Source organism: Gymnogyps californianus, chromosome 1 (genome assembly GCF_018139145.2).
Source record: "Gymnogyps californianus isolate 813 chromosome 1, ASM1813914v2, whole genome shotgun sequence".
Lineage (NCBI taxonomy): Eukaryota > Metazoa > Chordata > Aves > Accipitriformes > Cathartidae > Gymnogyps > Gymnogyps californianus.
In genome coordinates, this window is record NC_059471.1 from 148,212,546 (window position 1) to 148,420,017 (window position 207,472).

The 207,472-nt window shown below is 40.6% G+C and overlaps 1 protein-coding gene and 1 pseudogene across 1 annotated transcript; both read right to left on the minus strand.

Annotated features, from left to right (window-relative positions):
- Positions 1-5,545: 5,545 nt before the first annotated feature.
- On the minus strand, positions 5,546-163,817 carry PTPRO (protein tyrosine phosphatase receptor type O). The gene is made up of 27 exons (XM_050905772.1): positions 163,602-163,817; positions 73,278-73,551; positions 64,463-64,621; positions 62,314-62,466; positions 60,221-60,667; positions 59,062-59,223; positions 56,106-56,305; positions 53,540-53,660; positions 50,882-51,075; positions 48,318-48,429; positions 42,061-42,212; positions 39,272-39,392; positions 34,411-34,550; positions 31,566-31,698; positions 30,060-30,180; positions 28,010-28,078; positions 24,415-24,498; positions 20,970-21,005; positions 19,374-19,455; positions 18,238-18,328; positions 17,653-17,729; positions 15,147-15,281; positions 14,021-14,143; positions 12,313-12,467; positions 9,689-9,824; positions 7,212-7,332; positions 5,546-6,068 (listed from the first exon to the last, which is right to left on the minus strand). Exons 1-26 carry the CDS (start codon positions 163,815-163,817, stop codon positions 7,228-7,230), a joined length of 3,798 nt encoding a protein of 1,265 aa, XP_050761729.1. The 3' UTR covers positions 5,546-6,068; positions 7,212-7,227.
- A 33,981-nt stretch (positions 163,818-197,798) lies between these two features.
- Positions 197,799-197,898, minus strand: LOC127029798 (uncharacterized; annotated as a pseudogene).
- Positions 197,899-207,472: the final 9,574 nt, after the last annotated feature.

Sequence of the window (207,472 nt, forward strand, 5' to 3'; positions counted from 1 at the left end):
TCCCCTACACTGGGTGGTGAATGACTAAGAAAATAAAGGAAGATCTGAAGCTACTCTTACATAGATGCTTTGTTACTTGTAAGTACCAGGAGTAGGAAGCTTTTACAAAGGTCTTTGAAACTCCTATTTAAAAATTAGAGTCACTGTCTTTTCTCATGGAAAGTATGTCTGATTCCATAAAAGGCATTGTGGTGGTTACCTGCACCTCTATTCCCCTGTTAATTACCAAAATATGAAGCCAATATTCATATTCTCTGCAAGCTTATTCTAGCATTCAGCATAGGGTTTGCTTTTGCCCAGAAGGAGGCATCAGCTCTGAGACTCTTCAGACTTTGTGGAGTTTAGCCTGTGGAGGTCTCGGAGGAAGCACCCATGTTTCATCTGTAGAGAAAAAAGGTGACTTCACAACTGGTTTTTTTGAAGCGGGGTTTCTGTGTAGCTGTTAAGTTGTATAGAAAGAGCCAGACAAGTTAGAATGTGGTCAGTGTGCTCAGAGGCATCTTTGGAGATACTTGGAAGGAAAACAGGAAACCCATTCCATATACTTAAGTGATAAGCAGAATAATCTGGGGTTTTGGGGGTTGGTTGGTTTGTTTCTGTGTTTTTGCATAGTTTTTAAATTAACTGCTAATGACTTAACAACCCAGTACAACTCAAGTTGTATTTTACCCTTGAACTTTGCTGAACTAGACTTTATGATTTCAGTCTGTGAAATCTGAATGGCATTAAGGCAGATATTTCCCTTTTTCCTGGAATTTCCTTGACGGTTTAAAGCACTACAGGGAGCTTCACCCCTCTGCTGCGCAGTTTTTGAATTTTCAGCTTGTTGGCAGTTATGAGAGATCAAAAGGAGATCTCATTTGGGGTTCCTCAAATGAAAATAAAATGTTTTCTTCAAAATTTTCAGTGTCTTAAATGAAAACAGTGGTAAAATGCAGTGTTTCATTCAAAATGTTTTCTTTAGGATTTGAGCAGTGAGGATTTTTTTTTTTTTTAACACTAATATTTTAGCAAGATGTGATATGTGAAAAGTGTCTTTGAAAAGGAAACAAAGCAGTTTTTAAAATGTCAAAAAAGTGCCTTAATAGATATGGAAAAAGGAGTCGTGTTTGGTAACATAGGAACTACTTTACTATTTTGCTGCCATCGAGTCTGCCTTTTTAACTGGGTGGAGGGAGAGAGGTTTAGCAGCGTATGTTCACTCAGCAGTTTTATGCTTTCTAAGCACATACCTTTTAACATCAGCAAGGCACTTCTTCCCACTCTTTTAGTGTGCTTGTTCCCATGGGGAGAGAGAACCACTGTGAAACCTCACATTTAATTCATAAAGAACACTTCTAACCAATATTGATGCATGGAACAGTTTACTTACCGTCTAGCAGTTCAAATGTTAAACAGTGCTGAGACAAATTGTGATATATAAGTGAGATTTTTATATGTACTTTTATTGCTCCAAAGCATTGTGCCATATAAAAGTTGGTGGTTTTGGGGGGCTAGGAAGTAAGTGCAGACTTCCACATTATTGATGTGTGCAGATATCAATGGTTTATGGAGAAGTAGATACCCAAAATGATATGATATTCTGGAATGTGCAGAGCTCCCAGTGACTTTGAGTGTATTCGTCAGTGTTTGTGAAACTCTGAAAGTGTCCCTGGAAGTGCTTTGCTGGACAGTAAGATCAGTACTTTGCTAATTTAACTAAAGGAACAAACAGAAACCCATGAATAACTATATGATGTGGATTAAGTCTTTCTAATTAGGAAACCTGTAAGTAGCAGAATTTTTATTTTATTTTATTTTTATTGTGGGAAGTGAAGGTGTTTTCAGGTTTTTAGGACATATGCAGAAGCAAGCTATAACTTGAATACCAGACCCTTGTTCAAGCAGGTATCTCCACTCATTTTCCTGGGCTGCATCTCATGCAGAAGGGAAACATGATTATGAATGGGAACCCATGTTTCTGGCCAAACTACCATTTTATAGGAGCCCAGTTTTTCTATGATGTTTTTCCTCAACTGTGGAGTCTGTGTAGTGTCTAAAACACAAAACAAACAGCCCTGGCTAAGGATTGAGTCTGATCTATCAAGAGTATTTGAGGGAATATTTCTGTGCTCAGCCTCTCACCTTCACATATAATAAGCAACAGCGTTATGTATGGGAAGTACAAACATGAGGGAATTTTTAAGCATGCATTGGGTTCTGTGTTTAGATATTTCACAAACATGTTGAATTTTTACTGTGGCTGTGTTAAATTTTTGCTAATAAGTGCCTATTTAACTGCCTTTGGCTCTCCAGTATCTTTTTTCAGTTTCTCTGTAGTTACATGCTTAGGTTGCAACTGTGGCCTTTTACTACTTCCTCAGCATCCAGACCAAATCCAGTATCAGGATATTAGTCTGTGCTTCTACTTCTTGATAATATTTGTAGATTAAAAGAGGAGACGAAAGAAAATAGGGAGATTTCCTAGATGCTTCCTAGCCGCCACTGCTGCCTGTCACAGCAGCAGCAAAGTTCAAAACCCCCCCCCACTCCGCTCCCATCTGTCTCAACAGCACTAACAACGTTATCCTCTCACAAGAAATGGCTGAAAGCAACAGCTTTTGCCTGCCTGAATGAAACTACTGTTTTCACACAAGCCCTTTAAAAATTTAGAAGGGGGAGGGAGGTGGAGTGACTGTGTGGTTAATGAACTGAGGGAGGGAAGGGCCATTTTGGTGCTTAAGATTATGATGTTGAATATTTGACAAGGGGCGACTTTGTCTTCCTTAGGTGCAGGAAAAAACCCTGTAAAATGAAGCAAAGCACAAGTAAGGCTTCTCAACCTGTTCTTGATCCTTGTGTGAGGATGGAAGGAAAGGGCTCTGAAGACCCAAGTATGTCAGGGCTCACTGCACGGGGCACGCTAGGAGAGACAATGCTTTCACACATGGCTCTAAAAACTTCTTAGCTCTTCTAAAACACGTCCTTAGGTTTACTTTTTTGTTCCTTCCATAGCAGCGTGCACAGCATGAGGCAACAAGGAGAAAACCTGCCCTAGTTTCAATTAATGGTCACTCACTGTGCAGAGCTGCTTTTACATACATCTGGGGCAGTAGCTGCTATAAGAGCAGCAGATCAATGTAGAGCATCTGTGGTGTGAGCAGAGCTATAGGCATGAAACCCATAATTCAAAAAACCTATTACAAAACCTGAAGCTTCAGACAGCTTTACAGCTGCGATGACTTGAGAGTTTTATTTTGACAGATGCTGGAAACCGTATCAACACGCAGCATGAGTCCAAAACATTGTTCTTTTGGACTTGCTTTCAAGGAGCGTGACAAGGTAAAACCAAAAGTATGACATGTCGATTCAGGCTAAAAGGCTCTGTATGAGTCTTCCGAACCACAGTGTCTCCCAGACTCTTTCATTGCTTTACTTACTTATGTCTTGAACTCTGGGAGAGGTGGTTTCCACTGCCATCCCAACACACCCAGTTATGCCGTTTTTGCGTACTATATGGGGTAGGAAAAGGTATTCTTCTGAAGAAGTTTTCATTGTAATTGATTTTGTGATTAAGTAGCTATTAAAGGAAAAATACACACCTGTTACTATGCAAATGAAATAATTTTTTGACATGCATTCAAAAACTGTCTAGTAAATTCAGGCAATATCTTTTGCAACAATGCGATTTTGGCATCGTTGTAGCAATCTTGTACCCTGTCATGTTCAGCCAAGCTTCTGTTACAGTCAGCTCACACTGTGCTATTTTGCATGCACATGAATGTTTTTAAAGTAACCTGCTTACTCTGGTCTATGATAAGGAATAAATGTAGACTCGATGGGCAATGGCCAGCAGGAGGGAGGAGGCAGATGAGAAAGCAAGAGCATTTGTGGGTTGTTTTCCCCCCCCCCCCCGCTAGTTCTCTAGAGGGATGTGAACATATTTTCTGAGTAAACATATAATGAAACTCTAAAATATATTTTTAAAAAAGCGTGAAGGCAAGGTCTGAATGGTCAAGTGCTCATTTATAATTCTGTCTTCTGTTCAAATTAGGCCAGACAAATCTTTGCTGCTCCTACTGAAATGGCAAGCCCTCCAGTTGAGGCACACTGGTGAAATAAGAGAGAAACGTGTACCATTGAAGCCTTTCTTGTTAGCAGTCTGCTCCCTGAAGACAAGGCTCTCTGCCCTTTTGCATCCATCTCTATGCATCCTAAGAGAAACAGCATCTCTGCTTTAGGGCTGGGCTTAGTGGAAACTGTGGAAATAGTATTAGATGCATGGAAAGAGAAGGGGAGGGGCAATTTGTATCATATCCATTTAATAATCAGAGGTAGAGTCCTGTTTCTTCAGCACCCTTCACAAGGACCTGTTTTATTTGGGGGATTATGTTAAGTCTATGCAGTTTTGCATAATATAGATGGGATAGTTTGAAGGAAGTTTTCCATTATAACCAATACGATGACAAAGTAGGTATTAAAGGAATATACACCTATTTACCTGCTAGTGGAATAACTCTTTGGAAGAAAAAATTCAAATATCATCTGAAGGAGGTTATCAGGCTCCTGGAAGTAGCTGAGCTACCACACTACACCCTGGTACCCTGACAGGCGATAGCAGGCCCCGGGGCGAATAAAAAGCATATGCAGGTGCGTTTGCTGTTTCGCTGATAGTGACTTCTTCACAGGTAAGCAATCCAGTGTGTTTACTTTCAGTTCAAGTTTGTTTTGTTTACATTGAGTACCATTGCTGCTAACTTCCAATGAGGTGACACAAAGCAACAGGTTACAAAAATGCTATCAACATCCATTCTGACAGCATCCATGTCACAATACACAATGATGTACCGGAATTATACAAAGACAAAAAAAAAATATATATAGCTAATTGTTCTGACTAGAACTGAAACTGACAGCGAAAAAGAAAAGAGCCCCCCCCGCCCTGACCCCAAAGCCCCTGCAGGAATCCATACCAATGCTTTGGCACCCTCATAGCAATAAAGTGATAACCAGCCCTTCACATGCCAAAACCTTGTTTTTGTAACATCGTGAATTCCTGGCTCGGAGAAATAGTTACATCCATTAAAGCACTTTTTTTTTTTTTCCTTTCCACCCCTGCCAACCTGAATCAGCTTCACGTTTTTACACAGGGTTAATACTTACTAAAAATAATAAACAAATGAGGGGTATAGGCACCGTAGACTGCTCGGACAGTTAAATGCTATAGTAATGGAGTCTAAGATATCCCAGCTTGAAACTCAGCTGCCTTTCAATTAGATTCATCTAAAACAAGAGCCTGATCAGTGGTGTTACTGAAAAGGTTGGCGAAAAGAGCAATCCCTCTGCTTAATTAGTAGTAGCACAGTCAAGAAATGAAACCACCCCATCGCTCAGTGTCGGCTGCCTGCTTCAGCTTCAGGCTTCATGGTTTGGATTTCTGCTTGTCAGTCCGTTCCTCGGGTCTTGTGCTCCCCCCAGACCCAAAGTACATCAGTGCTGTAGGAAACAGTCAAATCCATGTACCCAGCAAACCCCCCCCCCCGCACTCCCACCCCCTTTTCTCTTCACAATCTCCAGATTTCTTCATGTATGTTCATGCCTCGCTATTCACTAATGAGGTATTATTAGATACTAACAATGCCTGCTCTCCTATGGACGTTAGCACAGACCAGTGACACATGAAGAAAGCTCTTCAGTCAACCATTAAAAAAATATTGCACTTACTTTAACCTTAAGCCCAACCTGCACAGAAAAAAAAATAATTAAAAAAATTAACCAAAAGTCCCAAACAAAAACCCAACACTCTGGAGCAATCTATTTTATGCACATATAGTGTCTTTGCCTTCACGTTGTTAGTTGAATTTGGTCCAGTATTTTAAAAAAATGTCCAGAAATCAAACAGTTCAAAAGACACCGCAGGCTTCTTAAGGCTTTGTCTCCCCAGTGCTTCAGAAAGTTAAAAGTTTCTTTCTTTCATTGTCCACGTACTGCAAAGCAGTGGTCTCTCGTGGCAGAACAACTGGCCATTCAAACCATCAAAAGAAAAAAAGTCAGAAGCAAGGGAAGATGGGTGTGCTTCATGGTCTCACCTGAAACCGAACAACACAGAACGATTTAGAAATAAAAAAGGAAATAAATACAGTTCTTGGCATTTATTTTTGCCAGCCATCAATACAGGCTGGGACTGCAGCTCACCAGTACAAGCAGCTGGGCTCTGGGACTCAGATTAGACAGTAAACTATCTGAACATTAGGAAGAGTGAGGCAAATGGGGGTTCATTTTACAGGCAGGGGAATGACATACACAGAGGCTAATAAAGGCATGTGTGCAACGCCACAGACACACAGCGGAGACAGCTGGTGTTGGTGCCCACAGCCCAGCTCTCCACCCGCTATTTGAGAAGCCAGTTTGTGTTGAAACTCTGTAGCTTCCTGCTTCACCCAAAAGCAAATATTAAGGTTATGGCTGGGTTATTACTGCCACCTAATGAACTAAAGCTCATTAGCTTAAACAGCAGTGACGTACATTCTCACAGCTTGTCCCCCCCAGCAAACCTCTTGGTAGGTCAGAGCCATGTGTTTTCCTCTGCAGCTGGGGACTGGGCTGGGCTGGTTGCATGCAACAGGTCAGGCACTGGGGCTCAGCAGAAAGGCAAGATGGTTGCTTCGCTTATGCTAATGGTGGTACCAGTTTGAGATCCCTCCTGTTCCCTGGTTCTAGATTTATGAAAAAAATTCCTGTGTTTCACGGCAGAGCTTTTTGGTTACCATCTTGCCCTCCAGCAGGCTCTGTTGCCACAACAGCACGGCTGGCAGAGCATCCCCAAAACTCTGCTGGCCTTGGTAACCTGGCAGTTGATAAGTGACTTGAGAATGACTGAAGATATTAAAGTCCTCCCCTCCTTTAAGCTTTGTAAGGAGTGTTAGGACAAGTGACAGGGAATGGTCAGATGGCTCACTCAGGATTTCTGCATTCTCTTTTTCCTCGAACGATGAGTGAGCCAATATACTCTTACAGTGCCGTGCAAAGTATAGTGGATTATTTACTGCGAGAGGCTAGAGGGATTTTCCTCGCACCCTCCATGTGAACATCAGCTCAGAAGGGGATGAGGCCCGGAAAGCTCCAAACCATCAGCAAAGCTCCTAGAGCAAACACCCGTGACGCTGGTTGCTGCCAAGCAGCTGGGACGCAAGGCTGTGGGCTTGGTGCAGGGCTGGGCTTGCCTGACTTACCACCTGTGACTCTGAACTAGGACTTGCTGACGTTCTCATATATGACATCGCTGATGCAGAACTGCTGCTTCTTCTTTTGCCACATCAGTTGCACACACTGGTGAATAAAAATGTATTGTTCCTGGAAGAAAAGACCAAATGAGTGGGCATTTTTGCACCGTGGAAAGCATGACAAAAACCCAAACAGTGCAACAGTTTGATAGTTCACAGTAACAGCCTGCACAGCTTCTCCGTCTCTCCCTCCTTAGCCCCTCGCAATGTACAGTGAGTTGTCAGCTCCCAAAATAATAGCTGACAATTGTTACAGGTAGCAGCTGAGGAAGCACAAAATCCGCTTGAGCTGCCCTGGCATCATAATCACTTATTAACAACCTGAATGATGATGGGAGATGAGAATAGAATAGAATAGAATACAACACAACACAACACAATACAATAGTTCAGTTGGATCTAAGCTAAAGTGGGTCTACTATTGCCTAAAAATGAATTAATTCCCAGAAAGGTACCTGGATGCTTTATGTGCAACAAATTGCATCCATGACACATATGCACCTGACATATTTTAATGAACTTCCTGTTCCTTAGTGCTTGACTTCTTCACCAATAAAAAGCTGAAACTTGATTTTGTTCACAGAGCAGTTAATCATTTGGGGAGTTATCAACCTCTGTGCAAATGACCCTGTAAGTAAGTCGGGTCAATCACATGCACCGTTATATTTGTGGACAGGTTTTTGTGCAGCAAGACTGTGGTTATTTTTGGTTTTGGTTATGGACTGGCTTTTCTAAGCATTATCATCATACAGATTAAACACTGTAATTCAATTTGGAATAACCTTAATTGATGACTTTTAGATTTCAAAGAGAGAGAAGGCAAACCCTGATGAATCCTTACACTAAGCTTTATGTGCACTAGGCACAGGGAGTATGTGGATCTCAAGCAAAAACAGCTGTCCCTAAACCCGAGTCTGGATTTCAGCCTCTGTCCCCAGCGGTCTGCTGATGCCAGCAGATATCAATATGAGTTTGAAGCATGTTTCAGACCACAGAAATGCCTGGATTTCCTCACACCCACTAATTCGGAGTGACTGGTTTCCATTCAGGGTATTCTCCAATCTAACCCCCTTTCTGGGCCTGTGCCATTTGGTTTTTTTTTAAACTGCTCAGCGAGACACTGCCAAGTTCCCAGTGTGCGAGGCAGCGTGAACCCAGGTGAGCCGTGTGTGGTTTCAGGTTTTGTAAGGCAAGCCTTTTCGGTGGCCTCTGCGCCTGAGTGCCAGTGCCACCTAGTGACCTCTGCGGCCGGGCTTGGCCACTGCCTGGAGCAGCAGGAGCTCAGTGACCGCCAAAGCCCAGCCCTTGACATCAGCCCCAGGCAGGCAATGAGTTTGTATGTCAAAGGAAAAAAAAAATAATCAAATAAAAATCACATCACCTTTGAGGGGTAACATAGTTGCAGCTGAAATAAACCATTAGGATTTGTTTCTCTGGTTACATAAGGATCTGCCTTTGGATTAATATAGTGAATTGTGAGGAAAAGTGGTAGTTTGATAGGAATGATCTAGAATGATCTGAGAATAATGACCTTTTTTCATTTCTAGATGCTATTTGTTGTCCCTGCAGGTTTTCCTCCTCCTCTCCTCTCCCTGCTAAGTCTTCTTTGCTTTGCTCTGGGTTACACAATCCCTGGCGACAAATTATCTGCCAGACCTAGCCTGCAAACGGTGATGGTGGCACTTCCAACTGTATGGAGGTTGCCAGCTTATGCTGTGTCTCACCAGTGAAAAGTACAACAGGCATGAAGCCTTTCCTTCACTAGTAGAGGACCTTGGAAGGTTTCAGATGCATAAAAGCTTCTGCTTTGGAAAAAGAGTTTGTGAATTTTTTTTTCCATTGTATATTCTGACAACATGACTATTCTCCTGACATTTGCCTTAAAAACAGAAAAAGAAGTATCCAGTAGGTATCTGGGCAGGGAGAGGGGCAAGGAGGGTGTCTGGCAGACTCACAATCCTTTTGTCTGTTTTCCTTGTTATTTGTATTACCATTGTGTAACTGAGTTCCTACGCTTAGCCAGATGATACCCTCTTGAACAAGCATGACTGGCTGTCCGATAGTGATATCATTTCATGAGCCATTAATCCCCTCAGCAAGCCCAATTCTTTTCAAAATGGTTTGAAAAATTTCATATGTTAATCTCTTCTAATGCATTTTTTGCATATTAATTTCACAGAAGGTGAGAATAACTCATCCCCTCTGGAAGATATCAGTGAGATTGTAGATATATTATCAGACCCACCTATGCAGCAGATTGATAACGTGACAATATTACAATGAAGATGAAAACTTAATTGTATCTATTCATAGCTATTTTGTCAAGTGTTCAGGGGGAACAACAGATGTTGGATAAGAACGTGCTACAGAGAGGTATGAAATAGATCCGACGATACATTCACAATGTTGAAGTGAACTGATCTTACCTCTGTCTGCACCATGGACATTCTGTAGGACCGCATGTCAGACACTAGGCCCAATATATCTACGAACTCGTGATCACGGATATGCTGTAAGAGCCGATCCAGGGCTATGAAGGTTCCTGTTCGTCCCACTCCAGCACTGCAACACACACAGACATGCATCTCATGTCAGGCTTTTCTGATGGGGACACAGGAAAATCAGTGGCACTGCAAAAAGCAGGTGTCATGCAGCTGCGATAATCAGATGTAGCTAATCTGAGGTCAGACAGGCTGGTTAATCTGTAGGATTTAAAGCCGTGCAACCCTTCATCCATTGTTTAGGCAGAATGTATGGAGTGAATGGCTCTGCAATTCTTTCACCTTCCTCTTCATGCACTCCCATGCAAAATGTGTATGCACACCCTCATCCGCCCTGAGCCGTCTGCTCTTCCTACTTTCACTGCGCCCCTCAAAGATTTCATGAGACATCTCTAACTACAGGGGCTGTTGCCATAACTGCAGAGACCCGCTCGGCAATGATTGCTGCACAGAGACAGCTGGGGTTGAACCAGCACTATTCAGTTCCACAGCTCTCCACACTGCAAAGCTCTCAGCTTTGCAAAGGCACTGCACTACTGCAGTTCATCCTCAAAGGACAAGCCACCCAAAAGAGTCTACGCTCCAGGACTTCTGCCTTGGGAGCATGAGACAGAAATAGTCAGCAACCACTCGCCTGACAAATCTTCATCCCCCCCAAAGGGAAGCTTAGTGACCAGAAAAAAGATATGCTGTTTTAGAGATTCTTACGTGCATATGATTCTTTGCATTGTGATTTCACATGTAACGTTTAAGTCTGATTTCATTATGAGTGTGGCTTTAGAGGTTTAATAAAGTTGCACATAGCACCCCAACACCATGCCTACTACTAAGGATAGAAGTGTGTGTCTTAGCAAAAGTTCTTTCTGCTGTCTTGTCATATTTTTCAGAAAAGCCTTGAAAATATTTGCAATAAAGTTTAACAGTTTATCTCAACACAGTTCAACATAACTGTCACGAAACAGGTTGGGGTTTTTTTGCTTGTGTTTAACAAAAGTGTCAATATCTCAAATGAGATGAATACAATGAAATTTCTGATCTATTTATTTGACAGATTCATTAATGATAAATTCATTCTGTGCCTTCTTTAACGTTTGAGAACAATTGCTGTAGGAGTTGATCAATACATTCTTTCTCCCCCCCTTCCACTAATTTCATAGCATTGCTACTTTTAATCTATGTGGTCTAAGACATACAATGTGCTCTAAAAATGCTATCATCTGAAAATATCTCTCTCTGCTGCTAGAAGCATCCTAATTAAAAAGAAAATACTACCATTGTTACCCAGCGCTCTGATACTTGCTTCTATTCCTTCCCAGAACAATTAAGTAGTATATAAGGGGTTTGATTTCACAACACTACATATAAATCTCTTCCCTGGCTTACTAGCACCTTTCTTAATATTAGGACTCCCAGAACAATATCCTCTATGAATTTCTCCATTAAATTACAGGGGAGGGCTGCATGATTTGCTGCATTTACAAATGCTGTTGTTGTTTGGTATTCCAGTAGAACATTAAGTGCTATATCTGGAAACTAGAAATGATAATGCTCTAAAAGACTGTTTTCTGGGAAGGAGCTCTCGAAAGCGTGCAAAGTGGTGGCAAGAGACAGTCAGTGCTGACTATCACATCAGCACCAGGAAAGACAGCGCTGGAGGGTGCTGAGACATTGTGCAGCAATGTAACTGCTGCCTCTGGGGTGGGTGATGTAGGGTTGGCCGAGATTAATTTCATCAAGCCTTGACTTCCATTAGGAGTAAGTCACCGTAACATACATGTATTCATCCATTGCAAACCATCTATTTACATATTTCTGAGAAATCTGTTGTGAGTAGCTCTCGCACGAGGAGCCACAAAGAGGTTTGAAGTCAATTGGGAGAATTGCATCAGGAACCAGCCTGGTATGATATCATCACTAACGTGGCAGCTGCCCCCAGAGAAGCCAAGTAAATGAGCATCTTCATAAAAGGCCAGATGATGCACAAGAGAGAAATCTGACAGTATATAAAACAACCTTCCTCCCAAAAAAAAAAAAGAAAAAAAACCATATAACTGTTAGCATGGGATACTGGTATTACTGCTAGCACAGGATAGCGCTCTTCATGTCACCTCCTGAATGTACCGAAAGCTGAATGACCAACGGAGGAGGATCTGTATAGAGACACACATCTGCAGGGGAGCAGCACGCTGCGGCAGGCTGCTGGCTGGACCTCACCATCCACATCAGAAAGATGTGGAAATGAGAGGGCAGGGGCAAGCTCTGAGCTGGTGTAAATCAGGATCGCCTGCAGCACCTCCTGAAGCCATTTGTTGATAACATCCAAAGAGATGACTCTCCTCTAGAAAGAAATGCCTTGGTGTCTATGGCTCCAGGCTGCAATCCCAGCCCCACTGTAGTCAAAGCAGGGGACTAATCCTTTACCCTTAACACCAGAGAGAACCATGTCCAGCTAACAGGTGAGCAGAACTCCAAAATCTCTCCTTCCAACTGTTTCCCAAGCTCTTTAATAAGTTACATCCTTTAGTTCTCCATTTCCTTGAAGCATTTACCTGCAGTGTATGATCATGGGGCCTTTACTCTTTGCTGATTTCTGCCTGACCATCTGTACAAACTGGAGGATGCTTTCGGCAGCGTTGGTCGTGGGGACACCATGATCTGGCCAGGCAGTGTAGTTAAAATGCATCACGTCTTGCACCTCATCAGCCTAATGGGAGAAGCAGAACAGCAGCAAGTTCACAGGAGTTTTAACAGTGCAGTCATGCTTAGTCAGACTGAGGGTTTTTTGTCATTTTGTGGTGGTCTTTTTTTCCCAAATACAGCCTAAGAAAGTAAAGTCAGCCAAAAAAATGGCAAAGAATTTACATGCTATTTGATTAAAAAGAGGAGCGGGTATCAGGCCATCATTATCAGAAGGGCATGAACCCTTGTTTCTGGGTTTGGGATTTGTTTTTTGCTTTTTTTTCGTTGTGGTCGTTTGATTTGATTTTGCTTTTAAATCAAGAATTGCTGCATTTTTCAAGTTTAGGCTTTCTTCCTCTTTCAATTCCATTCCCTCTCCTTTTCTCATTTTGCCACAGATAAAGAACAATGCTGTTGGCAAACAATCAAGACTGGACTCTTGAGAGTTTTTCATTTCAAGTTTCAAAGAAAAAAAAATACCAAAAGGGAAGGAAAAAATCATTACAGGGGCAAAGAAAATATTTAGAAAAATGCCCATTACTATAAAAAAGGTTTATAATGCAAAAAACTCTGGTGGCTTTAGGTGAAATAAGATCCTCAATTCATTTTCTCTTTGACACTTAAAGGAACCCGAAACATGGGGAGGGGTGGGGGGTGTCATCACCAAAACCCATGGCAAGCAATGCCTTTAGTTTTGCCATTCTGGGTCAGGCTAAATAACCCTACTGCATTAACCTCTCTCCAGTCACAGGCGACAGCAGATCCATAGGCAGAGGATATTAAAAAATGAGATCAGTACACGAGACTCTGAAGTAGCTGCCCTGGGTTTGGTAAAGGACAGTTTACCTGAACTGCAAACTGCAGTCTCATCATTATTTTCAAAGGATGCCAACAGCCCAACACATCGTGTTTTACGCATTTGCGCTACTAGCCTGCACCCTGTGCGCACTTTGTAACGCAGTGAGGCATGGCTGAGCAGGACTAAGGTCCTGGGCCAATGTCGACATGCCAGCGCATAGCTTTTTTCATGTCCCCTCCATATCTCTAACCTTTCCTTCACGAGCTGGTGCTGGCAATGAGCTGGTGCAGGAAACAAAGCTGGAAAGAAATGCTTGAAAATCTGAACAGCTTTAATTTGGAAACCACATGCTCTCACGTGTGTTCTAATACTTTATAGGAATATATGAATATTGCAGAATTGCCCTTTTGAAAAATTTATTCAATTTCTACATTGGTATTTTCAAGTTTTGAATAGCTTATAGCAAGAAGATATGCCTGAGATAAGGAAAAGAAGTTTACACATTTTTTGTCACTAATTATCGACACCACAGAAACATCCAGAACTCTGGTACTGCTTTTGTTTCAGTCTTACGCTTTGCCTAGAAATTCACAGAGACAACAATTTTAGGGGAAAGTTTTGCAAGTTAGCCATTTGCCTGTGTGGAGTGAAGGTAAGGCCATCAATCTTTCTCTTAGGTGTTTTCCACTGAATGCCAGAAATGGACAGAAGTTTAAGAAAAGGCTGGACCGAAATTATTCCCACTCTTTTAGTAGGGCCATGCAAAATGTTTCACTTACATAGCTAATTCGGAAATTCCTATAAACCCAGTCTGTGTGCTCCTCCTCAGACAGCATTTCCACTGTGATGTCCCCATATGCAACAGGATCTTCCGTAAAAGGCCAGTAATGATCACATTTCACCTGGAAGGGAGATAAATACATACATATTTGTATTTATATAAATATATGTATGCATATATAAGAAGCACAATCGAAAGTATACTGAACCTCAGTTTTAGAAATGTCTACAGCACTATTTACTTGATGTTGCAATAAGAGGTAATATATCCTGCAATGACTTTCAACCTGATCATTCCTATTTGTGTAACTGTGGACATAAGCTATACATTGGTTTTCTGAAGGGTAGCATTAGTACAGTGAAGAATGGAAATACATGGTGTCTTTGTAGATTGTTACTTTTCCTAATAGAATAGGTCTAAAAGGCACAAAACATGGGGAACAAGAATATACATATTAAAAAAATAAATTATATGCCAAATTTTTCTATTATAATGTCAAGGAAAATGTAAAGCATAATACTAGTATTTTATTATTATTTAAACTTAAAATTGCAGAATCACAGAATGGTTGACGTTGGAAAGGACCTCTGGAGGTCATTTTGTCCAACTACCCCTGCTCAAGCAGGGCCATCTAGAGCAGCCTGCTCAGGACCATGTCCAGTCAGCTTTTGAATATCTCCAACAAGGGACACTCCACAACCTCTGGGCAACCTGTGCCAGTGCTCAGTCACCCTCATGGTAAAAAAGTGTTTCCTGATTTCAGATGGAATTTAATGTGTTTTAATTTGTGCCCATTGCCTCTTGTCCTGTCACTGGGCACCACTGAGGGGTCCCTTGTCTCCATTCCCTCCCATCAGGTATTTATACACAGTGACAAGATCCCCTGAGCCTTCTCTTTTCCACGCTGAAGAGTCCCAGTTCTCTCAGCCTCTCCTCATGTGAAAGATGCTCCAGTCCCTTAATCATCCTGAAATGCCTGCCATAAGTGAATGAAGTGCCATTCCAGGTCTGGTTATGATGCTGCCTCACGATCAGAAAACAATGCAAAGAAATTCACTCACCAGAAAATAAATATGTTTTCAGTGTAGTTTCTTTTATACTATGTGCAGGATTTTGTTACATACCCTTCTTTTCTCATTACACTGAGTAAGCATAACAATAATTTGAGACTTTTGCTGGAGAACCATCTTCCAAAAATCATTCCTAGTTTCTGGCAGTGGTCCTTGGGTTGCAATGTATTCCTGGGGTGAATTATAGCCCTAAGAAACAAAGAGACAGGTGCTGTTTACCAACTTGATTGCTGCTTCAGAACACATATTTTTCTCTGGCATACGTATTTTTTAGCTTGCTCGGGTTCAATTTCTACTTTTAAAAGTGATTTTTAATATAAAGAAACTACTTCATGATTTTTTTAATTTATTTTGAGATTACAACTTTTGCCAGTTTTTGATGCTCCCAAAATGTAAGCAATCTAGAATGAAGGACAGAAGATGAAGCTGTTACTATACAAATCCTTTGCCCAGCCAGCAGGAAAAGCAACATTAAAAAAACAAGTAATGAGAATCCTAAATCAAAGTTCCAGCTTCTTCCAGATTTCAAAATTTATGGGTTTGTTTAGTTACAGACATTAAACCAATTGCAGACGCTTAGCCTGCTTATCCCAAGCAGTGCCTGTGGTGATTTTCAGTCACTGATATAAATGGAAGGTAGCAATGAACAAGATTATATGTATGTGTTTATGTCATAAGGACTTAAATTAGTAAAATATTAATTACAATTCTGCTTAAAATAATAGAGAACATGCTGAGTCAACACCCTTAACAGATTATCATTGCTATGTTTCATTGAAGTTCAGATGCTTTATATCTATGTATTCCTTCTCCTATCCCTATCAACATGCTTTTAGTTGGAAAGACTCCTTCCCCTCTCCAAACCAAAAGACCGTTATAAAGACGATAATAAAAGATCCACAGAATGGCCATTTTGGCATCTGCTGTAACCATATTTGCTGAGATTGTAGCATCAAAACCGCATTTGGAAAGTTATTTGATGTTCCTAATAAGAGCAAAAGATACATCCAACACACAGCATGATCCCATGTAAATTGGGCAATTTCTGTGCCACCACAGCACACAGATTGTAAAAATATTCATGATTTGGGAGCACTTTCCATAAATGGCTTCCTCCAGATATCTCTAGAAGTCAGCTCAATCTGAGTTTTTGCACTACACAGAATTTGCTGTTTGTTTGTCTTCATGGGCTATGTCTGACCAAAGTGTCAAATCTCTATTACCACAGAGACACAGATCACCACGAGTATCTGTGTTTGGAGGCAGCTACTCAGTGGAGAACCAATCATCAGGAAAAGCCAAGCATTAAGATGACATGTCTGTCCCAGTTTCTCTGGTCAGCGTTATGCTACAAGTAGAACTAAAGAGATGTAAACTATAAAAAGCAGAACTGAGCAATCCGAAAAGGACCGCTACATAAAATCCTATTATCCATAATCCCATGTCATAGAAGTTTCCTCATTTGTGAATGATGCTTTTGAACGCTGGAACATTTTTCTTTCTTGATTCAGTGCGAGCTCAGGCACTTGCAGCTTGAGTGTTTAGGTTCATGCTCTTGACACATAGAAACTAAGCGCAGGCAACATGCTCAGCAGTACATGTATAGGCGATGCCACAGTGACAAAGAAGTGGTTTCACCGACTCATCTGAGGGCTCCTCCCTTTTCCATAATGCTGACTCAGCTCTCTCCAGCACAGCCAGGGCCAGCTCTGTCTTCTGTTCATGGCAAGGGTGCAGAAATGCTCATCTGCCTATGGTCTCCAAGTGCAAGGTCTTTTTCTAAATGGATGCTGTAGTGTCCTACCTCCTCTCCATGCAGAGCGACCCAGTAAACATTGCTCTCCCTGAACATGGCTTACACTGAGCCACAGCAAGGGCGGATAACAGAGGGGAAAACCCTTGCGGCAGTGGCAGAAAAAAGCCTGAGGGGCTACACAAGCTCAGGCGAGAGTGGAAAGAGGTGATGAGGTTTTAGCCCACCCTCAGTGTCAAACTGTTTGACTACAGCTCTGCGTATACTTTAATTATCCTAAAACCCTGGGTGCTGCTCCCTGCTAAATGGCTGCTCTGTGCCAGGCAGAGGGAGGCACACCGGGAGCACCAGAGACGAGGCAGAAAGCGGAAGCTCCTTCCACGCACCATCTGGGCTGTGTGCATTTTGTCAGTTGTGGAGTGTCTGGCTTAATCCTTTCTCCATGTGCTGTAGAAACCTGGAAAAGTTTCTCATTTAAAAATTTATGCTTTTCCTAGCTGTCTTAAAAAGCCACTGAATCACTTCACATTTCCTCCCCATTTCCTTACCAGTCCCGTCTAGGTTTCACAAAGATTGACAGCTCATCCAGTGCTACCGCAGCAGAATTTGCCAAAAATCTTGCCCTCCCCCCCCCTTTTTTTTAGTGGCTGGTGAAAAGCACAGTTCCCTGTAGGCACAATATTGGAAGCTGAAGAGATGCTGAGAACATGACTGAGGCTCCAGGAGATATTGTGCTATTTGCAGGTGACACGGTCTAACTGCTCTGCAGGACACAGTTCTTTACACTGACCAAGTCTCTGTACTCACAGGAATGTAGTTGGCGTTAATGTAGTCAGATCCCTCTTCTTCATTCATTGAAACTAACCGAACACGACTAAAATCATCTGCAAAAGGAAAAAGAAATAATCTGTCTCTCAAACACGGCACTCATCTCCAACTAGGCAAAATTAAAATTAATCCTATAAAAACTGAAAGAAGTCTATTAAAAAATAGAAAATGCTCATATTTACCAACAGAGAGCAATGTTTGCTTCAGTAAACACTACACGGATGCACCATCATTACTGTTCTGCAAAATACAGCCTCCAACTGCCATCCCTTTGGGCTCTCTTAGGTTTCATTAAAATCGTAAGAGAAGTAAAGTAACACTACTCAGTAGTAGAAATGACCTTGTGTTTCTCACCTCCAAACTCCTGCCTTGATAAACATCCCCAGAAAGCTATGTCTCTTCAAAGCTAACGAAAAACATCTATTGCCTGGTTCTCTCTAAGGGCAGGTTTTAGAACAGGCTTTTATCAGTCAGAAAATCTGTCCTGATTCTCCAATTCTCTTATTAAAACTATTCTTTCCCTCTCAAGGGACTTTCACAGGAGCATGTATGTATTGTACTTACATGGCAGGATATTTGTGTAGCGATTTTTACAGCGATTCATGGGCAGATCAGCAGCAAAGTGGGGTATGTCAAGCCCAATCAGTTTTAGCTCCTGAGGTAACAGAAAGAAAAACGCCAAGGTCAAACTCACAAACACTCAAAAATAAGTCTTTGTGAAGTGATTACTTGTGGCAGGTACCAGACTGAAAACGTTCATAAATCACTTTATAAACTGACAGCAGGATTACACTGACTTTCCTTATCTGATGCCTCTGAGTTCCGCTCCGAACAGCTAGAGAGCAATGATGTGGTCTCTCCTGCTGATGCTGCTAACGTGCTGCTGCCATCCAAGGCTGTGACTGTGGACTGCTCCTCTCTACCCACACTTAATTAGCCAAAATAGTGTTAAACCAGGGGGTTGATAAGTTATTTCTGTGGTGGTCATCCACCCCACTTAAAGGGTTTTCTTCAAGTCCTCAAGTGGCTTTTGATCTTGATACTGGGGAATGCTTGGAAGATCTTTCTAGTCATTACCTTCAGTAGCTACATCTAATATATGATGCATCAGAGGACTTTTCACTGGCAGGAAGGGAACATGTCAGCCACCCAGAATGGTGGTAACACCCTGACAGTCCTCCCCACTCCCTTTCCATGTTTGAATATCTGGGAGCTAACCCTAGGATAGGAGCTTTTTCGTTTTCTATTACTAAACTGACTTTAAATTCTGGGTAACTAAGAGAATGTACCTGAACTGGTCTTAGAGAGACCTCCTTGCTCTTAAAGACATTTTTGATGTTACCCTCTCATTCCAATGCTTCCCCTCAAATTAAGTGCATTAAATAAATAAAACAAAGACTTTAAAATCTTGAATTCAATTCAGGCTGCCAGCACATCCTAAACTTAAAGGAAGTGTGTCGGTCTGACAATTATCTGGAATCGAATGCGATGAGCCACTCAAATCAGCTTACTAAATGCAGTCTTTAACAACACCAAGGTCCACTTTTAAATTCTGCAGAACTGGAAGTGAAGCTGGCCCACCTAGCAACAGCGCACATTAAACAACACAGAGGACAGGAACACACCCCGCAAACCTAACATCTGGAAAAAGCTGATCTAGGCATGGCAGCTAGGAGAGGACAGAGTCCTCACAGATTTACCTCAAATTGCAGAGAAAATTTATAATCTGAATCTTTGGCCATATCCTTGATGTATCCATCAAAATCATCCAACTGGACAGGGCTTTAAAAGAGAAACACACAGAAATTAAGAAAAAAACCCAAACTTTTTTAGTACATTTTTTTCCATTTTCCCCCAGAATACCATCAAGTCATGAATATGTATTTGCAACTGTTAGTGCTAGAAAGCAACAATAAAGAGGAAAAAAAAAAAATCTGTGGTTCAGTGCGACCAAACGGTGGGCATATTGCTCATTACCTGCATCATACCACAACGGCACCAGAAAGAGAGGCTGAGAGAGGGGTGCTGATCCTTCCGGGTGAGCTCAATGCTGCAGCTGCTGGTGCTGCTGATAGTAAGCACCCTGGTTTGGGGGGGTTGTCCTACCTGAGGGAAACCACTGGTCTGAGGCGAGGGAAATGGCCCATGCACCCTTCCTACGATTCCCTGACCCCTGAACTGCTTTTGCAGGTGGGTATGTCCTCAAGGCACAGGTGGCACCACAATAAGCAGTGATCCAGCACCCCTTCACAGACTGACTCTCAGTACCATCCCACCAGCGTGCTTCTGGCACCAGAGCAGCTGCTGCTTCATTTAAGTTGCCTTTTGTGCCATGTAAAATGTTGCTTTCAGATATTTTCGCGTCTGGCAGAGAAACTTTTAAAACTCATCTGAGCTTTGCTCATGCAGAAAAACGGATTTCATATTTAGGTTTTGGTTTTTTTAGGAGGTCCACCAAAAAAAAAATCCCCTAAAACAGCATTTTGGATGCCATTGCTGTGACTGCTTTCTCTGCTGGTTTTGAGAACTATACACATTTTTCATTAGAGGTCAAATTCTCCTCCCAGAGAGAGGGTGGCTAAAAAAAGTGGCATATAACTATACAAAACCATGCAGAGCTTCAGCAGGTATAAATTAGCCTTAATTTAGTGACTCCCATCATTCTACACTTTCACCAGGTGAGGGTCTATCTGTTAGTACAGGCACAGCCTCTGAACATAATGGAGAAATAATTAGGCTAACACTCTGAATAACGAAACACAAGTCAACAGCTTCCCTCACCTAATTATCATGCTCTAATTTACAAGCTACTGAAGCACGTACACAGTAATCTTTTCATTTACTTTGAGGCAATATGCCCAAAGGAACCTGTCTTATCACCACTTAATTACTCCTGTTTACCATTTAGCATTAATGATCTAATGTTCTAGCAACAACTGTAATGAGAGCCTCATGTCAAGAGGGAAATATCACTAGAAACAAATGCATCCCAGTTTTTCACCATTTGTCATTTTTAACTAAGGATAAGCTCTGTTGGAATCACTAAGTTGGGTAATTGATCTTTTCCCTGATGACTGATTTTCTATCAGTAAGGAGCTGTTTAACCACAACCTATCTGTTGCTTTTGTCCAATTGTTGTTTGTTTTCTGCCTTCAGATATCTCTCTCAGGATGTGTTTATCAGGAAGTTTTCTGTATCTGTAACTGCAATATCACTATACCATGTACTCCACAATGCATGTTTTGTCTAAGGTGATATATTTTTTTATTTCTTTAAATATCAGAGAAGTTACATACTTGGTCAGCTTTCTCTTCTTTAATCCATTTTTACTCCTGTAAAAAAAAAAGTGTTTGTCATTCATTAAACCATTGTATAGTCTTTATTGAAAGTTAGTACTGATTTAAAAACGTACGTTTTCTCATTACGATCATACTCAGGATGAGATTAGTGATAATATCTTGGACATTTTTAAGCTGATGATAGAAAAAATTCCATTGACACCAATGGGATGCATTTTCCATTCTGTGGCTCTGAGAATGACCTGCTTGTGAAAGGGAAAACCTGTGCCCAACGCAAGCAACGAGCTCTCTACAAATCCTGACCCAACAGCACCGTTGGCTTCAGGTGGGCTGGGGCCAAGTCCCTGGGGCCCGAGCCCAGCAGAGCCTTGCAGGCAGCTGTGCTGTTGCAGGGGATGGGGCACCACGGTGCACGCCGGGCTGCTCCGCTCCGGCTCTAGCAGGCTGGGAAACTGGTTGCCAACACTAGAGAGCAACTGGGAATGAGAAGCATCTGTTGGGTAAAGGGAGAAGACCACCATCTGCAAACTCAAGGAAGGGCGAAGGAAAAAGGAAAGGGCCTGAACACTATTTCTCACCCATTTCATAACCTGCTTATGATGATCAATGAAGACAATGGCAAATACCCTACTGACTTCAGTGGGACTCAAGCTTAAACCTTGGATAATTTTAATTGACTTTTAACAGCTAGAGATAATTATGCCAGTCATGTAATACACTGTCTTCACATGATTTATAAGTGATATAATTCACTAGCGACAATTGCAAGCAAGCTTATGAGAGTGTTAAGCAATATAACCCATAAGGTATGGACTTAAGAATTGCACTACACTAACTAGCAGCATGTGGTTTTTTGGAGGGGGATATGTGTGTTCATTTTGTTGTTGCCACAAAAAAGTTAAGCAATCAATAAGATTAAATGCACAAAGTGAGCACCCTGGAATAATTTGGCTAGAGGTCTGAGAACACTGATCCCCTCTGTTAAACCAGCCACAGAGCACAAATAGATTCTTGCTGACTCAGAAGGGATTTTAAGTAGTGTCATTTTTTTTTTCCTGGGCATTAAACAATATCTGTTCATTCATCACTTTATAATAATGCTATTTTTAATTTCATTATGATATTAAAATGGTTTCTAGATAACTTGGGTCACAGCTTCAGTTAGCAAATTAAAGGTGAAGACTTTTAATTTCAAAACAATGAAAATATATAGAAAGAAATATTAAAAAGTGGAGTATTTTTATTTTTCTACCCCGCTAAGTTTAGAAGTGAAATTAAACAAAAAAAATTATTCATTTCCAAAATTAAGTTTTACAAAATGTTCAGGTTTTGGAGCAGCCACAATGTGTAGTAATTTTGTTATCTTGTCAAGGTACATTTCCATTTAGATATGGAGGTTTGCCTGCAATTAACAAGAGCCATAGCAATAACAGCTTTACACAAATGTGGAGATTTACTTTGCAAAGCTTTACTTTGCAAATAGTATAAACCTCTTCAGCCTACCATGTTATCTATACAGATACTAGCTGTATAGTATCTGTACATTCATGTGTACTATACACATAGCCTAGTAGTATTTATTCTACATCTTCAAAGATTTTTTCCAAAGAAATCTTAAAATTAATTTCTCTAAATTATTCAACACATTTCTATCCCCTGTGACTGTGGTAAGCCTTTTAATGTCAGGCACGTTGGAATTCATTTCAAAAGGAAAAAATAACTAAATGCCGTTTATGATGGGAATGCTTCTAAGAATGCTTCTCCAAGGAACACTTCAAGAGGCAATAAAACAAATGATTGACATCCATTTCTCAGCAACAATTTCTTGTGCTTTGATAGTCTCAAGAGGCCTTTGTTTCTTAGCATTTCAATTGTTTCCTGAATGTTCATAAATGTTTTAAACCAACTTGTGTACAAAACAAAGACATTTGAAACATTAGCTGGTGTTTCATCTGTTTTTCCGTTTACCCTACAGATTAAAATACAAAGAGAGGGATTAACCTCATCTCATTCAACTTCAGCTCCTTTAAACTTGGTCATCTAGACTAAACGAGGCAGCTTGATTGAAGAAGAAACCTCTGAAAAAAGATATACATCTGGAAAGGTGAGTTAATGTGTATTAATGCATATTAAACAAAAAGAAGCAAAAGGGCAAAAGAAGATGATGACTCTTTTCCAGCAGTGCCATTGACAGTGGCCACCTTGGGCTTCTTGACCAGTAGAGAGTTAAGAGAGATCAGTGTGACCTCCACAATAATAAACTGCTTGTCTGATCCTCCATCACTGTGCAGCTCTGATCGATAGTTAGTTGAGTTGACATCAGACAAGTTACAAGTCAATATAATATTAGCCTTGGAGAGATGTGGAAGACTTCCATCTGCTCTTCCGCTGGGCGTGTGGGGAGAACATGCTTTCATTTTCATGGGAGAAGAAACGGACCTTTCTTTAGTTACATAAACCCACTCATTTCTGGGGCCACTGAAAATTTAGATGGGTTTTTCTACAGACTGAATGTGACCCAAGGAAAACCAGTCTCAGAAATCCCTATGCTGAAGATGTCGATGATTGCCTGCCAGGGCTTTGGTGCCATACGGTAACATCAGGGAAAACGTTCAGTCAAAAGTAAATCTTAACTTTGGTACCGCATTTTTGCAAATCACTATACCTTGGACTCAAAACCATCAGGAACTTAAGTTTCTTTTATATAAATTAAGCATTTTTAGATCATAGTCAATTACAATTATTTGTTAAATGGTTTGTAAAACAGTTTTGATTCTAAATAGACCCTGTGGCTTTGTTGGTTAGGTATTTTCAAAAAAACCAATCGGTTGTTTACTAAGTCTTTATAAATTATTTACAGACTAAACTATTAAATATACACACATATACACAGACACGCACACAGTGACCCAACTTTTATACTTTGGGACTGCTAGTTTGTATCGATTCTCAGTGAACTGTTGTTTCCAAAAGCAAAACTTTTACTGATGTTAGGAGAGCATAACCGCACCTTTAAAAACTAAGGTATTTGACATCACACACCAAACAGGTGGGGCATGATCAAGCAATTTTAGTAATAGAAAAGCAGCAGCAGCAGAAGGCAATGCCAGGCAATGAACAGATGAATAACTGGGACAGAAGAAGCCAGGACTTATAACGAAGTGGCAAAAATTGCAAAGAGAGCAATGAGATGAATATGATGACCACCGTAAGATTAGCTTTTTAATACCAAAATGGGTTGGAGCATAAACAGACAAACTAGATGAAGCAGGGTAGCAAATACTTTGATACCCACATCCTCTCCAATCTATGTTCTAGTACAAGAAAATTATATCTTCAAAAGCTTTGACCCATTTGAAAGCAAAGGTATCACACATTTTTCATGTAATAGAAATTAACATTGTTTACACATTGCATATGGAAAAACAAGTAAATCACTTACCAAGGATTAATATAAAATGCCAAAAGATAATCAGTCCAAAGGCATGAGGGTAGCAGAGTTAGGAAAGCAAATACACTTCTACGCCTGTGAGCATTAATAAATAACATACATAAAGATGAAAAAGTGAGGAGAGTTAGTAAGACAAACAGAAATCAGGAGATCAGCAAATTCTACTTTAAAAATCAGCTAAACCCATAAAGGCTTCCTCTTACGTACTTCATAAGACTATTATTAGCATCCATAGAATTTTTACTCCTCAACCTGACACCCTATGCAGGATTTTCAGCTATCTAACATAAAATTCTATAAGACCAAAATAAATGTGTTTTATGGTATTGATTCAGGCCTGTTATTCTAAATCAATGTTAATTGATAAACTGGCAGATTTTCAGGGAGTAAAATGTGTTTGAAAATTTCATCCACAGGTTTATGGCCATTACATAGGTGGTGCTAAGTCTGTTTTCTGATGTTTTGAGATATTTCAGGACAGGCATAGTTTGTTTTTACCATGTACAACTATGATAATCTCCCACGTTTGCTCCTGCAAGTGATCCTGTGGATATCAGAACATCTGTATAAGAGATAAATTCATATCATTCCAATATCTCTTAATACCCTCTACTGAGTCAGATTTCTGAAAACATCCATATAACATTTTGCAGAGTCCCATTTTTAAGTGCTTTAAATTCTCTCCTAGGTTTTCAGCAAAACATTATTTGAACTTCTTCTAACTGTAGTTTCTATGAATCACTATTCACAGCAGGTTTCATTGTGGCTAAAGGAAATTTGAGTACAAAATCATTCTAAACTTCTGTATTTGCAACCTGTTTACCAGATTCTTCTATGCATTAATCCAGGAAACCCACTCAGGCCTGTTCTACCTACTGGTGGAGTGGGCTACAGGTACTCTGCAAACATGAAAAACTCATGAAACTTAAACAAAAATTGCCCCAGTAACAGGATTTTTTGCCAAATACACCCCCAGCGTGTTTTTTCCCCATCAGAAAATCTGCTGTCCTAAAAGCAATACCATCCTTCTACAACTGTTCTAAAGAGGAATCACAAAGTGAAATTTCCTTTTTCAGTACCCTTGGCTCTTATGAAGTCAGTAGATACTGTGTTTTCCCTGATAAGCAAGTCACGTCAAATGTAATCATCTCTAATCTTAATCTTCCAACCATTGGTGGAAAACTTCTGCCCACGCAGTGAAAACTCCAAGTTATGCTTTAATGAGTTTTGCTGCTGAAGAGAAAATGGGCAGCGCAGTTTCTGCAGGGCACCTTCCCCAGGCGTTGGTATGGATTGTGTGGGTCAGCCAGAAGCAAGAGCCCTTTCTAGTTAATCACACGCCATAGTGGTTGCAGCATCAGGGCCTTAGGGCTTATCTGTTGTTAGGGTTTCTATGGGACTGGACTGAGGACAAAGTTGGTTTTCCATAAGCACATCTCTGGTGCCACAGAGTGGTTTTCATTAGACTTAGAAGCGAGAAGTGATGATGTTGCTGGAATACTCCTCCTTCCTTTGGGAAACTCCAAGTGAGGTTTTTACTTCCTCTTGCCTACAGAGGCAGAAAGAATTATTCAAGCCTGGGTCTTCTTTCATCGTCAAATCATCATGAGAAATTTCCTCACTTTATGAAATCACAGGCTAACGTGCTTGCAGATCTACTTATATTGTTCACAGATTAGGAACTCCAACATCGAAAACAATTGATTTCATCCAACATTTGAAAAATATGTAATTGCCCAATAAATACAATATTGTTTTCCTGGAATTATATAGTCTTTCACCTACTGCTCGGGTGTACTGAACAATTTTATTTAATTAAAAGAAAGAGATGCAGAAATTGCTCAAATCCTGAAAACTCTGCTGAGCTGAGCTTTCCTTAGTGGGTATGTCCATAGCTCCCTTACTAGACCCCTGGAATGACCCTAAGCAAAACGGGTTTCTTAATCCTTCTACCTGTCTTTAGGGCCATATTTTCCATTTGGCTGCCTGGATGGACAGTGAATCTGGTCTTGACATTAGACAACAGAGGCACACAAAACAAGATATCTTCACTAACTCTCAGAGAAGTCAGGACCATAAGATTAAGGCACACTGCCTTCAGTTACCAAAAAATTTGTGGAGATATTAAGAAGGAATATTTTCCCCAGTTTATATTTTTATAACATAATTTATGTATGTATACATAGATGCATATATACACATATATATACACACACATACATACACATATACTAAATCAAGCAACAAGCACCTTCACTTCCACATCCAAACCTATTAATTAATTCCCCTTCCTATAAAAAAGCCTTTTATTGTTTTAATCACATCTGTTGCTAGTTCAATCATTTGATTCAAGCTTGGATATTTAATTAACATGAGTGTTTGATCTTCTGCCTTCTTCGCCATTAATACAGTCCAAGCAAGAGAAGCTGAAAGAGAGATTAGTTTGTACTGCATACAGCTGGCTGCTATTAAAGCTAAACCAAGCAAGTGAAGCTTGTTTAATAACCAGTTAATTAGCAGCACAGTGAGGTATTGACAAGATTTGCTGGGCTTGTCAGTTCAGTTTTCACGCTTATTAGCAAAAGGCTTGTTGTGGTGCAGTGTCAATCCATTTAATCCCATCCTTGCTGGCAGGCTGTGTCCCATGAGATCATGGAAGCAGTTCCCTGCACACCAGCTCCTCTTTCCAACTTCTTGGCTGACCATGGGTGTAAAACTAAGGCGCATATTTTCTTCTTCCTACATACTGGGATGGGGCTGACAGTATGCTTTTAAATATCTGTGTTTGGACTTGCCTGGAAAGACAAGAGGTTTTTGCAGAGATTGCTAATAACAAAACAGTAAACCTTGGGTCAGTCATTGGCACCCATTTGATTATCAAAATAGGAATGGAAATGACCACACTGGTGCCAGTCAGGTAGCTCTCAGAGCCCTTTTGCTTCTATAAAAGCTAATCCTACAGACTTTCTTTGTTCAAATACTTCTCTTCGGCTGATGGTGTCAGTGATGGTTTGGAGTCCATAGTCGGCGCCTGCAACTCTTGTAGGTGGTTTTCTAGACTAGCAAGAATATGGGGGTTTTTTCAAGTCTTTTCAACAGCACTGAACATTAAGTTACAGTAAATATTTGAGTTGGCTTGTCCTTGTCTTGCAATGCAAGGAAAAATTAATTAATGGCACTGCATGAAGACAGTTCCTAGTTGGTCATCTACAGGCAATCTTACTCCTGGATGTAAATATATCTCTATTGAAGTGCTAATGGATTTATAGATCAAGTTTCTACATTTGTGTTATTTTAGGAAATATGTCTGTAAGAGAAAGGAAAAAAAAATATCCTCCCAAAACACATCTATGCAACTTGGTTGACATGTATATACATCATTCCCTACCAAAAATAGCAGGTAACAGAATACATAGTCTTCAGTCATCGTTCAAGAAATAAAATACTAAAACAAAAGGTATAATAGTTTGATCTTAAACTGGGACAGTGATGACATAAAAAATAAGCACTTAAGATTAAAGATCATATTTGCCAAAAAGCAGAGATGGGGGAAAACATAATTAAAAGCTTTCCTTCAAACACTCACCAATTATAGGGCAGCTTTCCATCTCTCTCTAAAGATGCAAAATTGACAAAGGTTCCAGCCCCGCACTCCCTGTTTCAGGAAGACCATTGGGTACAAAGTTACTATTTTTGGATTCACAACGCTTGCAATGACATTGATTTAACAGAGAACTCAGAGTTGCAGAGAAGTGCTGAACACTCACATCTGTGATTAGGTCTGAGATAATGTGTGATAAACATAACTGAAATCCCTTAACATAGTCGTCCAAAACTAATAAATGTTCAACACCACCTGAGATCAGATTTCCTAATAATGTTTAAAAAGAGTGAAACAAGGCAGAAGTTTCTAATCGAGATCTCAAATACACCTCATCTTCTGTCCAGATTTGAGCTTTCTATAGTCTGGCCCTAGCATTAGCTGCTGGCCTCAGTACACATGCTAAATACTTACCTTTCTATACTAAATATTCACTGTCCCAACTCTAAGTAGAAAATGTATAATTGCATCCATTTGACAGGATCATGGTAATTTTGAGTTCACAAAATAATTGTGGAAAAAACCTGAATTTCCTGAATAACGTTCCAATGAATTTATCACAAGTCCATTATTTTCAGCTACAAGTGATAAAGTGACTTGACTATTTTTGATTCCTTAATTTAAGCAAACAATTGCTTGCAGCTTCTTACTGGATTTACTTTTTAAATTTCCTTCTGGGGTTTTTATCTTCTGTGGCTAGAAGCAGGGATGAAGAGAAAAAGAAAAAGCTTTGGGCTGCCTGCACAGTAATTAAATAGGAAAGAGAATTAATTTAGTTGGGATTTTCACAGAGCCAGTTACATGTAAAAGGAACAAACCACATAATGTTCGCTGAAAGAGATAGCCTGCAAAATATGTGTGATGTGGTCGTCTGTTGCATGGAATACATAGCCAAGACACGACACATAAAATGCAGTGTCTGCTAGGCAGCCAAGTGCAAGATTCTTCACATAAGTTTTTTTACATGAAATCATTTCCTTTCTTGACACAGAACAATAAATGAATATAAAATATATTACACAGATTATAAAAGGATGAAGACTCCATGACGCTTCCAAAACCAGGAGGTGAACTACATACCGAGGGTTTGAAGAAACTTCCACAGTTCACTCAGGCCATAACATAACCCACATTAAAGTGAACAGTTACAGGTAAGACCACCAGGAAAAGGACACTGAATTTCAATGTTCAGGTACAAATGATTGGTGCAGATAGCTGAAGGAACTGTAGGTTCTGTAAAAAAACGTTTACCCCTACAAGATAATTTTTCCCTTCATCTGTATGACACAACAAATTGGGATCATTAATGTTATAGGTGAACAGCAGGCCCTGAGATCCCTTCTAGATTTGTGGGTCTCTGTAAATTTAGCTGCATCCTGACTGCATAGAAAGACAAGATCTAGGTGAGCCCATATGCTCTTTCCCATGCTGCAGTTCCCATAGGAAGGAAGCCCATGTGAATGCAGAATTTGGACAACTGGAAGACCAGGATTTGGGGGCAGACTGGCAAATGCTCTGGAGAGAGACTCTTAGGGCCCTGGGCACATCCTCCCTCGTCCTAGGGGTTTGGCTGCCAGGGCTCAGGCCTTACATGGCCTCTGAGATGCAGCATCCTGGACCTGATGAACAAACCATCTTATCTGTTGATATGGAAACTCTCCTGTTCCAAACCATATGAAAGATTTGCAAAGCATATTGATGTCCTGCTCATGCCCAGTTGCCTCAGATCCTAATTATCCTTTAGGTTCCTGACACAACCCGTTTGTAATAAGTGATTGCACTTCTTATAGACCCAATCTTGCAAAGCTCAAAATGAGACAAAAGTAGAGACTTGTAACTCAGGTCAAGAATGAAAGTAGAGAGAGGGAGAAGAAGTGCTACTCCTAAACAACAGCAAGACAACTATTTTGAAGGTATCCTGTTCACAAGCATCTCGAGCAGCACCCATGCACACAAGCATCCTCAATTGCAACTACTGTCACGATGTGTTTGTTGTTGTCTGAAATTTTTGGAATTAGCATAAATCTGGACTTACCTGGCCATTTGTAGATGTTTTCTCCTGAGTACAACAAGAGTCACCAGCAGCAGTCCAATCAGAAGGATACTTAGGATGGCTAACACGGAGATTACCACTACGTTGGGATTCATCTCGGTGACTGTACATACAAACAAGGGCTCTTGGTTATTCAATTCAGAAGCGCTGACAGTTTTGGGGTTTTTTTTCCCCTGAATGTGATAGTGTTATTTTTCTGAACTGATCTCGTTCAGCCTGGAGTGTCAGACAGAGAAAAATCTACCACTAGAGATAAAGGGAGGTTTCAACTAGTTATTGCTCTTACAAAATTTCTGTGGGGAAATGACTTCACTCTGGCATTTTCTTAAACTTTGGCATGTCCTGATTTTTTTTTTCCCCCCTTTTTATCTGACATTCATAACACAAGAGAGAAGGGTGAAGGAAATATAAAACACAGATATTCATCATCATCTATGTCTCCAAAGCACATTTCAACTCTGAAGTTGTTCTTCAACAATAATCAATACCTTTTCTGACCCCAAAGCAAAATAATAGGCTGAGGCTCTGTAAGATACTGGGTTGAAATTGATTGAATTACTTTGGCAAATAAATTGTAACAAAATATTCTGTTTTAAATAATAGCTGGAATCAACTCTCAATAACAAAACCTTGATTTATTTTTGTTCCATATTACATGCTTATTGACAGTACTATGAGACGAGATACCCTGTCCTGCTCACTATATAAGAAACTCTCCCTGCTTTACTTGCTCAGAATAACTTTACATCCACAGATGTCTAGAGAAGCATTTTTTAGATTAGAAATCATGGAGATTTTTAAGCTAAGTGTCAGACACTGAACTCCAGCATGGAGTGGTGTATGATGTACAGGACCAGTGACTAAAGCTACACAACTCCCTAACTAAGCAGAGATGACACTTCATTCTGAAGGGGAGATTTTAAAGAAAAGTCCAGTGCTCTGGGCAGTTCAACATCGATATTCTTTCTTCAGAGTCAGTATAGAGCCATGTTTCACGACATGCCCAGGGAGCTGTCATCAGGAGCCATCTCTTCAGGGTGTGACTGCTCAAGATCCTGTGGTGGCCCCTCTCCTTCTCTCTCACCCTACATCCACCTCTTCACTGAAAGCAGAAAGGGATTTTTCACCTTAGCAACTTATAAATGTGATTTTCCTCTTGTCTGGGCTTGGCTGAGAAGGCATTTTTCTCCATAAATGTCATCAAGCAGTACCTTGATATTCAGCCTTGACACCATAAACTAGGTCCCTGATTTCTAAAACTCAGTAGAGAATTGAGCCTCTAGTTTGAATTTCTGCAAGTCAACCCCCCCAGTGGGGATTTTTCTAAGGACTTTTTAAAGCTGCTTCCCCATCCCATCTGCATCTGGCAGCCTTGCCATGATACAAAAAATCCCTGGGGCCAGCATTACCGAGAGCAGCTTTAGAAAGGAAGGAGAAACAGATGTTGTAGCTGGAGAAGGAAGAAGAAAGCAGGGAAGTGCTGCTTACCCATGGTGGAAACCGCAATGAAAGTGGGGATGCTGGGGCTATTGTGGCTGAAGGTGGTCACACTGCAGTTGTAGGAAGTGGCAGGGGTTAGGCTGGAAATGGTCACTACGTGTGAAGAGACAGTGACTGGTTCCTGCAGACATGGGGAAAAACACACAGAAGTTTGTCTCTCCTGTAAAAGCAAGAGCACAAATCAGTGCTCCCCTCTCCACCCATGTATTTGACCAGGTAAAGTCAGATCTGGTGAAAGAAACCGACACTTCGAAACCCAAGGGCCTGCCCTTGAAAACAGGCAGGTTAGCCCGGCAGTCTGGCAGAAGAGGGGAGAGGAACAGGGGTGAAAACAGCAGGAGGAACAGCCCAGAGCACCCCAGGGAGCCCCAGAGCCCCTTGGGGAGGGCAGGAGGGTGCCTCACAGGGGGTTGGTCAGTCACACGCTTGGTGGGGGAAAATGCTGCGACCTCCAGGACATCCCCAGAGGTGGGCAGAGCTCATGAGCTCTGGTTACTAAGCCATACAGGTAGGAGGAAAACAAAGTTATTTTTATTCAAAGCGCAGCCACGGCAGTCACAATCTCTGCACTCTCATATGAATACGTGTCATCTCTGCCTCTGGGGTGGTTCCTCTGGATGTGAAGAGCTGTGAGCCTTTTGAGCGGCCAAGGTGAAAAACAAAGCTAGAGCAAAGCCTTTGGGTAATTACTATGATCAGACATCCCACACCTCAGTTTTTCTGGCTAGTAGAAACTCTTTACATAACATATTTATACAATGTTTTAATTACTGTATCCCTGGTAAACGCTTTTGTGTTTTTTAAATGCTGATACAGCAAAAGAAAACAAATACAACACATGCATTGACTTAAAGATACAGCTCCTTAAGGTCCTCAGAGGCTTTTCTGTACTCTCCAGCAGAACCAAGGGTGGGTTGCAGATGCGAAAACAGGAACACGGAGCCAGTGGTTTAGAAAGAGAACAAGGAGAGGTTTTATGAATGAACTCACTCCAGATGGGGAGTGCCAGATGCTGGAACAAGTCCCAAGCACTGGATTTTTGCAGTGGTCTGTTGTCAGTCATGGGCTCCGTCTAGGCTAGCAAGGGTTCCTGTTGCAGTGCAACTCTGAGGTACCTTACGCAGATGAAATCACATGTACATGAATGTAAGGGAGGAGACTTTTATTCCTTGAGCTGAAAGGAGGGGCCACAGTTTGGCAATTGGACTTGGTTGGATGTTTTCCATTTTCCCCTCTGGGAAATTTAAATTAGTCACCCAAAACCCAAGATGTTCAAACCTGGAAAGCTGTTGCTTTTCATTTTGCTGATTTAAAAATGGAGGAAAGAGACAAAAATGTTCATGTAATTAGCATGGAAAATCACAAACAAAGAATTTTCACCAGTCTAATGGGAAAGCATCCCTTTTTACAGTTCAAAAAGGAGCCCTTCCCCTTTTTTCATAGAGACAGAAAAGAGAGTGACTAATCTAATGAGAAGTGAGCTGACAATCTCTGTGCATTTCCCAGTGCCAGATGTTCGTGTCAACAAATGAGACACCCACTGAAGCTCCTGCCAAATGGAGCAGTCTTCTCCTGATGTTCTTAAACCAGATCTGCTCTGCACTAAAGCTGTGAAACCTGTGGTACCTTCCTTACCTGATCACATCATTATTTTGAATCTCTGCTAAATGATTAATGACTTCACGATCTTTAGCTATTCATTGTGATGATCTTTAGCTATTCATTGTGAAAAAGTAGGAATCTAGATGTGGAATCCAAATTATCCAAAAGATTAAAGTGCATTTAAACACTTTTTTTTCCCTTTAGTCAGCGCCTTTCTCGATTTAAAAAGAACATTAAATAATTCAGGCTGGTCTTCCATAGGATTAAAGAGTGCGTACATCTCTTTTGAGATAATCAGTGGTCTGAGTGGGTTATTTTTTACTTTTTTCTGATGATTCCTCATTATGTGTGACAGTCCACATGAGAGAATGATGTGTCATGGCATGTAATCACAGTGATTCACTATACCATCAGCTAAACCACAAAGTAAGGCTCATAAGTTGCACAAGATTGAATATCAAGGAATTAAAACTACTACTGCTCTGTTCTTCACTGAACAACGTTACCATTCTAAACACTCAGATATTCAGGTGGCCTCTGAGTACAGGTACCTAACTGGACAGACAGAATAGGAGGTTCATTTGTGAGACTGAGAAGGTGGGTCTCGAAGGAAATACCCTACGAGACAAAATGCATGAGAAGCAGCCGCATTTGCGGCATTAAAGGTACTCTTTGAATAGCAGTGAAAGTCCTACTGAACTTCAGTTAACAGTTCTCAAAACTAGGAATAAAGTAAGCCAGAAATAATTAAATGCTGCATAAAAGATCTCATGGTATCTAAATATGTCTATTTTTCCCATTCCTTATCAAGCTACCTGACCATTTTTCCCTTCCTGCCCATTGACATTCCCTTAGTTTTGTGGCCTTTTAGGTTTTGCACGGTATATTAGAGCCATTTTCATGAGTAGCCAAAGACTGACACTCTGTTGGATGCATATAGCTTCCATCCGACTAGTTATAATCTCATCAATAAGACAGAAGCCAATTTTAATATTGCAAAATAACAAAATATTTTAGTATTTGAAATGCTTTAGTAGTTTAGCTTTTAAAGGTTTAATTCTGAACCACCTTACCACATTTGGTTTAATGATCTAAGCTGTGTACTGAACATAAAATGTCATTGGGCTTCACACACAAATGCTAAGCAGCAGACACCAAACCAGAAGGATGCAAGGCCCAGTCCCAGTTTCAGAGATGAAGAGCAGAAACCAAAGAAGAGATGCTTACATACCTGGACTTTTGTTTCCTGACCAGATCCAGCCTGCTGGCAGTAGACTTCAAAGAAATCAGCCACTCCTTCTTCCACCCATAGCAGAGTCACAGAGGTCTGAGTCTTGTTGACAGCAAACAGTGATTTTGGAGGGGCTGGTTCTGGTTAAGAGAAGATCTCCTTTTATTAAGCTTATCTTTAAGTTTCCAGACAACTGAGAAGAAGAAGCCTTGAACAAAAATGAAAGCAATGCCTGATGCCCTTCTATCTTTCATTTCCTTCAGATAAAGCCTGCCAATGTAAAGCCCTGCCTCTCATGATGGTAAACTACCACTGTAAAATGGGAAGATGACGAAGTGTCTTGGTTTTTCTTCTCTATTTAAACTGTTCTCTGTTTGGGCAGTTGGATAATTACTCACTTCCCTTTTCAGCAGAGCCCTTGTCTGAGGATGATCAGCGTATTCTATTAATAGAATGAAGTTAGCAGAAACTGTTTTGGGAGAAGATGGCTGTCCACCTGTTAGCAACACATCTGGCCTGAGAAAGCTTTTCTTCACAAGGCCTGCCCCAGGAGATGATAAAGAAGCAGCTTTCCACAAGTGAGGGCCGTCTAGGTTCATTTAATTGTAGTAGAGGAAATATTTAGTCAATTAGCAGTTTAAAAAATACCTTGTCGTCTTTTTTTTTTCCCCAGGCTAACATTTAAGGGCCATGGGATCTGCACTCATTTCAGTTAGCAGCAGGAATTTTCTCTCCTCACTGAATGCAGAGGTCCGGATCTCAGGGGTCTTCAATTTATTGCTTTGATTTTTGTTGCTGTTGTGCTGGATGAACTGACAATGGGCAAACATATACAAGGGCCTGGCGAGGAGGAGACAACCCTGTGATAGGAGGGGTATGGAGGGTCTCCTGGGAGTAATGCCATCAGAGATACTGTGAAACACAGACAGGGGTCTGCACCCAGCACCCCCAGCCCCACGTGGGGTGGCCTCAGCTGCCGCCTCCAGGGCCACCTCCCCACCCGCGGACACCTGTGGCTGGGGGGGCAGCAGCCCACTGGAGGCCACGCTGACCTCCAGTGGAGGCCACCTCCGCCTGAACCAAACTGGAGTATGGAAAGCTGTATTGGGTTTGCGTGGCAAGGTTTTGGTGGCGGGGGGGGCTACAGGGGTGGCTTCTGTGAGAAGCTGCTAGAAGCTTCCCCTATGTCCGATAAAGTTAACGCCAGCAGGTTCCAAGACGGACCCGCCGCTAGCCAAGGCCGAGCCCATCAGCAACAGTGGTAGCACCTCTGGGATAACATATTAAGAAAGGCAAAAGAAGCTACAGGGGAGTTGCAGTTGTAGCCAGAGAGAGGAGTGAGAAGATGTGAGAGGAACAACTCCGCAGACACCAAGGTCAGTGAAGAAGGAGGGGGAGGAGGTGCTCCAGGCGCCGGAGCAGAGATTCCCCTGCAGCCCGTGGTGAAGACCATGGTGAGGCAGGCTGTCCCCCTGCAGCCCATGGAGGTCCACAGTGGAGCAGATATCCACCTGCAGCCCGTGGAGGACCCCACGCTGGAGCAGGCGGATGCCCGAAGGATGCTGTGACCCCGTGGGAAGCCCGCACTGGAGCAGGCTCCTGGCAGGACCTGCGGCCCCGTGGCCCCGTGGAGAGAGGAGCCCACGCTGGAGCAGTTTTGCTGGCAGGACTTGTGACCCTGTGGGGGACCCACGCTGGAGCAGTCTGTTCCTGAAGGACTGCACCCTGTGGATGGGACCCATGTTGGAGCAGTTCGTGAAGAACTGTAGCCCGTGGGAAGGACTCACACTGGAGAAGTTTGTGAAGGACTGTCTCCCGTGGGAGGGACCCCACACTGGAGCAGGGGAAGAGTGTGAGGAGTCCTCCCCCTGAGGAGGAAGGAGCGGCAGAAACAACGTGTGATGAACTGACCCAAACCCCCATTCCCCATCCCCCTGCGCCCCTCAGGGGGGGAGGAGGTAGAGAAAATAAGGAGTAAAGTTAAGCCTGGGAAGAAGGGAGGGCTGGGGGGAAGGTGTTTTAAGATTTGGTTTTATTTCTCATTATCCTGCTCTGGTTTTGACTAGTAATAAATTAAACTAGTTTTTCCCCAAGTCGAGTCTGTTTTGCCCGTGACGGTAATTGGTGAAGTGATCTCCCTGTCCTTATCTCGACCCATGAGCCTTTTGTTTTATTTTTTCTCCCCTGTCCAGCTGAGGAGGGGGAGTGATAGAGCGGCTTTGGTGGGCACCTGGCATCCAGCCAGGGTCAACCCACTACAAAAGCACAAGAGAACAGGAGAGAAAACCTTGAGGAGGAGGAGGAGCAAACAGCCTAGGCACAGTGTTAAGATGAGATATACTTTTTTCCCCAAGATTATTTAAAGACCAAGGCTTGATCCCTATTTTCATCCTGACGACTTCACACGATGGGTACTGGCAATCCCTAGCTTTCAATGCCTCAGGCATCCTGGGCTGCTTTGGTTTGCCTTCAGAGAGTGCAAGGTTTGGGCTGCACATTTCTGAGCTGTTCTCCAGAGTTTTCAGATTTCCTAATCTATGGATGTTTAATGAAAGTTGTCATTCTCAAACAATGACCTGATTCCAGGATCCTGACACACTACATACAATGTGCTATGTACAACAACATTTTGCTCTTATTTTTTCCCTTCACAAATGATTTGTTATTCTGTGAGATGCTGTCACAGGAGCCTGGACATGATGTGTAAGATCCGCCACAAAAAACTTGGCACAGAGGACTTGCTCAAGTGGTTATAGACATTTTGGAGACATATCTAATCCTCAGACAATCAGATCAGTGTTCTAGGTTTGAAGGCTGCCAAGATTATATTGGCATTAGGGAGAGAATTGGGTAGGGACTGAGGCACATTCATGTGACTTCTTCTGTGTCACAGGGATTGCAGTGTACATGTTGTCCCAGAACTACATAGGAAAGCGTCCCTCTCCCTTAATTACACCCATATATCTGCTCTTGGATTCAGAAACACATTCCATCCCTCACTCCAGGTAAAAAATGGCCTCAATTAAAATATGAGTTTTGCATTTGGGCATTGTCCCAAGCAAATCCTCCTTTTGCCTCCAGCAAATGGCTTGATTTTTCTGCAAGTGGAAAGTTGCCAGGATGAAGCAAACATCATGGAGGGAAGAACATTTGGCAGGAGTGCTTAAGTGACTGCCAAGTGCTGAGTCGTCTATCACTTAGAGTCAGTTCCCACTACTGCTAATTACAACTCCCATTGCTCCCTCAGAAACAAAGAGAAGGAAAGCCTCTGGTAAAATATCCTTACTATTGTCTATTCAAAGTGCAAACAGCATAAAGAAAAAAAAAACAGCAAAAAACCAGACCAACAAAAAACCCTCACCCAGAATTCTAGAAGTGATTTATCGAAACGGAATTCATTCCACCTTCTCTTTGTTGTCAATGAAAGAGCAAGAGCAAAATAACTCTACCAGTTCAATAAGAGCCTGCCTGTCCATAAGCAAAGAACAGGAAGATACAACTAGGCTGCAGGGTGTACAACATAAATAATATATGGCACTTGTGGACCTGTCTGAAAGATAAAACTAGCTGATACTTTGAAATACTCCCCTAAAATATTTGGACAATAGTAGTAGGGGGATATACTCACCCTCACACATCCACCCACTCAGCCCTGGGAACGAAGAGTTACATGCATGTAACTCTGTGCACAGACGCAAGGCACAGGGAAAACAGTGGACAGGACTTGCACAGGGAAGAGGAAAATCCATGGAATTTGTCTACATCTTTCAAATATTCCCTTTGGTGAAAAGACCTGGAAGAACTTCAGATTCTTATGGCTGTACTGCTTGCCCCAGCACTGTTTAAGAGATTTGAGTAAGAGCTATTGAGAAAGATGAATAGACAATGATTGCTTCAAGACCTCTAATTTGATGAGAAGTTATGGAGCCCTTTAAATTCACTTCTTTCACTGTCACTCAGGAAAGGTTTATTATGCATGTAGAGAAGATAATCCAGTTTGCAATTACTAATTCTTCTCTACCCACCTTCACAGTGGAGTTAATGCCTGTAAAAGCAGTTAGGCACACTTCAAAATTTCAGTTTTGGGCACCTAGGGCTCAACAATTCTACGTGCATGCAAAAGAGAAGTAAAATCTCTTAAGGTATAATGGTGTAGTGTCCAGTCTTCCTCACAGGTAAAGGAAGATGTTAGGCAAAAAGTTATATTCTAAAGTCCTACCTAAAGGATGAAGTTCTTAAGTCTTTTTTTGTTTCTTTGACTAGATTACACATATTTCTCCTAGAATGATGCTGGGTTCCACAGCCATGAATCTGATTGTTTTTGTAAAGAGTGCTGTCATTGATTTGTATTTAAGGGTACATTTTTGGTGTTGGAAGACTATGGAGATGTCCAGGGAGAGAGGAGGGGAGACAGGAAATCAGACCAGGTGGCAGAGTGCAGACCCAGAAATAGGCTTGTCAGAAACAAGGAAGATTCTGCTTTGTTTTGAAAAGTTCATCTGTGAAGCCTGAGTCGCCATTCCCAAAACCTGCCTGTGTTCAAGACCTTAGGGAAGCAACTATGAAGCAGAGTTGTTCTCCCAGTGAGGCATTAAGCAATTTCCACTCTCCTACTGCCACTTACAGTCAAATTCTGCCACTCTTGCTCCTGTTGAGTAATACTATTTTAGAAGAGTAGCTTCACATACACGAATGAGGCAATCTTCACAGAAAGGTGAGGTGAAAATTACAGCTTTGCAAAAGAAATGCAGTCACAGGTACATGACTGAAATAAGGAAGATGCTGAATCTGCTGACAGAGTTACTTTTACAGTCAAATGAGAGAAGGAGTGAGTTTATATTTACAAACAAGCATTTCTTACCCAATTTCACAAGCTGGGGCAGGGAAGTATTGCTGCCTCTTTCAGTACAAGCAGTCACTGAAAGGTTGTAAATGTCCCCTGGAGGCAAGCTCAACACTGCAGTCATCACATTGCGTGTTACCTACAATAATTATAGACACCAACTGTTAAATATGACACAAACCATACATCCTTCTTGTAAAATTAATCTGGTCACTTAATACACTACAAAGAAAGTTCTGTGCATCACAGCAGATGCCTTTTGCATACTCTAGACTTGTTACATGAACCAGTTCCCACTGACACTAACTGTGGAAAGCCATAACGCTCGGCAGAATATCACAATGCAAAAAGAAGACAATCTTAGGCTGTATTTTCTATATGACCAGCGAAAATGTAAGGAACAAAGAAAACCTCCCTCACACCAATGAGAGCACTCTTGCATCTAGATTTTCCAAGTTGTGCAAAATGCTAAACAAGCCACGGATTTGAGTCCATTGCAATTTTAGAGGAATTTAAATCAGGTCAGATATCTCTAAGAAGAGTATGCAAGACACATACAGGCAAGCCTTTATATATCCTAAGAACCTACAAATTAAATCTGGCTGGGCAAGTCTAACACCTACCTGGAGACCTGTTGACTTGACAATAGATCTCAGGGCCTGATTTCAGTCATCTGCAAGCTTGAAACCAGATACGATCCAAAACTGAGCTGAGCTTCAAATGATTGTGAATAACTTCTTCCTGCTATTTTTGGGGTGAGTAAGCTCCCCATTTCTCCATGGTCATGGAGAAAGACGCAGAACTCAGATACTGCAACTTTTTTCAGAGCACTTGTAGACTGTCTGCAAAGGGCACATTCAGGAATCTCATGCTGATTTTCACAGTCACTTAATTTTCAGGTTGAAACTTTCAGTTCCATGAGAAACAGACAGTTCTGAATAAAGACTAACAGGACTATGCACATTATTTTCATCACTTCGCTAAAAACTAACCAACTTCTACAGAGTCTTGGGAAGTACACAAATAGCAGGAAGAAAAAGTCATCATTGCCTGATAGTGTTATCTATTTATTTTAATAATCCCACAAGAAAAAACAACCATAATAACAATCTTAACAAATCAGATAAAGAGGTTACAACATAGTATGATTTTTAAAGGAAACCATTTCTGAAAGTGACTAATAGAGCTTAGGAGAACAGGTACACCCTGATGCCTGCAAGAGTGTACCCATATTTACAAATAAGAGCAGGACCATAAAAGTTAGCTAGAAATAGGTTGTTGCAGGAATTTCCTAAAGAATACTTTCTGCGTTCTGTTGTCCTGAAAATAATATAAAGACAAACATTTCTAAAGACATTCCTAAAACTTTGAAGTTTTATTTGCAGCTACACTCTATTGTAGATACCCTCTATTTTTAATCTGTTGTTTAATCTAAAATTACATATTCAATATTATTTTTAATTTAATTTCATATTCCATGTTTATTTTATATTTATTTAATCTAAGATTTTAATATTCACTGAAGTTGAGTGGCACAGAAAATAGATTTTTCCTGGAATAATAATAACCTTACAGAGAACATGACTTTTGGAAGGAAGAGAAGAGAGGGATATCACAGCACAATTTTTTTAGAATTCAATTGTTAGAATATTTTATTTGTAGGAAAAAAAATTAAAATGTGGAGTTTTCTTCCTCATTTGAAACAAAGATCCAAATATTGCAAGTTCCTGCTGTTCAGAAATGTCATGTTTTTGAACAGTTCTACTAATCATGTAATTAGATTCATGCTGCAACAAGCTCCAGATGGGTGCACTCTTGCAGCCGCTAGGAATCCAATGAAAGCCAGGGTGCTCCATATAAATCCAAATGAAAATTGCCGATGAATTTGCGCTTATGCTGAAAATCCACTTCCAATTCAGCATCTGCTGAGTCTCCAGTTGTAGAAAGGAAACCTTTCCCTTGAAAAAGACCAGATGATACTTTCTCCCTGTCAACAGTTAAAAGTTCAATAGTGGTGTAGAAGACAGTCACAGGCCACAGGCTGTATGAAGCTAGACTGCTGGCCGTATACGTTCCTGTGCTGCAGTGCTCCACTGTTATTTCAAACACTTCTCACTGTATGTTCAGGGGCTGCTCTTTTGCTTCAGGTTAAACGTGCATCTCAGTACCCTGTAGCAGCATGACTTTAATCCATAATTGGAAACCCCAGATTTCTTTTTCTAAGTGATTTTTAAATATGCTCAAAGAGTTCAAGAGAATGTGCCAAGAACACATCTGAACATCTGGCAAGTTTTCTAAGAAGTGCACACATTCTGGTTGAAATCTTCATCCCATCAGTTAGTGGAACTTGTATTCTAACAGAAAATGAAAACCACATAATTTATAAGGATTTCTGTTTGATAAAGTCAGAAAATGGGAAGTGATAGTACCTGGCCTGAATGAACTAAAAAACTCAGCCAGTAGCGTAGTCTGGTTATTAATAAATAGAAACTGAAAAGACCATATCTATTCACTAAAAAATATTCTTTGTGTTTTACTATCTGCAGCTCAGAAAGTTACAAGCTATTTTAAAATTCTTACCTAAATTATCAACACTTGCACTGGATCACCATAGAACCTTTTTGTCCGCTGGCTGTTTTGAGAGCTTGAGTCTTTGGAAGTGCATGCTAACACTGTGAAATAACTTCAACTGATCAGGTTTCTACCGATCTTAATCAACTTGCCTAAACTTTGTAATACAATGTTATTAACTCAGCAAAAAAAACCCCAACAGATAAATGAGCGACACCTTCCCCATTCATACTTACACTCTTCTTGATTTTTTTCTTTCCTTCTGCAATGACCATCCAATGCAGCATCCTGGAATGAGAAAGATCAGTACCATCTCCTCCGTAGGTCCAGGTGATGTACAAAAGGTGGTTGTAATATTCTATGGAGGTAATCTCGGGTGCCACTGGTGCTGAAGGAAGAAGGCAAGTGTATTACAGACAGGGTCTAATACAGTTGATTACCAAATCCAGTCATAAACTTCTGCCAAAGGATACCATTGGGAAGAGAGTATCACAAAATTAGCAGAAAAATATTAGTAAAAGCATCTGCACCTGAGCACTAGCTGAAACAAATGAAAACCAGCATTTAACCTGGGAGATATTCAGAACAAAAATACATTTGTTTGCAATCTTTCAGTTTAAAAAAAAAAAATCATGAAGCTACTGACTGATACAAACCATTTTTGGAGTCAACATTTATAAATGGAATTCAAAGTCAAGTTAAAAGCCTCAGATATTGCTTCACTGTGTTATAGCACTGAAAAGAAATGACAATCAGTGAGAAATAAAGAAGAATTGTCACACTGAATAATTTTTCCACAGGAAAAAGTATCTTCTTTTCACTGAGCTTGCTTCTTCCTAGGAGGAAAAGCCCCAAACCTGCAGTTTTCCAAAACACATCTTTTTGCATGAAAAGTTATGGCCATCTTTGTTCCCAAGGTGAAAGTCCCACCATCACAGAAGGAAGCTGTCAGCCTGACAGCCATCTAAGCACCAAGTATCTAGTCTACAGGCATATGGTAGTGTCCTGGTTTCGGCTGGGACAGAGTTAACTCTCTTCTTAGTAGCTGGTACAGTGCTGGGTTTTGCATTCAGTGTGAGAATAATGTTGATAACACACTGATGTTTTAGTTGTTGCTAAGTAGTGCTTATCTTAAGCCAAGGACTTTTCAGTTTCCCATGCTCTGCCAGCAAGCAGGTGTGCAAGAAGCTGGGAGGGAGCACAGCCAGGACAGCTGACCCAAACTAGCCAAAGGGATATTCCATACCCTAGAATGTCATGGTCAGTATATAAACTGGGGGGAGTTGGCCGGGAAGGGCGGATTGCTGCTGGGGCACCGGTCAGCAGGTGGTGAGCAATTGCATTGTGCATCACTTGTCTTTTCTTATTTCTTTTTTTTTTTTATTCTTTTTCATTACAATTATTATTATTCTTAGTTAGTAGTGTATTTTTATTTTTAATTTAGTTATTAAACTATTCTTATCTCAATCCACGAGTTTTAGTTTTTTCCTTTCCTCCTCCTCCCTACCCCACTGGGAGGGGGGAGAGGGAAGCGGCTGCATGGTGCTTAGTTGCTGGCTGGTGTTAAACCATGACAGGTAGCTACATTATTAGATATTAAGTAAAGCAGCTGTTGTCCCTCTTCTTCCACACACCCAGCTCCTGTCCAGTGCTGTCCCCTGTGCTGCAGAGCTCAGACTGCCCCACCACAGTCCTATCAGCCTGTTTGATGGATTGTCTTACACTGGAGATGCCAGCCAAGTCCTTGACTCCCTGTGCAGCCCAAGAAGAAAGATAGCAGCCTCCAAAGCAACTCATCTCCTCCTAAAATAGGTATTTAAGATGAGAATTACCTCCTGGAGGTGCCTGTCTATTAACTGCAGAAGGGGTATAGCTGGTCAGCTCACCCTGATTGCCTAATTTGGAGGTGCAGGTCCCCAGTTAGGATTTAAGTTAAAACTGGGTGGAGACCCAAAAGTGAAAGTCAGTGATCGGTAAAGATCACAACCCTCTCTCAAAGCGATATCAATGGGATAACCTGGATAAAACGGGGAAGTGTATGAATCTATGTGCTTGGCAGCTTCTTCGGGAGCACGGTAGGGAAAATGATACGGACTGACTGATCTTCCTCTGCACAAGCCCCGTTGAGTCCAGTGCGTTTGTGCAAAGGCAGCTCAGATGCGGCTGCCCGGCGAGAGCACCCTTCCCACCACGTTCCCTCGCAGAGCCCTGGATGCCAGCAGGGCTGCGGGTGGCAGCAGCCGAGATGAAACGCAGGGCGGACTCGGAGCTTGGGTCTGTTTGAAGGGGCCACAAGATGTCACTGCTGCTTTCACGAAGGCTTCTGTGACTTTTGCATCGAGACATTCGTTAGAGAACAGATTTACTGGAGTAATCGCTGAGGAAGGCAGCAAATACAATGTACGGACAATTTAGAACCATTTAGAAACGTTTAGTGAGACTATTCTCTCAAATTAATCTTGAAAACGTCCTTTTATGCTGTTGAGAGGAAGCAACCTTATTTAGTATAAAATCTTTAAAGTAATGCTTCTTTTGGTTTCTAGAGTTCTCAGTCCATCCCTACACAAGGATTGTGTATTCCTTACAATTTAAGGTCACAACTGGCATGCATCTTATACACTAATAATAATATCCTCCTATACCTAAATATTGATGACATGCTTTCCCTCTTAATGTTCACACAGCTGTTTGCTTTAGGTTATCTGGCAACGAATGTCCAGGATATGTGAAATAAGACTAAGGGCCAGGGCTTGCATGACTGACTCCCCTAGCACCACGTTCCACTGGGAGCTGAGTGGCACAGAGAGGCTGTAGGAAGTTACACCCTGTTGCTGACCTGGCCCGAAGTGAGAGCTGAAAGCACCCACGGGACCAACAGACAGCAGACATGGTGGTACTCACCAACACCAAGAGTCTGTCTTTCTTACTCTTTTTGCTTCTCCAAAGCTAAAAGCTTTCTCACTGTATAAGAAAATGTTGGTTATCTAAAGTGCCCTTGCTTATGATTGCTTTAAATCCAGCTGTTTACAGCAGGTGGCATTAAAAACTCATTAGTCACCACAGCAACACTGGCAGCAGCACAATCTCTATCCCTGTGTTAAAACAACAGCACGCAACAGTTGCTGCAGGAGCCTGAGAGAACAAATGCTGTTTCTGATAAGTCTCTGGGATCCCGCAGATCTCGCCCATTCTCCTGGAGACATCTGACCAGCTGTTGTGGGAGAGCACTATATATCATCTGGTCTCTTGTAACACCCTTTTCATTCCAGGTACTGCAGTTCAGTAAAGCCCCAGCCTCCCTATAGACTCCACACGAGCAGTGGGACCCTGCCTCAGGAAAATGGTTTGTCTGCTCTGAGCTTTCTGCAAGGTGTGGTCCCAAACTCCCAGGTGATCCTTCTGCTTTGTTTTAAAAAATCAAGCTTATGTTCCAGGTGCAGAAGTTAGCTTTCCAATTCTACACAGAAGAACTGACAGCTGGTGTACTGTCGAGAAGACTACAAAACCTTCATTCCAGTATTTTAAAATGTAGGGCTTTTTGGTGGAGTTTTTTTGTTTATTTTAATTCCTGGCAACCTGTCCAGGGGATGTAGCGTTGTTCAGAATGATGCAGAAAGGGATCAAGTGCTCCATAAAACCATCTGTTCCCTCTCTGGAAAGAAAGAGGCTGAGGGTGATAAAGAACTCTGCAATCCCCTGGTAACTTGAAAGAGTGAAAAGGCAGCAGCTACTGGGGACAAACATTTCAAACCTGCAGACATGAAAAATTGGCATGCCACTTTCTTGCAAGTTAGCCTGACAGCAGTCCCTGGACAAAGCTGAAGAGATTGAAAGTAATAAGACAATCGGAGGACAGGAGTGTATTTAATGCTCACATTCAATAGTGACCATCTATTGATAAGCGCTTGTAATTTGATCAAACCAGATTTCTTTGTTAGGACTCTTCCCTTAAAACGCTGTGATCTGGCTCACTGCTATTCAACATTTTCATCAATACTCTGAAAGTAAAAGCACCACTGATGAACCATGCAAGCAACATGGCAACTGGCAGAGGAGTGGAGGCTTTGGACAGGGCTGTGATTTGAATTATTGGCCCCTACGCTGGGCCTGTTCAAACAAAATATATTTCAAAGTGCCAGGTGCAAAGTTGAGTCTTTAGGAAAAAGACATGCAGGCAACACTTCCCAAATGACAAATTCTGGAAAGCAGCTACCGTAGGAAGGAGTCAGAAGCCACAGAACAGAAGCAAATCAACACAGACCTCCAGTGTGATGCCATAGCAAATGCAATCATCTAGATGCACAAACAGGAGAGCACTGAATAGGGAGCTGATTTTGCCTCTGTAGGAGTATGCAGCAGGCTGGTATTACACTTTCAGTTTTCGCATACTTTGGTAAAGACAGTAAAAATTAGAGAGGCAGAGTGGGGGGAAAAAAGTAAAGTAACATGAGAAATTGCCTTGCTGTGAGAGCACCTGAAGAGTTCAATGGAAGCAATTTATCAACAGGAAAGAGTGAAACTAAATTCTGTATACGGAGGGGAAAAAAGCTCTGTGTCTCTTCAGTCAATAAGAGAAAAGTGTAACAAGAATTATGGACTGGATATTAAAACTAGACAAATTTAGATCAGAAGCAAAGGATAAACCTTTGATAATAAGAGGAATTAAACATTGGTGCAACTCTGCAGTTGGATATTTTCTGGATATTTTCACTTAAGACCAGATGACCTTTTTGAAGAGAGGTTTTGCCAACCGCAAGTGGCAAGATTCATCCATTTCTGATTTTGTCTGCATCTGCTAGTTAAGGAGTTCATCCATTTTTCATCTAATAGCAGTAACAGTCTTTACTTTCCCCATACATAGATCCAGACTGATGCTGACAATGGCTTACATTTTGGAATAACCTTAATCTCCCTAATTCCTGCTGCAGGTTTCTGGAGACTTAATATTGAAGTGTGAGGGCCCCACAGGAACATTTCCACTCTAAAATGCTGAACCTGGTACCCAAATCAGTTGGAAAAGACATTTCTCTCCTCATACAGCAACCAATCAGCTGGAAAATTGCTTCCCCATAGTGCTACAGAAAACTTGATTGATGCCAAAGGACAATGAATATCCCTGGAGGCCCTTCACGGGGCCCCGGTGGGTGCTATGAGTTTCTGACACACTGGAGAAGTGCCAGAATTTGTCAGCAGTGTAGCTTGGGATCAGATATCTCAGGATGGGAGGGTTTCTGATGACTTCAGTGGAGCTAGGACTTAACCCACTAATAATTTTTCTGTCGTGGCTCTGTTGAGCACAGGCACTATATTAATCATCATTGCAAATGGGTCTTATTCAGTTCCTTCCTCAGTTACATCCTCTTAGCCTCTCACAAAATAGAAAATCTGGGACTAGGCTAGTATCTGTTTTGGAAGGAGTGGCTGGGACCTTGTAGGCTGATTTTCCTCGTAATTTGATTTCTGCAGCTAGAAAAGAAGAACGAGTCGTACTTTATTTCCTTTCATGGTGCATCTGAATTATTTACTGCTTTCAATCACCTTCTGCAAGGTGAACTAAACAGCAGGACATAAAAGCAAAGTGATTCAATAGGGAACTTTGACTTAACCAGTCTGGATGCTAGGAACATGTGGCAAGGTGCTAACAGGAGCTCTTGTATGCTCTTCTCTCTCCGGCTAATCTGTTTGACATGTTGAAGATTTGAACCCAAAGTATCTGACAAGAAACAATGGAGTGTGTTAAATGCAAGGCCGGTCCCAACTGGAAGAGGGCAATCCATGTGGTTGTATCAATTTACTGCAGCTGAGAATTCAGATGACGAATGACTTGCCAGCACTGCACAGTTTCCCAAGGCCAATTTAGCCAGCATGGGTGCAATGCCTTGATCACAGGAACACCCTTCTCTCCTTACTGTGAGCAAGCAAAAAACACCCAGCAGAAAAGGCAAAGCTGGAGGACAAGAATAACGTGCCACCAAACATACTACCTGCCTCGGTCTGCCTAAAAGTGCATAACTCCACTCCATGTTAGCTAAGGTGTCTGATCTGTGGATTACTAGAAGGGGAAAGAGCAGGAAAAAGCAGATGGAAACATTGCAAATATACAGAAAAATGTTTCATAATATTAGCAAGCCTAAGAATTCAGATTACTTATTTATCTGTTAACTTCTCAATGTGTAAAACATACGGTGTCATAAAAGATGAGCGGGATCACTGGCCCTCACTGGAGCCATGCATTCAGCTGATGGAGGACTGGAACAGATTAATCTAGCACTGTGCTTTACATAGGAAAATTATATATATTCATTTAAAGCAGTCCTCAGAGCTGTCCTTAAAAGAAATTAAAAAATAAAAAAAAAAATCCAAAAAACCCCACTTAGCTATTAAATATCCTAACTTGCAAGTATCTGCAGGTGAAACACAACACCCAAGTTGGACTTTCTCAGCACTTCTGCTCCCGGGAGTATTTCCACAGTCTTTTCAGATGGCTGCTTACCTGTTATGAAGCTGATGGTGGAGCTGTCACAGCAGCTCAGCTCTGGGTCCCCCCAGGTCACCATGGTGACCCGGAAATTGTAATACCAAGCAGGCAGCAAGTTAGCTATTTTCTGTAAAGTGACAAAAGACAAACAGCAGCTCAGGAGAAAATTCACCATCATGAGGCGTGACTTATAAAATACAACAATATTTATAAATCTAGTGCCCACGCTCATTTTACTGAGCTCCTATTCCTTACTCCAGTGGAAATCTCTGTAATTTGGCGTTTGAATTCATTCAAAAATCTGTGCAGTGGGAGCAAACACGGTTATGACGGCTCTGCAGCTTATCCACACGCACGTGGTCCCAGGTCCTACCCGCCAGGGGAACCTCTCATTGATTTCCAGGGTGGCGAGAACAATTCTGCAGAGTGATCTTCCATCACAATATTCTGATTTGATGAAGGCAGAACATTTAACTGGAAAATGCAGGATTTTCTATTTTGATTAAATAGGGTTTGAGGATAAACTAGAAACAATGTTTTTGACTCAGATATTGTCACTTCAACAGACTTATTTTTTCCAATTTTCAAAATGTATTTCATTTTGTATTATCATTTATTATGAATGAACTATGAATGAAACATAAATTACTTATGAGACATAAATTATATATAAATACAAATGAGATATAGATGAAGTATAAAATGCAATATATTTTATATTATAATATCGTATGTAATATTTAAGTTAAAATTCAAATACTTCCATTGACAGCACAAAACACTTCAAATATTTAATCTGATGTTTAAATGAAAAGCCTCATGACATTTTTAAAATTAAAAATAAAAGCAAATTGGAAATAATGAAAATTTTCAACAAATCAGAAATTGCTATTTTTACAGATCTCTGCTCTTTGCAGTGGCCTTTTTTCCCCAGATACCACAAGGCAATCCAAATACAGGGTTTGTGGACTATTCTTTTTATGCTTTTTAGAAAAAGTTGTATCAAATTAACACCAAAACCTTGAAGATGCTTGGACTTCTTCTGACATGCCCCTGGTGTAATGAAAATACCAACATTGTTTTGACCATTTTAAAATAGGCTGCAGAGCACAAAATGAACGAAGCAACTAAACAGAGTGAAAGGGTGAATTCAGTTCCAAAAGTTCTCACCAAGTGATAATGTGTCAGGAAAATAATTTTTGATCTAAGCTGTCAGATAGCTTGATTTTTGATTCCCCTGCCTTCTCACTGGGCTTGACACTGTTGCTCCAGAATACACCACTCGGAGATGTCAGTAGATCATAAGGAAATTTGCGGGACATGGTGGGACTTTGGCGTACCACTAGACAACCCCCCAAAAAGTTCACCAATACCTACCTGTGTGTTAAATGCCATAACAGAAGAACAGGGAGACACTCTTTTTCTAATTCAGGCTTACTCTTTAAAACTACTTTTTAAGAAATGCTCGCTTTGGCTGCGATACAGCACTGTCACATTTCAGACTGAAATTCACACAAAGGAATTCCAACCAGGCTTCCTTGAACAGGATTTGCAACAGTAAGGCACAATATAATCTCATTTTCTAATGAACCACATTAACTCTGGAAGATGGCATTACTTCTAAGATGACTCGGATCACTCAGGTATTAATCTAATCGTGCTGAGTCATGATTACAAGATATTAATTACTCATTTGGTAAGTTATTTTTGTTTTTAATTTCCCTGGAGATTTATGTGCTAGATTTACAGTCACGTACCCAATTACAGTTAAGCCGCTGTAGCCAAAACGACTCCACAAATGGTATTATGCAAATCAATTACCGTAAATCACTGTGGCTCTCACAAGCAGCAAAAGTTATTGCTATCCTTTTTGCATACTCATAACTTTCTGAACTACTAATTTCAGCTAAAATTGCTTGCTGTCTTGTGCTACAGTGAAGTCTGAATAAGATCTGTTCACCTTCTCTAGGAAATAATGGAAAAGAAGAGGAAAATTTCACTTTATTTCTGCAAAGATGCGCGTGCATATATGTGTATGTGTGTTCTTCTAGAAACCAGTCTCCACCTAGTTGAAATCCTGGCATAGGTCTTTGTAACTTCAGAAACACGAAGGCTGTTTTCACAAGAGCATCTCTGCAGCTAAGCCTTCCAGATGCCACACTGCAAGACTAGCCCGCAAGCCCCAAATCCATATTATCAATATTAATCATGTAGATAAGGCTTTGGACTACTCCCCCATGAGGAGATGATGGAATTTTTAAAGCGTTGACTGACAAACTCACCCACAAACTGCAGCTGCCTCTGAACTTGCTGAACATGCCCATTTGTCAACAAAAAAGAGGCTCATCTCCTATCTCATCGCTCTGCTTAAAATTTAGTATGGTTCAGCTGGCATTCCCTTGCTTTAGAACAGAAAATACCTCTAGCATCCTGGCCATTTTCTCTGCTTTGCCTGGAGAAATGTTCCAGGCTTAAAGGCATATATATGTATTCATGGGGGAAAGGCTGGGCAAAGAAATGTCACAAGGTGCCAGGGCCACACAGGCATGGGAAAGCATAGTCAGTAATGGTCACTTTACCACAGAGGCAGTTAAAGAGACGGTTGCTGCTATTTCATAGTAGGTTGTCCACTCCGAGGTCATCGTTGATGGGTTGAAGTAAAACATTTCTACAACATATTTCCTGAACACCCCAAGGAAAGGTCTGTTCCAGCTCAAAACCACAGCAGTAGGTCCCAAAGGGTAAAGAGTCAGATCCTTTATTCCAGTGGGCACTATAAACCAGAAATTGTGGTTAGTAATGTGTGTGTTATCAGTTACACTTTATTTTAAAACAATACCTTTCCTTAACCAAGTTCTACCTATTTCTGGTTTGTTCCTGACTTTAATTCCCAAGAGCTTCCTTGTCACAAGCAGTCAAATACCATTTTTTCAGCATTTATTCTCCAGATTGTTATGTCTACTTTTTCAGAAATGACTACAGGCTACTTGGTGTTGGCTGCTTAGCTTGAGCTAAAGTACAAGGCTTGCTTTTTGACAAATGGAGGGTTCCATTCTACTTTGAAAATCAGGATGTTCAGGAGGAATTTCAAGTTGCTCAAAAACAAAGGCATCAAAAGCCATAACACTTTGGAAGATGAAGACTACGAGAAAGAACAGTTTTTATGTCTAGCCCTCCTTCCCTGGGGAACCTAAAGGTGCTGTCATGTATTGCTATTCTTGCCTCACAGATGATGACACTGAGAAAGAGCAGTCAAGTGATTTGAAAAATGTCACATAAGGGTCAACTTCTGCAACCCTTACTTGTCTGGAAAGCAATCATTCTTCATGACTTAACCGAGGCTACTTAAATAAGTACTTCGCTAACATTTGCAAGGGTTGCAGAGCCCCAGCTATTGCACGCCAGGTCAGAGCCAAGACCAGCACCCAGATTACTTCAGCCCATGTTAGCACATGATTGCCTTTCCCTTCATAAATCATTTACCACATCTTTTCTTTGCTTCCTCTAAAGTGTTAATACTCACCCAGCGAAAGTGGGGCTTAGGATAAACAAGGGTAGAACTGAATACTTTTTAAAGTGTATTTTATCTTATTTCAGTTTCATTCATCATTAACCACCACTGATAATTTCATTGAACAGTTCGTTTCGCAGTTCTACTATTTTAATATCAAATTCAATATCCTGTTATGAAACGAAAACTCCTACAACTGTTGTTTTACTGCATGAAAACATCCATTTTATAATACGAAACCTATGAGATGTTTTGTTTAGAAACTGATTGCCATTTTGAGTTTAGTAAGAACTTTTTATGGTTGTGAGACCACACAAAAGTGGAGAAAATGAAGGAACTTATTTACTTTGGGAATATATGATTTTACTTTCTCAAGTGAAAATAGAATTTTGCAGATTTCTGAAGTAACTACAGTGAGAAAGAAAATCAAAAGCATTTGTAAAAATTGTCCAATGATAGACATTTTAATAATAAAGTATATATATATTACTTACTATTTTTCCTTTACTGTAATATACCATACTCTCTTTTCAAATTTATATTCAGACCCAATTATAAAAATATATAAGGAGATTGCCTAGAATGAAAAGGCTTTCACCATATTCAATTAAGGATTCAATTCTTAACAGATTAACTTTGGTTTTTTCTGTTTCATTTTCTTCCCTACATCACAGAGAGGAAGCAGAATGAAAAGTACTGAAGATCTCTACCTTTCAGACACCTGCTCTCCCACAAGGCAGATTACTTGTCAAAAGGAGAAGCTGGGTGACTCAGGTTGAATGTTTCTCTGCAAATGTAACTCTATACACTGAATCTCTTTCTCTTTGCCCTTTCTCTTCTTCATACATTTTGTTAAAGTGGTAACCTTAACAAAATAAATTATACTGAAACGAAAAGATGCTGAATTCTATCCTAAGTGACTCTTTACTTAGGAGCCTGGTGGAATCCTGAATTACAGGCATGGGGGCAGCAGCTCTGCCTGTTGGCCATAAAATCACATTCTTGAAAATGTTACTCAGTCTCAGAGGGTTCTTCTTATCTTTAAATCTCAAAGCAGAGAACATCAAGATCAACCATTAAACTGAAGAAAGTCAAGGCATACACAACTGAAGATGGGGATGGTCATGTAGTATCGTAGGAGATAAGCCAGCTGTCCTGACTCTTAGCACTGTGGCCTGCAGACTGGGCCGCATTACATCCTTCATAAAGCACATTTGCAACAAATGTCTTAACAGCAGTCCCACACAATTCATGAGACAGTGGGAATGAATCACTTCTAGGAAATGCCCACATCTCTCCATGCACCACAGAGCACCTGCAGCTCAGGCTGGCTACACCTAAGTGAGGTGACTCCCACTCTAAATGACATAGACCATGAGCACTGCTAGAGACAAGCATATATTCAGGTGTCCAAGGGTGAAGACGGTTCTTTCCACAGGGCACTCTGTGTGTGAATTCTGGCCATAACTGCTCTCTAGTTAGGTTTGGTAATAACTAAACATTTAAATGTGAAATATCTATCTTCCACTGAAGGAGTATTTTCCCCACCTCAGTAGTGGGCTAGGCAATACAAGAAAAATATTCTCAATAGGTGTTCATTACATTTGAAATAACCAACATGACAATTTTGTACTCCTTCATGGGCTCTAGGACTTAATGAATATACTACACATGTTTAAAAATAAAACAAAACAAACACATTTCAAACAGTAGATGCAGGGGTTACCAATGGAAAATGTAACAGGATCAGAAGGCGGTCCAACCAATGGTCCCTTCCGTAAGTAAACCACAACTTGGTACTGGGCACCAGGAACAAGATTTTCAATGAGGCTGCTGCTTGAATTCACCTAATATGAGGGGAACACATCAGATATGAAGTATTTACTTGGTTAATTAAAAGAATATTGAGACTGTAATTGAACTACTCCAGTTACAAAAGGCATAATTCTGAACATACTGGCATCAGCGGCTAAAACTCCATTCATTAAGCCCAAAATGGCAAAACTGTGAAAGTGGTCAGGACTGACTTGGCAAATGATCTGACTCAGAGAATCACACTTGCCTTGCTGTGTCAGGTCAGCTGTCACACTGCAGACCCACTCTCTCCTACTGTCAAGGTTTATTGAAATATTCAGGCTACATTATTCATATTCAGGTGATATTATTCAGGCTGGAGTATTTAGACCGTGTGTTTTCAATAAAAGCCAGAGGCTTTTCATCGGCCATCTGATTCATCTGCAGCTATGTGAGCTGAAGGCAGCGTTATGGGAAAGCTGTCTTCTGAATGCATGTGTTAAGTGACTGCATGGTGAAATCAGAGAGGAATTACTCTCTTTCACCTCCCCTACACAGCACTACAAAACCTGACTAAGGGAAATGGTGATTTTTCTTTTCAGTTTGAAACATCACTTTTAAAAAATTTCTGCTGTGCCACACCAGGTTTCAGTCAAAGCTGGAGGCAGAATGCCTGACCAAGTGAGTCCTGGTCTGATACAACATAGAAAGTCTTATCTGCTGAAGAGCCAACTAACAGTAAATGCACGGAGTAGCTTTGAGGAAAGGACTTCATGCACCCCTTCTAGAACTGCAGGCTGGTATTTCCTACTAATATTTTCTTCGCAACCTTTCCGAAGTCTGTATCACAGCCACCTTTGCACTAGTGGTTTTCTGCAATGCACATGAATACGTTAATGCCAGCACAGATTTAGTGAGGAACAGAACTTGTCTTTAACAGCTGCTTTGGAAAGCTAAATCACTTTTAAATCATGCATAATGTTAGAAATGGATAGAACTCTGCACTGAATTTTGCCCTTTTCAGCTTGTCAAGGAGAATTCAAACCAACAGTTGTTAATAATTCCAGGTATAATAAGCTGATAAAATTTGATTAGAGGTGGTACGAATATTTGTAATGACAGAAAGAAACAAATAACTGTATTTACACCTTTCTACCTACTTGCAATAAACACACATTTACTTTTACAGATATCTTATTCATTCATGGATTAACTTTAGGTACTGGTTTTTCAGTTTGTAGATGAATCCTGTAGTATTTACTTTAATCATATAAGTATATACTTGTAATCTGTGGTTTATAATCACCTACTGTATTGTTTTGCTTCCTGATTAAATGACTGCACTTTTAATAAATGGAAGGAAAATAGCTCAATGAGATTACAAGCTGATTCTGAAAAACAATTCTCAAATTGTCATGAAAAGACACTTCCAAATGTTTAAGTTCACAGCCATTCTTGGAATAAAACTCAAAACATTTTGACAAAGATTCATTTTAAAAGATATTTTTAAAGGATGCAGACTCTCTGCATTAATTAACTTGCAGGGTTAATCACAAAGTTGAAGGAGATGAAGATTTACTGGGAGCGTTAACAGTCTCCTTCCATTCCCATGGGCGAGCTGAGGGTGCAGCAGGGCAGCACTGCAGTCCTTTGCAGACTCCTCCATCACACATATTTAGGGAGCCAGACAGAAGTTGTGGCACTGCTCAGAGAATGGCCTTATCAGCACCTTGGTAAGGTAACTGACATGTGGGCTAAAACCTCTTTCTAATTGAAGCCACATGCCACTGATCCATCATAGCCACAGGATCTGACCTGGAGTTGCACTAACTAAGGGTTTCAAATAACAGAAAACTGCCATATTTTGGGGTTCAGGATTCTTGATCATTATAAACACATCCCATACAGCAGCTCTAAAGAATTGTTGTCCATCCAAATCACAGGTGGTCTGAATTACTATTTACTTCCCAGTGTTGACATCAGTTTTTATGGATGAAAAGAAAAGAAGTTGACTTCTAATCACCTCTAAACTTCCAGAAAGTTTAGAGTCAGGTTCTGTATTCATATGTAGGATATCTAAGAAAAAATTTATGCTAGTTTGATGATAATCATGCATGTGAGCTCTTTGTTTAATACAAATGGATTACAGCATATGCCTAAGTGTTATTATGATATGGCACCATTTTGCCTACTGCCACAAAAATGTCTCAAAGGGTACAACATAACTCACAAGCCTGAACAAAGCATTGGCCACAGTCAGTCCAACAGAAATACAATTTTAACACTACTATGGTTTACCGCACACTTTCATTCCTGAATGCTGTGCTCTCCCCTCCACTCTGCATCAGCCGTGCCCCTTTAGATTGCAGAAAGGAGCACCTACCACTGTGCTCTGCAGCCCTGAGCCTGATATGGCCCTTGGACACGACAATCCCAAACAGCAGGATGATAAGCAATTTTTTCCTGTATTTGAAAAGGCTCCAGCTTTTGCCCCTTACCTCAGTGCAGTAGTGTTTTTCAAGCCTTTGACTTTCCTTTTGCTTCTGACAGGTCAGGGAGACCACAGACACAATGGTGCTGTTGCCGCCACTCTCTTGTGAAGCTGTCCATGATGTCAGGGCAGTAGTGGAGCTTAGCACCGTCACGGTCACATGCTGGGGCTTTTCAGTGAGCTCTTCTATCCATTCACCTGTGGGGCCTGGGACATGTCCCAAAAGCACATGTGAGCAAGCCACTCTATGCATTTGAGGCACTTATGTTAAAACATGCTTCTTTCACGGGATTATTTACTACTAGTGAAAGAAGCTGGACTGACAGTTGTCCATCTCCACAGCCCTCAGGCAGCAAAGATGGCAGCCCCTGGGAAACAGCCTGTGGCTGGTGCTGTTTCACCTGTAGCAGAGCAGATGAAGAGAGAAACGTCACTGTTTGAAAATTCAAATTGCAGTATTCTCTATTGCTTACCAGAAACGACCCAGCAATATCAGATTTGCTCCAAGGGAATGTTTAAAAGTGGTGATATTCAATAATGTACAGATCATTGACAAATATTAAAGGATAAGCACACAAAATTTTTTGCCTCTCCACATACTAACATAACCTCCAAGTGTACTACAGCCTTGAAGCATGAAAATCTACTTCACAGAGGTTACCACAGTGAAGAATCTCATTCTCCATCAGACTTTTTGAAGCACTTGGTAGAGAACACAGGTTTAAATGTAGATAAAATGACAATTTGGAAAATAACTTCAGCTAGATTTAGTCAAAATTTCGGATTTCATGAAAATTGTCAGCTTTTCTTGTCACTTCTAAGTGACGCTTGTGACAGCTCTCTCCTTGACATTCCTTCCTCCATGCAATTCTAATGGTACTTTATGTTTATTGAGAAAATAAAACAAATGCCAGAGCAAGAATTTGGTGTAAGATCAGCCTATAAGATTTGACAATCCATACTGCTATCTGGGTGCAACAAAAATGTTATGTAATACAAGCCAGCAATTTGACAGCATGATTCACTGACTGAGTGCTACAGGGATAAGATAAGGCTGAAGCTATGAGCAAAATTTATTCACGATAGCAGACACACACCTACTCAGGTAAAAAGAGGAATTTGATCATTAGATTAGTCTCTGGAGCCAGTGGATGTATGCGTAGCTCTTACTATTCAGAAATTGTTTCAGCATCGGCATTAAGGCAACTGAGCTGCCTCATGTCACGGCCTGAAGTTGTAGTCCCCACACAAAAAGCCTATTTGATCAGACTCATAAAGAGGAATGGAAAAGCAATTTCACCTTAAGAGTACTTGTGCACATCTCAGATTTGGCATACTACCAGAAATACATATAAAATCTATCTAAAATACTAAGGATCTTGCGTTTGACAGAATAAATAAGACAACTGCCAAGAATCCTCATCTAGTTCTAAAAGCCTGCAAAACTAACAGACAAAACCCCAAAACCCAAATGTTCTCATGTGTTACATGTAAAATGAAAATATTCGTTACATTCCTGTAACATCTTAATACTTTATATCCAATGAGATTCAAGTTCATCCTTAATCTAGCAATCCATACACCTATACTTTGGATTAACATTTTCTCATTTCTCTCAGGTCTCTGTCACCAGTTAGTAGACTTCATGGAGGACACTGTATTGCACAGTGCTTAATAGAAATAAGTCACACCTTGTAAAATGGAACAACACTTGGTACTAATAGCAATGTTACATAATTTATTTAACATACTTGTATACCTATATATACTTTAATGCTTTCCCTATAATGAAGCTGTCTAATAACTATTCCTAAAGAAAACCAGAAGACAGTGAAATTACAACAGCAGAGACCCTTTCTCTCATGTGCTCTTTCCTCTTTTCTCTTTGTTTTCCAAGTACCGTTTCTTTCAACTGTAAAAGTTGTTAAAAACATAGGAGTGATAGTGGAATTCAGTTACATGCAGTCAAGCATTATGATGAATTTAAGCCTAAATAGTTAGTATTTGTAAATGTTATGAGCTACTAAAGACACAACTTTTATTAGTAATGTACTGAAGTACTTGAGTACATTTCCTTTTAATATGAATATTTCTGCCAGCCTTAGCTACTGTGTCTTGTTGCAGCATTCATGATTCGGGGGAGACACTATCCTCCCACATGTAAAATTGTGTAGTGCTGCAAGTATTTCCCTGTTCACATTGTATGAGCATTTTGTAGGCTATATCTATTTCCTTTTGTAGAAAAAGCTACAAAGGTGACCACAGCCATCAGAAGGACAATAATCTGAATTCACCAACACCTGTCTTGCTTGCAGATCTAATTGTCAGTCATGATATTAGTTTACACAGTAGTGTATTATTACTTTGTCTTTTACTAAATCTTCAGTTAAGAAATCCTGGGATTCTACAGGGAAATAAATTACTTTTTGTCCTCTGAATTTAGCAGGTTGAACTATTTCATCTACTGTAATTTACCCCGTGTTGTCTCAGAGACCATGTAATTTCAGAGTTCAGTGTTTAATTGCACAATTCCCACACTCTCAGTCTGAGATGCCCTTCATCCCTAACCTGGTACATACAGCCTCCAGGGATAAGGAAGTTAAGTATTTTCAAGAATCTATATAACCACCGATTTAATTCTCAGAATTAAATCCTCTCTTTGAAAGATGCAAGAGGGGAACTTGTTTCAGTGAGCCACTTCCGAACACTGGGCAATGACTCTATCAAATACGTTACCTGCTTTCAGTTCTTAGCTCTCCCAAGATGGCACGATGAAGGCCCATCCAGGCAGGATATAATATATAACATATTTGCACTATATTTCCTTCTCTGGCACAGGGAATTCCAGAAGACCAGACTCTTCTGATCCTGCAGCAGATCCCATAGCTGCCACAGTGGTCAAACTCTGTACATTAAAGTTATATAGGTTTGGGAGAAAAAGACAGATTTGTTGAGATACTTACTGATGTAAAAGCTAAGTGTTTTTGCTGATTGACTTCCCCGAACTTCACAAGAGCCAGAGGAGCTAAATGTTGTTACAGACAACTTATATTTTCCTGGTTCTTTCAGTTCAGCAACAAATTTCTGAGTGTCCTCACTTACTGTCAAAAATTCCGTGGAGTTCTCTAAATCAGGGGGAAAAAAAAGTGTGGATTAATTGAAATTTGAAAGGCTCCAGCCACTGAGAAAATGATTTATATCAGAAATGCTAGTACTGTTTTCTGCTGTGGGATTAAAAGGTATCCAAAAGGACTGGATTTATGTGGGTAGTTTTATTTCTTGCCATCAGCACAAGAGTAATTAATGACCAAGGTTGTAGTATAGGTGTAGAGGAACAATAAACCCAGGCCAAATTTTCATTCTGTAGAAGGGATGATAAAATAGCGTTGCCATGACTGTGCAAGTGAAAAACAGCACGGCATGGAAGAAAAGGAGCTTCCAATTTTCTATCTATTGCATTCTTATTCTGTGAAAATAGTATTTGCCCTCAGTGTGGGAAGGCTTATGAAAACTGCTGGTCAGGAAACAAAATTCATTTGGATAAAATGGATTTTAAACAGAAAATCTTTAAGCAACATGGCGATTTTCTTGTAGCTCCATCACTTGAGAAGTCTCCCCGTTCTCCACTACAGCCTCCTTGTGGCCTAAGGTATATGTTTGGTAGCTGTCCTCTGAGACAACTGTTAATCTGAATCTAGACTATCTTTTCTGTATGCCCCTTCCAGTCGAGGTCGCCCTGAGAACCTTTCTCAGTTGCAGACAAAACTACATGGTATAATGTACCTTCTTTGTCTCAGATTTCTATCAGCTCGTTTCTGCTTTCTCTGTACCAGAATGGATTTACGATAACTGCAGTGTAAACAGTGCGGAAATATGTACAACAGTATAAATCTTGTTTAACAAAAGAGAATTGCAAACTGCAATTTACCCCTCCTCCCTTACTTTCATGATGCCCAGCCAGAACTGGATGCTATTCAATGCAAGAAACTTCTCAAGAAATAGAGGAGATCTAACAAAGCCCTCTGAAGCACAGTACTAGGTAATCAATAATTTGTAGAGGAGACAACCCACCAATGGAATTACAGAAAAGAGGTATGAAAAGGGTATAAGGCTCTGGTTTACCTTCCCTTTCAATATTGATATGGAAACCGTCAAACGCAGTAGGTGGCTTTGGTGGTAACCAGGTCAGCACCATTTGTACAGGGAGGAAGGAAGGGGGTGCTGGCGTGAGTTTTCCAGATATGTTGACGTCATTGGCCTCATAATCACTGGAAACTGCATTGACAAACTCCTCTTCACCCTCTGATGACTCAGCTTCGTTAGACCACCAGTACGGCTGCGATGTGGTTTCGTACTCAGTGCCGTTATAGCGGTAGTCTGGCCAGGCTGCAGATGTGTTCGCTGCTGGAATTTCGGGTGGGTTGTCAGAAAAATGGCTAAGTTTTTCTTTCCTTATGATTTCTTGTGGTCCCATGAATGATTCTTCTGCAAAATTCCCACTGTGCTCTTCCCAATTGTTTCTGTTGATTGGTACAATCTGAACAGAAATGTTTCGAGGTGGGTAGGGAACTAAAAGAGAAGCAAGGGTTAGTCTTTTAATAGGTATGTTCTGTGCACCTTTATGATGTGTTAATTCCCCAGAGAAATATTGTTTGCAGAAAAACAATGCATCTAGGGATATTTTGAAATAACTTGTTCTTATTAAGATTCTCCCTTCTCTTACATATACTTATAGCAGAAGTGATTCTAGTGGGATCAAGATGAGCGTAAATTCACAGAAGAATCACGATTCAAGAATATCAGGAAGAAAAGTAGATGTGAAGTCACAGTAAATCAGACTTCAGTGCTATTACAGCAGCAAGGCTACTCAAGTGTGAATTTGTAAGAGTGGATCTTCATTGATTTTATTGTGTCTTCCAGAACGATCTTGATCATGGAAAAAAATACTTCTGTAGAAATGAATTGAAAAACATATGCAAAACTAACATATGGCATAGCTCACATTTAAAAAGTATGACCTTCACATTGCTGTAGGGCTTTTCATATGCTTTTAGAAGCCACCTTTTCACAAACATTAAACATCAGTTTAAATTTTGATATTTGTGAAAGCTTGATCTTAAGATTTGGGTCTCCAGAAGACAAGATTCTGTCACGCGAAGAAGTTACTTCAACTTATGCCAGGAGATGAACACACAGCATTTTGTCTGCCTCACTGTAATTGCTTGTCTGTCTGCCCTTACACATGATAAGTGCAAGTAGCCTCTGCAAACAATTTTGACTGGTACCTTTTAACTTGGCATCTTATAACACACTAATTTGTTCACCTCCCCTGTCCCAGTCACGGCCACTAATACAAAACCAGACACTACAATCTCATTGCAGTTCATGCAAAGAATGAGGGATGGGAGGGCAGCAGGAAAGAAAAATGCAATCCTCTTGGTTGCGTTCTTATGGTTCAATATCTCGATAACTATATTTAGGATGGTCAGGAGAGAACTCAGCTGGCATCAGTTGGCTTTTCTCTGTCCAAGGCAATGGACCAACATCAGCTTATTCATCTGAAGATCTGGCCTTTTGATTTTACCACTGGTTCATTTCACTTTGGACCCTGGAAAATGTCTGTGGTCCAACAGATTAACAGAAAAGTTTTGGGCACCATCCCAGGACCAAATTACATTAGTTCTGGACCCTGAACAAATGCAATTTTCAGCCTTTGCAACATTGCTGTCTTGGAAATTAAAAGTTCATGCTTCAGGGCATAAACTGGCTGCCAAGTGGGGCGACTATGACATTCTTCTCTGTGATAGAAGACTGCACAATGAGGAAGGCCTTCTCCAACAGTTTAGCTATGATTCACTGCGCAAGGAGACAGACCAATATAGATAGATCAATAGTATGCTCAGTGTGGCTATTCCTGGGGCTTAAAAATTAATTCCTAGCACAAGGCCTAGGATATCTCATGTGAAGCAGAATATATTTTCTAAGAAGCAAGCTTTACAACAGAAACACTCATGCAAATTTCCCTTTGCACTGCATCGTACACATAACCCTACGTACTAGCCGCAGCACCCTCCTCCCGTGCTCCTGGCCAGGAGCAGCTCCGAGAACTGCTCCCACACAGACCCTCCTCTCTGTGGCATCAATACCCTCCCCACGGCAGAAAGGAAAGCAGCCATACAGACTTGGAGCAAATAGCACACAGTAATTTTCTTCACCTGTTCTGTGCTGTTTGGGCTCATGCTGGACCCCGCTGTATTCCACTAGTGTGCTTTTGTTGAAGGTTGCTTCTGATACCAACTGAAATGTGATGTTACTGTAGCATATACCTGGTAGCCAGTGATTGAAAACTGTTTTACCTTTAAAGAAATCTGCAGAAGGTTTAAAAGGAAAAGAAGAAAGGAAAAAAAGAGGAAAATTCATCAAATGTTCGCTTTCTGATAATGCAACTGCACATGCTGAACTGGCAGTGTTTCAGATGTTTAAACATTGCTCAGCCTGGTCTGAGACATGAAATTCTAATAATTCAGTTTGCCAACATTTTTCCTGGCTGTCAAAGCCACTTTGCTACAAAAAAAAAAAAAAAAAAAAAAGCCCAGCACAGGAAACATGAACTACTTTTCACAGGAAAGGGAACTGAATCTGGCAACCTGTTCCACGTGACACTGCATATCTCAAAGAGCATCTGACAGTTTCTGCAGACCTTTCACTGCTGCACGCAAAAGCCTCCTTGGTCTTTTGCTGACTGAGGCTTAATGTTCGGGTTAGATGCTCAAAGGGCCATCCACCATGCAACTGAGTGCAAACTGCGGTACTGAGAGCTGAGCTCACGTCCACCATCAGTACACGTGCAGGCCGAAGAGAAGTTGCTTAGGGCTATTTGGCTATGGGAAGGAGTGTGCAAGTTGATTAGTGAATCTCTTAATTCAGGTTGACTTTTTTATTTATCAGCAGCTGCAGCTGCAGCATTACAGCCCCTGGAACCATGTATTAGCTGTAGAAGACAAAAATTACTGCTGGTATCCCTTTTGTTCTCTGGGAAAAGGTCACCTATATTTTGTGCTATGATCCAGAATCACCCTTACTAACTTCTGGCACTTCACAGCATTGAAAATGTGATTTCTAGCCCCACTCTGTATTGAAGCAAAGAGACTCCAAAATTTTCTGGCCTCCTCCTGGAGGCGCGTATCTCCCTCTGCTGACTTTAGAGAGAGCTTACAGTGACTACACTTCTACTTTGGGAGCCTTAGTTCAGTGCCTAAAATTCAATCTAGCACCTATTGGATTTCTCAAAGGCATTTTACTGCCACTACGCAATGTTAAACCATTGGGGTTTCAGGGCCCGCAGAGTATGCAGGTGCCTTTCTCACCTCTTAAGATGCTTTCCATAGGACAGTCCCATTTACATCTCTGAGATAGATGCTATGCTTAAGCTACACTGCAGGGCAAAAGGGAGTTCAGTTATAAACAAATAAAAAAGAAAGCAGAATTTGCTCGTTACATTGTGTAGATGGTTAGATTGGTTGTTTAAATTGTTTAGACTGACTGTCTAGATTGTTAGATTGATTGCCCTTGATTAGATTATTTTAAGAAAATTGAAGTTTATAATATGCAGCAGAGTTTATTAGCTCAGGGACAATACTGAATGCTACAGTAATATACAGTACTATACAGCATAGCACTATTAGCACTGTGTCACTGTATGGTGATATAGAACTGCCAGGTTTAAATCCTTTGCCAGGAAGCAGGTATATTAAATGGGTTTCCCAGCTCTGGGACACACCAGAGCTCTCACCAAAGAGGAAACCTTGGCCAGAGGGAAGAGACTGGGAACTTTTTTAATGCTTTCAGCTGACACAGAATGTCATCCAGGGATTTCAACAAGCATATCTAGAAAGCAAAAAAGTATCTCTGTTCTTCTTATTGAGTTTTGGGTTTCTTTCCTTTTTCCTTGTCTTTTGTTTTGGATTGTACAGCAGCAGGGAAGACAAAAAAATTGGTGGAAAGTTTTTTGGATTTTAGTGCACATGCTTATTTGGAAGCACCAGAAATTGGGGACCCCTTCCCAGGCTGATTCCAGAGCTGATTAAAAAAAATCCAGGCCACCCAGTCTTCCTCTAAAATCCAAAAGAAAAGAAGCATCACTAGAACTAGGATGGGAAGCAGGTTTAAATCCAAAGCGAACCACCAGCTCAATTTGAGGACCCATCCCTTACTTCATGATATAAAAGTTATTATATAAACAGACATATTACCAGAAATGTGAATCATTATAACCAATACATGTCAAAACCACACCTAAGACCACTGTTTAAAGTGTTTCCAGCAGAGTTAGCATTTAGTTTTAGTGGAATAGTTTCCTCCTACCTTTGTACAGCATTGTTCGGTAGTCTTTTCCTTCCCAATAGCTTATATTTACCCTGGTAAAAACATTGTACTTCTCTGGGTACTGAATTTCAAACAACACTCCTGTTTCTGGTGATGGTTTGTAATCATAGATAGAAACACTGCTCACAGGAAGGGGTTCTAAAGGATATACAGATAAAAGGAAAAAAGGAAGAAAGGAGCAGATTAATAGGCAAACTGAGTTCTTCACACATATACAACACCAATGAAACAAATGGTTTTGCTAGGTATGGCACAGGCACTCTTAAATCTACCAGGTGATATTGGGGCCTTCACAGAGGTCTGGGGCAAAGTTACTTGGGACACTGTCAAAGGCAATATTTGTGTGTTCCCCCACAAAACAATTTATGTTCTTGACACTTGCACTTTAACAGAAAAACTTCCTTATTTGCCATAAAAAATAAGGTTGAAATAGCAGTTATTATTTTAGCACTCACAGTCATTATCCCAGAAAGATTTTCGCCTTTAATGCTTGCCAATCATGTAAAAGTGCCCAGACAAGAACAACAAAACACTTGAAATTGCTCATAAGTTTGGCATAAATGTGAACTTTTCAGATTAGTAGAGAAGCTTATCAGTGTGATGGCCAAAGGAAGCTACCTGAATGAAGATTTTCTATTTTGATACATATTCATTTCTTTATTTCATGGGTCCCCATTCCTACCATATCTGAGAGGGCCACTGTCTTCAACGTATTTATCCACACCAAACTTCTATAAAATATAGCAGTACCATTACCATTATTTTACAGATGAAGAACTGAGGTACAGAGAAGTAAAGTGGTTTACTGGAGGACACAAGGGAAGCCTGCGCACAGAAAGGAGGTAAGTGAGGAACTGCCGATCTAGTGCTCTGAACTCTGAGCCAGGTGGGCTACAAAAAGTAAGAAAAATACCCTGTGTCCTGTGATGTGGCATCTAGACCAGCTTTCCTCCATCAACTAAGGAAAGCTGTGTCAATTCACTGCAGCTGGGAGTCTGGATTGTTGCTAACAATAAGAGAGTCATAGTTTTATTCAGCCCCCTCTATCCACAAAAAAAAAAAAAAAAAAAATTAAATATTACCCTTTTGCTCGATGCTCCCCTCAGCAAGAAAAAAATGATAGCAACCCAACTATATATCGGTTAAGAGGGCCAAGCAGATATTCAAAACAAGGTTATAGTGTTAGTTGAAATTTGTCATCCTAACATATTTTAATAGAGGTAGTTAATGCACAACACCCTCAGTTATTATGCCTACATCCTTATAAGTATTATCAAGTTGATTTAGTTCCTGCACACTGTAGAGAGCAGACTGAAAAATTCAGGCTGTTGATTAGCATGGCCTTAGAGGACACATCTGAGTTCAAAGTTCTGCTGCAGTAGGCCCTGGAGAAAAACTAATAAAATATTTTTCCCCAAAGAGTATACAGTCACAATGGGTAAGAGAAAGAGTAGATGAAAGGGAAGACCAGTATCAGTTTTAAAAGTGGAATTATCCCACAGAAGGTGGAATAGGTTAATCAAAGATGGAAAAGCAGGACTGTAGTGGAAACGAAAATTAAATTCCATTTACTAGCACAGTATTTTCACCACAGTACTAAGTTTCCAGATGTGATGAGAAGTGGAGATGAAAAAACAACTAAGAACAAAAGCCACAGAAGCAAACAGAATCTTTCCACAAGTCTTAAGAAGAAGTCGTGTTGTCATTTTTAACTTTGTCACAGCACGGGAATGCAATGGTGTGGGATTATTAAACTATTTCCCATGGCAAAGACGCTTCATTAGCTTCAGGTAAATATCAGTATATTTGTAGGTTAACCACTTACAAATAGAAACTCCCACTCTCACAGATGCCAACAGGCACTTCAGTGATGGCATCTGTGAAAATTTTGGTGACAATTCCTGATAGCCTAGAAATAAATAGGAGTAAAGCAGATCACGGGAAACAAAGCCTACCCTCTTCTCTCTGCTGAGGCTTTTCCCATTGCTTATTCTGAAATAAATAGTTGATCTGACTATCCACATGACCAGAGGGTTCATATCACAGCTCACATAGCACACGATAGTAGTTTAAATGTCAATAACAGTCTCTAAATAGCACAACGCTTACATGCAGTCATCTTTCATGTTAGCTGGTGTGCCCTGGGCTTTCTTCTGCTATCTCATTCACATCTGAGGTCTCCTTATTTCTGAAAGAATTACTGAAACTTTCTTATGTCAGTGATTAAATTACCCCATTTATTCCTTCCTACAACAAATCAAATAAAGGATGGACATTATATTCATTTTTAATCCAAATGATTTTTCCTCCTGATGCTTTGATTTAATTAACCAATAATTGAATTAAGCAGTAATCACCACAGACTCTCTTTCTTGTTGTTATCTTCCGCTTACTATCCTCTCCTTGCTCATGGCTGATGTTAGCAGAGTAGCATGAGTGATATAATGCAATTTAAAGATTCTTCCATTATCTTACTTCCTTTGGCACCAAATCTTCACATCAAAAGCTATTTGCACACTGTGAAATTAAAAGGACACTCAGCAGATAAAAATCACGTTCTGTTTTTCACTTACTAACTGCTCCTAGAGTTATTAAAGTTAAAGAATATGTAAAATGTCACTCTTCACTATCTATATTTATAATTCAGAGCATAAAGAGTTTGGGTTTTTTAATTTTACAATTTTCAGTATTTAGGATCCAGCTTTTCACAGATTTCAGTGGTTCTCAAGAAATAGCCTAAATAAAGTGTAATATAATACTTCAGAAAACTTAGAGCTTTATAAATGCTCTGCACTACATTGATGTCTGAAGTCATATTACAGAAGGCACTTCGAGGATTTCAGTGTCCCTCTAATAGCATGTTTAAGGCACTTCTTCATGTATAATCTCTTTATTTTTAGACTTGCAGATTGTATTAAATGCACATAGACAAGCTTGCAGGATCAAGACCTAAATTTGCCTTTTTTCTTAGTGTCTCAGAATCTGCTGCTCCTATAGCAACTGCTTTCCCATTATATCTGTTTATGGGAAACTTAACTTCTGTGTTTCTCCTGGACTCTCCAGCATTTTGCATTTAGCACATAGCTTGTATTGTACAAATATCAAGATAGCATAATAAATGTAGCTAACCTCTTCCTCAAATGCCCTGGAAAATTCTGGATGCTAAATCCTCCATTAATGCATTCAATTTGTGCCAGACACATTAACATTTGCAATTCGGGGGGCGGGGGGAAGTACATTGAAAATAAGTACCATATTCCAGTCCAAATCAATTTGGTTTTAATATTTGTAGATGGAGTCACTCTACAGATTGAATTAATGATTGATTACTGTGGTAGGTTTGATGTAGTATTACATGTGGGTGGTTGAAATGGGACTGAGATCAACTCGCTTGCTTCTCACACTCAAACCCAAATTAATCACGATTTACCTTCATATTGTGACTTTTATAAAAAAGAAGCCCCATTAATGGAGTGACCTAACTCCCATGGGTAATTCCCTTTATTCACATGAGGAAGTTGTGAATTATGTCATTTTCTCCCTAGGATGACACTATTTACGTATCTATGTAGTTACTGGGAGTAAGTCGTAGCCAGGGTAAAGCTTCCATTATGCTATAAACTTTAGGGATCGTTTTATCTCTTGCTAAAAAGCAACCATTTTTGAGATTAAAAAGGTGCTGTTTAATAATTTAGGAACATGATGTTCAAATTTATGGTAGATAATAGAGATACCATATGCTATTGCTTATGAAAGGGGAATGGAATGTAAGTGAAAGTAGTATCTGAGCAATGATGGTATATACTGCAATTTCTAGATGCCCACATAAGATGACAAATAAAAAGACGATACAAACTAAAAAATAATGTCACAAGAACAAAGGTGTATTTGTTGTTCTTTAACAGATTTAGACCAATACTTTAGATGAGCCTTTCAATGGAAATCATGGCAGGAAATCATATGGTTGCAGTTCCTCTTGTTTCTTTGATTCTGATGGAGGGTTTTTTTCACCTTAAAAAGGGGATAACATGATTTGTTTGTTGGGGAAAGCTGAGCACTAATAGGCCTAGATGTTCTTCTGAGTTACGTTTCAAAATCAGGGCTGCCACGGATAACCAGCCTTTTTAAAGATGTGCCATGTCATGCTTTAAGAAAGAAGAACATGAAGGGCTTAAGTTTTACATTTCATTGGAAAAAAACCTCTGAAGCTCCTACTTCAACAGCTCTGATCCATTAATGAGCCAGAGGAAAGGATTCGACCTGCTGAATCACTTCCTGCAGCATCTGGCACAATGACAACTGAGCGTTAACTAGGTCTAATGCCAATTACGTTCTGAGAGCTGAAGAGATCAGAGGCCCAGGCAGCAAGCCCGTTGGTCTCTTGAGGAGAATATTTTTTGTAGAAGACACAGAGGCAGAACTCTCCCTAAAGGGAATATATTGTACAGTGATTTATGTAAGGAATCATCAGCTTTCTAAACAATGAGACATTTACCACTCAAAACTCCTAATCATAAGCTACAATAAAAATCAAGCAGAGCTGCTCTTAATTACCCTCAGAGATCCTGAGATCCTGATTTCTCCAATTCCCAGCAGAGATATATTTTTCCTACAGCACACAATAACTTTGCAATATACTGCTTTCCCCATTCCTTCAAATGTACAAACATTCTTTCCTTCATAACAAAAATTGACTGTGAATTTGAAAAAAAAAAGCTATATGGGTATGAGTCACCCTGGGAAGAATAAAACAAGGCTTCAAGCTGGGAAAATGGAGGATGAGTGAGAATTTCAGTCACTGATTTTACATCCGTGCTCTTTATTCTCTCATAAACTACTTTAAAACTAATTAGTAATAAGGTGGAACTTTCTTTCAAATATTGCAAAACACTAAATTAATTATATAAATTCTGGAGTTACTGCACTCGCATTGAAAAGCCAAAACTCCAAGAGCAGAAGAAAGCAGGCTTGAAATAATTGTGTTAGATACCAGAACTACTTCTAACCTTGTTCAGACTGAAAACAGGAAGGAAGGTCATTTTGATAGGCAGAACACAACTTCACTCACAGGAATCTGGCCAGGATGGCAAGATTCACATATCTATTCCTGTGAAAACCATCACAGGGATCTTTAATAATAAGTGATCAGGGTTTCAGTTTTTCTCCTTCAGTGAAGTACTGAGCCCAATTTGCTGAACACAGCTTTGCTACAGAATCAGAAGTGCTATTTTGTGCTCAAATTCTATTTTACAGGTTTCCTATCTAAGAGTTGAAAGCACCCTGTTCATCTCGTCCTTCTAATGTCCCAGCTCAGGAAGCAATGCAAGGATGTGGGCTGTGCTCAAGCTGACAAAATCCTTGGGCTCTGAGAAGAAATGTTGCAACAAACAGCTCATACTTTGCCTTACAACAATCTGGACTACAGAACCTAAACAAGGAAACTCTATAGTTTGTGGTGTTTCAATTAACATGAGAAAGCCCTGAAATGATTCCAGTCAGAGACAAGCAGAAAATAAACTGTTCAATCTTGTAGAGAAGGCCCAAATTAACAATAGAAGCTCCAAATGCTAGCATGCATGCATACATACTTGCATATATGTATATTTATATAATGTTAAGATATTTTATATTTTTATATGTACATATTTATGCACACATATATTTATATGTATTTATATTTACATATATATAATTACATATGCATATATATAATGTATAAAATCTATATTTTGTTAGCTTTTAAATCTTTTTTTTTTGAGGAATCTGTTTTTTCTGGACAGAAACTTTTAAGGGGTAAAATAAAAGTCTTCTCTGACTTAAATGGGATGAAGTTTCAACCTGTGAAGAGACATACCTTTTCCTTGCCAACATGCTGAGAAGCAGCACATCACTGAGGGATGTGAATAGGAGAAAGGAAATGTCATCAAGATATACCATTGGAAAGCAGAGGCCTTTCATGACTCTCACTGAATTTCTAAGTAGGCAATCTCTCTGAAGGACCTTGCTCTTGTTTTGACATACGCAATATGGATACACACTGCTCTGTGTGAAACTCAGATCTCCAGCTTATGGCCAAGCTGAAAGACTGCACTTCCCTGTACAGACTCCTTTGCAGACATCAGGAGATCCCAGAAAACTATTGTGAAATATCAAAGTACAGCCTTGGGAATAACCACATTGGCATCACTGGCTATCCTGCTTGATTTATCTTGTGGCAGCCTAACGAATGGGGCCAATCTGCCACTGGTAAAGCTCTCTTGATACCAATGAAATTAGAACAGGAATTAATTTGGTCCTGGAAGCTAGTTGCAATGTGCCATTTTTTCATGTGTAAGATATAGATGGAATAAATCAGATAGTTACATGTCTTTGCATGGTTAAAATAAACTAAGAATGTTAAACAGGCAGAGAGAGCATATAGCATAAAGAAAAATATGAATCTATCCTAATTATTGTCTGCCAAAAAAATCAAGTTAATTAGTAGTCAGAAAATGATGTAAAACAGGCAGTGGACAATACCAATAAAAGGAAAAATTAAAAAAGAAAAGGAAAACCAACTATCACCTCATGCAGTTTTGTAGAAGCCAGTGGTCACTACATGAGTTTTAAGATCTCTTCTCAAAAGCACTGTACTGAAATATACCTTAAAAAGCCCAGCCTGCCGCACTGTCTTTTCATACCACACTTACTTTCATTCCTGTAGCCTCGTGGTCCAAAAGATGAGCTATCTTAGTAGCTGAGACTGCTACATGAAAGCTAGCACTCATCAGTCTGCCTGACAGAAAATACTGGGAAGGAGACTGGGCCCTCTCCCTTGTGAAGCTCACAATTTACAGCATACTTTTAGTGCTCAGTACAGCATCCTTCAATGCTGCCCGCAGCAATGCCGTTACTTTTCCATGAACCTGGTTGTCTTTCTGTTGAGACAAAACCAGTGAAACTCGCTGTTCCCTTTTCGTTACGTGAGCTCCCCAAGCAGCACTGGCCGACTGCCAAAATCACTGGTCCTGCCAAGGTCTGGGTGAGCAGTAGAGGCCACAGCAGGAAATCCTGAGATGCTGCCAGCGCACCCGCATAAGACAGGTGGTGAAAAGGGGTGGGATCCTTTCCATTGGAAAGGACACTGTCAAGCCTTGGAGGAAGGAAAGTGATGTGGGATATGCCCCTTGGAGCTGTCAGCCTCCCACTCTTTCGGGAACATCTTGTGGAAATCCCCCGAGCCAGAAATGGGAAGTCTGGGGCTGGCTTTGATGGACTAAGCGACACTGGCTCCCTTCTTCCTTCAGAGATCCCCTGCACAGGAGTGTGTGCGCCATCTGCCATCCTGGATCACACCTTCTCCTGCTACCAGTGACCCTCATGGGCTCCGGAAATCAAACAGCAATGAGCCCTGCTGCACAACTGCAAGTGCAGCCTTCAAAACCCACTCGAAATGCATAGAGAGGCATTTTTTTCAGTTGTATATGACACCTGATGCTTCCATTATTTTCTTTTAAGAGAACAAACAAACCATAAAATAGAAAATTGGATTAGAATTACTACTTTGTCTGCAAGGTTAAAGCAGCCAAAGAAAAGGAAATTCAGGCTGCCTCTGAACCCTTAAATTGTTCACTACACATGGATGTTCTTGCACATGTGCCTTATGAAAGACTTGCATTACCCAACGACATGTTACTTTTCCCACAGGACCCTTCATTGTTGTCCTCATCAGGGCACAACTTGAGCACACAAGGAAAGGCTGAAGAATGTATAGATGACGTAAAATCTGGTTACTCCTAAGTTTCAAGCACCTCACTCAGTAATATATGAAGCTACTGTAATATGCTTTGAATGTTATTACAGTGGATGGCATTTTCTCATTGACAGAATAATGTAAGTACACAAAATCATAACCATTCCTCATCTGCAAGCCAACTAAAACTGTCCATAGATTCCAAGGTGCCATTTAGAAAAAAAAAAAAAAAAAAAAATCTGGGAATTGGTTTTGCTCCATCCAAATAATTTTTTTGTCTGTCTTTTCTTGAATCTGTCTTCCAGATGAAGAAATCATTTTATATTCTACAAATTGTTTTCAGGCTGGCACATGGAAACAGTTCTGGAGCAACAGCAGAGCCAGAAATATGGCAGGAATCACACAGAAATCTGTGGTGCTTCGCATGATGACAGAGCAAACAAAATCACACCTCTCCCCCAGGATCAATGCACCTGGAGATAGTAAGAGACAGACTACTACAAATATGGTCTCCATCACAAAAACCTTCAGCTGTACTGGCAGAAACACATGGTTTTGGTGACTACTATCTGCTTTCCAAGTTTAGTACTGCTTCAATATATTAGCAATCAAAGAACATCGTTATAATATTTAAAACAGAATATACCTCACCATGTAATAGGAGTGCTTACACTGAAATGTCAGTCAACACTTTTTATGCCTTTTACTAGATTTTTTGAACTCCTGGTTCAAAGGGTTTAGGAAGAATATTTGGAAAGGAGGTTCATCCATCACACTTATTTTAGTATGTTAAACCTCTCCAGTCAGTGTTCAAGTAGGGTCAGCCAGGGGAAACCCACAGCTGTCCCTTTCTTCTTGCCCAGAACTTATGAATTTTCACTCACAAGCCTTTTCAACACATCTTCCCTACTGTTCTCACACAGGGATTCATCTACACACAGGGAGGACCTATTGAAAACAAAAAAAACCCCACCCAACCTTCTCCACAAGAAGAACTTCTGGGGAAAAAAAACACACACAAAGAGAAGAAACAGAAGAAAAAAAGAATAAGGTGTTACTTACTGGTTAACACAGTGATTGATCTTGCTGACTTGGAAACCATATTTGAGTTCACTACCAACAGAGTTACTATGTAATATAGGCCATGGTATTTGGCATTAAAAACCACAGGGGCAGGTAAAGTGCTATTGAATTCTTCGAACTGGAAAAAGTAGTTCTTGGATTCTCCAGCTATCTTCACAACATATACAGAGGATGAGCTCACCACATCAGATGCTTCCAGGGAGACAATGATACAATTGTCTTCTCGGACAGTAACTTGGAAAGGTTCTGCATTCTACAAGACAAGAATAAAGACTTTGCTGAAGTAAAATCTATTATTTCACTTTTATCTATCTCCCTTGGTATTCATAGGATAGTCATGTTATATTTGCGATAAAGTTACGTTTCATATTCTGCAAGAGAGTTAACATCAAACTGTAGCAATTATATCAGAATACAATTCACAGTCAGCCAAAGTCCACAGGCATCTGATTATCAGGCCAGTCTCTCTGCAGCAGAGGCTGGTTCCTGCTGTGTGCTTTCTGATGCTCTGGCTACTCCATCCCTTACATCCCGAGGAACAAAGCCTCCGCCATTCTTTCCTGATGGAAGGTGGAGTAGAGCAGAGGAAGGTTGATATTAAAAAGGGTATCAGGGGCAAGAGGATTTCCAGTAAAGCCACAAAGTGTAAGTCATTTAAATCCCTAAAAAGAGATAACTAAATCAAGACTCCTTTATCTTGAAGAAACAGGATCATATATTCTTCAATGCAACATATTCTGAAAGCTTGCAACTGAAGAATAATCTTTGGCACTGACTAAGCTTTTCCAAACATGCCCGTTCCAGCAAGTACCAGGTGATAAGCAGCTCTCAGAACTATGTCCATGGCTTTGGTTGGTACTTTTCATTTCCTAAACTACACCATTTAATTTTCAATATTTCTTTTATTAGTAGTAGAGAGAAAGGAGCAATTTAACCTTGTTTTCATATATCATGAGCATGTTAAGTCATTGCCAGCTGAAAACACTTTCCTTTTTATTAATTGCAAACCAGCTGTCAGCAAGAAGCACTTGTTCTCTACAGGAATTTCAAAACAGATTCATGGTAATTAATGAGAAGGAAAAGTTCAAGCTTACATTAAGAGTTGCCTTTTTGTTTATTAGGCTACACTGCTGCTTAGAATTTTTTTACCGGCAGTGAAAACTAATATCTGATCTTTTCAATTCCCAACTCCATGGTATCTTTTTCTCCTTCATATTTCACAGGCTGAGAGCTCTATTTGGAAGGCAGAGTAGGTAACCATGGCTAGTTTGCAACTTACTCATTCAGTCAAGTTGTTCCTGTACCAAAGAGCTAGACACCTCCTTCAGAGATTAATTCTAGCTTGGCTACCTCCTGTCTTCTTGTAGTTTTGTTTAGTGGGGATTCTTCCATGAGAATAATCTTTTTTGGATTTATGCTGCAGGAGCCAGGCTCCCTATTTGGAATTCACACATATGGTGTTGCCAACTCCTGGCATTCAAAAAACCAAAAAAACCCCCCAAGAACAAAGAATTGGTTCTAGGACTGTAAGATTTTAAATAACAGTAGTTTATCAATGGGCTTTGAAATTTCAACAGTGCACCTAAGGTCATATCACCCTATAGGCAAAACTATAGGCTTGAGAAGAAAGGACCTAAGAACACCCACTCATCTGACCCAACATGAGAACAAGGTAACAAGTGTACAATAAGTCCAGCCCAAATAGGATAACCAGTCTAGACAGCTTCAAGCCTGAGATTAAAAATAGAAGCAATGCAACTTCAGCTGCTTTGAGGTTTGCTTTGATTAGTCTTTTTAAAAATGACGTTTAAGTTGCTAAAATGATACAAGCCAATGTTATCAACGGGTGAATACTTTGGTGTGGAAGTCTGGGTAATTTTTCACAGATGGCAGAGTGATTGCTCCAAAAAGTTTACAATGTAAGACTACAATTATGCAAAAGCTTCCATGTGTTTTCCTTAGCCTCAGCTGAATTCAACAGGCTTACTCTTGAGCAGATCAAAATACCACATTTCAAGTGTTTGTATTTTGCCTTAAATCCTGATCCAGCATTTGGATCCACACAGATTCAAACCTTTAACTGGGGATTATGTTTAGATCTGGTCAAAAACAAGGAGAGGTTCTCTTGTCCTTCTTCCTCCCCATTCTCCTCGCACTAAGAAAATGTGGAATGATTCCTACTTCAGCTCTCCCGACGTGCGAAGACAGGAGAAGGAAGGCACCCCCGGAATGACTTTCCAGAAGCATGTGTGCTATTCTATCACAGAAAGCATGGTTGTCTTCCAAGACCAAGCAAGGAAAGACACACCTGATTCAGCAAGGTTATTTCTACATATTAAGCTTGAAGTGCATGTATAATCCCATAGAAGTCAGTGGGTTTTGACCTTCCACAGACTTGCATTTGAATGCTTCACCAGAGGAAAGGGAACAGTGTTATCTCTAAAACTACTGTAGTCTTCCCTCGGCTTTGCCACTGAATTGCACGGTAGTAACTCAACGTGCCTACCTTGCTATGAAGAGACAGACAAAAGAGCCCAACCAATTTATACGTGCCAACAAACAGTTCAAAGCAAGTTCCTTCTGTTTGGTGGTATTATAAATCATTTGTGATGTTAATCAAGTACAGCTGGAAATTAAGCATATAATTGCAGAGTTATAGACATTCCTAGAATATAATTAGATGCTTTCAGAGACTGCTCATATAGGGTGTGATTTTATTCTTTGATTCTTCCATGGGTATTGTATTAACCATGTTGAAGACCATACTTTCATTTTTCCCCTCACAATGTTTTCTTGAATTCACAGCAAGTACCATTCAGCAAATGATCCACTAACCTTCTTCAATAGTTCTCACACAATTAACATAACATGCCTCTGCTAGCTAAATACATAGAAACCTCTCAGACATATGCTATTGTTACCTATGACAACACCTAACTGGGGAAAATAACTTTTTCTGAGTCCTTTATCTCCTAAGCATGTGGGGATTGTGAAATGATAGCCTCCCTCCTTTGTGGGCCTCCAGATGCTTTTGAACCACTGCTGCCATGATGCACAGGCATTTTTTGAGTGACATCTCTTTAGTAGCTGTGTGGCTCATCCATCCCATGCCTGTGCCCACCTGCATAATGCATCCATCTCTTGAGTGGTACCTATTCTTTTCAGTGATTATGTGACCCTCTGCCACACACCTGTACGTGCCCAGGCTTTTAAACTGCTGCATGCACAGGACACATGGTTTGTGGGAGGCATCTGTTGTTTATTATCCATCAGCTCCTGAAATAACTTTTATCCTTTCATTTCAGCTCTAAGGTTTGGTTTATAGAATGAAGTGGCAGCTAAAGGATGAATAAAAAGGCTTGGCAATTAACATGTCATAAGATGAGATCACTTATCTCCTTTGGGATATGGATTTTGCTTTGACAGTATTTTAAAGGAACAGACCATTCCGGGCATCCTGTTCTTCATGTTGTATGAGGTGAGGGTTACCAGCCAGCACTGGGCTTGTGATTTTGAGAAGGCAGCTAGGGAAAAACCTGAGTATTTTTTCTAAGCACCACTGGAAGTGACAAACATGCCCCACTTAACCAGATTGTAAAGCCAGTGTGTCTTAGGACTGACAGCATCAGAATGGTAAATACACATTTCATTACTTCTGGTCAGCTACCTCCAGGATTTAATTTGCTGGTGTCACAGCTTGAGCGGCTGTTTCATGCCTGTGGGGAAATTTGGCAGGGCTTGTGCATTCAGAACCAAATGATTAGCTCCAACTTCCTTCCTAGTTTATTATTACAAGCTCGTGCCACGATAAAGCACTTACTTAGAAAAAAAAAGGGGGGGAGGAGGGAACTAAATCCCACAATGTGATGCCTGTTGACAGTCATTTCCAGTGCAGGGATGAGTCATGCTAGTGGAATTTCCAGCCAATAACCAGGTCCCAATTAAAATAAAAAGGAGGGGGAGGCAAGGAGGTACACAACATGTCAAATAAACAACATCCAAAGAGTAATAGGAAAACAAATGGTGTGCAGCAGAGCTCAGAGTTCTCTTTTCAGAAGTCTGTATCCTCAGTTTATTTCCTTATAACAGTATGAGTTTTACACATGAGGAAGAGATCAAAGTTGCAAAACAGCTACTAATTTTATGTACTTTAACTTTTGAATGTCTCATTCTGAAACACATTGGGCCAGAACCCAATTATCAGAAGCGTAAGTAGTTACATGTTCTGCTGACTTTAAGAGGAGCTGTGGATGCTCATCAGCTCTGTAAAATTAAAGTACTGGTAACTGCATCGTGTTATCTAATGCTAGGCAAGTGGAACAAAGACCCTGAACAAATCTGACTCCTGTCAGCTCTTATAGAGTAAATCCTGAAGTATCATAGAGTTTTCAAAGTAGGCATCTGAAATCCCAAAGCAGAAATAAATTTTAAAGCTATGAGGATCTACTACTTAGGGCAAAAGTACCGTTATGATCACCTACTGTATAATGGTGGTCAAAAATAACATCAATGCAAATATTACAAGACAGTATTGAACAGTATACCCAGACCTCTTGGATAAAATATTGGCTATTTTTGTGAGTGATTCTACTATATATTCAGATATATTTTGTTCCAGTGGCCAATAACGTTAATTTCATTCTAAATCACGATGACTCGTTCTCCCCACCATTCATCTTACTTAATCTTAGGTACTTCAATGGAATGACTGAGAGCCAGGATGACCTTTTCAGACAAAGTACCTGTGGATTCATCTGAGATCTGAATTACTTTTGAAAGTGCACTGGACAGCCAAATGGTCCGTACTGCCAGCTTGGTAAAATTCCTTCCGTCCTCTGTCACTGGGTGCAGTAAGTCCAAGCCTTATAACAAAGATAGGACTGGGATCCAGATTTCAGGATCTTGGCCTCTGCTATAGTATTGCAGTGGTATCTCCACAGACAGCACATAAGAAATTTCATAAAATAAATAAGTATTGCAAAACATGCATAAAAGTCACATCACAGTAGTTTTGCACCAGCTTCCTAGCATGTTTTTCCTCTGATGATGACAAATGATACCGAAGAACAATTACAATAAAAATGGTAAACATTCATTTTATTCAGAAATTGGAATCTTGTCTCCAATAAATCTACTACACACTTGTTGGAAATTTATTGTTTCATGTGAGTCACTGTGCAGGGAACAGAGTCAAATTCTGGCCTGTTTAAACTGTTTTAGTAATTTATTTTAAACAATTCTCTCTCTCTCTCTCTCTCTCTCTGTGCAGGCTAAAGACGTCACAGTTTTGGGATGTGTCGTGGTTTAACCCCAGTCAGCAGCCAAGCACCACGCAGCCGCTCCCTCACTCCCCGCCCCACCCCGTTCCCAGTGGGGTGGGGAGGAGAATCAGGAAAGAAGATAGAACTCATGGGTTGAGATAAGAACAGTTTAATAACTAAAGTAAAATATAATACTAACAATAGTAATAATGAAATATTATAATAATAATAATAGTAATGAAAAGGAATATAACAAAAAAAGAAGAGGGGAAAAAAAAAGAAAAAAACCCAGTGATGCCCAATGCAATTGCTCACCACCCGCTGACCGATGCCTGAGCTGCAATCTGCCCCTCCCGGCCAACTCCCCCCTGTTTATATACTGGGCATGACGTTCCATGGTATGGAATACCACTTTGGTTAGTTCAGGTCAGCTGCCCCGGCTATGCTTCCTCCCAGCTTCTTGCACACCTGCTTGCTGGCAGAGCATGGGAAACTGAAAAGTCCTTGGCTTAAGATAAGCGCTACTTAGCAACAACTAAAACATCAGCATGTTATCAACATTATTCTCACACTAAATCCAAAACACAGCACTGTACCAGCTACTAAGAAGAGAGTTAACTCTGTCCCAGCTGAAACCAGGACAGGATGATCCCAGCCAACTTCCAATCCTTTATAGCTAGAAAAAAGAGGGGTCCATGAAACTCCCTTCTGTTGCAATGTGAAGTCAGCATCCAGAGCAGGCAACAGACTCTGGTTTCACACAATTTAGCTGCATTTTGAAGTATGAATCAATACTTATATCTTTACTTTAGATGACCTTTCAGGTTCCCACCTTGCTTCCATCATTACTGCATTATCTGGCTCAGCCCAATACTGTATCTTTCTTAGTTTCACAGCTTTCTGCTCATACTCTTCACAGAGTATTTTCTGCTAAATTTTGCAACATCAAACCTTACACTGTTTATGTTCCACATCCAGTCTCTTTACTCTTGTTTCAAAGGCTCTCAATAAAAAAAACATTTCATATGACTGAAACTGATATGGTTTCACAAAAAGATACAAGCAGTCTCAGAAAAAGCAGTTCTCATAGCCATGACCTGAGAAAGATCCTCTCTGAACATAGATAAGGACTGGGTGGAAATTGTCCCACACCAGGGCTTGTTTGGAATTGCTGGCTATCATTATTATATCCTATAGTTTTAACAAAAAAAGCAAAGTCATCCTTACAGAATTTAGGGAAGAAAGTACATCCACATGTTCCAGTGAATTCTGGAGCAAGCACAGACTCGAGTGTTGACTGCAAGAGGAAAGGATTGTTTGAAATGGTCTTCAAGAGTGTGAACAAAAATGTTACAGACTTGTTACAAAAATGTAAAGACTTCTTGAAAATAAGGATATTTATTCCTGGGGCTTTTGTTTTTATCTACACTTCTCCACAGGTTGTACAGAAAACTTCCCTTAATAAATACTCTTTGGAAGAAATACTCCATGGGAGAAATGGAACCCTTACCTTCAAGATTTTCCATGCAAAAAGGAATATTTTAAGAAGTGAAAAGATAACAAAAGCAGCAGTTCTCAATAATTTATGATGTTTGATTCAGATTAACACACCATTTCTGGCATTCTGCTCTATGAAAGTGTCCTCAGCACTGTTGCTATTCTCAATCTCAAAAAGCCAGTAATAACAGTCTGCTGGTCATATTTTATAAATGAGCCTCAACATTTCTTTGCTCTGGGAGACAGTTTTAAAGGGACAGGTATTTTTGCCCCTCTCTGCACATGAATGCAGAATATGAGGGTGTTTTTTTAAGCAGACGCCAATATGGTATGTACAGTCCGCCACGTTTTGCTGCCATTCTGAAGTTAATAATCTAGAAGGAAATCTTTCTTGACACTATCAACTGCTATTATGACAGCATTAAGTAAATGCCAGAATGCTAAATACGTGAAAAAGAAATGTTTGCATTCAGTACGGCTAATATCTTTTATGTATCACCTTGTTAGCATACCCAATATTTAATAAACTATTGCTAAATATATACTTCTATCCCATCTTTCTAGTGCAAACTGGAGAGGGCAAAACCCAAGCACAGTGATCCAGAGGCCTTGATGTTGACAAAGTTTAAAACTAGGTTAGAACTTCATGGATGGCATTTCTCCCTATTATTGATCCTGACTGCATGTATATACCCCAAATACGACAGGAATTCACACTCAGGCAGATATAGTTTGGTTTCTCTCCACTCTAGATTTTTAGCTTCTCTTTAGTACTAAAATTATGTCAAAAAGGATAATTCTTCTGAAGGAAAATATGAATTTGGTCCCCTTCCCCAACTGAGACCTTTATGGAGCCTCTGCAATTAAAGTTTAGCCATCCCTTGTGGATATATCCAAACACATACACATGCCAGATGAACCATGTACTTTAATTAAAACGCATCTTCCTTCTTGAGCCTGTATGTGAATAACAGAAAACAAAAAAGGGCACAGGAAACATATTACTTTGCCTGATCAATTCCCTTAGTGCTACCAAACTGGCCCTTGTAGTGATCTTCTCCAGTCAATACTTGTTCTCTGTCTTTAGGAGAACAGTGAAAGCTAATTTCTACCTGAACAAATGTAAAATGATCAGAGTTGTACATAGGCCAGGTGGGAAGACAAGGTCATGTGAGGTGGTTCCTCTGTTAAATTCCAAAAAGGAGAAGTTAGGGGGAAAGGGAAAGAAAGATTACTTTCTAGGAACAGGAGTTAATTGAACAGTATGCTCCACATATATATTATCCTAAGAATGTACATATTCTCCATCTATTGAGAGTAAGTGCTTTCACAGCACAGTGTCTCCAGGTCAAAACACATCCAACTATACTTCATTTCCCTCTCCATCATAGAGGAAAGGAGGAACAGATCATCCCAGGAAACTGCTGAAGGAGAAGGCAGAGTAAGAAATGAATGTGGATTTTGAAGAACTTGGATTATTAGAAAGAAATCTCTCTTTCCATGGTGTTAAACAATCTTTGAGGTGTCTTACATTTCAAAGTGCCCTATGGGAGATGAGAAGGAATACTGGAGGAGATGTGTTTTCTGGATGATGAAGACAAATTCATTCATGCTGTTCAGTACTTCAGCTCCAAAATTGTGGATTCACCTGTGCAAATGACAGAAGTCTGTAATATAAGCTTCTGATGCTGAAACAGCTTCTGAGAAGCTACTGATGCTGAAAGGTGACATTAGAAAGTCACACAGAAAATTCCTGATGCTTAACAGAACTTGAAGACTGATGTTGCACCATGAGAAAACTGTGATCATGACATGCTCCACCACTGCTGTGCAGCTGAGAGGAACTGGACTGGACTGGTGTCAGCTGAACTTCGTCTTACATGCTCTGGCAGAGAGTATGATGGAGCAGTAGAGACTGAGCCTTACGGGTACTACAAAAGTGAAAATGCCTCCCTTTTGAATTGATAGGGTGTATATATGCCCTTCGTGTGTGCACAAGTGATCTAGTTCTTAAAGACAGAACGCAATGCTTTGCTATTTGCATTATCTACAAAGAGCACAGCTGGGAGGAAGTTAGAGTTTTCGTTTATCTGAGAAATCCAAGACCAAGGTGGTTATCCAATTCATTTGAAATCACAAAGCAACTTAGTGGGAAATGGTGGAAGAGAACAAGACTTTCTGTTCCCCTTTGTGTTAATCTATAATAAGAGAACAGACTAGATGCAATGAATAAACTTATAGGTAGGGGCTATTCCAGGAGTCTAAGTCCTTTTTCCATAACTCCAAGTGATTTTAAAGGGAATTAGGCACCAAAGTGCTCTTAAATATTTTTAAAACTTCTGTTCTTTTCAAATATGTTCCGAGACTACTAGAGAGGTTTGGAAATTTGAAATAAGGAGCCATTAATAGAAAAAAAAAAAATTCTGTTTCAAATCACTTTTCCTGACATGAAGAATTCAGAAGCAGTGGGGTAAGTTTTGTTCCCATCTAAGCTGCTGGCTTCAGTTTGGTCCGGAGTTCACCTTAAACAAGTGGTCTGCCTTATTTGTGCTCATTTTTCTATCACGCCCCCAGAAAAAAATCCCCAAACACCCACCACTCTTTCTTCAAAGGTCACAGGAGCCATAGCATAGTCAGGAAAAAAAAAGTCTAAATCCAGATCACCAATCTTCCTATTCGGTACTCTAAAATGCTTACTACCTTTCTGCCCCAAGCCATTACCATAATGTGGCTATGGCTATCCTCTGAAAGATTGCTTACTCAGGTTCAAGTGCAGGCTTATTTTGTTTTCAGATCCAAGTGGAACCTAATATTTTGCCGTTTGATTACCCTGTTGTGTTCATGTGTTCTCTAAATCGGCAAGAGCTGACCAGATAACCTGCTGAGATTTTCTCATGTTATTTACACATAGTTCCTGTGGCTGAATGTTTTTTTTTCTTGCTAAAGTATTTGCTATGCAGGTTTTGGGGGGGTTGGTTGTTTTGCTTTGTGGGTTTTTTTTGCTTTTTCCTCAACCTATGCTCAAAGAGAGGCAAGCAGCCAGTGCCATTTCCCTGATTACTAGCAAGACACGAGCTCTGTAATTCTCTGTACAGCACAGGGTCAATTGCAAATCCACACAGAACATTTCAGTTGTTGCTACAGCCTGATTTTCAATTAATTTCTAGTGTGGCTTTAGGCTCAGCTCAGCCATTTGTACCGATTTGATAAATTCCTACCCACAGAAGAGTTCTCCATCACACTACTGCTGGCAATGTGCTGCTCGGTAGTCATGAGTGCTACCAAACTCTCTAATGCTGCAAAAACTCATAGCTTGTCACTGCCACCTTCCCCTGCAGCGATAACTCCAGCAAGATTTATTTGGTCATAGCGTATCAAGCATTTAGTTTTTAGTACAGCTGCCACAGGTTGACTTGAAGGAAGTGAATGAGAGGAGTGAATACAAAGAGCTTAGGAAATGGAGTCAGGATCCTCAGCTGTGGGGTGAAGTCCTTTCAGATGTAACACATGCCACCCCACCTGCCCAGAGGAAGACACTGGCCAGGGGAGAAAGACTGCTGTTGCCTATCAGAGGGATGACAGTCCAGGTTACTGAGTGTTATATGGCTTTCATGAAAGATACAATGCTGGTACAATGTCCTCTCCTAGCAGCTTAATGGCTTTAACTGGCAAAGCAGAATCTTCTGCAACTGTGTTTACCAGATCAGGAAAATAATAATTCCTTCTACTTCTGCTCTAATACACAGCCACCACATTTATCCTTCATTGGGATCCACTTGTGTGCTATCACAAGAATTTGCTTAAATGTTCTGCACACTTCTGTGTGTGTAACTAAAATACTGAATATCTTGTTACCTTCAAAGTGAGGAGACCTTAATGACATGTTGGTCAGAACTTTTATGCTGAGACTTCTGTACTTGGTGTGGGATTCATCTGGCTTCATTTTATCAAACTAAAAATTGGGCATATGGTCAAATCTCATCATCTAGGCTCCCTCTGTACTCTGTAGGGAGAGACGGATCTGAAGAATTTGATTTATCCACTTAAGATTAAACAAACTGCCTTCTGCAGATGCTTTTCTCTCTCTGTGCACCTTCCTTTTAAACATCAAGAGTCAGATGAGACCAGAAACATCAGCTGTGTATGGTATGATGGCAGCTGCAACTCAGATTTGTATTGCCATTTTTATGTATTATGGCTCCTAATCTTTTTTGTCTAAATTGATACTATAAGGTTTAAATTTTGTTTAGCTATTCTCTTTTTCAGCAGTATAAAAGTACACGATGGCCATGACTGAGCAAGGCATATAACTTTAAGCATACAAAAGGTCCTACTCAGCAAAAGATGTAAGCACGTTCATAAATCCTTTGCCTATGTGACAAAGGCTGGCCCTGCGTGCAAGAATCAATCAGGAGATCAAGGTCTCTCTTCCTGAGTTGCCAAAGAGTAATAAACCCCTGCAACTTCCTTCTAATTTGTTTTGTGTCTTTTATGAAGTGAGGTTGCTAAAAAGTCATTCAAAGGATAATAAAAGTCTTGGTTCATTAAGTGATGCTGAGAACCCTGTTCTGCAGGTTTGGTGTTCTCTTCATAGAAATTATTATTCCAACAGGGATGAAGAAAAACCTTTACAAATACATTCATCAGTCAAGTATCTTAGGCTGAGGTAGCTCAGCAGTAATAGTACAGAGAGCACACAGATTAAATTTCTAGCTGGTTTGGCAGTTACAAACCCCTTGAATGCAGAATTTTTAGAATTAAACTTTAGCCATTAGCTTTCTTTTATGTATTTCTCTTTTAATACCTGAAAGAGCTTTTCCCCAGGCATGACAATGGCTAGCCAGGCAAGAGAAGGCTTAATACACTGAGAGATGAAAATAAGCTGAGAAAAGGGTGTGTGGAAATTATCGATGGGAAGTCTGTTCACTAAAGTAGAATTCACTGTAAAACAAAAATATATATAATTTTAGAACACTGTTTCCTCATTTTAACTCAGGATGCTAATCCTTTATTGTCTCTTCTGAAAAGGATGATTTTATAAACAGCATGACCTTAAATGAGTCAACATGACCTTTCCCAGACATACCCCACAGTAAATATTTACTGAGCTTTATTTCATAAGCATTAACTCATTGGCAATATAAAAAGCTTTCAGGGCACTAGACAATGCAATATATAATATTATCATTGTGACATATAAAAAGATGCATAGTTTAAAAGTGACAATGATTTTCTTTTCTAGTTAACTTCTAGATATGAGTTCACCATGTATTGGTTTATGTTGCTGTTTTCTTCTTCCATTTTATGAAGTATTTGTGTCGCCAGTGAAAGGGAAGGATGGAGATGATGACATGGACTTTTTGCCTTTTCTTTAATTCACAGCAAGTGGTGCTTCCATACATAAGCGCTGGTCATTTTGCATTACATTAATCTAGGCAAAAAATATATTAGTCTAGTTGGCTGGCTGCCATTTGCCAGTCTCAGTATGGTCATTTCTCAATAATTGCAATGCAAATATACAAATCTCTCTTATCTCATCAATTCCTGCACTCAAAATTCAAGCAATAAATATATTGTGTAAACTCTTGCCCAGCTCTTTGACTGAACCAAAACATTTTTCATGATCCTCCTGCGAGCACACTTGCCTGTACTTCAGAATATGAAAATTCAGGTGGTCCTTTCTGCATATATGTGACCATGAAAAGTCACTAAGATCAGTTTTGTAAATTTATGTAGGTGTCTTACAATGCAGATAGATAAGTATCTACAAGATCTTTAAAAAAATCAGAGCTGGGCACCAAGATATATTTTTTTTAAAACTCAAATGTGCACCTTTAAATCTCTCCAGTTGCAGAGCATGGTCCTTTATGCACGTGTACATACACGACCTACCCAGCAGTAAGATGCAAGAACATGCACACTGGCAGCGCTGAGCTCCCATGGCAATAGGAGCTGTTTGGTAACCAAGCCAAATGAGTGGTTTCTGTTAGTTATTTATAGCTTTTTAAAATTTTATATACATTCTTGACTTATTCTCCACCAGGTCCTTACTGACATCATTCAGTTTTTCCTCCACTTCCACTCCAGTGTGCCCATACAGCAATGAAACCCCTTTACTATCAACATCAGACTACAATGTTGTTTCTCAGTCCAGGTTTATTCCTGATGTAATTTTTGCCACCTAACTTAGGTGCCAGGAGACTTAATGGACAGAAGTATGCTCCTGACCAAGCTGTTTCCCATCAGCCTTTAGAAATTTAAAGCAGCGGCGAAGGGAGAAAGTTTGGTGTTTGATTGGGGGTTTTTTTGTGGCTAACTGACAACAGGTTATATTAAGTATTGCAACTCCAGGCATGTTCTTGTGATGATTTCTCAAGTCTACCAAGAGCACTGAGAGCACACAGAAGAAAGTTATGGCTCAGTGTTGTCATTGTGTTTTCTGTCCACCCCACAGACTTCAGAGGAGAAACTCATCACCCAACAGCACTGTGAACTCCCTAGATCTCACAGCACCAAAAGTCATTTGCAAGCAACCGCTTCTCCACAGCTTAATGAAACACCAGCAGTAACAGACTGGGTGCGTACTCTGAGTTCGCTTCAAGCACCAGGTAAAAATGATTGGCTTAAATTACCCCAAAGATTTGGATCATAAACATAATCACTTACCACAGGTTAGCCTATAAGCAAAAATGTATTTATCTATGGTAACAAAATTAGCCATGGTCTGCTTATCTCTGCTGTTGCAAATACTTCTCCTGGTATGTGTGTGAAAGCAAACATTCATACTTGCATTAAGTATTTGCATGTTTATGAATAAACTGTAATCCATTTGACAGTATTCTTCTTTCTCATTATTAGCCCTGTAAGCTCTTCATTCAGTTCTCACACTTTGCATAGCAAAAAAAACAGGAAGAGAAAAACATCAATGTCCTTATAAAGTTGCACACAAGTGCAGAAAGTCTGCATAAATAAGACAGACTAGACCCAAACACTAGAGACCGTGCTCCAAAGAGCAGGAGTGTCTTAGTATCGGCCACAGTAAAAATGGAAGCTGGAGAAATCTTGGATTTTTTTCCCCTGTTTGTCTCTACTTGAAAGGGGAAAAAAAAGACGTGCATGAGTGATGGTAATGGAAGATCTATTTGTGTCCAATTCACCGTAGAAAAAGTACAAGGACATATCATCCTTGTGAAATAATTTGTCCTGTATTCCTTGGGCCAGATGAAAGTCCCATTATGTACAAAGTAACATGTGCAGGTGAATACAGATTTGGGAGATCTATTATTCTCTCAATACACTGCCTCGGTGTAACTCGTCTTCACCTCTGTCATAAAAACAGGCTTCTTTCTGAGTGCTTCATACTGTCATAACGTGTGACTTTTTCGCCTAACCTAGAATAGATTTGAAAGTGCACAGCAGCGACGAGGAGTCATTCATGATTAGGGCTCTTGCTGTGAAACAAAACTGACATGTGCACCTGAAACATATAGCAATTAGCAAGTGTGAAATCAAAAAATCACACCACACCAATTGTTAGCAAGGCAAGCAGAAGCAAAAATAAAATGAAAGAGCTACATCTTTATAGTCCTGGACAGTTTTGCAATTCAGAGAGATCTTTATGAGCACGTAACAATTTCCTTCCTTAAGATAAGGCTCTGTGTCTCATACTTACACATTTGAGCTCCTCAAAATTTTCCTCTTCACACCGCTACGAGATACAAGATGCTATTATCCCAGACTCTCTCCCCATTGCTAGTTCCCTAACCTGACAAGAAGTTTGTGGAAGAACAGAAGATTTTGAGATCTAAAGAAAGATTCCAGATCATACCTGTTTCACTTAATAATCAAAGTTTTCTCCTTTTGCAGCTCTAAGAAAAAAAAAAAAAAACTAACTCCAGTATTGCACCTGGTGCAGCACAGCGCTTTGGAGCCTGTTCAGCCCATAAGCTGTTGTGTTACCTGTAAGTTTCAAGGGCTAACAGAGCAACTCCTTCTTCCGTATCAAATTAAACAATAACAAAAGAAAAAATTGTACTTCCTACAACGAGCCCCATTGTTGGTTGAAATCTCCTGCTACAATCACATTACAAATAATTCCAAACAACACAAAAACACGTCTCTGCCAGCAATAAGCAGTCTGCATCTACACATGGTAAGACAGAAGTTGGAAAGTAAAGACCATGCTGTTTTATTAAGCTGTCCTAGAAAAGCCAGTAGCTATCATTCAGATGCAGGTCAGAAAAAAACAGTTGTCCAATCTGGCAAGAATGTAGCTTGAAATCAAATGCCTACAATTCTCATTGTCACCTGCTACAGCACAGTTTGTTAACTGTAGATGTGAGGATGGAAACAAAGCCACCTTTTCCATTCAAATGTGAATCCAGTCTGTTCCCCTTGGGTCCCAGTCTGCCAGGTTAATGGCAAGATCATCCTTTCTTATTTCACCCCAGGGAAGTTGTGATCTCAACACATGGTCTCAGAAGTGTGCCATCCCTCGCTGTGGCTAACTCCAACATTACTCTGACTTGGCCTCATGGCTAGGCAAAGTACTGGCAGAGGTTTTTGCAGCAGGTGAAAAGCACTCTGAGATTTTTGAAAGTTTTTACAGATCCAGTATATAAATATTTGCTTTTGAAAATCCCACCGGCACTAATTTGTACTTTCACAGACCTAAAAATCTGGCCTTTATGACTTCCATACCATGGGCCAAAGCATGATTCCGTACTAGGCTAACTCACTGATGTTAGCATTGATTTATATTTGTTAATAGAACTCAAGTATTTTACCTGAAGCTGAAAAACTTGCACGTTATTTTATTCAAACTTCTGTTTTGAAAACATTTTTAAGAACATATTTGATATCCACATCTTATGTGGTGGGTTTTATTTTGTTTCATTTTAAGTATTTCATGTTATTTATTCCAAGAAATTCCAGCATGCTTTTGCAAAAGCAGCTCAGAATGAGGATCTAGGGAGAAAGACCAAGAGCACAGATAGAATAATGATTATAATTCAAACAAAACTCCTCAAAGGGCAGAATAAGTTACAACTGTGATAACTAATTGATTCTACATACACAAAAAAATGATAAGAAGGATTTTGCCCTGGTAAGACAGATTTTTTTTAAGAGGGATTTAATTAAATACCTCTCAGATCTTTCTTTTTTTTTTCTTTTTTTTTTCTTTGCGGTTTTAACTGTCAGGCAGCATATCCAAAAGAAAAACGATACCATCCAGGAAGTAATTATCTGCATTAAGCGTGCTGTTTGACTTCTTTCCTGCTACAGTGATCTCTGGCAGAAGGAGGAAGCAAGGAAGTTGGGGGAGGAGGAAAAAAAAATTGATTCAGTAATTTGAGAAGTTAAAGACGTTTCTCTGTGTCTCAATTAACAGAAGGAGGGCTTGTTCTGCTGTGGGAGCAGCACAAGGTTCATAAAAGAAGCAAGGACTATTTTAGTGACTGTGTGTCATGTTAGAAACTGGAGAAACATAAGGGGCTTGACACAGCATTATTTGCTCTGAATAATAACCCCCTAGAGCCACTGCTAGTCAGAACTGTTATTACACGTTGGGTGATCAAATTCGGGGGCTCAGTCCACACAGTGCAGTCAGCTCTGGGTATGGGCAGACGTTGAAGCTCTTGTTATCTCAGCTTTGCTTTTCCCTGGTTCGGCTGGCTGCCCTGGGCTGCCACACAAGGACAGATGCACAGCACAAGCCATTCAGGCTCTTCCCTTCTCTGCTGGCTCTGGTTCAGGACTACATCTATTCACTATAGAAATTTGGTTTTAAGTTTTCAAGGTGGATGTATTGCTCATATTCTTAGAGCCCTGTTTATAAATGTTTTATTACCCCTGACTTTGGTTTATCCCAGCTGCTGTTATCCTAGATAATTGAGAGTTGAATTGAACACTTAATATTTAAAATATGTTTCCTGTGTGTTTTGATGATGTCAGCTTACTTATTGAATCCCTTCACTGGTTATCCCACACAGACTAGTCTTTTGTCCTTTTCCCCACAGACTTTTGCAACCATTATTTGATGCTAGTCTTTCCATATTGTTACCTGCCTTCTGTTCTGCCAGTAACAGGAGACACAAGTACCTATTTCTGCTTCTTTCCTTACTGCTCCCTGTACATGACAGTCTTGCCATAAATAAGCAAGAATGCCTCCTTTTTATAGAGGTTTGTAATAAATCTCAACAGCTTCTGTTGATTTGCTTCATGTATATATTTAGAAAATATATAAATAGGAAACTAATTTCATATAAAACTTGCATGTGGTTTGCTCCCACATTCCTCACCTTTAAAATAAATTTTAAACACCAGTAGATTAGAAACATAAGTGTTTTGTATCTCTGATTTATCTGTGTGTTGCATTCTGCAGTCTCTCTCTCTTTATTCTGTATCCTTTTTTTTCTTGCTCCTGACTGATATGGATTGATGCTGCTCTTTTGGAAACCAAGCTGATTACCTCATCCAGTGGTGACAGCAACCAGCCCAATAGGTTTCCAATCCTACCAGGAGCTCTCACTGATCCTTCAGTCTGCATTGCAGCCATTGAGCACAGCTATGGGATAAGGAATCTATGTTATTTTTCATTTCTTTGCTCCCCAAGAGGATAAGGGTTTTGTGTCTCCTCTGTTCTGTGCAGAAGGACATCATCCTTAATGCACAAGACCCTGACCTGAAATAACACAACCCCACAAATAATTTTGTTTGAAAAGCTTTCAGTTGTGAACTCTTTTCTTATATGTCAGCCATAACAGCCCAGAAAATCCCTCTGCTAAGTCTCCACTTACTCTGTGCAGAGAAACTGTGCTTTTTGACAAGAGACCAAGAAAAGTCAGCCTGAAATAATCATATATTCCTCTATGCATGATCGCTGCAGTGACTAATCCCAATTTGCTCCCTTAACTCCCTGCTTCTGTCTCCCTCCCTTTCAGAAGGCAGCAAGCCCGCCCAGTACTGAAAACAAATGAGAGTGGAGGAGAAAAGGCAATTTGTACTCATGTTCTCTCCCCCACCATGCTTCCTCCCACTCCAAATTCAGTAGCAAAGAGTATGTTTTGGTTGACTATCTGAGCCTAAATTCTCAGCTATTATCTTAACGAATAGTAATGAAAGAATATTTTTGGTTAATTATGTGGCTCTACTGTTGATATTGCAGCTGAGTGGGGAAGACTAGAGAAAATCTGCATGGTTTATGGTGCAAATGTAATGTGGGAAGTGCCCAAGACACAGACTTCCTGGGTCACCACTCAGTTTTCCAAGAAGTCTGGGAGCGCTTCAGTCTTGTAACCTTCTTGCCACCCTGAGGGAGAAGATCCCAAACTGAAGTTCAGATCTAGACAATTTAAATTGAAGAGCTGATTAAAGCTGATGTCAAGATTGGAAAATGCTCTGTATTTCTGTGATATGATATCTTTCACTGGAGAATTTCAAAGCACTTTTCTAATACATGTTAATGAGACCTCACAAGAATGCTATAAATACAATATCATGTGTATATGACTCATGCGGCTTATTAATTTTACATTACCTACAGCACTGTTTGAACAAGAGTGACAGAGCAGCATTCAGGCAAATTACTCTGTGAGAACTTAGCCAAAATAGCAATACCTGCGTCTTCAGGGGTCAATCTGCCTCAAGGCTGACTCTAGTTAGAGAGATTCAGGCTGAGGGATATGTTCCCTGCTGACCACAACCCTCCCATTGCATGATTGCCTTGCAAATCAACAGCGGTACAGTTCTCTTGTCAAAAACGTATAGCATTCTTCTAACGAGAAAACAAACTCTAAAGCAATGTATAGCAGCTCCTATGCTAAACGTAGCATATTATGCCAATGGTCTATAGTAGGGTGTAAGGAAGAGAATGAACTTTGCCGGGGGATAGATATGGATCCAAAAGGTATAGATCCTCTGTGGGACTTGATTTTAATTATAAAGCAGAAGAAAAAGCAATATATAATCTCTTAAACTTACCTATGCCCTTAACTAAAAGACATTTTCACTTAGCTTAATTAACTATTAATACTGAGTTCCCGAAAAGCCCTTAGTAATTTCAAAGTGTTCGCTCTACTCCTGTGGCAATTACCCGTTTAAGAGGTTCTACAGACAGAGTAATAATGAAGACACCCGAAGGATTTGTTTGCATGGTACTTTACAGGAACTGTGAGCCAGACAGACGCTATTTAATTGAGATAAATAAGATGCTACGGTCATACACGTTGATGAGAGGTCAAGTATATTAGCATGGGGTTAGCACTGGCTAGTGTAGCTTCCTGCTAGCTTAGAGGATGGGTAGGTGAGCTAATGCCTGTCTATAAACTATCATAAACTAAATGAATGGTTAAAGGCCCCACAGAGGGTAAATAATAGAGCTGAAACCACAGTAACTAGATTTCTTTAGCCCTGTCTCAGTGGAATCAAGAAAGTTGGATCAAGCCACCTATTTCATAGCGATTTCTTTCTTTCCTGCATACCAGATGATTGATGTGGTGGAATTCAGCCAAAACAAGGAAGGCAAATTTTGCTGCAACATTCACAGAGGTGAGAGCACTGAGACAGGGAGGAAGGAAAGGAGAAATCCCAGTAACTGCATTGCTCTCCCAAAGCAAAGAAAGGAGGAGGAGGAGGGGAAGATGCTTCTTATTCTCCAAATGGGAGCAAGGACAGAGAGAGCAGCTTTCTAAGCTTCAGTTGAACCCCAGGAGTTTCAGCTCCTAACTGGATATCAGCAACATAAGAATATAAAATTGTAAATAAATTGCTCACCTTTTATGTTTTGGTGGCTCGATGTTGTTAATACTAATTAAAGCTTTCTAATCTATGAAATTGGTGGATAATAAAGATCAGTGAGAATGCCAGTCTTCCCACACTGAAACCCATACTTGTCTCTTGTCTTTGTGAATGGCTCCTCTCTAAACCTGAATCTAAACAACTCCAAATTTCTCAATATTCAAATCCAAGGCAGATTCTGTAGCTAGAATGTACCTCTGAACTCTAAGCCATCCATAATCACTACAAGTTTCATTCTATAAGTTGCTATGATTGCTAAGAATTCAAGTCTGCGATTTTTGATTTAAATGGAAAAATGTCTGTTCTCTGCCTTTGACAATTCAAAAAACACACTGAAGCTTAAATCAAGTTGTGATGCATTTAAGCCTTTCCTGTAGTAATTAAAGACTGAACTAAGAACTTTTTGCAATTTAAAATGTTTCTATATTAGTCTGGTCTGCTGTACTGTAAATGCTCTACATGGATGCATTCTGTTTCTTTGTCAGTACAAAAATATTCTGGCATCCCCAAAAATTTCAGCTGAAACAGTGGGGGAAACATCAGAAAATTCAAGTGCATCTGTTTGCATGTTGCAGCAACACAGCACAGCTCTTGCCCTATTAGCCATTGACTTGCTAAGGACGATTAATTCATGAAAAGCCAAGTAAAAAATTGATGACAAAGCATGTGCAATCACCAAAAGACAACCTGAGAGTAACCACTGTGCACTGGGACTGGTCAATCACGGACTGTCTGAGAGATGGCTGCTTCTCCAGGCTGAAAGGGTTCCTGAAAGGATTTTGCTTTACAAATAGCAAATATCACTATTTGTGGTAGGGTAGAATTTGGAAAAAGCAGTGTTCTTGTGAAACACCTGATGGAGTTAAAGTTGAAATGGCCCCTATTCTCAAGAGTTAATAACTTTCAGGGGGAAAGAAATTACCTTAGGACCCTACTGTATTTCAGAGGAGGAAAGAAAAAGACAGTTTTGGGTTAAGGAGATGGGAAAAGGAGGCGGAAAATCTCATGTGGTGGGAACAGTAACTTATTCCTTTGACCTGCAGAAGGTTGGGTGAAGCTGTGCAGTGGTTTGCCAAATGAGTCTAGCAGTTTCTGAACTTAAGGCTCCCATTTTCAAGACCAGAGGCTCCAAATTTTGTACTTTCCACTAATGATATCTGCAAGGGAGTTGTATTATTTATAAGTATTTTAAATTAGCTGGTGACCTGAGCTATATCTACTACCGTCCAAATGCAGTTTGCATATCATTCATTATATAAATGAGGTTTGAAATGAACATAACTGTTTACTCAGAAGACATCCATTTAGTGAGTGGGCATTTCTTCACGACCCAAAATATATGATAATTGTCCATGTAATTCCTTCAGCAAGTTAATTGCACACAGTCCTGCTACTTGATGGAAATTATCTGTCAACCTCACATAATTATTATGCATCAGTTTCAGTTAATATTCGTTCATTCATGCTATTGCATACACAGGAGTGTATTGAAACTGGGCTCAATTCATAGTAAGGTGAGCACCTTTTTAAAAAAACTACAACAGTGAGGTTTTTACAACAAAACTAAAAGCATGACTCCTGACTCAATGAATGACATGCTACCACGGCATGTGATGGGGTGCTCAGTACACAAGAGGGAGGAAAACCCTTGGAGTGAGGAGCCCTGAGACCGCAGCTCCCTACGAAGAGGCACACACCCTTCTCCAGGTGCTGGGCACCACCAAGCCTTGTCCCCCACCTCTGGACCCCTCAAAGTCGAAATAGTCCCTTTCTGTGCTGGGAGCGAGGGTTGCTGCAGGGTGCGGTACCAGCCATGGGCAAGCTGGGAGCAGATGGCAGACTGGGGGGCCCCATGGTGCCTGGGCAATGCCTGCTGCAATGCTCTCCACCTTAGTCTGCTCTCCTCTCTCTGCATGGGCAGGCTCACCCCAACTGGCTTTCAAGTGCCTGTCTTAGGACACCACTAACTCCCACAGTGTCTCCACAGCTTCCCAGAGGGTTTTAGCATGCTCGAGGCTGCTAGCAGCACCTGAGCCAGTTGCTTATATGTGACTGCAGTGTAGAGTAGTCTAATATTTCAGAAAGCCTGAGAATCTTACCTGCCTGTAGGGGAGTTCACAGCGATGTATTTCACCTATATTTATTTCACCGTGAATGGTGCTCTGAAACATCATGGTAATAAAAATATGATATTTGAGCCCTGTGGTTCCCTAATGTCCTGCACGTTAAAGATGCAATGGTCCCCCTATAGTTCTGCAATGACCCACAGTCCATCAGTAATTCTTAAGACATATCATGAGGCCTCATAAGATCATAAAAAGTCTGATTCTTTTGCTCTTCCTTGTACCTATTTCTTCATTTTCCATCTCATTCAGGCACTTGTACCACCCAAAGAGAGTGAGAAAAAGGTGTATGCTGATACATCAGGATAGATACAACTACATCCCTTTTGCACACACGTGATAATTACAGGGTGAAAGGCAATGGTAAATCAGGGTAGTAACATTCACTCCTGCAAGGAGAGATTCCCTTTGCAGGAGGGATGGGAGGATGCATTTCTGCAACTGGAAGTGTATTTTGCATTTTGCACTAAGCTGATCAAATTTATTCTACTTTCACTGGAAACAGACTTTCATTTCTAACGGAGTTTGCTGCAAGTGTATCCATAGAGTTTTATTGTCCAAAGGGATTCAGTTCTGACAGGAAGCATTGTCTACCCCTGCCACATCTGAGGCTGAGGTACAGATCTTGAGGGAAATCCTTGAAGGGTGGAATCTACGTTGCCCTCAGATCACATACAAGATACTACGTCAGGCACGTTGTTTACTGTCATCTCCAATTTATCCTATGTGACACAGTGTAAAACAACACATACCATGAAAGAAAAAGAAAAGCATGAAACAGAGTACGTGATATAACCTAGCAAATCTGTCAAGAACATCATATATATGTATGTGTGTGTGCACATCCCAAAAAAAACCACAAAGAGCATTCAGATGACTAGTTCAAAATAAATGCAAATCCCCAAGCCCCAAAAAATGTGACAGAAGAAGGTCTTACCAGCTGAAAATGTAAGTTCTGTGACTAAAAAGGGTAAACTGACAATCTAGGTCAGGTTTTGCCACCCATTGGTGACAGCTCTCAGCCTTTCTGAACCTTTTTTTTCCTGATCCTTACACATCCTCATGTTACAACTTTAAAAAAAAATGCAGTGTGACTCTAGATCCCATACCTTTTGGTTAACTAAATAAGGGGCTTTGTCAGCCAAGGCTTTATAATACTATGTTTTTTATTAGACATTTATAGAGGAAAATACTCTACAGTGGAATCTGTATTCAGAAGGGAACATAAATCCCCAGAATACAGACCCAACCCAGTCAAACCCTTTATGATCATGAGGGCTTCCAAAAAAGATAAAGAATATGAAGTAACTTGAACAAGAGTGTATTATACAGACTAAAGGCACTAACTGCAATGCACCCGATTGCATAGCCTATAGCATTTTATAGTCTGTTGCAGGGAGTAAATAGGAAGATCTAAATGAAGTGACTGTATTGAGGTTAGAATAAATCACTGCTTCTAGGGACTGCTGCGTTCTTCATGCTCCTCAGAGGATTAAAAGGAGCACCTCCCTACCAATTTCACCTCCTCTTGCAGACACCATATTTCTGTAACTGTCATGGAGAACAGATACCATCAGGTTGCAGCAAATGTAGTCCAGTATTTCTCTTTTTACTGGATAAGAAAAGGAGGCAATCAAAATTTGTTTGATAAGAAAGCTCAGCACTCAGCACCAAAGTGAATCAGTCAAAGGTCAGTAGTGCCCCCACGGGTCAGTTAGAGACCAGCATTAACTGAGACCTCAAAACCCAGCTCCTTTCTCACAGGGAGTCAATAAGTTACAAAAGAAGGTTTCAAAGATGAAAAGTTAATACAGAGAAACTGTTACATCTCCAAAAATTGAACAACAGACTGCCTGTCCCCTCAATACCTTACCAGCCTTCCAGCAGGAGGAAGGAAGAATGTAGGTTTCCATTTTACATGCTTTACATTTCATATAGATGGGGAACATATCTTCCCATCCATTACACCTCCCTGTCAAGATGCAGAATCAACAGACAGCAAAAGGCATTTTGTAGCATCAGTGCAGTCTTAAAGTGTTTTATGCCCTAAAAGAAGGAAACTTTAGAATAAACTTTCTCTAGATGATCATAAAACTCTCTACTTCAAACCCAGGTCCCTGTGTCAGCCTTATATACAGAGCCTCAATACATTAAGTTTATTTTGGTGGGAATGTCTGACCACGTACAAAAATCAGACAGAATTTTCTATTGAGTAGCTATTTCTATTGAGTACACGTAGCTCTGTGTGTCTCAGAGCGGACCTCAATGCACCTGTAAGGGTCAAGGGTGATACTTAAAGTTGTCAGAAATATGCTAGTAGCTCTCCTGCTGTTTTCCTACTACACATACTAAAGGCAGGACTTCAGTGTTTAAGCTGACTTCAGAAGGGTTTATGTTCCTTAGACTCTGGTGAGGGGAAAAACTATGTGAATCTGTTAACATTGTTAATATCCATTAAACAGGGTCTTCTTAGATGCACAGCTCAAGATGAGTCAGGAATGCAGATTTTAATATTAAATAAATCTGATTTTTTTATGTCAAGATCACAAAAAAAACCTAGAGCCAATCTCACTCCCAGTTCAGGAAAGGAAATGCATCTGTCTTATTTAAATGTGCCATATATATGCATGACAATCACTTAAAGATTCTGTCTATTCAAACACACTTCTGCACATCTAAGTAGGCTGAGGATCAAAAGCCAGGTTCAAATTTATGCCATTTTGAACTTAAGGTGGTGAATAATGAATCTTCAGCTGGTGCTCTGAGATACTTTTTCTGCTATTATAGATCTTCATCCAAATTTCCTGTTGCATTTCTGGTACTTCCCCTTCCTGTCCTGAATGGATATCAGGCATGGAAAACAATATATCAAAAAAATTCAGTGACTGGAAAAAGTTCAGGTTTAATATGGAGCCAAGGTTTATTTGCAGGACTAAAGAGGAAATTTTTAATTTTTTGAAACTGCTTAGCTCAGCCCTAGTTACGGGACCTCAGAAAGAAGATAACAGCAGGACAGCACTATAATATCAGCTGCCACAAAGTAATAATTCTTTATGCTCTCTAAGCCAGTTCAAGGAAACACCTAATGTGTTTTTGTACGCTAACTCAGCTTCCTATTTCATTATGGAATTTCTTTAAAGTGGTCTAATTATGCTTTACAGGAAATACATCATTTTCAATTTTTTCTTCATGGCCCAGGAGATGGTTCCCTGAAGAGAAAGATCTGAAATCTGCAGCTTTTTATATCATCTCTAATTATATGAAATAGAGATCTGTCACCTGAGTAGGAGATGTGCATGGAAAAATTGTGGTATTTTTGCAGTTTGAATTAAAGAAATAAAATATCTGGAAGGAAATTAGTTAGATGAGGTGTTAGATTAGATTGATGAAGTGTCTGTTTAATGCCCACTGAAAAGGGAACATCACTTTCTTGTCAGCGATATCTTACACATTTCAGCCAATATAACCAAACAATAATTAGCTTTCCTTGGTCACTCAACAAAAATAGAAAACACAGCTTCAGAGATAGTTGCTGAATACTGTCATTCAACATTTTCTGTCTTTTAACACAAACGAAAACCAGTTTTTCACACCCTGAGGGAAAAAAGTTTTGCTTTAAAAGGTAAACCGTCTTTAAAAATACAAAAGTTGTAGGTTTCTAAGGCTATTTAACTAAAGGTGATTGATGAAAACTGAAAAGCTATTGATTGTTGAACTTACTTTCTCATAAAAATATTTGTAGTAAATGTAAAAATAAACACAAAAATAGTTTGAAAATTTCAGTGAAAAATAGGTGGTACATCTCAACTCCAAGAGACACCAAGAATGCAAAAACCTTGTCTCTTCAATATTTTGTTTTTGCAACTATGTGCATATTATTCCTTTAAAAAGCTATCTATAGCAAGTGCCAAACCACAGATTTTATGCAAAAGCTCTACAGCGGAATGAATAATGAAAATAACATTGGCCAAATTATTTAATGCCATCTGCTCTTTTTGCATCGCTCCAACTGGGCAAAGAGCAAGGCAAATTGCAGGATTCTCCTAGCTAGGGCAGAGCCAACACAGGCAGCTTCCTCTGCCTTTCCTGCAGCTGCCAGCATGCCCCAATGGAGCTGGGGCAAGGGGCATGGCAACGCGGTACCCCGGGGTGGTTGTCTTTGAACGCTATGGGTGGAAAACATAGGTTGGAGCTATCCTAACCCGCCAGTTAAGGACAGCAGTGCTGCACAGATGCAGGGAACTAATTTTAGTGCACTTTGTCACACACTGTCTTCCCATTAACCAGTACCTGAAATGCTTGCTTGCAAATTTGGCCCTGTAGTTTTGGCAAACCATAAGAGGCCCAAGACGACAGGTATTGGGCAGGGTCTGGAGTGAGTGCTCCATGGAGAACAGATGGACTAACTCATTCCTTGCTTTCCTGACCAAGCTCCTTTTCCTATGTTAGAAGGCAAAGAGCCTTTCCATAATTCCTTATCTTTCCTATTATCTCATCCTGCTGCTGAGCCCACAATAGCAGGTGACAGATTGTGGAGAGGGCTTTTAGAGATATTGTAGATGCTTATCTGCTGTAAATCACAGCTTCATTACCTGCAGTGGAATATGCTGAGCTATATCAACCAAGGGTCTGACTCTGCATGCTGCACTTTAGAGCTGCTGTGTTGTCACCGTCTCCGCAGAGAAGCTACTGATTTTCGATTTGTAATTTAAATTAATGAAGAATGAATGTTATTATTTCTGCCACAGAAAAGGAGCTCCCCATACAGCAAGAAAAAATGATACCGAGCTTCCTTTTCAGCTGTAACTCTTCAATGGTTTTACAAAGGAAGAAAGTAGCATTATCCTGTTCCACAAATTAAGGCACAAAAAAGGGACATGTAACCAGCAGAGCTAGTGGCAGATCCAGGGACAGGTTCTCATAAAAGGGAGAAAAAAAATATATATATCCACAAGGATTTAGCACAGATTAGAAACCTACAGAAAAACAATTCAGAAAATTCAAGAACTGGTGGCCTTATATCCAAATAAAGCAAAGTGATCAGAATGATCTGATGGCAAAAAGAGGAAAGAGTTTACACATTTCTAAACATTTTCCAGTGGAGCAGGGGTGTCTTTTACTGTGAGCTAACATCTTCCCTGTGTTTGTCAATCTGGATTCAACTGAAACTGAATAAACTAGCCTTGCTTTTGACAAGGCAGCTCAGGACAAAAAAAAAAACCACATATGAAATTAGCTCTATTACCCTATTTCAGAAAACGAGTAAAGCATAGCAGTCAAGAGCCAGCAGCACAGTGACAGCACACGCATTTGTTCCAAGGCTGGATAAAGACCCATAAAAAGACCCCTGAAGTAATTGCTGCAAAGAGTTACAACAGGTGGGGCCACTTCCAGCTTGGCACAACTTCAGGGGGGACTCACCTCAGCTCTGAACCTGACCCACCTTTTCAATTCTGACGTGCATCGCCAAACTCTCTATTCTGGTCCACGGGGCGAGACGCGGAATGCCAGCAAGGCCCCTGGCTGCGGAGGTCCCGCGCGGCTGCACCTTTCCTGGGTCTGCGGTGCTGAGGCCCTTAGCTCCTCTCAACATCCCATCCTGAGACAAGTCACGGCCCATTCAGAATTTCCCAACTATCTCCAAAAAAGCCCTCAGTAATCTCTTATTTAATGGTCACGTGAGGTCTCAGCATACTATGTAGAGATAAAAGTTAGGTTTTTGAATTTTAGAATTATAGAATTATGTATACTTTTTTCTAACCTGAAAGGAAGCCATCTAGATTAAAATCTTTTGGCTGTAGCTGCCAATGAAATGTAATTAGCATTATTACAGTGTGACAGGTAGTCCCTGCAGATTTAGCCCTTTCCAGTGATGAATGACAACGTGTGTATTTATGGCTGCAAGAGAATTCTGGATAAAACTTCCATCATTTAACTGTCCAGTTATTAAGACAATCTATATGACCAAGACGAGGAAGTTTATCCCACTTAAAAAAAAACCAAAACCAAACTCAATCAAAAAGTATGTTGGTATAATATAATGCTTAAAATGGCAATACGAGAGTCTATATTTGGGTTGTTAATAAAGATTTTTGTGGCACTGCTTATCAGTTTGTCTCATAATCACTAGAGTGCAATCATTTACTAAAGCCTTTAAAATAATATCATAATGTTTATTTTGGGGGCTACATTACTGCACAAGTTCATACAGGGAGTTCATTTAGGAAGTTCCTAGCAGAGTCAGGAAGAAACTCTAGATATCCTAATTTCTTATCTTATGCTTAAACCTAGCAGCTTGTCTAAACTTTTATAAACAAACCCTAGTCCAATCAATTCTCCAGCTCAATCTTCTAAAAGCTTAAATAGTCTTTCTGTTAAATGCATCCAGAAATCAAGTGTTTTCAAACAGCTATCCTCATATATTCACAGTAATGAGGTTGGTGCCAAAACACCCAAAAGCATACCAACCATCGCTGGCCGGATTACAGCTTCACCACGTGTCTGCTGGAAGCTGGCCCTTTGCACTTCACCTGACACAGTTTCGAGTAAAACATCGTTTCTCTCCTCCTCCTCAGTTTCAGTTTGTTATTTCTGTTTTATGTTTTAGCCAAGCCTCCAAAATACAACACTGAAGACATCCACGTCCCCGTTACCTGACTATATACCCATCAGTGCATTTGAACTGGGAATCCGAGCATTGCTTTGGCCCAACAAAACACGCATCTATTGAAGTCTCAAACAGGAATTGTTTTTAAAAACGTGAGGACTCCAAACGCCAGCGTATTTATCCATCTCTAATTGTAGCTCACCCTCCAGCGTGCTGCACAAACAGAGATTTGCTAATTATCTTTTGGAGGTGAGCTTGGCTACTCCAGCTTTGATGCTTAGCTTTGCAATTAAATGTATTCCAGCAGCCGCATGGGGGAGAAGGAAAAAATACAGCTTCCAGTTCTGCAATGACCTACTTACGGCATTAAAGCACTGAGGGGGAGGGAGAGGGCTGGGGGGGAGAGGAGAGGTCTAACTACAGCTTAATGCAAGCTGACACTTATCTGTGCTTTCAGACGACACAGCAATCAATATCAGATATGACTTCACATCCTACAGAAAATATTGGTAAGACAAGGAAAGTTAATGACAGGAAGAAATTAATACAAGAACTTGGTTCTCAAAACCTGCAGTAGTTTTAATATCTCAATTCTTTTCTGCCTAGTTTGCCATGCCCCATACCACAGTACTCCTAAAGTTTGTGTTAAATTCATTATATTATTCAAGCTATGGGAACCATTGTACTGAGCACTGTACAGTCACAGGCTCCCTGTCTCAGACAGCATGCCTTCTAACTAGACAAATACAGAGATTCTCATTCCTCCCTCTCAATGAATAAAGCAAGGCAAAGGAAGAGAATCTGATTTATTCAGCATCACTAAGCTAAGTCAATGCCTGAGCCACAGATTGACTCTAGATCTTCTTGCTCATTTTTTAAGCCTCCCCCCCAATTTTTTTTTTTTTTTCTATCTCAGATTGTCTTTAAGGTTTAAGGCAATCAACCAGAATCATTTGGGAAAGGTGTTGATCATGGGAACATTTTTTCATTCTGTCAGGGATCCCAGAATGCACTGGATTTTTAAGCACGGGGTGTATTTTGGGGTATGGTTTGTGTTGTCAATATTTTACTATCCTGGTTTACAGCACAGACAGTTTAATTCCTGGACTTCACAGTAACCATAGTGCTTATTGGTGATACAGTCAAATGGAAGCCACACATAATAGGGCTATAGGTGGACTCTTCCAAAATTCCATATACTTGCAGCATGTGAAATACCTATCATTTAAATATCACAGCAAATGTTTTGAAAGCTTAATTGCAAGAGTTGAGCCAAACACATCAGTAAGCACTTAAAAATCTGTTTATTCATTTGTATCTTTTTGTATAATATAATATGAAACAAAGGAAACCCCTTTAACTTATGCTGGAGTAAATTCAGAATAACAGTTTGAGGACAATCGACTGTAATTTTTTTGTTTTTTTTGTTTTTTCAGAGTTTTTTTGCTGGTGTCAGATGAAATATTAACCTTCATTCCTGTTTCCAAAACTTTACAAATATATTGGAAATATCAAATGTAAGTGTACAATTACTACCCTGAACTACAACAGCTAAGGATCAAGAAAGAAAGAAAGAAAGAGGAGAAAAGCGAAGGAGAATATGGTTTTTCATCCTTTCAGCCCCCACTCAGATGACGAGCAGCATCCAGCAGCACCGTTTGCCCCAGCCAGAGGAGTTTTGGCCTGAATTATTAGCTTCCTTCAGTATTCTCTAGCTCAGTAGCCACATTGCTTGAAGGAATCATTCACATCTGTGGAATTTACTAATCCTCTTCTACAGCCATCACAGAAATTGGCTGTTCTCCCTTTCCTCAACTATTTTTGAATCACACCACCTAAGGCTGTGAGCTTGTCATATCTGATAACAGAGGCAGGGTCAGACACGGTCAGTACTTTAACAAGAGACAGCCAGAAAGAGGTGAGATGCTATGGAGACAATGCCAGTTAATCAATGGACATCAAATTACACTTCACATAATTCTGCACAGAGCATCATTCCTTCAGTACAGTCAGTTGTGATATAATTACCATGAAGCTGGAAATGAAGAGAAATACTGTTTCTACTTGAAATGACAGTCAGAATATAATAATTTAATGAACAGCTCTAAGTTAGTCAAAATCCCTATGATCTATTGCAATGGATAAATTCCTGAATTAATGTCTTGCAAGACAGTTGGCAAAAAAAATCTCCATTCAAATCACTGCTAAAATCCCATTGCTCAGTTAGAGGTTTCATTTAGTATCGTGTCCACGCACCACTGCATTGTCATGGAGATGGAGGAGTTCTAATCTCAAATTTACTCAGCCTGCAGCATGGCATTGTATAAACAGGGAGTTGCTAGAGTCAGCCAATTGCACCTATGTGTAAATCTTTGTGCCACCAAAACCCAGGCATTAAAATGAGAAAGCAATTGAGAACATGGGGCAAAAGATGCTGGTTTGCTGGTTTCCTGAAGTGTCTCTCCCTTCTAGTAGCCCTCTGTAAGTGTTAATACCACTGTTTTTCTATAGTTAGAGTTTGGAAAGGAAGAAGTATGCCCTGCAGAGGAGGAATAGAATTTCCTTGTCTCCTTGCTGTGCACCCATGATCCTGTCACTGGCTGTCTTATAACACATCAGTGTCTCACTTTATCCATCAGTACTGTAAATTATGTACTTTGCCTTGCAGTGACATTAAGCCTCAACAGTTGTAAAAACTTTGCAACACTTGGATGAGAAACATCATCTAACGTACACTGTATAATTAATGTGACTGCAGACTTTTCCTTCTTTTTAAGCAGCTTCTTCAAAAGCATTCTGAGCATCTAAATCCTTTTCTCTTTTCATAACAAGATGATTGATTGCATATTTAGAAGTATTAATTGGTTCTATGATAAGGTTTTTTAAAAACCCTTAAAGCTTCAAGATATCAGGAAGAAACATTGTAATTGCTCAAATAACTTAAAATGCTTATACATTTTCACCGGTCCTTAATATGTTCACACAATAAAGAGACCGTTATAGGCGAGCCATATGGTATTTATTTAGAAAAGGCTGCTTGTAAGTAATGGACTAATAAAAAATAACTTGTAGAACAGTGTGCATGAACTATAAAGAGCATTCAGAACAACTGATCTCATTCCTTGGTTTAATTATTCAGTTCTTTTTAGGCTGGAGCTACGTGTCTGGTATATTTGCTTCAGATCTCGAGAGGGTATTGACCAGGTTTTCTGAAGTCTTCTGCATTATTTATCTCTTCCTACCATAAGGGGTCTGATAGGCATACTGTTTCAATAATTAAATGTCAACAATTCATGCTGTTGGCCAAAACCCAGAGGACCTTCATAAATAAATAATAACATCTTGCATTTTTATAGCTTCTTTCATTCAAGGGTCTCAAAGTGCTCTGCGAATATTCATTAAAACCCCCCAATAGCCTTGTAAGGTAATTCAGAATTATTCTGCTCTCGGTTTTTCACAACCGGGAAAACCGGCACAGGGAGACGGATCAGCTAGTCCAAGGTCACGGCTCAAGTCAGCGGCCGAGGCGGGGGTAGAGCCCGTCCCGACATCCCCTTCTGCCAGCTCCCCTCGCCAGGCTCTGCGCTGGCGGCAGCGGGAAGCAGATGTGACTCCGGGGACCTCACTGAAGTCATAGCCATACAAAAGCAATGAAAACGGAGCAGGGCAAGGGGAAATCAGCATCTGTCCTACCCTTGATTTTTGTTTTAAATATGTTTTATTAACACATTGCCAAACAAGATGAGGGAAAACAGTGCTGCATGGTCCACCTGTCTGACCCAGTGCTGCCATTTCTCTGTTACTAATTGTGGCGCTGCAGCCAGCAGTGATTTCAGTCAGAGCAAGGAAATATTTGATATCTTGTTTCCAATCTAATCCATCAACATGTTCATTAGAAGTCATATATCTATGCTTTATTCACCTTTCTCCAGTCATTTTTGTTAGCATCATTCTCCATGACCCCTTTTTCACTCCATACTGAGGAAAACAAGAATGATAATAATGATGTTACATTTCTATAGAGGCTTTCATCCCGCTGACATGTTGAGAGCAATGATGAGCACAGAAATAACATAAGAAGCTTTTCAGGCTTCCTTTTCTGGAATTAGAACTGAGTTTCTGAGGAGAGAAAGGCTGAGTCTGAAAGCTGAGTGCACACCACTCGCTCTGCTCGCTCAGGTAGTTTTCAGCCATTAATTCTACTCCCAGTCCTCCAAAGAGATGAGGAAATCCACACAGAGATGATCTTAACAACCAAAACAAACCTCCCATTAAGATTCTTGCAACAAATACCAAGTTCAAAAAACCTCCATTTCTGTGCTCCATTGCAGTTCATTTCGGGTTTGAAGGCAATGCCTAGATAAATGCAACACCAGAACGCTATATATTTTTAGAGAAGGAAAGCAATATCCAAAAGTGCTTTCACTTGGAAATAGCACTTTAGGATCCCCGACTCTCCGTTCATTTCAGAGGAACTTCCATGTTTTCCACCCCTTACCCAAACTGTCACTGTATACATACGTACACATATCCCTGTATATAATGTATGTACATACTGTGCCTACACACACACACACACAAAGTACAACCTCAGATCGGTAAGGTGTTTTAGATTGACTAAATTTGAGCACAAGTTATCCCTTAACTTTTCACTAATTAGTACCATTTATCAGATGCTTGAATGTATATGCCTGTTCCTGATGTGCCTTCCTGAAATTCTGCACCTGAACTTATGGCTATTATTACAGGAATATTTATCAATTTTCAAGAACTAATATAGATTGGTTAATATCGCTGTAGATTTCACATCCATTTATTAAGACACAAACCATCAATGTCTTTTTTTTGTGTGATTTTCAAATAAATGGACCAATTTGCTCTGTTGATGATGAAGGTTAGGGGATCTGATGAGAAAGAGATGACATGAAGCAGCATTCACAGATATCACGGGTCAAAATACATACATTGTCCTATCTGAACTTGACCAATGCTCATTGTCAGTAAGAAAAAGATAAGAGACTATTGAAATTTAAGGATATAAGAATATATTTAAGACTCTATTTAAGTATTTAAGGATATATCATTGGATCAATTAAAATGAAATCAATTTTATACATTGTGAAAATCAGTAAAAAATTAATGAAAAATAGGATATACGATGCTTTAATAATAGTAATTCACCCCTTTCTCCTGCAGGTTCTTCTCTCCATGCCTGTGTTATTCCTCTGCTTCTTGAATCTCCCTTTCACCAAGCTTCGTGTCTGCTTTCAGTTCTCTTTACCCTGCAGAGCTATAAATTTGGAGCAATTTAGGGAAAGTGTATGTTCTTTTAATTACCATTGTCCTGGTTTCGGCTGGGACAGAGTTAACTTTCTTTTTAGTAGCTGGTACAGTGCTGTGTTTTGGATTTAGTGTGAGAATGATGTTGATAACACTCTGATGTTTTAGCTGTTGCTAAGTAGCGCTTATCTTAAGCCAAGGATTTTTCAGTTTCCCATGCTCTGCCAGCAAGCAGGTGTGCAAGAAGCTGGGAGGGAGCATGGCCGGGGCAGCTGACCCCAACTAGCCAAAGGGGTATTCCATACCATGGAACGTCATGCCCAGTATATAAACAGGGGGGAGTTGGCCAGGAGGGGTAGATCGCGGCTCGGGAACTAACTGGGCATCGGTCAGCGGGTGGTGAGCAATTGCATTGTGCATCACTGGTTTTTTTCCTTTCCCCCCCTTCCTTTTTTTGTTGTATTCCTTTTCATTACTATTATTATTATATTTCATTATTACTATTGTTAGTATTATATTTTACTTTATTTATTAAACTGTTCTTATCTCAACCCATGAGTTTTACTTTTGTTTTCCTTTGCTTTCCTCCTCCTCACCCCACTGGGAGGGGGAAACGGCTGTGTGGTGCTGAGTTGCTAGCTGGGGTTAAACCACGACAACCATATTTCTGTATCCACTGTAGAGTTTCTAAGTCACCCTTCCCCACATTTTTCTCATTAAGTCATCCAACCCAGAAATTAACCTTATTGGTAGTTTTGGCTTCAGCTATGTGAGATACTGAGGAGTTGTGGAATACAATTATGAAAAGACAGGAGACCGTAAGTGGTCACTTTTTGGCAGCGATAGTGGCAATGTGGTGGATGTCTAAAGACCTTTTTACCTTTTGTGGAACAACCAGTTGATTTATAAACTCATCAGACCTATTTCACCCATATGCATACATATGATTTGCAAGTGCCCTCTGACTGAATTTAAATTCAGCATGTGATACTGTGCCAAAATAATGCCTGTTCTGTTGACCAGCTATAATTGTTTCTCAGTTTTCTATATAGTTTGAATAAATGGTCCCATCACAGTCCTTACAACCTAATATAAGACTAGCTCAAAGGGTAAAATGTTGTTCAGGTGGGTTGAAGTGACCATGAAAACAAGAGGGGACATATATTGAAATTAATATAATTATCTAAACTTGTATTCGTAAAGGATTTTTGAAATTATCCCCTAAAAGTCTGAGCACATTTGGTCAAGGTCCCACATCTTACTGTTTATATAAGATACTACTTCACTGAACATCTTCTCCTTAGAAGACTACTTCACAGTGTCCTTAAAAATATGGAGTACAATTGAGTTCCACCATGATCAAGGCCGATAGGTACATATGCTTTGTTGGACTGTTACCTGAGATAGTTTCACATCACTTTATGTCTTCATGGAAATCTGTATGTAAGTGTGTGTGCGCGTGTGAGTGTGCATGTGTGTGTGTCTAGCAAACATGTAAATGATTCATTTAAATAAATTTAAGCCTGTCTCAGAAGATTAGAATATTGTCTCAGGACAGGAAACTCCTTAATGCCTGATGCTTCAATACTACTACTGAAACACATTTTTATTCAGTGTTTTATATTACTCTGAATACTCTCTGCTTTCTTTGTCACCTCCTCAAGATCCAGCAAGCAGTACAAGACAAATATAGTTAATTTTCAAAACAGGCACTATTGATCCCATGTCACTGCTCTATTAAAATGACATTTTGTGCTACACAGAATGACTGATGCAGAAGTTATTTAATCTGATGGATGCTAGAGCAAGAAGGCAATGGTTGCTCACTGCATCATTATTCAACAGATAACACCTTAGCTGGCTTTGGAAAGGCCACTCTCACATAAAGGGGTGCTACTGAACTAACACTTTATTACACTTTCAGAATACATCATCCACCTTCAACATTCCCTCCCTCCCAGTAAAACTATCTTAAATCCAGTCAAAGCAATAGTGAATGAAATACTGCTAAATTCTATTCTTTGAATCAGATTAAGCTACTGAGCTGGCCCCAATAATATCCGTATCCTACAATCTGTTTTCTCAGTTCCCCTCTCAGTCTCTTTACTATAGATGTTTTTAAAAGAAAAAACAAAAAAACCCAAACAAAAAACCACCCACAAATCCTGTATATGAAGTGAGTAAGATTCTCAAATTTTACTCTTAAGATTTTTGCCTTTTGTGTGCAAAAATCTGTGTCTACACAAGCCAAAAGTTTGTAGTTTGAGTCTACAGCTATTGCCTGTTCCACCCAGGGAGATTCCACGCAGACTGAGTATGCAGAAGTCATCAGCTATTAAGATGAGAAGACTCTCATTCCAGCTTTTAGAAAATTCAGATCTCTGTCTGTTGTCCTGTTCATTCCTCCCAATGCGTAATCTGGAAACTCTCCTAGAAGAGCTAAACAAAAATCCTAAATTAGGAGAAAAGACTGATCAAATTTCAAGCCTTACATCACGCAAATCATTTCAGTGATGACAACAGTATTACTTGCATGAATGAGGACTACTTACATAGGGCTTTTACGTCCTGCACTGTAATCCAAGAAGCATCTACACAAGACAGGACGAAGCAGGGCACTTGGGGAACACAGCAGTGCAGCCATGTCAGAGCAGCGCTTTGCAGAGCCTCATTAGTGCTGCTGAGAAGCAGTTCATTTATATCTATTTCAAGTATCTCCCAGGTACTGCACACGGACATACTTTCAACCACAGCCAAAGCCCACTGAAATAAAGAGCTAATTGCTAATCCCAATTATTTTTTTAATTGAAAGAGCTTGAGTCACTCAGGGTATGTCCACAGAGGTTTTTTGCAGACAGATGGGAAACTGGTTTGCCCAGGCTTTGGGCTGCCTGCGTGTAGCCTAGCTTCATCCAAGAGCCACAGAGATACAATTAACATGACCCTGTGCTTAAGCTAATCAAGCTCTGCCAAGAACTTTCCTCGTGCAACGTGTTATCAGCCTGCATGAAGACTGATGGTTTCACTTCTGCTATTTTCTTCTGCTCTAGAAAGGTGTAAAAATGAGCAGAGAAACTGGCTTCTAGCAGCACGTGAACTTTTCAGTAACTAAGTTGATCTTCATCTTCCCTTGGACAAGAGCATAGGGCAGACCAAGTAAACAAGCACAGGCAGAGAGTGAAGGGTAAACAAAGCACGAGTGGCAACACTGCTGCATGGATGACAGATCTATGTGCAGATGTAAGCAGGCAGTCCTTTTTGTCCCACTTTGGCAAGCAGAGGTCACAGCTGTGGCATGCTGCTGGAAAGCCTCTGCCTCCTGCCATCGGTAGAGAAGACTGTTTCCTTTTTTTCTCTGCCATGCAAGAAATAGACTGAGTTTGTAAAAAAGATTTGCACCATAAAGTCATGGAAAACTCTTGTCTCTGGCAGAGCATGGAAAACAAGCTGTCACTGACAGGGTATATCAGTTTATTTAGGTCATTTATAGTAGAGCTTCTCACCTGCTGACCGCTTTATAAGGAGAGATGGGTCGTCAGTGCTAGGCCACCGATCCCCAACAGCCCTACTGCTGGAGCCAAATTTTTTTACTTGCCAGTGTAAATTTGATGAGATAGGTAGCATGGGGACTTCTGTTTGTACCTGGGTGCAGGCAAGAAGCAATACTAAGCATAAGAAGCAGAGGTTTAAAGTCAGCAGTGTGGCTTTACTGGCTTTTTTGATAGCAAGTCAAACAGAACAGATGAATCTTCCAAGGGACCTGATCAGTAGCAGCAAAATATTTCTAATGCAAACAACTGCGTATTAATAGCCACTCTATGGTGAGGATCCCATGTGATAAATACACCCACAGGAATCCAAGGCTCATGCCGGTAATCTTAAAAGTTCCCAGAGGTCTGATTATTTTGCAGCGATGTTGCAAGCCTTGTCAAGACTTATTGCTTAATCAATCTCTGCAGAATCATCAGGCTAACCAGCCTTTCACTGACAGGATAACCAGCACCAGCCTGTGAGCTTTACTTCTTCACAACTGTCATATGTTAACAGAGCCAATAAAGCATAATTGGCCATTATCAGTTCAATATTACCAGTCATTCAAATTGACAAGGTTTGCTAAGATGGAAGGAAACAAGACAGGGATATCTCTCCTGAGGAAAATCCTTGATTTGGTCATTTCTCTCCTAATGTAGATGTTTACTACGTATTTCTTTGCTTAGTAGCACCCTTTGATTCATAATAGTCTATTTTACTAACTGATCATATTCTCAGATTTGTTTTTGTAAGGCAAGAAGGCAGCATTCTGGTTGTCTATTCTCACCTTTCACATAACCCAGGCCAAAGAACACCAACCATTTTCTCTTAAGTTAAGCCCAAAACATCTGCTTGAGCCATAACACACTTTTACACAGATTCCCAGTCTCAGCGTCACCTGTATCAATTTTTCTTTGCCTTATAATGTATTAAAGAAAAACATGTATAAAAGAGGTAGGTATTACTGAATTAAAGACTTACAAGTGAGGAAGAATCCACTACTTCCTTAAGTTGCTACAGAGATTAATTACCCATAATGTAATTTTTTTTTCATATTCAACTCAGCATCAAATCCTCTGATCTAACAGAATTAAAAATACGGAGATCAAAACGCTATGTAGTATCAGAAGTCTCTTTTCCATGTTAGAGGTTCTAGACTATAATCAAATTGACTCCTTCCTTTCCCATGGATAAACTAACTAGACCAAGATTCTTTAATCTCCCACTATAAGGCGTGATCCACAAGCCTCACATCACTCTCATACCTTTTTTCCTAAGCCTTTTCCAAACTCGTGGCAGCTTTTTTGAAGAGATATAAAAAACACAGCTTAGAAACAGCCTGCAGAGTCATAAGACCAGGCAGTTGGATGTCATTATAGGATCCAGCAGAAGCTGGTTTTTATTAGTCCAGAGCTAAAATTATTGGTGAAATTGTATTTGTTTGTAACAAAGGAACCCTATAACCTTTAATGTAGATCTCTGATAGAAATGAACTTAAATTACCCAGAGGCAGCAGAAAGAGATCTAGGAAGAACTAGAGATATTATGAAGAGAAAGTTTGTTTTGTGTAATATTCTCTTTTTTCCACGTTTGCTGAAGGGTGAAAATCTATCTCTGGAGAAATTCAGAATTAGCAAGGACCAGTTTGTTTAAACCAGATGCCAGCTCTTACTAAGGAGTGGAAATGGCCTCTTTCTATACTGCCTTTGGTGAGGAATCCTCATTCTTTTGTACAAATGTTAAACATAAATGTGTCTCGCTCACAGGAAAGATTCAAGGCTGCTTGGCTGGAAGTACATCTATAATAAGGAGCAGGAAAACCTGATTTGATCTCCTTCTGTTCTCCCTCAGACAGGCCGCATAAAACAAGCCATGGGAAAGCTCCTGGAATTAACTTCATTGGGGAAAATCAGCAACAACTTAAGAGAAAGTGAAAGTTTCGCACTCAGGCATGAGTAGCAATGGGGTCATCATAAAACGTGACCAGTGCACGACATGAGCCTCATGTGTCTTGCCATCCTGTCCCCAAGGTCCGGGTCTGTGAAGTCACACCAAGCACTGCTACTTCAGTGCTCTCAACACAAGGAAGGAGTTAGCACACTGAAAAATGTGCAATCAAGCAAATGTCTCATTCTTAGCTTTTCCCCAGGCTCCATGCATTTAACGTGATATCAGACCCTGGTGACCCTCATATCCTGGACTGCAAACAGGATTTAAAGCGCCATGGCTCAGAGTGGTAGTGACCAAGGCTCCAGTTACATCGTGATAGCAATAAGAAGGCAAAGGAAAAAACAACAGGACCTGGTAATTTTTCATTATAACAACTGTTTAAAATTCTGTGCCTTTTTACCCCCTAAATCCTCTGAACTAAATCTGCTGATGGACTCTGGCAAGCTGTTACAGCCCAGGACATCATGACATCAGCTAACATTGTATAATTGCACTAAAAGTTAAGCTTTTGTGAAAAAGAGAGGGGAAAAAAAAAAAAGATTTTCTAAGCTCTCATGATCAGAAAATACTTGAGAACATGTCTATAGAAAAAAAATCAACGCAGTGCAAGCTACCTGAGTCTGCAGAGACCCTAAAATGACAAATCTCATGGCAATATTTAACCCAGGACCTATTGATCTGGAGGAATTTCATCAACACCATCTTGTTCCCTCCTGTCTAATCAAAGTGTTCCCTATCCCCACAACACTGCTACCCTCACTGGATGACAACAGGACTGTCAGGATGCCATAGGAAGCATCGTGTTATACCACACTAAACATTTTGGATAGCTTTCAGATAACTATGCCCGATACAGTAAACAGCATCTCCATAAGCCTTAAGTCATGTAATGTAGAACTGCATTCTTGTCTTATCAGCAATGATTCCTCCATTATTAAGATGTAAAGTCTACAGTGATAACTGCAGATATAATCTTAGTTATTCTGCTGCAAGCGTTTCGCTCTATTAAGAATCCAATTTCCAGTAGTCTTGCTTTTGGACAACGTCGTATCTGAGCACGTGCAAATTGGATTCAACATTAGAGACAATGCAGACTAGTATAAAAAGGACTTCCTATGTCAAAAGAGCCATGGAATTACTAAGTAACTGCTTTGTAACCAAGAAAATACAACTGGGAGTGGCTTATTAGTGCTGGTTATAAAAATCTCCAGGGTTTTGAGGCGGGTTTTTTGTAACAGGGAGTTGAGGGAAGAACGTGAAAGAAACTGAGGTTTTTCAGGTGGCAGAGCAAACCTGCCTGCCCTAAGACCTCAGAAATAACGTTACAATTTTAAAATGGCAGAAGGAGCTAGATTAATAATTTAGGACTGATGCACAAGCAGACTTCCCTTATTCTCAGCGCCACCTTCTCAGAACGCAGTTCAGGGCTCCTCGCTCAGGCAGGATGCTCACTACCACGACTACAGCAACAGACTCACAATTTGGACCGTCAGTAAAAAGATGACCTTATTTGCATTCACTGTTACCCTTGTTTTGCTAATGATAGAGCAGCACTTTTCCTTAGGTGGAAATTACTCTCCCTGAGACAGGTTCATGTATCAACAACAAATTATTATATTTACTTCTTTGTGATGTATTTGGCTACACAGAAAAGAATTTTATTTCACACTTGTATCTATATTATGAAAACTTTTTGCATATTTTTATGTTGCAGCATGCCACTCAGGATTATTTTCTTTGAGGCTATAAAATTTCAGTCTTGGCTTTTAGGTTTTTGGGGAAGTTTGATGGATACCGCCAAGTAAGCACTTCACTAGTCCATTATTTTCTCTGCATTTAAGTGTGTACTGTATATGGAAAGAAATTCCCTTCTAAGGCATCACACTAGTATTTGCTGTGCTTCCTGCATACATGGGGAAAAAAACCTTTAGCAGCTTTTCAGATACAGAAGTAGAATGTTGGCATCTCCATTCTTTGCTCATATTTGAAGTGATAATTTCACCATAAACACATGCTTGAGAAGTATAATTCCTCTAGGAATTTCTCGCCAGGCAGGTGTGGTGTCTTTGAAGACTAACCCTCTCTTTCACCTTTACACACCTGTATGATAAAAGAGGATGAACAATACAAATTGTGATCTCCAAGGTCTAATGCCCTCAACTTACCTACAGAATGCAACTACAAATTCATTTTCTGTATATTGTACCTAGAAGTGTTATGCTGTGTGGTGTCTTGCAAGGCTAATTTGATCTACCCGGGTGTGGATGAAGCACCCATCATGATACCAGAGCATGATCATCACTTTCCCTTTTCATTTAGATACAGTCACTCCTGATCATCTCTGTATGCACACTGAAAGCCTGGGGAACTGCAGGGGACATTTCTCCATCCTCTCTTCCTGCTCAGAGATGCAGCACGTGCTCACTGGGGTGGGGAGACAGAGCAGTACCTGGCAGCCTGCTGAGCACCCCTTCACCAGCAATTGGGCTCCTTTAACAGTGTTTCACTTGCTGAATTTATACATTTCTCATGCAAAACATCAAGGAGGTAGCATCAGGTCAGTGATCACAGTTGGTAAGGAAACCCAGCCCAGAGCTCCTCACCTTTACACATGGTTTGAGAGGCTACACCACCCTGTTCTGCAAGAAAAGGAGTATACATTGAATATGCTCACAAATGCCATGAATTTCTCCATCAAACCAATCTCTGGCTTGATTGTTCCAGCAATTTAAACACCAGAGGGATAGGCTATGCATAAGCTGCCAAGCTGGAGGGAAGCAGGGTGACAGCATGGCATGGCAGCCCAATGCTCTGGCCCAGGACTCACTGCCCCAGGAGGTGAGCTGTCAGACTGCCGTCGAACCACAGCAAAGGGGTCCTGTCAACGGGAACTTCCAAATTAATCTTCATAGAAAATGACTGTCGTTGCTGACACAGATAGCCTTTCCTCTCGGCTGCGCCAGCAGCTCCGCATGGGCAAGGATGCCCTACGTATAAATGATCTTGGAAGTGAAAAAAGCTGCTGTCATGTTCCTGACCTTCTCAAGAGATGCGGATGGAAAGGAGGAGAGGAGAAAAAGAGAATCACCCTTCCTGGCAGTGGGAGCAGAGCTGTCCACGTAAAGGCAAAGGGAGAAGGGCTGGGGAGGGGGTTGCTGTCACGCAGAAGCTGGGGATGCAACAGAAATGAAGACATCAGATAGCATACACCAAATGATAAAGGAAGAGCCAGCGCAAACTTAAACAGATGATTAAATGCCGAAACCAAAAGGCCACAAGAGAGACAAGAATGCTTCCGGTAACTAACAACATCCATCACTAAAATGCTGGTGTTTCCCAGTCACCCCCACGGGACGAGGCCTGCAGCAGAGGGGCAGCACAAGGGGCAGCACAAACAGGTGGCACAGCCGCTGGGCAGGGGACACCCACCTCTGCACGGTTTTGCTGTTGCAGTTGGAAGCACTAACACAGTGGCTACCGGCTCTCCAGCCCGGCTTCTTAGAGATGGCCACTGCACGGCGGACAATCCCACACAGAAATAAATACTGAAGGCCACCTGAGACTCCTTCGTATACTGCCGTTTTGCTGTGTTATTAGTAGTGGTAAAGCAGGGGCAGAACATAACTGCGCAGACATAAACAAACTACTTTCATTTCTTTCAGAAATTCAGCTCTCTGGTTCTCTTTCCATTCCTTACTCCCTGTCTCAGGAGTAAGCGAGCATTTGTTAAGTTTGGCTTTGAACACAGGGAAACATGGGTTTGTAATAACCCTCCTAATTTGCTTTTCTTGGCAAGCACCCTGCGCCAGCCGTCCCTGGTTCTGTTGTTAGGGGATGAGTATGAAGTTAAGAAAACACACACACACACAAAGTCTCCAGTAATTATACGCGCAGTACCTGCTTTTTAATGCACTGCAGTGTAATTACCTTTTTGTCAACTCAACTTCATGCCACGCAGAACAGCTGAAATCCCTAATTACCAACTGCAGCAGCAAAAGTCCCCAATTTGCTCCCGAGGAAGCAGTATCATTAACCCAACTCATTATGTGCCACTTGTCAGGTGAGGGCTATGGAAATTTCACCTGCGTTTATAGGTTTCCTTCTATGGAAAAGTAAACACCACAGTCTGGATAAAATACTGGAAAAAACTCACTCCCCAAGGGTAAAACCCAACAAGCTGACCCAGGCAAGAATCTCACCAAAGCCAAACTGGGTGAAAGACTTGCTGATGGATTTCAGGGTTTAGCCCTAAATAGTGAGAAGTGCCATTTTCTTTATCAGCAGGGGTCAGAGTTTGGAATATTGCATGTATCAGATGGGGCACCCAAAAGGCCAGGCCCATCTGGGGCATGATTTGGGCTTTGGCCCAAATTGTAGCATAGTGTTATGCAGTTCAAGAGCAGCTCCCTCGAGTTGCTGGAGTGCCCTGAGTAGAGAAGGTGCTGGTGGTCGAAAAGCATGCAACTTTCCATAGCCAGCTGGGTGCCTGGAGCAAAATCTCAGCCAGATTTCAATTTATATGTTTCTTTTCTGTCCAACGAGCATCCTCTGCAAGAAGCTAAAGAAAGAAAATACATGCATTATAAACTAAGTGCTATAACAACTCAACTGAAAGCTAAGGTTTAAAACTAGCTCATTGCTATCTGCTCAGAGCTATGCTTCTTTGTGTTTCTCTGTGCTTACGTTCTCTATTTATCTTCCTAAAAGGACAGTTTTCAGTGCATATTTGCACAGGGTCCTGTGTGTTGGATACTTCCATAAAACAAATAATATGTCATTGACAACTGCTTTGCTGTAGCTAATGTCAAGCCTTTAACAGAAAGAAATTGAGATGATCTCTCACGAAAGTAATGGGTGGATTTCAGAGGGATAAATATCTTACAATTTTTCCCAGAGGGTATTTAGTTTAGAGAGAAAAAAAAAAAAAAGTGCTTTAAATGTCACTGTAGCTATTTTGTATTTCAGCAAATATCTAAAGTTTCAGAGAAAGTGGCAATGATTTTTAGCCAATGCAAGAAAATATTTTGCAGAAAGCAAATTTTGAATGAAAGTATCTGAATCATAAAATTGATCAAAAGTTGTGTAGAACTTTTCAGATGAAACATGGACAGGAACTCATAGTAGAGGTAACTAATAGGACTTCACTGATTAAAAATTAGGCATTAAGACACACGTGGACTGTAGGCATCAACCCTATAGTGCAGCTAGCTATATTTATTTGGGTACCATCACGGATTTGTCTCTCTGGAAGTCCATGTGTACTTTGTGAATTGGTGAGCCACAGATCGATGGATTTCCCTCGCAAACAGTACGGAATATATCACTATAATAGCCAGGGATGAGGTTCATGTTCTTTAGTTTTTACAGTCTTGCTTCGTGCTGTTAAATAGCAAGTACATTTCAGAAGTCAGCACATGGATTCGCATATGACACACGCAGATGCTGAGCATTCAAAGAATTCCTGATTTTACTGTGCAGAAGTTCTAAGCAAACTTAAAGCCTTTGTGAGTCAACCATTTCTCTGCCAGGAACTCTACCATAACATCAGCCTGTTAGACATCTGCAGAAGGTGATACTAATAAATTAATTTCTATGTGAACATACCCACTTTCTCCCCTCTTTCCAGAAACTAAATGGTGAGATAAAGCAAATGACAAAATTTTAGCAACTTCTGAGAAGATTTAATTAAGGAAACTCCATTTTATTGCAGACAGACTGTCCTATTTAATCTCCCACTCACAGTTTTCCTTCTCACTGCATTTTTGTGCAATTAAAAAAAGACAAACCGGAATGCCAATTAAATGCCTTTTGAAATGACAGCCACCCTTTCTGACACCTGTTAAAAAATGCATGAACTGACACATTTGCAAACTAATTTCAGTGTTTCTGCAGTGGCCTTGATTGCCTTGCGTTCTAGGCTGCTGCATTTTATGCCTCAGGAAAGCAGAGAACATCAGCTGCTCTCACAACCCCTGCGTCGCAGTACTGTGAGGCAGGAGAAAGGAGAGCGGTTTTCTAAAGCAGGTGCTGAGGCGAGAAGGAGCTGTGGACTTCAGGTTTTCAGTGGCTTGGAGAGAGAGAAGAGGCAGTCTCTTTGTCTCCTGATGTTTCAGAGGCCCTATTTGTTGTTCATTTGCATTGATCTACCCCAGACAGAAACTCCTCAGGAGCTATGACCCAGCTGTCCTCTGCCAACCCTCTCACTGCTCTCACCATCCTCAGACCCAAAGAAGCCCTCTTAGTCTTCATCCTCCCCATGTGGCATCCCTTCTGCACTGGGCTGTCTCCTTGGAGAGGAGAAACTTTAAGCTGCATGGTAGTGGAAAAGGTGATGAGTTTCCTCTCTGAATAGTCAGTTACTGGATGTATCTGAGGTTTCAGGGTAAGATAAACCCAAGATAAAGCCAGACACTCCTGGAAACAATCCTAATATTCATCTCTGAGGAAATGTTCAGTTAATAGGCTCCCCAAGCTTATAACAAGACTTCTGAAGTTTGAGCCGGGTGGTAGCTCTAGGGAGGTATTATTCAGCCACTTGGAGAAGGACAGAGGTTGGATATAAGGAGGCCCTTTCTCTTGTGGCACAAATCACAATTATACCAGCAATGACGATAAACAAGGAGAGACCATGCCATGGCCTGGAGGCACAGTACTTGCACATCACATTGCATCACTCAAAGTGGTTATTTCCAACTTGAAACTCTCCCCTGGTCTCCCTCTCTCCGTAGCCACACAAATGAAGGCACAGGCACAGGATGGCCTGGGGGTGTAGGCAGGAATAAGCAGGTGGAGGGTATGGTGGGGGGCAAAAAGGGGCTGCTTTCCTGGCATGTTTCTAGCCAGCACCAAAGGAAAAGCTGTGAAACTGCCACCTTATACAAAGCAGCCAGTGGAGAAGCTCCAAGGCCATGGTGCTGTGATCGGGATGTTCCTGTGGCACTGCTGCTCCTTGCTGCCCTCCTCCCAGCATCACCCACCCCCTCCACTCCATAGTCCTGCCAAGGTAGACCACTCTGGGGCCCTGCTCTGAATCCAACCATTAAACTGATCTGGGTTAAAGGAAGAACACACGGGGAAGGAGAAGGAAAAGCCTTGGGAGGCAAGGGAAGGGTAACCAGCATCATGATGCTGTTCAAAGCGAAGGCTGGCAAGCAGCGGGGTCAGGTCTCGCTGTGGCACCAGGGTGGGAATGAAAGGGAAGTGGGAGAAACCCAAAGCCTGCACAGCTGCCAAAGCCCCTGCTTTGCAGACAGAGTCTGCTAGATTAATCATCCCCTGAACTATACAAATCTTGCCAGCCAATATAAAATAAGGTGTTAAAAGTTTGCTGACTTAATAATTCACTCTTTCTGCAATTCTGTTCACTGTTCCCCAGCACCCGTTTCATGCTTTTCGCCCGCCTCTGCTGGTGGAGGCTTTGTGCAGCCGCTTCCACCTCTGCAAAGCGAGTAGAAGCATTAATAAGTCATTGGTAAGGAATCAGACTTGGTACAAAGAAAGCACTGCTTCTTCTATAGTAACCACTCACAAACCAGGCCCTACACCAGCTTAGTTATGCCAGCACTGACACTGCTAAAAGGCTTAATCATATCTTCCTTTCTAACAGACTATTTTTCTTCTGTGCTCTTTTTCTTCCCTTATGGAGTGGAGTTTTCTCTCCAGTCTTACTAAAATTGCTGGATATTTTCATAAGAATCATACCAAGAATTACTTTATTTCCTTGCATTTTTTATCCGCAAGTGTTAAGAAAGAATTTCTCACCTTTCTTAGCACTGCTTGGCAGCATTCAAAGATTATTGCATCTAGTGGGAGTACCAATTACGATCTGTTTTGCTTTCCAAATATGCAGGTTCTTTAGTTTTTGCCTGACTTGAACATCAGTAAAAATGATGGGACATTGTTCTTTCATCTTGCAGAAAGGAATTGAGATTAATTTTTTTCCCTGTCCTTCACAAAGATGGAATAGAGCTTGCAACATTTTCCACGGAAGACAAAGAAACACAAGGTGGGAGGAAGGGAAGAGGGCAGCAGGGAAAGGAGGAAAAGCCAGATTAAAAGAAAGGGAAGGAGGTGGGAAGGCAAGACATTCCCATTTGACAAGTTCTTGTTGACTTTAACTGCAGTTGAACTTGTTATTTTGCTGTAGGTTTCATATGTTTCATCTGCTGGAGTTATCACTTTCTGTGTACATACATGCTCACAGGGCCTAAAAGAAATTGAGCTTATAGTCAAAAGGATAGGGATGAGTGGTGGAAAATTAGAGTTCAGGTCCCTCTGCTCACAGCATCCCACACAAGGGGCTTGATTCCTAGGCTACAAATTCAGTCGCTCTTACATTGGAGCAATGCATATTATAAACACAGATTGTGGCAGCTCCAACCTGAAAGGCTGAGCACGCCATCATGAAACCATCAATAATTTAGGCCATTTGTTTGTAAAGTGACAGCCTGCTGAAACAGGTGGAGGACCTGAGGGTTGCACATCTCAGATGAACGCTCAGGTCCTGAAAATACCACTTCTTCCAGAATCAGTCTCTCTTTAAAACTATGGATTTCACTTTGCACCCAGCAAATTTTTTCAGTGAAAGTCTCCTTTAAATTGATACATGCCTAAGTAGAGTTTTGATGAAGGAGCAAAAAACTAGCCCAAGAAATTATTCTTAAAATAAAGCTAAATTTGAGGCACATATACACACAGCTGTTTGCGTAGGAAGATGAAGCATTGTGCCATGTCTTTGAATCTGAACCAAAAAAAAAAAAACCCAAAAACCAGCAAAACCCACACTCACATAGTGATTCTCTGTATTCCTTGCTTCTGTTTTTTTGGGGGGATTTTTGGGTTGTTTTTTTTTTTTTTTTGCTAGCCTTTCTTGCTGCCAGTCAGATTTTCTGAAAATAGATGTTTATGTTGGTGGCATATACTGTTCTTCCCGTGCATCCAATAGTTAAGCTACGCTGCACATCTGCTTAGTCCTGTCAGCTCATATCACAGCATCACTCCATTTTCAACCACCTGCAGCTGCAATACTTCTGATCAAGCAGCCTGGCTTTGTCTTTCCTAGGTAGATTTCTGAGGCAGAACTTGCCTCTGTATTTGTGTTTGAACAGCACCCAGCACAAGTTCACCCACTTAAGTCCCCAAACTGCATGCATGTAAAAACCTCCCAAAATCTGAAAATATGAATCACAGAAATAGATTCCACATGATTTTTTTTTTTTAATTAGGAAGTTAAAACCTATTTTTCCTGCTGTAGGCAGAGCCTTAAAAGATCTAACCCTAGCTAGTTCACATACTGACCTGTGTGCTACACGCTAGTCCAAAGCAGAAGTAATTTCAGAGAACAGAAATAAAACTATACCAAAACAAAAGCTCACATACAGCTCTTGACATACTATGTTAATGATCCATGCTAGTCAAAACCAACCTAAACAGTTCACAGTCTTTGACTGTAAGCCTTCAGCCTGCACTGATGGCTAGGATTGCTTAAAAGGTCATTTGCAAGCCCTTTGGCATTGTCAATTTGTTCTGTAAACATTTGATGTATAGGACATATCAACCCAGTAAGCAGGCCAGTTGAACTTCAGGATATGAGGGTGACCCCACAGGTCCTTGATATCTCAATTTCTGCCAAGTGTGGAACGCACTTGCTGAAGCGCAGGCAGACCTACAGCATCAATGCTATGACTCCTTGCTGCGCTTAGGGGCCCTGACATGCCTTTCCCTCTCCAGGAGGGAAGGCAAGCCTAGAACAAGAGACCTGTGATCCACAGAGCAATTTGTAGAGGAGCCCCTGCTTTGCAAAGGAACCAGGTCAGTAGCTGATGAAAATTGCAATTACAAGAGCTTGCTTATTAAAAAAGCTTGTTTGAACCTGTACATGTTTAAAGGGGGCTTTACCTCAGCCTGACAAGCTGCCTGTAGTTGCCTTGGTGCATTTTTCATTTAAGTGTTCAACATAGGTAGGGATCCAATAAGCTGTATACACGCTTTTGTACATAACACCACCACAACACAGTAATGAACCACTGACGGGTAGCAGACAAGCAGCTAAGAGCAGACTTATTTTGTAGCATTTTGTATTTTGTTACTGAGGCAAACTTGACCATTATTGAAGCAAACAAAACAATATACCTTTGTTTCCATAAGATGCATCCTGGGGTCATTATTCACTACCATGATTAACATTCATTTTTTTTCATGTACAAGAGACAGTGGTGACTAATTTATTACCAAATTTCATTGCTTCAAGAAAGAACATTTTATGATTGATGCCGGACATCCTGTACTACAGTCCTGTCATAGAAAATCAGTATCTAGCATCCTTACGAAAGACCTGTCTGCAGGTGGTGGTGTCATCTTTTTTGAAGAGTATTGTTACTATAATATAACCACGATCAGGATTCAAATGCACTAGATGTTGTACAGAGTAACAACTAGTCCTTTCCCTAAAGGAGTTTGATTATTACAAAAAATAGACAGGCAAAATGCGGGAAAAGGAAGCATTAGCTGAGCAAAGTAGCAAACAGTATAAAAGGAGCTACACAATAAAATGTCTTTAGGTCTTTTACTATAAACAATATGACTGAGATTATTGAAAGAAACCTAAGGCAGAGAAGAAAAGTTAATACACATCTTCAAAGTTCCATTTCTGTTTTTTAACCAGAAGTTCATTATTTCTACAAAATTTCTACAAAATTCCCAGCTTTAAATGGAGGGTTGGACCTGATGACCGTCAGAGATCCCTTCCTATTTAAATTATTCTATGGTGCTGTAATTCCATTGATGACTAATGAGGCATCTCCCCATCAATCAAGAATAAAAGTAACTGTACAGAGAAAAAGAGAAAAGAAAATTATTTCACACCAACTCTGGTCTCAGGGATTGTTTTTGAACAGCGTGCCTAACCATAACAAAAGCATATAGCCATATACTTAGCATCTTTCCTACAGGACTCAGATAGAATATAAAGCAAGCATGACAAAGGACAGAAAAGCAGCCCTTAACAAATCTCCATCAAAATCATGTAGACAGATTGACAGCAGAGAGTTAGCAAAATAAATATATCCAATAACAGCCTGCAACTTTATGATACTCTCTACTCTTAAAGTACCATTTCACAAGAACAATCTTTGCTAAAAGGGACTCCAGTTTCAGTTTGGGCAATCCTGAACACCTCAGCGCTAGGGTTGCACAGATTGATCGTCTTAGAGGCACTCTGACCTCCTCAGCTGACCTCTTTCACCACGCAGGCCACAGGTTTTAACCAACCAATTTTTGGACCGGGTCCCACGACTCGCAGTTGAGCTGGGAGGTGTCACCCAGAGTGCCAGCGAGGAAGGCAGGCTACACCTTGCAGGATCAGCCCTTTTTGAGGTGAAAGCCATAAGGCGCATTTCATTCCAGCAGCAGCAAGTGCAACACAGCTGTGCCATGTAAGATACCAGCACGATTAAACGATGTGGAGGAGAGGTAATTACTCATTGCTGGGTCACTGGAGGAGGATGGCTTACATACTCACGAGGAATGCAGGGAGAGCAAGATGCATATGTAAGCAGCCTGACAAAAATGTACTGATGTTTCACAGACACAAACCTGGACCCACTTGGATTTCCACCTTCCCTCCACCAACAAAATGCAATCTAGATGCAGAGGTAAAATTACTCTCCCTCCCACCTCACTGGTAGCTTTATTATACGTACAGCAGCACTTATCCTGCATGTTCAGTCTCATTAGCTTCAGTAGGACTCTTCTTACTGCAAGATCAAAGGAGTCTTTTCCTGGAGGGTTTGTGCCATTGATAATTTGGATATCTGCAGTAAACTTAATCAATCTGTGCTACACCATAGAGATTTGAGGCAGGGAAAGATTAAAGTGATTTGCCTAAGACAACAGACGCAGTTTGAAGAAATTGAATGCAGGTTTCCACAAAGCCCAGGCTTAAAAAGAAGTTGTCTCTTCACACATTAAAAGCCCTCAAATACACATTTGGAGAATTAGGATTTTGCTATCACTATATTGGATATCTAAAGGGGAAGGATTTGGAAATAGGCTTACGTTTGTCTTTTTGCCGCTTTTTTACCCTTTTCTTCTTTCCTAGTGTATCTTAATTTTGGCTATGAAAGGCCAAATCAAATAGGTCACACAAGTCTTTTGCATACATGTCTTATCAGCAGACAACAGCTCTGGGAGAACACTTTTCCTTGGCCCTGCTAAAAATACTGAATAAACACTTGCCGCTTTTTACAGTTATTTCAGAGTACGCCACTCCAAGAAGAGGTTCAGATGGCCAATGCCTTCCATTGCGGTCCAGCTCTCGCTGTGACCGGAGCACACCAGCTCCTCTGCAAAATGAGAGGGGCCACTGAGCAGGCAGATGTGGCCACGAAGGGTGGCATTGGGAAAGGCACACAGCACGCACCTTGGGCGCGGGGATAAATAACGAGGTTCCTCTGGAAAGCAGTTTTAGGTGTTCCATTTCTTCAAAAGGTTGAAGAGAGGGATATAGGTGTGACAGCGAAAATTGCTTTGGCTTTGATAATGACATTATGCACAGCTAGCCTGTTCTTTGGCTTGTTAAATTCAAAATTTCCTGTGGGTAAGAAATGAACATTACTTTGTCACTGTTTTCAGGGCTTTCTGCCATGTTAATCTGATTATCTATGACAGTTTCTGTCAGTTTGTTAGCAAAGATCCAATTATTCTGCTTGGCTTTTAAGTTCTCACATATTTCTGGCTATGGGCCTGATTCTGAGTTCTTCTTTGTCCTCATGCCTTCAGTGAAAATTTTAGTGTAAAAAAACCCCATAGGATCAGAACTGATACCCTAGTGTTTTATACTGAGTTCTTAAAAAATGGATGCATTCTTCATCCCTAGTAAGCGTAAACAAAAAACTGCAAAACTGACAGCTGAAGGAAATAAATGGCCCTGCACTTGATCTGCCTACACTTCTGTAATTGAAGTTTACAGTGTTGGTAAAGAAGGGAGGTGTTTTTTTCGCCTTCCTTAAACTCTTATTTAGATCTTGGCTTTCCTTCTGTATCAAAAAAGAAGAAAAATACAGTATAGTTCTATAAGTAAATATGACACATTTTAAACACAGAAATAAAAATAGAATCAGGTGGATCCATTTCCAAGGCATTTGACATTGGAGACAGCATATTCAGTCTGTTATTTTCTCTCTTACACATAGGTTTTCTCAGATACAAGTTTGCGTGGGATAGGCCAACATGACTGGAAAATGGCAAGCATATAGTAAGCTATAAACAGACAGAAAAATAGATGTCCACATCATTATAAGGTGTTCAGTGCCTAATCCTTTCATGTCACTAGCTTTTAACTTATCTCTGTTTATGGATCCAAAATTAATTTGCCCAAAGTCAGTTGTCACTTCTTAATGTCTTTGTCAATAAAACCAGTAATACACAGGCTTCATGAATTCCTGCTGGCAAACTCAGTACCTTTCTCATTCTAGTCTGTTCTAAACGTAAATTTTTTTCAGTTATGTCTGTAACTAGTGTATGTCTATGCAAGAGCTTTTTGCTGAAAAGGACTACCCACCATTTCCTACAATGGAATAGCTCCACTGACAACAGCATCGGCAGGAGCTTGGCATGACAGTCTCCTGTAGGTACTTAATGTAATTATTTAAAGCTCTATGAAGCAACTATAAAGGCAACAGTGCTGGAAGATGCCAGTTTTTTTGCTTGGGCCCAAGCATTTTTTTTGCTTGGGCTCCATGTCTCTATTACTGCTACTAATCAAGATTAGTGATACCTGCAGTAGTTGGCATTTCACCCTCAAAATCCTCAAAAAAAAAAAAAAAAAAAGAAAAAAGAGAAAAGTTTATATTTGACAGAGTTTCATGCTTATACATCAACGCAAAAGTTAGTGGAAGAAGTCATGACACCCGGGCACCCACAAACTTTAATGCCAAACTCCTGAGGATATCCTCACAAGCAGCATTTCATCAACAAACAAAAGCTGTCGTTCAGTCCTGGCAATTCTCTCCTCCATCACTGCCTGTCATTTTCACTCACTGCAAGATACTGGCAGTGAAAGACATGCCCCAGGAAGGGTGTGCTTCTTCATAGAAGGAATTTCTATTAATGCATAGTTCTGGTCTATAACAAATGCTTGCAGATAAGGGCTTTACAGTCAGCTTTTTGGGAGCAGACACTGCTCTTCCCCCCCCCCCCCCCCCCCCGCTTTTTTGTGGGGTGATATGGGTTAACTGTCCCTTGGGGCCACATATAGCTCAATCAACTGCAATAAGCATAGTACCAATGCTTTCTTTTTACAATCCCAGTAAAAACTCTGCATCCCACCAACCAAATCAGGAACTCAAGGTAGCAGCCACCAGAATTAATTTGATAATATTTTTCTTAAACTTTATAAAGTGGGTATGTTTCCATCATACCAGATGTCACACTCAGCAAGAACACCGAAAACCAAGCCAAACTCCATTGCTAAATATTAGGTGCAACATTACGAATCATCACAAACTCCGATATCTCACTCCATGATAATTTGTTTGCACAGTTACTTCCAAAATGAGCCTGATCATATTGGGTGTAACTTGGCAGAGACTCTTCAAAGTCAGTGAAGTACTGCCAGCCACTATCAGGCGAGTTCCATTTCTGCACATCTTAAAAATGATAAACGAAAAGAGAAGGCAATAAAAAACCAGTATTTTCTTCTCTAGGGAATTCTAAAGCTTGAAAAAGTCTTCTCTTTCAAGTGCAAGCACAAAATATATGCTTGGATAACAGCAAGATTGGGACTTGGATGTTAAGATGGAAAGATATTCTGTGCTACTGCTGCTCCTTCATCCTTAACCACCCCTCTCGGAGCCAATTATGCCTTGGAGAATCAGGGGAAAAGTGTGTATGCGTTAGGTGCACAAAAAGGCAGGGGGGAACCCGAAGTAATCGAATCTCACAGCTTCAAAACCTAAACCTATCACTAGCAAGGGTTAGAAAGAAATCCTACGAACTCTCCCACTCAGCCTGCTACGGTATCAAACAATCCTGTGCTCTAGGAGGCTTTATGGGGTTTTATACCGTCTCAGGCCGCATGGCTGCTACTTCAGCCAGCCTGCTGATCTAGGTGAGCCAATTACCTATACCAACAGCTGGGCAGGTGGACTAGGAAACTGTTTGTTGTACTAATTCAACTCGCTGATGATCACCAACACACAGGTTTCATAACAGAAGAACCTTGCAAGGTCTGTCGAGCTGCGTAGACTAAATTTGTCTCTCTATTGTATCTGTCTGACCCCACTGGAAGTGAGTATGTTCTAAGGAAAGAGTGGAAACAGAATATAGCCCATGGTCCTCAGCCTGGGAGACAGGATTATAGAAATTATTAGATGGCTGCTAGCAAGTCTCCAGAGCACTGTGCCAAACAGAAGTTTATAAGCTTATAGCACAATCAAATGAGCAGGGAATGACAGGGGACTGCTCACTGCGCATCTCAAACCAGGTAGATTAAAAGCGTAAGTCTTACTCACTGCATCGTCCGGGGTTTTCTGAAAGGCATTTGGGGCGGGGGGTGAGGGGAAGGGGTGGGGAAGGGGCTTCAAAGTTTTAGTAGCAACAGGGAACAGCATGAGAACAGCAAGGCAAAGATAGTAATGGACAGGTAATGGACGCTTACCGCACATCTCCCACAGAGGAGGTGCTTCTGCTAATGTCCTAGCTTCCTTCCTACGTACAACAGTTGGTTGATTTTCTCTAGTAAAAATATCTAAAACTTTCACCACTGGGTTAACTGGAAGAATGCTACCTCATAGTTAAAGTAAGGAACAGGGGCGGGGGGGGGAGGGGGCAGAAATCATGAAAAAACCTCCCTCTTTGTTTTATTTCACCTTTAGGCTTTCCCAACCCTGAAGTTTGTGAAGGAAAGGAGAGCACTTCAGCCTTCAAGAAATTTAAGATCAGCCCTCACAGCTGCCTTAAATTTGAATGCAGCAGCAAATAGTGCTCCAGGGGACACTTGGCAGCCTGGGATCATCGGCCAGCCTGGTCTGTCACCTTTCCTAGCTGTCACAGGGGCACAGCACCGCTCAGATAGTCCACGCACATAAAATGCTCCACGCTCCTTTAAGCCAAGGGTTATTGCTGTAAGCCACAGAGTCAGCAGCTACAGCCTGCAGCTGGAACAGAGAATATTGTGATAATTCTTCCATATTCCCTCAGAGAGGTAAGAGCAGCTTAATTCAGTCTTAACTTGTATAAAGCTCTTGAAGATCCTTAAATGAAACGTGCAAAACAGCCTGGAAGAGTAACTATGTTTAAGCCATTCGATAATTACCAGTGTAGTATGAAGAGAATAAGTCAAAACAGCAAATTCAAGGAGAACATTACGCTATCTGCAGCTTGATCTATTATTAAATACAGTAGTGTATTAGATACAGTGCTTGTATAGCTATATCGCTGGGAGCCATGCATAAGAATACCTAGAAATCTGAAAGACAAATGGGAGGAAAAAACTTTTTCTTTATATGACTGTTATTTTCTGTATAGGCCATTCCTTTTCTTCAGAAGTCACTTTAACACAAATGGAAGGGGCAAAAATCAGGCAGGTAAGAAACAAACACATTTGCGTAAAATCACCACCAAGTATGGGTGGATTTACAGGCAGATAAAGAATTTGACATACCTGTAAAAATTTAAATTTGTATCAGTATGTTTTAAAACTAAAGTTTGCTCCCTTGTACACAGCCTTTCTTGCTGAGATGCATGGGCAGCATACAGCCAAGGCACTGAAGATGCTTGGAGCTATTTCCATAGCAACAGACTGCGGTGAGGTAATACACCTGAGATACTAATGACCTCAGCTTGGAATCTGAATGCTCACAGATAAATGAAATGAGATGACTGAAAATTTTCACATTTCAGTGGGTTTTTTAATGAGCAGGGGAATGAACCCATAACAAAAATTTCCAGATAAAACACTTTTTTCCTTTGTATCACCCCTAGGGCATATATTCTTGTTAAAGAGAAAAGAAAAAAAAAACAACAAAAAAACCCAAAGCAAAAGCCATGCGTGTATCTTCAGGAAGAGCAAAGCTGACACAAGCAGATTGTTCGCCTCTTTTTGTGCTTCTGTGTGTACAAATGCACTTACACTTCCTGACTGAACATATTTAAGTCCATAGAGAGCTCTTACTTACTTCAGCAGGTTTTAGCTTAGGACTAGCATGAAAATCATTTCCCTCCTGGCCCACTTTCCCTGTGTCATTCCCCCTAAGAAATTCCCCGGTTAGTTTTTGCCAATGGGGACAAGAACGACAAGAGCATCTTTAAATTTGTAACACTGGTTTGTGAGGGCATGGAAGACAGCACGCAACATTTAAATTTAACATATTAAAAATCCTACTGTTTGAAACTGGAGAACTGTCTGCCAGATCTTGCCGTGGCTCTGAAGACAGTCTCCCAGCTCGCTGCAGTACTGTCTGACTTCCCCTGTCTGGCAGAGGAAGATCGGGACCAACTGAGAAGGGGAAAAGCAAGGTCCCCTTTCACGTAGACCAGGAGATGTGAACCTGGCATTCAGAAAATGCCTCCTTCACAAGGCAGTGATTGTCCTCGCTTGCACCTTTACTCATGGGCCAGTTTGCCCATACTGTGTAGGAGGCAGCTGTGGCTCAAGCTGTAGCACGGGATGTCTTTGGCTCTCTGCTTTCAGCGAGCACAGGAGCTCAGCTCAGGCCCCTCCTAACTTTGTGCTTCTGCATAAGCAAATAAACAGGGTGAACGAAGAGACTTGGACCTGCACTTGAAAAGTAAGGTAGACATGGCCAGCCCCATAAAATGTAAAAAAGGAATGAAACCAACAGATAATGCCAAAGTTGGCCTATTTTCTGGTGTATCCAACAATAATTTTCTCGCAGCCCTTCCCTCTTGTAAGTCAAACCTCTTGCTGATTTCATCAAGATGTAATGATTGCCAAGAAATAAAAAACGTTTCTCATTTGTAGATCATCTTGTTATGATTGTCAGCCACATCACCAGTTCCTAAAGCTGTCCCTAACCCCAAGGCTCTATACAAGTTACTGCTGAAAGCCAGGTTCTAACAAAGAGCAAGTCATTTTAGCAAATCACCCTACAAACACTGAGAATATGAATTTAAATCCTGACTGCACCAAGCCAGTGATTACATTACTGATGATTTATAGGAAGGAAGTTCACCCTGGGTTCCCACTGAATTCCATAATGAAATTATAAAACTACAGTGTTCACCCCTCACCTATTCAGTGCTAATGCCAGGGCAGTGGGCAGCAGGGATGTGGCCTGGCTTGCATGATTTGCAGGGCTGCAGAATAACTGGGCAGCTGGGAAGTGGGTTGAGGACACCTGAGGAGATCCAACATCTGGGAAAAAAGATCCAGAAGCTTGCAGACAGGTTTGGCAGCAGGGAGTTCTCAGAAGAGGGTAACTTGTAAGCAGCAGTGCCCACGCTTTGCAGAGGTGGGCATGATTAGACAAGAGCTTCTCTTCCTAATCACTTGGCTTTTCCTTTTTTTCTGATAAATTAAAATTAATACCAGGCAACCAATACTTTTTCTTCCCCTACAGCTGCCTTTGAAAATGCTTTTCATCAAGATATAGAAAAAGCTCTGATAAGTTGCAAGCAGATCTTTTCTGAAATACTCTTCTAAACAGATGAATTTGCAAGTTATTAAACCTTGTTAAGCCCCTTTTCATCACCTCTTTGAAAGAGGGAAGGTACCCCCTCACTACAAGGAAACAGAATTATATTCATCATGGTCAAAACCACCAGCACTGCTTCAATTTCTCAGTCAGTACCCTTCAGTAAAACTATCACACTTTCCATTTTGAAAAGGTCATTAACAAGTAGTATAGTATTGATCAGAGGAAGCCAAGGTGGGGACCAGGATTTGCACTTTGGTACTTCTGATAGTGCAGCTGTGATGGGATCCCACTCCTTGTGCGCCATGTAAGTAGGTGACCCAGTCATTTGTGTCCAGGTTGTTATATCTGCATCTGAGGTTGTCTACCTTCAAAAGAGAAAATACAACCATGTAGCAAAATCCCTGCAATGGGATGCAAATACCCCATACAGACATATGGCTGCTGCTGCATAGTAGGGGGCTTTGGTTGGGTAATTGCTGTATTAAGTGAGTGCTGACCCTCTGGGCAGGTATTAAGCCAACGGGGCTGAAGGGAGCAGAGCAACCAACAGACTTTTGGACCAGTCCTTCTTAGCAATGACTTACAGTCAATCCTCCTTGCCTATCTCATAGCCCAGGGTTGGCATATAGCTGCTAATTTTCAGCTGCCTGCTTACACTCATTTGAAACTCCATCAAGCTTTGTTTTGGCTTTGTGCATGAGAAATCAGTCTGTGAAGCGGCAGATAAGTACTGGTGATGCTGAGAAATAAGTCAGTCTAAAGATAAATGCATGTGGCAGAGAAGCAGGAAAAAAAAATCACTTTGTAAGTGGCTTGAAAATTAAAGTATACAAAAAATACTAGCTGATTCTGATCACTTAAGGAGCAGAGCACAGGCTTGCCCTGCCTCAGACATATTGCTCGCTCTGCAGGGGAAGGAGATTTTCCCAATGAGAGAATTGGGTCAGTAGAACTGGAGTCCAGGCTTGTCACTTCAGCAGTTTAAACACAAGTCAAGTTAGTGTTTAAACCCCAGGCTCTGACCCAAGGAATGTGAACAGACGTCATACTCGGACAAATAATGGATAAAACCATTTTTGCCTTTTTTTTTTTTTTTAATCTTACTTTACCTGAATTTCCCCACTTTGGTGCAAAAATTCAACAAAACAAGCCATTTTTAGTATGTGTCACAGAATCTAAGCTTTTCCTCATGAATATTTATGAACTGTAAATTATAGTCATTTGCATTGTTCACTTCATGCCAAAAAAAGCAAATGCCACATTCCTTTCACTTAACTTACTTGATATTTCTGTTGATGTTGATAGGTCTACCTGGCTGTGAAAGCAAACAGTATTTGGCTTCCATAGGTATATGATTTCAGATAAGACTATACTGACAGGGCTCAATATTATAGTTTTACTCCAGAAAGACTCATGCTAAATATAGAGAAGGACAGGATAATACAACCTGGAACTGTCCTTTACTGTAATTAAAAGTACCCAATAATGTTTATGATCCTTTCCTCTTAGCAGCTGCTCCAAGATTTAACACTAATAAAAAAGCATATTTGGAACAATGCTATTTATTGCAATCCTCTTCATACTCCTGACCTTCACAAGAAGCTGAAGGCCATTTAGTGGACTGAAAAAGGATGAATGGGTGTAACTCAACAGAAGAGCCAACCCCAGTGCAAAGAGAATGGGAGTACTCAGTCCCTGAAGTATGAGAGCAAAGGTCAAAGAGTCCATGAGCTAATCCACAAAAAAAAGGCAATTCATAAAATTTGCTTCTGACTATTGAATAAATTCTGATCTACATCATAGGACTATGGTTTGAAGATACCTCATTCACCAGTTTTTTTAATTACTTCATGAATCATTTCATCTGAAGCCACTTTACACCTATGCTGTGCCAACTTCTAAGGGAAAAATCAGAGTAGAGTCCCAAGAGACCACTCATCTCCTTGAGATTTCCAATGCTTCTTTGTCACAGTGAAATCAGAAATACACTAAGAGTATTTTGTGGCTTGAGGCATTTGGTATTTTAACTTCTGGGATAAGAGATTTATGCAAATTCGTATACAATATCAGAGAACTTTGAAGCTTCTAAGATGTCCTTTCACCGCCGAAGGGTTGACGGGAATTTAGCATTTTCATTCAGTAGTTTTCCCTTTTCTGTGTATATAAGAAAAAAACATTATTTTCTCTCTTGCAAGATTTTGTTTTGTGGAAATTACTATTAAAATCACAGCCTTAAATAATGATAAAGCCTGTTGTCACATCCCTGTTGGTACTGTCAGTTTAAACCACAGCTGCTCGTAGGGTGAACTTCTGAGCACAGAGCGCAGCATGTTGAACACAGTGCTGTTACCTGAGGGATGTTGCTTTTGGCCCTCTCTGGCTGTGTGGTTCATATAAAATGAGATTTGCAGAGGAGGAAATTAGACAGCCAGCTCCAATTGAGTTGCAATGAGATTTGAGGACCTATTTCCCATAAACCTTGAAAGCTGTAGTCAGGATCATGCCCTGGCATGCAGGTAAATGAGAAATGTTATTCTGACTGCTTCCTGCTATCCAGTGGCGTGCAAATGTGCTGGTTTGCTGCAGTCTCACAGCTCTCTCCTCACCCTGGAAAGCTAAACCCTTTCACTTCTGGGGTTTTTTTTCACACAATTTTATCCTAAGCTGAACTGACAAACCTCTTCATGGTTAAAATTGGCTTTGGGCAATTGGTTACTGAATTAAGCTGCTTTTCTTTAGCCTATTTCTATTCTGTGAAGTGTTTCTTCTACCTCATTTACTTCTTCCCTTTCAAGCAGCATTCAGATTTGCAGATTTGGTTTTGGGGTTTTTTTTTTTTGGCATGTGTAATATTTGCAATAATACTGAAATAATCAGCCAGGGAAAATTTCTCCAGATGCAAAGCCACAGAAAACTCCATAGTTTCTGTACACTTATGTGAATATCCAGTTTATGTGAAGAGAAAGAGCTAGAAAATTGGTAACGGTGGAGTGGAGAAGGTGGCTTTACCACACCAGTTGGTCCTGACAGAGCCTGCTCCACAGAGCCATACTTGTGCTGTAAATGATGGATAATTGGGCAGACCTGAAGGGGGACCGAACTAGTTGGAGGGATGCACAATATCCGTCTTTCAGTCTTGGAGAGCATCTCCAACAGGGTTTAATCCTCTGCAGTACAGCTGAGGTATTGGGGAAATCTCATGTCCAAGCTATCAGGGAAATGGGAAAGCTATTGACAAAGACAACATGTATCATGCAGTTCCCATATGGATAGCATTATCCTACTGTATATTACCTACCATGTATTAATTCAAAAGTACAGATCAAACTCCACTCCTTCTCTCCACCCTCCCTCCCTGCTCTGTTTTTCAGTTTCTAGTGGGATCTTCCAGAGAATTTTTGGCTCCAAACCATCCTTATATTAAATTCAAAAGAGCCCTCTTGTCTGGTAGAGACCACCAGACTGCTTACTAAGCCAAACAGCAGACCAAGCTAGCCAGCTTCCCTGCAATAGGTTAGTGACCTGCAAAAATCAACTGGAAAGAGGAAGGGAAATCCCACAATTAAATTGAGTGATTCAGGTGGATAAAATGCTGAACCTGTGCTCCTCTGGGATGAGGTGTTAAAGATGATGCAAAGGGTGAGAAGATGAGAAGCCATTGCCTCTCTCTATCATCCAAAAGTTGAAGATGATTTCGTTTGGATGGCAAGAAATGTACTTTTGATATCAGTAAGATGGTGAGTGGATCTCCTTCCTTTACAAATGAAAACCAAGATGACAATTCCAGTAAAGAGCCAGTCTTACTCTTTGCAAGATTTTTTTAGATGAAGCCCAACTGATCAAAATGGAAACACTTTAAGAGATTTAACTGTGAACTCCATTTCTAAAAAAAGATAGTTTTCAGATCACGGTGTACTATTAACATGTTAAGTGTCTTTCTATATTCTGTTAAGAAAAGCCCCAAATCTCTCAATATCTATTAGAACTACGATCTTGTTTCCAGTGCCTGGAGAAGCAATAGGCAATTATAAAACAGACAGAATAGCTAGAGGAAGATAAGAAAAATCATTATGTCACACAACCTTGAATTAGGTTGATTGCATACTAAAAAGCTACAGTGTAAAGTCTTACCTCTAGCGAAGTCAATGGTAATGCTCCCAGCAACTTCACTTGGGAAAAGTTTTATACAAAGGTTTACTTATTGAATGCTTGGGTCATCCTAAAGCATTTATAAAGGTTACAGTAATTATTAATGAGGTGTCTAATTAAGGTTTCTACGGTCTCTATATAATCACTTCTAATTTACAGTAGGAGAAATTGAGTCAAAATTATCTTTTTTTTTTTTCCCTCCCTAAACATTAAAGTCTCCGGGGGCTGAGGTGGGGGAGGGGGAAAAAAGATAATTTTGTACCTATTCGTGCATTAGATCTTTGTTTTGAAATTTGGAAGATGCACAAAATTTCAAGGCAAAGCCATGAAAATGACAAAGCAAAAGGTTAATTAGGCCCTTCCTTCCTTTCCTCTTTTGCAAATGTCATAATGCCTCTCCTGTCTTACTTTTTGCAGGAATTTTCTCACTAGCTACACTTTTGTCACTTACAATTTTATGCCTAAAATATTTTTTTTAGGATTCCAGGAAGCAGAGAGCGGCCAAAATCAGGGAACTCAAAAGACAGGCTCCAGTTCTACTACTGTTAGAGAAGAAAATTAAATTTGCTGATGTTTCATATATACACCACGAATGACCCATGCAGTGACACAAAGCAATCCCTGACCCTGAGCATGCTGATTTCCCAATAGTAATAGCAGGAGTAAGCAGAGGATCTTGTGATGGACACAAAGTACTTGATTCACCCCAAGAAAGTGCCCTGTGGGAAAGAACTGCAGCATGTGGAGTTGGCATTATTTTCAGCAGCATCTTCAGTGTGGATAGGCAGGGGGATTTTGTCTCCAGAACTATGAATTTGGCAGCTTTCTTACGCAGAAAATTTAGTTAGGAATAAAGAATTTGCCATATGTTGATTATTCTAGGCAAGTGAAAACAAGCCAGCTGCAATTATAAGAGCTGGTGTCTCCTAAATTCTTCCTTCTTTGTGTGGTGTCTTCAGCAAAATCTAGCTATCAGGTAGGAAAGATTGTACAAATAACTGAATGCAAAACTCATGTTCATCTTCCAGGTAGTCTCCAGATAACCCTGCAGTAATTTCCCCTCACGATCAGGTAAATAATAGACTCCCAGGGGGATGGAACTTATATGCAACTTGTCATGTAAGTAGAGAATAATTAATTACACTCTTATTTACAGTTTGTCTGATAAGAGCATTAAATGGCAAGTAACTAGAAGAATTCCAAGGTGCTGAAATGTTTGCTCTCACCCACTCAACATGTAAACACAAGGGGAATTAAATTAATTTGGCACTAACTTACACTATGGTCCATCACAGTGATGGGGCTTGGTTTTGCAAAACAGGAATCACAGATGCCTCTGTGCTGAAGCCAAAATCAAATTTTGTTGGTGCTTCACAAGGCAATAAAATGTTCTAAATACATCAGCTGTCTTAAAAGTCACAAAACTCCAATTACCTACTCCAAGGTCCTATAGGACCCCCATATATTACTCAGATTATGATCCGAGATATGTCCTTGATTTTTCTGAATTTTCTCAATTCAGCCAGTGTTACTGGTCCCTGGCTCCGCTTGTATTTACAAACCTCACCACCTATATCTGGAGTAAATCAGGAGCTTCAGACACTAACTTGCCTGGCTAATTACAAAACCACTGATTTCTGAAGAAAGCGAGAAAAGAATTTTAAGGGAAGGAAGAAAAAAAAAGAAAAAAAAAGAAAAAAAAAGAAAAAAAAAAGAAGGGGCATAAACCAGGCATAAAACGGTTACAATATCCATGCCATATTCACTTGCACCCTGTTTAAAATTTCATTCTGGTAGAACCAGGACATCTGTCACAAGTCTCTTAATACCTCTCTGACAAGGTGAGGATATTGTCACATTAAGACCTCTGCACTTGCCAGTGAAACATGTAAGCTGTTCTTATGCTTAGTAAAAATGAGGGCCTAAGATTTCAAATTGCAGTCATAAAAGTGAAATAAAAAGCAGAAAGGCAGAAAAAAAAGAGAAGGAGGCTGCTTTTATTTGAACCATGAAGAAGTAATTCCCTGGGATTAGCATACTTTATTTCCTTTGCATATTCTTTTCTGAATTAATTTCACTACATTTTGATAATGATCTTAACTCATCGAGTAAAAATAAGTTGATGCCAAAAAAGTTACGTTAATAGGACTAAATAGCTTTAAGGGACCGGAAAGTGTATATGTGGCCTCTTTTATAGGTCACTGCTTAATCCAGCTCCAAGGGCATTAGAGACCAAATGTTGCTGCCTTCTTGTGGCAGTAGATAAGCCTGTCTGTGAGGCTCATCCCTAAAAACCAGGGGGGCTGCAACATGAGCAGCAGCCTCAGCAGAGGTGAAGGTGGGACTGTCAGGGGCAGCGCTTCACTTGCACATGCTAAGGAAAAGTCCAGCTTTCACTAGACCAGTAACCACCTAAAGCTATGTGTGCACGGAGATGTAGTGATGGTCCAGGGCGGAGAGGCACAAGGCAGGAAGGAAATTCTGCCTTTCCACAGAAACGAGGCATTGGTGTCCGTTACCCAGTTCTTGATTTTTTTGACGTTAACAAAGGGAAGAGCAATGTGAGTGAGAAGGATTCCCATGGGCTAAATTACTATCAAGCTAAATTGAGTGATGGCTCTAGAAATTATAACCATCTGTAAGGTATGTATGCGGTACAGTAAACTCCCTCCTATAAACCCAGGGAGAAAAACTACTTATTCTTTTCTGCAAAGTAGTGCGAGATTGGCAGGTAAAATGGAAATATTCACATGGGTATTAACTATTATCATTTACTGCTGCTATTATTCAGTTTTGGAGAGAGAAAAACCTTTCCTAGCCACCCAGTTTATTCAAGAAATATTTGTTTAAAATCATATTACCGTAGGATTCAGGTATTACTTTATGGAATTTCACAGCTTATGGGTCTTGACATATGTTTAATTATCAGGCAGTGCGTGAGGGTTTTTTTTTTCTACCCATACTATTTTATGTATACTTCTTATGCCATGTTATAAATAATAGAAATACATAAAGTACAGCTTGTAATAAAAGCAATGTATTATTCTGATTTGAAAAGGAGTAAGACACCTGAACCAATAATCTAGAAAATAAAATTGCCTGTGACAAAGAGAGACAGAAGAAACAGAAATCTGTCCCATCCGCAAAACCAAAGCAACCAAACAATCCTGTCCACATATTTTATCCATTGGCACAATCTGCTGACCCACTTCCCTGAAACCCAGACAGCAGAAATGGATTGCATCCAGGAGGATTTCTGCAAACCTTGTCTCCAGCCTTGTTTGTTTCAAAGAGCTGTCAAGTCCATATCACACTGCACTTCAAAGACTAATTTCAGCCTTTCAAAGGGTGCGTACAAATTTGTTTCAGTCTCAAAACTGTGTTTTGTAAAACAATACCAACAATAACAAATTCAGAGAACAGGAAAAAAAAATATGTAACCTGATGTGAACACAAATATTTTAGGAATGCTTATTACACTTAAAGAACACACAATAAACATGAACAAAATAAAAAATAAAATAAAATAAAAAATATACCCAAACAACCAAAGAAAACCCCCAAACCCTCACCTTTTTTCTTCTGTATAAAGGAACCACCACACCACCATGTTAGACCATGAGAATCAAGTAAAAAAAAAAAAAAAAAACAACCAAAAAAAAAACCCCTACTAAATGGAACCCAGCAAGGAATATGAAGTGAAACAATGTAGTTTCACTGTGTACTATAAGAAGCATCTAAGTAAATACATGAATGAAAAAGAAAGCACTTTAAAGCTGATTTTATTTCTGGTGTTAATATTTCCGCTTATGAGGAGAGAGGATGATGTTTAACAAATTAATCTTATATGAGTTAGAGTAATTTTTAATAAGCAGATTAAGCACAGAAGGAACCGATGCTATTGTTTCTCCTTCAGCTTAACATGAGATTTCTGTGCCACTTCCTGCAACGCCTTTCATGGATTGGATAACACCAATTAAAAGATTTCAGAGAAATCTAATCAACTACTTGCCAAAATAAGTGAAATTTTCTTAGCTACTTGTATAGGGTTTAATACAAGAAGTAGGAGTCTACAGACAGCAATACAATATCCAGCACAAAGAATCTGGGAAACCTCTACATTTTGTGGAGATCCAAAAGCTGGAGGCTGATGGAGTAAATTACCTTATGACTGTACTCCAAGTCGTATGCATGTGTCTTGTGATACTGAGAATCCAATACGGGCTATATTTTCTGTAGTCAGAGCTTACTAATCACATGGCTTTGTATGCTCTCTAAAAATCAAGTCAGATTTTTTTAAAAACATGTAATTAAAGATTTTAATGTTTTTGGAGAGAAGGGAATCAAGAGTTTGACAAGAAGCCTCCTGTTTACTTATGGATGAATAATGCAACACAGTTTGAAGAGGTACATTATCACATATCCCAGATACAGGTTTGTCAGCCTTGTTTTCTTCTGCATAAGGAAGCTTTGCTTTTGGATGCATGAGATTAAAGGCTAATGATGTAAAATGGACAATCTTTTTAACAGGTTAGGTAAGCAACTCAAAGTTTGTATGCCTGTTCAGACTTTTTGGACATGCAGTTTTATGTGATTCCAGGCAGTTTCTGCTACTAGCCAGAGAACTGTTTCTCCCATGCTTTTTCACTATTTCTACATCTAATTGGAGAAGTGCTCATTGAAATGGAAACACAACCAAAAAATGTTGGCCAAACTCTTCTCTGCCTCCAAAAAATGAAGTGGAAAGTCACTAATAGGTATTTCTTTATTTCATCCAGGCTTTCTTGGCTTAACCTGTAATATGTAGAAGGGAAAGAGGACTGACTAGGTTTCAGCCATCATCACTAAGACTTCAGGGTGAAATCCTAACTCTACAAAGGCAGCGGAAGTCAATTCTGGATTTAAAACATAGGGTTGATGCTTTAATATTCACCTCCCATTAATGTTCTTTTAATCTCTTCCAGAGCTTTGAAAACCTTAGTCCAAATGACTTCATTCAAAACTGCTGAAATTACCCAGAAGCTTTCATGAACAAGAGATACTGAAATTCCTCTGCTTTTTGCGGCGTAGAATCATATGCAGCCTGAAAGGTGCATTTAAGAGATATGAACTTCAGTTACAACATCCAATGAGTCTAATGGGAGTTTCAAAATTATAGTGTAACCAGAGGCCAGGCAGGTTTCACTGTGATGCCTGATAAATATTACAGATAGAGCTTCTCATATCAGCTCTGAACTTTGTACAAATCCTATGTCAGGTTTTTGGCAATGCTGTAGGCTGATACAGAACACAATCCTGTATTTCCCCTTGTATTAAAGAGGGCAGAAACAAAAACACCACCAGAGAAAAACCTGGCACTGAGAAAATACTAACAGCCCTTCTCCCCAGTAGCTGAAAGTTTTTTCTTGAATAATGAGGGGAAAATGAATGTACAATGTTTCCAGATACCTATCCTTCCAGCACCACGTACCAAACCCTTAGGAGCCTTTGAGATATTAATAAAGTTTAAAGTTGTTGTCAGTTCTCAAAATGTCATGATTTTTTGAAGCACAAAAAATCTCAAAAGATCTTGCCATGCACCGCTAGAAAACTGTACCCCTCACTTTTCCACATAATTTACAGAAAGCTTTTAAATGAAATTTCATTTGAGATTCAGTATTCAAGGATGCCAGGAAATTTCCAGTACTGTGTTTTATTTGGTATCTGTTGCCCCCAAATCCCTCTGCCTGTGCTGTCATGTGGGCAAGAAAAACCAGTACAACCCAAGCCATAAGGGAAGGGACTCCCGGGCACTGGGGGCTGGCTGGACCCCAGGGCAGTACAGAACTGCTGCCAGAAAGCCTCGAGTTTCCTCACTGGATTCACCTCACCCCCAGCTGAAACTATCCAAAATTGGGGCATCTGGTCTGAGCAAGTTGGATTCATGCTGTCTGGACAGAGATGACTGGGTCTGGAGGATAAGTTATCACACCTTAGCACCTATATGAAATATTTGGGATGTATAACCCACTCCTCTCCACTGAGTATACAGCAAAATCTACAGCTCAGGTCCAGGCTACACACATCTTTTTAATGGCTAACGTGAGGCAAAACAAATCTCACCACAGACACAGGCCTCAGCTGCAACGGACAAGTCCCAGAAAGCAGTTTCTCCTTCTGTGAGGTGAGGACCCGATGCCAGCGTGGGCTGGTTATCCATTGCTCCCAGGCGCTCCTATTGCAAATGCAGCTGCACTCCATTGCCAAGCAATTTTAATATGGTTATGCTGCACAGTCCAATTCTGCTGCTCTTCCCTCATGGAAGCGGTCCCACTGAGTTTAACAGGATTACACATGTGGAAGGCAGTTTGGCCCCGTGCCCGCTAGCTACGCAGCCATGGAAACACCGGTTTCGGTGCAGGCTGCACCTCAGCTGCATACTCAGCAGCTGAAGCCCACATCACCACAGCTCTGCTGCTAACGGTAGCTGACCCACTAGATTAAAACCAGTTTAGGCACGACTACCCGAGATGTAATCACATATCCCAACTGCAATGCAGACCCATCCCGCCAAAGGGCCAGTGAGTAATTGCTGCCAGCACAGGGGACCAGTCCCAGATCTTGCCTCCTTGCTTGAGTGTACTCTGTTCATTATGATGTTAGCAGTGCACTGGGTCAGGCTGATGCTTCCTTGGTTAACTCTCTACTGACACTACTACAGTGCAAAAATTCCCAAAAAAGCATGGTGCAGAAGCTGCTCATCCAGGGGAAGTCTGATCTGAGCCCACTGATGCCTACGGGAGCCTCCTCTTGAAATGAACAACTGGAAAAGAATCCAGAGGCATTTAAATCTGAAGCTATGCCTCTTGTGCTGCGTATGTAAGAGACCAGTTTCTTCTCTTTTTCTTTCAGTTTGTACAATCGGTATGGATTAAACAACACAAAAGCATGATCCTGAGGATGTTAGGCTGGTCACTAATTTAGGGGACTACCCAAGCAAGGAAGGATTATTTTATCTAATTAAGACAGATCACAGTATTTAAGATGGAGTATTTGCATTAAAACAGACAATTCAGAATTATAAATACCATTGAGTCTGAAATTATGATTGTTAATCTCTCCTCACATAACAACGTTCTACTGACACACATTATAAATCACTTCCTTTTGCTTGCAGTAGATGAAGCCATCACTCAAAATGCTCAATTATAAATCTGAATACAATTTAAAAGGTGAACTTTCTTTCATTTTACTAAGGGCAGAAGGGCAATGCTGATGGTGTAATACTGATGTTAATGCATTACTTATGACTGAAATTTGGTTTGTATTCAGTAATTCACTCATTCCTGTGATCAGAACAGGCAGCGGTTCACTCTCTTGGATCTTATTTCCCTCTCTGCAAGTGTATTATGTGTGCCATGGGCAGGTTACCCAGCTCACCCAGCATATATTTTTGAAGACAAAGAGCAGCTTGGTCCCAAACTCTCCACAAATGTGCTCCTTTTAGGGCCCCTCTTGCACATCTATAAAATGTGTACATTAAGCCGAGAAAAATTTTTAGCAATTACCAATAAGCTGTCTTAAAAGGACATATTAATCTATAATAAAAAATAACCAGAAAATAAAACTCAGTATCTTCATTTGTATATTAATGACAGGAAGATAAGATTTGTGGTTTACAAACCACAATTAAACATGGGTATGGAATCATTAAAATATAAAACACTGCATCATTAATTTTCATTTTCCTATGGAGATGAGATAGACATTAACAAGTACATGAACACCAGTGCTAATACTCTCTACTCTTCTCAGCATCTTTAGGTGCCAGGATTTAATTATCCTTTGTCCCATGCTAATCCGCAGAGATGCTTCCACTTCAGCAGAATCTCCTATCCGTCTTTGTTGAAGTAAAAACCTAAAAATAACCATTTCCAGTGCAGAACTGTGGTTTACCAAAATGCAGCCAAGCAAGATTTTACAGTAGTAATAGGTTTGACCAAGTGAATGACCCTAATTCAGGTAACTTTATTTACTTAATAATTGCAGGTATTTTAAATGTATTTCATCTCCAGACTCTTTTTCAACTGACAGCTGACACATATCTAGAACAGTCTTACTTAGCAATAAATCATTTCTAGAACTGACCAGAAGGTAAAAGAACTCCCATGGGTAAAATTGGTCTGGTCTTCGTCAAAATTTCAGCCATCCTTTACTGGCCATCCTTATTCCCCATTCACAAAGCCCATCTAGGACAGGACTATAACACCCTACATTGATGCAGAACCCATTTTTCCCAATAACGTTCCTCAGACTTCCCAAAAACAATTATATAACACACATTGGAATATTTGCAAGATGAAATCTACCTGAAACTTTTATTTATATTAAAAAACATCTTTACACCTGCCTCCTATTCATTGAGGCAGGAAAGCCGCTCCTTTTGCCTTTTTTTTTTTTTTTTCTCTCTTCCCCCCTCCCTCCCCCCTCTTTTTTTACTAGCACTGATAATGACGCACACGTGACTCATGGCAGTCTTCTGGGACAAAACAACCCTGGGCCAGCGTGCAGCGAGACTGGCTAGCACGAGGTCCACTAGCAAGGGACTTTGTGCATAGCTGAAAACACAAAAAACATTTGACCAACCGGGCTGAATTTAAGGAAGACTCCAAGTACAGTTCCTACTCTTCTTGAAAAGAAACTCAAGAAAGTTTCCTTCCTAGTGAACTGCTTGTTCCAGGTGGGTTCCTGCTTAAGTACCACTTGGGTTTGCTCTTATTTCTGAAAGTGAAGAGACATGAGATGGTTTGTGCGGACCCAACGGCCTGCTGTCAGCAGAGGAAGGAGGAACTGCTCCTTGTTTCCGACGTCTCCTCCCAGCCATCTGCTCCCACCCCTTCCACTGCCTGCTGGACTACTCGTTGTGAAGGCTGAACTTGCTAACCCTCCACAAAACTACCCCAGCTGAAGTGGTGAGTGGGGCTGGTTCCAAGAAAGGGTCCGACGAGTAGCAGAAGTGGTGCAAGAGAGGGGCCAGTGGCTTTGCACAGGGCAGGACTGGAGCCAAAAGAAGTGAAACCTCCTGGCACCATCAAACTGTTAGGGTAAAGCAACATGAGCCAGGTGAACCTAAGACCTGACACCACTTTAGTAAGTGCTGCCATTAAACACAAGGTAAAGTCATCACAGACATTGTACTTTGGAAAACGCTTTATCTCTCCTCACTACATAGCCAGGTCTTGCAGTCTGTACTCAAGATGGCCCTGAGGCCTGCAAAACAGTCTGAAGTCAATGTGATCATTGAAGACAGTAAATTCTCCAGCCCCAGTTCAGCCAGGTAGTTAAGGACTTCCCCAGGCCCCAGGGTGCGAGTCGCTTTTTCAAAGCCATGTGTTCCAGGCTAGGCGCAGCCTTACGGGCTTTGCTCAGACAAGGTCTATGCTTGCAAGTAGGCACTGGGAGGAAAAGGCCCTTACCTGTGGCCCAGTCCCACCACGTTTATAGGTGGAAATATAGCAGAAAGACTGACATCAATTTCAGTGGAAGCAAGATACTGCCTTGCTGGCCCACCTGTAATTATGTTAGTGTGCAGGATTAAGGAAACCCAACTGCTGGACTTGTACAGAAACACGTGCAGATGCTTTTGAAGGCATTTGCAGTGCTTCCTAATGCATTCAGAAGCATAAAGGCAACACTTTCCTCTTAACTCTGTAAGTTATTCTGCACGTGTGTAGCAATCTCAGCACACTGGGGAAGTTGGACCTACTGCTTATACAAGGCTCCACAGCCTAGTAGCTCCTACGAGCAGCACCCAACCTGTTCTGGCTATCAGACATTCAGAAACTGAGGAAGATTTGTAAAGTCATGTAAATGTGCCTGGACAATATTTTTGGAAGGAAAAAGAGGAAATATCTGCACAGCCACGTGACTCTTTTGGCATGGCTACCTGAGGCTTGCTTGTTTGTCCCTACCGTTGTGTCCCTTCTTTCCCTCTGCAGCTCAGACCCTCACTGCTGCTACATGACCCACACGCCATTCAACACTCTTCCAGAGCCACCAGTCCAGCTGCACCACTCGCTCAGGAACGCCACACACCACCGAAGCCACGGAGTTGTGCTGTTAGCAGGACACCTCTCTTGAAGGGGTCCCGCACCATCCCCAGCTGCAGCTTACAGCTGTTGTTCAATTCCTTTTACATCGGAGCCTGTACCTAGCCACCAGCTCTCCATCCACAGGTTGAGAGCCTCCAGTGAAACCTTTTGAAGATAACCTTCACAAAATATGCTTTTGTGGTTTTAGTTCATTATTTATTTGCTTTCACAAATTGGTGGTGACTGGTTTTCTAGCAAGATTATAAGAACTTAAAACAGCAATATTCAAAAGCAAGGTCATATACCTTCCAGAGAAAGCATTACTGTTTCCTAATAATGTGACCGATTAAACCCCAATATGTTATGTGGGAGCACCACTGTTGTTAGTAATTGTGGGTTTAGAACTTAGGGAGGGCCTTGGTGTAAATCACAGAGCCATAGCAATAGTCCTGGAAAATCTATTTTATGGGTCATCAACCTGTCCTGGTGTAGAGGAGGACCAATTTATCTACCAGAAAGCTTGCAGTATGATTAATGGAAGGAATATATGTAATTCAGAAAGACAAAGATACCCAAACAAACTTGCATTAAATGCTTTCCAAGAAAAGGTGATGGGAGGGGGACGAGAATAAAAATCAATTTTAAGCTCTTTACAAAGGCTTTGGAGCCCCCATCCTTCTAAGATTACAGCACGATATTTTTAAGACAACCACGTAGTTTTAAGGGATAAAGAATTTTTAGTTTAGAAAAAAAAAGTTGATGTATTTATATTTTACAGTAGTGCATGTATATCAAGGGCCTTCTATGTGTTGATCCTGTGCTGGTATCTCAGGACCAGCTGGTGGTGGTATGTTGCCCAAAGAGGTTGTGGGAATACATGCTTGGAGATACATGCTTAGAGATACTCAAAGCTGCCTGCACACAGTCCTGGGCAACTGGCTGTCCTGGTTTCAGCTGGGATAGAGTTAATTTTCTTCTTGGTAGCTGGTACAGTGCTGTGTTTTGGATTTAGTGTGAGAATAATGTTGATAGCAACAACTAAAACATCAGAGTGTTAAGTAGCGCTTATCTTAAGCCAAGGACTTTTCAGTTTCCCATGCTCTGCCAGCAAGCAAGTGCACAAGAAGCTGGGAGGGAGCACAGCCAGGACAGCTGACCCAAACTAGCCAAAAGGATATTCCATACCATAGAACGTCATGCTCAGTATATAAACTGGGGGGAGCTGGCCAGGAGGGGCGGATCGCTGCTCGGGCATCGGTCAGCGGGTGGTGAGCAATTGCGTTGTGCATCACTTGTCTTTTCTTGGGTGTTATTTCTTTTTTGTTGTTGTTATATTCCTTTTCATTACAATTATTATATTATTATTATTAGTTAGTAGTGTATTTTATTTTACTTTAGTTATTAAACTGTTCTTATCTCAACCCACGAGTTTTACTTTTTTCCCTGATCCTCCTCCCCACCCCACTGGGAGGGGGAAGGGGGAAGCGGCTGTGTGGTGCTTAGTTGCTGGCTGGGGTTAAACCATGACACCGGCTCTAGGCGGCCCTGCTTGAGCTGGGGTGTTGGACCAGATGACCTCCAGAGGTCCCTTCCAACCTCAACCATCTTGTGATTCTATGAACTGTAACCAGGACAACACTATGAAACCTTAGCACAGTTAGGGCCAGCTGAGCTGAAAGTCACAGGGATTGATGTTGATTTTAGTTACATTTGGTAAAAAAAAAAAAAAAAAAGAGTGTAACGCCATTGCTTTAGATGAAGTTCATTTGAATTCACAGTGTAGGTGACTAAGCACAGTAATTGGCCCTTTTTTTCCCTGAGAAATATGATCTCTATTTGAATGGCAGCTATTTTCACTAAAACAGTCTTTTCATGTAATCATAGTCTTTTTGTGACTATTTAGCATTCCACTGGAAGTTAACTATTGAGCTGGGCTAAATGGCTGCAAATGGTGTATGCAGAGAAGCCTTTTCTTTGACTTATAAAACGCAATCCAGAATGTTTACTGGAGAAGTGCAACTTCACATAGAAGTGAAATGCAAAATACTTCAGAAACGAGGTTACATGGTTTAGCTGAGGAGGGTCTGTTAGAGGCTGGGACTTGAGCAGGGTTAAGTGCGGGTGGAGGAGAACCAGGGCTGAGCATGGCAGGAGGAGATGACAGGTGAAACAGAAGGGGAAGAAGTGGGGTGGAGAGGAAAGAGGAAGAGGAAACAATAGCGAGGGGACAAACACTAGAAAGGATAAATGCGAGAAATAGGCTAGTATTTTATTCTTGGAAAAATACAGATCTCAGACAATTGCAACTATTTGCAAATACCTGCAAATGGTTGTTAAAGTTACTACATTTTCCTTGACTGACTGTCCTTGCCTGCATTTTTCTTTAAAGAGGGCTGAAAGCTTAGAATTGAAATGTTCTTTCTGGACAATCGAAATATTTGCTGGGAAGGTTCTTCGGCTTCTCTGTCATAGCAAGAACTACAAAATAATTTTTTTTGGTCAATCCAAATTATTATTTTGCCTTTCAAACCTTCTGAATACCCAACCTCTACAATAACTTTTGCACAGCATTAATAAATAAAACATCCACACACTCTGCCCATTAGTGCAAAAAAAAAAAAAAAAAGCTAGTATTTAATTCATGAGGGAAAGGAAAAGGAAAAGATTCTTTGTCTTTGCACTTTCCTAGAAATTTCTTTCAACTCTCCAACAAGATGCTGGCTCAGAGGCACTTCTCCTCTCCCCCTAAAGTACTGAGCCTAGTTTCACAAACTGAAAACCAGGTTAGTCTGCAGCTTATCCATGGATAAGCTCCCCACCAGCATCTTAGGTGCCAGTCAGCACTCTGTTATGACAATGTGATAATGTGAATGGTAACGTAAGCCCTCAAAAAACATCTGAGCTGAGGTACCACAGCAATCCCTCTGTGGCTTGTACCAGTTGTATATCAGAGAGGGATGCACTAGTCCAGTCCAGTTGCACTGCGGAGGAGGACACAAGTGTCTGCTTCCTCCCTTTCAGGATACAAACAACCTCAAAGGGAAAGGACCAGCTGAAAGCATGGTGTTGCCACCTTCTCCCCAGCTCACAATGCTGCCTTTCTCTGAAAATGGGAAGATACAGCACCCTTCTCCAGCGCAGAGCTGCAGGGATCAAGGACCACCGTTAGCAAGGCAATGTTAGCAAGCCTAGCTGACCACCTGCTTCCACGAGCCGTGGCACGACTCACAGGCAGGCAAGGCTGGGATGTAAGAGCAGCTGGATCCTCCCCAATACCTGGGCAGGTCCCGGCCACCACCCTCCCATGCCCCACCATGAAGCACCCCTTGCTCTCCAGCTGTACACACTAACAGCCAACATCAGCAGGCAACTCCTGGCATATAATGGGGGGAGCTACAAAGCCAGGTGAGTTATTCTGCCCTCTCTTCTCCTCCTACCTAAACTGTTGCAATAGGGACAGGACAGGAGAGGGACACCAGCAGGTCGAGTCCTGCAGGAACTGCTTCTGCTCTCCCCGTGAGACCTGGCTGGCTGAAGGGGTGGGGGAACAACCCAGGCCCCGCTGCGCTACTGTCATCCTGTCTCCACAGTCCCCATGCTACAAGCTACGGAAATCTGACTGCTCCTGTAGAAAACAGCATCCACAGAGACTCCTCCATCACTGTCACAAAATTGATTTTTTTTTTTTTAATTAAAAACCATATTTGTTTAATCCCTCACAGTCAGAATAGCAATATTTAAATTTATGAGTCAGTGCTGGTCAGGGGACGCAAACATTCAGGGAGTATCTTTATCTTGCCTCTCACCAGAAACGATTTATAGTTTGATCTGACTGGTTACTTTGACATAGCTCCTTTAACCATAACATCTTTCCATTCCTCTAGTAGCAGAGATTTAGCATTTCAGGCTGAGTACATATGTTGGATAAGAACATAATCCTCAGCTCTGGGCATAGGAGTTCATGGTAAGAGGATGGCTCTGCATACAAATTGAAGGTACTGAGATGCAGAAAAGAAAAATACACTAAACCCTAATATGCATATTGTGAAGGCCTTCTGGCATCAGAAGAAATCATCAGTTATTTAATTTGACATCTTTAGAAGCACAGGGACTAGAGGAAAAAAAAAGGAGAGAAAGAGAGAGAAAAAAATTGATATGACCTTTAGTCCGACACTCCAAGTAAAGACTTTGGATAAATACTTGCAGAGAAGTAATATGCCAATATGCAAAGAGGAAAAGAGATAAATGAGACTAGACCATTTCAGTAGAGAAAAATCCCAGAGCTCCCATTCTACATCCATTTCTGACAGCACAGAGATGGATTTATCAGGGGGCAGAAGGGGACACTCCGCCTCACCTCTATTAGCCTTCTTAACGTAGCATGTGCATTCCTGGGTGCAGGACGCAGACACATCTCTGCAGTCCATCTGCTTCCCCTTATTCAGATGGGAGCTCATCTCCTAATGCAAAAAGACTTTTTGTTATCATTGCAAAAATTCACAGTAGGCATCCAGCAATTACCAGTCATCTGTCACATAGAACTGTAGGAATAGTGGGTAGTGTTTCTGGACAAAAACATAAATGGTCAATCCCAGGCATCACCTGACACCACTAGACTTTGTTCTTTAAACTTGTAAGAGACACAAAGAAACAACAAACCAGAGTATATGTGAAACTCTTGTACCCACATGACATACAACTGTCAGACTGTCCCTATTTTCATAATCTATAACCCTTCCAAATTATTAATATCAGCTGAAATCATGCATTTAAATTGCATTGCAGGCAAGGGGCTCTGTGGCAGAGCCATTTCAGTCTGCAGCCCCTTTCCCACGTGCCCTGCAGCTCTGCTGGGCCCAGCAGCATGTGAAGTGGACCTCAAGGTCTCCTCCTTCACACCGCTCTCCCTGCGCAGTGGAGGCCAGAGAGTTCAGCATAGCTAAATCGAGCTTCGAAGAGAATTGGGATTAGAGAACCGAACTTTCTGAACCCACAGTCTGAGCACAGTTCATCTATCCTAGGCCACGCATGGCATCTTGAAATCCCTTCTGTCTATTTCTCTTATGCTAAATATGTAGAGGTGCAGAGGTTTTTTCCTTTTTCTATAAACTCGGCTCGTTCTGTGTAAGCTCTGTTCTCCAGGATATCTTCGCACCCTCTGCCGACACCTTTCACTTCACAAGTGGTAAGCACATTCCGCAGAATAGTCTTTCTTTCTTCCCAAAATAAATTAAATCTGGCATTGTAGGGTCTTCAGGGAAAAAGCATCATTTTGCTTATCTAACAGATGACATTATGAGATGATTTTTTTTTTTTTTTTTGAGAACTGTAAAATACGCTTTTTTGTTATTCACTGGAAGATCTGACTTTTTTAAAGCTATAAGCAGAAGGCCTTTTTATGGTGATATTGTTTGGAAATCAGGATTCATGGAACAGAACAGGAGCAAGTAAGGACCACAGAACAGCAATCATTTTATGGACTTTTTAATCTTGGGAGAGGTGGATTTTGGGTTTTTGGTGGGGGTTTTGTGGGTTTTTTTGGTTTTTGGTTTTTATTCTGTATCCTGTAGTTAAAAAAAGAAATCTGTATTTTAGCATGGACAAGTAAACATCTGAAAGTATGAGCTAACATAATTTCAAGGCAAAAATGTGTGAAAAAACTAATGAATCACTGAACTTATCCTCCCCTCTGACATTATAAATCACTAGTAATAAAATGCTAGTATGATGCAGAGTCAGGCAGCAGAAGCTGTAATCACAGCCCAAAGTAACTGTTCCTTTGGAGCTCATTAAGTGTATCGAGCCCCTGTAATCTTCTATTGATTTTAGGAGCAGTGGTTCAGTTATCAATACAAAAAGCGTAAGGGAAATTTCCAGAAAAGATTCCACATATTCCCTTGAGATATGTATTTTTCAACCATGATTTTTACAAGTTTCCCTAACTGGATGCAGTGACAACTGATTCCTTTGCTCCAGCGCTAAGCCAGCCAGGACAGAGGCCAGCCCTGCCCCAACAGCCTTGAATTCACATTGCTCACAACTACCCCCACGGTGAAGCTTTAATGGTTTCCTGCATGCCTAAGACCTAAGCTTGTAAAATGTATGAAGACATGCTTCTCCTCCCAGAAGTGTAAGTCAGAAGAGGGGAGGGGAAAAAAAAAAAAAAAAAAAATCTCATTCAAAAAGCCTTCTTGAGAAATGTGAACCTGTGAAATGAATGTGCAGTGATGGCAGATGCCTGCCTGACTCTGCAGAAAGTTTAAGTGATAATTAAGGTACATTCTAACAATGGCAGCTCTAAGAATTTTATCCTTGATGCTATGTTTAAAGCTCTAGCTCCAAGGAGCTGGTGAATGCAAGAAAACTAGCAGACTTCAGCAAAAAGCTTGTGACTGTAACCCAGAGTTTTAAATTCTACAAAGAAAGATAGCCTAAGATTTTTTTTTTAAATGAATTTAAGAAGAAAAAAAAAAACCAGTCAGGTCAGTAAGACAATTTTGTGCTTTTTTGAGTCTCAATTCATGATCTTTAAAAAGGTTTCATTAACTGTTATTCCTTTCCTGCAGGGCCCTAAGAGGTTGTCCAGAGAGGTGGTGGAATCTCCATCCTCGCAGATACTCAAAACTCATCCGGACATGGCCCTTAGCCCCCGACCTACTTGGCCCTGCTTTGAGCTGAGGCTCAGACCAGATGGTCTCCAGATGTCCCTTCCAGCGTAAATTACTGCGTGACTCTAAACAGTTACACATTTCCCTGTATCCTCAGAGATGCGCGGAGTCCCTGCTCTATACCACAGCATTTGCCATTTTGTTGGCAACCAGGGGACAATTCTGAATCGTCTGCTTTCTCAACTGGCCCGTTGCAGTCTCTTGCTTCCCCCTTTCCCTATGTGCTGCAATTGGGCAGTGTGCCCTGTACACCCTCCCAGCTATGCAGTGGAGTGAGGAATATCAGCATTACTGTCAGCCTAAAGCCAGCTAGAAGGATAAATGAGAAGATACCTATGATAGTCCACAAAGTGGGTAGCAAAACATAAAGCTGTCCAGTGATATCCAACCAGCCCACATTCAGCTTATAACACCATTGTGACTTTTGCCTCACCATTTTTCATGGGAATCATTCCTTGCTTTTGACTTGCAGCCTTACCACTGCATCTACAGGCAATCCAATGTGGCAGCCCTTGGCTTTCCTCGCTCTAGACAAGATAGCTTGCTGTGAGCCCAGTTCTGCTGTGTTGTTGAACCTCAACGCAGTAAGTTATTACACTGGGAAATAAGCATGAGAAAATTTGACCCTTTCTTTCTAAGCACCATATGAGACCCATACCTTACGGGATAGCAGACAAATGCAGAGATGGTAAACTATCAGCTTAGAAAACCAAATCATATTATTCTAAACATTTCAATGTCAAGATTGATTCTTCCAGTTAAAACGAATACTAATTCAGGTATCCACTAGTTCTCATATGCTTTAATCATATAACCAGCACTCATAAGGGCAACAAATCCCTACCTCCAGAAAAAATAAAAGAAAAAAAATCTTTCAGGTAAAAATACCCTGGTCAGTAGACGAGTTTCTGCCACAGTACGTATTGGCAATGAATAGTTGATCCTATACAACCATTACAAGATACCATTACTAAAAGCCAATCTCCAAACAGGTCATGTCTTTATTAAAGGTTAGCTACAGAAAGAAAAGGGATGCAGAAATAACCATGTACATAACTGGAACAGACGAAGCCTGCAAGATATGCTCTGGCATGTTCCAAAATGCTTCTGTTTCTTTTCCATTTTATCTCCTAACCTCATAATGCTCACATACATATTTTAATTGTACATGAAATAACGTCACCTGCAACTATTTCAGTCACACCAGTCCTTCTGGTGAGGCCATAGGGAAGGCATTCCGGCTCTGCTCCAAGCCGAATGCTCATGCACCATATAACAGACATTTCAGAATTTGTTTCCTCCACCTGGACACTTACCGATATCCTGACTTGCTGCTGTCTATCACCTGGTGTAGTAATGCCTACCAGGAAAAACTGGTATCTGATACCTAGGCTGTTATGCCACCACATAAAACCCCCTTTGTCCCAGCATCAAGCATGATGTCTGCCATAGCCAACTGGTCTCTGGCATGTTGCTTTGCAAAAAGGCTCCTGCAAAGTTCAGGTCATTGATGATAAAATATTAAAAGGAAAAACTATATATCTTCTTTTTAAATAATATTTACAATATGCAGCAGATACGGATACCGACCCCATTTAAAGCTGTTGCGAAGCACTGTAGTCAAAGAGCCAAAAGTCTTTTTTTTTTTTTTTTAACCACACTTGCTGCTATTGTTAGCTTCTTTTGACCATTCACCCCTCTTTAATTCTCAAGTTTTAACCAAACTATGTCCACACAGAAACAGACAGAACTCAGTTAATCTCCACAATGGCTCTGTGTGTACATCTAAGAACATATCCAGTTTTCTCTTCTTCATGGAAGGAATTCAGAGGATTTAACCCCATCATAAGTTCCTCCAAGCAAGAGCAGCTCTGCTACTCAATACTTAACTTGGACTCGTTGCCAGCTCTTAATTTGTCTGTGCATTTGCTCTTTAGAGAAAAATTATTTTCCAGATACCTATCTTAAATTACTTTTCAAATTCTGGTTCCTTTCTGCATTTCAGAGAAGCACGTGAATGTATTTTGAACTGGTATTTCCATTTCTGTGATCAGATATGAAAGTCTACTGTTCTGTAATTAACTGGAAGCATGTAAGTGAAAGAGTCTAGGAAATAATGGCTGTGTTCAGGTCGCACCTGAGCAGAGCAGGATAAGAGTTTATGTTCTGAAATTCAAAGGCCCCCAATCATCATTGGGTTTTGGTATCGCTTTTGACTCAGCTAGCCTATTAAAGAGGCAGGGACCAGCTGCATTGTTCAGATCCGTATATGAGTGTGTGTCTGGTATTGATGCAGAATTTGGTTTCCATCCATCCATGTGTCTGTGTTAATGCTGCAATGCCAGCAAAAGTAGTTATAGGTTGAAATGTACTTAAATCTGAACTGTTATTTGAACAGTCCCTGAAATATGCAAAGGAAGAGAAAGAGGAGACTGATGGCTCTGCCTGGAGAAAACCACCCTATTTTTTGCCTAGCGCCAGTTACATAATTTAAGTTTCCTGCAAAAAAGATCCTCTTGTAAAAGCAGAAGCATTCAAGTGTTCTCCCATTACACTGGCTCCAGCAGCAGATTACAACACACCAGTTCTTGCCAATACAGCTACTCCCTAAGGAAGAAGGTTACTCAAGATTTATCTGATGGGGAGTTTCTTTAAGTTATCAGACACTCAGATTCCAAAAATCAAAACCATCTTGTGGCCTCCAGTGTGTGCTACCAACACCACAGCAAGCCCAAGGTCACCGGCACATCACGGTTAGCTCTGTGCTGCACGTCAAACTTCACAACATCACCCAGCTGAGATGGCAGGTCTTCCTGCTGCAAGCTTGATCCAAAGCCCATTTAAAGCAACATAAAGACTTCTATTGACTTCGTTTGGACTTTGGACCCATTCCCAGAAGCACAGTAGACTCTCTGATGGCTCCCAGCATCCTAAGAATTAGAGGCAACCTGGCAGTTCTGGTTCCAGCTAACAGAGGTCAGTGTTGCACATAAACAACAGGTGAGACCATGAAATTATTATCCATATTCATGGAGTGCCTCCGTTTCAGTTAAATGCTGGTGACATCATATGGTGTCACCATTCTGTAGTTTGTATGCTTTCCCACAACACTGCGGAGGAAACCTGACAGGGCTTTGGAGCCTATGGAGTCCTCAGTTAGTTTTCAAAAAAGATTTAAAAATTTAAAAAGTACTTTTTGTTTAACACATTATTTTGTAACCCACCAAGAAGGAATTTTATACCAGAGATCATTTTGAAATACACTTAAGTATTCACTATGTATTCATTTATCTTTTAGAAAATGTCATAATTTTTCTTGTTGTATTTAATAACTGCTAGTTAATTATGTAAAATCTCATCCCATCTGCTTATTCCTTCACACAGCGAAATTAGAGGGCTTGATTCTACAGTCATTACTCACAGAAGGAGAGGCATTGATTTAATGGACTTCCCTGAAAAGGGATTACAGTATAGGATCCTCTGATATTGATTTTGTGACATCATAATCTTTTCCTCAGAAGCAGACACTGATGACTCAAGATAATATCAGTGCAAGATTAGGCAGGGGCAGCCAAGCTAGAGAAAGAACATTATTAAAAAAACAAACCTCCTAATTTACAGTAAGCAGACTGCCATAAAATATTAGCTATGTTCCCTGTTTTGAATAAAAGTTCTCCTTAAAAAAAAAAAAAAAAAAAAAAAATCTGAGTGATGTTTCTCTTTCATCTCTTGCTCTGCTTACAGTTACTTCCATGAAACTATTGTGAGCTAGAGCATTTTTTATAGGTTAATGGGTTCTCTTTGAAGGGATTAAAGTCACATTGATTATTAATTATTTTTTGATGTTTTAAATTGATGTAAATGTCCAGAAGCTCTGACGAGCAACATCCTGTAGAAATCAATACCAAATAAAAACAAAAGCAGCAAACAACAACAACAAAAAAACCCTTTGCTCAGCTCCTGAGGGAAGAAATTGTAACTTATTTCTGTTTGGAAGGTATACCACCCCTGGAGAATACCAGCAACTGGCATAAATGATAATCATTTCTCAGTTATCCAGAGCATCCGTATTTTGATGTGTCTATCTTTCAGACTTCAGGCAGAGTCTGCAGATATTTTGCATACAGAACAAAGCTAGGCACAGCAGTGCTAAGCAAATAATAAATAAATTAATTTCATTGCTGCTGGAAAATGTTCATTTTTTTTCTTAAATCCGCCTTGCAATACATTGGGAAAACATTAATTAGCATTCTTTCTGTGGAATCTTTCCCCACCAATTCTCTCTACTGTTCTTCACCACATTTTAATAGGGTGTTGGGGTTTTTTTTTGTTTTTTTTCTTACTGGAGTTTAAAATTTTTTTGCTGTTTGTAAGCAGAATGAGAACTAGACCCTTCCTTCTTGTTTGATAGGTCAATGAGGAGTAAAGATTCTCCATGTTAAAATGACTTCCAAATGAACGATGAGGAAATGATTCTGAAAAGCTGTGGTGCAGATAACAGGCATGTGCCAAACAGCAGATTACACAAAGATAACAAGGCAACTGGGACAAGTGGTCTGCTCTGGGGACTCCTCTCAGCCTTGAAGAACAGCCCCTTCTTGGTTCATCCTAGGGATGTGTCTAAACCAAGAGGAAATGATTGAAACGTCTTAAAATTGAAGGAGTTTCTGATCTGATCGACAACTTAGAGACTGGGTCCTACCTCTCTTATCCTGAAGACTTGGCCTTTGCATTATATAGTCAGAAGTCAACATAACTAAATTGCGGACCTACAGGTTTATAGCACATGAAGGAGCTACAGTTGTTCAAATGCTTTTGACATGACTAGAAGACCCTGTCTCAACCTCCCTAAAGAGCACTGAGGCCCAACCATTTCAAAATCACAGCTGTTAGATTGACAGGCAACATTATCTGTTTTTCCCAAAGTACTTAAAAAGGAATTTAGGATTTTTATCCTCCAAGAGGTTTATATCTACCAAACAGCTACCTCGTGTTAAATTTGTGGCTGACATAGAATAGCACAGAGTTGTTGACTTCTGTTATCTCCATTCAGCTCCTCTGAAGTGCTCAATCCCTGTGCTTAAATGTCCCACTTGAATTTTTCCATCCCCAACATTATGTTTTCTACCCATTCACAGTGCCTGTCCCACATATTCTCTTCTCATGTCCATGCTGCCACCTCAAGACCAGCATACTGAAAGCTGAGTGTATTAATTCCCTTAAAAACATATCTCCTGATAGCTCTCTTCCCTGTTACTATCAGCTGTGTCACCAACTTTCCGATCACCGATGCTTACTGTAAAGCATTTCTTCTCTAAATACACGCATAACAGAAGAGAAAATGCAAAGATAACCATAGTAATTTGAGCACAGCACATACTACTTTTGCTCTGGTACAATGTGCTATCTTTATGGCGAGCCAGACATGATGCATATCATTTTATTTCTGGAACTCCTTCATTTAAAAGCTACTGTAATTTCCTAGCATAAGAATGAAGGAGTTCCAGAAATGAAATGCATTACATTTGGCTTACCGTAAAGACAGCAGACTTCTTCCTTAGGCGTTGCTCCCTTCGCTAGCTGTATTCATTCAAGATTACACAGTGCTATGAAAAGCAAGGTAACCTTTCTGTTTCAAGTATCTCTTATTCTCTATTCACCTGTTGCACATTGTGCACGTGGCAGCTAGTATGTGTTGCCACATTTCTTTCATAAAGATTTTTCTCTTTTCAACTAAACACTGATAGAAGCTTAATTAAAAAAAAGTTATAATAGCTTTTGTGTGCAGAACATATTTAATAAGCCATTCTCTTCATTTTCTTAGTAGATTCCTAAGTGCTAAACTCTGTGTAAAAATAATTTTAAAACATTTTTAACATTTATTAAAGTTTGATTTTTTCTTTACATTGCAACCAGTTACATTTTGCTGCAAGAATAGAATCTTTAAAATCTTGAGTAACAAATATGTAATCACTAATTTACTAGAAGATAAGAGTGCTCAGGATGACAAAAATGATACATACTTCTCCAATGGAAAAGGCAAATAATTTTAAAGAACACTTAAAACCAAAGTTAACTACGAGCCTTTTAAGTTGTTCAGCAAAAAGACTTGTTTTCAAAGCTTTATTTTTTGACATTTACCGTCCTGACCCATATGTCTAAGTAAAAAAAGCTCTCTTCTCCAGAGCTGAGACTGCCTAGTAAAATAAGTCTCAAGACAGATTTACACAAGACTTTGTTCAGTTTAACATTCATTCTGAAGCTCTGTAAGGTCATTTCACGATCTGCCTGGATTGCTCTGTGTGGTGACATCAGAAACGCAGAGATTAGTGGGCTTCTCAGGTTCAGTCAGCCCACCGTCTGCGAGCCCTTTAATGAATTGCCATGGGATCACCACAGGTAAGTCTTTATTCAGCATGGTCCCTGTCTTAACCCGAATGAGGGAACACCCTTGAGTGCAGCTTCTGACTGAGGTGTATACAACCTAGAAATTGCCTTGTTGACCTCATGCAATTTGAGTCTGGGGCTCATAACTCCTGCAGGGATGAAAGATCTTTTCTTGATGGTCCACTATCATTTCACCACATTGAAATCAGAAATTTGCCAAAGAGTGATAGCAGACTCTTATTCCACTGGCAGAGAGGGTTTTGCAAGTGCCTACTACAGTTTCGTAAACATGAGTTGACATCCAAGCATCCTCTTCATTAGCTTTGCCCTCTAGAATCGCCCTGGTCTAGAAATAATCCATGAAAATAATGAAGTGAGAGAGAACGTGACTTAGAGAAGTTTTGGGCTAAGGATTACCATTCATAATAAACTTTTCTAAAAAATAAAAGTGTATGCTTTTGCTGGGAGGATGCTTTTCTCTCCCTTATGGCCTGGATAGTTTCAGACTAGTGGTAGGCAGAAAAGTTGACTGTTTTACCTCAGTAGCTCCTCTGAGTCTGTCCCATCATGAGGAAACCTTACATTAGTTTTGCAAACAAAAATGAACTGGTAAGACAGGGGCTTTTTATTTTTATACTAGTAGGACATGGTCATGAGGAAAAAAACAGACAAACTTGTTGTCCTGGTTTCAGCTGGGACAGAGTTAACTCTCTTCTTAGTAGCTGGTACAGTGCTGGGTTTTGGATTTAGTGTGAGAATGATGTTGATAACACTCTGATGTTTTAGTTGTTGCTAAGTAGCGCTTATCTTAAGCCAAGGACTTTTCAGTTTCCCATGCTCTGCCAGCAAGCAGGTGTGCAAGAAGCTGGGAGGAAGCATAGCCGGGGCAGCTGACCTGAACTAACCAAAGTGGTATTCCATACCATGGAATGTCGTGTCCAGTATATAAACTGGGTGGGGTTGGCCGGGAGGGGCAGATCGCTGCTCAGGCATCGGTCAGTGGGTGGTGAGCAATTGCATTGGGCATCACTGGTTTTTTCCTCCCTCCCCCTCCTTTTTTTGTTATATTCCTTTTCATTACTCTTATTATTATATTTCATTATTACTATTGTTAGTATTATTTTTTACTTTAGTTATTAAACTGTTCTTATCTCAACCCACGAGTTTTACTTTTTTTCCCTTTCCTCCTCCTCACCCCACTGGGAGGTGGGAGGGGGAAGTGGCTGCATGGTGCTTAGTTGCTGGCTGGGGTTAAACCACAACACTTGTTTTCTTGATAAGAGCTTCAGCCAGCACCTCTTAGAGAAAGATAAGAGATGCTAAAAGGACTCTGTACCAAAATTCATATTTTCATATTAAGTGTCCCTTTTTTTCTCCCAGCCAGGAGAAAACAGTTGTGAAGCACTAGGGCTCCCAGCTGTGAAATCAACCTTTCTCTTAAAAAGGTTTCTCCCACAGAAAGAGGCAGTGTCCTGATGGTATGGCTTTTGCTTCAGATTATTAACATTAGATGCAGCTATTCTTGAAAATTACACCAATAGAAACACATTTCCTTTGTTGGGTAAGGTTGTGCTGAGTAAAGTCTTGCAGAATCTAAATCTCTTTGAACGCCTTGGTCCATGTAAACCTGAATTTAGACTTCACTATGACACCAAACTCCATAAACTGATGTAATAGTGGACAAAAGTCTACCCTGCTAGACATAAAAAGTTGTCCTTGCTAAGAGAAAGAAAGAAGGTGTTGCTGCTTTATATGCAGAGCCTGAAGAGCATATATAAGACTGATATACAAAGACCTCAGTCTCCTGGAAATAAAGACATGCATTTTTTATTTGTATTTGTAGACAATTTTCCTGAAGAGTGTCATCCCCCCTATTTAGTCCATACATGGAATTACTGTGACAACCAGTTTTCTCATTGTTTTCCTACTGAGAGCATTGGTCAGACCCTCTTGGAGGTGTAGCAGATTGTAAATGATGTCCCAGCATCAGGTTTGGCATGTTTAAGATGCTTTTGTCCTCTACTTAAGATCTACGTTGTCCCACACAAATAATACAGCAAGGAAACATAAAATCACCCAGGTGCAAGCTACTAACAGCATGGGACATCTGACATATTGGTCACATAACCCAGGGCAGAACTTCAACTGGTTGAAGCTCAGTGTAGACATGACTAAGGGAAGGTTGCTGGATTGCAGTTAGAAAAGATGGAAAAGATAACATCAGTCACTGGGATCAGGGAACGTGTCTACTTTTTATTGTTCTTTATAAGCCGAAGTACAGCTTTTCCTTTCAGCTGTGATCAGCCATGCCTTTGCCACACCAAAATGAGACAATTACAAAGCAAGCTGCTAAAGACTATGCCTTCCAGCCATTCAGACTGAAACACTGGAGAGGCAGACCCATTGCAAAATGGCAATATATTAAGAGATTCCTACAGCAGAATGGTTGGAGGCTTTTCCCTGAAGCAAGACACAGCCCTGTTCCTCTCCCGAGTACTGTAAATCCATATTAATATATCTGAGCTCACACACAATGCCTTTCTTCTGCTAGTTTCTAAACTAGCCATCACATAAGAAAACCACTGAAGAAAGAACGATAAAGGTTCAAGATAACATTGTTGTATTTCAGAAAAAGATTGTGGTATTACCCTGGAGCACAGAAAGCATTCACATTGCACTGTGAAAGAAGGAACTAAATATTACTAGCCCATGGGCAACAATATCAGGCACATGACATGCAGCGGGCAATATCCTTGTTTGATCTCCTTTTGTCACCGACCGTACTGGCAACCTCAGACAATGTCAAGAGTTGGAACAAGTTGGCACTATTACTTTACACCATGAAATAGGACAATTGGAAGAGAAGAGAAAATGTGCTTTGAGCAGTTTTATCACTGTGCAAAGTCTGCTGATGATTTTACAAATTGCCAGATGGGCATCAAGGCCACATCAAGCAGATACAGCTTAGCAAGTGACATTTGGGCTGCTAACACTGGAACAGCAAGCACGCAGACATCAGTTGTGCCCGTCTTCAGATTCATCAGTTCAATGTCGCTGCTTTCTCAATGAGATTAACTTCCAGGTGAAGCATCAAATTAATAACTTGAGGCTGGATAATTTTCGTATTGCTTCAACAAGCTGGCAGAACTAAACAGCATAAAACTACGGAAATGCTTTGTTTTGAAATTAGCTGTTTTCAATTATTTGTCACTGCAAAAAATATGCAGACATGAAAGAAAAAATTCAGTGAATTTCAGGCTCAGGAAAATGGTCCTATTCCAGTGATCAGAAACAAGCACTGCTCTTGCTTGCCCAACTTCTTTCCTGTAACCACGCTCACTTTGAGCATCCTCTGAAGTCTCAGTTCTCCTCTTATTGTAGTGTCTAATAATAACATACAAGATAACTAATTACAGTAGACTTACTATCCAACCAAAGTCATAATCCAGTCACACATGGTGTTACCGAGGCACCTCTATTGTGAGCTACAGCTTTACCTTCTCTTACACTACAAAATTCTGCTAATGCTCATCAGCTTTCTTTGTCATTCCAGTCCTGGGTTTGTCTGAGTTTTATCTGGCTCAGAAGTGATGGTTACTTTCCAAGAGAATTAAAACCTGAGGCCTTGGCTACTTTCAAACCTTACCAAATTTCTTGAGATTTATCATTTATTTTACAACTATAGTATTTTACAAATTTAAACTATGTATTTCCTGTCTTGCTTTACCACAGTAATTTTTGTCACAGTAGTGCTAGAAAAAAAAGAACAAAAAAGCCCACCGTCAAAACACCTTGATTTTTTAAAAAAGCCAGGATTCAGAGTAATATGAACACTGTGACTGTGGGATAAAACAGCTACTTAAAACTGCATGCACTTCTATATTAGGGAACAAACTAGAACCTTCATCTTTCTGCTGGGCCATAACATCCACAATTTTACTTTCTTAAAAATAAAAATTTAAAAAAAAAAAAAAGACCAAATTTCAAGGATCAAAATTTTGTCTGTATATTAACATTTTATCTTGCATAAATGTATGTTTCAGCAGTTATGAAAATGAGACAGCTGACAGTTGACTACTATATGTGAACAGATGCTGTGAAAGCTTCCCTTTAAATAGTTCTGTCAATGCAACGTCAATTTTAGAAGTGACACCACTGCTGTTCTAGGACATGATCCTGCAAACTCTTATTCACACAGGGAGTCCTGCTGATTTCCATAGAGCATTTACATTTATAAGACTCTGAAAGGTCAGGTCCTTAGTTGCGGAGCTCTCCTTAACAGTGACTGACAAATATACAACAAAGTTTTTAGTAGTGCTGAACACTGTACTTTAGGGCAATGACATTTATAGTCAGTGGTATTCGCCTAGACAGTACATACATTTCCTTTTAGAAGTTACACAAAGCATATTAAATATGCTTGAGAAACCATTAAAGGAGCAAAAGCATAAAGATTAAAAATGTCATGTGAAACCAAGCTTGCAGTATTAAGCAGAACTTTGAAAAATTAATCTGCCAAGAAGATAGGCTGAGCCTGAACATAGCACGGTGCTGATCAGAAAGCAACGTTAAATTCTGCCACGATAAAACCGACACGATACACCACCCGCCCCTTTGTTAGCTCCATTTTCATAACGGTTCTCTTGCGGGGGGGGGGGGGGGGGGGGGGGGATATGCATAAAAGATAAGAGACATTTAATGGGGGAACACGTCGCGGCGGGGTGCGTTTGCCCGGAGCCAGCGCCGCAGCCGGGCGGCGGCAGGGACAGGGGCCGGGGCCGGGGCGGGCGGTGCTGAAGGACAGCGCGGCGCCCCCGCCACGGCCCGGCCCCGCGGGGCAATTACACCCCCAAAACGCCACATCGCCCCTCTCTCGGCACCCCTGCTGAGAACCGGGTAACTTCGGAGGAGGCTGAGGGTGGGAGGAAGCGCCGCCGCAGCTCCCCCGGGCTGCTGGCACTTTCGGTGGGGATACGGGAAGAGGGGGCGCATCTCGCCCCGGGGCACGGCGGAGCGGGCTGCCCGGCCGTCGGATCGCGCACCGCGGGGCGGCACCGCCGCTTCCCTTGTTCCCCCCCGTCCCCCCCCCCCCAATCCACATGCAGATCCTGCGCGGCTGCCTGCGAGAGCACAAAGCGGGGACAGCCGGGGCTGAGCCCCTGCCTCCGTCGCCCCGCGGGAGAGGCGGAGCGGGCACAGCCACCTGGCCGTGCCCGGGCGCCGCGGTCCCGCCGAGCCGCCGGCAAGGCACACAAAGGCGGCGCGGAGGGGGCTCGGTGCCCACGGGAGGGGGGGACCCGCACCCCTCCCCTTCCTCGGCACTTACCTTCAGCAACACAAAGAGCCAGAGGAGGCAGGAGCGGGCCCCCGGGGCCCCCCGCCGCCGGCGGCCGGGCATCGGGGGGGACGGCGGCCGCGGCCCCCGGGGGCGGCCGGGCAGGGGGGGCTGCTGCTCCTCTGCCCCCTGGCCCCCCGCTTCTGCCCCTCTCCTCCCTCCGCTCGGCTCCAAGCCGTGCCCGGCAATGGCGAATTGCGGCAGCATCAGGCGGCCGGCGGCGGCGCCGACCTCCCCGCCGAGCGGCGCATCCTGCCGCCCCCGCCCCTTTTATTTGGGGTTTGCGGCGGGGAGGAGGAGGAGGATAAGGAGGAGGAGGAGGAGGAGGAGAAGGAAGGGGAGGCGGCAGCGGCGGGGGGTGTCTCTCCTCCCAGGAGTTTGGGCGATCGCGCCACTCGCTGCTCGGGAAGGGGTGGGGAGAGCCGCTCGCCGGCTCCGGGAGCGCCGGCTCCTCGGCGGGAGCGGCCCCAGCCCCCGGCGGAAGGCGAGGGCTGGGAGCCGGCGGCCGCCGCCCTGGCTCCCCCGCACCACCCTACCCCGCCCCCCCGGCTCTCGCTCCCCCTCTCCCAACAGCATCTCCCCTCCGCGGGCAGGCAAAGCAAGGCGGCAGGCAAAAATGCATCCCCGCCACCACTCCCCAACACGCACAACAGTCCCTCCCCAATGTCATTTTTCCTGCCTCCCGCCCCCGCGCCCCGCCACGATCAGGGGACAGAAATGCCGCGAGCATCCCGGAGGGCCCGGCTGGCGGGGCAGAGAAAGGACGGGGCCAAACCCTGCCCCTGGCAAGCCCGGCCCCGCACGGGGCTTTAGGCTTCTGCGGGAGGCAGCTGCTCAGTTGCGGCTCTGTTGGAGCTACAGCTCCAGGAGCAGTAGCCGGTACCCAGGTACCGTCAGCAGACACAGTGTTTGGAAACAACGCAGACTTCCTTATGGCTGTTCTCAGGAGGTAGAATGAGCATGTGGACAGCTCTTCAGAAGTTCAAGGTATAGGTCTAAGCCTGTAAGGGGTGGAGTAGAACTCATCCTGCCCCACGAGATACTCAAGCCCGGTGATTAGAGGGACACATGGAGAAACCTGAGGTCACATGCCCTGTTGTGTCTTCCCCCCCCCCCCCCCCCCCCGCACCCTGCAATCCTACAATTTGATTGGGACTGTCTCCAAACTTACAGATAAGCAGGCTATTCATCTTTGCAAGAGCCTTGCTTAAGATGATGTCCCCAGGAAAAAAGGGGGGGGGGGAAGGGGGGGGGACGACACACAAAACAAAACCCCAGACCAACTATACATCCCCTCCATTCAACCACTATGATGAAAATAGTCTTTCCAAAATGAGAAGACTACATCAGACTCTGGTTTGTCACTGACCGCACTCTCACTCACATCAGTATAAATTAGGATGCATCCTCGGTGCAGCTATCAGAGCTATAACCAATATCAATCTGAACAAAATAGGGTCATAAGTGTAATAAGGCTGTGTCTGGGGCATTAAACTTCAGAGCAACTTTGGATCTAGGTGTGGTTACATTGCTTATAGTAATGGGCCACCACCTTGCTTTTCCTTAAGAAACTAAAATAGTGGCTGAAAGTAGATTCAGAGTTTGTTTTCAAATTTTCTAAGTCATTTAGGCAAGATGAACTCTATTACATTCTTGTGGGAATGTCCTTTAAACTGATCAATTATGAAGTTTTTTTCTAACAGCGTTACTCAATTAGACAATAATGAATCTGCATTTCAGAGCCCTGTCTTGCTTATACGTGGCATATTTTTGATTTTCACATAATTTGGGCCTTCAGTCAACAAAACCTTGATTTCAAAGTGGCCAAAGCCAGAGAGGGATGTCCTTATTTTGTACTGAAATGGGCCCTTGAGCAGTGATTTGCCACACTTGATGGGGATTATCTAGAAAATGAAGGAGAAATTCAGGTCCTGTGTAGATACTGGCACAAAGCCCAAATTTAGAGCTCCAGAAGGCAAATGCTATTCATATCTTCATTTATAAGAAGCTGGGGACAGAGAAGACCTACTCAATGCTACCAGTGAAGGACACAGGCCTCTCTTGGGTACCCATCACTCCGTTGGTGTTTGGAACATTATCTGAAATTGGTATGCAAGGAGTTAACCATAGCTAAATTTCCTTCAGTACACAGGTTTAGGATGAAGAGAGAGGTTATCTGAAAGACAGAGCAGTGAATTTCTTTAGGAAATTAAGATTGTCATCAGTGCTTGAGACCCGTGGATTGAATTTTAGGCTAGGAACTTCTTGTTTACTAAGTAAATTAAATTGTAATAGTCAATGATTTTTTACATTAAGATTGTACTTTATGCAGTCTTTCTTTTCCAATATTCCACTCATTTACAATACTTAGCTGTTAAAATGATGATGGCATAAACAAGACTAAAGACACCTAAAAGCAAAAAAAATTAAATATAAAAATCTAGTAGCATTTTAGCCTCAGAACAACACTATCTGAATCAAAGAGTTAAAGTGAACAATAGCTGAAAGAAGTGAGAAGCATTTCTGGAATGAAACCTTCAGTAAAGGACTAAGATATTAAAACATTCTGGTCTGGCTGTTGCAGCAAAGAAAAATGCAGCCAAGAGAATACAAGAATTGCATCCTTTTTACATTATGGGGGTCTAGTGATACTCAACCTTTTCAAAAAGTGCCAGTGCTTTGGAAGATTCCAATCTGCCGATAGAATTGAATCCTTCAGAAAATGACAATTAAGTCTTTTTTTTTTTAAATTTAAAAAAAATTTTAAGAGGTGTTTTCTAGCAACTATTCAGGATTGCGTTAGACACAGGCAGTAGAACAGTTCCTGCCAAGGAAAGCCTACACCAGAGTAGAGAAAGAAGGTATAACGTGAGCAAAGCTAACAAGCAAAGATTGGCATACTGGAGAGGTTGGCTCCAGGCTTTTTCAGTGGGTGAAACCTGGAAAGGCATACAAAGCATTTCTTCAGAATGCGAGAAGGTAGGATGTGAAGGAGGAGCAAAAGAAATTTCTTCTTTTCTGAATAGGAGGTGTGAAAAGTAGATACAGACCCGGGGGGGGGAGGAGGAACTATGAAAACAAGGGCAACTTTCTAGCATCTAAACAATAAAAACAGTGAGTCTACTAATAAACCAGCAAAGCTTTAAAAATAACGAGACAATGAGATATCTTCCATTTATTTATGGAAAAAGAAACAGGGCAATTTGTAAGTGTTTGCAAGTGGTCAGTTAGTGAAAAATACTGATACAAGGGTATTCCAGAAGTCCTTCAAGCCCCTATCCACTGGTCAAAGGTACACTGAGAGTCAAAAGGCTTCCTAAGGGCTCTATAACCCACTAAATCACCCCAAGAGGAAAGGAAGGAAGTATTTAGCAGCATACCTCACAAATTAGTCTGGAATTTGGTTTATTTGAATGAAAAACATGCAAACTTTTGAGAAAAAATTAAAAAAATAAAAATCAGCATAAAAGTGCTCAAATGGGGAACCCATTCCAGGGTCAAACATGGCTTTTTCTGAATCAGATACTGTGGTTTTGGTGATTTGACACAAAATGCCGCTGCCCCCCCCTTGCATTCCAGAAATCTGAAAAAAACCTTCTTGGCACAGTACAAGCTGAAACATATTCCCAGTTACTAAGAAGGCCCTACAGCAAGGACTAAGTCGAAGCCCTGACCTTTGCATTTGTGTAGCTCCTGCAATACAAAGCAGCTAACTGAACACTAACGGGAGTCCTTCACTCCACCAGCAAGTTCCCTCGACTCACATAAGACTGATGCTTGTGAATCCTTGCCATCTTTTCCCTTTTATCGAAGGTCATATGTGACATTATGGCATGGATATGTGGCCAGAGCATGTTGCATTATGAGCATTTCTCATTTTTCCCTAGGAATCTGCTCTAAGCGTATACTTGGAAGGCATCCTAATTTTTCTTGGGCTCTACGCTGGGCTGCAGTAGTATCAGAGCAGGTTTAAGGGCCTTTGGTTCTCTCTAAATCCACCTGGCAGAATTACGGTGAAGTGGAGAATTTGGAGCAGAGGGACCTGACAGTGAGGTGCATAACAGGGTATTATGATACAGATGAAATTCCCAGAGTCCTGTCTGTGCTCAGTAGATTTACTGTAAAATCTAGAGATGAATTATTTTGTGACGGGCAGTATGCAGGAACATGATAAAGATATTTCAAGGTATTATAGGACACAGATCACTAGAAGACAAAAATCGTTAAAAGAATATCCCCTTGCATTTTAAGAGCACCACGTACAAGCAGGACTCCACATCAAACACACTGTGTCAAGAGCTTCTCAGGTAGCTCATCAACTACTTGAAGGTTGTGCTAGTGACAACGCTAGAGCTTTACCTTTAATTTAATGACCTGACAAATTAAAACAATCGTGGTTGCTTGTAATCAGTGATTTAATGAATCATCCTAACTGAACCAGCATTAATTACCATATATCACCCTAGATTATTAGAGAAAAATAAAAATCGAGATGTTTTGTAGTTTCAAGTGTTTATAAAAGTGTTCCTGTTTGCAGCTTACATGGACTTAATTTCAAGTTTACAGTAAATTCTTCCCTTGCCCTGAAAACCCCAAAGCAACACTCAGTCAGATCTACCAAGTTTGCCTGGCCTAGGGGGAAAAGCTATAAATTACCATTTATTCTCAGCTGCAGTATAAGCCCAGATTTATATGAAGCTTTACAGGCCTCAGCAAGTCTGGATAAATATGGCATGAAATGAGGTTTACAAAAAAAAAAAAAAAAAAACCAAAAAAACCCAAACAACAAAACTACCCTGTAAGTAGAAGTCCTAGTCCATGAAGTTTTTGAAACAAAAAAACATTTATCACTGAAAAATAGCTTATGAAAAAAAAGCGTGGATCCTTCTTAAATATATTCTCACTTAAAATCCTTTCGTTTCAATGACAGGAATGGATAAAACAATAACAAAAACAAGTGCAAAGGGTGGCTAGAATAATGTGCGCGGGTTGCCATTGATGCGTTCAAGTGCAAATTTATCTTAGCTTTCTTTTTGATAAGTACAGGCCCTGTGACTTTTAAAACTATGTCCCACAGCCCCCCTAACAAGCAATTTGACAGTTTTGGGTTTTTTTTTTTTTTAACATCTGTCTTTTCATAACAAGAATGATTGACACTCTTCAGATGTACATCCTGACCAGCTTCTAGATGCTTATTAGTCTTTCAATGCAAGAGAAGCGGTGAACTATACCACAAAAGGTCATTTCCCTTTAAAAAAAAAGTCAGAAATCTGTCTTTGGCATTGAATCTTTTCCTCATAAATAAGTCTATGAAAGATTTTGTCTGATATTTCTTTCCTTTAACACTGTGCAGTGTTCACTGAAGTAATGTATGGAGAGGAATTAGGTTGTTTTGGTTTTTGGGTTGTTTTTTTTTTTTTCAGAATGCAAGCAGTAAACATACCCATAAAAGCCAATGAGATTATTTAACATTTAAACAGTGTATGCAACTTTTATTTATCTGTTCTAGGGTATCTGGATGCTACAGGATGCCTGAGAAACAGAGCAAGTTCTGTGAATGGAGTTTTATGTCAAGAAAAATATTCATATATGTTTACCTTTCTTGTCAGCTATTAACTATTTGATCAGCCCTGCCTGTTATCAGGAACCATCTCTTTTACTCTTATAGTCCTCCCTCAAGTCTCAGCAGATATACTTGATTTAAAAAAATTGCTGCAGTTTTTAACTGTGCTTATTTTGTATTGTAGCCTGTATGTTTCCTTCCAGATGCAGCTTGCTTCTCTGTTTTTGCCTATGATCTGAACAGGTCAAAGGCACGCTCACACCGGAGAAAGAGGGAGGTTGGGAATTTCTGACTGTCTTTAGCACCTTCCCCAGCCATGTAAGACGACGGGGGGGGGGGGGGGGGAAATCAAGTGATCTTTTCTGCTTAAGATGGGTACGTCTTTCTGGGGGTAATCCTCAGTAATTCAATTGTACTTTATGTTGCAGAACCATTCAGGCTGTTTATCCCCACAAAAAACTGAAAGGAAAAATATCCAGAAGAAAGACTGGGTTCTAGCTTGCTCCACTCAGCCACAGACTTTAGTACCTTTCACCTCTAAAATATACTGACTTCCTCTGACCCTCAGAGGCTCTATTGATTCACAGAAATCTGAGTCATACTTACAGGAAACATTTCTCTCCCCAGAAATTTACAATGGGAGCTGCAATTTTGCACAGATAACATCCTTCTTTTCTTCCTTGGCATCTATGCTAAAATTTTTTCTCCATCTTCATGGTATGGGCTTACCATATTCCAATATAAATGTGCATGCCTTGAATCAGTGCCTTTTCACTCCCGTTGCCCAAACGGCCTCAATAAGCAGCCTTTTTGCATTAGTGATATTTCTTTCCTGTGCAAAGATAGTAATATTAGCTTCTGTGTACTGCTTTCCAACCACAGGTATTGAAGCATTTTTCAAAGGAACAAGAATAGCTGTCCCCTGGCTCTGCAAGTGTGGGAAGTATATAGCTCATATGCTCTATAGTATCAGAAGGCCATGAACAGAAGCACCTCAGAGTCAAAGTTTCACCTCAAAACCAAAGAAAAAGAAGGCCCTTGTGAGGTCTGCAGATTTGTTATCTCTTCTCAGCAGAAGGTACCCATGGATGGACAGCAGAGTGAAATCCAAATTAAGACAAAAGAACCGTTTCATGGATTGGGCTGCAGTGCCCTGTTATTTTACCCACTCCCTGCCTGTACTCCCGCAGCAGCATCCATGTTGCTGCCCTTCTGCCCAGGGTACCTGCGGGTGGGGTGGGCAGCCCTGACCCAGCCTGGTGGGATACTGCTGCCAGCCCTGGCCACCTTCCCACCGCGCTCTTCCTCACCCCTTTGCAGTGAAATGCTCTGCTTAAAGAAGGGACTCTCAGCATCTTCCCTCTGCTTCATGAAAACCTCAGCCAATCAATCACGCAACAACATGCGACTAAAGCAATCGGTCACACCGTTTGATTAATCATGCCAATTACCAGGTACTCAGAGTAAACAATTTCAAAAGCAACCCAGTGTGGAAAATGGGCCTGTGGCTATGTAAGAATGGGTCAAATCGCTTGAAATCATAAATATATTCATAAAAAGCCCCTTTCATTCACAAACAATTTACTTCCTAGGGGGTGAATTTCATTCAGAGAAGAGAGAAAAGACAAGATTCAGCAAATATATTATTGGCACCATCAGGTGTTCTAATTTCAGCTGCAGAAAACACTGAGGAAAGCAGGTTAGCAGGATTTAAGAGAATTTTACATATTATATGGAAATAGGAAGAAAATATGTAGATTTACCAGGTAAGGCCACAGTGTTTGCTATTTAATTTCAGTCTTTAACATTTCAAGATCTCAGGGGTCAGAAAGAGTGTTAAACACAAAGGACAGTATGATGCAGAATTTTTCTTTTTTTCATTTTTGCCTTCCTGTACATTACATGTGGGCTTGTTCCAGAGCATTTGGAAAAAATGTCCAACAGTAGGAAGGGAAACAAAGGTTTTTTCAAATATATAATGTTAGAACATCTCTACAGAATTTCCCCTCCATTTTTCAGACCCACTACACACCTACTTGCAAGGTCTTAATTAAAAATAGTCTGCTTTTCTTTTTCTTGATCATCTCTCAAGAAACATGTATGATCTATCCAGTTTACATAAATTAGCATATTAATATGTCAAATACATTTGTTATGAACTTAACACACTCTCAGACTAATGGGAGTTGCATTATGGACTTCAGCAGACATAGGATGCCTTACTTGTTTTTCAGAAAGTAATTTAATAGAGATTGATACGATGAGTCAGCAAACTGTTTTTTCTAACATGACTTTCACCTCTAGGAATACTGCTTCACAGTTCATATAGGAAGAGCTGAGTATGAAAATATGCTAAGACCATGGTTTGCTGTCCCTACCCTGACACCTTCAACAACCCCTTAAATCAGAAGAAAGCTAGCAGACCTGAGCAAGTCAGTCAGGTAGCCATGCTGTCTGAGTGAATTAGGAGAAGCAGAGCCCTTAGTTGCTGCCTTCAGCTGAAATCAGCACCAACGCCTCTTTCTCCACAGAGCAACTGAAGTCTCAGATGCGATGAGGGAGAGACCCCTGAGCACATCTGCAAACTTCTTGCCCCTCGGGCCAGCAGTGTCTGCATGTACGGGTGTTCACGCTCCACCCAGCCCCACCAGGAGGATGCCAAGCAGCTTCGCATACACCATTGGCCATTGAGCAACACCAAGAGGATGACTCCACAAGTGACAGCTCTGCCTGGGCTGTTAGTTGCTTCACCATGGCCAAAACCAATATGTGTTTTCAATCAACCTATTTGACTAATGCTGGAGGAGGGCAGAGGATGAGAGCTCATTGCAGTGACATTGACCTAGGTTAGCTGGGGACAGTTGAGGAAGAAGCCAAGTGCCTGTCCTCTCCCCATGAAGCACACTCCTGCTTGTGTCCTTACCCAGTCTCAGTGGTAGCACACCAAAAGCTATGCCCACCCAATGCTCAAGGTAGGATAATATGTATGAGGACACACATTGCCCAAATCGAGTGCAGGTATCAACCTAGTTAACTACGGGTTTTTATTCAGTTATAGAGTTCCTATGTCCTAAAGGAAATGATCTGATATTCTGAGTCTACTACAAGGCAGAAAGGATTTTTATAAGGAAAAACTCCCACAGTTTCTGAAGAGAAACCAAAGTTTGAGCTGAAAAAGGCTAACTAATGTATTGTCTCCTGCCCTGACCCACGTGGTCCTTACAGGGTAGCATTGAAGTCTACTGAAGTAGTGTGGGGAAAGCTTGTGCTTCAGAGGAATTTCAGAGCCTAGACACTGTCAGTCTTGAATGGGGGCGGCAGGGAAAAAAAAAAAAAAAAAATCCAGCACTGCTAGCACTCTGCAGAAGAGTCCCTGCATTAGCTTAGCCAAGGTTATCAAATCCATGACAAATATGGGGTTCACTTTCTTATGCTTCCAGACAACCCACAAATCTCAAAGTGCCAAACAAACTAAATTGCTATGAAATTAGAGTCATACAAAACTACATGCAACAATGAAACCCAGAACAATCTTCATTTCCATGGCATTTTTGTCATAATTAAAAATATTCATAGAGCTTTACAAAGCATGAAATTACCTTGGCATTTCCATATCATAGAGTAGAACCTTGGCATCAGCTCAGGGTAAAACTCTGGAGCCCCGGGAGGCTGCACATTACACATCAAACAGGCATCTACAGAGCTGTTCAAGTACACACCGAATGCCTTGTAAAACCGGAGGCAGCTACAACATGGCTGGAGTGGTCCGATGCTTTTGGACAAGACAGCTCTGACATTTTCTGTCAGCTTAGGAAATCTGCACAAAGCGGGAGGTGGATCAATAGTGTAGAAAACATCAAAATGACATTATAGGGACTTTGACAGAGGTAATGGGTTTACAAGCATAATAGCTTCAGCTGCAATAATTAAATGTTGAGCTTTACTCAGGCTGTGCATGGAAACAGGCCCTCTGAAGTAGACTGCTAGCTGACATGACCCAAAGAGATGCATGGGGCTAAAAAACACTGAAAACAAAGGCACCTTGGTACAGTAATCCTCAGAACCCGAGTGTAACCAGAAGCAACTAATAAAGGGTGATGCTCACAAGATCCGATACACCTTACATCTTCTCTTCAGCAAAGGAAATGAAAATGTGGAATTCCCCATTTGAAGTGTGAGAAGTGCTGTGACTGCTTCCTGACAATGGCTTACTCTGTTAGAGCATCGCATTCCTGTAACATCTACTGAAGTCAGTGGAACCGTTTATAGGAGAAAATACCATTTATTCAGTGTAAAAGGCTTAAGAACTCAGTCCATGGAATTCACAAGGTCAGGGTGAAAATAATTCACATAAGTTTCAAGAATACTTCAGCTTTGGGGTTCACACCTGTTTTCAACCCATCCTGTCTTGGGCAGTCCAACATGCCCCCTTTCCAAGTCTCATTAGATATTTGCTCCCAGGAACTTTGTTCAGGCCCGCTTCTACCTTGGGGAGTTTGTTGACCTTGGACAGCTTGAAATTAAGGGCACTCCATTATTTCAGTAGCACACATAAATGGTTAGCAGAAAGTTACAGATACATGCTGGAGTTCGGAATAGCGAGACACAAATTTAAGTAAGCCTTGTTGCAAATGTTTGACCATGAAAGCCCTTGTGAAAGGATGCATATTAAAAAAAAGCTCTACAGTTTCTGTCCCATCGCTGAGTGAAACAAGTAATGTTCTAATATCAAGGTGGATTTGAATGCGTTGCCATCAAAGTAATTACATTTGACAGAGATGAGAAATGGTATCCTGTTATATATGGCTACACACTTTATTACAAAAATCTGACTGTGCCAGAAAAAAAAACCCCAAACCATATTGAGGTCAACTGAAATTCCTGTGGAAAAGAGGATGAAACTAAAAAGACAGACAATACCCAGATGAAAACACAGAAAATGCAGATTTTCAGGATACTTTTCAGTGTGTTCTAAGACTTATCTGCAAGATTTCTGTCAACCATCCTCATGGCACTGATCCATCCAACCTGAATCAAGGTATTTTATCATTTTAAGGTGCAATATTGATTCAAGTAGTCAGCACAACAGGAATCAGAAAGGAGAAACTGGTTATTGTGCTGGCAACAAGTTCATTGTTGCAATGATAGGAAAAAAAATGCTGGACTGTGTAGCCACAAAGGTTCAACTGAGCCTGAAAACCCCTGTTTTCTTCCAAGAGTCTCACAAGCAGAGTAGACATCGAAGAAACCCAAGATAGCTGTGTTCTTTTCACTGGAATTTAATTAATAAAGTTGGAAAATATTTTTAAGAAAGGAGATCAAATAGTAATGGAAGTGGAAATGAATCAAAATCTTACTGCTAAGACCATTATCCATGCAGAATACACACAGGTGGACATTTAAGTTGATGCTTGCTATTGGGAAATCCTCATCCAAAAAACAGGATCAAGCAAGAGTCTGGCAGATAGCCTGAGGAGTAAGCAAAACCCTTGACTGGTAGCAACACATTCAAGTCCTCCAGATTTCAAGTGAGAGACAGGCGTTGCAATAGCCTGACATGGCACCAGGCATAGGCAGAAGCATAGCAGTTTGAGGTCTTGAGATCAACCACCACCAGCTGATGAAGTACTTGCTTTTGTGACTCCTCCCCATATACAGTGCTGTAGGAATCCAACACATATGTCTTAGATACCCTCTTTTGCCAGACTGTCTGCTTTTCATTGACAGTACTTCTCTTTTGTGGTTACCAGTGCATTACCTGGGCACAGCTGCGCAAATATCGCTGTCTTTTATGGATTTTGTGCTTTCTACCCATTTGCACCCCTGTTTTAGCCTTATTTTGATTCCCTGTTCTTTAAGTAAGCTGACCTACTTAATCACTTTATTCTGCAGCTCCATTGAGTACCACTTATTAGTGTCTGTTAATGTCAAAACATCCTGCATTTTTTTATTTTTCTGGCACTTTCTCTGCACTTGTAAAGCAAAATAAAATCATCAAATGAGAACAGCATCGGTAACCGACTATTCTTAGTGTTTTACATGCAAGTCTGTAAACTATTATGGCACTCATTTTTAGTACGAGCTCTCCAATAACCCTGAAGTATTTGAATGTTAGCATCAGTGCAATCAAATTATTTTAATTGTCAGTAAAAATGCATAAAATTAAAGCACTATCAGATTACACTTTGTTTTCATACACTTTAGCCTATGCCAAGCAATATTTTTACTTCATTTGAGTATGGCAAAGAGCTCCACAATATTAATTAATTAAGCCTTAAAATCTCTCCCCATAACAGGAAAATATTACTATCTCCATTAAACAGATAGGTAAGCTAGAGTCAAACTGTGTTTAATGACTTGCCTGACTCAATGACATATCCAGGAATAGAGCCAAGAAGTTCACTTTCCCAACTCCTTCTGCTTTATCACTGAAAAACATTCTCTGCCTCTGGGTAAGTGTTGCTCTGGGTAAGCATGCATGAACTGCCTCAGTGAGTGTTGTTGGTTAGGCACATAAGCAAAATTCACTACATCTCCCTTTTGGTCACATATAAGGAAAGACTCCATCAAGGCATGTTCTAATTAATATAGGAAGATGGTCAATATAATATGTTGACATCAAAGCTCACATTTGCTGACAGCATATACCATCTCATTAAATGGAGAGAATTAATTATAACAGTTTATCAATGTCAGGTTCTGAACTAGAGGCTCCCAAAGCAACAAATGCATCATTGCACCTTGTTTGATCTAATTTTCCTTTGCTGACAAAGTCAAATATGAATGTGCCAATGTTTATGAACTATAAAGCTTTTCCAAATCCATGCATTATTGTCTGACTGTATCTTGCTAAAGTAAAAATCAATACAAGTGCAACACATTAAATTAGGCTAACTATAAGCAATACAGCACGTGTATACTATCAGTGGTAGCCTTCTGAATAAATTAGTGTCTTGCAGCAGAATTAATTAAATTGATATCAAAGATAACTCTATTGCTTAATATTCTACAGTGAGTAAGGAAACCCTTCAATGAATTTAAGATCCCCTCAGGAATAGGAATGTCATTGGAAACTAACAGCTGCTAAAGTATATCTGTGCAAACTTGGTAAGATTTAAAAAGAGTATCATCGAATTGGGGGACAAGTCTATTAATTCCTATTGCTCAGGTTAGTCCATGGATTGGGAGGGACATTCAGAGATGTGCCTCTGAAATTAGAGGGATGAGGCAAGGACATACACTAGACTACTTGATACAGATGGAAGAAAAATACACCAGTGTATGGATGTACAACCCATTCACCAAGTGCTACAAAAATTGACACTGACAGTATAAATCTTCTCACAGCTGTAGCTATAATGTCCCCCTGGACCTTGTTTGTGGGTGAAAATAAAGCTAAGTATTGAGCATAATCTTCCACACCACTGAAAACAAGTTTGAAGTCCTCTAATTCTTTATTCCCTTATTTATTAGGGTAAAGAAGTGGAGGAATATGGCTGGTAAAAAGATTCAGTTCGGTTCTCCTGAACTTTGTTTTTACTTCTCTTATAGGCAGAAGCACTGCAGCAGCTTCACAGCAGCACTTGTTACTGTCATACCTCGCCCTCTCCGGTTTTTTGTCTGTGTTACTCCACAGCAGTTCTGCAGGGGAGAAAATGCATAAGCAACTACTCCTGTATGCATAGACATGCTCAGTAGCTTCACGCTTTAATTAATCTCTCTTTAGGGCTCAGTTTCATACCTGACAAATTGCTTAGTTATCCCAGGGTCCTGACCAGTATGTATTGAGTACCTTTACCTGATGGAAAGACTCTGGCCAGGGCAGGCATGTTTGCAGAGCCTGGGGGCTCCACCTCAAGATTAGGCAGAAGAGGAAGGAAAAGGGACCAGATCCAGGGAAAAGGAAAGGCTACCTTTGATTTTATACATCCACAACTGTACGTCATTACATTGGGCAGCAGTGTGTACTAATCAGTAACTTTTCCTAAATATCATGTTTCCATAAACCTGGAATTCCAGTTCATTTATACTCACCATCAAGGAGCTGGTATACAACTGACATTCAACAATTACAGGGCATAATGTCAAAACATAATCCCAGACATTAGCCAAAATCCAACTCATTAATTTTATTTTTCACCTTAACATCTAAATACAGATTAATTCTGTAGGGGAATCTGGATGCTGAGGAAATATAGAGATAGCTGCCTGAGCTACAAGTCTCTGACTAAGCTTGAAGCTAGCTGGATCCAGGGTTTTGGCTGTATCCTATCTCTGGTCTTTGTCAAATACAGCAAGTTTGAGAAATTACGTTGGCATTTATTTCTTCACAGGCATTTATCCAAGCAAAGCTTCAAACAGGCACATGTGCCCAGTGCATTGAGAGGGTAAGACAATATCTGTGTGAACACAGATTACTTTACTTTGTTAAACGTGGACACTAATGTTGGAAGCTGCTAAACAGCCTTATTGCAATTCAGAATCTTGATATATTATTTTTGCATTACAGAATATCTGGATGTAAATGTGAGAGAAACAGGTAAGTATGCCATTCTGCCCATTGCTCAGTTTCAAAAAAATCACAGTTCTGATTTTCCCTACATAAAATAAATACATTGAATAGGATGGGGGCGGACGGGGTGGGGGGGAAGGGATCCCCTAAATCCTAAATATCAGGAAAAGAACATGACGAGTTCAGAGAGCAGCAATGCTGGTTTCTCCCATCCCAATTAAAAAGATGATGAGAATTTTTGAAAATATAATTGAATCCCTCTACCCTATCCTCACCCCCAACCACTGCAATTCTCTGCCCCAGCATCTTAGTGGATTCCTCCTGCGTCTTGACATGGGTGCTTCTCCCTGCCACACTGAATTATGCAGAGTACAGAGAGGGTTACAGGGAAATCCTCCACCATCAGCCCACTGCTGGGGTTCAACAATATTGCCAGCAGACTTGAATAAAATTTTCTGAAACATTGCCACTCTGTGGCAACTGAAAGTATAACGTATAATTTTCTATAGCTGTAAAATCTGCTTTTAACTTTTATGGCACATGATGTTAAGAAGAGAAGGATTTCTGGCAAAGAAATAGCTCCAATAAAGATGTAGTAAAAAAAACAACCAACCAAAAAACACCACACACTGGAACCATGGTGATCTTCACACACTGCAGTAACATCAGAGACCAGTTACTGTGGAATTTTAAAATGAAGCATTACACAAGTGTGTGCAATATTACACAAATATTACATTATCAGAACTTATGAATTGCCATTTTTAAGCAACTCAGTAAGTATAAGTCCCAAAGATGAAATGGCCATTTTGCACTGTTGATTGAGGGCAAGCAAGGCAGGTTTTTAAATATCATTATTCATGTGACTTTTGCCGTAGCGTATTCAAAGGTAAGGCAGGCAAACGGAGTCTACCAACACCTCGTTGTGGACAGCAGAGCATTACCATGCATCTCACTGCAGGACATCAGACACATCCATGTATCTTTTACTTCTTTAGTAATTTATCACAGGCTCACCAGTTTTTAGTAAGGTGTCATGGAGGGGTTCTGTTGGAGTAGGCTCTCACATGGGGCAGGCACCCTACAAACAGCACAGAGCCCTTCCAGCCCCTTCACCCCCGAGGCTGTGATTCTTCCTGTGCTAACCACCAAGGGCAAGCCTCACCATCAAAGAAAGTTCATCCACATGTCTATTCTCAACAGGAGACAGGCTAAAGAGAGAGAATATTTTTTAAATTTTACTGAAATACTGATGAAGATTTTAGTGAACATTTTAAATTTCATAGAAAGATTTTAGCAGCTCCTCCCACCAGTGCCATTATTATAGGAAAACAAACAAACAAACAAACAAACAAAACACACAAGTAATTTGTTCGTAGGCTGTGAAGCCCCCAGTTTCCAAAGTACCCTTGAGTTTTGGAACTGAAATCACACTAAAATCAACAACTTCTTTTAAAAATCAGAAGAAAGGAGGTTTGGGGTTTTTTTTGTTTTGTTGAGGTTTTTTTTTTAATTCCTTTTAAGTTCAGATAGTAGTGCTGACTCAAATGGAGTTGCTCCTGATTTAAATCTAAGGTCATGGTCAGGCTCAGAGAGGAACACTTATTAACTATTTCTCATCGCAATACAAGGACACACAGGAAAAAATAATAATAAGGAAAAAAAAATCACTATTTACCTTTTTTCCAGTGGTAAGCAAAATACACACACCCACCCCCCTTTGGTAATATGTAAAATGGATGATTTTTCTTCTTAGGCTACTTGTATAACAAAAATGAGGCTTTTATCTCCATGAATGCCACCAAGGGTAAAAATGTCATTTCCCACAGCAAACACAGTAAAACTTTGCATGTGTTAAGCATATAAATGTATTCCATTTTGAGGAAAATCCCAGAGTATTCATACGTTTATCTAAGACTGCAAATGCATTGTTTGTTCAGAGAAGTGTTTTGCTGATTTCCCAGGAGTAAGAAAAAGTACTTTAATCTCTGAGGTACTAGAGAAACCATGCTCCTCTTCACAGAGGCGTAAAGTCCAACCCCACAGATGGCATGCAAGCAGTGAATTTCATGCCGTTTGACATGACAGGTACCAAAGCAAACTGGAAAAACTGTAGCAGTGCAACAATAACTTAGTTAACACTCAGAAGTTGGAAACAGGAGAAAGAAAGCCACTATAGAGCCTTTGAAAATACCTTGCTATTATAAAGACAAGTAAAGAGAGGGATACTTGCAGGTTACTTTAGTTGCTTTCATGTTATGTATTTTGTCGAAGTGCATGGAACTGGTCACACTTTTTATACAAAAAAAAGAAGGGGGGCATTAGTCTAAACATAAATTACCTGTTAAGATTTTTTCATTTTTTTACATTGGAAGTTAAAAAGGTATTTTTTCCTGTGTGGGCAGAGAAATTTTCTCCAATGTGTGTTGGAGCACATAGTAGGACTGGGCCATTGAGTCTGTTAATTACCAAATTCTCATTTTTTTAAAAAAAGTACTAAGTGTGAAAGGAAATTAGTTCAGTACCATTCTTAGCTACTTGTGATATTTCAAATGTCATTTCTGGTCCTCATCCTGCAAGATATATCACCTGGTATAAGAAGTACCACAAAAAACCCAAACAATATCCACAATACTTCCTGGGTTGAGGCACTCAGTCACACCAAAGTTACAAAACATTTATAAATCTAGATAACCCTGAAGCCATGGATTTCCTTCTTAATAGCAGAGTTAACCCAGAGGTTAATATGCATTTCTCTAGAACAAACGAAGTAGCATGTCACTAACCTGAGTCAGACTCGCTGTGATCAGCCCATGCGATGGAGTGAGGCCATCTTGCCTTGCAGCACGGACAAACTCTGTAGGACCCTAGAAGGGCAGTGGTACTTATGGACGGGTGCTTGCCCCCTTGTTCTCCTCCCTCTCAGAGCAGAGGGAGGTGGCAGGAGGGGGCTTGTCTCTGCTCCCTGCAATAAACCCATCAGCATAACTGGGCGACTCAAAGGGACATTGCTTCCTGCTGTTGGCCCAATCTCAGGAAAGCAAGGGAGAAGAAAGGCCAGGTTTCTGAATGACATTTTAGCCAAAACACCATTGACCTACACGCAGGGTGGAGCAGGTGAAGCATCAGCTTCTGCTAACCCACCCCCTGCTCAGCTGCACACTCTCATACAGCAGAGGAGAAATCTCCCCCCCCACTTCTGAGGGTCTGAAAAATTAACTGCAATTATTCAAGGTAGTAGGGAGCTGATTGATTACTGGGGGGGCAGGGGCAAAATAGAAATGCTTTCCTATCAAGCTGTGTAGCCAAAGACTACCCACAGAGAAGCAGCATTAAGTCAGCATACACAGCTTTAATGTCAGTGATTCCTGATTTCAGCCTGCATCAGCATTCATTCTTGATATTATCATAATGTAATGCTTTCTATGGGATAGGAGAAAGAAGCCATGGCTGGAGAAAGGGACCTCATGAGATTTCAAGCGATGAGGATGATGACATCCTCTCTCAGGCCTTCCCAGCAAACAGCAATGCTTTTCCATGCTTCAAAAAAAAAAAGCGTAGTTGAACATTAAGCAGCTTAGGGGAGACCCACAGAAAGTGAAAAAAACTGGTGCCTGTAATCAGCAGTAAATGCAGGAAGCCTGAGGCAGGTTGCTTTTGCAAATCCAGCAGTGGAAGCTTACTGTGCATCATTATTAACACAGGGGCTGCCCCCAGCAGTAGAGGTGCTTATTGTTTCTTTCTGCTTCCCCTGCCACCTTTTTTGGATCATCTGTAGCCTCTTCCACTTCACTGCAATGCTAGATACTTTGGGTAGAGGCTGTCTTTGTGCAATGTGGTTTGGGGATGGGGCTTTTTCAGTGTACATGGGAGCCTTCAGTGCAGTGAGGACCACATGGCTGAACCCAGCCAGCTGCCTATGGGAGGCTGCTCCTGGGATCGACCTTCAAGGACAGAAGCATACACAGGTCCAACAGCAGTTTCTCACTCCCGAACACCACAAAGCACAACGTGTCATAACACCCACTCAGACCCTTCTCCATGGAAGACCAGCACCCAGAAATCCCCACCATGTCCAGCAAAAGATTCTTGTTCGGAACTGGTGTCTCAATGCAGTTGCAATCAAGATAACAAATACCAGTGATGTGCAGAAGGGCTGTATTATCCAAGTGTCCAATTAAATCTCTGCTTGGGATTTAGCAACCACCTTCAAGTAAGCCATCTACAAACGTGGTGATAATAATTCTACAGCTTGGTCAGCAGAAAAATTGTGAACATGAAAAGGATCCTGAGCAGGTGCTCCCAAGAAAGTGAGACAACATGCGGTGAACACAACTGATTTAGTCATGCACTGGCAGGCAGCCATATCTTCCTTCCTTTTTTTTTTTTTAAAAACTTCTTTTGGACAAGACAAAAAACCAAATTCCTAACCACTCACATGGTTACTAAGGATCCCACAGCTCTTCCCATAAGATTAGGGGTGCTAAATCCACCATCATAGCCAAATTCTAGTCTGGACAATTATGATCTAACTCATCAAAAGTTCTTTCCTGTATCAGTTGGATGAGATACTTCTTTACTTCCCCTCCTGTAATGGATTAGCTGCCATTAGCAACTGCTGAGAGGGACCCTCTCCATTACATTTAATTGTAAGTAGCTGATTGTGGAAGTGGAAGGGAGGCTTTAAACAGACATGATGCAAAATGTGCCTTAAAAGGAGGTATTTAGATCTTTTCACTGAACCCAGTCTTAAGTACTGTCAAAATGAAGGGTGAGGGGGATGCATTTGTTTTGAGTGAAGTGATTATTATTTCTGTTCACTAGCCAGCACTGCTGGACCGGGTATTGACACGCGGTGGCTGTAAAGGGCTGTCCCAGCGGTGCCCGGGTACTGTCCGGCTCTGCCCCGGAGGGGGGCCCAGCTAGGCAGGCCCTCCTCCTCTGATGGCAACAGGACGCTTCTCTGGACACAAAAGCACAAGGTGAGTACAAGGTTGCCAGAAGAGCAGGCAAAGCATTAAATACTTTTACCACATACAAACTCTGTATGTGTCTCTCTTTTTAGCTGGAACATATGGTTGTGCTGCTTCTATATACACATAAAAGGAGACAGCGAAAAGTGAAGTGACTTGGAAAGCTCACAGTAGATTCAGTTAAAATATTTTGCCAAAAGTACATATTTTTATCAGCTGATGTGATTCACAAATTTGCAGTAAATTCATGTAGTTATTTTCCTGAAAAAAAAATCTCAAATGATTGAAAATTTTTTACTGTTTCACTTTTCTTTTCATTTGTCATCTTAAATTTATGTTTTGTTTGGAAGCAAGCCTAAACCTAAAGCAGCAAGCAATCCAACAAAGATTACTACCAAGTAGAAACATTTTGATCCCTCTCCTTCTGCCTTTTGGGGATTTTGTCGTACGGAACTGACAATTTTATTTGCTTATTGCTCTAGGTCTTACAAGCAGTTATTTACAGAAATGAAAAAAAAAAAAAAAAAAAAGGAACTCTGCTGTCCTGAATCTCCTTCATACATAGACTTTTAGAAAATACAGCTCCTGCTGCCAGACAGGACTCTCTCTGGCACTCCTAACCACACAACTGCTTTCCTGACAGCCTTGTCATTTAACCTCATATTCTCAAAAAATTTCTAAAGAGGATGGGGAAAAATAAAGCCTTCTTTTAAAACATATACCACAGCCTTTCTATCTGATGCTCTACAAAGGCACATTCTTAGAACAAAAAGCCAAAGTCTTCTAACATTTCAGGGTGTAACGTCACTTATTTATTGGTATCCAATATTTATTTCATACAAAGACTGTAATAGCTGACTTCCACATTATTCTGAAATCAGCACTTTTCTGTTCTCAGCATTTCATTTTCAAAACTAGTGAGTGCTGTTGTTAGAAAATCCAATTGGTGCAGTGTCACCCTTCAGAAAACCTGTCACAGATCTGGTGCGCTTTATGAATCTGTCCCCATGTGTATCTATCTGCGGGACCACAGCCAAAGACTCTTCTGGGGCAGGTTTATTAGTCTGAGCACCATACTTCACAAAAAATGGCTGGGCTGCATTCAGAGCCACATTAGAAACCCACACTGGCTGGGATCTCTGCTAGCTTGGATATCTCTATACCAGCCTCCAGCTCAATACACCTGGAGTTAGTGAGTCCTCCCTCAGGTATTAAGGCTGTGGGGCTGTGGATGTTCATCCACAGGAGTAAAGTTGTGCGTCCATATTGATGTCTATCTGCAGCAAATAAGCCGGAACATGGAACTTTAATTACATGGCACAAACACTCTCATTTAACGCCTAACAGTCTATTTACTGACAAAACTGCGTTTGTGCAAAGCATTTCTGTATGTAAGGCAAACACACAATTTAGCCTCACTTCATTTGCTGTAACTTTGGATTTCAAAGAAGTTCTTTATTAAAATGGAAGACATTGCGGACAAAACTCTATTACATGAAGAATTCCTGCTGGGGAAATTCTCCAAATATAATGGATTTCTCTGAAGCATTTTGAAACATCAGGGAGATCCTGGAAAGGTTTTATAATTCTGTTTTGATTCCACTGGCTTCTATAAACAATACATTTCCTATATACTTGACACTTGTCACTAAAGAATCCCCATTCTTCCTGAGTTTGCATTACAATTAATCCTCTTTTAAGCAAATCACCGCAGGCCAGATGTCCTCAGCAAAGCTTAAAAACATTAAAATGCGTCCTACCCTTCCTTTCCCTCTTATGATCTGCATTCATTCTGACAAGACTGGGGATTTATGGCCAACAGAGGTTTACATATCACAATTCACAGGATGCAGCAGAAGTAAAACTCTAAAGCAGAGGCTGAAGCAACAGCATGGCCCCATTTGCTTCTCCCTGGCCTACGGTGGTGTAACTAGGCTTTGCATCTTTTTCATGAGCGTAAGCACAACCATGGCCTTCCAAGGAAGAAGAGAGAGAGAAATGAACAGAATTAAGAAATTTCAGGAGCACAATTCTGAAAAAAACCCTACAGTCTGATAGGAACATATCAAAGTACACTTGCAAATGATACAGCCAACATCAATCAGATGACTTTGCTCTGAAATTAGGCAAGAAATATTTCAAGTCCCACAGAGAATCTCAAGAGACAAATGTCATGACTGTGAAACAAACCAGAGAGCATAGAAAGAGGAAGATTAAATAATTCTGAGGCCCTCAAATATTTTAGAAGGTTTTTCAGTTCATTCTTATTTTGCCCCACACACTTACATTCCAGAACAAATACATGAAGCACGTGTTTTTCACAACACATTGAAATGGATAGTTTAAGTAGCAGTAATTTCAGTTAGCATAACCTACAACCTCTATGTTCTATGAGCAATGATGTGTTCAAGAAAATCTTCAAGCTTCTGAAGATGGAGAAATCCAGTATTACATTTGGATTAAAATACAGTGTTGGAAGTCTAATTCATCTCTTCTTGCACAGCAGACCCTCCTTTCCCATCCGCATCTGAAAGAACAGAAAAAAATAAGTCCACTTCTAATTAATATTTCTCAAATCCATAATGTATATCCCAAAAGATTCATCCATTTCCTTCAAAAATATTTTTTCACAGCTGGAAGAGGCACAGCAAATAATCTTTTAAAAGGCCTACAGGAGAAGAATTCCTTCTGCTCAATTTTCAAAGTGTAAAAATAAGTTTTTTGGAGGTTGGTTCTTGATTACATTGTGAGCTGCATGTAACCTTTACATGCCAGAAACCATTTGCAGTACCTGGTAGGACTAGCTTACCTGTCCTATGGTCATACTTATATAATCCTCAGTACCTCCCCATGCACATTATTTTATTAAGAAGATAATTATTTTACATAGCAGCTCTGTAATACTTTATAATTCACAGTACAGCACTATGAGAGATAATACAACCTAACAATAACAATAATAATAATTTGCACATACATTTTGCTGTTTCATCCATAGATTATAAAAGACTTTATGGTCATCTGCTAAGCAGGGGATAAGAGTGAGTATCTGAGTGTGGATCAAATTATATTGTCTTCTAATCTTTATTATCTCACCATCAGCTCAAGAAGAAATGAAAGTCACTTTAAATGGAGATGAGAGGGCAGATAAAGGAAAGGAAGAATTACGTGGCATCCTGCCTATAAAGTATGTTTTTCTCTGTGAGAAACAAACCTGGTGCTCCCCAAAGCAGGGGGAGCTAATGCTGATGTAACCAGGGCAGTTTCTACCCTTTGCATTCTGGTTCCCTATAATCCAGCAGGTCAGAGGCACAACTGGCCCAGAAAGGGAGCCAGCAGTTAGAGAAGTCAGCTGGGGATGGGTACGAGGAGTAGTTGGAAGCATGAGAACAACCCCTCTTCCGTCCCTCCTTGGACTACACAGCAGGTACCTTATCACCCATAGGGCAGAACTCAACAAATTTCTACTTTAATTTTTCCCAGAAGAGCAACGTGTATGTAATACTGCAAGATCTTTTTAGGGTCATTTTCGTAGTGCTCACTGAGAGAGATGGCATCTGCCACCTTTCCACCTCACCTTTTCTCACAATAGCAGATCTCCTGTTGCAGCTGACCGCTCATCATTTTGCATCCAGGCAACATGCTCTGCAAGCTTTCCATCTGTTTCCTTTGTTCTTTCCAGAAGAAAAACCTGGTCAAGAAAACACTTGCCAAGCAATATGGATTTTTATGCCAGATTCCAGGCCTTCAGCTGAAAAAAGTCAGCACAGATCCAGTGAAATCAACACATTGCATGTATTTATTAATTTATCTGCACACCCCGTGGAGGGAAGGTAGCCTCCTGAAAAGCAGCAGGATACTATACATTGCGTGTTCTACAGTGACACCCTCAAGTGACTCCAGCCAACTATGGTGCACCTGCATAAATGGAACACAAACTAATTCAATGCTGCCCATTTCTTGAATTTGGAGTGTTTAAATGCATCATTATCCTCTTACTTTGTCTTCTTTGTAGGCATGAACACATACATAAGAGATCTTATATATATATATATATATATATATATAGTGTTCGTATACCAGTGGAGCATTTTCTTTTGTTTTATAACTATTTTATTTCACTGTTCATTCTTGTATTTCATTCATAAGAATGAAGGCGTAAAAATAACATATGTACTGCAATCAGAATGTATGATTAGTGAATGAAACTATGAAGATACAGAAACATTTATTAAAAATCCGCATTTAAATAAAATACCATTGAATAAACAGGTATATCGGCTAAATTCAGCCTTTGCTGAAATGTGGGTTCCCCTTGAATATAATTTTTAACTATGGTCAGTGACTGCACTCAACCAGAGACCTGTCAATAACTGGCAAATTCTCTTCTGGTGTAACTCACCTGAAGCCAAAACTCCCTGCAGGTATAACCCAGGGAAGTCAATGGAGCTACTGAAAACCCGACATTGCAAAAGAGGGTGGCGTGTGACTCCAAATACTCAGTTAAAACCACGAAGAGAAATTTAGCCAGATCACCAATACTGTTATCTGACCTAAGGAAGGAACTGAAGATTAATGATTCCTCTCTCTTAAATCGGTGAGACTAGTATTTTACAACAGGAAGAGCGTTTTAATTACCAGTGCCTCAAAACAGCATTACATTTTGTGTTTGATGAATAGAATTACCCATTTGTGACGGATAATGCCCTGCCGGAAGGCTCGCCGTCCCCCCAGGCTGTACACGGCAAACTCCCGCCTATTCTTTAGGCTTGTGCCCCTGTCCCCCTCGCTGGGCAGCGCTGCCCTGGCCCCTCCAGCTCCTCACCAAAGCGACCCGCAGGTGGCAATGTTGGATCGGTTTTTAAGGATTTCGCTAGACATCGTGGCCTGAAGATGTAACACAATTGTCTTCTCATTGCTCCTTATTTTCTATTTCTTAGCTCACTTCTTGTTTATTTTTATCCTACACTGGGCACCCACTGTAAGACGTGTTCCAGTGTTCAATTCACTTCCGATTTGCTAATACTTGTGCCTTTTCTATCTCATTTTCCCTCATTTACGGGCTTTCCTGAACATGTTTTCCAGAGTGCTGAAGTTTTTGGAGTATGGAAGAATTAGATTTCATGATATGCTCTGCTTGATGCTTTCTGTGGCCTATACTTGGCCGACCTTGGCAGGCTCAAAGGAGATCTAAATTACCACTCCAGGTTCAATATGTTTAAGACTCCTTCAGGCCAAGGATTTATTCCAGAAGCCTCGATACTTTAAGCACTGCCACAAGGAAGAGAGAGTATTCATAATTTCTCTTCCTTTTTTTTTCTCCACAGATGTGCAGCTGCTGGATACTAAGTCCCCCTAGACCTCATTATCAACCCATAATGTAGCGTTGATCCCTGTTGAACTGCATATGGGTTTAACCTTCTATATCATCATGCCAATCAAAGGTACAGAAATTAAATGAAAAATGCAGCAACATGGCTGTGGTGTCTTTGTGCACACCTTATCACACCATACCTGCTGATCCCCACCCAGGGAGTCCAGAGCCTTTCAGCCCCACAGGCTGGGCCAGAGGAAGCACCAAGGTCAGCTTAGCTGGCGTACTCCTCCTGCTTCTCCCTCCAAACCACAAAAAAACACAGTTGAGAGAGTAATTGGGAAGTACAAGCAGCTGCCCTTCTATGGCTTGATGCTCTGGTGCGTCAGGGATGGCCTGTGCAGTGGCAGCTGCACGGGATGGTGCATGTACGTGGCCCAAAGGGCTGGGAAGGCAGGGGTAGGCACCTCAGCCATGCCCATGGCTGGGACCTAATTGCTTAAGGGGCATGCGAGAAGGTGGAAAGGCAGCGCTTCTTCCTCTAAAAGTCCATCAAAGATTTGAAAGCTTTTGAGGAACAGAAGTATGCCCCAGAAGGTGCTAGCAGTTGGGAGGGGAATAACTAATCACTTCCAAATTTAAGTATTAAATTTAAGAACCTAGTTACAGTAGGATCCTTCTATTGTCAATGGAGAGAACTAGAATTTTTGGAGGAAATTCAGATGTTCAACTTTCTACAAGGACGGTATCAGAGCTGAACAATGACTATGCTACTAACTCAGACATCTGAGGTAGCAGGAATACCCGGTTTTCATAGCAAAGCAATCACATAGCTTCTATGATTTTTTTTTTTAAACATTAATTTGCATGAGCTTGGGAAAAGCAGTTCAGAAGCACTAATAACTAGACTAGTAACCACAGACTATGCTTCTTCTGGATGCACCACAGATCACAGATCAGAAAAAAAAATATCATCATGTAGCTTATTTCAGATATGGAAATTATACACTGTGAATATTGCTATCCCATAGGAGAACGTGCCAACATTAGAACTTTTGTTTCACACACTCTATTAGCAGCAGAACTGTGTTCAGGAAAAAAACTTAACAGTAATCCCACCCTCAGAAATCCTCTGGAGAACTTGCTGCTGAGAAACTCCATCCTGAAGGCTGCCAGAAGCTGTAATCAGCTAATAGATCAAAGCTCTAGTGTAGCCTGTCTACTCCCCCGATCTCAGCAAGAGATAAAAATAATTCTCATGGGTCAAACTACAAATCTAAGAATAAGCAAGAAAATATGCATTACTACACTCTGCAAGACTGTGAATGGATGATGGTGATCAAGACAATGCTTTGATGCTGCATCCAATACATTCTTACATCTATTTCAGACTCTGTGTTTCTTGACTTTAGCATCGGCACGGTAAGCCAGAAGTGAATGGAGGCATGTTGTTTACTTCCACGCTTTATGCCAGGCGGACATGCTCACATTTTTTGCCTTTGTTGGGATTCAAACAGGGTGAATGGTCACTGTAACAAAGCAGTTAATTTGTCATAGACTGAAATGGTAAACTAGATTTTTAGAGTCAGGAGACATTTCTTCCTCTTTCCATTACAAGCCTTTAAAAGGTCACATGGTACCAGCCAGGGAGTCACTATCAGCATCAGGCTTAAGGAGTGCATGTGACTGTCGCTGTACAGCTCCTTCTCACTGGTTTTACACAGTTTCTCAGATGTGGAGATGGATTATACCCCTAATTACACTTTCATCTTCATAAGTCCATCTGAGTTAACTTTCTGAAAATACCAAGTTATTCAGCTAACAGCAGAAAGAAACAAAACAGGATCACTCCCTGGGATAACACCTCTCTTTTTAGTGTCTTCTGCAGAATGAATAGTAATTTCAAACCTAAACACCCAAGAGGCAATCAGTTTTCTACTTACTGCAGATTATATGATTAGCCCCAGTTTGCCTGAAGCCATCAGAGTACTGGGAGGCAGCCAGTTCTGGAGTATTGGTACCCAAGAACTTTCTTGATGATCCTCTCCCATCCTGAGCAAGTAACAGGTAAAAGTCGTAGGATGGTCTATATGAATCCTTCAGTCTTCTTAGGCACTATAAAAAAACCACAGATTTTCAGATAAGTGCAGATTCCCTTCTTTAGGAATGCTCCTAATGATACAGGCTCTAATGGGTTTTTATTTTATTTTTTTTTTTTAACAGCTGCAGAATTTCCCTGGCAGGTGTTTTCATCAAGAAAGCAGCATTATCCCAAGTTGGACTCTGGTACTTTTACACATTAAACACTACTTTCCTAAACAAATAGCCAGCCCTACAAGTTTCACTGGGGCTACTTTTAGAAAATATTATTGCTCAATTGAGCTAAAGCAACCCTGGAATATCCTGTGTGAGCAAGCGGGACTGCAGGAGGCTATAGGTCAATAACCTTGGATGTATTTTACGTAACAGATCAAATAGCTGTAAACTATCCCTGAGGTGGGCAAGATTAAGTCAGATGAGAGCAACGGCTGTGATCATGCAGAGCTTCAAAACTCTATTCCAAGTCCAGGCTTTTTGGAAGCCAGTGATTAAACACTGGAAAAAATGCAAAATGTTTCAGATAATTAGAACTATTTATTCAGTGGGAAAGGGCATGAACTGCATTTTGTTAAGGAAAAGCAAATGTAGAAGGACTACTACCAGCTTGGTTGGACTCCAAAAGCACATCTTCCCTATATTAAGGCTAGATGATTCCCATGTGGGGTAGCAGACAAATGGACTCTTGTTGGTTGTTTGCTATCTACGCTTATTTACCACATATAATGAAGTGTGGCATAAATGAAAATGAAGTGGTACGCTACAGAAATTTTCTTAGTAGGTATTTGGGTGGTCAAAGTCTCACGGGGGGCTTGCAGTAAAAGTTAATTCTGGGGCAACCTTTGCTTTGCATAATGAGAGCCTAAACAGCTGGAGGTCTATCTGAAATCTGGATGTAGCACTCCAGCAGCTTGAGGACCATCTGCAGTTACTTTCATTTATGTCTTCCTCTTAATCATCTTAATGATTAGCCAGTATATCACCCAGTGGAAACGCTAGAATACCATACGCCATAGATTCTGAATTAGCAATTCCTGCGTCACATCAGTAATTTATATTTAGTTTATAGCAGTGCTTTTAAAAACATCTTTTTAGAAAGACGTCCAGTTTAGATTAAGACATAATGAGGCAGTCTGTTTAAATAATTTGAAAATTATTTCAAATCTCTGTCCAAATACTAATGAAACTGAACATGAACACTTTTGGAGCACTGAGAAATTTAGTCACCTTCTTTATGCCCTGTTTCTCTTCCTTTACATGTGCTCATAACTAGAGACAGCTCAGATTATGTCTGGATCTGAATATTCTGTCTCAAATGGTACAAACTACAGTCCTAGATCCAAACATCCAAGAAAAAAAATTGGATCCTAATGCAAATCCTGGGAAGCTTGAGGAGTTCTAAACCAGCTCGCCGTGAGCCAGCAAGTGTGAGCTCAAACTTGAAGCTGAACTCTGACCCATATACGAGCTCTGGATTCCTGGGTTATTTGCACAAATCACTCCTTATAAAGTAAATTTCCATCACATTTGGTTTGGAAAGGAGCATGCAGAACCCAAAACGCAGCAGTCCCAGAGAGGGCACCAGGCATAACTGGCCCTGCAGGACACGAAACCACTCAAAGCCCAGCTATGGGAGGAGGCAGCATGGTCACTCTCCCACCCCAGGACCCAGTCTCTGCCAGCCTGCCTGCCCCGGGCTGGGAGGGCCAGCAGGTCTGGTCCCTTTGCTGAAACACAGCCTGGCCTTAGAGGGGGCAGACTGCAGGCAGACCTGGCCATGCACCTGCAAATTCAGGCTCCCCCAAATCAGTGTCCTCAGTGTCACCCCCCGAGGCAGGCTGGCCAGCTTCAGGCTGGCTCTGAGTGTTCTGGGCTGTTCCCCCACCTCGCTTAGCATTGAATGGTCTTACCTAAGCAACGTTCAGTGCCAAGCAGTTATCCACAATCTATTTCCATGTCCACAGGCATACTTGTCTTATGAAAAGAAATTCGCTGTTCAGACACTGCCTTTTTCCCCCACAGCCAAAATACTTCTCTCTTGTCTACCTGATAAGGTAACTAACTGTGGAACATTCATTGTTTTAAATGATTCAATAAAGATTTCAGCCTAAGGAACAGCAATCTGCAAGGAATCGGGTATGATATAGGTTGCATCAGTATACTGATGGAAAACAATTAAGAATATATTACATATACCATTTATATACACGTACCATTAAACTGACTTTGCATCTTCAAAACTATGCAAACAGAAGAGTGTATATACCACTCAAATAACTTGACGAACAGCAGAGGTATTTATTTGAGAAGAAAGCCAAGCAATAACCTCTATATCCAGAGAGCAAATGTGGAGGCATTCTCATATGCTTCAATTCTGGTTCTAACTTCTGACCTGACAGATCTGGATGGAAAGTATGAGGGCAAAAAAGGAATTTTACCACAACAAAAATTTTCAGTTCTCAAAAACATTGTGTTGTTTCAAAACCTATTTAGAAATTATTTTAATTGGGAAAAAAAAGTTGAAAATGTTAAATAATAGTAAAGCTATTTTCTTTCAGTAGGTTTTGCTACAACTTCCCTACTAATCCTCGCTCGACTTCAGCAACCCATTGATATGCCCACAGCGAGCGCCTTCTGTCTCTCTTGCAAGTTCGGTTCATCATCAGTCCTTATCACTTGACCAAGATCATGTCTTTGAGGGTTCAGTCCTGCAAATTACTGATATTCTGGCCCCAGCCTACAAAGCACTTGGGCAGATATTTGGCTTTAGTGAAACTACCGTGGCTTTAGTGAAACTGCTGATGGAGTTAGAGTTAAGACTTGAGTACTGTTTTGGATCAGGGCCAGAGCAGGTTTTTCTCTGCAGGATTAAGTCCTAAATCTCCCTCCAGAAGTGATTCAGTTCCAGTTCTTTACCCATTGTTTTGTTCTCTGAATTTCTTCATTTGCTTTTATCTTTTGGATGAAAATCAAGGCCTAAGGCCTGATTCACTCATATATTGTTGCTCATTTACATGCGCATAATAACTTCAATGAAATGTCTTAAACCAAATCTGGGAAAATGATTATCTGGGTGAATGGATGTGCTTATGCACTGCTGGTTTCAGACAGCTGGTCACTAGGAAAAAAAAGTTTTTCCCATTGTAGATCCTGCTGTACAGTTGCATAAAACTATACCAAAATATAATTGTTCTCCTCTTTATGATGAGAGAGAAAAAAAGCACAGGTTCTTTGGCAACAAGAGGAGCACAGGCTCTTCCTGACAACAACCATAAACCAAGAGGGCTTAAAAAAAAAGAGGGCAAAGGAATTAAAATCCAGTAATATATTCCAATAAGCTTTAGAGGCGTGCACGATTACGGGAGATGATAAACTTTCAGATGTAACAAATCTTTCAAAAACATAAATTCATAATATTTCTGGCAAAAATCACTGGGGTAGAAATCTGTGGTATGCTAGGGAATAAATTCTCATTCAAGTGTGAGGTGTTGGAAAATTCTGTTTTCCTTTAGTTGAATTCAAAACATATCAAAGTCAGCCCTTCACATTGTTCTAGACTTCAACTCTCATGCAATTTTACCATGTTTTCTCAGTTTAAAATTATTTGACAGTTTTCTGAGTAATATCTTACAATTTCCACAGGCTACTATACTTGACACCATCTTATTCCACATTGATGGGCAAAATCTGATCTTTCCCTGCCTCCTCAAAAGGATGCAGAACAAGCGAAGCAATCTCTTGAGTTCCATGGACTTTCTCTCCATAGATCTGACAATAGCTCAGTCTGAACTTCATCACCCGAGTGGATTTGCAGCTCACAGCAATTTTTGCAGTTAAATAGAGCAGTAGAAAGTAATCACATCTCATTGCAAAGCTGGTCAAAGCTCGTCTCAGACAGGCTGTGTAATAGAAAAACTACATAAGAAGCAAAGCAAATCCTTTCAGAGTCAATCATGATTTAGGGGAAGTGCATCATCTGGCAAAACCTCCATTCTTTATTTATCAGCTGAAATACATCTTGCCTAATCTAGTAAACAATGAAACCAGCTCGTTAACTTTCAGACAAATGATCCTAAGCAGATTGTTCCCACTTTCATCTCAATAGCAGTGCTAGAATTTTAAATATTTGGTATTTTTACTATAAATACAAATTGCTTCTAATGTAGTAAATAATACATTAATCCTGCTTTGCTTTAATATGTTGGGCACTTAGTTGGTCTTTTTCAAAGGATTATTACTTGACTATCCTGCAAAAAACAGGTGGTTATTGTGCAAGTGTGTCTAGGCACATATTTCTGGGAGGAAAGAACGCTTCTGGCTAAAGTCAATATAATTAAGGACTTTCACACATGATCCCTCAAACAAAATCTGCTTTGGTGGAATTTAATGATAGGATGCATGTTAATTCTTTATTATCAATATTAATATAATTTTGTGCATATTGTTCCTTCAGGGTGTGTTTTAACAAAAACATGCGCAGTGACACAACCTTCAGCAAGAAAAGCAAGCTGAGCTGGCCACGGAATAGGTGTATCTTAAGAGTTAGTGAAATATGTTGAGAGCATCTCATTGCACATCAGTGGTATCCTGAATAATTCGACTGGTTCCACTGTCAGCACAAGTCCCCGACTTTTGGAACAAGAAGGCTACAGTCTGAATGCAGAGAAGCTGCCTATTAGCTACATTTATACTCATTTGCCGAGATATTAGAAAATACACTTCGTGTTGCTGCCAGATGGCTCCCAGCTGCTTTTTGGTGGAAGCGAGGCAGACTGTGACTGCTGGTGCATGCTGGGGTCTTGCCTTGACTTGCGTCAAAATACATCTGGTCATGCATTCAGCCTGGAAGCCTAGAAATTATTCCCAGATTCTGGAGTCTGGGTGTAGCTTAATTTAAGCAGAAAGTAAAGAAGGGATCCAAAAAGTTATTTAGAAGTCTGAATTTCTATTCATGTTCTTTCAAGAACTGTGATTAAACATCTAATTGTCTTCATGTCCCTTCCTACAGGTAAATGTTACAGAACATTGCTGTGCCACCTTTACCAGGTGCAACTCCTACAAAGAAAGCTGCTGCCTTTCATAGCAGCCACAGTTCCCAAACTGATTTAAATTTTCTGTCTGTTTAGAAGGCATTGTATTATTACAGTCTTTTCTGTACAGATTCAGATCAAATATGCCTTTTGTGTGCTGTTTAAATACATTATATAAAAAAAATGCAAAAAGAACTCGCACAATATGAAATGCCAGAATTAATCTATCCAAAATCCTTCCTAATTCACCTTCACTGGGTGTATACTCAGTGATACATTTCTTAATTATATGACGCAAACCGTTGTTTTCCCCTTGGAATCCAGCCTTTTCCACCAAGCCTCACCCTGAAGGACTTTGCCATTGTTGCAGTTAATCCACCTAATCAGCACATTCCTCCCAGCAACGTGTTCCTGAAGCCATTAAGACTAATTAATGCTGTAAGTAACCAGCAAAACATGCCTACTGGCAAAGATCACTGCTTCAGGACTAGATTTCGTAGTCCCTGCAAAAGTGAGCTCTAACCACCAGGCATCACTAAGGAGTAGTGCAGCTGCAAAATACCTAAATCAAGGTCAAAATTCAGCCCCTCTGTCTTCAAAGCCAGCCTGCCTGCATGCTCACACGCCTTCCCTTTCCCAGCTGGGCTGAGATGGTACAGTGGGACCCTCTCCCTTATTTCTGCCCCTTTTATGAACTGCACAAGAGATAGTGGGGGCCAGTGACAACCGCTATCCCCAACATGTTTGTTTCCACAAAACTTTTAGCTTGTGCAGGGAAAAATCCCCACACAGCAAGAACTTCTAGGCCCATGCAAGAATCCCATAGTGAGAAAAATACCATGTACTCATGTTTGCATTCACCAATATGAAGTCAGAAATACGATGAGCTATGAAGCCGTAGAACTAAAAGTGCTATTAGCTTTTGACACTTGCCTTCAGAGAACCAATTTTCAGCACATTTCTGCAGTCTGTCCGAACCTGATTATACAAGGAAAACAGTTTTATGCTGTTTCACTTAAGGTAGAAATGAGCATAAGATACAATGAAGAAGGGACTTTGCCCATGTCCTACTGCAAGACTGCTGGAGCATGCACCCACTCACTGTTGGCCCTTTGGAATAAAGAACTCGTCAGATAATAATCCATATACAGCCCTTGGCCAAGCCTTAACCTTTCAGAAACTTCAAAAATTTCCTTAAAAAGTTGAGATTTTTCAGAGAGGAAAAAATTTAGTTGATTAATTTTTGTGACTGAAGTTGATTTTACTTAAAAGTTAAAACAGGAAATATTGGAGAGCTAATTTATATCACTGAATAAAATCTCTTTCTATTTTTTTCCACTTTGCCATGATGTACTTTTAGAGAAAGATTATAGTCATTAATTTATCAGCAATTTTTCTTTAATCTCAATACATGTATTATTTCAAGCTTCAACATGCATAAAACCTATTTTTGCAATAGTATTAAAAATAATTCAAAAATATGCACTTATATTCAGTCACTGAAAGAGTCTCCCCATTATTGCTTTGTTCTTGAAGAATTTCAAAACTGCAACAGGCAATCCTTTATTGTACAAAAGTATATTCTTCCAATATTTGGAAAACATCAAACTTTTCACATTTTCAAACCCTTCAACACTGCCATCCAGGTCTTCAGAATAACCAAGGGGACAATTAATTAGTCCTTTTTCAACAATGGAGAAATGGAAAACTTTGGACACATTTGAGTATCTACCTATTTTGAAGGATCAGTGACTAAAAAGAAAAACATGTCCTTTCAAAATACCTAATAATTGTTTTTCCAACTGAAAGAAGAACTAGTATATTGTTAGAGAAACAAGGAGCTTTAAGCCTAACATGACTAGACCAAACTTTTTAGCTGTGGGTGAATCTTGGAAAGCAAAGCTTTTATTTGATACCTGGATCATGTAATTTCTGTGAATTGAGCCCACTCTGCTTCAATCACAAATAAGCTGCTGGTTCTGGTCATTTATATTTCTTAAAGAGAAAAAGAAAAAAAGAAAAAAAAAGACTTTTATCCTAAGAAGCTATGCTGCAATTATTTTTATTATTTACTTCATTTATAGGCTATTGAATGTCTTACAGTCTATCATTGGCAATTGGTGGAAATTTTTCCTATGCATAAACAAAGTAAGCCTTATGGCAATTAGTGCTGTCTTTAGAAATCTATTAAAAATATTTTCTCTACTCATGCCAGAAAGTGTGACCTCTTTTTTATGATGTTCAATAATCATGATTATTTAATATTACCATTACAGTCAACTCACGTAAGCACGCAACTTTGTCAACAAAAAACACATAAATGCATTGAAATACATAAAATTCAACGTCAGACCACAGAATCCTGGAGTAATTCAGGTTGGATGCCACCTCCGCAGGTCATCCAGCTCAGCCTCTTGCTAAAAGCAGGCTCAGCACTGAGCGCAGACCTAGTTGCCCTTGGCTTTCTTCAGCCAGGTTTTAAAAGTTCGCAAGGACAGAGTTCACAGCCTCTCTGGGTAGCCTTTTCCAAGGTCTGATTGTCCTCAGGGTGATTTTTTTTTTTTTCCCCCCTTTATGTCAAGCTGGAAGCCTACAGCACCCAGAGGTCTCCCATCCAAGTACTGACTTTTGGGGTCTAACCCTGCTGAGCTTCGAAGTCAGATAATATCCAGTGTTTTCGGGGGCATGTGACCATGTGCCATGATGTGGAATAATTCATAAATTTGGTTGTCATCCTTGCACAGGGCTGTGCTAATCTCTATACTCTTCCAAGTTTAGTATATGCATGCTAAAATGAGCTACAACCAAAGCAGTCACCTTATCTGCTCTGCAACCCCCAACCATGGGCTAACAGAGCCCAGATATTGTGCCTTATTTAGTCCATGACAAATACAGGGGATGAAAATTACAATTACGTTCTAAAACATTGAGTGTATAGGTTAATACTACTATACAATAGACTAGGTAGTCTAGAAATAAAAACATCCTTTCTGCATTTCAGTGATTGTTACAGTCATTGCAGAAAAACCTTAGAGGGAGATGTAGGACCTTCATTTTAAAGGTGGTGCTTAAATATAAATGCTGTTGTCTGAGACCAAGCACACCAAACAGAAAGGCTTTTAGTAAATATAATTCAAACTCAGTCACTGAAACCCTGTTGTAAACAAGCGTTTCCAACACTTTTTTCAGATATTCCCACTTCATTGCATTGGATTGACAAAGCTTTTCAGAGTTCAAGTATTAAACTGGGTGGACATAGGAGCTGAAGGTTCCCCACTCCACTTTTTGGAAATGCTCACTCAGCTACTGCTATTGTCCTAAATAACAGAGGGAAAGTATTTCTTGTTATGATTTGGCTACAGAACTCCAGTGCTGTTCTGCTACAGTCTCAGCAGTTTGAAACCCAACACCAACAGATTACAAAGAAGCCATTAATGGTCTGGTCTATTTTTTTTGTTTTCTCCTATGTATTAAATGAAAATATCCAAAGAGCTTTGGTAAGGCCCCTATCTAGAAATTTCTTTCCTGTGCCAGGAGCTGGCTGGCTATCATATTTCAAAGCCTTACACCGCACACAGTATGCAACAATCCTTTTCCAATCAATTTAGAGCTCTTATGTAACAACCATTTGTGGTTGATGTAGCCATTAATAAATATTTCTAGAAGTCTGCATCCCTACATGCCATCTCCTTACCTGGCACATGAGTGGAAAGACACCTGGAGGAGTTATAAGTCTTAACAGGCAAAGGGATTAATTCCAAGAAACTAATTTTACATAGGGAGGCTAAACCTCTTTACTCCCTTTGTAAGCAGTGATCAGGAAATACTGCTGTTAAGAGTTATATGAACCAGAAGTCTAGCTCTGCAGGTGTCCTGAATTACCAGGAGGACTCCTTCATTTTCTCTACTGACAACAGAGTGGCACTCAAAAAGATGAGTCTCCCTTCCTAAAATAAAAGCCCTCCAAAATTATGAACCCGCATCCCAAGTTTTGGTTTAAGTTTACTGGGTAGAACTATCGCAATGCTTCTTTCTTGTTCTTTTTATTTTGAGGTGTACTTTTTGTTAAAATATTAAGTTTTTTCAAGCTGAATTATACATGGAAAGCAAGATTTAATGAACAGACACGCTGCTAGTGTTAGTTTTGCTCTGCAAATTTTTGATCACTTAGTACAACCTTCCAATTAGTCATGTGAAAAATGAACAAAATCAGGAACACTCTTAAAAATATAGGATGAGTGTTCAACACTTGGCACAAATCAAAGAAAGGAGGGATAAATTTGCACCCCATTAGGGAATTTTCCATGCATAAACACTGTTATCTTAAGAGCTCAGTATATTTCTTCCACAGTGTTAGTCTAACAGTGTTTTGATAGTTCAAAGCTGCACCTAGACCAGGTTTCTCTAATTATCATTCAGAAGCAGCTCACAAGCAATTAGTTTCTTTAAATTTCTGGGTACCGTCAGTAATCAGTAACTTAATCGGTGTTTTAACATGGTAGAAGGTCTGTAAAGAGTAGATTGCTTTCTCTCTTGGAAGGCAAACATCTTTACATTGGATTATTTTCAGAGGTTATTTTTAGTTTGGCTGGATAGTTAGCAGAGTTTTGGTGCTTACGAGATTAATATAAATCAGGAAAGAAGGTGGCTTAATGATGCAGATGGCACAGGGCCATGGAATGCACATGCTGCCTGCCTTAAAAAAGACATAAAAATGCATTCCTCTCACCATGGCATCCTCAGAAAAACTAAAAGGGAAAATATCTTTGTTTCATTTGAAATTCAGCCTAGGAATTCAAATTTCTAAATACAGACTGCTAGTTTGTGCCTTTTAAGAGGTGCCACCCTGAAACCCACGTTAAATAGCTGTGTGCATCTGGAGAAGGTTGTTTTACTGAAAGGCTTGTGGTTACCAGGGCAGTAATAGTGGGGTTTAGCACTGAGGACAATAGTGGACCTCCTTAAAACCAAGCTGTCTCCCCCATTCAGGCTCAAGAGAAGGAGCAATCAAGCCCTTTATGTAGCTGCAGGTGATGATGGTGACTGCCTCAGATCTTATAATAAAGCCAGGCAGATCATAGTTCACATTACAGTGGTTAGGTTATCTTTTTTTTTTTTTTTATTGCAAAGCTGGAGGTAGACAAAACCAGGAGTTAAGAGACACAAAGAGACAAAGGTTCTTGGTAAAAACCTCTTCATATGACACATATGAAGCTTTCCAGAATGGTTCTGTTGTGGTCCGGAAAACAAACCATTGTCCATAGACCAAAACTGTGTACAAGATTGTACCATAAATATATGTCATTTTTATAGGTTTCTCATCTTCTGTAAAAACAAGAATGAAAGCCACAAACCTGCCTGGTAAGGCACATACGTAAAATATCAATGCCAAATTTTGAACTCCTGGAGAAAAGTCCTGCACCTCCAGCTGCAGGGCAGTCACTTCTTGGGAAATATATTTTGTAGGGATGGACCCTGAGACTAAACCTTCAAGACTTCAGCTGGAAATAGGACTTATTTGACCAATAGTAGGTGGCTCCGTCTGAGCTACTCAACTAAAACCATTTTACAGTTAATGGGAAAAAAAAAAGTGTGCACTAGACTCAATGCATCTCACCAAAATAGGTCACTTTTTGAGTGTAAGTGGAGGTAGGATGCCTGTGACCAGTCTCCAGCTAGGTGAGAAGGGTTGCTGGAAGTAGATTATAACAGCAGTAAGTTGTTAGGTTGTATTGAAACACTGGAGCCTCCAAGATGCCTTCAGAGAGAGATAAGATGAACTGCCTGTTAGAGGTAAATCCATGGATTGCAGAAAGTTAGATCAGTAGCTTAGACTAGATGTGTATTAAATGGCTAAGGACAGATGAAATAACCTGCCCACCCCCAGCTGTTTTTAAGAGGATACCATTAGTAGTAATGCCCAGAATGGAGACACTAGCTACAGACACAGTTCACAGCTAGAGATACTTTTTCCCATGTTCCAGTAATTGATTTGCAGCCTATGATCATGTTGTATTCAGGCTGGACTCTCAGCCTATTGTCTGACTGAATCATGAGAGGGTACAATATAGAGTAACCTGTAATTTTAAATACAACGGAAAACTTGTTCCAATATACTTATACGACTAACAGGAAATGCAAAGCATCACAGACACACATCCATCTCATATGCAAGATACGTACGGGCTACCCCAATTTGGCTGCTCGCTTGGAAACATCTAATATGGAATTAGTGTTTACAAAATACCGGGTCACTGTTCTCTGAACATCAAACTGATATGAGATATGTCAGATTAAGCGTCCATTAATTAAATCACTGAAAAGATGAATACTGATTCAGTTAACAGTAATTTTAGGCAAGAGTTGGTGTTTTCAAAAGCAACGGACAACTCTGGGTGCCTGATTTTCAGAAAATGTGCTTATGAATTCTTCATTAATATCATGACCTCTTAAAGACTTCCCAAACAGACATTGAAAAATTTGAAACACAACTATCTTTTAACATTTTTTACCAAAACTTTTAGGTAAGCAAATGATGAACTCTTACGTTAATACTAATATTTACAACCATTTATGCTATATTCATCGGCATTACTTTACTGAAAAGAGACACGCTGCCATTGCCTGCTTTGTGCATGACGCTTTCAAATATGTTGACGTCTCCTTGTTTTGTTGCAAGGTCAGCAATGAGCTGTTGCTTTGATGTTTCAGTCTGGATATGGAACATGACAGAAAAGTCTTAATATTTCTTTCTTTGCTACAAGGACTTCGGATTACCTCTGTCCTTAAACAGATGTAAACAGAAATCATCTTGGCCTTGGAAAAAGTACTGGTCTTTGTGTTCAAGAATCCACAGTTTAGAATAAATTTAACCAACACCAGCCAAAATATTGTAAAATTCTTATAACTAAGCTATTTCACTTGACGTATTCTTTCTCAGTGCCCATTTGCTGTGCACCTGCATGCATGAAATGGCTGAACTACAATCTTGTGTGATGTTAGAGAAAACGTGCTCTTTCATTCCTGAGGCAGAAAACTCAAGTAACAAATGATAAAAACCAACGTACCATTGTACAGGATGTTCTTTAATCATGCAAGGATATTGCAGCTATGTTCATTGCTCTAAATTATGAGTTTCCTGTAGGGTTTTTTTTCTGGATAAAGCCAAAACAAAAAAGAAATTAAACTAATTTTAGGCATTAGCTGTAAGTATTTCAAAATGAAATGTTTGTTTTCTTAATCTGTTGTCTGACTGGAGCCCAAAACATTTAATGGATTTTTTTAAAGACATTATTATTATGGATGATACCATATTAATTAAAGGTATAGTACAGGCATTAGTGGGTAGTGTTCCTTAAGGAGTACTCTTAATTGTATTCCTGCTATCCCACTATCAGTGGATACTGAAATAATGAGCAGCTTAAATAAACTAGCTACTGCTTGGTTAGTTAACCTCCATAATAATGTTACACTGTTTTCCATGGGATTTGTGTTTACACAAAGATGGGAAGCCTGGGTAAAGAACTAGAGACTTAATTTTAGGTATTTCTTTCTGCTGTTTTAATTGCTGCTGTCTTATTGAATCCTTCAGCCTTTGCCTTCAGTTGAACAGGGAGCCCATGGGAATTACATGTGCTTAAAAGATTTCTGAAATTATAGCATTACTAGTTGCTTTTTAAAATAAGTCCTTTCAGAGTTTCTCCACCTTACAGGATAATATGCTGAGAAACGTGGTTTTGTAACATCTGTTTGTTAACATTGCCTTCTGTTTCATTGGGGGGTGTCTCTGACTGCTTCTCTTATTCTGTCCTAACAAACTTTTATGTTGGTTTATTAATCACGCATTTACAAATGGTGCCTAAAGGTCTTTGTTGCCGACTGAAACTTTTAGTGCATGCACACAGTCTCAGAAACTAGTTCACAGAAACTTTGATAAGTAATATAGTAACAGTAATTAGTATACAAAAGCTAGACTGATTAGCAATAATGATTTCCAGACGAGGACAGCTTATCCACTAGCGCCATCACCTCGTGTCCTACAGTCACAGAGCAGCACAGAAATGCTCAGCACCTATTACCAGCTCCAACTAGCTCCTATAATGCTGAAAGAACTCATTTCCTTCATCAGCCGTGCCCTGAACAGAGCAGTCCTAGGCTGCTTGAATTCCTTCATCGCCTCATACAGAAAGAACACAGGGACAGTTCCAAAAAAGTATTTAGATGACATTAACATATCATAGGAGTCAAGTATCTAAATAGTTGGTGGTTTTTTTTCCTCCAGATCTTGTCCCTAAATATTGTGGAGAAAAGCGACAGTATAAATCCCAGAGTATCATTCTCCGAAACAGCACCAAAGAGAAGGAATACACAGGTGCACTTCAAGGCAGAATTACATAGTTCAAGCACACATTGGAGGACAGAAGAAATCATTCAGCCCCCAACAACCCTGGGTACATGAATCAGATTTGAGTTTGCAAGACTCAGGGACAGCAGATCATCCAGTCCTTGACGGAAAAATGTACTCACTACTTTTCCTTCAAGTTGTTTACAAGATGTGCCACTGTCCCCTTGATGTGAATTGTGCAGAGGCCATTCCAGTCGCAGAGCGTTTGGATGCACAAAAGTTGGTTCCCTACCACAACATGCTCATAGTCCTGGAAGACAACTGATGGATGTGGATAGATGGAGAAGGACAAAGATTGTAAAAATATTACTTAGCATGATAGGCAGTGGTCATAACATATTTGTAGACAAACATTTGTCAAGTTGATTTTAGAGATTATGGCAAGGAGGAATTTTAAGGGCTAGATTTGAAGGAGGATAATGAATTATCTTTATACGAGCTCCTCCCAAGCACAGCAGACAGGACAGAGGAAAGCACAAAAACACATTTCTGGAGAGTTTATAAACATTAATGGATTTTATAAACAAAATTGCTGCCTCTTATACACAGGAATAGAAATCAGTGAGAAACCAAGGAAAGGATAAAAGTCTGTTTCTCTTCAAAAAAATTTTCATTTTCTGTTAATGCAGTGGTCTGGCTAATCTAAATGAAACATTTCAGTTCTGGATAGCTTAGACAGAAAAGTCAAGAAAATTACTCTTACGGTGACAATTTCTTCACTTTTCCTACTTTTATCTTAACCCTATCTTTAGCCAGTGCTATGTATAGGATGCCAAGTTGAATTTTTCCTTTTGTTGAAGAGTTCTGAATCCAGCCCTCTCCAAACTCACAAGACTGTGCCCTATCCATAAATACCATACTGTTTTGAGGCAGGATGCTATCATTTTATCACATCGATGTTTTCCTAAATGTAACTCAATACTCTTTGTGGCACAGACTGCTATGTTTGTCTTCATCCTAGCCACAGGGCTGCAGGGTTAGCCCTTTCAGCTATGCCTACTGAAGCTCTCTGACAGCATTTTGTATTCCCATCCTGCTGCCAGGCTGGCTGTGCCCAGTATTCACACAGTACCTTGCTGTACATGTTATCAGGCTATTTTAGGAAGGACACAGGCTGATGTGCCTATTTGATGTTGGCCATGGTCACATTCCCACAAAGCAGCGCATTGTCATACACTGCAAGGACAGGCAGACATGGTCTATGCTAAGGAATAGCCCACACTCAGGATTTCCCTTGCAGTGTATCCCTGAGCTCATTTAAACCCTGCCCCTGAGAACGGACTAGCATCTGAAGGGCTTGAGTAGGAAGCAAGTCTGGATTTGATCAGGCATGGATAAAGATTCCTACTTAAAATCCATGACAACCTACCTCTCTCCTTGATACAAGTACGGAACTGTTTTATACAACATGAAACAGCCCCAGTGAAAGAAATGGGGTATATATTCACACATATATATGTACTGTGGTCGCCAAGACACTCTCCTGTGAAAGGGCATCCCCTGTCAAATCCACTGCTTAGCTTCAGAATGGGAGATGGAAGCGTGGCCTCCCGCCTCTCCAGGCATGCCATGATGACTGGCATTACAGTGCGTTGAAAGCAGATGTTCCTCGGTCTCACCTCTGTGAACAGGCCTGTATCTCCTACTTCCTAGGTCTAAATATCCTCCAAAGTCCTAGCAGTCATTCAGTTTCTTGAAGATATTAACAACGGCAGCAATTTCCCCTTCCCATTCTCTTGATTAAACAGAGGGAAGGAGGTAGAAAAAAGATGAGAGACGTAAAACTCCAGATGTTGTCGACACCAATATCTGGTTCCACCAGAGAATTTGAACACTGAAGCAATGATGAATTACAGTGGGGTCCCTATGGCAATCCAGATTGCAATCATAATACCATTGAGGAAGAATAAGGGCTAGCATTCATTAACATGAATAGCAAATGAATTTATGACAATTTCCACTGGTCTTTTCAAAGAACATGAATACATCTGTAAGAAATTAAGATGACACATCAGTGTAACTCATTCATTAATAAAGTCTGGTATTGCACATTTGTTGCAAAATTTGTCACAACTGTTACCAGTGGTTTTTAATTCTATAACTGTACTTTATTAAAAACATAACAGAAATCTCTCTAGCAGAAGAGTACTAGCTAGTTTGCAGACTATTATGTAGGTGATTTAATTATTAGTCCAAACTTACTTTGGTGTAGAAACTGAACTTCTTCAGTTTTAAAGCAAGTAGGTATTTAATCATTATAAATACGTACGAGAGAGTTACAGTCACCCTGCTTTCTTTAGGGTTATACAGCAATTAATTTACTTTAACAAAAACCTGTTAAAGGATCTCTCTGTGATGTGAGTAAGTGTGGAGGGAGAAATAACAATACCAGAAAAGCAAACCCTAAACAGAGAGCAAATATACCAAATAACCAATAATAACGTACCAAACTGTGATGGAGTCAGTGCAGTCACTGCTGTATTCCCGTGAGCGTGGAGTCACAGCTTGCCCATTTTTAAGGGCAGGCTGTCAGGATACAACCTAGTCAATGGCACAGGTGAGAAGAAACACAGATTAGCAGAATTTATGCATTTTAACTCGGGCAATATGAAGAGCATCCATTAGCCATGTGTTATGAAACATGAGTTTATGCTTCGCTACTGTACTTAGCAATGGTTCCTACTGAGCTGTGCCTCTCAGCTTTGCACATGTATCGCTATTAAATATACCTGATAAAAATCTTGCTACTGCAAGAAACCCAAGCTGTGTATTTACATGTCTCCATGCAAATGTGCCAAATGCCTACTGAGACAGAAGGCCTGCATTAGGACTTAGCATAGAGGCATTTGCATGTGTGAGACCCACAAGATGCTGTGAAGAGCATCCCATGTCTGTTTCCAGTGCCCTGTTTTGGCACCTCATGAAGCCAAATGGAACAAAATGTTGAAGCCTGGATTCTGCAGGCGACTCCACAGCCCACCTTGAAGTGACACTAATGGGGAAGCTGTAGCTTCCTTGGCCACTCCTTTAAGCCTGTCCGTGTAAGGTTAAACACAAACAAATGTTCGCAGGATTGTGGTCTTATTTATTACATTTGAAATAAACACTTACTAAGTAATAAAACCTGCATCTTAAAAATATGTATTTGATTTTTCTTCTATATAGTGAGGAAAAAGTTGAGAGAAAGAGAAGTTATAAATCCTTAGTGTACACTCAAGAAAACCCATCATTATAAACTCAGTGTTTCATAAGCCACGAGGGAAAATATGAGAAAATGCAATATTAATTTAAAACAACAACACTTCATATTGACTACAAACCAAACTAACAGCAAAGTTCATCGGTAATTTAATGACAAAGTTGCAATTTTTTTCACGGTGCTAGATTAGCGTAACTGAACAGATTTAGGTACATTGCCGAGAGCCGATACAAAAACATTTGGAAGACATTCTGCGAAAATGAAGAAAACAATCAGAATGTTTCCCCATGAACCTTTAGTAATAGCTACAAATATTTGTGTTAACATGCTATTTATTTGATAGTTTTTCGACTAGTTATCAAGTATCATCTCGGCTCTCAGGAGAGTGCTGGAAGGAGAGGCGAAAAAGTAAACCAAGTCACTGATGGGTTGCTGTTTGAGACAAGGATCCAGGTCTGACCAGGTGTGCTCTGCTCTAGAGCAATCCTCACTGCAGGTCTGGGCTGCTCTTCTACAGCAGCAGCGAAGACAGTAGTCATGAGCTCAATAACCCCTTCCTTACTGCAGGAATCATACCAGAGGAGTCTGTTTCCTCATCCATGTCACCAACGGTAAGATCTGCTCTACAGTTTGTAGACACTTAGACTCAGTTGCATAAAGGTGTTCAGAAGATGAAAAGCCTCTCGTTTCCATAGGATTCGGAGACTCCTAAATGACCTTCTGAAGTCAGGTCTCTGCATCTTTTCTTCTCTCATGAGTCCCATCAAACC

Bases quoted from the DNA above. Each gene is read 5' to 3' on its own strand.
- PTPRO (XM_050905772.1), bottom strand. From the start codon at position 163,817: ATGCTGCCGCAATTCGCCATTGCCGGGCACGGCTTGGAGCCGAGCGGA. The intron at 30,181-31,565 runs GTAAGCAGCACT...TTGTATGTACAG, and splicing joins CATTGCGGTTTCCACCATGG to TCACCGAGATGAATCCCAAC. The intron at 14,144-15,146 runs GTATGTAACAAA...TCTCCCTTCCAG, and splicing joins AGTGTAATGAGAAAAGAAGG to GTGAAATGTGATCATTACTG.